The sequence below is a fragment of the Mustelus asterias genome, chromosome 1, assembly GCF_964213995.1.
Source record: "Mustelus asterias chromosome 1, sMusAst1.hap1.1, whole genome shotgun sequence".
NCBI lineage: Eukaryota > Metazoa > Chordata > Chondrichthyes > Carcharhiniformes > Triakidae > Mustelus > Mustelus asterias.
Genome location: NC_135801.1, coordinates 159,234,248 through 159,501,182, shown reverse-complemented (window position 1 = coordinate 159,501,182; position 266,935 = coordinate 159,234,248). Strand labels below are relative to the sequence as shown.

Sequence of the window (266,935 nt, the reverse complement as noted above, 5' to 3'; positions counted from 1 at the left end):
AGAGAGCCGACATAGGCATAGTGGGCTGAATGGATTGTGCTGTACTATTATCATCAGATATTGATGATTTTGTGAAGGTCACAATTTACTGAGTAAAGACATGGTTGTGCACAACAAAACCTAAAATTGTTGCTCACTACGCATCTGATAACGTGCACACTCAGTATGTATCAAAAGCGAATAGATGACTGCAAAGGGTATCCAGAACTCATTTTTTTGAAATCGTCTTAAGTGTAACATGTTTTCTAATCTTTAAAACATGTTTTAATCTTCAGTCTGTCTTGTTATAGACAATGTACATAAGTAAAATGTGTGATGGTGATTTTGGTTAGATATTCCTCAAATTATTTGCAGGTGTTGTAACAGATAGGGATCAAATCACCTCCCTGAGTTCTATTGCAACAAGTAATTTTATCTGAATTAAGAATATATGGATATCCTGTATACATTTTGTAAAGTAAAGTTTATTTATTAGGCCATAAGACATAGGAGCAGAATTAGGCCACTCGGCCCATCGAGTCTGCTCCATTATTCAATCATGGCTGATATATTTTTCATCCCCATTCTCCTGCCTTTTCCCCAAAACCCCGGATCCCCTTATTAATCAAGAACCTATCTATCTCTGTCTTAAAAGACACTCAATGACCTGGCCTCCACAGCCTTCTGCGGCAAAGAGTTCCACAGATTCACCACTCTCTGGCTGAAGAAATTCCTCCTCACCTCTGTTTTAAAGGATCGTCCCTTTAGCCTGAGGTTGTGCCCTCTGGTTCTAGTTTTTCCTACTAGTGGAAACGTCCTCTCCACGTCCACTCTATCCAGGCCTCGCAGTATCCTGTAAGTTTCAATAAGGTCCCCCCTCATCACAAGTCGCAATTAGTCACAAGTAGACTTACATTAACACTGCAATGAAGTTACTGTGAAAATCCCCTAGTCACCACACTCCGGCGCCTGTTTGGGTACACTGCGGGAGAATTGAGCATGGCCAATGCACCTAACCCATACATCTTTGGAGTGTGGGAGGAAACTGGAACACCCAGAGGAAACCCACGCAGAAAAAGGGAGAACGTGCAGACTCTGCACAGACAGTGATCCAAGCCGGGAATCGAACCCAGGTCCCTGGCACTGTGAGGCAGCAGTGCTAACCACTGTGCCACTGCAAATAATTGACAATGCTTAATTTCTGATTACAGTTAATATCTGTTAAAAGCAGGTGACATTTTATCTGACCTCTGACCTGCACAAATGTTAAGTTTCTATAGTATCTTCAAAATAAATAAGCTGACCACCAGTAAACCAGTATGTGTCACAGGCCTTATTGTCTTTAAACAAATAAGAAGTGGACATCATTACTGCCATTTGGCTTTTGATGTTTAACTGATGGATAAATGACTCAACAAATGGATAAAAAGTCCTTGTGAACACCGGATGATTGTCAAATGGAATTAACACAGAATAAGACAATTTAATCAACATATTGAGATAAATCAGTAAATATTCTGCGTAAATTCTTGCATACTGATTAATCATTTCCAAGTGCTAGTTAATTGATTCCCTAGTGACACATCCACCAATGTAGCATTCCGTTGCAGGCCCTTTTCATTTTAAACTGTAGGAAACATCATCTCTCTGCTTTTAAGTCACCAAGTTAACAGTATTAGATTATCTTGATTAAACATAATTCAACAGAGAGCAGAGATTAAATGCTAGACAATAACCTGAGGTGAGTTGTGGATGAAATAAATCATGAATGTAGTTTATTTCTATTCCGAATTAATGCTGGGCTACAACAGGTCATTTATAGGATGGTTTTCAGTTTTTATACTGATTTTCTGTTACTGTTGGCTCTCCCTGCCGGTTGTCAATTTTCCCAGTATCAATGTTGTGTGATGATATTGGTATTGAAGCATTGACAAATGTGTCATCATGATAGTGTTTATTGAGGAAACTGAGAATTGTGATCTCAGTTATCCAAGATTAAGTCATTTTTCAATCTTACCAAAAGTTCACTGTTCTCAACATTTTTCAAAAATTATTGGCACTGATTTGAATTTGATTCTGACTCACTGGGTTGATTGACATAATGCTTATTGGTGCAATCTTGCTATTGCATTACATTGGCCCAGAATTTGCTGGAGTGGGGCATCTTATGACATGTCCCATTTTTTAGATGTTTTTCCTCATCCTTCACCTCAGGGAATATTGCAATGCAATTCGTTGGAAATGGGAGTTGATGATAGCTCAGCAAAGACAACAGGGAATCTGGAACCATAATGAATGATGGGCCTGAAAGATCTACCTCCTTAACCAATGAGGTTTAAGGATGAAAAAAGTAACTAAAATGACAGAAAAGAAAATTCAGGCCAGAATTTTTCAAATGGCAGGGACTCATCCCCCTTTCCCTTTGCCAAATTACACTCCAATCAGCATTGATTGGCATTAGGAGAGACTTCTGCCCCTCACTCAGGATGAAATCCTCCCCCAGAGAAAACAATCTGACTGGCCAACAGCTCGCCCAAAGATGTAAGAGCAGAAGTAGGCCATGCGGCTCACCGAGGCTGCTCTGCCATTCGGTGAGATTGTGGCTGATCTGATATGATAATCCTCAGCTCTCTTTCCCACCTTATCACCATAACCCTTGATTCCCTTACTGATTAAAAATCTGTTTATCTCAGCCTCTACAAACCTTCTATGGTAAATAATTCCATAGATTCACTACCTTCTGGAAGAAGAAATTCCTCCTCATCTCTGTCTTAAGTGGATGTCCCTTTACTCTGAGATTATGCCCTCTGGTCCTGGACTCTGCCTGAAGTGGAAATAACCTTTCAACAACTACCCTGTCAAGCCCCCTGCGAATTCTATGGGTGGGGTTTTATGGCCTCGCTTGTCCCGAAACCGTAAAATCACACCCGAGGTCAATGGATCTTCCCATTGTCCGCCCCTCGCCCGCTCCGATTCCCGTGGCAAGTGGGGCGGTAAAATTCAGCCCCCATGTCTCAATAAGGTCACCTCTTATTCTTCTAAACTCCAATGGGTACAGGCCCAACTTACTCAAATTGTCCTCCATACCTGGATCAACATAGTGAACCTTCTCTTGACTGTTTGTACTGTCAGTACATCTTTCCTTAGATAAGGAGACTAAAATTGTTCACAGTATTTCAGGTGTGGTCAAACTAGTACCTTGTATAGTTTAGCAAGACTTCCCTATTTTTATACTCCATTCCCTTTGAAATAAAGACCAACATTTCATTTGCCCTCCCTATTACCTTCTGAATTTGCGTGCTAGCTTTTTGTGATTTATGCACAAAGACCCCCAAATCCCTCTGAGCTGCAGCTTTCTGCACTTTTTCTCCATTTAAATAATATTCAGTTCCTTTACTTTTCCTACCATTTTTCTACATTATATTCCATCTGATAGGTTTTGTGCTGACTCTGCATGGGGCAGCACGGTAGCACAGTGGTTAGCACTGCTGCTTCACAGCGCCAGGGACCTGGGTTTGATTCCCGGCTTGGGTCACTGTCTGTGTGGAGTTTGTACATTCTCTGCGTGGGTTTCCTCCGGGTGCTCCGGTTTCCTCCCACATTCTGAAAGATGTGCTGGTTAGGTGCATTGACCTGAACAGGCACCGGAATGCGGCGACAAGGGGGAAGTTCACAGTAACTTCATTGCAGCCTTACTTGTGACTAATAAATATACTTTACTTTTTTTTTACTTCACAAATGCTCTGCTAATACATCCTTTATAATGGACTTAAACATTTTCCCAATTCCCAGCAATAATGTTGCAATGGCCAGAGGAAGAACTGTACCAGGAGGCCCGGGATCAAGTCAGAGAGGTAGAGGTAAGTGTTAAGGGTCTTGGGGCAGTGTGGGTTGGGAAGGCCTGGGATGTTGTTGATTGGAGTCCCAGGTGAGAGGCTCAGGGGGAAGGGAGAGAGCTCCAGAGGTCATCAGACATAAGGAGGGGTAATGCCTACTTCTCTCCACCCCCCACCCCCACCTCCCACCCCTCACTACTTAAGGGCCTCAATTTGGAAAGAAAAGGCTTCCCAACTGAGACCTTGCCCACCCCAGAATAAAATAGCTGCAAGGTCTGGGTGGGCAGGAACCTAGAGGCAATGACAGACCTGCAATTTCACACTCCCGCTATCACCCCCCAGCCCCGCCTAAAAGCTTGCTGTGGATACAAAATTCAAGCATTGGTAAATCAGGTACAGAGAGAGAGAAATCCAGAGAAGGAAAAAAAGATTGAATTAAGAACGAGAACAGAAAAAGAGTCAGAATGGAAAAGAAAGATCAAAAATGTAAAATGCATTTGATTTGATTTGATTTGGTTTATTATTGTCACGTGTATTAGCAGACAGTGAAAAGTATCGTTTCTTGCGCGCTATACAGACAAAGCATACCGTTCATAGAGAAGGAAACGAGAGAGTGCAGAATGTAGTGTTACAGCCATAGCTAGGGTGTAGAGAAAGATCAACTTAATGCAAGGTAGGTCCATTCAAAAGTCTGACGGCAACAGGGAAGAAGCTGTTCTTGAGTCGGTTGGTACGTGACCTCAGACTTTTGTATCTTTTTCCTGACGGAAGAAGGTGGAAGAGAGAATGTCCAGAGTGCATGGGGTCCTTAATTATGCTGGCTGCTTTGCCGAGGCAGCAGGTCTGGGTGGGCGGGAACTCAGAGGCAATGCCAGCCCTGCAATTTCACACTCCCGCCACCACTCCACAGCCCAGTCTAAAAGCTTGCTGTGGGTATAAAATTGACTTGAACGCCTCAGACCTGGACTTCAGCAAGCAGTGGATGCCCCTGTTCATCCATGGTTTCCGGTTGGGGAACACGCAGATTTGTTTCTTTGGCACACAGTCTTCTACACACTTACTAATAAAGTCAGTTACTGTAGTGGGGTACTCGTTCAGACTGGTTGCAGAGTTTTTAAATACTGACCAGTCCACTGACTCCAAACAGTCCCGTAGGAGATCATCCGATTCCTCAGACCAACATTGCACGACTTTTTTTGATGGATTCTCCCGCTTCAGTTTTTCCTTGCAAGCCGGGAGCAGGAGCACAGCCTTGTGGTCTGATTTGCCAAAGTGTGGGTGGGTGATAGAGCAGTAGGTATGTTTGATGTTTGTGTAGCAGTAGTCCAGAATGTGCTGGTTAGGTGCATTGACCATGCTAAATTCTCCCTCGGTGTACCCAAACAGGTGTCGGAATGTGGCGACTAGGGGATTTTCAGAGTAACTTAACTGAAGTGTTAATGTAAGCCTACTCGTGACTAATAAATAAAGTTTTTTTAGTTTAAGTTTCATTGGTGGGCTTTCTTAACTATAGTGTTGGCATGGATGGACCAGGATAGATTGTCAGTGATCTGGACACCTAAAATCAAAGAACAAAGAACAAAGAACAATACAGCACAGGAACAGGCCCTTCGGCCCTCCAAGCCTGCGTGGCTCATGTGCCCAACTAGACCATTCGTTTGTATCCCTCTATTCCCAGTCTGTTCATGTGGCTATCTCGATAAGTCTTAAATGATCCCAGCATGTCCGCCTCAATCACCTTGCTTGGGAGTGCATTCCAGGCCCCCACCTCTGTGTAAAATACGTCCCTCTGACATCTGTGTTGAACCTTGCCCCCCTCACCTTGAACCTGTGACCCCTTGTGCTTGTCACCTCCGACCTGGGAAAAACCTTCCCACTGTTCACCCTATCTATGCCCTTCATAATTTTATACACCTCTATTAGGTCACCCCTCATCCTCCGTCTTTCCAGGGAGAACATCCCCAATTTACCCAATCTCTCCTCATAGCTAAGACCCTCAATACGAGGCAACATCTTGGTAAACCTTTTCTATACTCTCTCCAAAGCCTCCTCTAAACCTGTAGCTCTCGACCATTTCCACTTTGTCCCCATTGATGTAGACAGGGGCATATCCTCCACTAAACTTCCTGAAGTCGATGACTATCTCCTTCATTTTGTTGGCGTTGAAGGAGAGATTATTGTCATCACACCAGTTCATTAGATTCTCTATATCTCTCCTGTACTCCGTCTCATCATTGTTTAAGATCCAACCCACTACCATGGTGTCATCAGCAAACTTGAAAATCGAGTTGGAGGGGAATTTGGCCACACAGCCATAGGTGCATAAGGAGTATGGTAAGGGGATGAGGGGACAGCCTCGTGGGACGCCGGTGTTGAGGACGATTTAGTGTTGCCAATCCACCTAACCCGCATATCTTTGGAGTGTGGGAGGAAACCGGAGCACCTGGAGGAAACCCATGCAGGCACAGGGAGACCAACATTGCATGACTTTCTTTAACAGATTCTCCTGTTTCTGTTTTTGCTTGTATGCTGGGAACAGGAGCACAGCCTTGTGGTCTGATTTGCCAAAGTGTGTGTGGGCGATAGAGCAGTAGGTACGTTTGATGTTTGTGTAGCAGTAGTCCAGAATGTTTGGGCCTCTAGTGGAACAGGAGACGTGCTGGTGGTATCTTGGTAGGATGCTCTTGAGCTTGGCCTGATTGCAGTCCACGGCCACAATGAACAAGGCTTTGGGATGTCTTGTCTCAAGGCTATTTGTGGTGGTGTATATTTTGTCCAGTGTGGTCTTCACGCCCGCATGGGGTGGGATATAAACTGCAGTCAGGATAACAGAGGTGAACTCCTGCGGAAGGTAGTAGGGGCAACGTTTTAGCGTCAGGTTTTCTAGGTCTGAGGACCAGAAACTCGCCAATGTTGCTATGTCTAGGCACCATGAGGTGTTGGTTAGAAGGCAGGCCCCACCTCCCCTAGCCTTGCCTGAGGCTGCTGGATGGTCCGTTCGGTGGATTGAGAAGCCCTCTGGTTGTAGAGCACAGTCCGGTGAAGCAGGAGTGAGCCATGTCTCCATGAAACAAAGCACATAGCCGTCTCTCAGTTCCATTTGGAAAAGTGAATCTGGCTTTAAGTTCATCTAGCTTGTTTTCCAGAGATTGGACATTTGCCAGGAGTAAGCTGGGGAGGGGAAGCCTTGGGACCGTGTTATTCCTTTTTCCTCAACTGAGGAATCCCCCACTGTGGGGCCCACAACCATGTCTGCCACATTTCCTGCACTACCCTCTCACCCCTTCTCCTCTTCTAGCAAAGCAGCCAGCATAATTAAGGACCCCACGCACCCCAGGTATTCTCTCTTCCACCTTCTTCTGTTGGGAAAAAGATACAAAAGTCTGAGGTCGTGTACCAACCGACTCAAGAACAACTTCTTCTCTGCTGCCATCAGACGTTTGAATGGACGTACCTTGCATTAAGTTGCTCTTCCTCTACACCCTAACTATGACTGTAACACTACATTCTGCACTCTCTCATTTCCTTCTCTATGAATGGTATACTCTGTCTGTATAGTTCGCAAGAAACAATACTTTTCACTGTATGCTAATACATGTGACAATAATAAATCAAATCAAAAATCCCTTTCCCACAGCAACTTCCCATGAAAATGCAGAAGATATAATGCCTGCCTCTCGCCTCATGGTCCAAGGCCCAAATACTCTTTCCAGTTGAAGCAGTGTTTTACTGATACTTCTTCCAATCGAGTCTACTCCATTTATTGCTCACAATGCAGTCTCCCTCAACAATGGGGAGACCATTCGCATATTGAGTGACTGCTTTGTGGTTACAATTGTCCACTGTAAGCTCGAGGAACAGCACCTTATCTTTAAATACGACAATTTACAGCTTTCTGGCATCAACACTGAGTTCAACAATTTCAGACTGCAAACTCTGTCCCAATTTTATTTCCTATTCTTTGCCTTTTTTGCATATTTTCCTTCAGTTTGCAGCACATCTGCTCAGGGCACATCTTCTGTTCACCTGTTTCTTTTCTTGCCCCATCTCCATTCCCTTTGGCTTTGGAGGACTTACTTTTCTACCATTCAATTTCTCTTGTCTTCTACTCTATAACAGTCCTTCCTCTTGTCATTGTCCCATACAGCCTTAAAACTTATTATATCTAACTTTTTCCAGTTCTGATGAAACAATTAACATTTTTTCTCAAGACAGATGCTTTCTGAACAGCTGAGTTTATTCCATCATTTACTGTTTGCATTGCATGCAACTCTGTTCCAGGTTTTACCCATTCCAGCCTCCATTAAACTATTTTTAAATTCATTCATGGGACGTGGATGTCGCTGGCTGGCCAGCATTTATTGCCCATCCCTAGTTGCCCAAGGGCAGTTGAAAGTCAACCAATTGCTGTGGCTCTAGAGTGACATGTAGCTTAGACTAGGTTACCAGGGTAACTGGCAGCTTGAGACACGTGGTTACCAGGGTAACTGGCAGCCTGAGGCACCTGGTTACCAGGGCAACCGGCAGCCTGATCCACCTGGCCACTACGGTGATGGCCCATCCGTGCACTGGTTGCCTGGTAACAGTGGCGCAGATTTCCTTCCCTAAAGGACGTTAGTGAACCAGATGGGTTTTTCTAACAATCGACAATGGTTTCATGGTCATCAGTAGATTCCTAATTCCAGATATTTTTTATTGAATTCAAATTTCACCATCTGCTGTGGCAAGCTTCGAATCCAGTCTCCAGAACATTAGCTGAGTTTCTGGCTTATTGGTCGAACGATAATACCATTTGGCCTCCCCTAGGCAGTCAACCATGTTTTACCCATTCCAGCCTCCATGAGAGTCTGTTCCAGGTCTTACCCATTCCAGCCTCCATGAGAGTCTGTTCCAGGTCTTACCCATTCCAGCCTCCATGAGAGTCTGTTCCAGGTCTTACCCATTCCAGTCTCCATGAGAATCTGTTCCATGTTTTACCCATTCCAGCCTCCATGAGAGTCTGTTCCAGGTCTTACCCATTCCAGCCTGCATGAAGCTCTCAATGCTGCCAGTGCGCATGTGCAGTGCCAGTGGCTTTCCGTTGTCGCTCTTCCTCCGGATATGAGTGCGGGTTGTTTTAGGTCGGGAGCAGTTTAAATGGGTTAAGATCGGTGTAAATTTCATTCGAAAATAGTTCATTGCGGAGATTTCGGGATGATTGAGGTGGTGGCGAAGCTCCTCCGGGGCCCGGTGTTTCTGACCGGTGAAGTATTGGAGTGCGTTATAACTTTCACCAACCCCATTACTGCCCGCTCCACCTCGGCCAGCAGGTAAACAACAGCGCGAGCGCCTGTGCCCCCCGCGCCACTGTCACCAGGCAACCAGCACGCGGCCGGCCGTCACCCTGGTAACCAGGTGGCCCAGACTGCCTGTTACCCTGGTAAGAAGTCTCACAACACCAGGTTAAAGTCCAACAGGTTTATTTGGTAGCAAATACCATAAGCTTTCGGAGCACTGCTCCTTCCCCAGCTGGTTCGGTCTTGCTCAGTCAGTGGGTCATGTGGTAATACCTGTGACAAGTACCTGTCCACAGGTAACCTTGTCAGTGTTTCACAGAATTCCTTCCCCAAAAACCTTCTGCCTCTCCACCTCACTTTCCTTTTAAGACATTTATTAAAACGTATCTTTTTGCCCAAGCTTTTGGTCATTTGCCCCCCCTCCTTATGTGGCTTGGTGTCAAATTTGTTCCCGTGGAGTGTCTTGGGGTGTTTTATTATGTTCCTGTCTCCTCCAGAAGTCCACAGCATCACACATGCCAATCTTCAGCCAACTCTATTCACTCCATGTGACATCAAGAAATGGCTGAAGGCACTTAGCCAAGCTGTTCCAGTATAACTACAATCCTGACGTTTATCTGACAATGTGGAAAATTGCCCAGGAATGTCTTATTGACAAAAGCAGGACAATTGCAATTCGGACAGTTGTTACCCCATTGATGTACTCTTGATCATCAGCAAAATAATGGAAGGTGTCATCGACAGTGCTATCAAGTGGCACTTCTCAGCAATAACTTGTCCCTCTATTTGCATTCCACCAGAACCACTCCGTTCCCGACCTCAAAACAGCCTAGATCCAAACATAGATAAGAGAGCTGAACTGAAGATGGGAGGGTAGAATGACATCAAAGCAGTACTGGACCAAGTGTGACATCAGGGAAGTCTGGCAAAATTAAAGTAACTGGCAAGTCATCATCCAGGACAAAGCAGCTCACTTGATCGGTATCCCATCTACTAACACCAATGCACAGTGGCAGCAGTGTGTACTATGTAGAACATACATTGCAGCAATTGCAACACTCCTTCAATAGCATCTTGCAAACACGCAACCTCTATCACCTAGCAGATCTAGGGCAGCAACTGCATGGGAACACCAACACCTACAAGTTCCCCTCCAAGTCATTCAGCTGCCTGACTTGGAACCATATAGCTATTCCTTCACTATAACTGGGTCAAAATCTTGGAACCGCAGTGGCTCACTGAGGCTGCTTACTTTCTCAAAAGCAATTAGCAAAGGGCAACAAATGCCTACATCCCATGAAAGAAAAAAATGTTAATGGTGCCACATAAAGTCAAGTTATTGTTTGGTTGTTAGCTGCTAAAACATGTTGGTAGATGTTGCTGGCTTATACACGATAGAAGGGTCATTTAGACCCAGAATATTAACTGTTTTTCTCCGCAGATACTGCCTGATCTGCTGAGTTTATCCAGTATTTTCTGTTTTTAATTTCAGATTTCCAGCATTTGCTTTTATTTGGGGAGAAAGAAAACTGTTTAAGCCAGTATTTATTGTGATAAACTGAATGAATTGAGAAACAACATTTTTGATTTTGCTGTGTGCAGCAAACAAACCATTAAAACAGAAAAATACTGTGAATCCTGAAAAACTGAAATAAAAGTTTAAAATGTTGGAAATACTTGGCAAGTCAAACAGCATCTGTGAAGGACCACCTTCCATTCTAGTGCCTCCAATATGTCTTTTTCCTCATCCAAGAATTCCCCCACTGTGGTTGTCAGGGCCCTTGATAGTGTTGTCCCATTCCCCACACTTCTGCCCTTCTTCTTTCCCCTCTCATCACAATATGGTTCCCCTGCCTTCACCCCCCACTCCATAAGTTCCATGTTCAATGGATTATCCTCCCTTATTTCTGCCGGTTGCGGCATGATTATGAACGGAGTGGGAATGGAGGGATACAAAAGAGTGGTCTAGTCTGGACCAGGGAGCGGCGCGGGCTAATTGTTCCTTGTTTCTCGTTTCAAGGCTTCATTCTATGATCATCTTGCTGGTGCCAGTACAGAGCGAGACTGCGGATAGTTGGGAACCTGTCTCGGGGGCAGGGAATTCATATGGTGTTCGTGAAAGTGGAAATGACTAGGGTTGGGAAGCATTTCCCGATCAGGGCCATTGTGATCTCCTGGACTCGTTTCGATCGCCTCAGGGGGTCGGAGAGGAATTTCCCAGATTTTTTTCCCCATATTGGCCCTGGGGTTTTTCACTCTGGGTTTTCGCCTCTCCCTGGAGATCACATGGTCTGGAATGGGGGGGTGGGGGTGAGTTAATAGGTTGTAATGAACAAAGCATCATAGCTGTGAGGGACAGCTCGGTGGATAGGATTTTGGTATGTAGATAGGCTGGAAAATTGGGCGGGGATCCTGGATTCAGGATTCAATCCTGGACCGGGGAGCGGCGCGGGCTTGGAGGGCCGAAGGGCCTGTTCCTGTGCTGTATTGTTCTTTGTTCTTGATGCTTCAAACACATCTTTCCTTCATTTTTCAGCATTCGGAAGGGGTCAATCTTTCTGTGACACTCTGGTCCACTCTTTAATCACCCCCTCCCTTACTCTTGTCACCTTCATGTACAAATCCTTCCCCTAACCTTCTCTGCTGCATGGAGAGCAATCACAGCTTCTTCAGGCTCTGCACATAACCAAAGTCCCTCATCCTTTTGGATTTGATTTATTATTGTCACTATTATTACTCCCTTCTGGAGTAATGATGATTTTTGTTTGGTAATGGTGAATTGACCAGGGGTTTGGAAAGGAATTATGAAATATGCAATGATGATGTTACAGCAGCATTTTTTTCAAGCAACCAATGTATTTTGAATACTCTGATTATCCTTTAAGTTTTTAGTAGAAGCTCATTATATGAAAATGACTAAATAGTTTATTGGGTGTTCACAAGTTTGCTGAAGTACAAAGAACAAAGAAAATTACAGCACAGGAACAGGCCCTTTGGTCCTCCAAGCCTGCACCGACCATGCTGCCCAACTGAACTAAAACCCCCTACCCTTCCGGGGACCAGATCTCTCTATTCCCATCCTATTCATGTATTTGTCAAGACGCCCCTTAAAACTCACTACCGTATCCGCTTCCACTACCTCCCCCAGCAACGAGTTCCAGGCACCCACTACTCTCTGTGTAAAAAAGAAATCTGCCTCATACATCTCCTTTAAACCTTGTCCCTTGCACCTTAAACCTGTGCCCCCTAGTAATTGACTTTTCTACCCTGGGAAAAAGCTTCTGACTATTCACTCTGTCCATGCCTCTCATAATCTTGTAGACTTCTATCAGGTCGCCCCTCAACCTCCGTCGTTCCAGTGAGAACAAATTAAGTTTCTCTAACCTCTCCTCATAGCTAATGCCCTCCATACCAGGCAACATCTTGGTAAATCTTTTCTGTACCCTCTCCAAAGCCTCCACATCTTTCTGGTAGTGTGGCGACCAGAATTGAACACTATATTCCAAGTGCGGCCTAACTAAGGTTCTATAAAGCTACAACATGATTTGCCAATTTTTAAACTCAGTGCCCCGGCCGATGAAGGCAAGCATGCTCTATGCCTTCTTGACTACCCTCTCCACCTGCATTGCCACTTTCAGTGACCTGTGTACCCCTACACCCTTTGCCTATCAATACTCTGAAGCATTCTGCCATTTACTGTATATTTCCTATCTGTATTAGACCTTCCAAAATGCGTTTCCTCACATTTGTCCGGATTAAACTCCATCTGCCATCTCCGCCCAAGTCTCCAACTGATCTATATCCTGCTGTATCCTCTGATGGTCCTCATCGCTATCCGCAAATCCACTAACCTTTGTGTCATCCGTAAACGTACTAATCAAACCAGTTACATTTTCCTCCAAATCATTTATATATATTACAAACAGCAAAGGTCCCAGCACTGATCCCTGAGGAACGCCACTTGTCACAGCCCTCCATTCAGAAACGCACCCTTCCACTGCTACCCTCTGTCTTCTTTGACCGAGCCAGTTTTGTATCCACCTTGCCAGCTCACCTCTGAGTATTTTGGATCTTGAGCCACGTGTTCTGTCTTCTATTTATCAGTGAGATGTTGGCGTGGGCAAGTGCTCAGATACATTGCCAGTTTCATACAAGTGAGAGTCGTGTTGCACTTCCACCCTCTGAAGACGCAAAGCATGATGTGCAGGCTGAGAATGAAACAGTTTTTGTTCCAAACAGAGGTAAGATAATTTTTTGTGAGCTTCCCTCTAATTTTGGTACAAAGATTTGATTATGTGCAGTGATTTTAAAACCTACTACTACTGTCAAGAGATTTTAACTGTTTGGAAATTTATGCATCGATCCGTGTGAGAAATTAACTCGTTCGTTTTATTGGTGGTGGTGGTGGGGGGGAAGAGAGATGGGGAGGCTGCATAGAACCTCATTAGCTGAATTCCTTTCAATTTTTGTATTTTCCATTTTAATCTGTTTCTGTGCTATAAACCTCTATGACTCTAACCCCTTTATGAAACTAGCACCTCCCGCCAGTCTTTCCTCCCCCTTGTTGCCCTGAGTTAATTTTGTCCACAAGGCTTTCCTGCTGATTTCATTACTGCATCAATTTTATCACATTGCTCATCATGCTTGTTAGCTATCATTGTAAATAGCTAGGTTTTTGGATGAAACGAAATTTATAGAGGAAGTAGAATGGAACTCCATTCACTAACACACTGTCTTCTTTTATCCCCTAATATTGCGCACATTTGTTTCAATCTATTTATTGAAATGTTCACCCATGTGTTTGTTAACTCCAGGTTTGACTATTTTAATGCTCCCTTTTCTGGACTCTCATTCTGTAACTTCTGTAAATTTCATATAATTGAAAACTTTGTTCCCTGTACCCGATACTGCTCGAGGCCTCAGTTTCACCCTGTCACCGATAACCTACATTAACTTCCGGTACCTGAAAACCTCTCATTTAAAGTTCTGATTATACTTAAATCTCTTTACAGCCTCACCTCTTTCTATCTCTCTCTAGCCATAGAACTCCCACCCGAACACAGAGATGAAAAGTTTCTTGCCAAGATATCCTCATGGTTTTTCTTCCTCAATTTCTGCACCAGTGATTTCTCCTCCTCTTGCCTCACCTTTCCCTCCTTTGAGTTCACCACCTTCTTTAAATGCCTCCTTCCACATAAACCCAGCTACTCATAATAAAGGCCAATGCTGCAACCTTGCTATCTCACCTCCCACTTCCACCTCTGCGGTATGACATGACTCTACCCTTTGTTGCTGAAATTCATTCATGTTTTTATTACTTCCAGAGTAAACCACTCTAATACACTAATGATGGTCCACACAACTTCCACCCTCCATAAACTTGAGTTCAGCTGAAATTCTGTTGCTTTATTTTCACTCATCAGGTGCGTTCACCCTGTGTTTGCTGACCTGTATTGGGTGCAGAAACACTCCTCATTTAAAATTCTCATTCTTGTGTCCAAATCTCTCCATGGCTTTTACCCCTGTTGACAAATGCTTCTTCCTTTGGTCCTACAAACTTCTGAGAACTCTGTGTGTCTACCTTGGACCTCTTGGGCATCTACCACCACTATTGTCTTACATCGCTACACAAATGTTGTTTCCCTCAGATAGCCCCTTTCTGCATTCCCCCTCTCTCTTTGCCATACCATTGGTGGCTTTACCTTTAGTCACTTTGGCTTCATGCTCTGTAATTGACTGCTTTTATCTTCTGCTCCTCTCTTTTCCCCTTTGAGAAAGCCACTTCTCTTAATGTCTCTTTCATTAGCGAGATGTTCAATTTTTCATTTGCATTTCTGTGAAGCACCATGTTATTTTCCTTTTTTTTCCCCTACCCCTATGTTATAGGTGTTAGATAAATGAAGGTTCTTGCTGTTGTTTCAATATCACTTGGGTAATATATTTACCCACTGAACCAGTGGGAGATTTATCTGATTGTTTATAGATCTAGTTAAAGAACCATGATCTGGTCCAATAAAGACTTGGTTTCAATTTTAGCGATCAATTAAGTGTTTAGCAGAATCATTATTTAATTCCAGGTGAGCGAGGGAAATGTATTCTAGCCACGCCACCCAAGATACTGTTCTGTGACCTGCGACTTGATCCTGGTGAATCAAAGTCCTGTAAGTACACATATTGATAATCTGATCTGGATTAAAAAACTATGTTTCACCATTTTAACAGCAATTAAAGTACAGGCAGAGCTATACTTGCATTGTGCTCCTCTTTTTGTTAGTAGTTACTGTTAACACTGTAAATATTGTGAACAGTTTTGATCAAACCTGGAATACTGTGAACAGTTTTGGTCCCCTTGTCTAAGGAAAGATATATTGACATTGGAGGCAGTCCAGAAAAGGTTCACTAGATTGATCCTGTGTGTGGAGGGATTTTCTTATGAGGAAAGGTTGAGTAGGTTGGACCTGTACTCAATGGAGTTCAGAAGAATGAGAGGCAACCTACTGAGACATATTGAATTCTCAGAGGACTTGATAGGGTGGATGCTGAAAAATTGTTTCCTTTTGCGGGAAAGTCTAGGACCAGAGGACATAATCTTAGAGTAAGGGGGTCATCCATTTAAGACAGAGATGAGGACTGATTTCTTCCCTCAGAGGGTAGGGAACCTTTGGAATTCTTTCCCCCAGAGGTTTGTATAAAGGCTGGGTTGTTAAGTATGTTCAAAGCTGAGATAGAAAAGATTTTTAATCAGTAAGGGAATCAAGGATTATGGGGATAAGGTGGGGAAGTGGAGTTGAGGATTATCATATCAGATCGATCGTGATCTCATTGAATGGCAGAACAGACACGATGGGCCGAGTAGCCTACTCCTGCTCCTACATCTTATGATCTTATAATTGTTCTTTTAATGTTGTGCATTGATCATAGTGTACCCAGTGGTAATACTAAGGGGCAGCATGAGAGGCAGATTTAGCCAAAAACTATAAATTACTAAACATATCAGTTTATATCATAGTAGGAGACTATTCAATGTATTGTCTGTGCTGACTTTTTGCCAAAGTGGTTCAAAATGAAGCTCAAGGCCCTATAGCTCCATTTAACTCAATTGCCTTAAAAAGAGACAGTGATCTCTTGACAGCACTATTCCTGATGTGGAGATGCTGGAGGGACAGCCTGTTCCGAAAGCTCGTGGCTTTAAACCCGTTGGACTTTAACCTGGTGTTGTTAGACTTCTTACTGTGTTTACAGCACTATTCCTTACAGCAATGCATTCAACGTTGAATTGAAATTTCTCCTAACCCCTCTCCTCACTCTCTTGTTAACAATTATAAATTGATGACCCATGTATTACTGATTCCCAATCAGTGGAGATGCTCTTTCCTTATTCATTCTTATCAAAGCCCATGCTTATTTTAAAACTCTATCTTGGCTTTCTCTGTTGTAGTACTCAGTATCTTGAGTGTCGGGCATCATCCTGCTGAATCTCTGGCTCAGTGGTCGCATCCTGGATCTGAACCAGAAGGTTATTTGGCCGATTTATTTTTTCTTCCATCCCAGAAAATTCCAAAGCTTCTCTGTACTGACCATTTTAAAAATGCCACATGATATGGAATATAGGCATCCCTTTTGCTTGCTCCTTTTTTATATTCAATCATTATTAAGGACTAAAAATTTATAGAAACACTATATTGAAATATAGCAGTAGTTAGTACTAGCAGTCAATATTTTTCATTTTGATGTGATTTTTCTGAAATGATATGTGATTTAATTTTGTTGGAAATTTTTAGATTCTTACTGTGAACCTGTACCTCTTGATGGTCCACCTTCCTTCCGTGGCCAGTCAGTGAAGTATGTTTATAAATTGACAGTTGGCTGTCAAAGGGTCAATTCTCCAATCAAACTCCTACGAGTTCCTTTTCGGGTTTTTGTTGTTTACGGTAAGTCTGAGGCAAAGATAACTTACCTGTCAGGAGCTACAGATAACTTGTAAGCTATCTAATTCCATAGGCAGGAAATTTCTGTTGCAATGTGTATTTAAAAATTGAAATGCCCTCTTCAGGACAAGAGACTATTACTTTCTCTTTAAATTTGTGTCAAGTTCCTCCTTGATAGCATCATAGGTTGGTGGATCTAATCCAGGCTTTGTAGGAATGGGTCTTCGACAACCCAAGATTTGCCCCCTCTTCCTAATCATGGTGCTTCTTCTTGCTGAACCAATCAGATTGTGGAACAATACCGTACAGATGTATGTTTACAATCCCAACATAATTATAGATAATGGGCAGGATTTTCCTCGCAATCCACTGACACGTGTTTTACAGCGGTGGAGGCAGCCCACTATTGGCCAGCGGTGCGATCTTCTGGTGCCGCTGTTGTTAATGGGGTTTCTTGTTGAATGCACGCCTCGCCGCTGGGAAACCTGCAACAAGGTACGTCGTCGACGAGACCAGAAGATCCTGTCAGCGTGAACTGCGAGAAGATTCCGCCCAATGTACATTTTGATAAGGAAATTATACAATCCTTGTATATTATGAACTTGCATATTACCTTATTCACAGAAATTAGAGTTAAATTGCCTTTATAACAGCTGAGGTAAAATCTTCCTTTAAGTTGAAACCAGTGCTGAAGATGAAACAAAATACTTCAAGAAAAGATGAGTACTGGTATTTGGTAAACCCAAACGAAATCAAAAGTTTTAAACATTGCAGAACTGTAGAACTTGGCTTCCAATATAACAGCTGCAGCTATATTTCTAGAAATAGTTACTTAAGTGCTAAATGCTGAGGATAGGTGAATTTTTGCTGCAGGCACAAATCAGATTTGGCAGATTAGTCACCTTTATAAAAGAAAATTTTTATTAATTTGCAGAATATTTTGTCGCTGGCTAAGCCAGCATTAATTGCCCATCTCTAATTGCCCTTGAGAAGGTGACGGTGAACTGCCTTCTTGAACAGCTAAAGTCTCTCTTGTGTAGGTACACCCTTTGTGCTCTTGGGTAGGGTGTTCCAGAATTTTGACCCAGTGACAGTGAAGGAATGGGGATATATTTCCTAGTCAGGGTGATATGTGGCTTAGAGGGGCAGCTTCCTGGTTGTGATGCTCCCATGTGTCTGCTGCCCTTGTCCTTCTAGATAGTAGCAGTTTGGAAGCTGCTGCCTAAGGAGTCTTGGTGAGTTCCTGCAGTGCATCTTGTAGTTGGTACACGCTGCTCCTACTGTGCATCAGTGGTGGAGGGAGTGAATGTTTGTGGAAAGGGTGCCGGTCAAACAGGCTGCTTTGTCCTGGATGGTGTCAAGCTTTCTGTGTGTTTTTGGATAGTGCCCATTTTCGATTCTGCACAATTTTAATTCCCATTGAACTTCAAACATTGTGCAAGTCGAGTGACTAATCAGGTACTGCCCGGTTTCCACATAGAAGTAAAAGTGAAAACTTGCCTGTGGATGTGATGCAAGAAAGAGTTTCTTCAAATGACGAGTGGTTCGAGTCTGGAATGCACTGCCTGGAAGTTTGGTTTCGGCAGGTTCAATTCAGGCATTCAAGAGAGCATTAGATGACTACTTGAATAGAAACAATGGCCTCGCTCGTCCCAAAACTGGAAAATCCTACCCAAGGTCAACGGACCTTTCCATGGTCCACCCCTCACCTGCTCCAATTCCCGTGGTGGGCTGGACAGTAACATTCACCCCAATATGTAAGTGTATGGGGAAAAGCCTGAGGAATGGCATTAAGCCATAATGCTCTTTTGGAGAGCCCGTGCAGACATGATGGGCCAAATAGCCTCCTGTGCCATAACAATTCTGTGATTCTTTTTGATTCTGTGATACGACTGTATAAATAACTAGATTTCATTTATCAATCTACTTTGCTTTGTTGTGAAATGTAATTTTTTTTCACATCAGGGCTAGAAGATTACCAGTTTCCACCAGATGAAGCTGTCGCACCTACAAACCCATTTTTGGATGAAGATGAGAACATAAAAAAAGACACTAGATTAGTCGACTTGGCAACAGAAATGCTGATGACCAATACATCTCGCCGCAGTCTTCGTGAGTATTTAATAATGAAAACCAGCATTAGATAGAGACTGTGACTTCTTGCAGATGCTCTTATACTCTTCAAATGAAGAGTTTTCCCAACTTATTAATGAAATTGCTAGATTTAAATGAAGAGTAGTTTCACCAAGATAAGAAAGGAAAAGGTGGCTACAATGATCTAAACAGTGTCTTGCTTTTGTGCTGATTACGCATCAAGTAGTTGTTGCAATCCAAAGGATGTACTTCTTTTGAAGTTCAGAAAGCAACTTCTTTTGCTCTGCTAAACTTTTAAATTTTAAAGTTTGCTAAAAGTGATTCTACTTTAAACTGATTCTGTGTTGATCATTATATTTCCGTTCTATTTTTCTTGTGGCTTCGACAATACAGAAGGGATTTGCCTGAAGGTCTAAGCCTGGCTCAAACAGATGTAACGCCAGTAGATAGAGTTACTAACCTAAAGTGCTTTAGAAATCTAACCATTACTTTTAGTTTTCTTGCATTGTCTCTGATCTTCTCAGTAATTGCACCAGAAAGCAGTCAAAAATAATTGCCTAAGACTGATAGAAAATAAATGAACAGGCAACAATAAATCAGTAAATTGTTTTGACGACAGGTTCCCTTGACCTGGCACACAACTCTGTTTCTCTCCACAGATGCTCCAAGCCTGTTGAGTATTTCTAGCATCTTTTGTTTTTATTTGAGAAATATTCATAAATACACATTGTGTTTAATTAAAGGAAAATTTAGAAATTACTCTGTTAGAAAGTATTAGTGATAAAACTTCTGTTACCATGTCTATTGTTTGTCTTTTAGTTTCCACGAATTAAAACATATATGTTCCGTATCAGTTTACTATAATGTAGGGTACAGTTACATAGTGGCTATGTTACTTAACTCATAATCTAAAGGCTAATGGTCCAAAGATATGAATTCAAATATCACCATTGCAGCTGGGGAAGTTCAATTTAATTAAATAAAATCTGGGATAAAGGGCTAGAATCATTAATGGTGAACATGAAATTGCTGACTTGTTGTAAAATCTAAGTGATATTCTTTTACATAAGGAAATCCTGACCCAGGCTGGCCCATATGTGACTCCAGACCCACAACAATTTGTTTTGACTTTTAACTGCCCTCTGAAATAGTCTCGCAATCCACTCACTCAGTTGTATTCAAGAAGGGAGAGGGGAGGCACCACTTTCTCCAGCCCAATTAAAAATGGGCAATAAATAATGGCCTTAACATTGATGCCCATATCCCATGAATGAATTTAAACGATGATAATTAACTACTCCCAGTTCCTGTGTTACTGTGAGTCATTTGATCTCAGACAGGGCTGCAGTTGATAGCACTGGACTGTGGAATTTGTGGGGCAAACTAATTTAAAATATACATGCTACAGAACTTGAAAAGGGATGGGGAACTAATGAGTCTTTGTATTGACCAAACAAGCATGAAGCAGTATTAAAGGAACAAGACTGCAGAATCCAACTGAACTATTATAGTAATAGTGTTTCTGCTTAAAAAGTCCTTTGATTAATATTGTTTTGTACCTTCTTTAGATTTGTATAACATTACGAATATCCGTGGGAAGGTTGGAAAGTTTTGCATCTTCAAAACCATCTATAAAATTGGAGAGGATGTAGTGGGCACGTTTGATTTCTCTGAAGGAGATATTCCATGTTTACAGGTCAGTATATCTTGCGAGTCTTGGTAATTTAACAGTATACTGCAGGTATGTGGTCCATCATTGTGAAAGTGTTTTGATAATTGTCATGCCACGTGTAAGGCTAAAACGACCAATACAAATTCAAATATGTTTGTCTCAGAGCTATCTACTGGCCAGTTGGGCAAAAGTATTTGATTCCTGGTCTGTACTAAATTATTTGATTGTAGTTGGTGCAAGACTGGGCGTTTTATTTTTTACATTTGTTCATGTGATGTGGGTGTCTGGCTAGGCTAGGCCCATCTCTGATTGCCCTTGAGGAAGTGGTGATGTCCTGCCTTCTCGAACCACTGCAGTCCATGTATTGTAGATTCACTCGCAGTGCTGTTAGGAAGGGAGTTCCAGGATTTTCACTCCGGAACAGTGAAGGAACAGCAATATATTTCCAAGTCCGGATAGTGTGTGACTTGAAGGGAAACATGCAGATGGTGGTGTTCCCATCCAACTGCTGCCTTTATCCTTGTACTGTTGAAGGAGCCTTGGTGAATTGCTGCACTGCATCTTGTAGATTGTACAAACTGCTGTCTCTGTGCGTTGGTGGTGGAGGAAGTGAATGTTTACATTGGTGAATGGTGTGCCAAACAAACGGGTTGATTTGTCCTGAATGATGTTCAGTTTCTTGAATGTTGTTGGTGCTGCACTCACCCAGGTAAGTGGAGAGCATTTGACTTGTAGATGGTGGACAGGCTTTGGAGAGGCAGGAGAGGGAGTTACTCACTGCAGAATTCCGAGCCTCTGACTTGCCCTTGTAGCCATGGTATTTATATCACCAGTCCAGTTTAGATTCTGGTAAACGGTAGCACCCAGGATGTTGATAGTGGATGATTCAGCGATTATAAACCATTGAATGTCAAGTGGCAATAGTTAGATTCTCTCTTGTTGGAGATGGTCATTGCCTGGCACTTGTGTGGCATGAATGTTGCTTGCCACTTGTCAGCACAAGCCTGGATATTGTCCAGGTCTTGCTGCAAATGGACACTGACTGCTTCAGTATCTGAGGAATCACGAATAGTATTGAACATTGTGCAATTATCCGTGAACACTTCGGACCTTGTGACAGAGGTGATGAAACAGCTGTAGATGGTTGGGCCGAGGACACTGTCCTGAGGAATTCCTGCAGTGTTATCCCGGGACTGAGATGATTGACCTCCAACCACCATAACTGTCTTCCTTTATGTTAGGTATGACTCAACTAGTGGGGCTCCTTGATGTCACACTTGGTCAAATGCTGCCTTAATGTCAAGGGCAGTCATCCTCACTATTGTGTATTTGGGGCATTAGTGTGTACGGCATGGCCCTTTTATGAGTACAGTCACATGATCACTCCGTGATGTCATTGGGGCCTCCACAGACTGTCAGCAGTTGGGGATTAAAGCCTGTACAGTGCACACCTAAAATAAACCTGCCTGTTTTTATTAAAACTTTTGTGGACCTCCTGAATTGAACTGAGGCACCCCGCCCCCACCAAATCAACACTCAGCTCAATTCTTTTGTCCATTTTGGACCAAGTTCAGGAGCAGAATGTTCCTGGTGGAATCTAAACTGAGCATCAGTAAGCAGATTATTGCAACGCAAGTGCCACTTGATAGCACTTTCAATGACACCTTCCATTACTTTGCTGAAATCAAGAGTAGACTGATGGGGCAGTAATTGCCTAGTTTGGATGTGTCCTTTTTGTTTGTGAACAGGACATATCTGAGCAATTTTCCACATTGACGGGTACATGCTATTGTTGTAGCTGTACTGGAACAACTTGGCTGGGGGCTTGGCTAGTTCTGGAGCATAATCCTTCAGTACGATTGCCAGAATATTGTCAGGGTCCATATCTTTTGCAGTATCCAGTGTCTTCAATCTTTTCTTGATATCACATGGAGTGAATTGAATTGGCTGCAAACTCACATCTGTGATATAGTGGATCCTTGAAGAAGGCCGAATTGGATCATCCACTCAGCACTTTTGCCTGAAGATTTTTGCGAATACTTCAGCCTTGTCTCTTGCACTGATGTGCTGGGCTCACCAATCAGGATGGGGATATTTGTGGAGCCTTCTCCTCCAGAGAGTTGTTAAATCGCCCACCACCATTCACAATTAATGCGGCAAAACTGCAGAGTTTGGATCTGATTCTTAGGTTGTGGGATCGATTAGCCCTGCCTATATCATGCTGCTTTCACTGTTTGGCATGCAAGTAGTCCTGTATGTTTTGTGCTGCTGCTGGCATGCCCTCCTGCACACTTCATTGAGCCAGGGTCGAACTCTGGTGCAGCAGGGGATATGTCAAGCCATGAGGTTACAGATTGTGGTTGCATACAATTCTGCTGATGGCCCTCAGTGCTTCATGGACACCTAGTTCTGTGTTCCTAGATCTGTTCAAAATCATTCCCAGTTAGCATGCCACACAAGATGGAAGGTATCCTGAATGTGAAGATGGGTGATTACAATTTAATTTCATTTTGCATTAGCATTCCTGGGATAAAGAAGAGAAGAGAAAATAATTAGTCATTGTTATTTCCCCTATGTTTCTCAATACTGTCCAATGCTCCTTTTTGATATGTGCCCAGGGATGTTAACTGAAGGTGGGTTTGAGATCCACTGTGAAGTCTTCCATGACTGAACTCAGTCAGTGAGTATTCTGTCACTTGAGAAAGATGCTCATGAAATGTCAGTACCCTTGACACAGCACCTCATGTAGGATTCGTACCTTCAGAATAGAATTATATAGTTTAGTTGAAGAGATGCTGCTGGCTCCGAGCAGGAAGCTGATGCTTCTAATAAATGTGCACAGAAGTTAATTCAAATGTATTAGCAGACTCCACAGCTTGATAGAGTATTTTGCATGAAATTGCCAGACGAAGTTGAATGGAGATAGACACATTTATGCAGAAAATACTTTCCTGTATCATTCTCTGCTTTCATTTTTAACACATCTGTTAAATGATGCTTGTTTTTTATTTGTCCTTACTAATCCCTTCTTCTAGCTTTCAACATGAAATAGTAATTGTTTCCAGTTAAATAATATATGTGACTACACGGCTTCATTTCCACAAATGTGAAACTCTGATGCCAGGCTTAAAGGAGTGCTTCTATAGTCATGGCTTGATAAAGCATATTTATGATATATGGAACATGTCATTTAGTATGCAAATTAAAATTTAAACAATTATTTGAGTTTATTTTTAGCCACTAATTTGAATTTCAGTCTGTTCTTATTTGCAGTTCTCAGTGTCTTTACAAACTGAGGAACATGTACAGGAGGAGTACCAGAGAAAACCTGGGCAACCTGTTTCCCTAAGTACGCATGCTCGGCACCAGGAGTCATGTTTGCACACTGCTAAGACTCACTTCAGTTTACCTATTCCACTTAGCGCCACACCCAGTTTCATCACTAGCGTAGGTAAGTGTGCACCATTTGTTTTATTTATGTGGTTATATGATACATGTGGGCTGATAATGCCAAGAGATGACCTGTTTTGTGGTATTTAGGGAAACCTGATAAGATCCACATTTCTGTGCTGAAAATAAATCAAGTAGCTAAGTTCATCAGGAGCATTGCAAGTTAGCTGTAACCACGATAGCTCTTGCTCAGGCAACCGGTCTTCTGCCTTCAAACAGTGATTAGATGATTCAATTAGTTTTGGTTCCTATCCCTGAAAATGCAAATTGCTAGGGATTATTACAACTGTATGATTAAATAACATTAATCCAATGCAATATCATCACCAATCACCTACTAACCATAATGAGCCCACTACAATGATTGGCATTAGAATCTCTGCATCATACTATCAAGCCCCATTGTTAAAAGCTTATTTGAAATTTTTAACCACTTGAAATTAATCATTTAATCAGATCCAAGGGATGAACTTAAAATTAAATAACAAGGGGTAGTAATACTAAAAGGTTCTGACATTTTCAAAAAAACAAAATGTAAGGTTTTTAGATAAGCGTGAAGTAAAACATTTCAGTTAACCTCCCCCTATAAGATAAAATGATAAGGTGAGTAGCTGGCGAGTCTTCGGTCACTTAAGTAGTAAGTTTACTAGTCCCTAATAAAACGAGGCATGGTAGGACAGCTCAGACCTGTGGAATGTACATCCCACTTCCATATGCGAATTCCAGGACATTTCACATGCTCCGGACAAGCATGTGCAGCCAGAGTAATCAGCTGCAGCAGCTCAAGCTCTGGGTTGTGGAGCACGAGCAGAACCTGACATCACTATCACTTATGTGAGGTTCAGAACTCTGTGGATAGCACGTGGTCATCCCACAGTGTTAGGGTATGCAGGCAGCATGTAGCATTCAATTCGGAATACTGGTGAGAGTGATGGCTCTCTGCAGCCAGAGCAAAGTCTATGGCCCCATGGATGACCCAGATGTACAGGGGCAGCAGGAGGAAGATTGGGACACCAACAGTAAAAGGGGGTTTGATTGTCAGATTGCTGTTTCTGTAGCCGTTCACTTGAATCCAGGATGGTATGTTACCTGCTGGGTGTCAGGGTCAAGGATGTCACTGAGTAGTTGCAAAACACTCTGAGGGAGGAATGTGAACATCCAGCCTTTGTGGTCCACGTTTGCACTGATGATATAATTAGAAAGAAGGATAATGTCCTGCAGGCAGAGCTTAGGGAGCTAGGGAAACTATCAAACCTGACCTTAAAGGTCGTACCACATGCTAGTGAGTATGGAAATAGGAGGAAAGAAGAGCTGACAATGTGGCTGAGGAGATGGTGAAAAAAGGAGGGATTGGGACCTATTCTGGTGGAGGTGGGACATATATAGAGCAGATAGGTTGCACCTGAAAAGAGCTGGAACAGTAAACCTTTGGGATGATTTTCTCGTGCTATTGGGGAGAGTTTAAACTAGCTTGGCAGGAAGATGGGAGCCAAGAAATATTAACAACGAAAAGCAAAATGCAGAGTGAATTCAGAGAGTTCGCATTAGAGTAGAAATAATGTGATGTGAGGTGGGGTCAGAGTAAGAGGGAATACAATGAGGTCCAAATTAAATTTACTTTGCTTATATGTGGATACATGGAGTGTGGTAAATAAGGTTGGTGAGGTGCAGGTACAGATACCCACATGGAAATATGATATTGTGGTGATAAGGGAGATCTGATACAAAAAAGGACGGGGTACCAAATATTCCTGGCTCGGAGGTGTTTAGGAAAGGTGAAGAGACAAAGAAAGGAGTACAGCATGAAGTTATGTTAAACCTGTATAAAACCCTGGTTCAGCCTCAACTGTGTCCACTTGTGGATACCACACTTGTGGATACCACACTTGTGGATACCACACTTGTGGATACCACACTTGTGGATACCACACTTGTGGATACCACACTTGTGGATACCACACTTGTGGATACCACACTTGTGGATACCACACTTGTGAGAACATTAGCGAAGGTACAGAAGAGATTTGCAAGAATGGTTCTAAGAGTCAGGACCTCAACTACAAGGATAGATTGGAAAAGCTGGGATTGTTCTCCTTGGAGAAGAGAAGATTTAAAGGAAATTTGATAGAGATATGCAAAATCTTGAGGGGGCTGGATAGAATGATGAGGGAGCAACTGTTCCTCTTAGCAGAAGGGTCAAGAATCAGAGGTCACCAATTTAAGGTAATTAGTAAAAGAAGCAATGGTGATATAAGGATAAACCTTGTCATAAGCACGTGATGAAGATCGAGACTGTAATACCACACATTGGTGAAGCAGATTCAATTGTGGCTTTCAAAAGAGAATTAGATAATTATTAGAAGTGATAGTATTTGCATGGCTGCTGGAGAGGTGGAGAGAGGCCGATTGTCCTTTCAGAGCTGCCACAAACATGTAACCATTCTATAATTCTTTGAAGCTCTATCTGGATTTTGCAAATTAAGTACTGCATAAGATTTCAAATACATGTTCCACTTCTAATTTTTTTCCCTCCTTTGATGGGTAATACAGCTTCATGCTGGCATGATCCCTGGGAGCCCACAGGTTCAGATCCCGTATCCAAGTGGAAATTCCATATGTGCAGAAGGCCATGCATGTTCAATTGTTGATTTTTCACCCTCTCTCATCCTTTGTGGAGCTTGTTCATTAATGAACAAAAACAAGAATCGTCACTGCTCCCCTTATCCTCCCTCAATCTGACTGTTGGCATGCCAACCTAGGCATTGTGGTCAATTGCAGCACCCATATTGTTGTCCTGATTGAGATCAGATAATTCAACACAAGTTAGGATTGAATTTGGAACTATTTTGATGTGTGTTGATCAAGTTTACACTGAGCAATGTATTTGCTATCTGCATCTCTTGGAGAAGCTCTGAATCCTTTTGTTAATCAACTCATTCTCTTCTATTGACTGGTTCAGCTGGTAACATTCTTGTGTCTGAATCAGAAGGTTAAGGGTTCAGGTCTTGCTCCAGAACTTGAGCACAAAAGTAAAGGTCAACATTCTGGTGCAGTATTGAGGAAGTGCTGCACAGTTCAAAATGCTGTCTTTTGAATGAAATGTTAAAGTTTATTTATTAGTCACAAGTCAGGCTTACATTCACATGCAATGAAGTTACTGTGAAGTTCCCCTAGTTGCCATACTCTGGCGCCTGTCCGGGTCAATGCACCTAATCAGCACACCTTTCAGACTGTGGGAGGAAACCGGAGCACCCGGAGGAAACTCGCACAGATACAGGGAGAACATGCAGACTCCACACAGACAGTGACCCAAGCCAGGAATCGGATCCTTGGCGCTGTGAGGCAGCAGTGCTAACCACTGTGCCATCTTAACCAAGGCCCCCATATCTGCCCTCTCAGGAAGATGTAAAAGACTCTTGGCATAATTTCAAAGAAGAGGAGGGGAGTTACTCCTGATGTTCTGGCCAATATTTACCCCTCAATCAACATCACCAAAACAGATTGTCTGGCCAAGTTTGTTGGAGCTTGTTGTAAGCAAATTAGTGCCACATTTTACATTACAGCAGTTTTCCAGTGACTATACTTCTAAAGTAGTTCAGTAGCTGTAAAGTGCTGGGAGACATTCTGTGTTGTGAAAGTCCCTTTTTATTACAAGTGCTTCTTTTAAAGTAATGGTGTATTTAGTGTATGTTATCACTGTATGTTCAAAACCCTACATTGCTAGGCAATGATCATCTCCTTGACATTCAATGGCATTACCATGGTTGAATCCCCCACCATCAACATCCTGGGGTTACCATTGACCAGAAATTGAACTGGACCAGCCATATACTGAGGGACAGGATATATGCAGATTTGGAAGAAAATTGACTAGTTAGTAACAGGTAGCATGGTTTTGTACTGGAAAGATCATGTCTCACCAACTTGATTGAGTTTTTTGAAGAGTTGACAAAGATAATTGAAGGAAGGATGTAGTTTATGTGGACTTTATTAAGGTGTTTGACAAGGTCCCACATGGCAGACTGGTATAAAAACTGAAATCACATGGGATTCGGCGTGGGCGGGCTAGATGGATACAGAACTGGCTTGGCTATAGGAGGTAGCCATATAGGAGACAGAGAGTAGTGGTGAAAGGGTAGTTTTCAGAGTGGAGATCTAGTCGTGTTCCACAGAGATCACTGCTGGGACCTCTGTTTGTAGTGTATATAAATGACCTGGAGGAAAATGTGGGTGGTCTGATTAGTAAGTTTGCAGATGACACTAAGATTGGCAGAGTTGCTGATAGTGCTGGGGATTGTCAAGGATACAACAGGATATAGATAGATTGCAGACTTGGGCACAGAAGTGGCAGCTGGAGTTTAATCCGGACAAATGCAAGGTGATGCATTTTGGAGGATCAAATTTAGGTGTGAATTATACTGTAAGTGACAGAACCCTTAGGAATGTTAACATACAGAGGGATCTGGGCGTGCAGGTCCACAATTCCCTAAACATGGCAACACAGATGGCTAAGGTGATTAAGAAAGCATATGGCATGCTTGCCTTCATCAGTCGGGCATTGAATACAAGAGTTGGGAAATCATGTTGCAGCTATATAAAACCTTGGTTAGACTGCATTTGGAGTATTGCGTGCAGTTCTGGTCACCACACTACCAGAAGGACATGGAAGCTTTGGAGAGACTGCAAAGAAGATTCACCCTGGATGTTGCCTGATCTCGAGGATGTTGTCTTGAGAAGAGGTTGAATAAATTAGGATTGTTTTCACAGGAAATATAGAGGCTGAGGGGAGACCTGAGAGGCATAGACACGGTGGATAATCAGAGGTTTTTTCTAAGGGTGGAAGTTTCAATTACAAGGGGGCACAGGTTCAAGGTGAGAGGGGAAAGTTTAAGGGAGATGTGCAGGGGAAGTTTTTCATGCAGAGTGGTGGGTGCCTGGAACGTGCTGCCAGAGGAGGTGGCTGAAGGGCCTGTTCTTGTGCTGTACGTTTCTTTGTTCCTTGTATATAAATAGTGTGGCTACAAGAGCAGGTCAGAAACTAGAAATTCTGTGGTGAATAACTCGCTTCCTGACTCCCCAAAGCCTGTCCACGATCTACAAGGCAGAAGTCAGAAACGCAATGGAATATTCTCCACTGGCCCGAATGAGTGTCGCTCAAAAACACTCAAGAAGCTTGACACCATCCAGGGCAAAGCAACCCACTTGATTGGCACCTCATCCACCACCTTCAACATTCATTCCCTCCATCACCTATGCACAGTGGCAGCAGTGCGTACCATCTACAGGATGCACTGCAACAACTCAGCAAGGCTCCTCAGACAGCACCTTCAACCTCTGCTGCCCTTGTCCTTCAGGGTGGTAGATACAAGGGAACACCACCACTTGCAAGTTGCCTTCCAAGCCACAAACCATCTTGACTTGGAAATATATCGCCTTTTCTTCACTGTCGCTGTGTCAAAGTTCTGGAACTCCCTTCCTAACAATGCTGCGGATGTATCTATCATGGTGGTATCTACACCACGTGGACTGCAACGGCTGAAGAAGGCGCTCACCACCACCATCTCCAGGACAATATGGATGAACAATAAATGCTGACCTAGCCAGCGACGCCCATATCCCATGAAAGAAAATGAAACAATGTTGAAATATTTGGGCACCTTCTCTTACCCTACACATTCTGAGTGAACTTGATGTTAACATTTGCATATTTCCAAAGAGTAGTCACTGAATGAACGTCACGAGTAATAACTCGACTGAACAATCATACCCAGTTTTTTGAGCTCCACCAACATAAATTCCAACACATCTGTAAAACTCCATCTCAAATCCTAAGCCTTGTTCAGCTATTATACTGTCTTCACTAACCATTAATAGCTCCCTTTCCCCGTATATCTCCTGTTCTCATCTAAATTTGTAGTTTTGGGTGTTTCCCCAGTGGCAGAATCTTAAACATCTTGGGTCTGCTGTTTTGAAATTCTTCTGAAGAGACTTTTGAAGGAAGCTGGAGGAGTGTGAGGGAAGAGAACCTAGATTTTTGACTTATTGTCACCACTGTTTCGTTCCCCGGTCTTTGCTTGATGCCTGAGTTTCTCTTTTGGTTTCTTTCCTCCTTTATATAAAATATACGAGACATTTTGCCACATTTAAGGTGTACATGGTGAGATGTTGTGGTGATCGGTTGTTATGGAGTGGCATCTTCAGGAAAGGAGAAATAATAGAGGGTCCTAAAGTGACTTCAGAATAAGAAATACAGTTGTTTAAACGTATACACTATAGCAAGTAATCTTAATATTTCATTTTTAACAAATCCTTACATTTTGTATGATTTTAAACATTTAGTTGGTTCTATGAATTGAAGTGATTAATGCATATGTTTCAATTTCAGTGTCCTTAAAGTGGCGCTTACATTTTGAGTTTGTCACAGCTCGTGAACCAGCGGAACCGCCTACTGTACTTGAGAACCAATCGGAAATAATCACTTGGACTGGGGCAGGGAAAATAGACGTGGACACATTCAGCTGGGATCTGCCCATGAAGGTGCTTCCAACCAATCCTGTGCTTGCATCTTATGTGTCACAGTTTGCATCTTCTAACTCCATCAGTATTTGAACTTCATTATTTACTCTTCAGTTAAGGAACAATACTTTGAAAAATTTTCAACCATGAATTTAAGAAGATGTGGATTTAATATCCAAAAAAACCCAACAAAAACAAAATGGAAAAGCAAGGAATAACATTGCCGTAGATGCTCCAAGCACATCAGGCTTTGTACTGCTAACAGGGGTTACTGGAATATTTCACAAAGTGAGATACCAGAACATTATTGTGTAAAAGTGAGCAGTATTGTTTTATGGAAAAAAATGTGAAGAGCAAGATTTATGGTGTCTTAAAATTTCTACATTGAAATAGGTCAGAGGAGAAAATAATTCAACTTCCATATTTTCTTCTATTTTTGAAACTGTCAATTACAAAATTCCTTGTGTTGAAAACTGGTTGATCCGAAGATTCTGTCGTGAGTAGAAGTATTTTGCACATACCAAGTGGTTTATGGCTTTTGGACAATGATGGGTAAGTACTAGTAAAAAAAAAATTAAATGTACTTTCTATTTAGTTATGAATTTTAATATAACTAGTTCGAAGCCCATGCATAGAGGGTACTACAACTTTACATCTGTACTGATTCTAGTTTACATGTATATAACTTTCATCACATGCTTCACATTTGGTTAGCTTGCTGTCCTTGAGAATTTTACCTTTTGTATTAAAATATGCTTTAGTCATTGCATTGTAACACACTAATAAATCTTGTTAATCAATACGCCATTTAATATCTTAATTCACCTGTTAATCAAAATCATCACTTGTTTTGTGTATTCCTGTTAGTATCCACAATACCCGCATCTCACTATGTTTTACTGACTATTGTTTGGATGCTTGGTATAGGCCTTTGTTAAATCTAAAGGTTGTGCCAGGAGGAATGATAGGCAGGCGGTTGCTAAATCCCTTGCTTTTGCTGACAAACCTCTTGTTACTGGAGCTTGATCATTTTTGCTTTTTTTATAAAAGGAAAAAAAATCATCAAATTAAATATCCCTTTGCCTCTTTCACAAATAAGTTCCAGGAGGAATAAACTGTCAAATTCTGTGAAATTTTGCAGAAAATGTTTGCTTTAATGTCTCTTATTTTACTTTTATATGAATGTAACATATTCACTTTTTAAATGTTTGTGTTCTGTGCTCTTTTGATCATTTAATTTGATGTAGCCTTAATTTGAATTGGGATTGGAAAATTATCCACTAATTTTCATGAATATTGTTGACCTTCAGACCCTGATACCTGGTGAAGGCTGAAAACAGCACATTTTAACATAATGTCAGATTTTAAATCTCTTGCAGTTTATTTTATCACCTATTTTTTGGTTATTTGTGACTTTAATTAAAATCCAATTTCTGTCTCCAAATTTGTCAGAAGCAAGCATTATTCTAACTTGTAAATGGCTATGTGGTTGAATCATTCGGGCACTTGCCCTCATTTTAAAACTATTTGCTTTTTGTCCTACCCTAGGCCATGTGCCCGTTCCATTGTGGAAGTATAAGTTTGGTTGGAAATCTCAGCATGGAAGCCATACACAACACTGAGCTTTCCATGTGTGAAGTAGTCTGTTCATTGCATAAAATTACTCCCAAGAACTGAGGCATATTTACTGTAGAACAGTATGTTGCATTTAAAATGGAGACAGCGCTTTAATCACAATGGTAAACACTTCCATGTTTGCTGTATTCCAGATATTATGTCATAGCTAAAGAATAAAACATTTTTGGTTGTATGTTAAAATCATAGCCAAATGTTTTGACATCAAACTGTTCGAATGTAAAACTTGTTACGTTCAAAGTCACATAATAGTTAATTGTATGTTTAAAAACCAACATTTGCTAATCTTTCATCTTTAAAAAATATATTCTGTTTTTCTAGTCTTCCTGCCAAAGGAGATAATTCAAGTGGGAAACATTTTCCCACATTACACTCATCTGTCACCTTGCACATTCATGTAAACAACCTATACTCTCTTGCAATCTTTTAGTGCCCTCCTTGCATCTTAGATTCTGACCTAGCTTTTTGTTGTCCACAAACTTGAATATACTACCCTCTGACCCCTCAGGTAAATTATTAATATAGATTACAAATGGCACCATAAATAAATGGCATCCCATTAATTACAACCTGCCAATCTGAAAATGATTCATTTTATTTCTATGTTAACCAGTCCTCAATCCAAGCCAATATATTACTCTGAAATCCATGAGCCCTTCCAATGAAGATTTTAATAGTTCAGGAGGGGTGTGAGGAACATGTTGAAAAAGTTAGGGCCGGAATTCTCCGGTCTCGTACACCCCGCCACTGCTGCCAGCGAGAATAGAGAATTCTGTGCTCAGCCAAAACTCTACTGCAGCAGGACCAGAGAATCCCAACCACAGGTGAGGTCAGAGAATTTCAGATTAAGTTCACAGAATATTGATGCAAATAGGTACTGAGGTGGAGACAGAGATCAATGATATTACACTGGTAGAAACATAGAAAATAGAAGCAGGAGTAGGCTATTCAGCCTATCGAGTCTGCTCAGTCATTCGTTTTGATCATGGCTGATCATCAAATTCAATACCCTGATCCTGCCTACCCCCATATTCCTTGATCCCTTTAGCCCCAAGAGCTATATCCAATTTTTTCTTGAAATCACTATGTAAGGTTTTAATCTAAGCTCTGGATTGAACATGAGACGAAGGCTACATGTCAGATTGAGCATGAGCAGGTTTTCTTAAATCACGGCAGGATTCAAAGACATACATTACAGTTTCAATTTTTATTTGTTCATGGGATGTGGGTGTTGCTGACTTGACCAGCAATTATTGCCTATATCTAATTACTCTTGAGAAGATGGTGGTGTTCTGCCTTCTTGAACCACTGCAGTCCAGTTCAATACTCCATGTTGACTCCACCCTGCCAATATCATTATTATCCCACTATGGGATCATGGACTTTATCTCTGGACCTCTTCCTATTATCTCGTATCTGTCTATCTATCCATTTTCCTGGTATGGACTACATCTCCATTCCCTTAAGTCCAAGGAATACAGATTTAAAAGGAAATGGTGGACAACTGGTTTAGCCAGTCACTTTCAGATTCAGTTGGACCACCTAAAGCACTTTCAGGTCCTGCTCTGAAGAGTTGGGGAGGCATGATGCATCGTTACCAGAAAAGCATCGACATCTTGCCACAAGCAAGAGGGTATCCAACCATCCCGTCAATCAGTAGGTGTAGGATTTTGACAAACTGGTTCAAACCTCTTTGCTTGGAAAGCAAGTGTCTTGGACCAGGTTGACTCCGACTATCAAAGATTAGGACTCTGAACAGACTATATAGATCCTGATGTTGCTTTGCTGCAAACACATTATCAGTTGTCTCCTCGGTTAGCCCAAAAATCCCACTGTGAGCCCAGGAGGACATCGTGTTTGGAGTTGTCTCGTAGAAAGTCTAAGAGGTTCTTTGTAGGGACATTTTGTGCGATTGTGAGATTTCTCGGATTCTTTTTGGATTCTTTCTGTTTCCAGATGCTGAACGTGTTGGCATTCTTGAGATCCTGTGGAACTTTTTCCTGACCCCCCAGATACTCCTGAAGATGGCTGGAGATTTATCAGGCTCTCTGTACTTTTCCACTGGAATGCTGTCTGGGCCAGGGGATGTGCCTTGTTTGGTTGATTTGATTGCCTTTGTTTCCTCTTCAGTGGAAAGAGGAAGAGACACACTTACTTTCCCGGGCAATTGCTCAATTTGATACAGAGAATCTGTTGAGAAATGGGAGTCTGTGATGAGCTCAGTGAAGTGCTCATGGCACCTTTTCTATTCAATCTGTCTTATCACTGATTATTTCCATCAGCTGTTAGGATCGTGGTCAGTGGGCCATATAGTGTTCAGCACTTGTAATCATGCCTCTCAGCTAGATGTTGCAGCTCATCAGGTTTTGCATTCCACCAATTCTACTCTGCATTTCTCTTGAAGCAATCTAAAACTTGTTTAGCTTTTTTGTAGACTAAATAGGAGTATTAGTTCAATTTGAACGCATTACTTAGGTTTTTTAAAACTTTCAAAGGGAATACAATGTACACGGAAAATCAAGTTTACTATAAAGAAAAAGCTTAGGCACAGTGGTTAGCACTGCTTCCTCACAGCACCAGGGATCTGGATTCAATTGTTGACTGTGGGGCTTCTAGAAGACTTGTATGTGTGAGATGTTATATCATTACAGCTTGGGCAAGTGTTCATTTCCTATTAAATGGTGCTTCCATTATTTGAAGAAATGAAGTTTGAGCAGCATCTGTGGCTCTGACAGTTCAGTCATGGTGAGCAGAACCACACTTGGGATGTAGATTTTTGCCTTCACTTTCTGGTTTTAATCTGGTGAAAATTAACAATTACTCTTCTATAAATATCTGTTTTAAATTTCATCAATTTCCATGTAGCAGGCAAGCAATCTCCTCCAGAAGATTACTCCCTAGGCGGGTGAAGATGAAAATTTCTCAAAAATCTCAACTCTTCCCAGATAACTCTGGACTGCAGTCCAAAGAGTAGAAAAATTGCTTGGTTGTTGACTGTGGACTGCAGTCTAAACAGATGAAAAAGTGGTGAAAAATGGACCCGTGGAGACAAAAGTATTTCTGGAAATATAGTGGTACAGGGTATCACAGTGAATTGATTTAAAGAGAAGTTGAATGAATGGGAAGATTTGCCAAATCTGCTTCTGCAATTAGCCTAGAAGCACAGCTGCAAAGCGTATTAACTTTAAAAGTACAACATCAAAAAGCCTCATACAAAAGTTTGGTTACAGTCATATTCCATACAGTGCATTATTATAGGTTTTTACATAGGCCTAATACAAGCATTGCAATTAAATACATATTTTACATGGCAAAATGTTTATTTATACACATACAAATAATTTTTACTGCATTCAAAACTTTTTTTGTTTGAGTTTGTTGAGCGTGAATCAAGCACATTATTGACTGGTGCATCTGATTTTATGGAGCACTTCTAAGGCTTCTTCAAATTGCGGCTGCAGAGAAGAGTGAGTTGGCAGGTGTTTGCATCATACCAAATGTCACAGTGGTCACCAAAGTCAACTGAATAATTTACCCTGAAGAGAGATCCATTTCAATTAGTTAAGTACAGTTTTAAAAAGGATAGAGTATATGATGAACAAATAATATAAACTATAACTGATAAAAGTTGTAGACTTGCTCTATTTATGAAGGTAATTTTTAAAAATTCATACATGGGAGTCAATGGCTGGCCAGCATTTATTGTCCCTCCCTAGTTACCTGAGGGCATGTTGAGAGTCAATCACATCACTGTGGGTCTGGAGTTACATGTAGGCCAGACCAGGAAAGGACGGCAGATTTCCTTCCCTAAATGACATTAGTGAACCAGATGGGTTTTTCGACAATGGTCATCAGTAGATTCTTAATTCCAGACATATTTTTATTGAATTCAAATTCCACCATCTGCCGTGGTGGGATTTGAACCCGGATCCCCAGAACATCAGTTGAGTTTCTAGATTAATAGTCTAGCAATAATACCACTAAACTATCGCTTCCCCCATTAAATCATTGTTATGTTCTTCTCTGGACTTGTGTTAAGAATTAAATAGGAGTATTAGTTCAATTTGAACGCATTACTTAGGTTTTTTAAAACTTTCAAAGGGAATACAATGTACACGGAAAATCAAGTTTACTATAAAGAAAAAGCTTGGGTACAGTGGTTAGTACTGCTTCCTCACAGCACCAGGGATCTGGATTCAATTCCCGGCTTTGGTCGCTGTCTGTGTGGAGTTTGCACATTCTCCCCGTGTCTGCGTGGGTTTCCTCCCACAGTCTGAAAGACGTGCTGGTTAGGTGAACAGACGGCGGAATGTGGCGACTTTCACAGTATTCACAGTATTTTCACAGGGGAATTTCACAGTAACTTCTTTGCAGTGTCAATATAAGCCTTACTTGTGACTAATAAATAAAGAACAAAGAACAATACAGCACAGGAACAGGCCCTTCGGCCCTCCAAGCCCGCGCCGCTCCCCGGTCCAGGATTGAATCCTGAATCCCCGCCCAATTTTCCAGCCTATCTACATACCAATATCCTATCCACCGAGCTGTCCCCCACAGCTACGATGCTTTGTTCATTACAACCTATTAACTCACCCCCACCCCCCCATTCCAGACCATGTGATCTCCAGGGAGAGGCGAAAACCCAGAGTGAAAAACCCCAGGGCCAATATGGGGAAAAAAAATCTGGGAAATTCCTCTCCGACCCCCTGAGGCGATCGAAACGAGTCCAGGAGATCACAGTGGCCCTGATCGGAAAATGCTTCCCAACCCGAGTCATTTCCACTTCCACAAGAAACAAGGAACAATTAGCCCGCGCCACTCCCTGGTCCAAACTAGACCACTCTTTTGTATCCCTCCATTCCCACTCCGTTCATATAGCTGTCTAGATAAGTCTTAAACGTTCCCAGTGTGTCCGCCTCCACCACCTTGCCCGGCAACACATTCCAGGCCCCCACGACCCTCTGTGTGAAATATGTCCTTCTGATATCTGTGTTAAACCTCCCCCCCTTCACCTTGAACCTATGACCCCTCGTGAACGTCACCACCGACCCAGGAAAAAGCTTCCCACCGTTCACCCTATCTATGCCTTTCATAATTTTATACACCTCTATTAAGTCTCCCCTCATCCTCCGTCTTTCCAAGGAGAACAACCCCAGTTTCCCCAATCTCTCCTCATAACCAAGCCCCTCCATACCAGGCAACATCCTGGTAAACCTCCTCTGTACTCTCTCCAAAGCCTCCACGTCCTTCTGGTACTTCATAAACTTTTAAATAATCTTCCAAGCGGAATATTGTGTGGCCCAGGCCACTACTTCGGTGTTCTTTGCACGCCTTCTAAATCATTAAAAGAGTCACAAAAATATTGCACCTTTCATCTACACACAGCTTGGTCTTCAACACTTGGGGCCCTATTTGGTAAAGTTGGGCGTGAGGCCATTAACCCGATCCACGTCCGCGCAGATGGCCACTTTACCGAAACCCGGGAATGGCTGCGATCCACTTCGTGCCCGAAATGGGCGCAACGGCGATTTAAATGCATTTGCATGTATTTCAATTGAATTAATGAACTGCACGCCCAACTTTATCAGCATTTCCCCCATTTACTGACGGTGCGCCGATCTGGAATCGCGCCGAAATGAACCTGCTGAATAAAAGTCTGAATCGAGCGCTCCAGTTGCTGAAGAGGCGAGTTCAGAACTTCCAACGGCTCTCTGACTCAAATCAGTGGTGGGGGAGAGGGAGGCCCGATCGTTGTCTGTTTGTGTGTGTGGTGGTGGTGGGGGGGGGGGGGGGGGAGGGCCGATCGTTGTCTGATGGTGGGAGGTGGCCGATCGTTGTCTGGTGGTGGGGGGAGGGGGGGGGCGATCGTTGTCTGGTGATGTGGGGGGGAGGGCCGATCGTTGTCTGGTGGTGGCGCGGAGGGGAGGGGGGGGGAGGGAGGGGGGGGATTAGTGAGGCCAGACGTTCTCAGGGGGGCGGGGAAGTGAGGCCAGGCCATTCTCGGGGGGGGGGGGGGAGAAGAGAGGAGGGAGGCGGGTAAGAAGTATCTCTGGTGAGGGTGGGGGAGGCCCGGTCGCTCACTGGTGGTGGGGGGGGGGGGGCAGATGGGGCAGGGGGTTGCAATCGGTCTGGGTAGTGGGGGGAGTGGGTGGATAAGGGGGACAGTTATGTTGTAGGGGTGGGGGTGATGTCTGTGGGGGCAATCGCTCCCGCGTTTCGCTCCCGGGCCACTTTCTCCGGCCCAGGAGCGATCTGACACGGACGCGCTTTTTCAAATTTTTTCCTAATTGCGCATGCGCAGTTCAGAGCTCCGATCGTTTCAGGTGCGCTAAGCCCCGCCCACAGCGCGAATGGGACCCGGGATTTTTTTTTCAGGCTGAGTGCATATGGGAGTCTAAGGATTTCCAAGTCGGATCTGAATTACGCCCAGATTCAGCACTTAGAATGAAAATGGTAAAATCAGTCCCTCAGTCTTGCTTGTTAGTCAGAAAATGGTGATTGAAAGCCCCGCTGAGTATTTGTGCTCATAAATTTAGGCTATTTACACAGGAGCGCTGTATAGTGCAAGGTACTATCTTTTGGATGAGATTATTTGCTCTGTTCCTAAGGCACCAATAAAGTTTATGCAGGTACAGTGGTGAAGTGGCTATGTTACTGGATTCGGAATTGAAAGGCAGGGAGTAATGATTTGGAAATGTGAATTCAAATCCCACCACAGCAACCAGGAAATTTAAATTCTACGAATTAAATAAATCTGGAATTAAAAAGCTAGTATCTGTTAATGGAGACCATGAACCGAATGAGCGAGTGGGACACCTTTATCCAATAAAGGAGGGAGACAGAAAGCAGGAAATTATTGGACAGTTCGCCTAACATCTGTCATTGAGAAAGTGCTGGAATTCATTAAGGAGGTTATAGCAGGATACTCAGAAAATCACTCATTGTGTTACTGGATCTATGGGTGACTGTGTGAGTTTGGAACAAAAGAGTTGTCAGGGAGAAAATCGGACCTCTCAGGGACAAAGGAGGGGAATTATGCTTAGAACCCAAGGGAATAGGGGAGATCCTAAATGAATACTTTGCATCGGTATTCACGAAGGAGAGGGGCGTGTTAACCGGGAGTGTCTCGGAGGGAGATGTTGACCCGTTAGAGAAAATCTCCATTACAAGAGAGGAAGTGTTAGGTTTTTTAGGGAACATTAAAACTGACAAAGCCCCAGGGCCTGATGGCATCTATCCTCGACTGCTCAGGGAGACGAGAGATGAAATTGCTGGGCCTCTGACGGAAATCTTTGTCGCTTCTTTGGACACGGGTGAGGTCCCTGAGGATTGGAGGATAGCGAATGTGGTCCCGTTGTTTAAGAAGGGTAGCAGGGATAACCCAGGAAATTATAGGCCGGTGAGCTTGACGTCCGTGGTAGGGAAGTTGTTGGAGAGGATTCTTAGAGACAGGATGTATGTGCATTTAGAACGGAACAATCTCATTAGTGACAGACAGCATGGTTTTGTAAGAGGGAGGTCGTGCCTTACAAATTTGGTGGAGTTTTTTGAGGAAGTGACAAAAACGGTTGATGAAGGAAGGGCCGTGGATGTCGTCTATATGGATTTCAGTAAGGCATTTGACAAAGTCCCACATGGCAGGTTGGTTAAGAAGGTTAAGGCTCATGGGATACAAGGAGAAGTGGCTAGATAGGTGGAGAACTGGCTTGGCCATAGGAGACAGAGGGTAGTGGTCGAAGGGTCTTTTTCTGGCTGGAGGTCTGTGACCAGTGGTGTTCCGCAGGGCTCTGTACTGGGACCTCTGCTATTTGTGATATATATAAATGATTTGGAAGAAGATGTAACTGGTGTAATCAGCAAGTTTGCGGATGACACGAAGATGGCTGGACTTGCGGATAGCGAAGAGCATTGTCGGGCAATACAGCAGGATATAAATAGGCTGGAAAATTGGGCGGAGAGGTGGCAGATGGAGTTTAATCCGGATAAATGCGAAGTGATGCATTTTGGAAGAAATAATGTAGGGAGGAGTTATACAATAAATAGCAGAGTCATCAGGAGTATAGAAACACAGAGGGACCTAGGTGTGCAGGTCCACAAATCCTTGAAGGTGGCAATACAGGTGGAGAAGGTGGTGAAGAAGGCATATGGTATGCTTGCCTTTATAGGACGGGGTATAGAGTATAAAAGCTGGAGTCTGATGATGCAGCTGTATAGAACGCTGGTTAGGCCACATTTGGAGTACTGCGTCCAGTTCTGGTCACCGCACTACCAGAAGGACGTGGAGGCGTTAGAGAGAGTGCAGAGAAGGTTTACCAGGATGTTGCCTGGTATGGAGGGTCTTAGCTATGAGGAGAGATTGGGTAGACTGGGGTTGTTCTCCTTGGAAAGACGGAGAATGAGGGGAGATCTAATAGAGGTGTACAAGATTATGAAGGGTATAGATAGGGTGAACAGTGGGAAGCTTTTTCCCAGGTCGGAGGTGACGATCACGAGGGGTCACGGGCTCAAGCTGAGAGGGGCGAAGTATAACTCAGATATCAGAGGGACGTTTTTTACACAGAGGGTGGTGGGGGCCTGGAATGAGCTGCCAAGTAGGGTGGTGGAGGCAGGCACGCTGACATCGTTTAAGACTTACCTGGATAGTCACATGAGCAGCCTGGGAATGGAGGGATACAAACGATTGGTCTAGTTGGACCAAGGAGCGGCACAGGCTTGGAGGGCCGAAGGGCCTGTTTCCTGTGCTGTACTGTTCTTTGTTCTTTGTGTGCCTGTGTCAGTTTGTCTGTCTGAGTGAGTCTGTGCATGTGAGTGCGTATGTGTGTGAGAGAGTTTGCGTGTGTCTCTGTGTGAGAGTCTCTGTATGTGTGTCTGTGTGCGAGAGTGAGTGTGAGAGTTTAAGTTTATTTACTAGTGTCACAAATATGCTTACATTAATACTACAATGAAGTTACTGTGAAAATCCCCTTGTTGCCATGCTCCAGCGCCTGTTTGGATACACTGAGGGAGAATTTAGCATGGCTGAAGTATTAAACAAATACTTTGTCTCTAATCTGTCGTTACTAAGGAAGATGTTACCCAGGCCACGGTGACAGAAGAGTTAATTAATACATGAGAAGGATTACAATTGATAAGGAAGGGTATTAGATAGGCTGTCCTGGCTGGAAATTGTTAAAGAACCAGGACCAGATGAGTTGCACCCAAGAATACTGAAGGAAATGCGACTGGAATTGCAGAGGCACTGGCCATAATATTTCAGCCTTCCTTAGACTCAGGGGTGGTACCAGAGGACTGAGGAATTACAAATGTTAAATCCTTGTTCAAAAAAACGATGTAAAGATAAGCCCAGCAAATAATACAGGCCAGTCAGTTTAATCTTGGCGGTCGGGAAACTTTTCAAAACAAAGAGTCGGGAGAAAATTCATAGTCACATGGACAAATACAGGTTAATTAAGGAAAGCCAGCATGGATTTATTAAGGAAAAGTTGTGTTTAACTAAGTTTGACGTTTTCTGAAGAAGTAGCAGAAGGGTTGATGAGGGTAATGCTGTACATAGACTTCCAAAAGGCATTTGATACAAAGTAGTACCACAAACATGTGAGCAAAGTTATAGCTCATGGACTAAAAGGACAGTAGCAACATGGGTATGAAGTTGGCTGAGTGACAGGAAACAGAGTTGTTGTTAAAGGATGTTTTTCAGGCTGTAGGAAGATTTGTAGTGGAGTTTCCGAGGGGTCAGTTTGGGATCCTTGCTCTTCCTGATATATATTTATGACTTAGACCTTGGTGAAGGGGATCAAAGGCTATGAGGGAAGGTGGGATTGGGCTATTGAGTTGGATGATCAGTCATGATCATAATGAGTGGAGAATTTAATTACCTGAATATCAATTGAAATAATGTTAGAGTAAAAGGTAAGGAGGGGGAGCAATTTCTGAAATGTGTTCAAGAGAAATTCCATGAACAATATGTTCTTGGCCTAAATAGAAAGGAAGATCTGGTATTGAGAAATTAGATGGACTAAGAGAAGCAAGTGTCTGTAGGGAAGATTAGGATTAAAGTGATCATTGTATCATGAGGTTTAGTTTGATATTGTGACAGAAAAACAGAGGTAGTTTAAATTATATTTGTATTGTTAAATATTAGAAATAAGGATAAGATTTAAGGGGGTTGAATTTAGTATTTTGTGTAAACAGAGTAAAACTTTAATTAGATACATGCTAGACAAAGGTGTTTACATGTGTGGGGGTTTTGGTTTCAGTTCAAACTGCATTTCTATTTTGCGGAAAGAGCATATAGCGTGAAAAGTAAATAAAAACTTGGAGAAGTAATGAATGGTTGCTCAGCAAACAGGGGCGTCTTTAGGGTAGGAAGGCATTTTATGATTGTGTTTAACTAAATTTGTAGCATATGGTGACAGGAAGCTGGAATGTGGGCAGCTCTCAGTTTGGCCAGAAGAAAAGCCATACAATAGACTAATGGTTAAGAAATCCAGTGCCACAAATCTAAAAAACAGCTAATTTAAGGAAACTAGAGAAATGAAGAGCAGTTTCCCAGAAACCTGAAGTTAAAAGAACAGAGGAAACTGGAACTAGAACAGGATACTGTTCATTGAAACCACAGACAGAGCTGAGAAGGAGTTGGCTAATGGGAAAACGGAAAGCTATCTGAAGTGATTCTAAGGCTTGTGATATCTTACTCCAGACTGTGCAGCAATAGGTGAAATAATTGTGGAGCAATCGGTGACTGGATCTCAGAGTTTGTATAAAAGCATTTAAGACAAAGGAATACTGAAAGGAGAGTTGCACCTGGAGATGGATCCTTGCTAGAACAGCTGAGTAGGCCCAATCCAGAGCCACAGCAATGTGGTTGACTCTCAAATTCCCTCTGAAGTGGCTGAGCAAGCCACTCAGTTGTATCAATTGCTACAAAGTCTCAACGAAGAAATGAAACCGGACGGACCACCTGGCATCAAACTAGGCACCGGAAAAGACAACGGCAAACAAACAGCCCTGTTGACCCTGCAAAGTCCTCCTTACTAACACCTGGGGGCTAGTGCCAAAATTGGGAGAGCTGTCTCACAGACTAGTCAAGCAACAGCCTGACATAGTCATTCTCACGGAATTATATCATAGATAACGCCCCAGACACCACCATTACTATCCCTGGATATGTCCTGTCCCATCGGCAGGACAGCCCCAGCAGAGGTGGCGGCACAGTGGTATACAGTCAGGAGGGAGTTACCCTGGGAATTGTTAACATCGACTCTGAACCCCATGAAGTCTCATAGCTTCAGGTTAAACATGGGCAAGAAATCCACTTGCTGGTTACCACGTACCGTCCTCCTTCAGCTGATGAATCAGTACTCCTCTATGTTGAACAACACTTGGAGGAAGCACGGAGGGTGGCAAGGGCGCAAAATGTACTCTGCGTGGGGGATTTCAATGTCCACCACCAAGAGTGGCTCAGGAGCAGCACCACTGATCGAACTGGTCGGGTCCTAAAGGATATAACTGCTAGACTGGGTCTGCAGCAGGTGGTGAAGATGGTGAATGAACCAACAAGAGGAAGTAACCTCATCCTTACCAATCTGCCGGCTGCAGATACATCTGTCCATGACAGTATTGGTAAGAGTGACCACCGCACAGTCCTTGTGGAAATGAAGTCCCGCCTTCACATTGAGAATAACCTCCGTCGTGTTGTGTGGCACTATCACCTTGCTAAATGGGACAGACTTCGAACCGATCTAGCAACTCAAAACTGGGCATCCATGAGGCGCTGTGGGTCATCAACAGCAGCGAAACTGTACTCCAGCACAATCTGTAACCTCATGGCCCAACATATTCCCCCATTCAACCATTACCATCAAGCCAGGGGATCAACCCTGTTTCAATAGAGAGTGCAGAAGGGCATGCCAGGAGCAGCACCAACATATTCCCCCATTCAACCATTACCATCAAGCCAGGGGATCAACCCTGTTTCAATAGAGAGTGCAGAAGGGCATGCCAGGAGCAGCACCATGCATACCTAAAAATGAGGTGTCAACCAGGTGAAGCTACCAAACAAGACTACTTGCATGCCAAATGGCAAAAACAGAAAGTGATAGAGTTAAGCGATCCCACAACCAACGGATCAGATCTAAGCTCTGCAGTCCTTCTACATCCAGCTGAGAATGGTGATGGACAATTAAACAACTCACTGGAGGAGGAGACTCCACAAATATCCCCATCCTCAATGATGGAGGGGTCCAGCATATCAGTGCAAAAGACAAGGCTGAAGCATTTGCAGCAAACTTCAGCTAGAAGTGCAGAATGGATGATCCTTCTCGGCCTCCTCCAGTGGTCCCCAGCATAGAATCCCTACAGTACAGAAAGAGGCCATTCGGCCCATCGAGTCTGCACTGACCACAATCCCACCCAGGCCCTACCCCCATATCCCTACATATTTTACCCACTAATCCCTCTAACCTACGCATCTCAGGACACTAAGGGCAATTTTTTTTTAGCATGGCCAATCAACCTAACCTGCACATCTTTGGACTGTGGGAGGAAACCGGAGCACCCGGAGGAAACCCACGCAGACACGAGGAGAATGTGCAAACTCCACACAGACAGTGACCCAAGCCGGGAATCGAACCCAGGTCCCTGGAGCTGTGAAGCAGCAATGCTAACCACTGTGCTACCGTGCCGCCCCATCTCAGATGGAGCATCTCAGATGCCAGTCTCCAGCCAATTCGATTCACTCCACGTGATATCAAGAAACGGTTGGAGGCACTGGATACTGCAAATTCAATGGGCCCTGATAACATTCCGACAATAGTACTGAAGCTCCAGAACTTGCTGCTCCCCTCGCCAAGGTCTTCCAGTACAGTTACAACACTGGCATCTACCCAACAATGTGGAAGATTGCCCAGGTATGTCCTGTACACAAAAAGCAGGACAATCCAACCTGGCCAATTACCACCCAGTCTACTCTCGATCATCAGTAAAGTGATGGAAGGGGTCATCAACAGTGCTATCAAGCAGCACCTGCTCAATAATAACCTATTCAGTGATGCCCAGTTTGGATTTCGCCAGGGTCACTCAACTCCTGACCTTATTACAGTCTTGGTTCAAAACTGGACGAAAGAACAAAATTCCAGAGGTGAGATGAGAGTGACAGTCCTTGACATCAAGATTTCATTTGACCGAGTATGGCATCAAGGAGCCCTAGCAAAACTGGAATCAAAGGGTATCAGTGGGCAAACTCCCGCTGGTTGGAGTCATACCTGGTACATAGGAAGATGGTTGTGGAGGGTCAGTCATCTCAGCTCCAGGACATCTCTGCAGGAGTCCCTCAGGGTAGTGTCCGAGGTCCAACGATGTTCAGCTGCTTGATCAATGACCTTCCCTCCATCATGAGGTCAGAAGTGGGGATATTCGCCTAAGATTGCACAATGTTCAGCACCATTCGCGACTCCTCAGATACTGAAGCAGTCCATGTTAAAATGCAACAAGATCTGGACAATATCCAGACTTGGGCTGACATGTGGCAAGTAACATTTGTGCCACACAGCTGCCAGGCAATGACCATCACCAATAAGAGACACTCTAATCACCGCCTCTTGACATTCAATGGTGTTACCATCATTGAATCCCCACTGTCAACATCCTTGGGGTTACCATTGACCAGAAAGTTAACTGGACTCATCACATAAACACAGTGGCTACAAGAGCAGGTCAGAGGCTAGGAATACTGTGGTGAGTAACTCACCTCCTGACTCCCCAAAGCCTATCCACCATCTACGAGGCACAAGTCAGGAGTGTGATGGAATGCTCCCCACTTGCCTGGATGGGAGCAGTTCCAACAACACTCAAGAAGCTTGACACCATCCAGGACAAAGCAGCCCGCTTGATTGGCACCACATCTACAAATATTCAATCCCTCCACCACTGACGCTCAGTAGCAGCAGTGTGTACTATCTACAAGATGCACTGCAGCAATTCACCAAAGATCCTTCGACAGCACCTTCCAAATCCATGGCCACTTCCACCTAGAAGGACAAGGGCAGCAGATACACGGGAACACCTACATGTTCCCCTCCAAGCCACTCATCATCCTAACTTGGAAATATATCGCCATTCCTTCGCAGTCACTGGGTCAAAATCCTGGAATTCCCTCCCTAACAGCATTGTGGGTCAACCCACAGCACAGCGATTCAAGAAGACAGCTCACCACCACCTTCTCAAGGGCAACTAGGGATGGGCAATAAGTTCTGGCCACCCAGCGACACCCATGTCCCACGAATGAATTAAAAAAACATTGTTTGAAAGGATTGTTGGAAAGCCTGGAGGCAGATCATTGATGGAAAACATTGGTTGAAAGAGGGTTTTAAACCAGGTCTTTTTGAGAGTGGAATTTGGAAACACTCATGACAATCATCTGGAAGGAATTTGAGAAGTAATCCACAAGAGATCAGTTGGTTTCAGTCTGGCGTATTGTGTGACCTCATTCAGCTTGTTGGGTTACAGAGACTGTGTGTTTATTGAGAACATTATCGCAAAAGACACATTGTGTAACCGGTGTCATCCATAAAATCCATTTACATTTGTGAAGATAAGGGGGAGTGAAGGAGTATTATATTATAGTCAAACTTTTCATGTCTAATACATTTTTTTTGACTCCGTTCCTCTACGTTGCTAAAGAAATGTAAAAGTTATGATCTTTTGAGCCTGGGTTCCATTATGGGATCTTCCTGTCCAGCTATAACATCAACAAGGATTAAAACAAATGGAGAAGTGCAAGGGACAGTCCAATATTTTCTTCAAAATTGGAAGAGGGCTAATTTCAATGCAATGAGAAGGGTAAGAAAAGCTGTAATGGAACAATGGGTGATCTTTAATGAACATATGTTTCAGGTGCAGGCTAGGAACATTCCAACAAAAGTGAATGGAAAGGAAGCCAAAATAGGGCTCCTTGGATGGACGAAGGAAGATGGAGATATAATGAGCCAAAAAAGATGGGTATATGATGCATGTCAGGTGAACTCTTCAAGTGAGAACCAGGTCAGATACAATAGTCGAGAGTGGAGTTGAAGAGAAAAATCAGACTGCCAATGAGAGTGTGAGAGAATAGAATGAGTCAACATAAAAGGGAATCCCAAATCTTGTACCAGCATGTAAATTGTAAGCAGGTAGTAAGAGCTGGAGCAGGTACTGTTAAGGACAAAGAGAGTGATATACCCTTAGAGGTGCAGGACAAGGCTAGAATACGTACTGCATTCTTTGCATTAGTGTTTACTAAGGAAGGAATATCTGACAAAATATCAGTTGAAATGGAGATAGTGGAGACAATGGATAGGGGAGAAATGAAAGGGAGGAGGCACTGGAAAGATCGGCTATGCTTAGGTGGAAGGATCAGCTGGTCTGGATGGCTGACTCCCAGATTGCTAAAGGAAATGGGAATGGAGATAATGGAAGGGCTTACCAAAATCTTTAAAGCTTCTCTCGAAATGGGGTAGATGTCAGGATTAGAGAGTGACAAATGCAATGCCCTAATTCAAGAAAGTGTGTAAGGGAAGCCCTAGAAACTACAAGTTGGTTAGTTTAATAGCAGTGGCGAGACAGATTTTGTAATCCGTAATCAGGGGGAAAAAATCAGTAGGCCCTTGAAGAGGTTAAGAGCCAGCACAAATTTGTAAATGGCCGATATCGTTTGACTTATCAAATTGATACTTTTGATGAAGTAACAGAGAAGGCTGATGAAGGGATTGAGGTGGTTCATAGAATCCCTACAGTGCAGAAGGCGGCCATTCGTGGCCCATCGAGTCTGCACCAACTCTTCAACAGATCATTTTACCCAGATCCTATCCCCATAACCCCACACATTCATCCCATCAATCCCCCTAACCCTTTAGACACTAAGGGGCAATTCAGCATGGCCAATCAACCTAGCCTGCAAACCTTTGGACTGTGGGTGGAAACCGGAGCAAACTCATGCAGACGCATGATGTTACCTATGGATTTTTAAAAAGCAGTTGACAAAGGACCACATAAAAAGCTGACTAAAATATTGAGGCTTATGGAGCAGGAGCATCCAACTAGATAAAAAATTGGCTCAAGGACTACAAGCAGTGAGTCATGGTAGGTGGTTATTTTTCAGACTGGAGGGTGATAGTGGTGTTTCCCAAGGCTCAGTGCTAGGATCACTTTTTTTACTCAATATAAATGACTTGGAGTTTGGAATTTGATGTAAAATTTCAAAATTTGCTGATGATACCATAAATGGGAGTATTGGAAAACAGTGAGGACTCTATGAGTTGCCTGCAGCAGGATATAGTAAGGCTAGCAGATTGGGCAGACAAGTAACAGATGAAATTCAGTACAGAGAAGTGAGAGGCACATTTACTGCTCATCCCTAATTTCCCTTGAGAGGTGGTGGTGAGCTGCCTTCTTTAATTGTTGAAGTCCATGTGGTATAGGTACATCTATATTGAAGGGATTTTGACTTGGCGAAAGTGAAAGAATGGCAATATAGTTTAAGTCAGGATCCTGTGTGGCTTGGAGGGGAATTTGCAGGAAGCGATGTTCCCATATGCCAGCTGCCCTTGTCCTTTGAGGTGGTAGAGGACACAGGTTTGAAAGGTGCTGCTGCTGAAAGAAACTGGGTGAGTTGATGTGTTGCACCTTGTAGATGGTACACACTGCTGCCACTGTGCGTTGGTGGTGGAGGGAGTGAATGTTTAATATGTTTGATGGGCTGCCAGTCAAGTGGGCTGCTTTGGCCTGAATGGTGTCAGGCTTCTTGAGTGTTGCTGGAGCTGCACTCAGCCGGGCAAGTAGTGAGTGTTATATCACATTCTAACTTGTGCCTTGCAGGGTGACAAGCTTTGGGGAGTTGGGAGGTGATCCACCACAGGATTCCTAGCCTCTGACTTGCTGTTGAAGCTGGTCCAGTTCAGTTTCTGGTCAATGGTAACCCCCAGAATGTTGATAGTGGGGGATTCACAGAATCATGGAATCCCAACAGTGCAGAAGAGGTCAATTGGCCCATCGAGACTGCACTGACTCACTGACTGAAGCCCTTTCACTCACCCTATCCCCATAACCCCACACATTTTACCATAGTTAATCCATTTAAGCTACACATCTTTGGAGACTAAGGAGCAATTTCGCATGGCTAATCCACCCAACCTGCACATTCTTGGAATCAGCAATGGAAATATCATTGAATGTCAAGCAGAGATATTTATATTTTCTCTTGTTGGAGATGATCATTGCCTGGCACTAGATATATCACTTGCGCGAATATCACTTGCTGCTGGTCAGCCCAAGCCTGGATATTGTCCAGGTTTTGCTACATTTGGACATGAACTGCTTCAGTGTCTGAGGAGTCACAAATAGTGCTGAACATTGTGCAACAATCAGCAAACACCTCCACTGCTGACCTTGTGATGGAAGGAAGGTCATTGATGAAGTAGCTGAAGATGGTTGGACTTATGACACTACCCTGAGGCATTCTTGTAGCAATATCCTTGGCCTGAGATTATTGACCTCCAATAACCACACCCATCTTCCGTTGTGCCAGGTATGATTCCAAACAGCAGAGAGGTTCCCCTGATCCCCACTGACTTCAGTTTTGCTGGGGCTCCTTGATACTACACCCAGTCAAGTACTGCCTTGATGTCACCCTTACCTTACCTCTTGAGTTCAGCTCTTTTGTGCACGTTTGGACCAGGGCTGTAATGAGCTCAGGAGCTAAGTGGCCCTGGCAGAACCCAAACTAAGTGTCAATGAGCAGGTTGTTTCTGAGTAAGTGCCACCAGATGGCATTGTCGGCAACAACTTCTATCACTTTGCAGGTGATCAAGAATAGATTGATATGGTGGTAATTGGCTAGCTTGCCGTTTCCAGCTTTTTATGGACAGGACATACCCGGATAATTTTTGACATTGCTGAGTAGTTGCTAGTGCTGTAGCTGTACTGGACCAGCTTGGCTAGGGGCACAGCATGGTTATTTTCAGCAGCAGAGAGTTTGCTTGGCGGTAATTAAGACTTACCACACCACTAAAAATTAACATGTTGTTGAATGGACAGTCCCTAACTTTTTCTGCATGTATATTCAATATCTAATGGCTATGTACCTCAACGTCACCACATATATTTTAATGCTGTGTTGTTCGGTGAGGTACCAATGTAGCAAAGCCTGTGATGGAGCTGGACAACCCAGACAGCACCACAGATAGTTGAGGCCAAATGTTGTCTGATTTCAAGAAGAAATTAGATATAGCTCTTGGGGCTAAAAGGATCGAGGGATATGGGAGAAAAGCGGGATCAGGATTTTGAATTTGACGATCAGCCATGATCAAAATCAATGGCTGAGCAGGCTCCAAGAGCCAAATGGCCTACTTCTGCTTCTAGTTTCTATGTTTCCCATCTCCGTGTTTTGCTGCAAGTATACAGACTCCAGAATTTGCTGTGTAATTTACTGCTTGACAATGATGGGCACTGATATCCTCAACAATGACTTGACTTGCATTTACATCGGTGTTTCGCAGAAAAGTTACCAAACAAAATTTGGCACTTGCCCACATGAGGAGAAAGTAGGACAGATGGTTAATGAAGTAGGTTTTAAATAGGAGGAGAACGAAAGAGGCAGAGAAATTCAGGGATGGAATTCCAGTGCTTAGAAAGCTGAAGGCATAGCTGCCAGTGGTGGGATTATTCAAATCAGAGATGAGCAGGATACCAGAACTGGAGGAGGGCAGAGTTCTCAAAGGGATGTAGAGATGAAAGGGTTGGAGTGGGGGTCACTGAGATATGAAGGGGCCTCACCATTAACGTCACCACAAAATCTGGGCTACGGTAAATTTTTTCAGATCTATTTTGCAGAATGCACTGACCAATGCAGCCATCAAACGGAACTTACACCGTTCCTGATTGGTATTCTATTGGAATTCTTTGCTGTTTGGAAGTAATCCTGAATGGAAGTTGGTGTCGCTTTTATCATCAAGTCAACTAATTTACAGGACAGTTTTGTCTCCACATTGACTGACAGGCTTAGTAAATCACTTACATGTCGCAGCAAATAGCTTTGTTTGTTCTCATACAGGTGCAGCGATAACAGTCGTTGGTCCTCCAGGATTCACCAACCTTATAATGAAGGCCAAGATATTTACACTTGTCTGAAAAATGCAAATATGTACTGTGTTTTCACAAAACAGACAGCAGAGTAATAATGTCCCATCAGAAATAAAATATCATGGTTAAATTTGGCTAGAATGAACATCAACTTATATAGTGCATTTTAATTAATCAAACATTATTGAGCATTATTAAGCAAAATTAGATACTAAGCTACATAAGGCAATAGATATGGGCTGATGGCCAAAAGCTTGGTAAAGCTTGGCTTTAAGAAGTGTTATCGAGGAAGAAAAAGAGGCGAGGAGTTTTAAAGAGGGAATGTAGGTAGGAAGGTCAAAAGTTCAAATTAGCTCAATGCCAGGTAGTTTATTCTATAATAATTTAATACATTTAACATACTGTCGTATAGATATATTACCACGATGTGAAAAAAGGGTGTAAGGATAAATCCAGCAACTATAAGTCAGTCAGTTTAACTTCAGTTAAAAGCCAAATTACTACAGATGCTGCAATCTGAAACAAAGACAGAAATTGCTGGAAAATCCCAGCAGGCGTGACAGTATCCGCGGCCTGGATGACCCCTCGTCAGAGCTGAAGACAAAGAAAATAAGATGAGTTGTATATTATCAAGGTGGGGTGCGGGGAGAGATCATAGACAAAAAGACAAAGGGAATGTAGAGAGAAAACGGGGAACTATAGACCAGTGGGCCTAACTCGGTACTGGGGAAGTTGCTAGAGTCTATTATCAAGGATTTCACAGCTCAGCATTTGGAAGGCAGTGGTATAATCAGACCAAGTCAGCATGGATTTACAAAAGGGAAATCGTGTTTGATGAATCTATTGGAATTTTTTGAGGATGTAACTAGTAGAGTTGACCGAGAATGAGTGGATGTGGCTTATTAAGACTTTCAGAAGGCTTTCGACAAGGTCTCACATAACAGATTACTTTGTAAAGTTAAAGCACATGGGATTGCAGGTAATGTCTTGAGATGGATAAAAAGCTGGTTAACAAATAGGAAGCAAAGAGTTAGCATAAATGGGTCTTTTTCTGATTGGCAGTCAGTGACTAGTGGGGTTCCACAGAAATCTGTGCTAGGACCCCAACTGTCCCCATTATATATTAATGATTTGGGAAGAGGGAACTAAATGTATTAGCTCCAAATTTGCAGATGATACAAAGTTGGGTGGGAGGGTGAGCTGTGAGGAGGATGCAGAGTAATTTGGACTGGCTGAGTGTGTGGGCATCTGCATGGCAGATGCAGTATAATGTGGATAAATGTGAGGCTATCCACTTTGGTAGCAATAATAGGAAGGCAGATTATTACTTGAATGGGTGAAAGTTGAGAGAGGTGGATACTCAATGAGACCTTGGAGTCCTCGTATATCAGTCATTGAAAGTAAGCGCGCAGGTACAGCATGCCGTAAAGAAGGCAAAGAGTATGTTGGCCTTAATAGCAAGAAGATTTGAGTATAGGATGTTTTGCTGCAATTTTATAGGGCATTGGTGAGGCCATGTTTGGAGTATTTGTGTGCAGTTTTGGTGTCTTTATCTGAGGAAGGATGTCCTTGCTATCGAGAGACTACAGCGAAGGTTTACTAGGCTGATTCCTGGGATGGCAGGTCTGTCATATGAGGAAAGACTCATAGAACATAGAACAGTACAGCACAGAACAGGCCCTTCGGCCCACAATGTTGTGCCGAGCTTTATCTGAAACCAAGATCAAGCTATCCCACCACCTATCATCCTGGTGTGCTCCATGTGCCTATCCAATAACCGCTTAAATGTTCCTAAAGTGTCTGACTCCACCATCACTGCAGGCAGTCCATTCCACACCCCAACCACTCTCTGCGTAAAGAACCTACCTCTGATATCCTTCCTATATCTCCCACCATGAACCCTATAGTTATGCCCCCTTGTAATAGCTCCATCCACCCGAGGAAATAGTCTTTGAACATTCACTCTATCTATCCCCTTCATCATTTTATAAACCTCTATTAAGTCTCCCCTCAGCCTCCTCCACTCCAGAGAGAACAGCCCTAGCTCCCTCAACCTTTCCTCTTAAGACCTACCCTCCAAACCAGGCAGCATCCTGGTAAATCTCCTCTGCACTCTTTCCAGCACTTCCACATCCTTCTTATAGTGAGGTGACCAGAACTGCACACAATATTCCAAATGTGGTCTCACCAAGGTCCTGTACAGTTGCAGCATAACCCCACGGCTCTTAAACTCCAACCCCCTGTTAATAAAAGCTAACACACTATAGGCCTTCTTCACAGCTCTATCCACTTGAGTGGCAACCTTTAGAGATCTGTGGATATGGACCCCAAGATCTCTCTGTTCCTCCACAGTCTTCAGAACCCTACCTTTGACCCTGTAATCCACATTTAAATTAGTCCTACCAAAATGAATCACCTCTCATTTATCAGGGTTAAACTCCATTTGCCATTTTTCAGCCCAGCTTTGCATCCTATCTATGTCTCTTTGCAGCCTACAACAACCCTTCACCTCATCCACTACTCCACCAATCTTGGTGTCATCAGCAAATTTACTGATCCACCCTTCAGCCCCCTCCTCTAAGTCATTAATAAAAATCACAAAGAGCAGAGGACCAAGCACTGATCCCTGCGGCACTCCGCTAGCAACCTGCCTCCAGTCCGAAAATTTTCCATCCACCACCACCACCGTCTGTCTTCGATCAGATAGCCAGTTACCTATCCAATCGGCCAACTTTCCCTCTATCCCACACCTCCTTACTTTCATCATAAGCCGACCATGGGGGACTTTATCAAACGCCTGACTAAAATCCATGTATATGACATCAACTGCCCTACCTTCATCAACACACTTAGTTACCTCCTCAAAAAATTCAATCAAATTTGTGAGGCACGACTTGCCCTTCACGAAACCGTGCTGACTATCCCAGATTAATCCACATCTTTCTAAATGGTCGTAAATCCCATCCCTAAGGACCTTTTCCATCAATTTGCCAACCACCGAAGACTAACCGGTCTATAATTACCAGGGTCATTTCTATTCCCTTTCTTAAACAGAGGAACAACATTCGCCACTCTCCAGTCCTCTGGCACCATCCCCGTGGACAGTGAGGACCCAAAGATCAAAGCCAAAGGCTCTGCAATCTCATCCCTTGCCTCCCAAAGAATCCTAGGATACATTTCATCAGGCCCAGGGGACTTATCGACCTTCAGTTTATTCAAAACTGCTAGTACATCCTCCCTCCGAACATCTATTTCCTCCAGCCTATTAGCCTGTAACACCTTCTCTTCCTCAAAAACATGGCCCCTCTCCTTGGTGAACACTGAAGAAAAGTATTCATTCATCACCTCGCCTATCTCTACTGACTCCATACACAAGTTCCCACTACTGTCCTTGACCGGCCCTAACCTCACCCTGGTCATTCTTTTATTCCTCACATAAGAGTAAAAAGCCTTGGGGTTTTCCTTGATCCGACCCGCCAAGGACTTCTCATGTCCCCTCCTAGCTCTCCTAAGCCCCTTTTTCAGCTCATTCCTTGCTAACTTGTAACCCTCAATCGAGCCATCTGAACCTTGTTTCCTCATCCCTACATAAGTTTCCCTCTTCCTTTTCACAAGACATTCCACCCCTTTCGTGAACCATGGTTCCCTCACTCGGCCATTTCCTCCCTGCCTGACAGGGATATACCTATCAAGGACACCCAGTATTTGTTCCTTGAAAAAGTTCCACTTTTCATTAGTGCCTTTCCCTGACAGTTTCTGTTCCCATCTTATGCCCCCTAATTCTTGCCTAATCGCATCATAATTACCTCTCCCCCAATTGTAAACCTTGTCCTGCCGTACGGCCCTATCCCTCTCCATTGCAATAACAAAAGACACCGAATTGTGGTCACTATCTCCAAAGTGCTCTCCCACAACCAAATCTAACACTTGGCCCGGTTCATTTCCCAGTACCAAATCCAATGTGGCCTCACCTCTTGTCGGCCCATCCACATATTGTGTCAGGAAACCCTCCTGCACACACTGCACAAAAACTGCCCCATCCGAACTATTTGACCTACAAAGGTTCCAATCAATATTTGGAAAGTTAAAGTCCCCCATGACAACTACCCTGTGACCCCCACACATATCCATAATCTGCTTAGCAATTTCTTCCTCCACATCTCTATTACTATTTGGGGGCCTATAGTAAACTCCTAACAACGTGACCGCTCCTTTCCTATTTCTAACTTCAGCCCATATTACCTCAGTGTGCAGATCCCCCTTGAAGTGCCTTTCCGCAGCTGTTAAACTATCCTTGATTAACAATGCTACTCCTCCACCTCTTTTACCAGCTTCCCTACACTTACTGAAACATCTATACCCCGGAACGTCAACGTCGGTTAGGATTATATTCAGAGTGAGAGGTTCTCATAGAAACTTGTAAAATTCTAACAGGAGTAGACAGGGTAGATTCAGAAAGAATGTTCTAAATGATGGGGAAGTCCAGAACTATGGGTCATAGTTTGAGGATAAGGGATAAACCTTTTACAACTGAGGTGAGAAGAAGTTTCTTCACCCAGAAGGTGGTAAATGAGTGGAATTCACTACCACAGAATGTAGTTGAGGCCAAAACATTGTGTGATTTCAATTAAATCAAAAATTAGATATAACTCTTGGGGCTAAAGGGATCAAGGGATATGGGAGGAAAGGAGGATCAGGATATTGAATTTGTTGATCAGCCATGATAAAGATGAATGGCAAAGCAGGCTCAAAGGACTGAATGGCCTACTCCTGCTTCTGGTTTCTATGTTTCTAAATGATGGTGATAAAGACTGAGAATGGTGCTAATAGTGTCCATTGAGAGATTAGAATGTGTAAATGGCAGAACAAAGGTGCAGAGAGTCAAAGGACAACTTGAGGAATGTGACAGATGGCCTAGTGGAGTGTGGGGGGGGGAGATGGTGAGGGGGCTGTGTGGTTAAACAAGATGAAAAGCGAGATTTAGAAGTGGACAAATGAAACAACGGAACAAATTAAACTTAAATATGTATAAGAATGTAAAGTAATAAAAATGGATTAATAAGATAAAAAGTAAAAAAACAATGGAAATGGGGTGAAGTTGGAGGGGAGAGTTCATGCTCTGAAGCTGTTGAACTCAATGTTCAGTCTGAAAGGCTGTGAGTGATTAATCAGAAGATCAGGCACTGTTCCTCCAGTTTGTGTTGTGTTTCACTGGAACATTGCAACAGGCCAAGGTCAGACATGTGGACATGAGAGCAAAGTGTTTAAATGGCAAGTGATAGGAAGGCCTGGGTCCTGCTTGTGGACGGACTGAAGATGTTCTGCAAAGCAGTCACCTAGTCTGCGTTTGGTCTCCCCAATGTAGAGTAGACCACATTGGGAGCAACAAATGCAATAAACCAGATTAAAGAAGGTGTACATAAAGTGCTAATTCACCTGAAAAGAGTGTCTGGGATGGTGAATAGGAAGGAGGTAAAGAGCTATTGTTGCATCTTCTGCAATTACATGGGAAGGTGCCAAGGGTGATGGGTGAGGTGCTGGCTGTGAGGGAGCAGTGGACCAGGGTGTCCTGGAAGGAATGGCCTATGAGGAATGCTGGTAGGGAGAGTGAGGGGAAGATGTGTTGAGTGGTGGCATCATGCTGGAATTGGCGGAAATGGCAGAAGATGATCCTTTGCGGATGCTGGTGGGGTGAAAAGTGAGGACAAGGGGGACCCTATACTGGCTCTGGGAGGGGGGAAGCGGGTGAGAGTAGTGATGCAGAAGAGGGGTCGGACATGGTTGAGAGCCCCGTCAATCACAGTGGATGGAAAACCATGACTAAGAAAGAAGACAAATCAGCAGAGCCATTATGGAAAGTGGCATTGTTGAAACTGATGCGGCAGAGGCAAAGGAACTGAGAGAATGGGATAAAGTCTTTACAGGATGTAAGGTGCGAAGCGCTGTAGTCAAGGTAGTTGTGGGAGTCGGGTGGGCTTGCAACGGATCGCTTTCCATCTTGCAACCGATTCCGGAGAATAGTCCATGGTGAGACCACGGCCACCATTAGACTCACCATGGACTACTCTCTGGAATCGGTTGCACTCTTGGACACACGCATCTCCATCAAGGACAGTCATCTCAGTACTTCACCGTACCGCAAGCCCACGGATAACCTCACGATGCTCCACTTCTCCAGCTTCCACCCTACACACGTTAAAGAAGCCATCCCCTACGGACAAGCCCTCTGTACACACAGGATCTGCTCAGATGAGGAGGATTACAACAGACACCTCCAGATGCTGAAACATGCCCTCATAAGAACAGGATATGGCGCTCGACTCATCGATTGACAGTTCCGACGCGCCACAGCGAAAAACCTCACCAACCTCCTCAGAAGACAAACACGGGACACCACGAACAGAGTACCCTTCGTCGTCCAGTAGCTCCCCGGAGCGGAGAAGCTACGACATCTTCTCCGGAGCCTTCAACATGTCATCGATGAAGACGAACATTTCGCCAAGGCCGTCCCCACATCTTGCCTTCAAACAACCGCACAACCTCAAACAGACCATCGTCCGCAGCAAACTACCCAGCCTTCAGGAGAACAGTGACCACGACACCACACAACCCTGCCACAGCAACCTCTGCAAGACATGCCGGATCATCGACATAGATGCCATCATCTCACGTGAGAAACCATCCACCAGGTACAGGTACATACTATTGCAACTCAGCCAACATTGTCTGCCTGATACGCTGCAGGAAAGGATGTCCCAAGGCATGATACATTGGGGAGACCATGCAGATGCTACAACAGATGAATGAACACCATTCGACAATCACCAGACAAGAGTGTTCTCTTCCTGTTGGGGAACACTTCAGCAGTCACGGGCATTCAGCCTCTGATCTTCGGGTAAGCGTTCTCCAAGGCGGCCTTCAAGACACACGACAACGCAGAATCACTGAGCAGAAACTGACAGCCAGGTTCCGCACACATGAGGACGGCCTCAACCGGGATCTTGGGTTCTTGTCACACTATCTGTAACCCCCATGACTTGCGTGGACTTGCAGAATCTCACTAACTGTCCTGGCTGGAGACAATACACAGCTCTTTAACCTGTGCTTAACGCTCTCTCCACTCACATTGTCTGTACCTTGAAGACTTGATTACCTGTAAAGACTCGCATTCCAACCATTATTTTGTAAATTGAGTTTGTGTCTTTATATGCCCTGTTTGTGAACAGAACTCCCACTCACCTGATGAAGGAGCTGCGCTCTGAAAGCTTGTGGCTTGTGCTACGAAATAAACCTGTTGGACTTTAACCTGGTGTTGTGAGACTTCTTACTGTACTTATCCCAGTCCAACGCCGGCATCTCCACCTCACAAATAATTGATCATGGCAGTGCAGTTTGAGGAAGTCATTGAATAGGCAAGTGGTCTTTTAAATACAGTACAAAAACAAGGATGTTATGATGATTGATGCTATAAGACACTGATTTGGCTCAACTGGAGTATTATGTCCAAAAACTTTAGGAAGGATGTGAAGGCATGGAGAGTGTGCAGAAAACATTTGAGAGAATGGTTCTGGGAACTTCAGTCGATAGATTCGTGAATTTGGGACTGTGCTCCTTAGAATCTTCATAGAATCCCTACAGTACAGGAGGTGGCCATTCGGCCCATTGAGCCTGCACCGACAATAATCCCACCCAGCCCCTATTCCCATAATCCCACATATTTACCCTGCTAATGCCCCCGAAATTAGGGTCAATTTAGCATGGCCAATCAACCTAACCTGCACATCTTTGAACTATGGGAGGAAACCAGAGCACCCGGAGGAAACCCACACATACATTGGAGAAAGTGCAAACTCCACACAGATAGTGACCCAAGCCAGGAATCGAACCCGAGTCCCTGGTGCTGGCGCTGTGCGGCAACTGTGCCAACCACTGTGCCACCATGCCGCTTAGAGAAGAGAAGGTTGAGGGGTGATTTGATAGACCTGTACAAAGTCATGAAGGATCTAGTAAGAAGTCTCACAACATCAGGTTAAAGTCCAACAGATTTATTTGGAATCACGAGCTTTCAGAGCACTGCTCCTTAATCAGATGAGTGGAGGTTAGTTCACAAACACTGCTTATATAGACAAAGATACAATTGGAAGATAATTACAGATTGGAATGTGAAGAATGGTTGGAATGTGAGTCTTTACAGGTAATCAAGGCTTTACAGATACAAACAGTGTACCTGTAAAAACTTGTAAAGACCTGTAAAGAAAATTGGACTTTAACCTGGTGTTATGAGACTTCTGACTGTGCCCACCCCAGTCCAACGTCGCATCTCCACATCATGAAGGACTGAGACAGAGAAGATAGAGAAACTTTTCCCACTGGCAGAAGGGTTGAGATTTAAGGTGAATAGCAAAGGAGCCAATAGGGACATGGGGAAACATGTTTTTTACACAGTGAGTGGTTAGGATTCGGAATTAATTTATTGAGAGTGCAGTGCGGTGGAGGCAGCTTCAATTGTGTGTTTCAAAAGATTAAGAACCTGAAGAGAAAATAATTGCGGGGATGAGGAGAAAGGACGAGAGATTGGGATTCTCAGAATTATCCTGACAAAGGGCTGGTCGGAAGACAACGGACCGAATGGCTCCCTGCGCTATAACTATTCTATGACCAGTTGACTTTAAAATGGGATTATATGTGTTTAGAACGGAGAAAATGCCCACAATCCTGGACTAGAGAAACGGTACATTCCCACTGGGTTACAATATTCACGCTAACCTGTCAAATGAAATAACAGTGGCGTTTAAATTCGGTAAGTGGTTTAAAAGTTAGCATCTAGTCTCTGCTAAAATGATAGCAAAGAAAATCAAAAGCAAGAGAGTTAAACATTTAAAAACTGTGAATCCGAGTTGACATTACCGTTCGTTGTCCAATAGCATTCTGCCCTGGATTGAGGGATGAGCAATCCGAGGAAAACAGAGGCTGTAAACCAAGTTTGCTTCATGATTGATGTTCCGCAGACACCCCGGTTGTCTGAGACGATCCCAGCTCAGTAGCTGTAGTTGAAAGTCTTGGCTGCCACGGGTCTTCAGCTAACTTGCTTGTTTAAAGATAGATTGCCACCCAGGTAATAATGGGGGTTAAAACCACTTTCCAAATTTAGCCTTACCTTTAGTTGGGGGGGGGGGGGGGGGGGGAGGAGGAGGGGGAGAAGAGGGGCAAATTAAGATACGGCTCTTAAAAAGTCACTGGTTATTGCTAATCAACACACATGGTAATAAAAACAAACTTCCTCAATCTTTTTCCCTAGGAACCGAACCCGCGCTCAAATTATTCCGGTCTCACTTTCTCTGCCTTCCTGCTGTCCACCGTGTCTTCCTCTTGCTTGCCCTGGATGTTTTCCCTCCTGACTGTCTGGTTACAGATATATTGCACTGTTACATACCGGTAGTCGCAACAGTATCTACGTTCCGCCAGGGGAGTTAGCTTTCCAGGAGAGATGTAACACTTGTGGCAATTGAAATCATAGGAGGAGGCCATTCAGCCCATTGGGTCTGGACCAATTAGTTCCCAATGTGCTGAGAGCAGGTGTTGGACAGCAGTTCTATTTACAGCAACTCTGAACTCTATAGCTGCCGGGACTAACTAGGAGACCGTCTCCTTCCTGAGCTCTCCAAACATTTCTGCCCATAGTGAAGGCCCACTCTGAGTCCAGAGTTAGACTGAACCGTTCACAGAAAAGCAGAAACTATTTCAGCATGAATCTAAAATTGCAATCTTAGAGCACCTTTCACTTATGTGGAGAGATTGGGGAAACTGGGATTGTTCTCCTTGGAGCAGAGAAGGTTAGGCTAGAAGTGCAATATTCAAAATTGTGAGAGAGCACATAGGAAGAAATATTTTCCTCTGGCGAGTGGGTCATTAAGTAGAGGGTATTGTTTAAAATAATTTGGAAAAAGAACTAAGGGGAGGTTGGAACATTCTTTTTCATACGCAGGACTGTTAAGTTCTGGAATGCTCTACTTGAAAGAGTGGTGGAAGCAGATTCCATAGGATCTTTCAAAAGGCAATTGGACATATACTTAAAGAGATCTAAGTTTCAATGTCATGGAGGAAAGTTGAGTAGTGTGACCCGTCCCACCTGTGGGGTGGCAGAGTGGCACAGTGGTTAGCACTGCTGCCTCACAGTGCCAGGGGCCAGGGTTCGATTCCCGGCTTGGGTCACTGTCTGTGCGAGTCTGCACGTTCTCCTTGTGGCTGTGTGGGCTTCCTCTGGGTGCTCCGGTTTCCTCCCACGGTCCTAAAGACTGGGCTGATTAGGTGCATTGGCCATGCTAAATTCTCTCTGTGTACCCGAACAGGCACCGGAGTGTGACAACTATGGGATTTTCACAGTAACTTCACTGCAGTGTTAATGTAAGCCTATTTGTGACACTAATAAATAAAACTTAAAGTAACCAAGTCTTTCAAAGATTTGCAAGCATGTGTTGTAATTTCCCTCCGTTGTGTCAGTCTTTATCTGGGTTCTGTATAAAAGGAGAGAATGATAGAAATGTGAACAAAAAGAAATACTCAGGCAGCACCTGCGGAAAGAGAAACACACTTAACATTTCAGGTCAATGAAAGATCAGAGAAGGTGAGTTGTGGAGTAAATCAAGATGACCAGCACTGTCTTAACTTTAGACAGTACAAAACTCATGAGGCAGCTAGCTGTGTGTAAAGATGTAATGTTTATTTTAAAGAAAACAAGCAGCTACAAGGAGATCACCAAAAGGGTTAAGTAACTCTGAGATAGAGCGACTGAACCTCTCCAAAGAATCTGATGTATGCACTCAAAAACAGATCAATTATAGTTCTTATCAATCATGCCTGCCTTACATTAGCTTAAAATCAATTCCGTTTAGTATACACACATCAATAATAATTCCTGACATTCACCTCAGCCTATCGCATTTTACCATCCAGCATAATTATATCTCATTTGTCCATTAAATCCAGATGCTAACTCCCATCTTGGCTCAGACATCCTTGTTGCCTGGTCACCTTAGATGCTACTACAGGGATCAAAGTGGACGTTCCCACTGGATCATTGCCAAACTAGATAGACATGTAATCCCATGTCCGGGCACATTTCCACCCTAAGTCTAGACAATGAATACACCTATTCATAAATGTTGCAGTATGTGTTCCCACATAATAAACTTCCTGATATGAATTTTGCTAACTACAGGATTACCAGGCCTTGGTTCTGAACTATTTGCCTTTACCATCATACCTTGCGGTAACCTGCTCTCGGCTGAAGTGAACAATGATTCATACAATACTTAAAATACATTAAAATATCAGTATATATGTTTTAAAATCATAATTACTTGTTTAATTCTCTTAGTGCATTCACAAATGTGTAAACTGTTGTCTCGTTAGCTTATTAACTTGTTCCAAGAATCATTTAACTCTTTACTGGTAGTCCTGTCAGTGCTTTAACCTAAAACCTTATTAACTGGTTAGAAATCTCCCACTTCAAGGTGAAATGCTTGAGGTGGGAAGTAAAATTCAAGAATGATTCTGGCTTTTAAAGCTGTAGATTATGAGGGCTTTCAAAGGTATTGCTTAGAAGTTACAAGGACATCTTTGTCCCAGTTGTTATCTAATATTGATGTTGGGGATCCTAATGGATGCCAACTCCAGATGTGTGGTACAGTGATTAGCACTGCTGCCTCACAGCGCCAGGGACCTGGGTTCAGTTCCCGGCTTGGGACAATGTCTGTGTGGTCTGCACGTCCTCCCCTTGACTGTGTGGGTTTCCTCCCACAGTCCGAAAGAAGTGCTGGTTAGATGCAGTGGCCATGCTAAATTCTACTTAGTGTACCCGAAGAGATGCCGGAGTGTGACGACTAGGGGATTTTCATAGCAATTTCATTGCCATCTTAATGTAAGCCTTAGTGTGACACTAGTAAATAAACTTAAAATTATTTTGTGCCTGCTTGTATAAGCAAGAAGGTTCTCTGCTCTGATGACAGTAAAGTCTCAATGCAATGTTAAAGTTCCCTCCTTCTCTCCTGAAGCCATCAATTTATGTTGACTATGGCTGCATGGCTATTAGCAGCTCTGGTACCGCATTTAAGCAGTAATTGTTGTGTGAGACTTGACAGTGATTTAATAGCAGGCTACTGAAATTGATGGGGAAATTACAGTGTACAATTCTGTCCTTTCTCTTGCTGAATAATGTTTAAGTGATTTTATTATTTGCCAATGAAAATTATCAGATACATTACAGAATTAGATTCTACGCAGAGAATGACAGATTCACTGTTATCTGAGGAACACAATGAGCTGAATTTAGTCATCTGGTTATTTAATAAAATCCAATCATAGACTCATCGAAACTTACCGCACAGATGAGGGTCTTTGTACGCTGGCTATTTGAAAGAGCCATTATGCTTAGTCCCACAACTTTTCTCCATAATGCAAGAGTGAATGTTGGACCCTTGGGCAAGAGTGAATGTTGGACCCTTGGAGGACGAGAGGGGGGATTCAATAGTGGGAAATGAGGAAATGGCTGAAACTTTAAATAAGTTTTTGTGTCGGTCTTCACGGTGGAAGACACAAATAGTTTACCGAATATTAACGATAGAGGGTTGGTAGGAGGAGAGGTACTCGATACAATTAATGTTACCAGGGAGGCAGTGCTTGGTAGACTAATGGGACTGATGGTGGACAAGTCCCCGGGCCCGGATGGAATGCATCCCAGGGTATTGAAAGAAATGTCAGAAGTAATAGCGGATGCGTTAGTGGTTATTTATCAAAATTCGTTGGATTCTGGGGTAGTGCCGGCGGATTGGAAAACGGCTAATGTTACGCCGCTGTTTAAAAAAGGAAATAGACAAAAGGCGGGTAACTACAGGCTGGTTAGCTTAACGTCTGTAGTTGGGAAAATGCTGGAATCCATCATTAAAGAAGAAATAGCAGGCCATCTGGATAAGAATGGTTCAATTAAGCAGACGCAGCATGGATTCATGAGGGGAAAGTCGTGCTTGATGAACTTGTTGGATTTTTATGAAGATGTGACTAGTGCGGTTGACGGAGGGGAACCGGTGGATGCGGTTTTTTTGGATTTCCAAAAGGCGTTTGATAAGGTGCCTCACAAAAGGTTGCTGAAGAAGATTGGGTCACAGGGAGTTGGGGATAGGGTGTCAGCATGGATTGGGGATTGGCTATCCGACAGGGAGCAGAGAGTCGGAATAAATGGGTGCTTTTCTAGTTGGCAGATGGTAACTAGTGGTGTGCCGCAGGGATCGGTACTGGGGCCTCAACTATTTACCATTTATATAGACGATCTGGAGGAGGGGACTGAGTGTAGGGTAACAAAGTTTGCAGACGACACAAAGATAAGTGGAAAAGTGAATCGTGTGGAGGGCGTAGAAGGTCTGCAGAGATTTGGATAGTTTGAGTGAGTGGACGAGGATCTGGCAGATGGAGTATAATGTTAACAAATGCGAGGTTATTCACTTTGGAAGAAATAATAGCAAATTGGATTATCTAAATGGAAAGAAATTACAACATGCTGCTGTGCAGAGGGACCTGAGGACCCCTCCTTGTGCATGAGACGCAAAAACCCAGTCTGCAGGTGCAACAGGTGATCAAGAAGGCAAATGGGATGTAGGCCTATATCGCAAGGGGGATAGAATATAAAAGCAGAGATGTCCTGCTGCATCTGTACAGGGCATTGGTGAGGCTGCAGCTGGAATACTGTGTGCAGTATTGGTCCCCTCATTTGCGGAAGGATATATTGGCCTTGGAGGGAGTGCAGAGAAGGTTCACCAGGTTGATACCAGAGATGAGGGGTGTTGATTATGAGGAGAGACTGAGCAGATTGGGTTTGTATTCGTTGGAATTTAGAAGGCTGAGGGGGGATCTTATAGAGACCTATAAGATAATGAATGGGCTGGATAGGGTAGAGGTGGAGAGATTCTTTCCACTTAGAAAGGAAACTAGAACGAGAGGGCACAGCCTCAAAATAAAGGGGGGTCAGTTTAGGACAGAGTTGAGGAGGAACTTCTTCCCTCAGAGGGTGGTGAATCTCTGGAATTCTCTGCCCACTGAAGAAGTGGAGACTACCTCGTTGAATATGTTTAAATCACGGATAGATGGATTCCTGATCGGTAAGGGAATTAGGGGTTATAGGGATCAGGCGGGTAAGTGGAACTGATCCACTTCAGATCAGCCATGATCTTATTGAATGGCGAGGCAGGCTCGAGGGGCTAGATGGCCTACTCCTGCTCCTATTTCTTATGTTCTTATGTTCTTATGACTCTAAAGTTCCTCATCCTCAACCACATGTCCGACTCCTTTTTAAAATTATTAATCCATTATATATTAAATTCAATATGTGGATGACATGTATTATTGAAAATCCACATAAATTCCCACAGTAATGTTTTTCCAATTGGAGATTCTTTGATCTTTTCAACGTTAAATAGAAGCAGAAAATGCTGGAAAAAATCAGCAGGTCTGGCAGCATCTGTGGGGAGGGAAACAGAGTTAATGCTTTGATTCTATATGCCTCTTTCTTCAGAGCTTTTCAGCATTAAAGCTGTCTCACTGTGTGAAACTTAGAAGTTGCTGTCTTTGAATCACATCCTAATGAGTATATCACCCTGTGATCTTACAGTTTGGTCACCAGGGAACTAATTGCTAAAAATATTTTAATTATGTGGGATATATGACACAGGAATATGCCATTCGGCCCAACCCAGTCCATGCTGGTGTTTATGCTCCACTCAAGACTTCTCCCATCTTTATCATCTATCATCATAACCATCTATTCCCTTTTCCCTCATTGGCTTGTCTAACCTCCCCTTTAATGTATCTATACTATTCGCTACAATAACTCATCTGTGGTACCAAATTCAAAACAGTAAAACATTTTTATCCATTTTGTCTCAATAGCTAATTTTCTAATCACTCTAAAAAGAGTGAATTTTGTTTATTCAATTATTGTTTTCATCTGTAGAGATGGAGTAGTATTCAGTGAGAAAATTCTATGTGGCCTCTATCATCATGAAGGTTAAGAGAGGCAATGTCAATACCGTGAGTTTCCCTCCACACCACACATTACCCTGACTCAAATATATACAGTTTGGCCAAAATTTTGAATTGCTCAACTTTATACCTTTATGGGAGTGCCAAAAATCACAAGGAGTGCAGAAACTCAAAGGAAAAGACGATGGAGGTGGCATGGGGGTGGCAGGATGGTACAGTGGTCGGCACTGCTGCCTCACAGTGTCAGGGACCTGGTTTCAATTCCCGGCTTGGGTCACTGTCTGTGCGGAATCTGCACGTTCTCCCCGTGTCTGCATGGGTTTCCTCCGGCTGCTCTGGTTTCCTCCCACAGTCCTAAAGATGTGCTGGTTAGATGCATTGGCCATGCTAAATTCTCTCTGTGTACCTGAACAGGCGCCAGAGTGTGGCAACTAGGGAATTTTCACAGTGACTTCATTGCAGTGTTAATGTAAGCCTATTTGTGACACTAATAAATAAACTGGGGGAGCGTGGCGAGTGGATGCTGGGGGTGGGTTAGGGATGTGAGTGCGAAAGGATCAACAGTTTCCAAAACAAAGTTCCAGAGAACCAAACTGGGCCTTCTAACCAGTCAGTCTTGACACTCACCTAGCGCTATGGCCACCTAGGAGGAGCATGGCTCTGACTTGCCTCGCCTCCCCTCCTCGATGTAAACATTAGATTTAATGGAGCTCTTCAAGCTGAGGTGGGTCTGCCGAGATGGGAAATTTCCCAACTCAAGCTTTGACAATGAAAATCCAGCTGTAAATCAAAAAATAGTGGGGACCCACTAGAAAAGTAATAAGGTAATAATCATTGGCAATTTTTATCTTCTTATAGATTGAATGAATCAAATTGAAAAGGAAGCCTGGAGGATGTCTTTATTGAGTGTTTTCAGGCCATCACTTGGTGCACTGTGTTTTGGTCTCCTTACTTGAGGAATGTACTTGTACTGAAAGCTGATCCAAGAAGTTTCACTAAGCTAATTCCTGACATGAAGGGGTTGTCTTATGAGGAAAGTTGAATAGAACATGAGGTAATCTTATTGAGACATACAAGATTCTGAAGGGACACGACAGTGCAGATGCTGAGAGGATGTTTCCTCTTCTGGGGGAATCCAGAACTAGGGGGCACAGTTTTAAAAAATGGGTTTCCCATTAAAGGAGATGTGGAAGACTTTCTTCTCTCAGAAGGCTTTTATTCTTTGGATCTTTCTTCCACAGAAAGTAGAGGAGGCTGGGTCACTGAATACATGCAAGGCTGAATTAGACACATTTTTGATTGACAAGGGAGTTAAGGGTTAAGGGGAGCAGACAGGAAAGTGAAGCTGAGGCCACAATCAGATCCACCACGATCTTATTGAATGGCGGAACAGGCCCGAGGGGCTAAATGACCTTTTCCCGCTCCTTTTTTGTATGATTTTATGAGGACCCTCCTCTTATGTTGGTTCACCATGCATATTGGACTGCAAGCGACTGGTGATACAGCTAGAGGTTGGTGTTACTGATCTAAAGTTTTAAAGTTCATTTATTAGTCACAAGTAAGGCTTACATTAACACTGCAATTAAGTTACTGTGAAATTCCCCGAGTTGCCACACTACGGTGCCTTTTCAAGTCAATGCACCTAACCAGCACGTCTTTCAGACTGTGGGAGGAAATCGGAGCACCCAGGGGAAACCCATGCAGACACGGGGAGAACGTGCAAACTCCACACAGACAGTGACCCAAGCTGGGAATCGAACCCAGGTCCCTAACCAGTCCTAACCAGTGTGCCACTGTGCCACCCTATGTGGCGCTGTGAGGCAACAATGCTAACCATTGTGCCACCGTGCTGTGATCTAAATTTGTCACCTCTTGATACAGTTCCAGATGGGTTGCTTCCCCATAATTTCTTGACAATGACTGAGAAGCCTGTGTTTTGTCATGAAGCAATAACTGCGTTGTTAATGGCAGATGGTTGTAGACAGAGTTCAGATCCGAACCTACTGTCAAATGACTTCAATTATCGTGCCCCACTATGACAAAACAACATTTCAGTTGCTTGCTGATCTATCACTTTTCTCCACAATTTCCATTAATTACATTTGAACACACTCCGAGTCTTTTACGCAGGTATTCTCACAGCTTCATCCCACTCATTCTGCACTTATTTCATCTAAAGTTTTAAAGTTTATTTATTAGTCACAAGTAAGGCTTACATTAACACTGCAATGAAGTTACTGTGAAATTCCCCAAGTCACCTCGCTACAGCGCCTTTTCGAGTCAATGCACCTAACCAGCATGTCTTTCAGAATGTGGGAGCAAACTGGAACATGCGGAGGAGACCCACACAGACATGGGGAGAATGTGCAAACTCCACACAGACAGTGACCCAAGCCGGGAATTGAACCCAGAGTCCCTGGCGTTGTGAGGCAGCAGTGCTAACCAATGTGCCACCGTGCCGCCCCATCTGTGACAAAAACAAACCTAACGAAGTTGGAGGGCAAGTGCCAGAAAATGGTTTTAAATCTGTCCTCAAAGTGGAATTCCACCAGTCAAGCTTAGGTCTGGGAAAATGGAAAAGATAATACCAAGTAGAATTGTGAAAACCTTATGTGAAACAAAGTAACCCTCATAAGAGCAAGTAAGGCTCAGCTATCAATGGTGCAGCTCACAGGCAGCGGGTTAGGAGATTACAAGTGCGTCACGTCTTCACAAAACATACGTCATTTCTTCGCTTAAAAGATGAGTGTGCAGTTCAGGGAATGACATTGTAACCTAACATGCCTGGACTCTGCTTTGTAAACTCAAGGTCATCAAGGTTGCTGATGTTACTGTTTAGAATGATGGACATCTACCCAATGTGGTGAATTCTTATAATATATATGCCACTACAATTGGTTAAAGGTAAAACTGAGAAGAGAATTTGAGAATGCAGGAAGATGGTGAATTAGCCACAGTACGCACTGCTTAGAATGTAAGCAATTTTCAAACAGTACTTGCTGTTTGTAGGTAAGCTGAAAGAGGCAGTCCACTCAAATAAACAAAAGTAATTGTATTAAATCTTAAATATTCTCAACCAGTGGTTAACCTGGATTAACTTGACATTGTCATCATGACTGACAAGTTATTGCTGCTGGAAATATCTCCAGAAATCAAAAAGAATATTCACACTGCTTAAAAAATATACTTGTTAGAAATCTGAAAGTAGAAAGACTGAATAATCTCTAATTGTGATTCCAAAGTTAACCAGAGTTTAGAAAAGAAACCCAACAGTACAGAAAGAGGCCATTTGGCCCATCGAGTCTGCACCGACCACAATCCCACCCAGGCCCTACCTCCATATCCCTACAACAATACAGAGAGCTAGAATTCAAAAGCAAATTAACCTCAAGAGAAACATATTTTTGCTTCTCACTGTTGCTCCTGGTATTTGGTCATGGATAGAAACCAACCCCAGTCGCTGACAGACTTTGTAAAGTTTGTGAGAATTACTAAAATGGAGATTGTTGTATTATGGTGTCGCTGCTTTGTCTCAGTTGTGAGGAGCTTGAGATTTGAATGTTTAAACATGAACCATTCATTGTTAATCTTTAACTATTTACAGATCCCAGATATTGTCATTCATGGACCTGCTTTTCCTATGCAAGCTGCTTCCAGAGTGTTTTTTCTGAGTCTATTACCACGCAACTCTATACATCATATTGTGGGCAGCGTTATTCCAGTCCCACATTAACCTTTGCTCTGCTGAGCATCTTTACATTATAATGGCATGCAGGTACATGATACGACAGAAATATCGTAAGTTCTGTAGATAATGTTGTGATGGCTATATACCAGACCGTGAAACAAAACGACTCACAAGTTTGCCACGGTAGAATGTTGCATATGTATTTTGCAGAAAGTGATATAGAATGCATCCAAATATTTCATTGAAACCTGTAATGTGAGAAGCGGGAAGAATTATTTTCCACATTAGGAAAGGCCAAACCAGTTAGACAATCGTGGAAAATGGCCAGGACATTTGGATCACCAGCAGCTGGTGCAAGAATTATTCCAGATCTATGAAACAGCCTACTTGTGGTTGTGTCGCCATTTCACATGGGACAGGATGGGATGGGACAGAAATCTGTACCCAAGTAAGAAGTTAGCAATACTAGTCAAAAAAGTGATGCAGTAATCAGGCATTAGTGTTCCAAGAGGAAGACCATGAGAGCACCACTGATGAATGAAAACTTACAACACCAGGTTAAAGTCCAACAGGTTTATTTGGTAGCATAAGGTTTCAGAGTGTTGCTCCTTCCTCAGGTGAGTGAAGAATTGTGTTACACAGTTGAGTCACACAACTCTTCACTCACCTGAGGAAGGAGCAACACTCCGAAAGCTTGTGCTACCAAATAAACCTGTTGGACTTTAATCTGGTGTTGTGAGACTTCTTACTGTGCTTACCCCAGTCCAATGCTGGCATCTCCACATCATGAATGAAAACTTGCCAGGGAAAACTATAAAACAAAAGTCAGAACAACTGGAACACAAATTCAGGTAATCAAGAGCAAGGGCCTGAGAGAAACAGGAATCACAGTTCACCATGAGGCATTTATTCAGGGCAGTGCTTCTAAGAGACTTGTCTGCAACAAGGAGACAGTATCAGGTCCAACAACCAATCCATCCGGCTAGACACACTTCAGGTTATTTGGGAAATGGACAAAGGATTAGACAGGTTAATGAAAGAGGAAATTGAAAGAGAAACCATAGAAGTGCAATGATAATTATGTTCAAAGTGACTTGGCTGTCTGTATAGAACAAGATATATACTGTATAGTCTTAGTCATTCCAATTGAAGGTGTTACTCTTTATTTACAGTATTATATTCATGTATTTTATGTATGATTAACAGATGTTAAAGGTTTCAAAGCTAATACTTCTTGCAAAGATCGTATCATCTCCTGCCTCTGCAAGGGGAGTTGTAGAGAACACGTCTTGAAAATTGTTTCACTGTCAGGTTGAACTTTGAGAAACTGAAAAATGCTAAATGCTAGATAGAATGATGATGACTGCTTGGGTGAAACAAAGTATTCCTCATAACAACTAGTAGGCGGAGGCTTTCAAGGCCACTGCTTAAAAATGACATGTTAGCAGATTATAATTACGTCATATTTTTAGAGAAAATGAATTGATTCTTTGTTCAAATGAAAGCTGAGAAATCAGGGGAGTGAAGTTTGTACCTTACACACACACACACACATTCTGTTTATTTTTTAAACTGAGATTACTGCAGTCGTTCGCATGACAATTTAGGGTGAATGATATTTAAAGAGGTGAATTCCTGTAACACATGTCACACCACATTAGTGATAAATTTGTGGGATTATCGAAGCATCCAGAGTAGTAGGCTTCCTGTTGAAGGGTAATCCGTCTTTCCAGAAGCAAGGGCTTCCACACTGGGGGAAGGCATGTGGAGATGGAATAGTGTTGAAAGCACAGACATAGAAGTTTTTAATGTTCCAGTTGTTCACAATGTAGATGAAGGGTAGGGGGTGGAGGAAGGGATAGTGGGGGGATGGTGTGGGCAGCATACCTCCCAACTCTTCCCCTGGGTGTTGGGCAAAGTATGTATTTTTGCAGGACTGGAATTTTGAGGTGCTTATTAGAGGCACTGCAGGAAGCCAAGTTAATCGAGTGCAAGGGCATGTGTCCTGGGTTGGGGAGGAACCTCAGTTGGAGACAGGAAGGAGAAGAGAGTCACTGTGTATTGCAGTTCTGTAGACCATCACTTGTACAAATATAAAAATTGTTGATAATAAATCCGTCATAATTTAAAGCTACAATGAGTCACCTTCATAGTTGTTACAACAGGGCCTTGTGCAGTTCCAGAAACAGGCATTAGTGCATTTCTGAGAGGTAAAGAGTCTCTGTTGTTTGTCCAAAGGTTAGAAATTCATTTGGTACGAGTCATGGCTAGTCAAGGCAAAGCCTTGGTCCATTTGAAAAAACAATGATAATTTTATAGAGTAGCCATGTTGACATTGATATATATATATTTATGTATACTACTTCCTGTCCTTCAGCTGGGACAATTGTCACTTCTCAAAGTACTAAGCCCCACAAGGAAGTATCCTCAATGAATACCAGACCATTATCTTTTACACTCCCTTTCTCCTCCAATTCACTCTCCTTTGCCTACCACTCTCAACCTTCCTTTCCTGTTAAAGGGTTTTTTGAACCCAAGCTCCGATCTCTTTCTGAAGCTACTTCCTGATTTACTTCATCTTCTCTACCATTCCTTTTGGCCGTTGTGATGGCCGACATATAATCATAGCATTTCCAGGTAAATTATTTCAGAATTAAAGAGTTTCAAGTCTCTCCCTAGGTTCCTTCAGTACATCCCTTTTCAGTTAATTTTTATTCCGGTAGTTTGGTTGGACGCCTGACAATTTCAGGAAATGGTATGGCGAGCTGTTAATTTGTTATCGACAGCATCCAGCACTTGAGAGCACTGCAATAGTCCACAGTTTTACACTTACAGTAAAACAACAATGGTCAAAGAGTGATTGGTGTAATATTACTTAACATAGACAAATGCCAAACAAGCTTTAAAAATAATTTAAAAAGTGAAAGTCAATCTCCTGCTTGCACACTGTGATTGACCTAATTGAGTTAAAAATCACTTGTATATTGTTGTCAGAGCATTTGACGTCAGACAGCCCCACTTTCTCATCAAATAAAACATTAGACTGAAATTGGTCTTTGTTACTAAAACATTCTATTTTTGCCTGGATCGTTCCAGTGTGGGTTTCGTTAGAGAAATGTTTGAACATGAAGTTATGAAATAATCTTCAACATTAGCTGATATGGGCACATACAGATTAAAGACTCTCATCCAGAATGGGAAATAAACGAAGTGTATTTACTGAAGAACAGTTGGATGAATATCAGGTAAACCTACAGAGTAGATTATATAATGTAACATATGAGATTATCACATTTATAAAAGTGCATATGAATGTATAGAATTATATTATTATAGTGCGAGGGCTGGTCTTTGGTAAAGCAAGCAATACAGCATCAAATGGTGGAGAAGACTTAGAATTCCTCTTGCAAGATGTATATGATAAAATATCATTAAGTGGAAAATTTAATAATTGTATGTTACATGATTAACAAGTTAATAGAGCGGCACGGTGGCACAGTGGTTAGCACTGCTGCTTCACAGCGCCAGGAACCCGGATTCGCTTCCCAGCTTGGGTCACTGTGTGTGTGGAGTTTGCACGTTCTCCCTGTGTCTGCGTGGGTTTCCTCCCACAGTCCAAAGATATGCAGGTTAGGTGAATTGGCTGTGCCAAATTCTCCCTCAGTGTACCCGAACAGTGCCAGAGTGTGGTGATTAAGGGATTTTCACAGTAACTTCATTGCAGTGTTAATGTAAGCCTACTTGTGACTAATAAATAAATAAGCTTTTTAATAAGTGAACTAACAATTATGGACAAGCATCATCATCCTGTGCTGTGTCTCTAAGTCGAGAGAAGATTGTGGATTTCACCAAGTCAAAGTCATTGTTGAGATAAGATAAATGCTGGATTCTGAAATTAATAAAATGCTGGATAGGTACATCAGGGCAACCAGCATCTGAAGGAGAAAAATGCAATGCAGCATTTTGTTAGGACACCTCATCAGAATTTAAATTGCTGCAACTCTGTTAAGCAGAAGGAACGTCAGTTATATTATTGAGTATTCCACGTTAGTGATATTGAGGAAGAGATGAATTTAAATACGGATTTTATTATGCAGTTTATGAATTTCACTGATTCTTTCTTTGGTTTGCGTTTTATAGTTATGTTGACTGCTATGTAAAGGGATTTTAGCTTTGTAATGGATGCTGCATTACAAACAAGTATTTCCCAGTAATCACGTCTAAGCTGTTTATCGATAAACCTGCAGTAGTGACAAAATCTTGTTCATCCAGCAATGTTACGATTGTCTTCCACAAAAGTGATGAAGGAGGGCTCTGGCAGTGCTGTTAACCACTGACATGTACAGACTCAAATAAACTCAACACAAAAATTAAGTTGAATTCTCGTAATTTTCATTGCACTAAAAATATACCTCCTCTACCTGTGCAATGCAAAAAAATGCTAACGAGACAAATTTCATTGTGCATTCCATTCTTACCTCTTAGTAAATGGCAAATTAAATTTTTGACAAAGAGGAGATGGAAGCTTTTTGGATCAATCATATAAAGGGTTTCTGCTGCATGATTAAATTAGAAATGGCTAATAATTTCTGTTTATATTTCAGATTTCCAATAACTTTAGGATGGTTTTATTTTGTGATTACATTTAGGGCGACATGGTAGCACAGTAGTTAGCAGAGAACAAGGATCGATTATGACCTTGGGTGACTGTGCGGAGTCTGCACGTTCTCCCCGTGGGTTTCCTCCCACAGTCCAAAGATGTGCAAGTTTCGCTGATTGGCTATGCTACAGTGGCCATTAGGGCGGGAATTTCCAGCCTTGGGGCGAGCATGGCCAGAAATTCCCGCCCGAGGTCAAAGAACCTTTGCATGGTCTGCACTACTATTCCCGTGATGGGCGAGACAGGAAAATTCCACCCTTAGTGTCAGGGAGTTTAGCAGGGTAAAAATGTGGGGGTTACAGGGATGGGGCCTGGGTTATTGTCAGTGCAGGCTTGATGGGCTGAATGACCTCCTGCACTCTAGGGATTCTATGATTCTATGAAAATGGTCCTTATATTAAGTACTCAGCTTGAATGTGTAGTAAATTAATAAGTTTATTTGATGCAAATCCAACATTCTCTTGAAACTAATGGGAAGCTCCTGTATCTGTGTGAGACTCACAGTATTTATTCATCATTACAAATGCTGAATTGTTCATGCACTACTAACGGCAAGTGCTGTGAACTTTCCATTACTCTTTTCAACAAATTCTGGGAAATGATCAATTGTTTTTTTGAAGAGTTTACAAGCAAATTCTCCCATGTACAATATAGAAATCTCCAGGCAACCCAATGAACAAGAATGCCAGAGTGCAGGATAGTGCCCAAGACTGCATGGCCAGAATTAATGCACAGGAAATGGTACCAGCAGACAATACTTTTATGGTAAAATTCAATTGATGTGTAAGACCTAATGGGCAAAATGCACTTAAACTTTCTCAAAGCTGGAATGACTCACACAGCTTAATTGGATAAACCTAAAATGTAATTTAAACAGTACTGCTTTTAAAAATCATATTTCAAGAAAGATTGTTTTCAGAGATTTTTAGACTTCTTTTACATTAATACTCTAGTGCAACTCATCATTCGAGGCTTAGTTTGAAATTGGTACATGTGTTACGTTAATTACTCATTGAGAATTGTCTCATCTGTGCTGAATAGCAAAAATTTAAAAATCCTTTATTGCAAATAAAGTGGTGCATATCTTCATTCTGTGCTGCCAGCTCCTGTTAATCCTGGAATATGGGGAGGCGATGGATTATCAATCCAGAAATTCAGCTACTGTTCTGGGAATCCGGGTTTGAATCCCACCCCGGCAGATGGTGGACTTTGAATTCAATAAACAAACCTGGAATTAAGAATCTACTGATGACCACGAAACTATTGTTGATTGTCGGAAAACCCATCTGGTTCAGTAATGCCCTTCAGGGAAGGAAATCTGCCGTCCTTATCTGGTCTGGCCTACATGTGACTCCAGAGCCACAGCAATGTGATTGACTCTCAACTGCCCCTGGACGACTCGGGTTGAACAGTAAATGCTGGCCAGCCTGTGATGCCCAAGTCCTACGAATGAATAAAAAAAATTACGGCATAGACCACACATTACAAATAACTAAGAACAAAATCTAGGCTAAAAAATGTTCCGGATCTGGAGACTCCTTGAATGGTTTAGTTGTTAAAGACATTTCTCGAAGTGGTTGACTGTTCTATGAGCCACAAAGCCCGCAGTTTGCCATTCTGATATGTGACACTGACAAACGCACATTCTAGTAGAACAGCAATCATCATCAGGAGGCTTGTCCAGGAGGCTGAACAGAAAGACAATGGCCCAGATTTTCCTCCCTGTGTTGGGTTTGCTGAGTTGGGCGATTTCCTGCTCCGTTTGAACCCACCCTTCAAAAGTGTCCACCTGCAGGTTGGATTTTCAATTGGTTTGGGTGGCGGGGGAGGGGGGCTTTAAAATTTTCAGCCATTTCTGAGATTTGTTGCCATGACAGAGCGCTGCAAATACAGGCCATTGTGGTCAGAGGGCACACCCTTTCCCTCGTTATCACCTGTGGCTCTCGACTAGGTTTTCACTTTGTGGAACATCTCTGTTTAGTTCAAAGCAAAACTTCCAAGCTACTGCTGGCCTTTTATTTTAATTCTCCTTCTTACTCCCACTCTGATCCCTTGGTCCTTGGCCTCCTTCACTGGATCTCAACATAAACTGGAGGACGCATCTCTGCCGGGATTCTCCCAATAAAAAAGAAGTGCGCAACAGGTGGGAAAATGGGAGAATTTCCCACTTGTTTTTTGGGCCTATTTTGCTAAATGAAGGTCCTTCATGCCGGTAAGGAGGGGGAGGAGGGGGGTCTCATCCTGCCCGAGGCTGGCAGCATAGCGCTGTGCGGGCCACTGCGCACGTGTGCCAATCTGTCAGTGAGGGAGATCGGCGCATGATCATTGGCCGCCATTGCTGGCCTACCAATTTCTTTTTGCAGGCCCCATCCACCCCCACAATTGCTGGCTTCTCCCCGACCCACTCCCTGATCGCTGGCACCCCGACACCACCCCCCCCCCCCCCCCCCCCTCCACCGATTGCTGGCCTACTGACTGTCCAATGGCCAGCCCCAATCTACCCCCCACCCCACACACATGGCCAGCCCTGCCCCCCTGTCCCCAATTGCACCTCTCCCTCTCTCTCACTGATCCCATTGCAGAGTAGGCAGCGGGTCTCCCCACACAACACCGCAAATCGCCCCGCCCCCTTGACACTGCCCAGTGCCTGGTGGGCAGTAACAAAAACAGGAAATGCTGGAAAATCTCAGCAGGTCTGACAGCATCTGTGGGGAGAGAATAGAGCTAACATTTCGAGGCTAGATGATCCTTTGCCCGAGCTGAGAGCAAAGAGAATCAGCAGAGATTTATTCCATGAGGGTGGCGGTGGGGGAATGGAATGGGACAGAGAGAACGTAAATAATGATACGGAAGGCTGAGAAGGTGCTAAAAAGTGTCCATTAAGTGATCAGAATGCAAGAATGGCAGAATGATCAGAGGTACAGATTATTAAAGGACTGCCTGAGGAAGGTGGGGTGGGGGGGGGGGGGGGGTGGGTGCGGTAGGGACGGGGCAAGGAGAGCTGGAATGGAAGGTGGAAAAATGGAGGTGAGAAAGAAGGATGATAACATGGATGAATGAGATGAAACAAAATGAAATAAAATAAATGGAAATGGGATGAAGGTGGAGGGGAGAGTTCATGCACTGAAGTTGTTGAACTTAATGGACTTGGCTGCTCGGCATCCTCCCTACCCCTGACCACCTCCTCCCATCAGCCTTTACAATTGTGGCCTGGTAGGATTAAAATTTGTAGGCCCTTAAATGGCCATTAATAGGCCAACTGAGGCAAAGGAGGGTGGGAAGCCCTCGGTTTTACCCACTCCCAGTAGAATGGCTGCTAGGTCAGGTTGGGTGGGTAGGCAGCAGAAAGGACACCTGGTGGGCGGCTGTAAAATTCTGTCTTTGAAGTGGTTCTGTCTCATGGAGGAACAGCATCTCATCTTCCGATGGGGCACTCTGCAGCCTTCTGGCCACTACTGCAACTCCACCACGTCACACAGGGTACCATCGCCCCCCTCCCCAAACAAACCCACACCCCCCAACCCAAGGCCTGAGTGGACTTGGCTGCTAGGCATCCTCCCTATCCCTGACCTCCTCCTCCCCTCAGGCCTTGGGTTGGGAGGGGTGTGGGTTTGATTGCGGAGGGGGGGGGGGGCGGCGATGGTACCTTGTGTGACTTGGTGGAGTTGCAGTAGTGGCCACCATTCACAGTGATGCTTCTGGGTAGAAGCTCTTGGCTGCTCAGCTTGACTGGCCTTCCTCCCCAGGTAGGGGCAGAAGACTTGGTCTCCAGCAAATTAAGATGGCAGAGCAGCCAGCAGGAGTGGAGATGTAACTTGCAGGGTGGGGGCGGGGTGAAGGGAAAGTCCATGATCTGAAAAAAGTTTAAAGTTTTTAATAAAATTGATTTGTCACAAGTAGGCTTACATTAACACTGCAATGAAGTTACTGTGAAAATCCTCTAGTCACCACACACCCCAGCACCTGTTCAGGTACACTGAGGGAGAATTTAGCATGGTCCCAGCATGTCTTTCAGACTGTGGCAGGAAACCGGAGCACCCGGAGGAAACCCACGCAGACACGGGGAGAACGTGCAGACCCCACACAGACAGTGACCCAAGCCAGGAATCGAACCCAGGTCTCTGGCGCTGTGAGGCAGCAGTGTTAACCACTGTGCTATCCTATAAAGGTAAACTCTGAACTGACATTCTGCTGCAACACTGGAGCCTTGTCAGTCCTCCCAAGCGGATGTAAAAGATGCCATGGTATTATTTCGAAGAAGAGCAGGCGAGTTTTCTCCAGAGTCCTGGCCAATATTTATTCCTCAACAAATATTGCTAAAATAGATGATTTGGTCATATCAAATTGAAGTTTCTGGGTCCTTGCAGTGCACACATTAGCTGCCATATTTCTTGTCTTACAACAGTGACCAAAAGCCTTGCATTGGCTGCAGAGCATGTCAGGATGTCTTGTAGTTGTGAAAGGTGCCATAAAAAAGCAAGTTTCTCTCTTCTTCACTACTGCACTGGTAGAATTCAGCTTGCCACTTAAGCCTATGAATCCCTTGGTCTTATTAAGCTCAGCTGTTCACAGTTTTAATTGGATGACCCTTCAGGACTGTGTTGTTGGGGGATTGGATTGGGTTGGAGTGGAGTGGGGGTAGTTGTGGGAGGTGAGATAGGTGAACCATCATTGAACAAAGAACAATACAGCACAGGAACAGCCCTTCGGCCCTCCAAGCCCGCGCCGCTCCCCGGTCCAGGATTGAATCCTGAATCCAGGATCCCCGCCCAATTTTCCAGCCTATCTACATCCTAAAATCCTATCCACCGAGCTGTCCCTCACAGCTACGATGCTTTGTTCATCACAACCTATTAACTCACCCCCACCCCCCCATTCCAGACCATGTGATCGCCAGGGAGAGGCGAAAACCCAGAGTGAAAACCCCAGGGCCAATATGGGGAAAACAAAATCTGGGAAATTCCTCTCCGACCCCCTGTGGCGATCGAAACGAGTCCAGGAGATCACACTGGCCCTGATCAGAAAATGCTTCCCAACCCTATTCATTTCCACTTCTGCTTTACGAACACCATCTGAATTCCCTGCCCCCGAGACAGGTTCCCAACTATCCGCAGTCTCACTCTGTACTGGCACCAGCAAGATGATCATAGAATGAAGCCTTGAAACGAGAAACAAAGAACAATTAGCCCGCGCCGCTCCCTGGTCCAAACTAGACCACTCTTTTGTATTCCTCCATTCCCACTCCGTTCATATAGCTGTCTAGATAAGTCTTAAACGTTCCCAGTGTGTCCGGCTCCACCACCTTGCCCGGCAACACATTCCAGGCCCCCACGACCCTCTGTGTAAAATATGTCCTTCTGATATCTGTGTTAAACCTCCCCCCCTTCACCTTGAACCTATGACCCCTCGTGAACGTCACCACCGACCCGGGGAAAAGCTTCCCACCGTTCACCCTATCTATGCCTTTCATAATTTTATACACCTCTATTAAGTCTCCCCTCATCCTCCGTCTTGCCAAGGAGAACAACCCCAGTTTCCCCAATCTCTCCTCATTACCAAGCCCCTCCATACCAGGCAACATCCTGGTAAACCTCCTCTGTACTCTCTCTAAAGCCTCCACGTCCTTCTGGTAGTGTGGCGGCCAGAACTGGACGCAGTATTCCAAATGCGGCCGAACCAACGTTCTATACATCTGTAACATCAGACCCCAACTTTTATACTCTATGCCCCGTCCTATAAAGGCAAGCATGCCATATGCCTTCTTCACCACCTTCTCCACCTGTGACGTCACCTTCAAAGATCTGTGGACTTGCACACCCAGGTCCCTCTGCGTCTCTACACCCTTTATGGTTCTTCCATTTATCGTGTAGCTCCTCCCTACATTATTCCCACCAAAATGCATCACTTCACATTTATCAGGATTGAACTCCATCTGCCATTTCTTTGCCCAAATTTCCAGCCTATCTATATCCTTCTGTAGCCTCTGACAATGTTCCTCACTATCTGCAAGTCCTGCCAGTTTTGTGTCGTCCGCAAACTTACTGATCACCCCAGTTACTCCTTTTTCCAGATCATTTATATAAATCACAAACAGCAGAGGTCCCAATACAGAGCCCTGCGGAACACCACTAGTCACAGGCCTCCAGCCGGAAAAAGACCCTTCCACTACCACCCTTTGTCTTCTTTGACCAAGCCAGTTCTCCACCCATCTAGCCACCTCCCCCTTTATCCCATGAGATCCAACCTTTTTCACTAGCCTACCATGAGGGACTTTGTCAAACGTTTTACTAAAGTCCATATAGACAACATCCACGGCCCTTCCTTCGTCAACCATTCTGGTCACTTCTTCAAAAAACACCACCAGGTTAGTGAGGCATGACCTCCCTCTCACAAAACCATGCTGACTATCGTTAATGAGTTTATTCCTTTCTAAATGCGCATACATCCTATCTCTAAGAATCTTCTCCAACAACTTCCCCACCACGGACGTCAAGCTCACCGGCCTATAATTACCCGGGTTATCCTTCCTACCCTTCTTAAATAACGGGACCACATTAGCTATCCTCCAATCCTCTGCGTCCAGTGACGAGACAAAGATTTGCGTCAGAGGCCCAACGATTTCACCTCTCGTCTCCCTGAGCAGCCTTGGATAGATTCCATCAGGCCCTGGGGATTTGTCAGTCTTTATATTCTCTAACAAACCTAACACTTCCTCCTTTGTAATGGAGATTTTCTCCAACGGTTCAACACTCCCCTCCGAGACACTCCCAGTCAACACATCCCTGTTTAACATTGGTGTGACTAACTCAATTAGTTCTTGATGTATGATTGTAATGTATTGTAGAGGCACAGCATTGCTGGTTCTTCAAGAACAATCTGTAAGAGCAATATGTTTCACCTTTTGATTGTAATGAACTAAGGTTTTGTCATCTGGTCTGATTTTCACCCTCTCCTTTCCTTATCTATGAACGGTATGCTTTGTACAGGACGCAGGAAACAATACTTTTCACTGTATGTTAATACATGTGACAATAATAAAGCAAATCAAAAAATCAAAATCAGATATGTCAGGTGGAATTTTCCGGCCGTTCACACCAGCAGGATTCTTGCGTCCTGCCGGAGTTTTGGCTGAGCGCCATGTTCTCCATCCTCACTTCCAGCGTGAATGACCAGAAAATTCCAGCCAGCTTCTTTCCTTGAAACCTTGTGTTGTTTATGGTTATTGTACAAATACATACAATAACATGAATAGCATGAATTACAAAAATTAGAACATATAACGAAAATATCCCCAATGCCTGAATTTGACCACTTTTGAGGAACCAAGTAAATGTTTCAAATTGTTCGAGTTAATGATCATGCAATGTTCAGTTTTCACCGTAACTATATTAGAAAGCCCACTGAAATACTTTGGGATTTGGAATAAATATAATTTACAAGTCTTTACACGTGAGCAACTGAAAAAGCATGGACGGTTAGATATTATTTTGTTTTTTGTTTTAAAGGATTGCACTGTCTTCACAAGGAAAGAAATTCTGAGGTATGTTTAAACATGTTATTCATATGTATAAAAGGCCAAAAGTTAGTGTTTAACACTGTAATAACTCCATGGAGGCGAAAATCCCGTCACCAAGTTACTTTACTTACACCATACATCTGCACACAGCCAGTTGCTCCCTGCTGAATGCAGGCTGGGAGTCTGACACACCTGCTTTAAATAGCAAGCATGAGGCTCCCTGATTTAACCATCAATTAGGTCAGGTAGCTCTTTCGGCACCAATCAAGTAAACAAACTCAAATTAACTTAGGGACAAAGTAAAAGGGGCGGCTCCCCAAAAGGAAGGGGGGGAACAGCCCGAACCAAAATCAAAGTCGAAAGGAAACTTAAAACGTCAAACCAAAAGGTGATTATCGGGGTCAATTAGGTCAGGTAGTTCATACTCTAGCAAGCCAATCTCATTAGCCTGGCTGAAGTCATCACAAACATGTTGTGTGTTATTAAAGCGATAGTATAAACCAATTTAAAGTGAGCAAAAAATAAATAGGTGGCACCAAATATCAACAACTTCTGATGAAGAAAATGATAATCACATAACTCGTATCAAATGTGCAAGTGCATTGCCAATATTCTCCTGAATGGTGACCGTGTGCAGAAATGGCCAGCCTGCAGTAAAGATTACAGCCAGTGCAGAATGGATGATGTAAGAAAAGGCAGTCACATCTGTGGCCAAAGCTAGGAATCCTCTTGACCTGGGCAACGTTGTCAATGTAAGTGTATGAACATTTGACAACATTCCAAAGGTGGCTTGCAAAACGTTTTTTATGAAAGCATAAGAAATAGGAGTGTCAGTGTGGGTCCTCAAGCACCTTCTACCATTCAACAAGATTAATTTAACCTGAAGTATCCTGATATTAATTGTCATCTCTGTTGGGATTTCAGTCTGTCAAGAATATCATTTGTCGTTCAATGGTATCAGCAGCTTCCATAAGTATTCCCTTACGTGTTGGAGGTAACTTACACTGCCAAAAAAATCAACTTGTATAACAGAAAGAATCATCAATGATGTCGTCTGATGATACCTATTGACCAATCAACTGTTTGCCAGCACTTACCTTGGGTTTTGTCAAAATGATTTGCGAAGAGACCTCATCATAGCCTTGATGCAGACATGGACACAAAAAACTGAATGCAAGACAAATGATGAGACAAACATCATTTGACATTTTAAAAAATTCATCCTTGGGATAAGACTGTCACTAGCAAGATGATAATTTTGAAAAACTGCCTTACATAACTTGTAAGTGGCAATTACTTGCACTTTTCCAAATGATTGCCCATCAGATCTATCAAGATTACTTCAAAAACTAGCTTTATGTGAACTTACTGCTCTATTATTTTCCAGCATATCTCTTAACATATTTATAAAGTAAGCTGTTTGTTAAGCAATTTTTGATCCTTAGACAACAGCGTTGATTAAATTTCACTTATTTCATGCTTTATCTAAGATTAGGGCTATAAAGAACAATGGGGATGGGTTTGGGTCAAGGATTGGCATGAGTTGTTGTAAATTTGGGATAGGAGTTATAAAGGACAATGGGGGTGGGTAGAGGGACATAGGTTGGCATAGAGCATATGAGGGGCCATGAAGGGTGTGTAGGGCAGTGTCAGTTGGCATAGATGGAGCATATAGAGTGTGGCAGTGCTGGGGTTAGCAATGAGGGCTAGAAGGCTGTTTTTCATTTTATTGTTTTTATGCATCTGGAACAAAGTCCCAGAGCACCCAGATGGGTCTTTTAAATAGCTGACCGCTGCACCTGGCAGCCCTGTGACTTTCTCTGCGTTGTTTCTGGGGTTGATGTGTCTGACTCTCATGAACTCATGGGGCGACACGGTAGCACAGTAGTTAGCACTGCTGCTTCACAGCGGTTAGCACTGCTGCTTCACAGCTCCAGGGACCTGGGTTCGATTCCTGGCTTGGGTCACTGTCTATGTCAAGTTTGCACATTCTCCTCGTGTCTGCATGGGTTTCCTCCGGGTGCTCCGGTTTCCTCCCACAGTCCAAAGATGTGCGGGTTAGGATGATTGGCCATGCTAAAATTGCCCTTAGTGCCCTGAGATGCGTAGGTTAGAGGGTAAATATGTAGGGATAAGGGGAAGGGCCTGGGTGGGATTGTGGTTGGTGCAGACTTGATGGGCCGAATGGCCTCTTTCTGTACTGTAGGGTTTTTATGAACACCTGCCTCCTAGGATGAAGATCTGAATATTCGGTGTACTTTCTTCCAAGGCGGGTTTGCAGAGTTGGGAATTTTTCCGAATCTGCGCTCCTGACTTGGGAACGAAAATTCTGCCATTGAGTATATTCAAGGCTGGGATGGACGATTTTCGGTCTCTGAGAATCAAAGGATATGGAGAGTAGATGAGTAAGTGAAGTTGAGACAGAAGGTTAGCCATGATTATATTGAATAATGGAACAGCTCAAAGGACTGTATATCTACTCCTATCTCATATGTTCTTATATTTTGTTCCTCTTCCTTGTTAAAGACAGCTATAAAAGATTGAGTAAATACTAATTCTCTATTTCAGTTTATTAATCATTTTAAATTCTAAACTACAGATACACTCCTCTATAAGTTGTGCCATCTTTGGGCATCCCCATTTTGCTGGAATCAATCCATATTAAATAGTCTCCTAGACTAATTATTATACAGGATCTGAGCTGCATGGAATTCATTACCTCTTTTTAGTTGTTCCTTCCTCCTGTAATTTTTTTAGCTTTTAAGTATCTGATATAGTTTGTATTCTCTTGTATTTTTTCTAACCTTGCTGCTTTCTATTCTTCACCTTGGACTCGGAGTTCATAAAAATTTCTTTTGCATTGGCTGGAATGAATTTTAATTGTGCTCCCACCAACATTATACTTCCTATATTCTAACTGCAGAGTTTCCCAATCATAGTGTTCCAATTAATCTTTTTGAAACTCATTTTGCAATCTTTGAAGCTTATAGTTTTGAATCTAATATTTTCTCAAACACACCAGTTTATTCTGCTGAGTTAAGTGCAAACTTCTTCACTGATCAATATTTACAATGTATGAAAAAAATTAATCCATTTGGTTTTGTCACTGGTTGCTGTTTTCTTTCAGATTGTATCACAGATATCGTGCGCTGGCACCACAGATTGTCCCACGTCATTTCAACGACAGTGCAGATATCAAACTACCATTGGAACTCATCAGCGAGGTGCCAGAGCTGAAGGTATCAGTGAAAGATTAGATGGCAATAAGCTTTCATCTCTCTGGTTGAAAGTACCTCACAGTAATATCTTTGTTCCAGTTTAAAAACCGTCCCATAAAGTCCAAGTGAGACATCATAGTAGTTAAATGCCAAGGTACAGATGCAATTCTGCCCTTAATGCTGGGCAAAGCAGAGGCTGCCAACCCAGGCAGGTGGGAACCCAATTAAAAAGGGAAGTTGTAGTTCAGTGACATGATCAGCAGTGTGCCACGATTTTAACTCGAGAATTAGGAGGCCCAGATGCTGAATCCAGAATCTAAAGATGACAGAAACCAGCATTGGGCCAGAGGAGACTCATGCAAGTGTTTTTTGGTTACATATTTCTTGAAGGTCTTTGTTCTCCAAGAGGACCATTGCTGTATTTGTTTTTGAAGGAAGCTATTTCCTCCACTTGTGAAAGAAGTAAACAATGCTAGACTATGATCCCTAGGAATGGACTGTCTTCTAGTAGTGTATTGAAATGGCCCTTTTTAAGTGTGTGACTATACAATGATTGTCACTAGAATATTTGACCGGTGAGAGTGAGAACTAATTCCACCTTTAATTGCTATCCAAAAGCAATTTCTAGTAAAGTTCACAGGTCAACAACAACAGAAAGTCACCAGTATACATACTTTCAGGACATGCATCGATTCTTGGTATACTTGTAATTATGCTTTAACATCGGAGATGCTAACTTCTTTCTTTTTCTAGGAAAATCCCTTCCACCAAAAGATTCTTCAAGTATTTTCTGAGGACGAGCAGGAGAATATGACATTTAATGACTTTCTAAATATGTTCTCTGTATTAAGTGACCTGACACCTCACCATTTAAAGGCATACTATGCATTTAAAATTTACGGTAAGTCCAAGTGGTGACTAAATTGTGGTAACAGAATGAATAGAAATCTTCTGTCTATTGCTGGTTACTCAAATTAAGGGATATATGGGGAAGCGAGACTACATATAATAAAAAAAATAGGTTTTGCCTGCAAGAGATACCTTTTCTACCAGAGTCCTCGAATAACAAGTACCATTGAAACTCGACCAGCCTCGTAATTCATACCTGCGGCACAGTTTAAGAATAATCAATTGGAGTACAGTCATAAATCATTGCTCATTAACCCCTTTTTAGACACTTTTCCTATGCTAGATACACTAGTGAGCTTTTGGATGCAACTTTACATAAATGTAATGCCTTAACATTGTCCCTAATGTTGTTAAAACATTGGGCCGGATTTTACTCCCACCAGGCATGTTTTTGGCAGGGCAGGGGCTGGGGTTGGCAGGGCAAGAGCATGTTAAATATGACAGGTGGCTGTCTCCCTTTCCCCCTCCCCTTTGACCAGGTTCCCGTGATAAAAGGGGTGGGAATGTGCCAAAATCAGCAAGCTGCCTGTCATTTAAAAAAAGTATTTTCAACAGAACTCAACCAAATTAGTCATACATGATGATGTATGATGGATCATACTCGGACTCTGATGGATTGCATTTTGACTTTCTAAACATCCTGGTGGGGAACACATGTTGTTTCAATGGAGGAGGCTCGACTCACTTGGCCAGTGTCAGGCCTGGGACTTAGAACCCTGGTGATGGAAATCCTGGGAGAACTGCCAGCCAATTAGAGACTGACAGCCTTACATTGCCAGCAGCAGCACTGGGATTGGTGGCTGCTGCAGATAGTGCTCCCGGATCCGCACCAGGGATCGTCGTTGGATTGTCATTGGATCCCTGGACTCAGGCGAGTGCGGGCAGGACGGTGGGGGTGGGGGGTGTTCACAGGTTGGGGGTCAGGGGTTTGGAAGGTGTCTTTCAGTGGCGCTTGCTGGTACGGTGCTGGCAAGTCCAGGAAAGCTGTGCGACTCCCAGTTAATCCCTGAGCTACCACTACATTGTGGTGGGCTCAGAGATAATGGGGGTAAATTGGCTCATTAATGAGCCTAAGTGACATCTTGCCACTGGTGGGTGCATTTTTCCCTTTCTCGTCTCAGACTTAATTGTGAGAGGTTTTACCATCGCAAGGAGACTGATGCATGGCCTCTCCTACGGTTAAATGGGCCTAGTCACAATGTTTACTACCATGATGGACATGAATAACAATCCCACCTTCTCCAATCTATCCGGTTAACTGAAGTCCATCGTCACTGGAAACATTTAAATCATTTCTGCACTCTCTCTGGAACCTTCACATCCTTCCAAAATTGCAGTGTCCAGAGTTGAGCACTCTACCCAAAGTTGTGGCCTAGCCAGTGACCTATCCTCCAGCTATTCTTGTTCTTTATCTTATCATTCCTACTGTGGCCATTTCTTCTCAGGGACTTCTTCCCTTTGAAGCATCAGATATGCCGTGCTCATCTCTGCATCTTCCTCCTTGTCATTCCAGGATCTCAAAATCATCAATTCTTAACCTTCCTCACTTTCCTCTTCCTTCCACAATCCACAGGCTTTTGACACCCACATTTATTTTACCTAACAAAAGTGCTTAAATTCACCTCATCTCCTCTCCTGCTTGTTTCAACCGTTGGTGGTTTCTCAACAAATGAAAATCAAACTGTTCAAACTATATATTTTTTTAAAAGCAAAGAACAAATTAAAAGCCCCACTGCAGAATTCCCTAAAAGGTGAATATATATTGCCACTATCTCCATATCTTATTTTACAGACTTCAACAGCGACAACTTCATTTGCCAATCAGACCTAGAGGTGATGCTCAGTAAACTTACAGGTGATGAACTGTCAGGTGAAGAAGTTCAACTGGTTTGCACCAAAGTAATGGAGGAAGGAGACTTAGATGGTGATGGGAAGCTTTCTTTAGCTGACTTTGAGTACATGATCACTCGTGCTCCGGATTTTATGAGGTAAATGTAAGGCAGCCGATAATAGCTGTCTTTATTATTATCTTTTTTCTTTTGCACACCTTATGAAAATACTGAATCATACAGAATGTAGTTCAATAGCATTTGGTGCTGATGGTCGTCTGGTCATCCAAAAGGCCAGTCCCTATGTCTGAGCTTTTCTAAAAAGCACCAGCAGTTTGACACCATAAGCCATACTATGAGGAACGTTTACAGTTTGACTGCCTGGTTGACACGGAGATAACTGATCTCAGCAAGGTGTTCAACTGGGGTTCCACAATTGCAAGGGGAACATTAATCTTAAATCACAATACAGTAGCACCAGCAAAAAGTGCACTTACGAGGGCATCAGCCAAGCACCCTGGACAAAGCACCCTTTCCAGTATCTTACACATTCACTCTCTCCACCACTGATGCACAGTGACAGCAGTGTGCACCATAGCAACTCACCAAGGCTCCTTTGACAGCATCTTCCAAATCTGCAACCTCTACCCCCAAGAAGTACAAGAGCAGCAAATGCATGGGGACATCAGGATCTGCAAGTTCCCCTCCCAGCCACTCACCATCCTGACTTATAAATATATTGCTGTTCCTTCACTGTCCATGGAACTTCCTCCCTAACAGCACTGTGGGTGTACCTATACCACATGGACTTCAGCAGCTCAAGCTCACCACCACTTTCACAAGGGCAATTAGGGATGAGCAGTAACCGTTGGCATAGACAGTGACGCCCACATCCCATGAAAGAATGAAAAGACACAGCCAAGCTGCATTTAAAAAGCAATTTAACTGTCTCTACTTAATTACTCGCTGGAAAAGAAGTCAGAAAGATGAAAATACAAGCTGCAATTTAAATATTGTAGCTGTTATTTCAGGAGAGGTCAATAGTGCATTTTAAATTAATGGAGCATAATAATATAGCATTGTATAGATTGTGGTGATAAAAGCCTAAGAAAGCTACTTGTCAAAGAACGGATCTGAAGTTGCTGGATACAAGCCATTTTTCAAATTGGATATGTGGAAAATTTCTGATTACTTTGTCTTGTGGCTACTCCAAATTACCGGCGAATAAAAGAATCAGAACTAGCATTATTATAGCAGGATGACCCAAAGTGCTTCATAACCAATTAAATGGACTAGTCATATAAATACTGTGGCCACAAGAGCAGGTCAGAGGTTGGGAATCCTGTAGTGAGTAACTCAATTCCTGTCTCCCCAAAGCCTGTCCACCATCAACAAGGCACAAGCCAGGAGTGTGTTGGAATACTCTCCACTTGCCTGGATGGGGTGCAGCTCCAACAACACTAAAGAAGCTCAACATCATTCAGGACAAAGCAGCTTACTTGATTGAGATAAGTGTTATGGTTCAGGTTAGAAACTCCAAAGTGTTTTATGAAGCCCACCTGAATCATAAGTCTTGCATCTTGAATTTGGCTAGGATAAGCATGAGATGTTTCACTTCAGGTATGATTCAAGTGGCCCACTAGAAAGCTTTTAACAAACAAAGTTTATTTAAGAATGTAGTTAACATGTATGGTAATAAAGTAGCAAGAACTTTTATCAATTACAAACAAGGAACAAGACAACCACTAAAATGTATAATTCTTAATGAATATGTCTAATGTGTCCCAATTAAAATCAATATCCAATAAACAAAACCCTTCAAACAAACAGATTTATCACTGCACTGGCTAAAGCTCACATGATACTGGAATCCAGGTCCTTGGGCTGAATGCTGATTTCAAATGATCTTGAAAGCTCAGAGCAGTTTGTAGTCATCAGCTCCCCAAAACATCAAAGCACAGATTCTTTACTACAGCATGGCAACAAGCCTCTCTTTCAGTTAACAGGTCAAATTTTCAAAGTAAAACAGTGAGAGGAGACGACTTATTTTCTAGCTTGCTTCTAAGATTGCCTCTAACACTGCAGCCAAAACGAAACTAAAAACAACCTTGGTCACCTGACCTGCCCACAGTTTTTCTTTCTTCCAGCAATGACATCACCCAAGGCTGTGACCATAATTTATAAAAAAAACCTCTTAAAGGTACACTAACATCGCACAAAATCCACCACCTATGCACAGTGACTACAGCGTATAAAAGATGTTAGTTACAGTGAACCACCAAATGGGTAAGGCATCTGACTTCACGCTTTGTCACTAATGTGAGATCCACGCCTCTGCAAATCAATAATGCCATTTTACCAGCCTGAAGGCTTTGGAATGATGTTGGTGCTTCAACTTGGGTTAGCTTTTAAAATTGTAAAACATAAAATTGTGAATTTTATTTTGCAACAGCACTTTCCACATTCGGATCTGAAGCATGAATATTATTGAAAACCACCAGCAGCATCAGGATTGGCTGCTACACAACAGACTTTTTTTCAGCTAGCACTATTCTGCATCATTGTTTCTGCTACCAAAAAGGAATCCGTGCTCACTATTTAAGAAGCCATCAGTTTCTTTGAAGCGGAATTTCTATTATCTATAAACCAACATATTTCCCACAAAAGAATGAACAAGTCAATTTAATCAAACTTCTAAATTTATAATTTTCTTGAACTGCATTCCATTTAATCTGAACATCAGATTAAACACAAGCATAGTCCAGGTCAAAGGATAACTTTTAACAGAATGCAAAATTATTACACTAAGTCAAGCCAAAAGAACACTTGCAGATAAGGTTTTGGACATTTCTTCCCCTCTTCCCATTGAACCGCTCTGTTTTATTGTTGGATTGAGGCACTGCCCAACATATAGATCTCTGAAGGCATCCTGTTACAGGCAGCACGGTGGCATTGTTAGTGGTTAGCATTGCTGCCTCACCGTGCCAGGGACCCGGGTTCAATTCCCGGTTTGGGTCACTGTGTAGCGTCTGTATGAGTTTCCTCCGTGTGCTCTGATTTCCTCCCACAGTCTGAAAGACGTGCTTGGTTAGGTGCATTGGCTATGCTAAATTCTCCTTCAGTGTACCCAAACAGGTGTCGGAGTTTGGCAATTAGGGGATTTTCACAGTCACTTCATTGCAGTGTTGGTGTAAGCCTACTTGTGACACCAATAAATAAACTTTAAAAAATAAACTGTTACCACCATCAGTGCAGCTTGTTAGAACAAAGAACAGTACAGCACAGGAACAGGCCCTTCGGCCCTCCAATCCTGTGCCGATCATGATGCCAGACTGAGCTAAAACTGTATGCACTTATGGAGTCCATATCCTTCCATTCCTATCCTATTCATGTATTCGTCTAGTCGCCCCTTAAATGCCACTAACGTACCTGCTCCCACCACCTCCCCGGGTAGTGCGTCCCAAACATTCACCACCCTCTATGTAAAAAAACTTGCCTCACACATCTCCTCTAAACATTTCCCCACGCACCTTAAACCTATGGCCCCTAGTACTTGACTTTTCAATCTTAGGAAAGAGCATCTGACTGTCCACTCTGTCCATGCCTCTCTTAGAAATCTGCAAATGTGATTCACATTGCACTGCCCAGATTGAGCATGATTTACACATGCAGCATTTGGAAATCAGGGAAGACAACCACTGGAGTAATTCTTCTTCTTAAATGGCGATGATGCTCACTTTCTTCATTATTTTATCCTTTCCTTTCACCACATTGTATCTGGCCACACTACATACTGTCCATTAAAGAACACAGTAAGAAGTTTAACAACACCAGGTTAAAGTCCAACAGGTTTATTTGGTAGCAAAAGCCACACAAGCTTTCGAGGCTCTGAGCCCCTTCTTCAGGTGAGTGGGAATTCTGTTCACAAACAGAACTTATAAGACACAGACTCAATTTACATGAATAATGGTTGGAATGCGAATACTTACAACTAATCCAGTCTTTAAGAAACAAAACAATGGGAGTGGAGAGAGCATCAAGACAGGCTAAAAAGATGTGTATTGTCTCCAGACAAGACAGCCAGTGAAACTCTGCAGGTCCACGCAACTGTGGGAGTTACAAATAGTGTGACATAAATTCTGATTCTAGGATCGCATGATAAAGACTCAGGAGGAAAAAAGCAGAAATATTTATGTGAAATAGTGTGACATAAACCCAATATCCCGGTTGAGGCCGTCCTTGTGTGTGCGGAACCTGGCTATCAGTTTCTGCTCCGCGACTCTGCGCTGTCGTGTGTCGCGAAGGCCGCCTTGGAGAACGCTTACCCGAATATCAGAGGCCGAATGCCCGTGACCGCTGAAGTGCTCCCCAACAGGAAGAGAACAGTCTTGCCTGGTGATTGTCGAGCGGTGTTCATTCATCCGTTGTCGCAGCGTCTGCATAGTTTCCCCAATGTACCATGCCTCGGGACATCCTTTCTTGCAGCGTATCAGGTAGACAACGTTGGCCGAGTTGCAAGAGTATGTACCGTGTACCTGGTGGATGGTGTTCTCACGTGAGATGATGGCATCTGTGTCGATGATCCGGCACGTCTTGCAGAGGTTGCTGTGGCAGGGTTGTGTGGTGTCTTGGTCACTGTTCTCCTGAAGGCTGGGTAGTTTGCTGCGGACAATGGTCTGTTTGAGGTTGTGCGGTTGTTTGAAGGCAAGAAGTGGGGGTGTGGGGATGGCCTTGGCGAGATGTTCGTCTTCATCAATGACATGTTGAAGGCTCCGGAGGAGATGCCGTAGCTTCTCCGCTCCGGGGAAGTACTGGACAACGAAGGGTACTCTGTCCACTGTGTCCCGTGTTTGTCTTCTGAGGAGGTCGGTGCGGTTTTTCGCTGTGGCGCGTCGGAACTGTTGATCAATGAGTCTAGCGCCATATCCTGTTCTTATGAGGGCATCTTTCAGCGTCTGGAGGTGTCTGTTGCGATCCTCCTCATCCGAGCAGATCCTGTGTATACGGAGGGCTTGTCCGTAGGGGATGGCTTCTTTAACGTGTTTAGGGTGGAAGCTGGAGAAGTGGAGCATCGTGAGGTTATCCGTGGGCTTGCGGTACAGTGAGGTGCTGAGGTGACCGTCCTTAATGGAGATGCGCGTGTCCAAGAATGCAACCGATTCCGGAGAGTAGTCTATGGTGAGCCTGATGGTGGGATGGAACTTGTTGATGTCATCATAGAGTTGTTTCAGTGATTGTTCACCATGTTCATAGTAGTCTATGGTGAGCCTGATGGTGGGATGGAACTTGTTGATGTCATCATAGAGTTGTTTCAGTGATTGTTCACCTATGACATCAACAAGTTCCATCCCACCATCAGGCTCACCATAGACTACTCTCCGGAATCGGTTGCATTCTTGGACACGCGCATCTCCATTAAGGACGGTCACCTCAGCACCTCACTGTACCGCAAGCCCACGGATAACCTCACGATGCTCCACTTCTCCAGCTTCCACCCTAAACACGTTAAAGAAGCCATCCCCTACGGACAAGCCCTCCGTATACACAGGATCTGCTCGGATGAGGAGGATCGCAACAGACACCTCCAGACGCTGAAAGATGCCCTCATAAGAACAGGATATGGCGCTAGACTCATTGATCAACAGTTCCGACGCGCCACAGCGAAAAACCGCACCGACCTCCTCAGAAGACAAACACGGGACACAGTGGACAGAGTACCCTTCGTTGTCCAGTACTTCCCCGGAGCGGAGAAGCTACGGCATCTCCTCCGGAGCCTTCAACATGTCATTGATGAAGACGAACATCTCGCCAAGGCCATCCCCACACCCCCACTTCTTGCCTTCAAACAACCGCACAACCTCAAACAGACCATTGTCCGCAGCAAACTACCCAGCCTTCAGGAGAACAGTGACCAAGACACCACACAACCCTGCCACAGCAACCTCTGCAAGACGTGCCGGATCATCGACACAGATGCCATCATCTCACGTGAGAACACCATCCACCAGGTACACGGTACATACTCTTGCAACTCGGCCAACGTTGTCTACCTGATACGCTGCAAGAAAGGATGTCCCGAGGCATGGTACATTGGGGAAACTATGCAGACGCTGCGACAACGGATGAATGAACACCGCTCGACAATCACCAGGCAAGACTGTTCTCTTCCTGTTGGGGAGCACTTCAGCGGTCACGGGCATTCGGCCTCTGATATTCGGGTAAGCGTTCTCCAAGGCGGCCTTCGCGACACACGACAGCGCAGAGTCGCGGAGCAGAAACTGATAGCCAGGTTCCGCACACACAAGGACGGCCTCAACCGGGATATTGGGTTTATGTCACACTATTTCACATAAATATTTCTGCTTTTTTCCTCCTGAGTCTTTATCATGCGATCCTAGAATCAGAATTTATGTCACACTATTTGTAACTCCCACAGTTGCGTGGACCTGCAGAGTTTCACTGGCTGTCTTGTCTGGAGACAATACACATCTTTTTAGCCTGTCTTGATGCTCTCTCCACTCCCATTGTTTTGTTTCTTAAAGACTGGATTAGTTGTAAGTATTCGCATTCCAACCATTATTCATGTAAATTGAGTCTGTGTCTTATAAGTTCTGTTTGTGAACAGAATTCCCACTCACCTGAAGAAGGGGCTCAGAGCCTCGAAAGCTTGTGTGGCTTTTGCTACCAAATAAACCTGTTGGACTTTAACCTGGTGTTGTTAAACTTCTTACTGTGTTTACCCCAGTCCAACGCCGGCATCTCCACATCATTAAAGAACAGACAGGAAAAGTGGACTCCCTTAACGCTGCTTCTAAATTCTAAACGCTGCAAGAAAATGTAATAAATTCTGTCAAGCACAATGAGAATTGTCCATTTTTTTTCACATTGCGAGTTTTGTTGTTTTATTATTGGCGCTCCTGCATTTTGACTGTCGAACATTTAACCCATGTTGTATAGATCTTAGAAAGTGTATATGCTTAGAAAGTGTACATGCTAATTGGAAACTGTACATAAATTCTTCAAAATTGATCAAAACAAAACTAAAAATAAACAGGAAGAAATCTTTTGCATTCTGAACAAAATTCTGGCCTATACCAAAGATGAAGATTGTTTGCACTGATTGACAATGCACACCTTCATGGCAGTTACTGTATGTTTATCATGTGGAGATGCCGACATTGGACTGGGGTAGACACAGTAAGAAGTCTCAAGGCCAGGTTAAAGTCCAACCGGTTTATTTGGTAGCACAAGCTTTCGGAGCGCTGCTCCTTCATCATGACTCACCTGATAAAGGAGCAGCGCTCCAAAAGCTCGTGCTACCAAATAAACCTGTTGGACTTTAACCTGGTGTTGTGAGACTTCCTACTGTATGTTTAGGATCTGGATACAGTAAACTGGGTATTTTGTAAGCTGATAATAGCATATTACGAAAGAGAACTGGGAGAAAGTGTGTGTTGGTGATGGCTGAACTGGTGCATCTAAATGTAAGCAAGGGTAACTTGAGTGGCAGCAGATATGTATTTGTCTATTACCTTTAAAAGACCAAGAAACATTCAAATAAATGGTGATTTACAGTTGAAATAACATATCTCGGCATGGTTTTCCTCACCATTTCAGAACTAAAACAGGCACTAAATGTCTTCATTATTTTTCATTACCTTTTAAAAGTCTGTATTTAATCTCAGACCAAACCAGATGGAACATCTCCCCTTTACAGTCATTAAACTGGCTGCTACGTTTCTGGCAATGGTGCCTACACTTTGAAAAAGAGCTTCACTGGCTGTAGAATATTTTTAGACACAAGGTAGTTGTGAAAAAATGCTATACAAATGCAAATCGTGTCTTTGACAATTCAGCTGCAAGATGTCTCATTGACACAAAATCTGAAGAGTACTCTGCCACCTTGTGGTGCAATACAGTACTTAAAAACAATCACATTGAAGTCTTGACTTGTTAGAGCCAAACTTCACAGCTTTAAAAGAAACAAGATAGTCTTGCATTTATATTTCACTTTTCACAACTATCAGTGTGCTGTATAGTGAATGAAGTACTCTCTCAGTTACAATGCAGAAGTCACAGCCAGCCACCACAAACAGCAACGTGATAATGAACAAGTAACATGGGGCTGGATTCCACTCTCCACCACCATTAGGTCTGAAGGTGGGCTGGCTCCTAAAAATGCAGCACATGGTCTTCCTGCCTTCCCATTTTACAGTGGGGGTGGGCGGGTGGGGTGGCTGTGGAGGTTTCAGATGGCCCACCAGCCCTTCGGTCTATTGAGCCAAGTTAACAACCACTTAAAGAACAACGAACAAAGAATATTACAGCACAGGAACAGGCCCTTCGGCCCTCCAAACCTGCACCGACCATGCTGCCCGACTGAACTAAAACCCCCTATGCTTCCGGGGGACCACATCCCTCTATTCCCATCTCATTCATGTACTTGTCAAGATGCCCCTTAAAAGTCACTACTGTATCCGCTTCCACTACCTCCCCTGGCAATGAGTTCCAGGCACCCACCACTCTGTGTAAAAAATCTTAGTCGACTCATTCTCCCCCCCACTGCCCCAACTGCTATTTTATCAAGGCAGACGGGCAGCCTGGCAGCTTTTACTGGGTAGGCTGGTGTCAGGCAAGGGTGTGGAGAAGAACCATTAGGTCCCTTATGCCCATTTAAGGTACACTACCCCCACAAGGTCACCCCCCCCCCCCCCCCCCCAACCCCCATTAACAATTCTGACTACTCTGGCCCCAAATCCCTCGCTGAGGCCTGTGAGCCAGGCACCACCTATACCTTGGATTCTCCTTCAGTCTCCGTAACCTCCTCAGCTGCGGTGACTGGCTGTAGGCCCTGACCACTCCAAGTCTGACACTGTTAGAACCACAGAGCTACCAGCCAATCTGATTGGGTATCAGCTCTCTAAAACTGGACTCAGCGGGGCAGATGTCTCACCCTGAGCCAATTAATACTCAGCTGAGCAGAAAATGGCTGTGGGCAGCCAACTCTTTAATGAACACACTCGTGACTGACTTTTCAGTTGGGATGCAGGGGAAAGTTAGGGGTCATGGCTCCCCGTAAAATCCAGCTCATTATTTTTGTGATGTTATTTGAGGGGATATAACAATACTGCTCTTCTTTAAAATACTGCCATCGGATACATGACATCAACCCAAACAGGCGTTCAGGCCACTGTTTCTCATCATCAACCAAAGGATTCAACAACACAAGGAGCTTGACACTATCCAGAATAAAGCTGCCCTTGATTGGCATCCCATCCACAAATATTCATTCCCTCCAGCACCAACACTCAGTAGCAGCAGTCTGTACTATCTACAAGATGCACTGCAGCAATTCACCAAGGCTCCTTAGGCAGCACCTTCCACCTAGAAGGACAAGGCCAGCAGACACCTGGGAACACCACCACCTGTATGTTCCCCTCCAAACCATTCACCATCTTGACTTGGAAATATATCATTGTCCCTTCACTGGGTCAAAATCCTGGAATTCCCTCCCAGCTCTGTGGGTGCACCTGCGTCTCATGGACTGCAGCAGTTCAAGAGGCAGCTCACCACCGCCTTCTCATGACAATTAGGGATGGGAATAAATGCTGGCCCAAGCAGTGACACCCCCCACACCCCATAAATTAATTAAAAGAAAACAAATATGTAACATATGAATAAAGGGCATTCATTGTATTCCAGATTTAGAGTAGACTAGAAAAAATTCACAGTCCCTAATAACTAGTCTACCTGTCCAATATTTACCACTGCTTACCTATCTGTTCAAGTATTGAGTTTAAAATCTCTAGAATTTCCATCAACTGTGGTACAATTCTCAGATTCCTTGACCCATTCTCACATTAGGAGAAAAGTCTCCAGCTGGCCAATCGACAACTGGCACGTGCAGATTGGAATGGTCAGTAGAAGGCAGTGGTTGCACATGAGTGGCATGCTAACAGAGGGAATATATACCTGGAAATTTCTAACCGTGACCTTCTACCTCATAAATAAAAGAGTAACATGCATCTAGCTGTGCTTTGCTAACTGCATATTTCAGGTCCTCTTGTGAGGGAGGGGCTTTAAGGGAAAATTATTGAGATAAGTGCGATTTCTCCTTCAAGTAACAGGCTGGAGACCTGCGTGATCATAGCAGTTTCTCCCTTTTCACCACAAGTTCCTTCATAGGCTGTCCCTCAAGCCACAGGAAGCCATTGTGGTACATAGCTAGCAATGTGGAAATATAAAAAGCGGAACAGTTAGACACTTGCTTCATCAACCAGAAGTTTCAACCTGCTCTAAGATTTAATGCATGATAAGCCTATCGGAACAGTTGACTCTTGAACCTTACAATCAACACAATCTGCGTTTTGGTCATGAAAAGCTACAATAATGTATTCGCTTGGCACTCATCACTAGTTACTCATCACTCATCACTAGTTACTCATCACTCATCACTAGTTAAACCATTGCTGAGAGTGGTAAAATGCACACATTAGATTCTCCATAAGTTTGCAAACACATCATTTTCAAAAACAATTGCCACAATATGTTGGTACCTGGAACAGTCATTTTGAAATCATTGCTTCACAATGCTATCCACTACAGCATCGATAGAAACACAAAGATAAATGTTCGAGAGAGACAAGTTCAGTGAGGTGCACATTTGCTCAGATCTTGGATATATTCCCGATAAAATCTAATACTAACTGTATATTCTTTTGACTGTCAACTTGATGGCTGCATGAGTTAATTGGTTTGAAGTCCTATAGAAATAGATAAAACCATGTTAAAGTTAATTTATTGGTGTCACAAGTAGGCTTACATTAACACTGCAATGAAGTTACTGTGAAAATCCCCTAGTCGCCACACTCCAGTGCCTGTTCTGTTACACGGAGGGAGAATTTAGCGTGGCCAATGTACCTAACCAGCACATTTCTCGGATTGTGGGAGGAAACTGGAGCACCCGAAGGAAACCCATGCAGACACGGCGAGAACGTGCAAACTCCACATAGACAGTGACCCAAGCTGGAAATCAAACCTGGGTCCCTGCCACCCTAAATACTTGGATTTCCCATGCACTTGGATTTCCTGAGCCTTATAATGCTCTGATCTCAAATAGAGTCAGAACTGCTTTGACATAGTTCTCACTGAAGCAAAGGTTTAACCTCTTCCTGGATCACAGGAGACCTCCAGAACATAAAATATTTTATCGAGTAGTGAAGATACTATGTTAAGAATTAGAGAGATTCAAAGTGGAAAATTCTGGAAATTTTCAGCAGGTCTGGTAGCATCTGAGGAGAGAGAAACATAATTAATGTGACTGTTCGTCAGAGCTACTGAGAATTTCCAGCATTTTCTGTTATTTCCGATTTTCAGCATCCACAATGTTTTGCGTTTACATAAGTGAGGTTACTCCGTAGTTCAAAAAAATGGGAGCAACTAAAGCTGGAGGAGCAACACGTTTTCAGTTAAGAACTTTTCAATATTCCAGGCTCAAAACTGAGATCAGCTATTTTTGTTCATGGGATGTCAGCCCTAATTGTCCATCCCCAATTGTCCTCGAGGGGTGGTTGTGAGGTGCTTTCTTGAACCGGGACAGTCCATGTAGTATAGGTACACTAACAGTGCTGTTAGGGAGGGAATTCCAGGAACTTGATCTAGCAACAGTGATATATTTCCTCGTCAGGGTGGTGAGTGTCTTGGAGGTGAATTTGCAGGAAATGGTGATCCCCCACATCTGCTGCCCTTGTTCTAGGTGGTAGAGGTCATGGGTTTGGAAGTTGCTGCCTTGTATATAGTACACACTACTGCCACTGCTCGTAGAGGAGGAGGGATTGAATGGTAAGGTAGTGGATGGGGTGACAATCAAGTAGGCTGCCATGTCCTGGACAGTGTCGAGTTCAAACAAGGGGAGGGTATTCCATCACATTCCTGACCTGTGACTTGTTGATGTTGACAGGTTGTGTGTCAGAAAACGAATTATTCTCTGCCTCTGACCTACTCTTGTAGACACAGTATTTAAAGGGCTTATCCAGTTCGGTACCTGGTTAAAATCACAAATCAAAATCACCGTTTCCATTTTTTGAATCAGCTATGATTCAATAATGATGATGTTATTCCCATTTACGAGTCACCTGGTGGTATTTCTAGCTTTTCCCATTTACATGAGACAATGTTTTGTCCATTACTGAACCTGGTGAACTGGTGCAATGACAATAATCTCTCCCTCAATGTCAGTAAAACGAAGGAGACAGTCATTGACTTCAGGAAGCATAGTGGAGGACATGCCCCTGTCTACATCAATGAGGATGAAATGGAAATGGTCAAGAGCTTCATGTTTCTAGGTGTCCAGGTCACCAACAACCTGTCCTGGTCCCCCCCATGCTGACACTGTAGTTAAGAAAGCCCACTAACACCTCTTCTTTCTCAGGAGGCTATGGATATTTGGCATGTCCACTATGACTCTCACCAATTGCTACAGATACACCATAGAAAGCATTCTTTCTGGTTGTATCACAGCTTGGTATTGCTCCTGCTCCATCCAAGGAAAGGGTTGTGAACTTAGCCCAGTCCATCACGCAAAACAGCCTTCCATCCATTGACTCTGACTACACTTCCCGCTGCCTCAGAAAAGCAGCAACATAATTAAGGACCCCATGCACTCCGGACATTCTCTCTTCCACCTTCCTTCGTTAGGGAAAAAGATAGAAAAGTCTGAGGTCACGTATCAACCAACTCAAGAACAGCTTCTTCCCTGCGGCCATCGGACTCTTGAATGTACCTAACTTATATTAAGTTGATCTTTCTCTACACTCTAGCTTTGACAGTAACACTATGTTCTGCACTCTCTCTTTCTCCTTTACGTACTCTTTGTCTATATAGCCCGTCAGAGACAATACTTTTCATTGTACACCAATAGATGTGACAATAATAAATCAAATTATCATTCCACTTGTATCGCTAATTATCATCCTTGTAGTTATTTAATAACTCTTGCCTTTAACCCTATCACAGACTTTCTCCTTTTGTTCCATCCCCACTCCTCTTTTGCCTTCCCCTATGCTTACTTGTTTAAAACCAGTTACAGCTGTTACATTTTGCAGTTTTTGATAAAAAGGTCAGAGACTTGAAATGTTACCCGTTTTTCTCCCCACAGATACTTTCCAGTATTTTCAGTTTATGGTTCTGATTTTCACTAGTGTAACCTTGCAGTTAACCATGAAGGAAAATGATTATCTCAACAGAGTGGCAAAGTACTAAAAAAAAACAGCTTTTGATAATCACAGTTTGTAATCTTTAATAGTAGTACAAATTATTTCCCTGCATACACAGTTACGAACAGGTCAATACTGTCCAAAAACACTAGTTACAGAACATGTATGGAGTGAAAATATAAACATTTATTTTATAACCAGCAGGTTTTTGCAGATTATTGACAATACTTTGTAATGTGAAAACACTATTCAAAAAATAGAATTGTGCAAAATACTCATTGGAGACAGTACAACATATACCCAGCACATACGGGTGAGATAGACTTGTTCCCATTAGAGAAATAGAAAGAATCTATTTGCAGCAGTAAACATGTCGGAAGTATCATCTTCAGCCACTCAATCTTCAGCCTGAAAGACAATTGTGCGAACTGTCACGATCAGAAATTCCACAGAATTTGTGCCAACTTCTAGCCCATTCTATTGGAACCCAAATGAAATCAGGGACTGCTTTTTGCAGTTTGGCAACTGTACAAATCCCTGTGGCAAAAATCACCTCCGAGAAAGGTCAGAAGGCACTAAGTAGATATCTTTGTAGTTATAAATTCTATAATTGACATTTGTAAAATTAACATTGGCAAGAGTTGGATCGTACGTCTGGAGAAAACGACAACATCCCTCAGCTAATGCATCAGATACAATTAGAGACTGAAGGGAACTTGAGTTTGTAAAGTTTCTGGGGCTTTCAAAACTGTGACTTCATGTCCACAATATATGTGGAGAATTGAAAATGAACTTCTTTCATTAACACGAATATTAATAGCCGCAAGCAACTGGTCACATTTCACAGTGGCAGTTTCCCTAAATAACTATTTACAAAAGTGAGCAAATCCACATTGGACCTGCACAAAACATTAACATCTGACTCACTGTGACACTCTGTGGCATATTATATTCAGTTCTTCATCAAATTATGGCATAAACTTTACACTAGTGGATCGGGAAGACAACAGTATGGCACGTGTCAATTTGGCTATTTCGCTGAATTCTGGACCATTGTGTACTGTTCCCATTGCAACTTCTGCAATTTTCTCCTCGACAGAAATTGTGTGAGAAATCAGACCTCAAAAAATGTAATCTACTTGTGTACCATCTCTTTTTTGAAAAGCTATTCTTAGCCTCATCATCTGACTCGTAATTAACTTAGCGGAAGAGAGAATAGAACAACATGCTTCCTTATATCAACGACTTCTTTCACTCACTTAACTCGATCCAATTCTCATGAAAACCCCATTCCATATTCGTCAACTTTATCCATGCCACACATCTCCATGCGTATAACTGCCATTCCTCATACTAAAATGGCAATGAATTACTCCGTCTCCATTGGCTGCATATCTTTTATTACAGCAATAGCAATTTTGATTCCTTTTTTATTGTAAATTTCTGCATTTGGTGTGCTGGATATGCAATTTTAGTAAATGTTCTATTCTTATCTTACCACTTTTAGACTTCCTTCATCAATGAAAATTTTTCACCTCACTCCTCTGATTTTAGGTGAAACTCTAATAAGACTGACTCCGTGCGTTTGCAGCTGCCCACAATACGTGAAGCATCTTCCTCTGAATTTTCCTCATGCATGCAAGCAATGGCATTTGTTTCTCTCCTTACACCCTCTCTGTTGAAATCATAACTCATCGCAATCTCCTTTCTGCATTTCAATTCTTTGCCAGGAAAAAGACAAAATGGGGAGTACTTTGCTTTTATCAGTATAGCCCTCAGCAATACAGTGCAGAATGCAAGGCCACCCAACTACAGCACTCCTACAGGCTTGTTCTTTTTTTACACTGGACCCATTGTGGAATAGGGCAATATCATATCAATAATGAGGCAGAATCAATATGAATGTCAGACGTAAATGGTGTTTAGAGGCCAATAACCTGCATATTGTTTTGTTGCTCACATATCTTATAATCAGCACATTGATAGCATAGAATAGGTCTCCAACCTCTATCTTACAAACCATTCATTTCTTATTGTAGTGTTCTGATCCAAGTAATGGAAGCCTGTGACGCTCCTTAAACTGTTTCGGGGGGAGTTCTGGCACAACTTCCTCTCCAGTGTTGGGGCTGTGAAATGTAGGTCGTTGCTGTTAACACAAAACATTTACTCTTAACCAAAGGCCAAACTTCATACATTCAATTATTAGCTATACCTTGAACTGAAACTATAAGTATTCAAGAAGAAAGCTTCACCATCAAAACAGTTTAAAAGCAATTTTGACATATCCTTGTGACATCTCCCTGCCAGTAGCTGCTCCAGGTCCTACTTGAACTTGTAGCCTCCTGATACTGTCCTCAACGGACTTACCCCATTCATGAGTCTAACAGGTCAGTGTCAATGGATTATTCAACAGGAATTTAGGAAGACTAAAAGGGGCCAAATTGTCCTTGGCAGGCAGGATTAAGGAGGCTTTTTAAATGCATATATAAGGAGGAAGAGGGTGGGTTCATTCAAGGACAGTGGAGGGAATGTGTGTGGAACCAGATGAGGTGGGCGAGGTCCTTAACGAGTACTTTGCATCAGTATTCACAAAGGAGAAAGATGTGGTGGATGGCGAGTGTAGAAAGGAGGATGTTGACATTCTAGGACATTTGGGACAAAAAGGGAGGTGGTATTGGAGGTTTTGAAAAACATTAAGGTGGACAAGTCTTCAGGGCCATGTAAGGTCTATCCCAGAATACGGAGAGGGGCAAGGAAGAAATAGCTGAGGTCTTGGCCAAAATCTTTGTATCCTCTTTAGCCACGGGCAAGGTACCAGGGGATTGGAGAGTAGCTAACATTGTTCCTCTGTTTAAGAATGGCAGAAGAACGAATCCGAGAAATTACAGGCCTATAAGCCTTACATCAGTCGTGGGGAAATTATTGGAGAAGATTCTTAGGGACAGGATGTATTCACATCTGGAAGAGAATAGGCTTATTAGCGATAGGCAGCATGGTTTTGTGAAGGGGAGGTCGTGTCTCACAAACTTGATTCGAGTTCTTTGAGGAAGTGACAAAACAAATTGACCAGGGCAGGGCAGTGGATGTTGTATACATGGACTTTAGTAAAGCCTTTGATAAGGTTCCTCATGGCAGGCAGATACAGAAGGTGAAGTCATATGGGATCCGAGGTGGGCTGGTAAAATGGATACAAAACTGGCTTGGTCATAGATGTCCCGAGGCATGGTATATGGTACATTGGGGAAACCATGCAGACGCTACGACAACGGATGAATGAACACCGCTCGACAATCACCAGGCAAGACTGTTCTCTTCCTGTGGGGAAGCACTTCAGCAGTCACGGGCATTCAGCCTTGTATCTTCAGGTAAGCGTTCTCCAAGGCAGCCTTCACGACACACGACAGCGCAGAGTCGCTGAGCAGAAACTGATAGCCAAGTTCCGCACACATGAGGACGGCCTAAACCGGGATGTTGGATTTATGTCACATTATCAGTAACCCCCACAGCTTGCCCCTGGTCTTGCATAATCTCACCAGCTGTTGTGTCTGGAGACAATACACATCTCTTTAACCTGTGTTTAATGTTCCCTCCAACCACATTATCTGTACCTTTTAAGACCTGGCTGGCTGTAGAGATTTGCATTCTAATTAGTATTCTGTAACTTGATTTCTGTGTCTGTGCACTGTTGGAGAACAGAGACCACTCCATCTGACGAAGGAGCAGCAAGCTCCGAAAGCTTATGGTATTTGCTACCAAATAAACCTGTTGGACTTTAACCTGGTGTTGTGAGACTTCTTACTTGGTCATAGAAAGCAGAGAGTAGCAGTGGAAGGGTACTTTTCTAACTGGAGGTCTGTGACAAGCGGTGTTCCACAAGGATCAGAGCTGGAGTCTGTTGTCTGCAATGTACATAAATGATTTGGAGGAAAATGTAGGTGGTCGGATTAGTAAATTTGTAGATAATACAAAAATTGGAGGAGTAGCGGGTAGTGAGGAGGATTGACAGAATACCACAGGATATAAATTGGCTGGAGAGCTGGCAGTTGTAATTTAACCCAGACAAATGTGGAGTGATGTGATTCGGAAGGTAGTGCGGTGACCAGAATTGGACACAATATTCCAAATGTGACCTCACCAACATTTTATATAATTAACATAATTCTTCAACTTTTATACTCGATGCCCCGGCCGATGAAGGCAAGCATGCCATATGCTTTCTTCACCACCTTTTCCACCTGTGCTGCCACCTTTAAGGATCTGTGGACCTGTATTCCCAGATCTTGCTGTGTCTCTATGATCCTGATGGTTCTGCCATTTATTTTATAGCCCCCACCTGAATTGGATCTACCAAAATGAATCACCTCGCATTTGCTGGATCAAATTCCATCTGTCATTTCTCCGCCCAATTTTCCAGCCTATATCCTGCTGTATTCTCTGACAATCTTCATCACTATCCACAACTCCAGATATCTTATATCTGCAACTTGCAGATCAGGCCAGCTGCGTTTTCTTCTAAGTCATTTATATATATATTACAAACAGCAGAGGTCCCAGCACTGATCCCCGTGGAAAACCACGAGTTACAGACCTCCATTCAGAAAAACGCCCTTCCACTGCTACCCTCTGTCTTCTACGGCCAAGTCAGTTCTGAATTCATCTAGCGAGTTCACCCTTGATCCCGTGAGAGTTTAGCTTTTGCACCAGCCTGCCATGAGGGACCTTGTCAAATGCTTTACTAAACTCCATGTAGGCAACATCCACAGCCCTTCCCTCATCACTCATTTTTGTCACCATCTCAAAAACCTCATCCAAATTAGTGAGACATGACCAAAAACATGCCGTCTGTTGCTAAGATGACCATTCCATTCCAAATATGTATAGATCCTATCCCTAAGAATCTTCTCCAACAATTTCACTACCACTGATGTCAAGCTCACTGGCCTATAATTACAGGAGTTAGGACGTTGTGTTGAAGTTGTACAAGACATTGGTAAGGCCACACTTGGAATACTGTGTACAGTTCTGGTCACCCTATTAAACTAGAAAGAGTGTAGAAAAGATTTACTAGAATGCTACCGGGACTTGATGGTTTGAGTTATAAGGAGAGGCTGGATAGACTGGGACTTTTTTCTCTGGAGCGTAGAAGGCTGAGGGGTGATCTTATAGAGGCCTATAAAATAATGAGGGGCATAGATCAGCTAGATAGTCAATATCTTTTCCCAAAGGTAGAGGAGTCTAAAACTAGAGGGCATAGGTTTAAGGTGAGAGGGGAGAGATACAAAAGGGTCCAGAGGGGCAATTTTTTCACACACAAGGTGGTGAGTGTCTGAAACAAGCTGCCAGAGGTAGTAGTAGAGGCGGGTACAATTTTGTCTTTTAAAAAGCATTTAGACAGCTACATGGATAAAATGGGTATAGAGGGATATGGGTCAAATGCGGGCAATTGGGATTAGCTTAGGGGTTTAAAAAAAGGGCGGCATGGACAAGTTGGGCCAAAGGGCCCATTTCCATGCTGTAAACCTCTGACTCTAATAGCAATGCAAAGTATTTATTAAGGATCTCATCCGCTTTCTTTGGCTCTACGCATAATTTCCCTCCTTTGTCCTTGAGTGGACCAACTCTCTTTCTAGCTACCCTCTTGTTCCTAATATATGTATAAAATGCCTTGGGATTCTCCTTAATCCTGCCTGCCAACGACATTTCATTACTTCTTTTTGCCCTCCTAACTCCTGATTGGGTTATTTTCTACTTTCCCTGTATTCGTCAAGTGCTTCATCTATTTTTAGAGGGATATGGACCATGTAGGGGCAAGAAAATACGAGAGGGGCATCTGTGTCAGTACAGACTTTGTGGGCCAAAAGGCCTGTTCCTGTGCTGTACTGTTCTTTGTTCTAATTTCAGTTCTTCTGACACTGGTTAAAATGTGTTCATAAGATCCCCTTTTCCAAGTGTTGGAATAACAACTTGTATCTACATAGCACCTTTAACATAATAAAGCATCCCAAGATACTTTACAGCACCATTATGAAACATAATATGAGCCACAAATATAGATATTAGACCAAAACATTTGGCCAAAGAGGCAGGTTTTATGGAGCATCTTAAAAGGAGGAAAGTAAGGCAGAGAGATGGAGAGAGGTAGGGAGAAAAATTCCAGGGGTTAGGACCAGGCAGCTAAAGGCACAGCCACCAATGGTGGAGTGACTAAAATTGGGGGATGCTCAAGATGGCAGAATTAGAAGAGTGCAATGGAGAGGTTGAGAGGGGTGGCGAGGTCGAGCTGGGGTCATTAGCTTCCACGTGTAAACAATGTGTTTTCACATGATGTCACCGAGGAGCAGCAAGTAGATGAGGAAAAAGGATGGGGCCCAGGATAGAGACATCAGAGCTAATAGTGTGGAAACTCTGAGTGGAGCCATTGAAGCAATTTTCTGGCTATGATTAGATATTACAGGAACAGAGCCAGATCCCTTTTGAAATTTATCCAAAATGTAAGAAAACATTGCAACATCTTTACTTTTACTCTCTCCATTTCTAGTAATACTAAAACCTCATCATTCCTATTAAATCCGGCGGCACGGTAGCACAGTGGTTAGCACTGCTGCTTCACAGCTCCAGGGTCCCGGGTTCGATTCCCGGCTCGGGTCACTGTCTGTGTGGAGTTTGCACATTCTCCTCGTGTCTGCATGGGTTTCCTCCGGGTGCTCCGGTTTCCTCCCACAGTCCAAAGATGTGCGGGTTAGGTTGATTGGCCAGGTTAAAAATTGCCCATTAGAGTCCTGGGATGTGTAGGTTAGAGGGGTTAGCGGGTAAATATGTCGGGGTAGGGCCTGGGTGGAATTGTGGTCGGTGCAGACTCGATGGGCCGAATGGCCTCCTTCTGCACTGTAGGGTTTCTATGATTTCTATGAAATTATAAGTATCCAAGGTGATATATACTAAATGTTTCGCAATATTCTGTAAAAAAGCTGCATTGACAACGTCAGATGTAATGACCATGTTGTGACAATTAGTTTACGCACTGGATACACTGCATTTCTAAAGTGAATCTTTGAAATCCAATTCTCCAGCCAGCACAAAGCAAAAATAAAAGGAACACATACCTCAAGAACTTGCTGAATCTCCCTCATTGCCAAGCGTATTGATGGGTGCAGTCTTGGTAACGTGTGTGTGCGTCCTTGATGCTCATCCTCGTTCCAGTTCTCCGAATTAACTGCGGTCGTTTCCCCTGAAGCAGCAGCTTGAAGTTTTCTGTCTGTGATCTTCTTCATCAGTGGTGGCACTCGAGGCTGCATTGACAGCTGTGACTCAGGCGGTACAAAAAGCTTAGACAGCTCGTTGTGCACTCGGTCATGAGTCGAGACACCAGCCATGGTATTAAAACTTGAATTTTCCTGTGGGTTGATTTTTGCTGAAAAGTTTCTCAGTTCTTCGTAGTCCGTCTCATTGTCACATTTCTAGAAGGGAAAATGCTGCATTACCATATAATCATTAAAACATTAGAAAGGTAAACAAAATTAACATCTCCAACAGGAATGTTTGAATGTGTTTTAAGTGTTTAGTTAGCCGTACCTTCATAGAGTCTGAAGGCAAGTGCCATTGCAAGTCCTGAGCGCATAATGTGGACTGACTTTTCAGTGCGCAATTTAGGGAGAGCAGTATTGTCAGAGGTTCTGCACAAGTTGCTAAATTGAGGTTTCATTTTTTAAAAATTATTCTTTCATGGGATGGCCAGCATTTATTGCTCCTCCTTAAGAATGCCCTTGGGAAGGCGATGGTGAGCCACCTTCTTGAACCACTGTTGTACATTTGGTGTAGTCACATTGCTGTTAAGGAGGGAGTTCCAGCAACACTGAAGGAACGACCATAGAGTTACAAGTCTGGACGGTGAGTGGTTTGGAGAGGAACTTGCGGACGGTGGTGTTCCCAAAAGAGAAAATGCTGGAAAATCTCAGTGGGTCTGGCAGCATCTGTAAGGAGAGAAAAGAGCTGACGTTTCAAGTCCAGATGACCCTTTGTCACTTTGATCTGCCAGGCCTGCTGAGATTTTCCAGCATTTTCTCTTTTGGTTTCAGGTTCCAGCATCCGCAGTAATTTGCTTTTATTATGTGGTGTTTCCATATGTCTGCTGCCCTCATCCTTCTAAGTGGTAGAGATTGGTGGTTTGGAAAGTTACAGCCCATGTGTGAATTTAAAAGAATCTTGTGGCACAACTTGAAGAATATGAGTCTTATTGCTTTCTGGGCTAACATTCTTCCCTCAGCCAACAAAAACAGATTTTCTGTCCACATACTCACTTGGCATTTGTGGAACTGATAATATAAGGAACAGGTACATGGAGTTCCTATGGCTGAAGGGTCGATAAACAGTGCGCAACAGTGACTGGTAAAAGAACCTGAGGCAAAATGGGAAATAACTTTTATGTGAAGAAGGGTTTGAATTTGGAATTAAATGCCTGATAGGGTGGTGGAAATAGATTCAATAGGAGCCTTTAAAAAAAAGCTGGACAAGTGCTTGAAGGAAAAGAAATGGCACGGATAAAGGGAAAAAGCAAGAGCACAGAATTAACTGGATTGTTCAATCAAAGAGCAAGCGCAGACCAAAGTGACCTCCTTCTGTGTTATACTATTCTAGTGGTAAACCAATTCAGAACACCCTGACCATATGGTAAAGTGTTTTCAAAATGCAAGTTTTTCCTTTGTATGTTATTAGTTTCAATTTTCTTGTTATTTGTTGTAGTTGTAAAACCCTGGACTTGAAGCTCAAGAAGTGAAGATTCCAGCTGAATCTGATATTAAAATTATTTACTCCTAAAGGGTGAGTTGTGTCCGTTCTGGCTCAACTTTTAGATCAAATATTTTGCTTCTGTGAAGTATTCAGTGTTAGAGAGAGGAACAAAAGTTATACAGGTTCCTTTGTCAACAACAAAAAATATGGCCAGCCTTTTTGCTGCATTTTCACATTTTTATTATATCTTCACTTCCTTCTCTGGGCACTGTGAACAATAAGCAGTCTCACAACACCAGGTTAAAGTCCAACAGGTTTATTTGGGAGCACAAGCTTTCAGAGTGTTACTCACTCACCTGAAGGAGGAGTAACACTCCAAAAGCTTGTACTACCAAATAAACCTGTTGGACTTTAACCTGGTGTTGTGAGACTTCTTACTGTGTTTACCCCAGTCCAACACCGGCATCTCCACATCATCACTGTGAACAAACCAGTTCAGCAGGCTGGTCAAGAATTTAAGTAGATTGTCTGTAGGCTATACTGAAAAGAGAGTAGCACGTTCAGTAATATTTTGGGTATTGTGGCAGAGAGACAAATTCTTGAAAGGAATGTTTCATTGCTGTCTTGCCTATTTAGCCATTCACTTTTTGAAAGCTTTATTATAGGCTTGGTTTTAACTGGACAGGTTCCAATAGCCTCTGTGTATCTTGTCCAAGCTTCAGTTCTTCATCTGTTAGTCGTACAATTTTCAATATCGTGAAGGGGAATTGTAACCAAGTCGGATGCTGCCTGCACCCAGAAAACACAGACATTCTCCCGTGTGCATACCCCATTCTCTCCTCACGTTCCCTGTCCCAGTCTCCTCCCTTTTCCATATCTCCAAGTCTACAGTCACTTAGCTTCTCCCCATCAATTTCCCCATGGCACTTGGTATCTCCCCTCTTGTTTTCCTTTGCTCACATTGGCTCCCTAGTCTCACAAGCACAGCAGATGCTTCTAAATACAAGAAACCGGTTTCCTTGCTCAGTGCCAGGATTCAGTGAAAAAGGATGATATCTACGTCTTGAGAAAGCTTGGATGTGAAGGCCTGACCGTGAGGATGGCCAGGAGCAGTGAAGGAGAATTTGGAAGGGGGAATCTGAAAGAGATGGCAAGAATCAGGCCCTCAGCTGCACAGGTACGAGAGTCCTGTTTTCTTCCAAAATAAAATCTACAAATACAACCTGCAAAAAAATTCCGAAAGCCTAAAAAAGTTTACTAATGTGGGAAAAAGACTAGTAACATGGGCCAAATATTTTACCTGAACAAAGCATATACTTGTTTTGTGTTTTCTACATGGACTGAGCAACTGCAGTACCGGACTAAGTTTTGAAGACTTGTGCTTCAAAACAAGGTGTGTCCTTAGTCAAGCTGTTCATCGATGATCTTCTCTCTGTCGGAAATTCATAACGGGGACGTTCGCTGATCTCAGCACCATTTGTGAATCAGGTGAAGAAGCAGTCTCTGTCCATATACAGGAAGACCTGGGCAACATTCTGGCTCAAGGGGCAAGTAACCTTTGTGTCACACAATTGCCAGGAAATGGCCATCTCCAACAAGAGAGAATTCAACCATATCCCCTTGAATGGCATCATCATCATCCCTGAATCCCCTACAATCAACATCCTGAGGGTTAGCATTGACCAGAAGCTAAACTGGACCAGCCATATAATTCCAGATCAGAGGCTGGAAATTCTGCAGGAAGTAAATCCCTGAAGCATATCCTCCATCTCCAAGACAAAATACTCTCCACTTACCTGGATGAGTGCAGCTCCAGCAATACTTAAGAAGCTCAACACCAACTAGGACAACGCAGCCTACTTGACTGGCACCCCATTCGCCACCTTCAATGTCCACTTTCTTCCACCGATGCACAACGGCAGCAGTGTGCATCATTGAAAGACGCACTAACAACTTACCAAAGTTCTTTGAACAGTTCTGATCGCCTCACTATAGGAAGGATGTGGAAAAGATTGAACGGGTGCAGAGGAGATTTACAAGGATGTTGCCTGGATTGAGTGGCATGCCTTATGAGGATAGGCTGAGGGAGCTCGGTCTTTTCTCCTTGGAGAGACGAAGGATGAGAGGAGACCTAATAAAGGTGTATAAGAGTTTGAGAGGCATAGATCGGGTGGACTCTGAGGCTTTTTCCCAGGGTGGAAATGTCTGCTACGAGAGGACACAGGTTTAGGGTGCTGGGGGGGTAGGTACAGGGGAGATGTTAGGGGAAAGTTTTTCACACAGAGGGTGGTGGGCGAATGGAATCGGCTGCCGTCAGTGGTGGTGGAGGCAAACTCAATAGGGTCTTTTAAGAGACTCCTGGATGAGTACATGGAGCTTAATAGGATGGAGGGTTATAGGTAGGTCTAGACTTGTGGGCCGAAGGGCCTGTTTGTGCTGTAGTTTTTCTATGTTTCTAACAACATCTTCCAAACCCATGACCTCTACCACCTAGAAGAACAGCAGATGCAGAGAACACCACCACCTGCAAGTTCCCCTCCAAGACATAGATCATCCTGATTTGGAACTACACCACCATTCCTTCTCTGTCACTGAGTCAGAATCCTTGAACTGCCTCCTCAATAGCGCTGTGAGTGTACCTACAGCAAATTGCAATGGTTCAAGAAGGCAACTCTCCAATACCTTCTCAAGGGCAATTAGAGACAGGCAACAAATGGTGGCCTAGCCAGAGAACCCACATTCCATGAAACACCGAAACAGAGGGGAACTAAACACATTACTGGATGCAATGCTCCATAAACTCATCAAACTCGTGAAAGCCTGTTTAGTACAAGTTTTCAATACCAACGTCACTTTAGAAGTGTCCCGTCGATAATAATACTAGACAAGAAAACTAAATGAATTAGGAATCTACATGGAAACTGGCGAGATGAGGAGGGTCAGTGGACCTACAATGAGAAGTTAGTGTTACTCTTGTTCATTTTAAATAGTCAGTTTCTTAATGGATTTTAAAAAAGGAGACAATTAGCCCAGAATACCCTTTGGCACCACACACACATTCTAAGATAGTTCAAAGATCCTCAAAGATTGCAACAATTATTTACCTGTCCACAAGGTGTAGTAAGGACTTCCATGAATGGCTGAATTCCAACAGTTTTATAATACTCCACTAAGTCTGGTAGAGATGGGTGGGCCCGATCTTCTCCCAATATCACATACTTCCCATTGGGCTGCATTTCAATCATGTAGTGTCTACACCGATCTACACCTCTGAGAAAAGAAACACGTAATAGTAAAGAGTGATTGTGCTGGAATAGTCCTGATTTTTGAGTTAATGATCCAGATTTTTTGATTCTTGTGTTTTGACTGAATTGTGAATCGAAATCCCATTTTCCATCAGGTTAAAGTAACAGGTTTAAACCAGATTAGTAATTACATGGAAGCAGTTTTACTACCAAGAAAGATGGATAGATAACAAGGAGCAGACACCGGCCCCAAACTCTGACTATGCTGGGTTACAGTAATATGGACCTTCAAAAAAACTGCAGTCTCTGAAATGAAGGGGGAGATAGCATTTATATCCATCTTAACAGTGAGCAATTTTATAAATACGATTACTTCTCAATCATAGTAAATTGCTGACAGCTAAAGACACTTTGGCGTCTTTTCTCCCTGCTGGAGAAATAGTCCCCACAGAGAATAAATATCATTAGTTAAATATTTGTGTGACAATAATGTTCTCTAAGGTTTCAGGAAACATTTGAAATTTAATTTATTTGAGGGTATAAGCTTTCTTGATTGGGACATCAAAAAATAAATTTGACGTACAATTTCTATTCATATCTGTATTGTGTTGTAATTTCCTATAGTGCCCCATGCAATGAAGATTCCACTATTCACAAACACTCACTCCCTCCACCACCAACAATCAGTGGCAGCTGTGTGTACCGCCTACAAGATGCAGGAACTCACCAAGGCAGCATCTTCCAAACCCACAATCACTACCATTCAGAAGAACAAGGACATAGTTTTATTTCCCACAGACCACCTTACATTCTGAGCAAAACTGTCAATTACTGCCATTTAGCCAGTGATACCCATATCCTGTAAATGAATTTTAAAAATTCTAGTTGTACTGTAAGTGTGAAGTCATGTTTAACATGGAAATCTACCAGTCACAGGTGGATTTGTGGTTTCACAGGTCTTACTCTAACTGTTGTTGCTATTGCTAATGATAGCGGGTACAGTGAAGATAATCAGCCTATGATATAGCTTTGACAAAGGGTCGTCTGGACTTGAAACGTCAGCTCTTGCCTCTCCTTACAGATGCTGCCAGACCTGCTGAGATTTTCCAGCATTTTCTCTTTTGGTTTCAGATTCCAGCACCTACAGTAATTTGCTTTCATCCAGTATAATGTTCAGAATGCTGCTTTGCTACATCTTGTCAATTAGTGCAATTTAGCCAGTGATGCCCGCATCCCATAAATTAATAATGCAGATGTGCATTTGGGCACTGATATTTCACCTCAGAGACCTGCCTATATGAAATGGGTGAGCATTCCAGCATTTACTGACCATCCCTAGTTGCCTCGAGAAGGTTTTGGTAAGCTGCATTCTTGAACTGCTGCAGTCCCCGAGGTTAGTGCTTGATGTGCAATATGCTGACTTGCTATCTACATAATTTCTCATCTCAGAATCAATGAAACAAAACAAAATAGAATTGATTGTTCAAAGTTTCACACTCTAAATTTAAAATGACTTTAACCTAACAGGAGCCTTTATCTTAAAGGAGATGGATGTTGGCAATGCCAAACATGTCACAGAGTTCAGGAAAAAAAGGAAGAAGAGGATCAAAAAGAGAGCACAAGAATAGATCAGTGAATAATATAAAGGGGAACTCAAAAATATTTTATAAACATATACAGTAAAATGGTAGTAATGGGAGAGGAACTGATAGAACTGATTAGAGATCAAAGAGATGATCTTGCGGTGACAGTAGGCATGGCTGAGGAAGTAAAATGACTACTTTGCACATGTCCTCACTAAAGAGGAGGATGCTGCCAATGCCAAAATAAAACAGAAGAGAAATGTTGGTAGGGTTAGTGGAGAAATTGAAAAGCACAAACTTAGTGAGGAGGTACTGTAGAGACATGGGCAGTGCTCAAATTCAAAAAATAATCTGGTCCAGATTGGAAAGCACCTTAGGTTGCGGAGGGAAAAAATGCTGGAGATAATGGAAGTTCTTATCATAATCTTCCAATTCTCCTTAGGAATAGGAGAAATTCCCAAGGACTGGAGGACTGCAAATGCTCCATTCCTGTTGGAAAAAACAACCTGAAAACAGGCGACCTATCATTAGTGCTGGAGAAACTGTTAGAAACAGGAATCTGAGACAAAGTGAACCAGCACTTGGAAATATGTGGGTTAATAAATGAATTTCCATACATGTTTGATTAACTTAATTCAAGAGATTTTGATGTCCCTAATCCCATGAGTCCAAATTTTGCCTAATAACCCTGTGTCGAACTTCGTTGGTCATCATACTTAAATATTAGCGCTATTTCTCCAACTGATACTGTCAGATTTGCTGAATGTTTCCAGCATTTTCCATTATTATGTTAAGCACCAGAAACCAACTTCCTGCTATGGGGAGAGAGCAGGAATGCATAAAACAATGAGATGTATGCAAGGTATGGATCCACTACAGTTCGTCTACTGCCGCAACAGGTCCACAGCAGACGTCATCTCCCTGGCCCTGCAACCCTGGAACACCTAGATAACAAAGACACCCATGTCAGACTCCTATTATCGACTCAGCTGAGCCTTCAACACCATTATTCATACAAAACTCATCTCCAAGCTCCATGGCCTGGGCGTCAGCACCTCCCTCTGTGGCTGGATCCTGAACTTCCTAACCCACAGACCGCAATCAGTAAGGATAGGCAACAACACCTCCTCCACGATCATCCTCAACACCGGTGCCCCCCAAGACTGTGTTCTCAGCCCTCTACTATACTTGTACACCTATGACCGTGTGGCCAAATTCCTCTCCAACTCGATTTTCAAGTTTGCTGACGGCACCACCATAGTGGGTCGGATCTCAAACAATGACGAGACAGAGTACAGGAATAAGACAGAGAATCCGGTGAACAGGTGCGGCGAGAATAATCACTCCCTCAATGTCAACAAAATGAAGAAGATTGTCATCGACTTCAGGAAGCGTAAAAGGAGAACATGCCCCTGTCTACATCAACAGGAACAAAGTGGAAAGGGTCGAGAGCTTCAAGTTTTTAGGTGTCCAGATCACCAACAATCTGTCCTGGTCCCCCCATGCCGACACTATAGTTAAGAAAGCCTCTACTTTCTCAGAAGACAAAGGAAATTTGGCATGTCAGCTACAACTCTCACCAACTTTTACAGATGCACCATAGAAAGCATTCTTTCTGGCTCTATCTTGGTATGGCTCCTGCTCTGCCCAAGACCGCAAGAAATTACAGAAGGTCGTGAATGTAGCCCAATCCATCACGCAAACCAGCCTCCCATCCATTGACTCTGTCTACACTTCCCGTTGCCTCAGCCAAGCAGCCAGCATAATTAAGGACCCCACGCACCCCGGCCATTCTCTCTTCCACCTTCTTCCGTCGGGAAAAAGATAAAGTCTGAGGTCACGTACCAACCGACTCAAGAACAGCTTCTTCCAACCGACTTAACAGCTTCTTCCCTGCTGCCATCAGACTTTTGAATGGACCTACCTTGCATTAAGTTGATCTCTCTCTACACCCTAGCTATGACTGTAACACCACATTCTGCACTCTCTCGTTTCTTTCTCTACGAATGGTATGTTTTGTCTGTATAGCACGCAAGAAACAATACTTTTCACTGTATACTAATACATGACAATAATAATAAAACAAATCAAAGGAATTGTAATATGAGTGCAAATAATTATTAAAGTTGTGCATGTTCACTCGGCTAGAATGATGTCCATTAACACTGTGCTAGCATAGAACAAGATGCCAAGTAGGCTTATGGTTGCTATAGTTGTAGGTGATAATAAACTACTTTTTGAATTAATCAGCTTGCTGTGTCACAAGTATTTCCATTTGGATTTTTTGATGATTCTATTTAAATATTTTTGATGAATTTACTGCCTAACAGATGCTTGGCCAACTGGAGATTTTTGCACAGGTAAATTTTAGCATTGAGGTATTCCAACCGACTTGGGAGTTGCAAAAAATAAAGCAAAGGTTACCTAAAGGTCAATGTATATCCTTCCCTACTTCCACTGACACGAATCAGAAAGCAGCCTAAAGGTTGGTTTGCCAACAAATCTTCACTTTCTCTGTAAATCACAGGAGTATAAAAATGTATTAATTTCATATACATGTCCAATAAAACAGAAACAGAATCACAGAATCCCTACAGTGCAGGAGGTGGCCATTCGGCCCATCGAGCCTGCACTGACAACAATCGCACTCAGGTCGTAACCCCTTAACCCCACATATTTACCCTGCTATTCCCCCGACACTAAGTGGCAATTTAGCATGGCCAATCAACCCAACCCACACGTGGGAAGAAACCGGAACACCTGGAGGAAATCCACGCAGACATGGGGAGAATATGCAAACTCCACACGGTGACCCAAGGCTGGAATTGAACCCAGGTCTCTGGCGCTGTGAAGCAGCAGTGCTAACCACTGTGCCGCACAGATCCATTACGAACAGCCAATGTTAGAAAGGAAGATATTTAAAATATCAGGTAGAATTGATTTACACCAGATTTGCTCTCATATCCTTGCAACACAACTGTCTCATCCAAGCCCCAAAATACTCAAAATAGGTTAATGGCCTTTGAGAGGTCCTAAAGGAACACTAAAACTATGATAATTGACAAAAGTGGGGTTGTAGGATGCAGGGAAAAATAATTATTTTGAAACTTTGCTCAATCATAAAATCAATACCACATCTTTTGCGAAATGTGCAAATTGAATTTAATATCTAATGGGCGAGCTGGGATGGGACGAGGAGCTTCTTTAACTGCCACTATCTATTACCTCTACTGTGGAAATCACATTTGACTACTTTATTAGACTTGTTTAAGGTAGCGACATGCAAAGTGAACAAAGGGGAATCTGTGAATGTGCTGTGCTTAGGTTTCCAGAGACCATTCGATAGCGTGCCACATCAAAGGTTACACAAAAAGTAAGGGCTCATGGTGTAGGGGGTAACATATTAGCATGGATAGAGGATTGGGTCGCTAACCACAAGCGCAAATGGGTAATTTTCAGGTTGGCAAGATTTGACGAGCAGAGTGCTACAGGGATTAATGCTGGAGCTTCAACTGTTTACACTTTTGATGAAGGGACCAAATGTATAGTTGCTAAAAGTGCTGCTGACATATGGATGGGTAAGAAAGTAAGTCTTCAAGAGGACGTAAGGAGTCTGCAAAGGGATATAGATAGGCTAAGTGAGGGGACAAAAAATTGGCAAATGGAGTAATGGAGTACAATGTGGGAAAATGTGAAGTTGTTCACTCTGGCAGGAAGAATAGAAAGGCAACATATTACAGTGGAACCCCGATTTTACGTGCCCCAATTTAGCGCGAAATCGGATATGATGCGATCGCGCGATGGACCCTTTGTTTGCTATTTCTGGTTTAGCGATTTAGCGCGACCCCGATAACATTTTATGGACCCCAACCATCGCGTTAAAATGGGGCTCCACTGTATTGAAATGGAGAGAGATTGTAGAATTCTGAGATTTAGCGGGATCTGGCTGTTCCGTTATACAAACCAGGAAAACATTATGCATGTACAGAAAGTGATGAGGCAGCTGACATTGGTGCCGATAGCTTTAATGCTATTTTTTCCCGCCTGCTCCGTCATTTTGCCAGAAAATGGGGAAATTTCACTCAACATTTTGTGTGCGTTTAACTCTTCTTCAGAGCATTAACTCTGTCCCTCTCTCCACGGATAGTGCCAGAACTGCTGAGTTTTTCCAGCATTTTTTGTTTTTATTTCAGATTTCCAGCATCAGCTGTATTTTGCTTTAGAATCAAATAGGGAGTTCAGAGGAAACCTCTTTACCCAGAGACAGGTGACAATGTGGAACAGGGCATCACAGAGTAGCTGGAGCAAATAATGTAGGTGCACTTAAGGGGAAGCTTGATAAGCAGATATGGGCGGCACGGTAGCACAGTGGTTAGCACTGCTGCTTCACAGCTCCAGGGTCCCGGGTTCGATTCCCAGCTCGGGTCACTGTCTGTGTGGAGTTTGCACATTCTCCTCGTGTCTGCGTGGGTTTCCTCCGGGTGCTCTGGTTTCCTCCCACAGTCCAAAGATGTGCGGGTGAGGTTGATTGGCCAGGTTAAAAAAAAAATTGCCCCTTAGAGTCCTGAGATGCGTAGGTTAGAGGGATTAGCAGGTAAAATATGTGGGGGTAGGGCCTGGGTGGGATTGTGGTCAGTGCAGACTCGATGGGCCAAATGGCCTCCTTCTGCACTGTAGGGTTTCTATGATTCTATGAGAAGGGAATAGAGGGAATGAGTAAAGACAAGAGGGGAGCAGGTGCATGCCACTTATGCACAGTTGTAAATGTGAAATTTTCAATTTCTTTAGGCTGCAAACTTAATTCTCGCAATTGGTCTTTTAATGAGTATACACGGTATGTTAATACATGCAAGAGGGCTTCCCAAAACTTCCATCAGGAAGCATTTTGACCCATCTTTCAAATCCCAAGAACATTAATAATGAAAGTTTATCCCGAAATCAGAAAATTGATTTTTGCCCTCGCATCAAATTAAGTTCCTCTGCCTGCCAAGCTTCTCGTTGCTGGCGGGACTGGAAGATACAGCCCTGTTTGTTTTCAGGGTCAGTGGGCTAGATTCCATCCTGTTTCTGCCTCCCCAAAGTGGAAATTGGGTCTAACACAGGCCTTTAAAGGGAGGAGGGTGTGCTGGGTCTGGAAATTTCCCATCTCAAGCTACTCCCCACAGGAACACAAATCTAACGAGTGGCTCAGATCACCGGATTTGGAAAAGTGATACACAATCAGTAAAACTGACCATGGTATTGCGACAGTAAAATATAAACACGATGTATTCAATAGCTTTAAAACCCAGACTCACCGCCGTGTAATCATCCCATGGAACCAGCAGGGAAAAGTACCATTCTGAAGTACCTTTCGAGCCTGAGTCTCTTTGAACCACCGAATCGTAGCTCTTTTCTTGTTAATTCGCTGCTCCTTATCTATTTGTTCCTGTAACCAGTTGTTGGCCAGGTGGTCCCGAGAATTATCGAACGGAGTTGCCTAAAACAAAGGTGGAACTCATAAAATACACCCTTGGCTTCTTAAAAAAAAATGCAATCTTTTTGTTACTGAGTTATTAAAGTCTGCAGTGGAAATAAAATACCACTTCTGCCTCATTTACCAATATTGTACAAAAAATCCAAGTTTAAGCAATGCTTTGATTTTAAAACTCTCATCTTTGCTTCCAAATCCATACATTGTCCCTCCCAATTTCCATATGCTCCTCCAGCCTCATCTCCCTCAGAGATATCTTTGCTCCTGCAATTCTGGCCTCTTGAACATGGCAAAAGTTTATTGCTCCACCTTTCCCGGATACGTCTTCAGCTGCCAAGGCCTTAAACAGGAATTCCTTCCCCACCTCTCTTTGCACTTTTAAGATTCTCCTTAAAGCCTATTTTTTTTGCCAAACCTTTTGGCCATCTGCCCCAACATCTCATGTGACCCTGTTTTCAAATTTGTTTGCTAACACTGTGAAGTATCTTGAGAGGTTTTATTGAAGGCACTATAATGCAGGTTGTTGCCGTCAGTTGCTGCACATTGCCTCATTAAAGTCAGTCACACCAGGTCCTGATCTTACTGAAAGATTCAAAATAGAAAGCAATTGTCTTCACCTTAAAAAATGGCAGGGTCAAAAATATTGAAAATAAAAGACAAATGTCACAATAATATGCACAGTGATTTAATAAATTGACTTTTAAAAATTCATTCAGGGATATAGACACCGCTGTCTAGACCAGCATTTACTGCTTATTCCTAATTGCCCTTGAGAAGAGTAAGGAGTATCACAACACCAAGTTAAAGTCCAACAGGTTTATTTGGAATCACGAGCTTCCGGAGCGCTGCTCCTTCATCAGATGAGTGGCTAACCTGATGGCTGAGAGACTTCTTAATGTACCCAACCCAGTCCAACGCCGGCATCGCTACGCCATGGCCCTCAAGGTGGTGGTGGTGAGTTGTTTTCTTGAACTGCTGCAGCCCATGTGGTGTAGGTACATGCACAGCACTGTTATGGAAGGAGTTCCAGGATTTTGATCCAGTGACAGCGAAGAAATGACGATATAGTTCTAAGTCAGATTGGTGACTGGCTTAGAGGGAAACTTCCAGGGGGCAGTACTCAAGTTTATTTATTACTGTCACAAGTAGGCTTACATTAACACTGCAATAGTAGCAGTGAAATTCCCCTAATCACCGGTTCCCAGGTACCTGCTGCCCTTGCCAAGATGATAATGGTTGCGGGTTTGGGAGGTGCTGTCTAAGGAACCTTGGTGCATTTCTGCAATGTATTTTGTGGATGATCCACACTACTGCTCCTGTGCATTGCAGTTCAGTTTATCTGTTACCTGCTAAATAAGTCAAAATTATATTTAGTTTGTTACTTTAAAACTCTTAAACTGTGAACTCTTGTCACGTCGTCCTTGAAGCCTGCCACTGGAAATTCAAACCTCTTTTGAAATGGGTCACTGTAACAGACATTGTACAATTTATTTTTGTAAAGATTAAAATGGCTCAGAAAGAAAGATGTACCTCTACTAATTTACTCCGGGGTCTGGGAACAGGAGGCTGCACCGCATTGCGGAATTTATCCACAGCTACAGAACGAGGTCGAGGGAGTGGCTTCTTTTTCCTTGGCAGTGGAACTGGAGGCGTCGCCAATCCTGCACAATACAGATTTTGCTTAACGATACATCATTTTCTCTGCTATAGCTTATTTTTGACAGTTATATAGTCTGCTTAACAGTCCACTGATTAATTTCATTCCATCATGACTGTTAGATCGCTGCAGAATATGTATACCAAATACACATAGCATTACAAGTACTATGTAGCCAGCAATGGAGTGCCTATTGAGCTGTTTTTGGAATGGGGGGGGCGGGGGGGGGGCAATGGAGAGAAGGGGTGTGGTTGGATTGGAGGGTGGGAAAAGTGTTTGAGGTGCCAGGCCAAAGCAGAGTAAGGACTGGGGCATGAACAAGGATTGTTTACAAAATATATGCAACAAGATTAACATTGATTCCAGAGATGAGGGGTTTGTCGTATGAAGAGAGATTGTACAGTTTAGGCCCTATACTCTCTGGAATTTAGAAGAATGAGGGGAGATCAAATTGAGGTGATGAAATGTATGGATAAAGTAGAAGTGGAACGGATGCTTCCTTTGTGGGGCATTCTAGATCGAGGAGGTCATAGTCTTAGGATAAGAGGTAGAAAATTTAAAACAGAGTTGAGACTACTTCTCCCAAAGGGCTGTGAATCTGTGGAATTCGCTACCCCAAAGTGTGGTGGATGCTGGGACAGTGAGAAAATTTGAGGAGTTAGACAGATTTTTAATTGGTAATGGGTTGAAGGGTTATGGGGAGGAGACAGGAAAATAGGGATGAGCACATCATCCACGAGCAAATGGCGGAGAAAACTCGATGGGCCGAATGGCCTAATTCTGCTCCTACATCTCATGAAATTATGAATATTGAAGATTTATTTCATATTGAATCACCAGGAAAAATCTGCTGGTGTTGCACTGTTGACAGCTGTGATAGTTTCCATGGAATTTTGTCAGACTGTTAATATGATTGAGGCCCAATTAACACCTACTTTCATTTTTCCATTCCATTTCCTGCTTCTTTCTCTCCATTTCTTGTTCCAATTCAATCTGTCGTCTTTCTTCAATCTGTCTTTCCAGTTCTAGCTGACGCTGGTTTTGAAGCTCAGCCAATAAGATTTTGTATCTGCTTTGACAGCGGAATCGTTTATAACCTGAAGAATACACAAGGAAATAAGTTACTTGGAAAAAGTCAAGGGCATTGATCCAACAACGAACTGCAATCAACATTCAAATCAGTACAAAGTCTTTCTGCAGATCAGTAACCCTACTTCTCAAAGAGCAAAGTAATGAGTGTGAAGTACAAATGCAATATGTGGAGAATATTGAATTTATGGACGCAGTACAATGATGCAGACCACAGGTACAGCTCTTGACTCTGTTCAGTTCTTTTGTTAGACGACATCCGATGAATTTTCACATAGAATCATCCCCAGGAAGAGAGGGAAGACTTGACTTTGGGAATGCTTCTGGTATTGATTGTAGGACAAAGCTTTTATCCAAAATTACATCAAATGTGTAGCATAGAAACAGGCCATTCAGCCTAAGCAACATTGGAGGTTATGCTCCACTCAACTCATCTCCCAACGTTACCTAGCTACAGATAATTGAGGATCCCTGCCCTTTATTATTTGGTAGCTCTGGAGATGGCCAGAGGATTTTTTTTCAGCAACGGTCTGGGGTCTTGTGGCTGTTGTTCCATGTTTATCTCCAAATAAGTGAAGTTATGAGAGAGTGGGAACCACCAAACAGCACCTAGTGAAATCATGTTCTGTAACACCTTTCTGATGTTGAAGAGCCACCAGCAGAGGTTTCCCAGTGGGCTTCTGGACGCCACTGTCTGGCTCTAATGTGGTAAACAATCATTCTTTCCGACTTTCCAATTAATGGCCAGGGGGTGGACTCACTGTTTAATGAAGGTGAGTGGGCAGGCTCTTGAGACTGAAGGGGCAGAGACTTGCCAGCTTGAAAATATAGCAGGATGCAATGGAAGGTAAGTGAGGGTAATGGCACCTAAAATGGAGGCACCCTCACTCTAACTTTATAAATCTTAAATAAAAAATGCCATCTGCAGCTAGACCACTATCACAGGCTTGGGATAGTGGGGGGGACGAGGGGGAACGGCGGAAAGAGGCTGGGGCGAGTAGAAACTCCTCCCCAGGACAGCTTGCAAATGAAGGTTTTTTTCAATGAGTCAGTCCCTTTAAGACATTACATGAATGTGGCTGTCTTTATCAGGAGTTCAATCCTGATAAATGCGAAGTGATGCATTTTGGTAGGAATAATGTAGGGAGGAGCTATATGATAAATGGCAGAACCATAAAGGGTGTAGATACGCAGAGGGACCTGGGTGTGCAAGTCCACAGATCCTTGAAAGTGACGTCACAGGTGGAGAAGGTGGTGAAGAAGGCATATGGCATGCTTGCCTTTATGGGACGGGGCATAGAGTATAAAAGTTGGGGTCTGATGTTGCAGATGTATAGAACGTTGGTTCGGCCGCATCTGGAATACTGCGTCCAGTTCTGGTCACCACACTACCAGAAGGACGTGGAGGCTTTGGAGAGAGTACAGAGGAGGTTTACCAGGATGTTGCCTGGTATGGAGGGGCTTAGTTATGAGGAGAGATTGGGTAAACTGGGGTTGTTCTCCCTGGAAAGACGGAGGATGAGGGGAGACTTAATAGAGGTGTATAAAATTATGAAAGGCATAGATAGGGTGAACGGTGGGAAGCTTTTCCCCAGGTCGGTGGTGACGTTCACGAGGGGTCATAGGTTCAAGGTGAAGGGGGGGAGGTTTAACACAGATATCTGACGGACATATTTTACACAGAGGGTGGTGGGGGCCTGGAATGCGCTGCCAGGCAAGGTGGTGGAGGCGGACACACTGGGAACGTTTAAGACTTATCTAGACAGCCATTTGAACGGAGTGGGAATGGAGGGATACAAAAGAATGGTCTAGTTTGGACCAGGGAGCGGCGCGGGCTTGGAGGGCCGAAGGGCCTGTTCCTGTGCTGTATTGTTCTTTGTTCTTGTTCGTAGGTGACCCTGGTATGGCTGCTTTTATTGGCTATCTCAAGTCTTCCCCAAAATGGTGAGTGATTGCTGCAGGTCATTTTGCTGACACTGCTTCCACTATGGTTTTAGATAGGAAACTCTAGGGTATTTATCTAACAGCAAATTGCAATCTAAACTCAAACCTGTACAATGCGTCATTCAGAATGGTGTGGTGGGGAGAGTGGTAGGTGGGTGACGGAGGTGTCAGTGCTCGTGTCACATTAAATGCTTGTTCTTCTCAGTGGTGCTAGTTATAGATGGTTGTCAATAACCTGGTGTGAGTTACTGCAGTGCATCCCGTGGACTATACATATTGAAGGCAGTGTTCCCATGATGGAGAATTGACATGTGGGTTGATCTATTCTGTCCTGGATGGTGTTAGCATCTCCAGTGCTGCTGTGGCTGCACCTATCCAGGTAAGCATTTATTACACACTTCTGACCCGAGCCTTGTTAATGATGGTGAGCTTTTGAGGAATTAAATACTGAACCACTCATCACAAAGTAATTAGACTCTGCGCGGCTCTTGAAATCTTGCTATCAGTATGACTGGTCCAAGTAAACCTTTGGTCAATGAATCACAGCGATACCATTGCTAGTGATTCAATGATAGTGATTCAATTAAAGGTTGGGATGAAATGGCTATTATTTTCATTGATGGGGCATGAACGTTACCCAGTCCTTTCTTACTCCAGGCTTGGATGTTATCTAGCTTTGGTGAGCTGGTTCACTAGCGGAAGAATGGCAGATGGGGAGTTTTGAGGTTGACTTTATCCTCAAACTCTTGCCTGATGGCAAGAAAGAAAATCAGATGACGCTGTTCTCCAACAGCTCTGCAACTAGATCCTAGGTTTCCTAACCCGCAGACCGCAGTCAGTAAGGATAGGCAACAACACCTCCTCCACAATCATCCTCAACACTGGTGCTCCACAAGGCTGTCCCCTCAGCCCCTTTCTAAATTCCTTATACATCCTTATACACCTCCAACTCGATTTTCAAGTTTGCTAATGACACTGCTGTAGTGGGTCGAATCTCAAACAATGACGAGACAGAGTACAGGAATAAGATAGAGAATCTGGTGAGGCAACATGATCTCTCCCTCAATGTCAACAAAACAAGTGGAGAACATGCTCCTGTCCACATCAATGGGGACAATGTAGAAATGGTCGAGTGCTTCAAGTTTTTAGGTGTCCAGATCACCAACATGTCCTGATGCCTCCAAGCAAATGCTACAGTTAGCAAAGCCCACTAATGCCTCTGCTTTCTCAGGAGACTAAGGAAATTTGGCATGTCAGCTACCACTCTCACCAACTTCTACAGATGCAACATAGAAAGCATTCTTTCTGGTTGCATCACAGCTTGGTATGACTCCTGCTCTGCCCAAGACTGCAAGAAACTACAAAAGGTCGTGAATGTAGCCCAATCCATCACACAAACCAGCCTCCCACCCACTGCCTCGGAGAAACAGCCAGCATAATTAAGGACGCCACGCATCCCGGACATTCTCTCTTCCACTTTCTTCCATTGGGAAAAAGATACAAAAAAGTCTGAGGTCACATACCAACCGACTCAAGAACAGCTTCTTTCCTGCTGCTGTCAGATTTTTGAATGGACCTACCTTGCATTAAGTTGATCTTTCTCTACACCCTAGCTATGATTGTAACACTATATTCTGCACTCTCTCATTTCCTTCTCTATGAACGGTCTGCTTTGTCTGTATAACGCGCAAGAAACAATACTTTTCACTGTATGTTAATACATGTGACAATAATAAATCAAATCAAAATCATTTATGCAAATTCCATTAGTGCATGATTTTCACGTGCAACCACCTGCAAAATCATAAAGGAATCTGAGCAGCAATGTTGTTCAGGCACAAATGTGGGTAAAGGATTGGAATGCAATTTCCAGTCATTATTTGGACACTAGGCCAAGGAAAATGATCCACGTGAAATTGCTTTGGTCGGAAATCATCCCAGTTAGTGAAATTCAATTCAGCAGAGGTCAGCATTATTTAAAATTCTTCTCGACAGTTGTTGCTTACTTTTCTGGATAATGATTGCAGCTTTTTCAAGTCTTTCTATACATTTTGCCAATTGATCCTGATGCCAGTATTTAAAGAACAAGCGAGATTTTCTGAAAACAGGAAAAAGAAATCCAGCTGAAAATATGATCAAGAAATCAGTTCAAATGGAATTCACCAGCAAGACAAGGTCCAACCGTTTGATTTACTAAATTCAAAGTGAACATAAACCTTATAGTTTGTAATGTGAACAGATCATGGAAGGTGGGACAACAGCTTCTTCCATGGTTCTTAGATGTGGTATATACCAGAGCTACATGGAACACAAATTTCCCAGGTTTGATTCCCAGTTTATGCTGAATTATCTAATCTCAAATCAGTGACTATAACTGGACTCCATGCTGGGCCTACTCCTGTTGATTGCTACCCAGAATATTAATGGGTCACCACCTGCAACCCACCCTCCCCCGCCCCCCCCAGTCAGCACCTGCAACCCGCCCTCACTCTCCAGTCACCACCTGCAATGCCCCCCTCTCCCCAGTCACCACCTGCAACTTGCCCTCCATCCCCATCACCACCTGCAACGCCCCTTCCCCCTCCCCAGTCAGTACCTGCAATGCACCCCAAGAGTCACAAAGAGATCCCAGAACGTAACAAGAAAGAGTATGAATGCTGTGAAATTGGAAACCTGGAGAGCAACAAGTGCTGTAAGTCCCTGATTCAGCATCTTAAAAAATAACAGAGGTTAATGCGTCAGGTGGAACATTTCATCAGGATGGGTGAAGGATTCCAGTTCAATCGCTGTCCCTTTTAGATGATAACTGATCTGTGGTGCATCTTCCAAACTGTTCTGTGGATCAGCATATATTTCCAATACATATTTCCATTTAGCTGAATTAATGGATACAGAATGTCACGTATGCAAAAATCAAGTGTGTGTGTCTTTTGTCTTGGTATGATTCATTCTAACTTAGTAAGAAGTCTCACAACACCAGGTTAAAGTCCAACAGGCTTATTTGGTAGCAAATACCATAAGCTTTCGGAGCACTGCTCCTTCGTCAGATGGAGTGGAAATGTGCTCTCAAACAGTGCACAGAGACACAAAATCAAGTTACAGAATACTGATTACTGACTTACTCATTCTAACTTACTCATTCTAACTTACTCATTCTAACTTACTCATTCTAACTTACTCATTCTAACTTACTCATTCTAACTTACCCAGACTTCCAGTCCTTCAGGCCTGTCGTTTGAAGAATAGCTAGGCAACTGTAAGGAAGGGAAAACAATCAATCTCAATATAGAGATGGACTTGCATAACTTCTCAAAAGAAACAGCCTATGGCACTTCATATACACTTAAGTGCTTTGAAGTCACTGTTAATGCAAACAAACGTAACAACTATCGTTCACATAACAAGATCTGACAAATAACGAGAAAAACTAATGAGTCTGTTTGAAGATGGAGTAAATGCCAGGGGAATGTCCTGCCCTCATGCTAAGGCCACATCTGTCTGTTCAGGTAGCTATGCTATTAAATATTGTATTTGAAGGGTGGTACCTTCATAATTGCAGCATTTCCTCAGCACTGCAAATATTAGGTGCGCACCATTCCAACAGTGGAGCCAAGGAGCCACAACTTGTTGACTCAGGTGACTGAACCTTGTTGACACTTGACAACACTTTAAAATTAGGAGATTGTTTCATGATCAGAATTTCACTTTTTTTTGTTAATTTTCTCCCCATCTCCACACAACTCAAAATCTTACACTTTCATTTCAAGTGTATTGTGTTTTCATATTACCTTTCTTTAGTAAAGGAGATGTTGGGTGTAATAAGCAGTATTCCATATCTGTAACAAAAACATTACGAATCAGCACTACATTTTAAACTACATGCATTGAGTTTTCTCATACCTCAACTAGACGCCGGACTTCAATATAAAACTTTCAACTTAAAAAGTTACAATTACTCTTAGAAAGCAAGATCCTGCCCGTGATAACAGCTTTAGGAAATCACAGAAGGTGCTGCACCCTCACCACTCCACTGCTCTCTCAAAATTACTCTTGATTTCCGCAATTTAAAAAAAATTCATTCATGGGATTTGAGTGCCGCTGGCGAGGCCAGTATTTGTTGTCCATCCCCAACTGCCCTTGAATCGGGTGGCTTGTTCAGCCATTTCAGAGGACATTTTAAGAGTCAACCACATTGCTGTAGATCTGGGCCAGATCCAGGTAGGGACGGCAGATTTCCTTCCCTAAAGGACATTAGTGAATCAGACGGGATTTATTTTTTTAAAAAACGACAATCAACAATGGTTTAATAGTCATTACTAAACTTCAAATTCCAGATTTTTATTGAATTCAAATTTCACCATCTACTGTGAACCTGGGTCCCCAGAGTATTATCCTGGGTCCCTGGATTACTAGTCCAATGACAATACCACTACATCACTGCCCCTCCGCTCCTCTCCGGGCTGGCAAAACCTTCTCTTTTCTATGCCTTTGGTCATTCCTTCTGAGCTTTGTGTTGTGAAGATAGTCGCCACATTAAATGGAAGCTGTTTACCTTTCTGCAAATTCCTCGAAGAATGGTCTCCATGAGTATCCATCTTTACGAATCCGGATAGTTTCCAACAATCCGTTGTACCGTAGCTGAAACAAATTGGAACCAATGCAGTACATGAGATACAAAAAAAACTATTAATGGCAAAGATTACCACATTAAAAGAACACTCTCTGATTTACCATGCAGCCAGCTTTTTCATTGATCAAATTGAATGTGTGGCAGTAGAACATGTGGAAAGTAGTCAGTAAGAATAAGCAATTTGCATGCTTGCCTTTAAATACTAGTCCAAATTTATCTCCAACGGGGGAATCATTTCACAATATTCTTCTAAAATAATGTGAGAAACTAAAGCTTAGATTTACACAGAAAACTGCATAACATAACTGTAATATTATGGCTGTTAGTGGAAATATGATTTCTTTGGATTATCTCCAAATTTCATGATCATGCAAATGGTCAGCGATTCTTAACTAGTAACTAACGACATCAAATTTCCCTTGCTATGTGACCAACTCTAAGATATGAAATTGGAGACCAATTGCCATGAGACATTCAGCTTCGAGCTTGTTCTGCCATTCAACAATATCATAGAATCCCTACCGTGCAAAAGGAGGCTATTCAGCCCATTGCGTTTGCACCAACCACAATCCCACTCAGACCCTATTCCTGTGGCTCCACATATTTACCCTGCTAATCCCCTGACACTCTGAGGCAATTTAGCACAGCCAATCAACCTAACCCGCACATCTTTGGACTGTGGGAGGAAACTGGAGCACCTGGAGGAAACCCACACAGACACAGGGAGAACATGCAAACTCCACACAGACAGTGACCCAAGGTTAGAATAGAATCCGGGTCCCTGCCGCTGTGAGGCAACGGTGCTCACCACTGTACCACCATGCCGCCCATGGTTAATTTGCACCGTTACTCCATTTGCCCAACATTGTTCCATATCCCTTGATACCATTCGTTCATGAAGAGTATATTTTGTTCCTGTTCAGTCATTCTAATTGCAAGACTGTTAAATATATTTTGATCTGGAACACAATCCACATTTGATAAATTTACTGCTGCATCCAGTACAACTGTCCCCCCGCCCCACCCCCCACCCCCACATAGCAATATTTAACATTAGTGGGATCTGACAGCTTTACTCAACAAGTTGCATTGATATAGTACCTGGAACATAGTAAAACATTTCATTTCCTATCTCTATTAACATTGAGCCACTTACGGAGATGTTGGCCCGGACATTTGTGTGTGACAGGAAAACGTTTTTGGAGGCTCCCAAAATTTGCTCCCAACTCGTTTCTCACCCAGAATTATTGACTTATCAAAGGTGGGGAGTTTGCAAATGTGGTTTGTGATCCACAATGAAGTGTAGAAGGAGAAACTCACTGGAGTTTTAAAAGATGAGGAGGGATCTGATCGAGGTATATAAAATTTTAAAAAGGGGTTGATAAACTAAATGTAGACCAAATGTTCCCTTTTATGGGGCAATTTAGAACAAGAGGTCACAGGTATAGGTTGAGAGGCAGTAGATTTAAAACTGAGATGAGGAGGAACTACTTCTTGCAGAGGGTGGTGAATTTGTGGAACTCGCAGTGCCATAGCGGAGTGGGGTCTGAATCAATGAAGGGTTTCAAGAAGGAGATAGACATATTTCTAATGGAAAATGGGAGGGGGGGGGGGATATGAGGAACAAGTGGGGAGGTGGATTTGAGACCAGGAGGAGATTAGCCGTGATCTGATTGAATGGCGGAGCAGGCTTGAAGGGCTGAATTGGCCTACTTCTGCCCCTAATTCTTATGTTACTATGTAAGGAGTGCGAGTCTATTTTTTTTGCACCCACCCACTCTGATCCACATAAAGGTCAGGTGAAAATGGTCAGAAAAGTAGAGGAAACTTGTGTTTGCAGCTAAAAAAAAATAATCTCAATTTCAGTTTTCCCAACCTGAATCCTGCCTCCAGTGGGAGACATAAACCCAGCCCTCCAAGAACAGGTGACCAAAATGTTGATCAAAGACATGGGTGTTAAGGAACATTTTAATGGAGGAAAAAGGTAGAGATAGACTGGAGCAGGGAATTCATGAGGTTGAGGCCCAGACAAATGAAGGCACAGCCCTGACTGGTAGAGTGTGATTAAAATCAGGAACGCGCAAGACGCCAAAACTGGAGGAGTGCAGAGATCATGGAGAATGTCAGACTGCAGGAGGTTACAGAAATAGCAAGGGCTAAGCCATGGAAACATCTGCAAACAAGGGTTATTTTAAGATTGAGCAATTGCCAGTGTTCTGATGACATAATAGCCAAGCCTCACTGCCGTTAGGAATGGACATTTATCAACAATGCAAGTCAACAGTAGGTAGTAACATTGACACCGCTGCTTCAAATGTCTCCAGTGGTACATGGATGATGATGACCTGGCAGCACTGACACCATTATCTAGAAGACAGCAAACCAGATATCTCACTTCATGTGACATCTTCAATTGTTAAAACAAAGGTGGTAAATCTTTGCTCTATCAGGCAAAAGAAAAGATTTTAAACCCAGAATTCTGTTTGCAGCATTCCAATGATGTTCTGGTGAACCTAATAATATCGGAATTAAAACGGACTCCTCAAGCATTTAGTTTAGATGAACGTGTGGCATGGCAGCACAGCAGTGAGCACTGCTGGGGACCCAGCTTCAATTCCGGCCTTGGGTCACTGTCTGTGCAGAGTTTACACATTCTGCCATATCTGCTTCAGTTCCCCCCCACCACAGTCCAAAGATGTGCAGGTTAGGTGGATTAGCCATGGTAAATGCATCGGGTTATGGGGAATTGGGGGGGGGGGGGGGGGCGGGGGGGGGGGAGGGGGGACCTGGGTGGGATGCTCTTTCCAAGAGTCGGTGCAGACCTGTTGAGCTGAATGGCCTCTTTCTGCACTGTAGGGACTCTATGGTTCTATTTAAAGTTATTGTCCTAAAATTCAACACAGCTATCTAAAACAAAATGTTATTTTTTTTAAAAAAAGTAACAGAGCAATATTCATGGTACCAGTATGCTGCAATCAGTTCTGGCACAATTTATCCCAGCTATCCACTCCCACCTGAGTGGATTAATCTGAACTCTCAATTTGCAACATTAATGGGAGGCGGCAAAACTCACCTGATCCATGAAAATCTTGCTGTCCAGCTGATTGGGCAATTTATTAATGTTTGGTTTGACACAGCGAATGAAATGGGGGTTTGCTGCAAACATTTTCTCCATCAACACTGCTAAAGAATGCTTCAAAATAAAACAAAATGGACCAAATGTCCATGTTAGTCTGCAGTTCAAAACAATGCTGGGTTTAAATATCCTATTTGCTTTTTTTACCCACAACATATCTGATTGTTATTACACAGTACAATGAAGCAGACTTTATGAAAAGAAAAATACATTTTGGCCGTTCCTGAGCATTTGCTGCAATGTTAATAAACTGATCTAAAATTCAAAACGTGATGAGGTACAAAGGTTCAGCAAGACCACTCATGTTACTAACTGACCGACCTCCTTTCCCATCGCTATTCAATGAATGATGATAATATTTGTCTACCTTCAGAGTCCTATCCGATCTGACAAACTCTCAAATGCAAAGCAATGGTTTAAAAAATTTACACGTCACCGTTACATTGCAGGAGGCCCAGAAGACTGTGGAGATTGAGTCCAAGTGGTTTGACTGATTTCTAGATAGAATCATAAAATTATAGAATCCCTACAGTGCAGAAGGAGGCCCATTTAATCAGCCCATTAAACCTGCACTGACAGCAATCCCACCCAGGCCCTATTCCTGTAACCCCACGTATTTACTCTGCTAATCCCCTTGATACTAAAGGGCAAATTATCGTGGCCTATCAACCTAACCCACACAACTTTGGAGTGGAGCTCTTTTGCCAAGAGCAGAGTGAATAATTAGTACACATGCACAAATGTGTCATCAGCAAACATGGAAATATTACATTTGGCTCTCTCACCTGTATTTTTATATTGTCAATAGCTGGGACCCAAATACTGACTCCTATGGGACCCCTCCGAAAAAGATCCATTTATTCCTATTTTGTTTCCTTTCTGCTAACCAATTCTCAATCCATGCCAATATATTCCCCCAATCCCACAAGCTTTCGCTCTGCACACTAATGGCTTATGTGGGACTTTATAAAAAGCTTTCTGAAAATCCAAATACACTACATTCACTGGTTCACCCTGATCTATTCTGCTAGTTACATCCTCAAAACACACCAGGAGGTTTGTCAAGTGTGATTTCCTTTCCATTAACTAATAATGTCTGCAAATCTATCCCCATAAATATCAAATTTCTCCCCTTGCTTTTACAACTTTGTTGGAATTGTAAGGATCATAGATAGTCTGTGTCCAAATTATAATAACGGCAGAAAGTTTAAAGTGATTGGGAATAGAATCAAAAACGTGCAAAGAAAAGGCTTTTTTTAAAAAAAACGCTGAGAGTGGTTAGGATCTCGAATGCATTACCAAGTGTGATGGAGGCAGTTTCAATTGTAGTGTTGAAAAAAGAACTGGACAAGTAACTGGAGGGGAAGTGCGGGGACACGGAACTAGCAGAGAGCTATGTGTGCTGGACAGGCTGAATGGTCTTGTTCTCAGCTGTAACCACTTGCAATTCTGAAGTGATCACATTAGAAGGCGTTTGAGCATTTAAAAACTGGCCTCTGCGAAATGCTTACCGACCACAATCGCTGATTAGTCACACCATAGGCCAATCACTTTGCATTGCACATTTCAGTTAAAACCTAATGGAGGTGTCACAGAGCCACATTTTTCTCACATTCAAATGGAAAGTCTCACCTTTCAAAAAGACTAGTAAACAAAGCTTTTCTTTATTGCACTTCAAAATTCCATTCCCAGCTGCATCTTCGATGAGTTGGGCTGCGATGTGTACGCCCTGGACATTGACTTTTTTTTAAAAATTCACTCGCGGGGCATGGATGTCGCTGGCTGGCCAGCATTTACTGCCCAAGGAAGTTGAGAGTCAAGCACACTGCTGAGACTCTGGAGTCACATGTAGGTCAGACCAGCTAAGGATGACAGATTTCCTTCCCTAAAGGGCATTAGTGAACCAGATGGGGTTTTCCCGACAATGGTTTCATGGTCATCAGTAGGTTCTTAATTCCAGATTTTTAAAAAATATAATATCTTTTATTGAATTCAAATTCCACCAGCTGCCATGATGGGATCTGAACCCGGGTCCCCAGGACATTAGCCGAGTTTCAGGATTAATAGTCTCGCAATAACACCACTAGGCCACCACCTTCCCACGCATAATAATTGGAAACTGCAATTGCCTTTAGATCAATGTAATCAATAGTCTGGGACTTTTCCCAGCTTTAGAGGGATGTATATTGACACGAGGGAGTTTGTACCAAAGAATAACACCCTACAAAGCTGGCCTGACATTTCCTGTGGACCATTGTGCAATAAATCAGTATCTCAATCTGCTTCCTTTTGCTGGTTAAGAGTTCAAAAAGATTTATAAAACTTACTTTTGGTAACCTTGGTAACTAATAAATAGAATTAAACATTGATACATACTCTAAACTGTGCTCCAACAGACTGCTTCCTGGTGCTATTAAAGTTGTCTTCTGTTCTCTGCGAGAGAAACAAAACAAATGCAAATATAAATATTAGATCCAAATCAGAACTTCTATAATTTCCAAATCAAAAATTTATTATTACAATGATTTAATTGAACCAAACAAGGAAAAAACCAACAACAACATTCCAGATTGAATATTATTTGAGAGTATAGCTGCTAAAGAGGAGGGAAATACTGAAAATGTTAGCTTGTGCTCTAACAATGAAAATTAAACCTTTGAAAGGGAAGGTTTTCTGTTCGACACCACAATGTGCCCAACAGCACAAATTGTGAATTCTGCATTTTCAAGGGCTGGGATTCACCGCTCCTATGTCCGTGGTGGGCTTGTTTGGTGGCACCAATGGAAAATATCGCAATGGAGGCCCCCTGGACTCTTTTCCCAGGGGCATTAATACAGGACTCGTATGTCCCCCTCCCCACTGTCCAACATCATTACAATAAATTGGAATCTCATTATAGCGCCCACACGCTGGAATCAGCCCCCATGCCAAATTTAAATCTCACGGCTAAGAGCTTTCAGAATAGCGTGAATCACAACTGCCATTGATGGACATGCACCTGGTGGTGGGGATGAATTTCAAAGACTCACCATCCCCTGGCTGAAAAAAATCTTCCTAATTTCATCCAAAATAATCTCTTATTCTGACACTATCCAGATTCGAAACCTCCCCAACCTGGGGAAGTATCATTCCTGTATCGACCCCGTCAAGCCCAGTAAAAATTGTGTACACTTCAATGAGGTCACTTCTCATTCTTCTAAACTCTAGAGAATACAAGCCAAGTTTATTTATTAGTCACAAGTAGGCTTACATTAACACAGCAATGAAGTTACTGTGAAAATCCCCTAGTCGCCACACTCCTGCATCTGTTTGGGTACAATGAGGGAGAATTCAGCATAGCCAATCCACCTGACCAGCACATTTTTTTGGATTGTGGGAGGAAAACAGAGCACCCGGAGGAAACCCACACAGACACGGGGAGAACATGCAAACTCCAGACAGACAGTGACCCAAGCCGGGAATCGAACCCGAGTCACTGGCGCTGAGAGGCAGCAGTGCTAACCACTGTACCTCCGTGCCATCCCCAGGCTCAGTCTCCCCAGTCTGTCCTCATAGGACAATGCTGTCATCATTGGGATCAACCTGGTGAATCGTCATTGCATTCTCTTTATGGCCGGTTAATCCTTCCTTAGGCAAGGAGACAAAAACTATACTCAAGGTGTGGTCTCACCAAGGTGCGATACAACTGCAGTTAGACATCCTTACTCCTGTACTCAAATCCCCTTGCAATAAAGCCTTACATACCATTTCGCCTTCTTAATTGTTTGTTCACCTGCATGTTAACGCTCAGTAATTTCTGAACAGGAAACCATAGGTCCCTTTGGCATCCACACTTCCCAATCTCTCCCTATTGAAGAAGTACTCTGCATTTCTAGTTTTCCTATCAAAGTGGAAAGCTGCATATTTTTCTGCAGTATATTCCATCTGCCATGTTCTTGCCCACTCATCTAGTCTGTCTAAATTTCCTTGAAGCCTCTTTGCATCCTCCACACAACTCGCATTCTCACCAAATACTGTGTTTTAGCCATGCTAAATTCTCTGTGTACCCGAACAGGTGCCAGTGTGGTGACTCGGTGATTTTCACTGTCAGTAACTTCAAGTGTGGCCTTTTACAACTTCAACAAGATGTTGCAACTCCTGTATTCAATGTTCGAACCAATGAAACCAAGCACGCTAAATGCCTTCTTACCACCCTGTCCACCTGTGACTCCACTTTCAATGAACTATGAACATGCACCCATAGATCTTTTTGTTCTATAACTCTCTCCAACGCCCTACCATTAATTGAGCAAGTCCTGCCCTGATTTACCAAAATTCATCACCTCGCATATATATAAATTAAACTCCATCTGCCATTTGTCAGATCACTGGCCCAATTGATCAAGATCTCATTGCAATCGAGATAACCTTCTTCATTGTCCACTATGCCATCAATCTTGGTGTCATCTGCAAACGTACTAACCATGCCTCCTAACACTCATCCAAATCATTAATATAAATGACAAATAACAGTGGACCCAACACCAATCGCTGAGGCACACCGCTGGTCACAGACCTCCAGTTTGAAAAAACAACCCTCTACAACCACCCTCTGGCTTCTGTCATCAAGTCAATTTTATATCCATTTGGCGACCTCAATCTGGATCCCGAGGGATTTAATCTTGTGCAACAACCTACCATCCGATACCTTGTCAAAGGCCTTACAATTTATCGTAATTATTTCAAACTTTCAAAATGCATCGCAGTTTAAATAGAATTCCAAACTGAATGAAATCAAACCAAAAACATTAGATCTTATTCTTGATTGGTAGAGAATGAAACTTGCTGTAAAATCAGTAACAGCATTGCTATTCGATAAAAGTCTCAGAGTAACTTACTCTTGGTCGTTGCTGAGCCATTAATGTTCCAGTCCTCGAAACTGTAGCTAAAATTAAACAATAGAAAATTACATACAAGTATATATACACACATACATGTACAAAAGTGTAATGCCATTCAATTTATTTCCCAGGATATTCCATTTCCTGAGTTGATTTATTATTGTCACAATGAAAAGTATTGTTTCTTGTGCGCTATACAAAGCATACCATTCATAAAGAACGAAAGGAGAGTGCAGAATGTAGCAAATAAAAGCAAATTACTGCGGATGCTGGAATCTGAAACCAAGAGAGAAAATGCTGGAAAATCTCAGAAGGTCTGTCAGCATCTGTAAAAAGAGAAAAGAGCTGAGGTTGAGTCATGATGACCCTTTGTCAAAACCCCATTTCGAGTCCAGCTGACCCTTTTGACAAAGGGTCATCTGGACTGGAAACGTCAGCTCTTTTCTCTCCTTACAGATGCTGCCAGACCTGCTGAGATTTTCCAGCATTTTCTCCGAGTGCAGAATGTGGTGTTACTGTCATAGCTATGGTGTAGAGAAAGATCAACTTAATGCAGGGTAGGTCCATTCAAAGGTTTGATGGCAGCAGGGAAGAAGCTGTTCTTGAGTCGGTTGTTTAAGGGATGGGGGTATTGGGGGGGGGGGGAGGGGGAACGGGGGAAAAGAGGCTGGTCTGGATCAGTGTTTGGTTTTATTCATTTGTGGAACATGGGTATCACTGGCTGGCCAGTATTTACTGCCCATCTCTAGTTGCCCAAAAACAGTTGAGAGTCAACCACATTGTTGTGGCTCTGGACATACCAGGTAAGGACATTAGTAGTTACCCAGAGGTTAGAAGAGGTTTCAATTCTAACTTTTTTCTGGATAACTATTGATATAATTCAGTAGGAAATGCCCGAAGTTTACAATTTAAAATCACATTTTTGGATAATTCTGAGTGCAGGGGAAGTTTGCAATCAGTGCAAACCTTGTGAACTTCCAGGGTGGGGGATTCCCCAGTGCATCTTTGAGGTACCCATTCTAAATATCACCCTCCCTCCCCGGCCTCCAAATACGCAGCACCCTGGGGCTCAGACATTACAGCCAATTAATTTTAAAGATCTCCATTAGTTGCCTCCTGCACCTTCTTTTTTATGGAGACCAGGAGCTCCAGCCTGTTCAACTGTTCCTGGACAAGTATATCCCATTTCAGTTCTGGTATCATCCTTGTGAATCTTTTTTGCACCTTCCCTACTGCCTCCCTACTTTTTACAATGTGGAGATCAGAACCATACACAGTTTGGGTGTGCTATTGAGCACAGGAAGCCAGGTGAACCATGAAGACATGTGGTCAAACCAAAACTTGATAAACTTTAACGTGACGTCTCTAATTTTCACATTCCACTAGAAATGGACCCCAGCGCTTTGTTTTTCTTAAATATAGCCTTCATAACCGATGTTGTTACTTCTAATTTGCACATCTATATCTCCAGACCCCTTTGCTACTCTACTCCATTCAGACTCCAATAGCTGTGCAGTATGTGGCCTCCTCATTCTTCCAACTAAAATGCACTACCTCACTCTTGACTATATTGAAATTCATAATCACACGTCCATTTGGCAAGTTCACCTATGTCTTCCTGCCTTTTTTTCCCCCCCTTTTATCAACTGGTCCTTCCAGTTTGACATCATCCACAAATCTTGAGATGGTCCTTCTGACTCACGATTCTAAATTCCCGTCCTAATGTTTAAATCCATTTCTGGTTTCTCTCCTTCCTACGTTGCGGAAACACTGGCCATAAACTTCCAATCCTCCATTGAATTAGGGGTGGTGCCAGAGGATTGGAGAATTGTAAATGTTCCTTTCTTGTACAAGAAAGGATTGGCCCAGAAAATACAGGCCAGTCAGTTTAATCCTGGTAGTGAGAGAGCTTTAAGAACGTTAATCTGGGAGAAAATTAGTAGTAATTTGGATAAGTATAGATTGATCAAGATAAACCAGCATGAATTTGTTAAATCTTGTTTAATTAACTGGATTGTAATTTTAGATGCAGTAACCGAGAGGGCTGATGTGGCATACATGGAGTTCCAAAAGGTGCTTGATAACGTGCTACATAATCAACAATGATAGCACGGTTACGTAATTGGCCAAGTTCTGGTGAATGGTTGTGTCACAGACTGAAGCAAGATATACAGTGGGGTTCCCCAGCAATCAGTATTAGGACCACTGTTTCTCATGATATATATTAAAGAACTAGACTTGAGCACAATTCCAGAATTTGCAGATAAGAACATGAGAAATAGGAGCAGGAGTAGGCCATCTAGCCCCTCGAGCCTGCCCCGCCATTCAATAAGATCATGGCTGATCTGACGTGGATCAGTACCACTTACCCGCCTGATCCCCATAACCCTTAATTCCCTTACCGATCAGGAATCCATCCATCCGCGCTTTAAACATATTCAGCGAGGTAGCCTCCACCACCTCAGTGGGCAGAGAATTCCAGAGATTCACCACCCTCTGGGAGAAGTTCCTCCTCAACTCTGTCTTAAACCGACCCCCCTTTATTTTGAGGCTGTGTCCTCTAGTTTTAACTTCCTTACTAAGTGGAAAGAATCTCTCCGCCTCCACCCTATCCAGCCCCCGCATTATCTTAGAAGTCTCCATAAGATCCCCCCTCATCCTTCTAAACTCCAACGAGTACAAACCCAATCTCCTCAGCCTCTCCTCATAATCCAAACCCCTCATCTCCGGTATCAACCTGGTGAACCTTCTCTGCACTCCCTCCAATGCCAATATATCCTTCCTCATATAAGGGGACCAATACTGCACACAGTATTCCAGCTGCGGCCTCACCAATGCCCTGTACAGGTGCATCAAGACATCCCTGCTTTTATATTCTATCCCCCTCGCGATATAGGCCAACATCCCATTTGCCTTCTTGATCACCTGTTGTACCTGCAGACTGGGCTTTTGCGTCTCATGCACAAGGACCCCCAGGTCCCTTTGCACGGTAGCATGTTTTAATTTGTTTCCATTGAGATAGTAATCCCATTTGTTATTATTTCCTCCAAAGTGTATAACCTCGCATTTATCAACGTTATACTCCATTTGCCATATCCTCGCCCACTCACTCAGCCTGTCCAAATCTCTCTGCAGATCTTCTCCGTCCTCCACACGATTCACTTTTCCACTTATCTTTGTGTCGTCTGCAAACTTTGTTACCCTACACTCCGTCCCCTCCTCCAGATCATCTATATAAATGGTAAATAGTTGCGGCCCGAGTACCGATCCCTGCGGCACGCCACTAGTTACCTTCCTCCAACCGGAAAAACACCCATTTATTCCGACTCTTTGCTTCCTGTCGGATAGCCAGTCCCCAATCCACTTTAACACACTACCCCCAACTCCATGTGCCCTAATCTTCTTCAGCAGCCTTTTATGGGGCACCTTATCAAACGCCTTTTGGAAATCCAAAAACACCGCATCCACCGGTTCTCCTCCATCAACCGCCCTAGTCACAGATCACCCATTACTGGAGGTATTGTGAACTGTGAGGAGGATATTGGTATACTTCAAGAGTCTGTTGGAATGAGTGGACTCTTGGCAGATGAATTTTAATGCACAACAATGTGAGGTACTACATTTAGGTAGGAGGAACAAGATGAGGTAATATAAAATAAAGGATAATTCTAACGAGGGTGCACAGAGAAATGTGGGTGCAGATGTGCACAAATTGCAGAGCAGGTTGGGAAGGAGGTTAAATAGGCACTGGGGATCCTCAGGTTTAGAAATAGAGGCCTAGAGTAAGTAGGCAAGGAAGCTATGATGAAAATTTATACATCATTGGGTTGGCACAAACTGGAGACTGTGCCCGATTCTTGACACCACATTTTAGGAAGAATATAAGTGCTTTAGATAAGTTGCAGAAAAGATTTACAAGAATAATGAGCAACTTCAGTTAAATGAATACATTGAAGCTGGGTTTGTTCTTGGAGAAGGTTGAGAGGAATTCTGATGAAGGTTTTCAAAATTAAGACAGACTAAATAGAGAGAAACCATTTGCATTGGCAGAGGGGTTGAGATTCAAAGGACACTGAATTAAGGGAATGGCAAAAGATCATCAGCGACACAAGAAAAAACAGATTTTATTCTGCAAGTAAACTAAAACTAAACTAAAGTGGTCACTTTCCAGAACATACTGCCAGAGTGTGTGGTGGAGTCAGGGTCAATCATTGCTTTCAAATGGGAATTGGATCAGCAAAAAATTGCAGGGCTATGGAATGGGAAAGGGTTTGGGGGGGGGGGGAAGAATAGGAAAGGGCGGGGGATAGGAAATGGGACCAGCTAAGATGCTTTTCCAGAGTGTCGGCAGATTCTGACAGTTGCAAGTTTCTAACATCCAGTGCATCAAGACACACTACTCCAATGACAACTTTACTGAGGCAATGCATTTCCCTACATAGCTCGGTGTAAAATGCTGGTCTTAGTATTTACCTGCAAAAAGTACACTCAGCAGTGGAGTTACACTGTTAATGAACAGTCCTCGAATACTTGCTGGGATTGTGTCTCTGTTTTTCTCCAGAAACCCAGATGCATTATATTGGACCTGTGTAGACAAGGTATTATTACAAATATCAAAACAAGTACAAAATTAGGCATCAATGCACAAAGCAGTTGAAGGTACGCGACAAAACAAATCCGGTCATTTAAAACAAATTATTTGTCTGCAAAGTAGATTTCTCGCCACCCCTTAAAAGTATAGAAGAAAATAATTGGTCAACTGTTCCTTCAAGATCCATTTATTTACTTCACAATCTAACGAACAGAATATATCCAAATATAAAACACAATATACTTCCCAAACTTGAAAGAAAAATTACAAAGCAAAATTAAAGGCTTAAAATTGTGTTTTTTGTTGAAAGAAATATGGTGATATACAAAAGTAAAGTTTGATTTGCAGGAAATTTCACAAGAGTTTGGCATTCTACTGCTGGTTGCAGTGGCAGGTAGTTGTGCCATATTGCTCAGTTCCCATTACGTGCATTAACCCGAACAGGTGCCAGAGTGTGGCGACTAGGGGATTTTCACAGTAACTTCATTGCAATGTTAATGTAAGCCTACTTGTGACACTAATAAATAAACTTTACTTTTAACTTTTTTTAATTATGCACAAATGAGAAACAAGGTGATCGTGGACTCGATGGCCTGCCCAGGCGTTTACTGACTGGTTCCTCACTGTGGGCGCCATATTTAAACAGCCCCCGGCACTGCTTTCTCATTGTCTGCATCCCAGAATTGCTTAAAAAAAAGCCATGGCTCACAAAGGGAAGAAGCATGCTGCTCCAAAGATCAGTGATGCCTCACTAGAACGCCTGCTGTACCCAGGCGAGGCCCAATGAAATGTCCAGTAAAACTGTGAAGGCCGGGAAAGGTCCACTAATCTCACCACTTTGACCACAGTGACAGCGGTCATCAGTGATAATGCTGCACAGAAGAGGCCAGCCACCCGGTGCAGGGAGAGGATGAATGATCTCATCCGTTCCACGGTAGCACAGTGGTTAGCACTGCTGCTTCACAGCTCCAGGGACCTGGGTTCGACTCCCGGCTTGGGTCACTGTCTGTGTGGAGTTTGCACATTCTCTTCGTGTCTGCGTGGGTTTCCTCCGGGTGCTCCAGTTTCCTCCCACAGTCCAAAGATGTGCGGGTTAGGTTGATTGGCCATGCTAAAATTGCCCTTAGTGTCCTGGGATGCGTAGGTTAGAGGGATTAGTGGGCAAATATGTAGAGATATGGGGGTAGGGTCTGGGTGGGATTGTGGTCGGTGCAGACTCGATGGGCCGAATGGCCTTTCTCTGTGCTGTAGGGTTTCTAAGATTTCTAAGATAAGGTAAATTAACCACCTCATTACAATAAACTCTCACATGCACCAGAACCTCACACACTGCCAATTCAAGGGACATCAGCACTCTCTCTCACACAAACCTTCACATATCCATCAGGCCTTAAATCCTCTGCAATTTGTGTTCTCATCCCATCCCAACAAAACAAAGGAGATTGTCATCAACTTCAGGAAGCGTAGTGGAGAACATGCCCTTGTCTACATCAACAGGGATAAAGTGGAAAGGGTCGAGAGCTTTATGTTTTTAGGTGACCACATCGCCAACAACCTGTTCTGATCCTCCCATGCCGACACTATAGGTAAGACAGACCACAAACGCCTCTACTTTCTCAGAAGACTAAGGAAATTTGGCATGTCAGCTACGACTCTCACCAACTTTTACAGATGCACCATAGAAAGCATTCTTTCTGGTTGTATCACAGCTTAGTATGGCTCCTGCTCTGCCCAAGACCGCAAGGAACTACAAAAGGTCGTGAATGTGGTCCAATCCATCACGCAAACGATCCTCCCATCCATTGACTGTCTACACTTCCCGCTGCTTCGGCAAAGCAGCCAACTTAATTAAGGACCCCATGCATCCCGGACATTCTCTTCCACCTTCTTCCGTCGGGAAAGAGATACAAAAGTCTGAGGTCACATACCAACTGACTCAAGAACAGTTTCTTCCCTGCTGCCATCAGACTTTTGAATGGACCTACCTTACATTAAGTAGACCTTTCTCTACAGCCTAGCTATCACTGTGACATGACATTCTGCAATCTCGCGTTTCCTTCTGTATGAATGGTATGTTTTGTCTTTATAGCGCGCAAGAAACAATACTTTTCACTGTATACTAATACATGTGACAATAATAAATCAAATCAAAATCTGTTAGGGACCAGATTAGAAACTCCAAGGTGTATAATGAAGTTAGCCTAAACACGAGCTATTTTGTGATTTTGGCATTAGTGTGAGATTAAGGTGTTTTGCTCCAGGTGAGATTCTATTGACCCACTAGGAAGTTTTCATTAAAACAAACTATATTTAAAAATAGTTGAACTATAACAAAAAGAATTAGCATAACTTTTACCAATTGAAATACTCATACATGACAAGGTTTAATTCTTAACTGTTAGCTAACTCTATTAGCTCCAATTTAAGCAATATCCCCATAGACGTAAACTTCTCTTCAGAATCAGCTAGCAAAACACAGAGATCTGCGATAACCGGGAGGGTTGGGGAAACCTGCTCACTACATGCCGGACATGACTAAGACTGGACTGACATGCCCTCCCCCCCCTGGATTGGGACAAGGACAACTTGTGCAAGCTCATCAATGTCAACTGAAGCACCTTCTCCATTCAGCTATCCTCCTATTCTGGCCAGAAAGGACTAATCTCAATTTGTAACAGACTCTCTCCCTATGCTGGCACCGAGGATGCTAACCCTTACACCCCCAGTCATGTATCTGAAAGTAACCTTTCCCATTCGTACCCCCAAGTACAGCCCTAGCCCTGCAACCTCTTCCCCTGCATGAGCCTAGTTGCCACCCTCTCTACTCCTGCTTTCCCAGTACAGCCATAGCCTGTTAAAAGCTACCAACCTCCAGCGACACAGGCTTGGAGGGCCGAAGGGCCTGTTTCCTGTGCTGTACTGTTCTTTGTTTGTTCTTTGCTCCCCTTCACTGGAGGTCTGTTCAGTGGAGAATTGCCTTTGACAATCCCAGAGAGTGGTGCAGTGCTTCCTGTGAAGCCTGGTGCTGATTACCACGAGTGCTGAGTGATGCATGGTGGACGAATGAACCTCAAAATGATGAGCAAAGTGCAGTTCGCCAGGTGCATGCGAAACATGTTGTTCTAGTTGCACCCCAGATGATTCCAGTGATGGGATGTTATAATGAAAAGATGACATATTGCAATGACATTCCCGTTGTGCCACTGCAGAAAACTCAACCTGTCATTGATACCTGAAGTGCACAATCATGGTTTTACGACAACGTAAACCGATTTTTGGCCTTCTTGTCATATTTTCCACACCTGCCTGCTATGATGCCCACCGTGAACAGAAAGTCCCGGCCATTGAAACTTTTCAGAAATACCCATCACTGCCCAAAGACAAAAGTACGGTGGCGCAGTGGTTAGCACTGCTGCCTCTCAGCGCCAGGGACCTGGGTTCAATTCCCGGCTTGGGTCACTGTCTATGCAGAATCTGCATGCTCTCCCCATGTCAGCGTGGGTTTCCTCCAGGTGCTCCAGTTTCCTCCCACAGTCTGAAAGACATGCTGGTTAGGTGCATTGGCCATGCTAAATTCTCCCTCAGTGTACCCAAACAGATGCAGGAGTATGTCGACTAGTTTCGTAACTAGTAACTTCATTGCGGTGTTCATGTAAGTTGGCTTGTGACATTAAGAAAGAAAGATGAGGAAACACCCAGGTTTAATCCATAATCTGATTCAGTTGATTTGGGGTGGGGCAGTGCTGGTGTACATAATGATGCTTTAAACTTTGCTCCCCAGGTAAGTGATATCAGGGTTAGCTATTGATTTGTGTAAGGTGATTACTTACTCAGAAGTGTCTGGAGAGGGTGCAATTGGGCTGCAATGTCCATATAGTGTATACAATCCATTGGCATCCACCAGTAATGCTCACATTTAGCACTATGGAAGTAGGCTTCAGTGAGAGCGTCAATATAACTGCAAGTACTTCCCGTGGTGTCTTTCTGCTTCTCTTTCTATGCATTTATAGAGGTTGGGAGCACGAAGGGGAACCCTCACCACCATTATAACACTAATTAAAATAACTTATTGCTAAATGTGGAGAATACATCAACACCAATAATCATCTGATAGTCAAGGCAGTTGCCTGAAATGTGTTCTTCCTCTGAGACTTACAGCTGATTGAGTTATGCTGACATATGCACTGACAAAAACGATCATTGCTTTGTTTTTGAAATGAACAGGGACAATATTAAAGAATATTCCATCGTGAAACAAATTACTTTCCTTTTAAGCGTACACAAAGCTATACATAGAATTGCTTCCTCGCAGCTCCATGGGCTTATTAGGGAGAGTCAACGTGGCTTTGTGCGTGGTAGGTCATGTTTGACCAATCTATTAGAGTTTTTCGAGGAGGTTACCAGGAAAGTGGATGAAGGGAAGGCGGTGGATGTTGTCTACCTGGACTTCAGCAAGGCCTTTGACAAGGTCCCTCATGGGAGGTTAGTTAGGAAGGTTCAGTCGCTAGGTATACATGGGGAGGTAGTAAATTGGATTAGACACTGGCTCAATGGAAGAAGCCAGAGAGTGGTTGTGGAGGATTGCTTCTCTGAGTGGAGGCCTGTGACTAGTGGTGTGCCAGGAGGGATCGGTGTTGGGTCCATTGTTGTTTGTCATCTATATCAATGATCTGGATGATAATGTGGTAAATTGGATCAGCAAGTTTGCTGATGATACAAAGATTGGAGGTATAGTGGACAGTGAGGAAGGTTTTCAAAGCTTGCAGAGGGATTTGGACCAACTAGAACAATGGGCTGAAAAATGGCAAATGGAATTTAACGCAGACAAGTGAGAGATGTTGCACTTTGGAAGGACAAACCAAAGAAGAACGTACAGGGTAAATGGTAGGACTCTGAAGAGTGCAGTTGAACAGAGAGATCTGGGAATACAGGTACAGAATTCCCTAAAAGTGACGTCACAGGTGGATAGCGTCGTAAAGAGTGCCTTTGGTACATTGGCCTTCATAAATCGGAGTATCGAGTATAAAAGTTGGAGTGTTATGGTAAGGTTATATAAGGCATTGGTGAGGCCGAATTTGGAGTATTGTGTACAGTTTTGGTCACCTAGTTACAGGAAGGATGTAAATAAGATTGAAAGAGTGCAGGGAAGGTTCACAAGGATGTTGCTGGGACTTGAGAAGCTGAGTTACAGAGAGAGATTGAATAGGTTGGGACTTTATTCCCTGGAGCGTAGAAGATTGAGGGGAGATTTGATAGAGGTGTATAAGATTTTGATGGGTATAGATAGAGTGAATGCAAGCAGGCTTTTTCCGCTGAGGCTAGGGGAGAAAAAAACCAGAGGGCATGGGTTAAGGGTGAAAGGAGAAAAGTTTAAAGGGAATATTAGGGGGGGCTTCTTCATGCAGAGAGTGGTGGGAGTGTGGAATGAGCTGCCGGATAAAGTGGTAAATGCGGGGTCACTTTTAACATTTAAGAAAAACTTGGACGGGTTCATGGATGAGAGGGGTGTGGAGGGATATGGTCCAAGTGCAGGTCAGTGGGACTAGGCATAAAATGGTTCGGCACAGACAAGAAGGGCCAAAAGGCCTGTTTCGGAGCTGTAATTTTCTGTGGTTCTATGACCTGGGTTCGATTCCCGACTGGAGTTTCTGATTGGGCAGAGCTTGCACATTCTCACCGTGTCTGCGTGGGTTTCCTCCGGGTGCTCCTGTTTCCTCCCACAGTCCAAATATGTACGGGTTAGGTTGATTGGCTGTGCTAAATTGCCCCTTAGTCCCAGAATGTGTAGGTTAGAGGGATTAGTGGAGTAAATAAATGGGGTGCTGGGGATAAGGTCTGGACGGGATTGCTGTCGGTGCAGATTCAATGGGCCAAATGGCCTCCTTCTGCACTATAGTGTTTCTATGATTTCTTCAATGAATTTACCAGTTAGAATAAATCCACAACATACCAGTGGATAGATAACTACTTGCGTACTTTGCCAGGACGAGACAACCTACCGAACATCCGACAGTGAGTCAAACCAACACAAAGTTACAGGTGTCTTGACTGAAGGGCCAACTCTCTCATTTAGGATTTTACTCAACAGGTATTAATTGTCTTGAAGACTTCACATCAGAGACCTTTTCTTTAAAATTAGAGTTGTGTCTAGCATGTCAGTTAATTGCAGTCAACGTGCCAAAAACGCACTTAAAATTATGAGGCTCCACCAGTCTCGTTTCAACAGGATGTAGGATCAATGGAATATTTAAGTATTGTTTGTATCTCCTGTCTCCACTTTTGGTTTTCTATTCAAAAGGATGGGAAACTAAATAGTTGATATTCATTCCACTTTAATGGTTATTTGTAGACTGATCAAGGAGGAAGATTACTGGAACAGGAGTTCACTTAAAAATCAAACTCACTTTTTAGACTTAATGGTGGCGATTCTCCCAGCCTGCTGTGCCAGGAGACATCAGCGAAGGCCGTTCGGGGGCTTCCCGCTGGGCGCCCGGGCCTCCGCATGCCTCTCAGACCAAGATTTGTAGCATCATCAGCTCCGCACCGGATATCGGCACGGAGCTAATTTCAATATTTAAGTTTTAATTTACATCTGATTAGTGGGCCTGGAATTGAAGTCCACAGGCACACTAGCGTCTCCCCCCACCCCCCAGGAGTGGTTCCCTCCAGCGGGGTTTACAACTGTTCCCCACTAACAGGGAACAGGCAACCAACCCTGCTGGAGGGAGGAGAGGCCATTGAGGCCCGCTCCAGGTGGTCAGGGGTAAGGAGGGGGGTGTCCCTGGGCAGTGCCAGCCTTGTCCCCTGGCACCAGGCTTCGGGCCAAGGGGCGGGACATGTAGGGGGCCCACTGCCATTCTGTGCAGGGATCATGGGCAAAGGGAGAGAGGATTGGGGGGGGGATAGTGAGGTGGATACAGAGAGGTTTGCCCGCAGAGGTCCAGGAGGCTAGCGATGGGGAGTTGCGGGGCTGGCCCGTTATCGAGCAGTGTTCAGAGTGTGGGAGATTCATTCTGAAAATCACGCCAAAAAACAACCCAGTGGGAATTACTCCCACTTTCACACAAATTGGGGACTTAGAATTTTTTTGGGAGAATCCAGGCCAATAGAACAAACAAAGCCGACCACATTGAGGCACCATATAAAACTCGGCAAATGTTGTTCACCACTCATCTAAAATATATATTAATTAAAAAGATTAACACTATTATTCAAATAGAAATACTGAGTACATACCACCTGGCGCAGGAAAATGTAATACGGGAATTATTCAGATACTCTAATAAAATCCAACTGATATTCGGAGACAGTTATATTATTGCACAGGCAATCAAGGTATTAAATTCAAATCTCAACACGATAAATTGTGAAATGGAATCAATAAATCTGGAGATCTGTAGGCCAGGGCTAAGAAAGGAGAGAAGGTTATTAAAACCTTACTCAAATACTCAACAACATCCTGGCTTTTGCACAACTCAGATATACTGGATGTTCATAGAATGCCTACAGTACAGGATGCCATTCGGCCAATCAGGCCTGCACCAATGACAATCCCACCCAGGCCGTAATATCACCCCGTAATCCCACGTATTTACGCTGCTAACCTGCTGGACACAATCAATGCTGCATACCTTCAAGAGAGCTTCAGAGTGTTTTTGTAGCCTCACCCGGAACGTTGGGCAATTGAGAGTTGGGAAAACAGGACTGGAGTGTACTCAGTCCACTATAATTAATGTTACAGTGGTTTTGCCCAAACGCTTGTTGAGCTGTCTTCAAGGAGGACACCCTGGTCCTCCCGAAGACGGCGGCAGAGACAATGCTGGTGGAATTTCTCTAATGAACTTCTGTGTCTCAGATACACAGTTCAGGGCGCACGCAATCTCTAAAGGTTGCACAGAGTGCGGAATCAGGTGAGAAAATGAGAAAAGCTGTGTGAAGCTCACCGGCTTCACAGATGCATTTCCTCACCTAATGCAATAACACTCTTTGCAGTTTTAGAGTGCTGGCGATGATCACACAGCCAGCTGGAGGAGCCGGGTTTAAAAACGCCAGCTCTGCTGGGACTCTGCCAATTTTAAAGGGCACCCCAATCTCAAAGTTAATTTAACCCAAAGAAAATCGGGATTCCCCCACAGACATGGACCCTCCCACCAACGGACATTGGGGACACCCCATCCAGACATCCACACACACACACATAGATATTCCCATTTAAGATGGAGATAAGGAGAAATCCTTTTCTCTCAGAGGGTCATTAGCCTGTGGAATTCTCATCCCCAGAGAGCAGTGGAGGTAGGGTCATTTAATATTTTTAAGGCCAAATTAAATCGATTCTTTATTAACAAGCGAGTCGGGTAGACAGGAAAGAAGGTTTGAAGCCACAATCAGATCAGCCATGATATCAACTGGCAGAGTAGATTCGAGGGGCCGAATGGCATACTCATCTTAAATTGTACATAATCATTGTAAACATGAATAATCTACCAGAAGCAAAAAGCTCTAACAGCTTAATCGTGATCAGGAATCAAGATTAGCAATTTAATTACCTTAGATATCGCAAAAAAAAATCCAAATGGTTTAGTACTTGATAGCATAATGGGAACGTTATCCTAAACAGGAAGGGTGGGAATATGATCTTTTTGATTTCACAAGTCCTCAGGATTTGGGTAATGCTGAACTGCCTGCATTCACTGTCCTTTCTTAGATGCCTGGGTACTGGGACACCTTTCAAACCACTGCAGTCTGTGGGGTAATGGCTTGCAACAATTGTTTGCAGAACCCATCCTCACCACACCAGCTCACAAAAGCGTTTTAGACTTTCTGAATACAGATCACAGAAATGAGAGAACTTTAATGTTGTCCTTTTAATGGCTGAAGGATATTCAAAAGTCAAAGTCAGTTAAGTAATATTGAAATATAGTCACAGTTGTAAATTTTGTGGCAGTCAATTTGTTCAGAGGAAGAAGCCCACAAACAGCAATGGGACACTCGGTCAGGCAATCTCTTATAATGGTGATGCTTGAAAGATGGCCTGAACAAGTCAACTCCTTACACTTTCACAGAGGGATTCTCATCTCCAATCCGCAGAGCTGGTTCTGGTACTCTTTCTCCTCAGTCTTCCCAATTCAATCTGACACTCCTTGCACCAGCTATCCTATACAAACTGGTACTCTTCTCCCCCCCCCCCCCACCCCTTTCCTCAGCATTAGCCCGACTCGGTGGCAGCAGTCCCATCAGAGGCAGGAGGCTAACTCCAGGACATGAACACATTAAATCTAGACCAGCACTTCAAGACAACATTCAAGGAATGCAAAAGCACTGAAGCAGAACACCTCTGAGCACTTAATTCCTGCTGGTTTTGGGACCTTGCTGTATGGAAATTGGTTGCCCCGTTAGGGGGCCACAATAACTCTGACCACTCTCAGTAAAGTCATTGCTCGGCTGTGAAATGCTTTGGAAAATTCCAAAGGTGTGACGGGCAATATTATAAATGCAATGTAGCTCTTTCCTTTATTCCCCTCAGTCAGGGATGTCTGATGGTTCTTCTTCATTCATTTCACTCAAGTCACAAAAGTACCAATGGGCATCAACACCACAGGACCTAGTCTCTGAAAACCTTGACTGCACAGATACGGGGTAGATCTGAACCTCTGTTGTCCAGTGAGGGATTGGAGGGAAAGAAATTACACTGACGCATCTTGCTGCAACTAAAGCAGACTCAGGACTCAGCAAGAGAGAAAATGAAAACAAGCTTCCTGTTGGCTCACACAGCTGAACCTGATCTTTGAATTCTAATCTTTCCCCCTTATCCATTGTTCCAGCAATGCTACACACCATGATTCTCCGGTGTCCTAGACAGGTCGTATGGCAGATTTTTCTCATTAACTGTGATACCTTTGTTCTGGAAGGTGAGAATATTCTTATAGGATTCGAAGCTATAGTGGCTTGCTCCTGTGGAGATAGATTCAACACCAATACTCACACCAAAGGATTATGGTCAGATGCATTGCTGAACTCTGCATACGATATCTACATTCATAGAATCATAGAATCCCTACAGTGCAGAAGGAGGCCATTCAGCCCATCGAGTTTGCACCGACCACAATCCCACCCAGGCCCTATCCCCGTAACCCCACATATTTACCCTAGCTAATCCCCCTAACACTAAGGGCCCAATTTTACCATTGCGTCGCGCTCATTTTCGGGCACAAAAACGTGGTAAAGTCGTGCGTGAGGCCATTAATACGATCCGCGCCCACACAGATGGTCACTTTACCGAGACCCGGGAATGGCCGCGATCTGATTCGCACCCGAAACGGGCGCCACGGCGATTTAAATGCATTTGCACACATTTAAATTGAATTAATGAACTGCCTGCCCAACTCTACCAGCAATTCCCCCTTTACCACCACGTTCGCCAATCCGGAATTGTGCCAAAATGAACATGCTGAATAAAAGTCTGAATCGGGCGCTCCAGCTGCTGAAGAGGCGAGTTCAGAGCTTCCAACGGCTCTCTGACTCAGATCGGGGGTGGTGGTGGTGGTGGCGGAGGGAGGGCGGTAGGGAGGGAGGAGAGCAGATCATTCTCTGGTGAGGGGGTGGGGAGGGAGGAGGAGACGGGTCAGATGTACCTCTGGGGGAGGGAGGTGTGGGAAAGTGAGGCCAGATCATTCTCTGGGGTGGGGTGGGAGAGGAGGGAGGCGGGTAAGATGCATCTCTGGTGAGGGGGGAGGAGGGAGGCCAGATTGTTGTCTGGTTTGGTGGTGGGGAGGCGGGTCACATGTACCTCTGGGGGGTGGGGAGTGTGTGGAGTGAGTCCAGATCGTTCTCGGGAGGGGGGGGGGGTGGGCAAGATATATCTCTGGTGGGGGGAAAAAGGTGGGGTGGGTGGCAGGGGGTCACGATCGGTCTGGGTGGGTGGATAAGGGGGAAAAGTTACGTTGTAGGGGTGGGGGTGATGTCTGTGGGGACCATCGCGCCTGGGCCGCTTTCTCCGCTTTTTGCGGCCTGGGAGCGATCTGACACGGGCGCGCTTTTTCAAATTTTTTTCTAACTGCGCATGCGCAGTTCAGAGCTCCGATCGTTTCGAGCGCACTAAGCCCTGCCCACAGCGCGATTCAGACTCTCAAATTTTTTTTTCAGGCTGGGTGCATATTGGGGCGCCTAAAAGCAGATTTCCAAGTCGGATCTGAATTGCGCCCAGGTTCAGCACGTAGAATGAAAATGGTAAAATCAGGTCCTATGGGGAAATTTAGCATGGCCAATCCACTCAACCCACACATCTTTGGACTGTGGTCAGAAACCGGAGCACCCGGAGGAAACCCACACAGACACAGGGAGAATGTGCAAACTCCACACAGACAGTGACCCAAGCCGGGAATCGAACCTGGGTCGCTTGCACTGAGGCAGCAGTGCTAACCACTGTGCTGTCCATTCATCAATAACTTTTTCTGAAGTACACACAAAGTTGCTAACGTCCAGAACAATGCCGTATGATTTAAGAGAAAAATATATACATTCTACGAATGTATTCTTTGCTGTTGGTGAAATGATATTCTTGTAGTTAGCCAACTTTTCCCATTGATTTTTTAAAAAATACTTTTCCAATTCAAATCAAATCGAGTCCAATTCAGAGTCTCAACAAGTTGAGACATTTCCGGTCCAAGCTGACAACACAGGGCCTCCACTCCTGTCTTGGGCCTGATCTACACAAGCCAAGCTGATTGGAGTAGGTGCAGACTCTCCTCCTCCAAGGCTTGATCTCATTTGCATCTTAGCCAAAAGGCCAAGTTGCCGCTTTTAAAAATTGCTTCAAATGAAGCTTAAATGTAACCTAATGACCTCAACCAAGCGCAGCATCCTATCCATACTACACTTGATCTTAGCCAAAAGGTTCCCACTGATTTTTTAATTTTTTTTGTACTTCTCCAATTCAATCAAATCAAGTCCAATTCAGAGTCTCAACAAGTTGAGACATTTCCGATCCAAGCTGACAAGACAGGGAAAGCGACCCTTTACCCTGTCTTGGGCCTGATCTACATGAGCCAAGCTGATTGGAGTAGCAGACGTCTCCACCTCCAAGGCTTGATCTCATTTGCATCTTAGCCAAAAGGCCGAGATGCTGCTTTTAAAAATTGCTTCATATGAAAATGAAGCTTAAATGTAACCCAATGACCTCAACCAAGTGCAGCATCAGCAGACCACACTTAATCTTAGCCAAAAGGCCGAGAAACGCCCATTGAAATGAGAGAAAACAACACTTACCTTTCCAGCATAATGTATCACCGTAAAGACTGGACTGTGGCTTCTCTCCACTTTATAGTGGGGATTCCCTTTGAAACTATTATTTATCTTGTCCACAAAGGTCCTATCGGTGGCCTGTCATGGAACATAAAATGCATGCATAAATCTTGTACACATGTCCCTACGATGTTTTTATAAGACCGTTTCGGCGATTCTCCCAAACAAATTGTAAGAGTTGAATTTGTGTAAAAACTGGAGTAAATCACGCTGGTTTTCAACAAAATTTTCAAAATGAATTGCCCACATACTGTGCATTACAGAGTGCCCTGGCATGAATTGCCCGAAATACCGGGGGCAGGGCTATTCCCGCGGAACAAGCCGGCAGCACAGCGCGGAACAAGCCGGCAGCACAGCGCGGAACAAGCCGGCAGCACAGCGCGGAACAAGCCGGCAGCACAGCGCGGAACAAGCCGGCAGCACAGCGCGGAACAAGCCGGCAGCACAGCGCGGAACAAGCCGGCAGCACAGCGCGGAACAAGCCGGCAGCACAGCGCGGAACAAGCCGGCAGCACAGCGCGGAACAAGCCGGCAGCACAGCGCGGAACAAGCCGGCAGCACAGCGCGGAACAAGCCGGCAGCACAGCGCGGAACAAGCCGGCAGCACAGCGCGGAACAAGCCGGCAGCACAGCGCGGAACAAGCCGGCAGCACAGCGCGGAACAAGCCGGCAGCACAGCGCGGAACAAGCCGGCAGCACAGCGCGGAACAAGCCGGCAGCACAGCGCGGAACAAGCCGGCAGCACAGCGCGGAACAAGCCGGCAGCACAGCGCGGAACAAGCCGGCAGCACAGCGCGGAACAAGCCGGCAGCACAGCGCGGAACAAGCCGGCAGCACAGCGCTGAACAAGCCGGCATCACAGCGCGGAACAAGCCGGCAGCACAGCGCTGAACGGGCCACTGCACGTGTGCTGATCTGTCAAAGTGGAAATTGGTGCATGTGTTGTGGCCCCACACTGCCAGCCTCCCGATCACTGGCCAGCGATTGAGCTGGTCAGCACAGCAACCCCTCACCGCTGGCCCTCCGACTCCCCCACAGCCTGATCACTGGCCCCCCAAACCTGCCCAGCCACCCTCCCACCCCTGGCCCACCTCGATCTCTGCGCCCCCACTCACCCCACCCCCCCCTACCCCCGCCCCAGGAGTCCCAATATCCCATTTTCCATCCTCCCCCCCGCCGCCATCCTGGCCTCCCAGTCCCAACCACCCCCCCCCCCCCCCCCCCCCCCCCCCGATCCCCTTTACAGGCTGAACTCCCCTACCCCCTCAATCACATCAGCAGGCCAAATCCCCTGCCCCCCCCCCTCAATCATCTCAGCAGGCCGCGACCCCCCGCCCCTCCCCCCCCGATGCCCAGCCCCGATCACTGGTTTCCATCCCCCTCACTCAGCCTGTGCAGAGTGGCAGCGGAACCGCCCCCCCACCCCCAACAATCTCCTCCCAAAGGCCCCACCCCCATTAGGTCCTGCCCATTCCACTGCCCAGCACCAAGGTACTCCCGGGCAATGGCATTTTACCCTTTGGGGACCAGTGTGGCACTGCCAAGCTGAGAATGCCCAGGGGGCATCCTTTTTACCCATGACCCTTGGGTGGGCCTCGATGGCTCCCCCCCCCTTCACTTCAGCAGGGTAGGGCCACTAGCTCCCCGCAAGTGGGGTGCTTTGTAAACCCTGCTGAAAGAGGTGGTGGAGGGGGGAAAAAAAGAGAGAGATTCTAAAGGTTAAAGTTCATTTATTAGTCTCATAAGTAGGCTTACATTAACACTGCAATGAAGTTACTGTGAAAATCCCCTTTTCTATGGGGCCGGAGACTTCAGACCCGGGCCCACAAATCAAATGCAAAATACATTAAATGAAGAATTACATAAATTATGCAGCTTTGCATGGATTTCTGGCACAGAACTGACGGCACCAGAAATCTGGCTGCCGGAGACTCACGCCCAGCGGGAAGCCCCGAAACTAGCCTCTGCTCGAGTCCCCTGGCCGGCTATGCTACAAAAGCAAGAGGAGAATCAGCCCCCTTACCTTTGGTTTATAAAGAAACTTAATTATTTTCAATATGTCTAAACTTGCTACAAGTCTGCATGCACACACTTGGGGGGGAAAAAACTATCCAGAACTCATCCATCAGTTTATCAAGGGTGGGGAGGGGGAAATAAGGTCACATTTCGCCAACAAATCAACTGGCTGATTCACTCATGAATAAAATTACATCTGTCCTGTTGATTAGATGCTTAAAGCTACATTATCTTTCCATTAAAGTAAGCCACACCTCATTCAGTTTGCTGACTGAGTCAGCGTTGTAGTTTACGGATCAGTAGTATGCAAATGAAACTAATGCAATGAAATGCAAATACACCATCTCTGATGGTTTAGATCACGAGACTGCACCACCCAATATTGTAGACTTCGAATGAGAACAGCAAGATGCCAGTTTTTATTTTAATCCCTAGTCTACACTTTTACCAGTTGGGTGTCACACTGAACTTCAACAACCCCTGGGCTCCTTGACGGGTCCAAAAATACTTCAAATATGTCAACTGATGCAATTCAGACCAGTTGGCCGCTGAAGCGAACATCCAAGAGTGCAAAAGACTGTGCCCGAGATTCTCCACTCCCATTCTGCTCAGGCCGGTTTGGTGTCTGCTCACTGAGGGGCACCCAACCTCAACCCTCCATTTTCAATTTGAATCCATACTTCAGAATGTCATTTTGAGATGCCAGTATGAGGGAGAGGGGTTGTAGGCAGTTTTGGGGCAGTTAAAATTAGTTTTAAGTCACATTTACTTCTCTGTTAATTGATCCTAAACCATTGATTATGTTTTGCTCATGTAGGTTTAATGATGCAAATGTTTAAAGAATCAGTTTTTTAAAGCTTGTTGTAATGCTTAATAATGGTGGCACAGTGGTTAGCACTGCTGCTTCACAATGCCAGGGACCCGGGTTCGATTCCCAGCTAGGGTCACTGTCTGTGTGGAGTCTGCATGTTCTCCCCATGTCTGCGTGGGTTTCCTCCGGGTGCTCCGGTTTCCTCCCACATTCTGAAAGACGTGCTGGTTCGGTGCATTGACCCGAACAGGCGCCGGAGTGTGCCAACTAGGGGAATTTCACAGTAACTTCATTGCAGTGTTAATGTAAGCCTTACTTGTGACTAATAAATAAACTTCAATTTTCATGCCATGTCATAGGAGCTGTGAAGTCCAGAGCTAGCTCAAACTAGTTCTCATCAGTTGATTGATAGAGGTCTTGATTGAATAGAAGATTAGGGATTAAAATAAAAACTGGCATCTTGCTGTTCTCATTCGAAGCCTACAATATTGGGTGATGCAGTCTCTTGATCTAAACCATCAGATGGTGTATTTGCATCTCATTGCATTAGTTTTATTTGCAAACTGCTGATCCGTATACTCATCTTTTTTTATCCCTCGATAACAGATGGATGAGTTCTGGATAGCTTTTCCCCCCCAGGTGTGTGCATGCAGACTTGTAACAAGTTTAGATATGTTGAAAATAATTAAGTTTCTCTATAAACCAAAGATTTGCGGTGGGGGAGTGATGCACGTTATCATACACGAGGCTTGATGCTCAGGAAATAAAGGCTTTTATTTGCTGTAACAAAGCAGCTAACAATTATATACACGATCCCAGACTGAGGGGTCCCAGCCAGAGCAGGGATCTTTATACCTCTCCCAGGAGGCGGAGCCCGACTGGGATGTACCACAACACTACAGTACAAAGGTGTAACAACCCCACCCTAACCCCAACAGCAACAAGTAGAACAACCCATCCCTAACCCAACAGCAACATATGTACATACTTGTAGTACTGGCCAGACCCTGGCTCAGTACTATCCAGTGGGAACCAACGATGGTTCACCACAGGGAGGTGGGACAATTCTCCCCCTACAGGTGTCTTATCACCTAATTAGAAAGGACCAGACACTGAACAGAGGTCACATTTTTGTCCCAAATTCAGAGCGCAGAGGCAGGGTTCCAACAACTTGACTCATTTGATGGGGTGGGGTGGGGAAAGGGGCAGTAACAGCGAGAATCAGGCCCACCAGCCCCAGAGACAGTGTGGAGAGCGCCACAGGAGCTGCTGAGTGTGGAGGCAGGCGGTTTAAAAAGGCTTGCCTTTCTTTCAACTGTAGGATGCCTTTTTTTTTCAAAAATCTGAATAGCTGTGGGACTTGAATGCCTTGATAATGTGACAGTTTCACTGAGTTTATGCACTTTTTACACGCATTCATGTCTACTTCTACCAATCCCAAAGGGGCTCCTTGCCTCACCTCCTCCAAAGGGACACCTGACCTCTCCAAAGGGCTACTCCATTTCCCCCAATAACTCCAGCAGCTTTGAAACTTCTGTTCAAAAGGAGTTGTGTTTTGGACATTCCACTGAATGACTTGCATTTATTTGAAGGCAGCTGAACATTTACATCTGCCGCTGCCTTTGTGATCCACAGATGTGCAAACCACAACCTGCTCCCATTAGCCCCCTCCTTTCCTTGAGGAAATGACAGGTGCCAAGTTTAGGCATGTCACTTCTGGAATCCAGGCTCTGGCGCCACTTGGGCAGCACAGTGGTCAGCACTGCTGCCTCACAGCGCCAGGGACCCGGGTTCGATTCCCGGCTTGGGTCACTGTCTGTGTGGAGTCTGTATTCTCTCCCCGTGTCTGCGTGGGTTTCCTCCGGGTGCTCCAGTTTCCTCCCACAGTCCGAAAGACGTGCTGGTTAGGTGCATTGGCCATGCTAAATTCTCCCTCAGTGTACCCTAACCAGGTGCCAGAATGTGGCGACTAAGGGATTTTCACAGTAACTTAATTGCAGTGTTTATGTAAGCCTACTTGTGACACTAATAAATAAACTTAAAAACATTTTAGTTAAGATGCAGAGCCCTTCTCTCATTGCACAGATTCTTGCCAGAGTGCCTGTGTCAAATGGCGGGCTGCAGTGGCTTTGAATACGAGATATTCCCACTGTCAGAAAGAGTTCAAAAGGTCAGAGTTCACAGAGCCTGAAACAAGAGAAAAAGAATTCCAGAGGTGGAAACTTAAATGGAGAAGCTCCAGCACATGATCCAAGCAAGACCATGAATCCACTGAATCAGAAGGATTTTTAGAGAAGTCAAACAAAATGAACTGTGTCTAGAGTTCAGGTGGAAAGTAAAAGCCAAACAAGCAGTCAAGTTAATGTCCTGGTTTGTTTAGTTTAACTCTTGTTTCTGAATAAATTGTCCTGATTTACGACAGCAAAATATCTCCTATTACCTTATTACTTTTAATCTTGTCGAACTAAATCCTGAGTGGGCTAAAAACCCACAGGGAGGGATGGAGGAGAAAAACTGTAACGAGGAAGAAGAAAGCAAAAGGGGAAGAAGAAAGTAGGAAACAAGAAAACGAGGCTTCATTCTGGCTTTTAAAATTCTACAGGTCAAAACCTGGAACATTAATACAGCTTCTCCCTCCACAGCTGTACCCGACACGCTGGATATTTCCAGCATTTGCAGTGATTTGCATCAGAATAATTCCAGTTTGGATTACAAGACATTACAGAAAAGCTACAATTCTGGTCTCTTCACAGCTCAGTTCCTTACCCGTGGAAATGCAGTTTGTTCATCCAATAGGGAAAACATTCCGAGTGGTTTTGCGAAAAAGAGATCCTACAGAGAGAACAGTTGTGTGTGAATAAAACAGAAGCAAAACAAAATCCAATAAAGCCAGACAGAATTGTAAATGCCATTTTTACCAGTATTGCCTTGTTATCCTTAAAGGTTATAGCTTCCCACTCAATTCCTTCTTGCTTGTACTCATTCTGTTGCATTAAAAATATGTGCTGCAGGTAAAAAAAAAAACATTGCATGGGGATTTTGCATTTACAAGGAAAATTAGCAGAATATAGAGCAGGGAAATATAACTGACACAACACACACTACAGAAAACAGTGGTAATTGTAACCAGCCACCTCTATACAGTCACATTTCATATTCCCAATCAATGGCTCGTGCAAGATAATTGAGTTATGGTGCTTCGAATTGACCTGTGTACTCCCGTGTTGTGGCTACCGAATCATAAAACGACCAGAAATACTATTGTCAGAGTCATTTAGGTGTCAGAGATGATGGGGCAGACCAATAATCAACCAGAGAGAAAAGAGGAGGGAGGCTCAGCAGATTTGGGTGGGATTTAAGGGTGGGAGAGGTGTGCTACAATCAGGCAGCACTCAACCAGTACCAATGATCACAGTTTACATTGTTGTGCACTTTTGTGTTAGCTTTTGTGCCCCCAGATCAGAGCCAAGATCTTTATATTAATTGCAGAAAAATCTTCAAACAGTGAAAATTATGGGCTAGAGGCAAGGTGCACAAAATTTAATCAAATAATTCAGACAAACAAAGAGGCTTGCAGTTATGGAATTGTTGACATTTCACAGGGGTTGATAATTGCTGAGAAAAGCTTCATACGGTGAAGGCAGGATGTTGTGAAGAATTAACCTTTGAGCCTTATTCTTGTAAACATTCTGGTAAACCTCCACCATATGCCCTTTCTAAGGTCCTTCCATCTTTCCATAGGTGTGGTGCCAATAATTGTCCACAATACTTTTTTAAAAATGTATTCCTTCAGGGAATGTGGCGGAATCTGACAAGACAAACATTTTTTTTTATAGAAACCCCTACAATGCAGAAGGAGGCCATTCAGCCCATCGAGTCTGCACCGACTACAATCCCACCCAGGCCCTACGCCCATATCCCTACACATTTACCCACTAATCCCTCTAACCTACGCATCTCAGGACTCTAAGGGGCAATTTTTAGCATGGCCAATCAACCTAACCCGCACATCTTTGGACTGTGGGAGGAAACCGGAGGAAACCCACACAGATACGAGGAGAACGTGCAAACTCCACACAGACAGTGACCCAAGCTGGGAATCGAACCCAGGTCCTTGGAGCTGTGAAGCATCAGTGCTAACCACTGTGTTACCGTGCCGCCCCATCCATAATTATCCTTGAACAGAGTGGCTTGCCAGGCCATTTCAGCTGCCAGTTCATCTAGAGTCTAGGTCAGACCAGGTAAGGACGACAGATTTCTTTCCCTAACGAACATTCGTGAGCTGCATGGCTTTTTAGAACAACTGCTTCATGGCCACCATCACTGAGACTAGCTTTATATTCCCAGATTTTATTGATTGAAGTTTGTGGCTGAGTGGAGTTTTAACTTTTAATATGGCGAGCGATCTTCAATCAAGCAAACCTGATTTTTTGGTTAAAGTTTTTTTCACTATGCTGGGATTTTGCTTGTGGCCAGTGGCCTGGAATTTGTCAAAGGACAGAAGGTGTCCATTGCAGGGATGAGTTGTGAACAGACTCTTGGAGCCAGTGCTCCTCAGCTGGGCATTGGAACATAAACAATATACACTTAGATGAGGAGGCCTGAAGTGACCAATGATACTGTGGTTGGATTTGATTGGCCTAATCAAACGATGCAATTGGGGTTCTGATCAATTCATTGGCTGGTTACCAAGGAACTTTTGGAGTTTTAACTCTGCTAACACAAAGAGCTTGTTCAGAAAGGCAGTGTGTAGAACCCAGGAACCAAGCTCACAAGGAGACAACATCTGGGAGAAGAAGAAGAGAATGAAGAACTGATTCCATGTGACATCAAAATCCTGGCCAGGTTTTAATTGCAAGTTGAAATCAATCTTAAGTAAAGTAACAGATAGTGAGTATTTGGTTTATGCATTGTAAATATTTACTGTTGTTTAAGTAGCTGCAAAATAAAGGAAATCGTGTTTAAGTATTTAAAGTCAACTTTGTGTCTTTATTCGCTGCAGGAGGTTAAAACACACACTGTTTTAAATTCTACCAGCTGCCATGGTAGGATTTGAACCCACATCCTAGAGCATTGGCTTGGCTTCTTGATTACCATTCAACCATCTACCCTGAGGCCTAACTAGTGATTAAAGTTCCAGAACAGTTATCTTGCTTTTATTTATAAGCTGAAGAAGCCCATTTGCTTTTCTATCCACCTCATCAATCTGCCATGCCACTTTTAAGAATCTGGCTATGTGGACTTCAAACTCTCTCCGCTCGCCTATATTTTGTCCCGGTAAAAAGTTTTACTCTTCCCCCATCCTGGTTGTTATCCTCGATATTGCCTCATCTTCACTCCCTCAAGTCCAGTGGGTGCAGACCTCAAATGAAATTGGTTTAGCCATACATCTCCAGCTCTGGCTGGACCAGATCAGGGAGTAATGAGCCTCACTTTCCTCCGGTAAAGATATTCACCACGCCAGGATAATCCTGGACACGAAAAAGCAGCAGCAACTTTTCTCCACTTCCAACAGATCCCTTAAATCGCCATCCACCTCAAAACTTTCCATCAGTTGACAATGACCAGATAATCTGTCCTCTCTGACTCTCAGTGTTGAGTTCATGTGCCACTCTAGGGCTTGAACAGAAAGAATCCAGGTGGACCCTTCAGTTGAGTACTGAGGGAGTGCTGCTCTCAGGGATTGTTGCCTTTCGGGTGAGATGTTAAGTTGAGGTCCCATATGCCTTCTCAGTTAGATTGTATTATTTCAAAAAAAAGAGCAGGGGCGATATCCCCAGTGTCTAAAAGTCTGTTTGCTACTGGGTTTAACTTGCCTCTTATCTTGGTCTGTTGTAGACTGATTAACAAGAGGTTTATTGCCATGACTAACCATTGACTCAAATATTGTTGCATCATGCAACAAGTTATTTTCATTATTTACATTAATGCAAATGACAGATAACAATGGACCCAGCACAGATTCCTGAGAGACACCTCTGGTCACAGGTCTCCAGTTTGAAAAACAACTCTCTACAACCACCCTCTGTCTTCTGTTGCCAAGCCAATTTTGTATCCAATTGACTACCTCATCCTGGATCCCGTGAGATTTAACCTTATGCAACAACCACCTGGTGCCTTGCCAAAGGCCTTGCTAGAGTCCATGTAGACAACATCAACTGCACTGGCCTCATCCACCTTCTTGGTTACCCCTTCAAAAAACTCTATTAAATTCGTGATTCATGATTTTCCACTTACAAAGCCATGCTGACTGTCCCTAATCAGTCCTTGCCCCTCTAAATGCCTGTAGATCCCGACTCTCAGAATACCTTCCAACAACTTAGTTCTGCAAAAGCTCATGTATACCCCAGTAATTACAATTTAAAATTGAGATTTACTCACATGATTGAAGAAATACTGAAGCTGTTCATTTGCCAAATTAATACACATCTGTTCATATCTGTTTACTGCAAAATTCTCAAATCCAAAAATATCCAGTATACCTGAAAAAAGCAATTCAAAAAGCACATTTCAAACCAATATTAATTCATTCAAATGTTAGGAGATGTTAGTGATGATTGAATCAAAGAACAAACAACAAACGCTCGTGCCCAATTACGCTGTCGCTCCTCCCAAAATCAAAAAGCAAAATATTCAAAATTAACACCAGAACGTAAAGAATGTCATTTACACTTGGCTGGGTACGGGGCTAGACCAGAACATATTACCCATCCTTAATAGTCTTCGAGAAGGTGGAGGACTACTGCAGGTGAAATGGTGTAGGTACACCCACAGCATCACACTGCAGTGGTTTGATACAACCGTGAGACGTGCTTGGCCACTTCAGAATCAACCACATTGCTGTGGGTCTGGAGTCACATGTAGGCCAGACCAAGTATGGTTGGCAGATTTCCTTCCCTAAAAGGACATTTGTGAACCAGATGTTTTTTTGTTTAAAAAGACAGTCGATTGCAATTTCAAGAACAACAGTAACGACATTAACTGGCGCACCGGCAGTAGAAGAGATAGAAACATCTTTCTCTGTGCGGCTTAATTCACACGATTTGGAAAGGTGGCAAAGCAGTATTACATACCTATCTCCCGTAGTTCTACAGTGTCCATGTCCTCCTTTGGAGCCAGAAGCTGGTTGATTTTGCTGACTATCCAACCAAAAACTCTGCCATAAGCAACCTTAGCAATAGAATCCCTGGCATCTGTAACATTATTTAACACAAAATCAGAAAGAGGATTGTATGCCCTTCACATGCCCCAGGCAGAAAAAGGCCTGGTATCACTCCCCACACTGCCACCTTTCCTACCCAACCACTCCCTCCAGCCCCCAAGCGTGTACTGTGCTTCATTCCCTCACTGATCATTCAGTGACCTTCAAGGATATCACAGATCCATTAACTGGGAAATATTCAGTAACAACCTACATTTATATAGCACCTTTAACACAATGAAATACCCCATGTTGCTTCACAAGGACTTTTCATTGACAGCGAACAACAGAAGGAAACTAAAATTAGAGCTTGTGACCAAAAGCTTTAAGCAATGTCACAAAGGAGGTAAAGGGGCTAGGGAGGGGAATTCAGACCTTAGGGCCCAGGTATGACCACCAGTGGTGGAGAGATTAAAATCAGGGATGCACAACAGGGCTGAATTAGAGAAGCAGAAATATCCAAGATGACTATGGAGCGGGAAGAGATTATAGAGATCGGAAGAAGAGAGGCCAGGAATTTATAAGTTTTTAGTTTACTTTATTTATTAGTGTCACAAGTTGGCTTACATTAATACTGCAATAAAGTTACTGTGAAAATCCCCTAGCTGCCACACTCCGGCACCTGTTCGGGTACACTGAGGGAGAATTTAGCATGGCCATTTCATCTAACCCAGCACGTCTTTTAGACTGTGGGAGGAAACCGGACCACCTGGAGGAAACCCATGCAGATACGGGGAGAACGTGCAGACTCCACACAGACAGTGACCCAGTCAGGAATCGAACCCGGGTCCCTGGTGCTGTGGGGCAGCAGTGCTAACCACTGGGCTACTGTGTCGGCCAAATGAGAATGAGAATTTAAAAATTGAGTCACTGCTTAATTGGGAGTTGCTTGTTAGTCAGAGAGTACTAGTACAGCAGTCAGGGTGAATGGGACTTGGTGCAAGTTAGGACACAATTGGCACATTTTTGAATGCCCCTGAATTTATAGAGAATTGAACGCAGGAGACCGACCCAGAATATGTTAACATAGTCAAGTCTCAAAATAACACATGAGTGAGCGCTAAATATTGATGAATCCTGTTTTCATCTTAAACTTGATATTGCTCTTTAAATTTTAACTGGATTTATTGTTTCATGAATCATTATGAACCGCTTTCAAATCATTATAAGTTGAAGCAGAGAAAAAAAATATTTATATGCAATAATTATCCTCACTAATTTTCTACCCTTCTCTCACAAAACTAACACACGCTGAGGTACAGGCACCTTGGGAAAATTACTTTATAAAAGGCCAGATCATGCTTATTTCCCCACCCTCAGCTGCACTACTCCTGGTGGTGACTGTCCTCCCTTGATAGCGGGATATTGAATCTGAAAGTGAAGTGACACTTGGACAAGTTAATATAGTCCGAGTCTAGGAGGGGTACTTGGAAGTGAAAATGTTCCCATGTTATTGCTGCTTTCATCCATCCTCATGGTAGCTGCTTTTGTCCATCTTAGAGAGACTCATCCCTCCACATCTCTAACTTCTTCCAGCCCTACAACACAACCAGGATTCCCAATTCATGTGGGTTATCCTGGATCTCCAAGAATTGAAGGTTAATCTCCAGGACACTCCGACAACTAATTCAGAGACAGAAAACCCATATGAGCATTAAAAAGTACTATTTTTAACATTTTCTTTGAACATTTTTACGTGTTTGTTATAAAAATACTGCAGAAGGGGAAATTAGCATTTGACAGTTGGGTGTCATCCAATTGGATAATGAAAAAGTCCGTTTGTTTTCTAACTGGTCCGAGGGGGTGAGAGACAGCCAGATGGACATATGGAAACATAGAAACTAGAAGTAGTAGGCCATTCAGCCCTTCGAGCCTGCTCCGCCATTCATCTTGATCATGGTTGATCATCAAATTCAATATCCTGATCCCTCCCATATCCCTTGATCCCTTTAGCCCCCAAGAGCTATATCTAATTTCTTCTTGAAATCAGACAACGTTTTGGCCTCAACTACATTCTGTGGTAGTGAATTCCACACATTCACTACCCTCTGGGTGAAGAAATTTCTCCTCACCTCAGCTCTAAAAGATTTACCCCTTATCCTCAAACTAGTTCTGGACTCCCCCATCATGGGGAACATTCTTTCTGAATCTACCCTTTCTAACCCTGTTAGAATTTTATAAGTTTCTATGAGATCCCCTCTCACTCTTCTAAACTCCACTGAATATAATCCTAACTCTCTCCTCATATGATAGACCTGCCATCCCAGGAATCAGCCTGGTAAACCTTCAGTCTAGTCCCTCCATGGCAAAGGACGTCCTTCCTCAGATAAGGAGACCAATCCATTCACGGATGTTGCTGGCTAGATTAGCATTTATTGTCCATTCCTAATTTCCCTTGGGGTGGTGGTGATGAATCACGTACTTGAACCACTGCAATACACTGTAGGTACACCCACAGTGCTGTCGGGGAGGAAATATGAGGATTTTGACCCAGGGATAGTGGATCAAAGGTCCTAATAAAAGGAACTGTTCTGTCCTCGAGGGGTTTGACACCAAGTGTTCTGGCATGCAATGAGTATTTATTTATTTGCACTCTTGGTTTGAACCTTACTATGATGGAGAGGCTCAAAGGGGTCAGGCAGTGAATCACTGGTTGCAGAGTACCCAGCCAGCAATGAACACTGGCAGGTTACTTGCCTGAAGAAGCAGGGCAACGATCACAACAAGAAAGACACTCCTTTCCTCAATAGGTTAAAGTTTTAAACTTTATTTATTAGTGTCACAAGTAGGCTTACATTAACACTGCAATGAAGTTACTGCAAAATTCCCCTAGTCGCCACAGGCCGGCACCTGTTCGGATCAGTACACCTAACCAACACGTCTTTCAGACTGTGGGAGGAAACCGGAGCACCCAGAGGAAACCCACACAGACACGGGGAGTATGTGCAAGCTTCATACAGACAGTGACCCAATCAAACCCAGGTCCCTGGCGCTGTGAGGCAGCAGTGCCAACCACTGGGCCACCATGCCACCCTGTTTTTATTTGCCAGAGAGAATTGCTAAGAGTACACTATAAAGCAATATTAGTGGAGTTGGTCTCTCCCTCATTGAAGGTTAACTCGGTTCATCCAACACAGGCCAACGATTGAACCCAGTCCAAGAATATACCAGACTGCATATCAAGATGCCCACAATTAAATTGCAGTTCTCCACTGCTGGGAACCTTGTCAAAAGCTGCCAGATCAAACACTTTGCTCCTACCTTCTGCTTGCTGTTTGCTGTGGTACCGTTGAATGGATTCTCCTCGAGTTACTGCCATTGTACAAATCAAACACTTTAACAGCTCTTCCTCCTCAACGCCAAACTGACCCTATTGAAGTTAACAATCGGCATCAGCATTAGAATCTCTGTAGTCAGTTACTGCTGGTATATACCATCATTCTCATGCTCACTACAAAATACATAACGGCAAAACCTTTAATATCTGACACGCGATGGGAATGGGTAGTGCCAGTTACTCAAAAATACCCATCAACAGAGTGTCCCATTTACCAATGGAATACAGTACATGAATTAATATGCAAGTACTCCGGAAATTTACTTTTAATATTAACATTAACATTACGTTAAAACATAAACTTGAGTATAAAATGACAACACACTGGTGTGGGTTCTGGATAACACCATAATCACTTCCAGTTGGTAAAGTAATGATTTATATTAAGGGGAACACCAGAAATTTCAGTTGGTAGAGAATTCTGGCTGATGTTGTGCCAGATAACACACAGTTTACTATACCTTCCTTCTCCATACATTTTATAAATATACTAAAATTCTTGCATATATCTGGCATGCCCTGTTAACTTGAATGGCAAAGTTAATACCATCAACATGTACTAATTAGCGACACCATGCACACTTTCACCCATCACCCAACTACCCTCCATGTGCCAATATCAACTGAACACTTGTCCCATTGCATCCCCCCCTTGTTAACATCCTTTGGAAAATAACCATTTACTGAGTTTTAAAAATAGATTTTAATTGCCTCTTTATTTATTTAGAATTTTCCTAATCCTGATGGATAATGCCTATATTTGTAACTCTAAATGGCTGGCCTCCCAACCTTGCTGCTTCAAGCATTATTTGTCTTTTTTCCCCCCAGGAAGTTGGCCTGAGAGCACGATAGGGGAGTGAGAGGCGGGGGAATACAAGGAGAGGATATTACAACATCCTCCTGGCTAGCTCATGATACCAAATAAACCTGTTGGACTTTAACCTGATGTTGTGAGACTTCTGAATGAGCTCCTATTATGGTAATGGCTCAATTTTAAAATACTTTCTTTATTTCAGAATCACTACAGTGCAGGAAGTGGTCATTTAGACCATCGGGTCTGCACCAACTCGCCAACAGAGCATCTTACTCAGGCTCACTCCCTTACCCTATTCCCGTAACCCCAAATATTTACCCAGCTAATCCCCCTAACCTACACATCCTGGGACGCCAAGGGAAAATTTTGCATGGCCAATCCACCTAACCGGCACATCTTTTAGAATGTGGGATTTGGGAGGAAACCCATGCAGATGCGAGGAGAATGTGCAAACTCCGCACGGACAGTCACTCAAGGCGGAATTGAACCCGGATCCCTCTCGCTGTGAGGCAGCGGTACCAACCACTGTCACCCATTTTCATTTCTCAATATTTTTAGAATTTCTCCCCCCACCTTCCTTCACAAGCCCTGGAACCTTCCGAGATCTCTGTTCTCTTTCAAATGCCCATTTTCCATCGCTCCACCCTCTAAGGTCATACCTTCACCTGCCCAGGCCACAAGCTCAGGAATTTCTTCCCTAAACCACTTTGCCCTTTAACATGTTCCTTAAACCCCATTACTTTAAATGAACTTGCCCTAATTTCTCTTGTAGCTTGGTGTCAAAATTTGTTTGGTAACACATTTGTGAAATGTCGGAATGTTTTGCTACCTTAAAACGTGCTAAATAAATGCAAATTGTTCTGGGTGTGTTGGAAGGAAGATTGTTCTGTTACACAAGATAATGCTGTGGAATTAGCTGTCAAATAGATTAAGATCAGTTGTGTATGATAACAGACACAAAAGCCTCAGTGGCTCACTGCCACTCCTTCTAGTGGAGCTGCTGAAGGAACTTGATCTTTTAAATCCACGTCCCCCCCCCCCCCCCCCCCCCCCCCCCCCCGCCCCGAGCAATCACTTTGGTAAAAGGTCACTGTACTTTTGTTGTGCATTTCTGATCTTTGTTGCACTTGCCGTGGCGCCAGTTAAGAGCGAGTGTAAATCCATTAGACTGAATGCATCAGTACACTGTGTTCATCTGTAGACTACTTTTGTACAGCTGACTAGATAGAGACCATGTAAACACTGCAGTTAAAGGAGGAGATGGAAAAGTCATATTGCAAGGAGAATGGTGGAAGACATTTGCAATTTAAATGCCAAATCTGCAGAAACAGGCACAGGTTTTATCCTATACTTGGCTAGATAAAAAGTAGCGAGTTTGTTTTACATCCTTTTTTTAAAAAAAGTTAAAAACTTATTTATTAGTCACAAGTAAGGCTTACATTAACACTGCAAAGAAGCTACTGTGAAACTCCCCTAGTTGCCACACTCCGCGCCTGTTCAAGTCAATGCACCTAACTAGCACCGCTCTCAGAATGTGGGAGAAAACTGACACAGGGAGAACGTGCAAACTCCACACAGACCCAAGCCATGAATCGAACCCGGGTCCCTGGTGCTGTGAGGCAGCAGTGCTAATCACTGTGCTCCCGTGCCGTCCCTTTAACCACTATCAGAAAACTGATCATTGTTTTGCTATCATATCACCATATATTTGTATTTTGTACAGCAGTGTATGAAGAAATATTGATCAAAGCTATAATTCTCCACTGACAACCGATTCAGGGAACCCTAGTCAGCAGCCTGAACGAAGTGTGAAAATTAATTATCTTTTAAAAAAAACAGGCCTTGGATGTGTCGTTTATATTGGCTGAAAAGGGGCACACTAGACAGGCATTAAGGGCTTGCGCCAGGAGAGGCAGTGATTTCTCTCAATACTGACATGCTGGGAGAATATCTGTTGATAAATTTGTTTAGGTTTTTCTTCAGACAGGTCAACTAATGGTAGTTTAGAAGGGAATTGGACTTTGAGGAACGGGAGGCCTGATGAGATGAAATATCTGGGATGAGCCGGTCATAGAAGTGTGGACCAGGTAGTCACTACCTCGTCTCCCCTTGTTGCTACCTTGGTGTCTGGTGCAAGATCACCCCTCACGATGACATGATGAGGGGGTTGTGGAGCACACAGTAGATGTCAACAAATCTAGATACCCACTCGGCGGTGTGGGTGGGTGAGTGAGTGGCGGGGAGGGGTAGGAATTTGTCTGGAATGATACAAGCATCAGAAGTGCTGTTTCAGAGTTGTTTGCCAATCCCAGCTCTAGTGACAGCATTGTTCACGTTGTGAGTCTGCTCAGCAAGATGCGCTGAATGTGGTCACAACCTATGAAAATGTGAGAGAAATTTTGATTTCAATGCAGAAAGCATGAAGAATGCCCATTTTTTGTAAAATTAGTCATACTTTATGTAAGCGCAGAGACAGAAACACTTCATATGCTTCAATGATGCTCTGTATTTTCATTTTTATGTCTCCAGATTTGTTATGTATGCGAACAGTTAATGAGTTGCCGTAAAACTGCAACCATGGTCCTTGCACATGACGAGAAATTCACCCTTTTTTTTTCTTAGAAAGAGAATCTTAGAAACCCTACAGCACAGAGAAAGACCATTCGGCCCATCGAGGCTGCACCGACCACAATCCCACCCAGGCCCTGCCCCCATATCCCTACATATTTACCTACCAATCCCTCTAACCTACGCATCCCAGGACACTAAGGGCAATTTTAGCATGGCCAATCAACCTAACTCACACATCTTTGGACTGTGGGAGGAAACCGGAGCACCCGGAGGAAACCTACGCAGACACGAAGAGAATGTGCAAACTCCACACAGACAGTGACCCAAGCCGGGAATCAAACCCAGGTCCCTGGAGCTGTGAAGCAGCAGTGCTAACCACTGTGCTACCATGCCGCCCTTTGATTGAATTAATTATTGAATGGACACTTACCGCTGCAGCTTTGAGCCATCCTTTTGATTGATCAGTCACTTTAAGGATTCCATTGTCTTGAGGCTCATAAATGATATTGCCCAGTGACAGGACTCCTGCTAGTATTGTCATCATGTCAACCTGCTCCTATGAACAAAAAAAAAAGATAACATAGTTAGATTGTTTTAAAAATGGTACCACCATTCCACCATCAAAAACCAAGATAATGCTAAATGGTCCTGTGATTAGTTCTACTACATAGAAAATAGAAGCAGGAATAGGCCATTCAGCCCTTCGAGTTGCTCCCCCATTCAATATAAATTGTGCATGATCCCCCATCTCAATACTCCAGTGTTTTCCTCTTTCCCTTGATGCCTTTAGAATCAAGAAACCTATTTATTTGCGTCCTAAATACATTGTGATTTGGCCTCTACAGGCTTCTGTGTAGAGAATTCCATAGGTTCACCACCCTCTGAGTGAAGAGGTTTCTCCTCATCTCAGTCCTAAATGGCCTATCCTGTAACCTAAGACTATGACCCCCCTTGTTAGAGACCCTGTCCCCCGCCCCCATTCCCCAGCCAGAGGAACATTATCCCTGTATCCAGTCATGTCAGAATATTATACATTTCAATAAGATCCCCCTCATGCTTTGAAATTCCAGTGAATACAGACAGTCGACCCAAACTCTCTTCATACGATGATCCTACTGTCCTCAGAATCAGTCTGGTGAACCTTCCTGCACTCCCCTCTGTGGCAAGTATATCCTACCTTAGGTAAGGAGACCAAAACTGGACATAATACTCCAGGTGTGGCCTCAGCAAGTACACTGGCATTGACTTCAATACGCAGTGTAAAATAAAGCATAGCAACGGTTAATTTTCTAAGTGGTCTATTATAAACGCCCTTTCTCCTGCCAGAATGAAAAGAAACATCTGTTTTCAGCCAGTCAATCTTCACTTTAATAAACATTAAACAAACCCCAGCCTCCAGGTCAATCTGCTGCTTTAGGAAATGGTGGAAATAGGAAAAGGCAATTTGGGCCAACAATCCAGTGCCTTTGTCAAATAATCAAACATTTGGTCCCATTTCAATCTGTTCCCTCTTTCTCCACAAAGCAACAAGGTGTCTTTTGGAAAAATGATTCAATAGGTTCAATAGCTGCAAACAGAAATCACAATAGTCTTCAAATTGATGTGGACTTGTTTGGGGAGAGGAGAGCATTTGATTCACTTCCCCTTTCCTTTGCTCTTCTTACAAAGATACTCTTCAAAATGAAATCGTTTGTTTTGAGCATTTGTCCCATTATGGGTAAGCGGGCTTCAATAACTAGATTTTAATGGTTTGCAAAAATTACAGAGTCCATCAAGCAGAATACATAAAGGGCATTATTGCCCTGTATCAATAAACTTCACTTCTTGTCATCCAACTCAATACCGGTTCTTTTCATCCTTTTGAAACAAAATAAACATTCCTACTCTTTAATATTTTATTTTAAATCACTTAATTCGAATTTTGTCTTCCACGTGTAGCAGAGCACTAGCCAACCCAGTTATTTTGTTGTTTTACATCCAGGAGATCATCCTTTGGATTGTTCTCATAGTCAGAGGTCATAAATTTAGGGGAAATGGTAGGAGGTTGAGGGGATTCCCTGGGAATTCTATGCACCCAGAGGCTGGTGTGGATTTGGAACTCTGCCTGAAAGGATTGGAAAGACAGAGACATTCATATTTAAAAGTTACCTGGGAATGCACTTGAAGTGCCATAACCTGCAAGGTACTGGACAAAGAATGGAAAGTGGGATTAGATTGAATGGCTATTTATTGACCATCAGACATGATGGGCCAAATGACCCCCTGTGCTGTGAATATGTATTTCTATTTGTGGTGTACAGGATTATATAACAGATTTAAATACAGAAAAGTCTTTCCCATTAGCTGATGGTAAAAAGATGAGTGGACAGAAATTTCAAGTTTTAGGAAGAAATTTCAAGTTTTAGATAAGAAATACAGAGGGATGTGTGGAAGAACGCTTTATGCAACAAGTTAATAACTGCCTATAATGGTGGAGGTAGGGTTTTAAAAGGAAATTGAATGGGAACTTTATGACAAACTCACAAGGATATGGAAACAGAATGGTGGAATGGGACTGACTGGCTTGCTATACAAAAAGCCAGCTTGGACTAGAGGACCGCCTTCTGTACCATTATGACTTGATGACATTCACCATCAAATACTTGTTATTTTCAACATAGCCTCTACTCATCTCTCATGGGTTGTCATCCATTTTTCTGTAAAGCAGCTCAAGAACATTTTTAACACATTGGATAAATAGAAATTGCTACTGGGTAGACATGGAAACACATCTCAAAATATAGACCAAAAAGCATCACAATGGCCAGAATGTTCCAACCATTCACACCAGTGGGATTTTCCAATTTCGCTGCAGTGAATGGAGATTTGGCTTGTCGCCAAATTGTCCGCCTTCGCTGCAGTGGGAGCGTGGCATGAACGGGTGGGAAGATCGCGGTCCATATCTGGAATTTAGATAGACCCAATTCCTTTGGTCCAAAAACACGCACATTTCAATAACTAAGCATCAGTTCTGAAGTTTTTGAAAATGCAGCTGATTATTTACCTGCTCCAGAAAGCCAACCATATCCAGGGCATTGCAGACTTCCTGATATTTCACATTCCACTGCTGGACAGTTTCAACAGTACCATATTTGTGATTTAAATACCTAGAAAGGTTTAGGTTGGGAAGGGACAGAAAGCAAAACTGCAGATCATTTCCATATTGCACCTTGTGCTATTCACATATCAGTTCAAATGAAAATGCATGATAAAGCCTTGCAATGTACTTTGAACCAAAGAATGGTGCATTTCACAGCAAACTAGAACAAGAAACAATGCAGTAATACATTCCTGGGGAAAGAGAAGCAAACAAAATAAAATGTAGACTTCAGGAGCTATTGAAAAGGCTTTTTATCGTTATCTTCCTAATAAACAAAGTGGAATACACGAAAAAAAGAAATGTTTGGAAACTTCAGCTGAATCAGAGTTATTTTGAATCTTTAATTTGAAACACAATTTAGCCCCGGTGCCAAGGGTATGAGGGTCCAATCCACTGCCAAATCTTAAAGAAATTATTCTGAGAATAATCAAAGAAGAATAGTGAAATGATTGATTTATCACTTTAACAAGAAAGAATTGACAACCCCTCAATGAACAACTTAAGTCTTTTTGAGTGCAATTAATTCTATATTCAAAGGCAGAGGCTTAGGTTTGCAAAGATGATAATTTCTTGGCATTTCTTCACGGATGAAGATTTTTCAGGAAAGTTGTATTATTCATTGCATTTTTCAAAGACAACAGGCTCTTAAAAACAGCTCAACTGTTTACAGTTCCATGAAATATTGATTGAGAGGCTTATTGGTCTTATTTCAGGACACCAGGAAGAAAACATTTCACCGGTTCTAGCCTTGACTGTGATATTACCCTTCTACAGCATGGAAGTCCCAACCCAACAGTGCCTATTCTCATACTGTGCAGCCACACCAAGAGGTGATTCATATTCCGCTGTAAAGTTAACTGCAACAACATTTCAACACTATTATTTTTATGGTAACTCAAAGTCACAAGAACTGACTATATTGTGGCATCTAAAAACGGGCAAGAGAAACTGGCCCTGATAACAACTACACGTTTGGAAGGGAGCAAGACAAAGGGTTTGTGGTCAGGATGGAAGCTTCTTTTGTACCTATAACTGGCCTCTTTCCGGCTGAATGACTGCTAATTGGCCATCCACCGTTTGATTGGATGTGCAGAGATGGCAGGGGCGTGACTGAGCAGACTCTTGCAGTTTTCGTTCCATTTCCCTCACGTGAAGTCCAGTCCAAAGTATCTCACACCATATGCAGACCTGTTACTTGCATCAATTTTAGTGCCTGATCAGTTAATGAGGATTTGGTTATCACTATTCTGCATGACACCATGGAACTTTAACAACTCGTGCTTCAATCATTGAAACCACTTCCCTAAAAGATAAGGAACACAGTTTCCTTCAAGGACACATGATGCAGGTAACAACTTCTGCAATAAACTCAATAGTAATAATCTGCTCAAATAAAGTGCGGCAACCTAACAAGTTCTCTATGTACAACCTCCCAACAATTTTACCCGCACTGTAGGATATCTTTCAGACTCTGATTCCAATTCCTTCAACATTGACCATTTCTTCGAACCTTATCTCAGAATCCCTACAGGGCAGAAGGAAGCCATTCAGCCCATTGAGGTTGCACTGACAGCAATCCCACCCAGGCCCTATTCCCATAATCCCTCATATTTACCCCGCACATCCCCCTAGCCTTAAGGTTAATGTGGTATTGCCAATCCACCTAACCCGCACATCTTTGGACGGTTTGCGGAAACCGGAGCACCTAGAGGAAACCCATGCAAACACAGGCACAGTCACGTGAGGCTGGAATTGAACCAGGGTCTCTGGCGCTGTGAGGCAGCAGAGCTAACCACTGCATCCAAAATGTGTTAATATTTCAAAATATTAACAAGGGAATTGTAAGCAACTATGGAGAAAAAAAATCAAAATTACTACCTTAACTAGAATGGGATGACTGCCTTTGAGAATTCTATTAGAACAACCACCTACAATTTGACAGTAGGAACCAAGTCAAGTCAACATGTGAGGAGTTGCTGAAATGAATATTACCTGTAGAACTTGGGGTCTAAAAGACCGTAGACTTCCTGGTCAGTAGCGGATATTCCAGCAAACATATAGTAGAAAATATGGAAGTTTCTCTCGCCTTCATCCTGATGTACAACCCGAGATTTTTCCAAAAGGTATTCATTGATTTTAGCACCTTTCACTGTTTGAAAGTGAAGCTACAAGTTACACATTATATTCAGTTCATTAGACGGAATCAGAGTTACTATCTAATCTTACATCTGGCTTTTATGAGAACGCTGGCCAGATTTTCCTCAGTTTAACTCATCTGTTAGGTAGTGACTCAAGAAGGAAACAACTTAAAATGTACAGAATAAAAACAAAGAACTGCAGAATGGCCATAATAAGTAGGGGATGCCATGAGATGTTATCCATTTTGGGGGCATTTGTTGAATGAATACTCATCAGCAAACTATTGAGTGGTAATCTGGATAAAACTATGCAACATACTACCAGAACACTGGGATATTCATTAGCACCAAGTGGCAAGAATCCTAGACTCCAACTAGGTTAGCTGATCAGTCATTGGTACCGTAAGCAATGTCTGGCTCAGGTGTTTATATAACCAAGTTTGCCTCAGGGAGATAAACTCTCTTTAGCAGATTCATTTTCAAGATTTGGTCAACTTTATTGCCAATCCCCAGTTAACATGAGAAAGTGGGCTTTCTTCTTGAACCTACAAGTGAGTGGCTTGCTCAGCCATTTCTGCAGGCAGTTAAGACCATTACACGTAGGAACAGAAGGTGGTCATTCGCGCCCATCGGATCTGCTCCGCCATTCAATGGGGTCATGACTGACCTGATGTAATCCTCAACTCCACTTTCCTGCCTTATCCCCATAACCCTCGATTCCCTTACTGATTATAGATCTGTCTATCTCAGCCTTGTACAGACTTAATCATGCAGCCTGTGAAATAATTCCACAGATTCACTATCCTCAAAGACAATTTCTTCTTATCTGCGTTTAATGGGCAACCCCTTATTCTGAGATTACGCCCCCTGTCCTAGACTTTCCCACAAGGGGAAACAACCTCTCAGCATCTACCCTGTCAAGCCCCCTCAGAACCTGATATGTCTCAATAAGGTCACCTCTCATTCGTCTAAATTCCAGTGAGTACAAGTCCAACCTAATCAATCTCACCTTATAAGAATATCCCTCCATACCTGTGATCATCCTAGTAAACCTCTGGACTGCCTCCATTGCCAAGATATCTTTCGTTCGATAAGGAACCAAAACTGTTCACAGTAAGTTGTGGTCGAACTAGTATCTTTTACAGTTTTAGCAAGACTTCCCTATTTTTATATTCCATTCCTTTTAATAAAGGCCAACATCCCTTTTAAAATAAAGGCCAACATTTCAATGGTCTTCCCCACTACCTGGATTTGTATGCTAGCTTTTTGTACATTATGCACGAGGACTCCCAAATCCTTTGAGCTGCAGCTTTCTGTAGTCTTTCTCCATTTAAATAATATTCAGTTCCATTATCCTTCCTACCAAAATGCATAACTTCACATTTTCCTACATTATATTCCATCTGCCCAAGTGTTTTGCCCACTCACCAACCTGTCTATAATCCTTTATAGACTTTGTGCCATCCTCACCATTGCTTTCCTACCTATTTTGTGTCATCTGCAAACTTGGCAATAGTACATTCACTTCCTTCATCCAAGTCATTAACATATATTGTCAATAATTGTTACGGATCAACTATTTTGGATCTGAGCACAGAATAAGGACAGAACATCTGAAAATTAGAAATAAAAAGAGAAAATGTTGGAACTACTCAGCATTTTCTGTTTTTATTTCATATTTCCATCATCTGCTGTACTTTATTTTTACATCATAGAATCCCTACAGTGCAGAAGGAGGCCATTCAGCCCATCAAGCCTGCACTGACAACAATCCCACTCAGGCTCTATCCCTGTAACCCCATGTATTTACCCTATTAATCCCCTGACACCAAGGGGCAGTTTAGCACGGCCAATCAACCTAACCCTCACATCTTTGGACTGTGGAAGGAAACCAGAGCACCCAGAGGAAACTCACACAGACAGGGGAAAACGTGCAAACTCCACACAAAGTTACCCAAGGCTGGAACTGAACCCAGGTCCCTGGCGCTGTGAGGCAACAGTGCTAACCACTGTGCCACTCATCACATCCCCATAACTGGGGATGTGATCCAACAACCAAAAATAGAAAAGAATTAGAAAGGAATGCACTGCAACCAAGTATCAATTGGTGTCTTTAGATCTGATGTATGGGAGATACATCCGTATGCATTTACCTGCAGTATTGTGGAATCTCAGTTGAATATATTTCCCAAATCTACTGCTGTTATCATTCATTACAGTCTGGGCATTTCCAAATGCTTCTAGAAGTGGATTCACCTGCAATCAGAAAAAAAAAAGTGTTTTTTAAATTAAAACCTTAAATATTAAATACAAAAGGGGCTCAAGACCAACCATTGACTTCCTCCCCCCACCTATAGAAACAGTTAGACAGAAGACAATGATGGACTCTCATTGCACACAAGGGTTAAACCAGATGTAGCGATGGGCAGCAAAATGAGAGGTGTTGACCACGCCACGGAATAGAACAACGAACAAAGAACATTACAGCACAGGAACAGACCCTTCGACTCTCCACACCTGCACCGACCATGCTGCCCAACTGAACTAAAACCCCCTACCCTTCCGGGGACCATATCCCTCTATTCCCATCCTATTCATGTACTTGTCAAGACGCCCCTTAAAAGTCACTACCGTATCCGCTTCCACTACCTCCACCGGCAACGAGTTCCAGGCACCCACCACTCTCTGTAAAAAATCTGCCTCATACATCTCCTTTAAAAATTGCCCCTCGCACCTTAAACCTACGCCCCCTAGTAATTGACTCTTCCACCCTGGGAAGAAGCTTCTGACTATCCACTCGGTCCATGCCACTCATAATCTTGTAGACTTCTATCAGGTCTCCCCTCAACCTCCGTCACTCCAGTGAGAACAAACCAAGTTTCTCCAACCTCTCCTCATAGCTCATACAATGAAACCAATGGAGTTATGGAGCTGAGCTTTAACCAGGATGCCTTACAAGTATTGGAAGTAACAGGGCTACACATGCTTGGGATGTGCAGTATTTAGTGTTCACAGCCAACAGGCTACTCAGTTATAACAGATGGGTGGTCACATTAAGGAGGTTAGCAGGCAGAGCTTGCAGCTACAGTTTCATGGAACAACACAGAACCTTCCTTTCATATCATCAGGAAAAATGGCTGTTGGCTTTTAACTGAAGAAATACTATTGTCTATGAAAATGGAAGAAAATAAAATGATAATCTGGTGACATTTGATGGAGGACTAAAAACCCTAATGCAGTCTTCATGCCATGAAGCAAATGTAGGCCTGGAGTTGGAAGTCTAGGGTTTGAAGTTCTGCTATTAAAGTCAGTGTGACCAATGGGCACATGACAGAAGATGAATGTTATTTGTATAATGTAATAACCACAACCAAATTAACAGATTTTCTTTTCTCCAACGTAGTAGTTGGAGAACATTCTGATAACCACAGAATATTACAATCATACAGCACAGTAGAAGGCCATTCTGCTGATCTTAACTTTATCCAACTTGCGTTGAAAGTTACTTTGAAACAGTTTCCACCATCCTTTCAGGTAATAACAATGTGCTGCATAATTTTTTTCCCCCCCTCATGTTACCGCCGATTCCGTTGGCAATTACTTTCCACGTGTCCCCTCTGGTCACCTTCAGATCTACCTTAACCAGTCCTACTGGTCACGTGTCCCTTCTGTTCACTGCCCTTTGTCACTGGAAAGAGCAACGCTCAAAAAAAAATCTACGCTCAACAATACCTGCTGTAAGGAGAACATCCCAGATTTCCCAATCCCGCCACATAAGTGGGACTATTCTGGAAAGTTTTCACCACACCCTCTCCAAGGCCTTAACAGCCTTTTTATTCACACAGCCATTGCCTTCTTAACATCACAATCTTCATTTTATTAACAAATTTATTATCCGGTGCTTTATCAAACACTTTTTGAAAATCCACATACACATCAATTGTACTATTACCATCAATCCCCTATTTATTAAAGAACTCAATCAAGTTAGTCATGCATGACTTTCCTTTGACAAATCCATGCTGGCTATTACACATAACTCCTATTTCTCCAAGTCCTAATTCATTTTTCCTGCAGAGTTTTCTTACCTGGCTTAGTGACCAGATTAACCAGTTTCCTCCATTTTTCTTCAGATATTACATTTAGCTCCCTCATCTAAATCATTAATATACATTGTGAATAGCCAGGGTACTAGCACCAATCCCCGAGGATCCCCACCAATGACTGCCTGCCATTCATAAAATGACCAGTTTATTCCTACTCTGTTTCCTGTCTGCCAACCAGTTTTCTATTCATCTCAATACACCATCCCCAATCCCATGCGCTTTAATTTTACACACTAATCTCTTTTGTGGGACTTTGTTGAAAGCCTCCTGAAAGTCCAAATAAAATCACACCCACTGACACCGCCGCACCCCCCTCCCCTCCCCCGCCCCACACCCCTTCAACTCCACTAGTCACATAGAATCATAGAATCCTTACAGTGCAGAGGAGGCCATTTGGCCCATCGAGCCTGCACCGACAACAATCCCACCCAGACTCTATCCCGTAACCCCACATATTTACCCTGCTAATCCTCTAACACTAAGGGGCAATTTACCATGGCCAATCCACCTAACCCGCACATCTTTGGAGATGTACACCCATACACCCTTGGAAATCCAGTACGTATGATTTCCCTTTCACAGATCCATGCTGACTCTGTCTGATTCTACCACTGTTTTCCAAGTGCTCTGCTATAAAATCTTTGATAATGGAATTTAGAATTTTCCCCACTACCAACATCAGGCTGAGTAGTCTATAATTCCCTGTTTTCTTTCTACCTCCCTTTAGCTATCCTCCAATTTGTAGGAACTGTTCCAGAGTCTATAGAATCTTGGGAGATGAACACCAATGCATCTACTATATCTAGGGTCACTTCCTTAAGTACTCAGGGATGTAGATTATCAGGCCTTGGAGATTTATCAGCCTTCAATCCCATTATTTCCCCAACACCATTTCTCCACATATTAATTTCTTTCAGATCCCCCTCTCACTAAACTCTGTGCTCTCCAACATTTCTGATATTTGTGTCCTCCTTTATAAAGACAGAACCAATGTATTTAGTTCATTAGCTATTTCTTGGTCTCACATTATAAATTCCACTGTTTCTGACTGTAATCTTTTTCTCTTCACAGTCAGTTTTTATGTTCCCCACAAGCTTACTCTCTTATTTCCCTTCTTAATCAATCCCTTGGTCCTACTTTGCTGAGTTCTAAACTGCTCCCAATCGTCAGGCCTGCTGTTTTTTCTGAGCCAATTTGTATGCCGCTTTCTTGGATCTAAGACCATCTCTAATTTCCCTTGGAAGCCATGGTTTTGCCACCTTTCACGTTTTACTCTTGTGCCAGACAGAAATAACCAATTCCTGCAACACAAACAGAAAATGTTGGAAAATCTCAGTAGGTCCAACCAGCATCTGTGGAGAGAGAATCATGGAATAATAGAATCCCTACAGTGCAGAAGGAGGCCATTTGGCCCATTGAGTCTGCACCAACCACAATCCTACCCGGGCCCTATTCCCGTAATCCCACATATTTACCCTGCTAATCCCTCTGACACTAGGGTCAATTTAGCATGGTCAATCACCCTAACCTGCACATCTTTGGATGGTGGGAGACACAGACATGAGGAGAATGTGCAAACTACTCAGACAGTGACATGAGACTGGAATTGAACCCGGGTTCAACCCGGCGCTGAGAGGCAGCAGTGCTAACCTCTGTGCCACCCCAGAGAATAGAACCAATGTTTTGAGTCTGGATGACCCTTCGTGAGAGTCCATTCCACAGATGCTGTTAGACCTGTTGAGATTTTGGGTTTCAGATTCCAGCATCCGTAGTATTTTGCTTATATTTTATTATTAAACAATTGTTGCAGTTCACCCATGCCCTCTTTGAAAGTTTGCCATTGCCTATCCACCATCATCCCTTAAAGTAACGTTTCCCAATCCATCATAGACAACTTGCACCTCATCATCGTAGTTTCCATTATTAAGATTCAGGATCCTCGCCTCAGAATCAACTATGCCACTCTCCATCTTGATGAACTTTTCTATCATATTATGGTTGCTCATCCCCAAAGGGTCTCGCACAACTACATTGCCAATTATTTCTTTCTCATTGCACAATGGCCTATTCTCTCGTTGGTTCCTCAACCTATTGGTCCAGAAAACCATTCTGTATATAGTCTGGGAAGCCCTCCTCTACGGTATTGTGATTAATTTGATTGGCCTGATCTACATGCAGGTTAAAGTCACCCATAATTACAGATGTGTCTTTATCGCATGCACATCTAATTTCCTGTTTAATGCCATTCCCAGCAGCAACACTGCAGTTTGGAGATCGACAAATAACCCCCACTAATGTTTTTAGCCCTTTGGTGTTTCTCAGTTCTCCCCATACAGATGCCACATGGTTGGAGCCAATATCTTTCCTCGCTATTGTGTTAATTTCTTCTTTAACCAGCAATGCAACTCCACCACCTTTTCCTTTTTGTCCATCTTTCCTAAATACGGAATACCCCCGAATGTCCAATTCCATTCCATTTCAGCCACATCTTCATAAATCGCAGCTACATCATACCCGTTTACATTGTGGTGGGTAGCACTGCTGCCTCTCAATGCTGGGGACCAGGGTTCAATTCCTGGTTTGGGTCACTGTCTGTGTGGAGTTTGCACGTTCTCCCCGTGTTTCCCCTCCGGATGCTCCGGTTTCCTCCCACAGTCTGAAAGACATGCTGGTTAGGTGCATCGGCCCGAACAGGTGCTGGTGTGAAGCGACTAGGGGAATTTCACAGCAACTTCATTGCAGGGTTAATGTAAGCCTTACTTGTGACTAATAAATAAGGTTTAAAAAACTATTTGCACAAATTAATTCATCCACTTTGTGAACGTTCCATATGTTAAGGCACAAAGCTTTAAGGCTTGTCTTTTTGACATTTCCTTTTCCCAATCCCACTATTTTTCCACTGAGGCCCCTTTTGATTCTGGCCTTCTACCTATCACCCTTCTCATTCCCCTTTCTGTATTTTGTTCATGTCCTTGTGTTGTAGGGCAATATCGGGGATCATGTCTTTTATATTTTAATTTATATGTCTGTTCATACTTAATTTCAGTATAATACATGCAGGGCTACATAGAGCAAGCCCAGAGAGCCAGACTTCACCAGAGGGAAGGAAAGGGTTAATGCAGACAGCTAGAGGCCTGCTCTGCCAACAGATAATGATTAACTCATGCCATCAACTTCTGATGTGCAGGAGATTGCTCGAATTATCACAATAATGGGAGAACCGGCATCAAGACAACCAGGCTCCATATAGTCTCGGGAACTCTTTTCTTTTCCAACCAAATAAACAGAATCAAATTAACTTAGGGGGGTATAGTCTTCCATAATCTAGCAGAGGAGAATAACGATCAACACATCAGTGCAAATTGGTTGGGTAAATACAACACTTTGACATTATTATCGGGTAAACGGAACTGCCCAAGAAACTGATTAACAAAGTTGTACTGAACAATACAGTCTACAACGAGATTAAAAGAACCATTTTGATCCAACTCGAGGAATTAATATGCTAATATAAACCTTTGTGACTCAAAACCTGTATCAATCTACCGGGGCAGAGAGGACTAACAGGCAACCTGAGGTTTCAGGCCTGAGTGCAGCTCTCTCTCATGCATGTGGAATAAAAGCTTTTCTTGAAGTTCGACACAGTCTCCAAGGCTCAACTAGTTTTATTTCCCTCCTACACCTCGATTCCCTCTCCTCTGACTCCTTTCATAGGGTTCCCATTCCCCTGGCATTTTAGTTTAAACCCTCTCCAACCACTCTAGCAAATACTCACCTTAACTGGAGTAGATTTTATTTTTAAAATCTGGGGCATTTTTCTTGTGGAATAGAGAAATTTGATATTCCATAACTATAAAGAGTATTTTTCCAGGATCAAAGTAATTGTCCAGTTGCTGTTACGACACAGTATGTTGTTATAAAAAAAAAATGCAAGTTCACGTCAAATGTTTTAAAAAGGATTTCCATCTGCAAGGACTTCAATAATGCACTTGGAGAGGAGAGAAGAATCACAGACAGCAACATTAGATGTTGGACAGAGCATTTTCAGGCTCCCAAAGTTGCCACCAATTTCACAAATTCTGCTGGTTTTGCAGTTATTATAATTGAAAAACCCTGATACATGAGGGAGAAAGAATGTAATCCACTATAAAACTGTCCTTCAGTTATAACCCAAGTAATGCACACACATCTAATTCTGCAACTGCTGAAACTACTGTGACTTTGCACATTTAATTCATGATGGAAAGGCCTCGAGCAACAAAAACATGTTTAAAAAAAATCAAAAACAAACTAACTGGCCGCGGGAATTAATTTCACAATAATCCAAACTATACAGATCACTATAACTATCTTAGTCTACAGACATGCTGGCCTTACAATATGATTTACAGTCATAATCTCTCCCTCAATGTCAATAAAATGAAGGAAATAGTCATCGACTTCAGGAAGCATAGTGGAGGACATGCCCCTGTCTAAATCAAGCAGAAATGGTCAAGAGCTTCAAGTTTCTAGGTGTCCAGATCACCAACAACCTGTTCCGGTCCCTCAATGCTGATGCTATATTTAAGAAAGCCCACCAACGCCTCTACTTTCTCCGGAGGCTAAGGAAATTCAGCATGTCTACTATGATTCTCACCAATTTTTACAGATGCTCCATAGAAAGCATTCTTTCTAGATGGGTCACAGCTTGGTATGGCTCCTGCTCGGACCAAGACCTTAAGAAACTACAAAGCGTTGTGAACATAGCCGGGTCTATCACACAAAACAGCCTCCCGTTCAATAGCTCTGTCTACACATCAGGAAAATGATGCAAAAGTCTGAGATCACGTACCAACCAAGACTCAAGAACAGCTTTTTCCCTGCTGCCATCAGACTTTTGAATGGAACTGCCATATATTAAGCTGATCTTTCCCTAAACCCTAGCTACGACTGTAACATTACATTCTGCACTCTCTCCTTTCCATCTCCCCATGTACTCTATGAACAATGTTTTGTCTGTATAGGACGCAAGAAACAAATCTTTTCACTATATCCCAAAGCATGTGTCAATAATAAACCAAATCAAATCCTAGTTTTTAATCCAATTTTCTCTAAATCATTGCTAAAGTATTGTTACACATTTTATCTCTGCAGAATTTCATGCAATGATGTGGAGATGCCGGCGTTGGACTGGGGTAAACACAGTAAGAAGTTTAACAACACCAGGTTAAAGTCCAACAGGTTTATTTGGTAGCAAAAGCCACACAAGCTTTCGAAGCTCTAAGCCCCTTCTTCAGGTGAGTGGGAATTCTGTTCACAAACAGAGTTTATAAAGACACAGACTCAATTTACATGAATAATGGTTGGAATGCGAATACTTACAACTAATCAAGTCTTTAAGAAACAAAACAATGGGAGTGGAGAGAGCATCAAGACAGGCTAAAAAGATGTGTATTGTCTCCAGACAAGACAGCCAGTGAAACTCTGCAGGTCCACGCAACTGCGGCCTTCGCGACACACGACAGCGCAGAGTCGCTGAGCAGAAACTGATAGCCAAGTTCCGCACACACGCGGACGGCCTCAACCGGGATATTGGGTTCATGTCACACTATTTGTAACGCCCACAGTTGCGTGGACCTGCAGAGTTTCACTGGCTGTCTTGTCTGGAGACAATACACATCTTTTTAGCCTGTCTTGATGCTCTCTCCACTCCCATTGTTTTGTTTCTTAAAGACTTGATTAGTTGTAAGTATTCGCATTCCAACCATTATTCATGTAAATTGAGTCTGTGTCTTTATATGCTCTGTTTGTGAACAGAATTCCCACTCACCTGAAGAAGGGGCTTAGAGCTTCGAAAGCTTGTGTGGCTTTTGCTACCAAATAAACCTGTTGGACTTTAACCTGGTGTTGTTAAACTTCTTACTGAATTTCATGCAATCCAGTGCACCTAGAGGGGACTAGGAAAGGGAATCTTAGTCCCACTTGTGTCTTCATTGGACACACATGCATATAGTCACGAGGGATAATCAGATCAAAAGAAAAGAAGAAAGGCACTAATTTCACACTCTGGACCGACATCCCAGTCCATCAGGCAAACTAGCCTCCCATCCATTGACTCGGTCTACACTTCCCACTGCCTCAGAAAAGCAATTAGCATAATTAAGGACCCCACGCACCCCGGAAGTATACTCTTCCACCACCTTCCATTGGGAAAAGGTGCAAAAGTCTGAGGTCACATACCAACCGACTCAAGAACAGCTTCTTCTCTGCTGCCGTCAGACTTTTGAATGGACCTACCTCACATTAAGTTGATCTTTCTCTACACCCTAACTATGACTGTAACACTACATTCTGCACTCTCTCATTTCCTTCTCTATGAATGGTATGCTTTGTCTGTATAGCATGCAAGAAACAATACTTTTTCACTGTATACTAATACATGTGACAATAATAAATCAAATCAAAGACATCCACATGAAGCCATTATTTACAGACGTCATCACCATAGCAAATGGACTGGTTTGGCTGAGATCACATCCATGCTTTCCTTTTTCTGCTTTTGGTTTGTAGAAAACAAAACCATTGCTGCTACAATGCCCAAAGTGTGGAAAATTACTCTCAGTGGAAGAAGACAGGATGGACAAAGTCATGAGATTCACTTGGGAGTTCTGTTGCAGACTTCTTAAATTCAATCAGTTTCTAGTCATGAAAGCACAAATGCCCGACAGAGTTTATTAACTTGCTCTTAGGCAAGAATAAGTACTTTCATTCTGAGCATTTAATTCTCCTTTTAAAGAAACCCTTTATTCGCTTTTTTGTGTTTATAACAACAAGCGTGACCTTTATACAGCAATCATCTTTCATTGGATAAAAGGCTTCCTCTGAGCCCAGAGGTCCAACAACAGTGAGCCTTATCCCGTTACAAATTAACGAGAAATTCCAATATCTTTCATTATATGTGTGACTTTATCTTGTGCAGACAATTCAAAGAAGTGGAAAGGCCAAACTTCCTTTAACAATAACGGATGGGGATAATTCGTGCTACAGTAACTTTCCAATAGCAGCGAACTTTGGATATCAGATCGATTGAAAGGTGGAAAAAGGCAGGCAGGAATAATTTATGCATGTGAATGACAGAATCCCTACAGTATAGAAGAGGCCATTCAGCCCATCGAGTCTGCATGGCTCTCTGACAGAGTATTTTATCAATGTGCTCTCCCCCCGCCCTATCCCTGTAACCCCACACATTTCCCATGGTTAATCCATCTAACCTACACTTCTTTGGACTATGGGAGGAAACTGGAGCATCCAGAAAAAATCCACACAGACACGAGGAGAACGTGCAAACTCCACACAGACAGTGACCCAAGGTTAGAATTGAACCCGGGCCCCTGGAGCCCAGAGTCAGCAATGCTAACCATTGTGCCACCCACTGCTTCCTCACAGTGCCAGGGACCTGGGTTCAATTCTGGCCTTGGGTGACTGTGTGGAGTTTGCACGCTCTCCCCATGTCTGCGTGGGTTTCTTCCAGGCATACACCGGTTTCCTCCCACACTCCAAAGATGTGCATGTTTGGTGGATTGGCCCTGCTAAAATTGCCCCTTAGTGTCCAAATTACGTGGATTAGCTGTGGTAAATGCAGGGGATTACAGGGGTAGGGCAGGGAGATTTGACCCAGACTGGCTGGGCTGAATGACCTCCTTCTGCACTGTAGGAATTGTATGGTTCCATGGTGAACAGTGAGCTTCAAAGCATACCCAACATTTGGCCACATTACCATTGTGATTTTGAGATTCGGACTGTAACAACCCTTCAGTGAATGATGGAGAGTAGAAAGAGTGATGAAGGGAGATCAGTAGGACAGGGAAGGAAGTGGACCAGAAGCCAGGGGAGGAGATGGAATCCGATTGGGAAGGTGCACTAGCAACCGACACCCACCCACGTTCCTTTAATCTGGGGGCAGGGAGAACTCTGTTTTTCTTTTAAGAGTATTTTAAACCTTGCTGGTTGCAGCGTAACAGACATTCCCTTTAATTATTTTTTGCCAGCTTCAAGGTTGAGGTTGTATTCAAAATTTTTTACTTCCCACACAAACTAAACCCACCCACTTCTGGGAGACAATATTACTCCCAATATCTCAGCCGTAACTTCATAAGACCATAAGACACAGGAGCAGGATTAGGCCATTCAGCCCATTGAGTCTGCTCCGCCAATCAATCATGGCTGATATTTTTCTCATCCCCATTCTCCTGCCTTTTCCCCATAACCCCTGATCTTCTTGATTAATCAAGAACCTATCTATCCCTGTCTTAAAGACACTCAATGACCTGGCCTCCACAACCTCCTGCAGCAAAGAGTTCCACAGATTCACCACTCTCTGGCTGAGGAAATTCCTCCATCGCTGTTTTGAAGGATCGTCCCTTTAGCCTGAGGTTGCGCCCTCTGGTTCCAGTTTTTCCTACTAGTGGAAACATCCTCTCCACCTCCACTCTATCCAGGCCTCGCAGTATCCTGTAAGTTTCAATGAGATCCCCCTCATTCTTCTAAACTCCAACGAGTACAGACCCGAGTCCTCAACTGTTCCTCATTCAACAGGCTCTTCATTCCAGGGATCATTCTTGTGAACCTCCTCTGGACCCTTTCCAAGGCCAGTACATCCTTTCTTAGATATAGAACATAGAACAGTACAGCACAGAACAGGCCCTTCGGCCCACGATGTTGTGCCGAGCTTTATCTGAAACCAAGATCAAGCTATCCCACTCCCTATCATTCTGGTGTGCTCCATGTGCCTATCCAATAACCGCTTAAATGTTCCTACAGTGTCTGACTCCACCATCACTGCAGGCAGTCCATTCCACACCCCAACCACTCTCTGCATAAAGAACCTACCTCTGATATCCTTCCTATATCTCCCACCATGAACCCTATAGTTATGCCCCCTTGTAATAGCTCCATCCACCCGAGGAAATAGTCTTTGAACATTATATGGGGCCCAAAACTGCTCACAATACTCCAAATGGGGTCTGACTAGAGCCTTATACAGCCTCAGAAGTACATCCCTGCTCTTGTATTCTAGCCCTCTCGACATGAATGCTAACATTGCATTTACCTTCCGAACTGCCGACTGAACCTATACGTTAACCTTAAGAGAATCTTGAACAAGGACTCCCAAGTCCCTTTGTGTTTCTGATTTCCTAAGCATTTCCCCATTTAGAAAATAATCTATGCCTCCATTCCTCCTTCCAAAGTGCATAACCTCACACTTTTCCACATTGTAATCCTTCTTTGCCCACTCTCCTAACCTGTCCAAGTGCTTCTGCAGCCCCCCTACTTCCTCAATACTATCTGTCCCGCTACATAGCTTTGTATCATCTGAAAACTTAGCAACAGTGCCTTCAGTTCCTTCTTCCAAATCGTTAATGTATATTGTGAAAAGTTGTGGTCCCAGCATCGACCCTGAGGCACACCACTAGACACCGGCTGCTATCCTGAAAAAGACCTCTTTATCCCCACTCTCTGCCTTCTGCCAGTCAGCCAATCCTCTATCCATGCCAGGACCTTACCCTTAACACCATGGGCACTTAACGTATTTAACAGTCTCCTATGCGGCACCTTGTCAAAGGCCTTCTGGAAATCTAAATAAATCATGTCCACTGGTTCTCCTTTATCTAACTTCCTTGTTACCTCCTCAAAGAACTCTATCAGATTTCTCAGACATTACCTCCCCTCGACGAAGCCGTGCTGATTCAGTCCTACTTTATCATGCACTTCCAAGTACTCCACGATCTCATCTTTAATAATGGACTCTAAAATCTTGCCAATGACCGAAGCCAGGCTAACCTGCCTATAATTTCCCATCTGCTGCCTCCCTCCCTTCTTAAACAAGTGTTACATTAGCTACTTTCCAGTCCTCTGGGACCCTCCCTGCCTCCAGTGATTCCTGAAAGATCACCACCAATGCCTCCACAATTTCCTTAGCTATCTCTTTTAAAACCCTAGGGTGTAGTCGATCCGGTCCAGGTCATTTATCCACCTTCAGATCTTTCGGTTTCCCCAGAATCTTCTCCTTAGTGATGGCCACTACGCTCAGCTATGCCCCCTGATTTTCCTGGAGCTCTGGCATCCCACTTCCACCGTGAAGACTGATGCAAACTAACTATTCAGTTCCTCTGCTATTTCTTTGTTTCCTATTATTATTTCTCCAGCCTCATTTTCCAAATGGTCCAATAGCTATTTTTGCCCCTCACCTTTTATATATTCAGAACAGCATACCTCACTACAACCTAGTACCTCACGGCAGAATAGTCTTGCACTGTGGGCTTCAACCAGGTGAAAAGCTCTTTGTGTGCATACGCAAAGGGGCCCAAGGCCTATTATGTGCATGGAGTACAGCACATTGCTGTTTTGGATTTTAGCAATATGGCAGGTGGCACATTTCCAACTCATGAGTACGTGGTTCCTGCCAACCATATTAGAGTCCGAGCAGTCTATTTTTTTTTTAAACTTGCAAAGCAGCCATTATGCTGTGAATTACGACACCAACATATTACATGTTGGAGACAGAAAAGCACACATTAGGAGAGTCCCAAGTTTTGGAACAGAAATATCGGAGTAAAATTCAATTTCAGCAGAGGCACAGAAGCACTCTGCCCAATCTCCTGGTCCACAGAAATGAAAGGAAAGGATAATTGGGTGTGGGATAATAATCAGAAGTGAGGTCATTAACAGTTACCAATCTGTTCCCATCAGTCCTCCTGACCCACAGCAGAAGTTAAGGATTATGTTGTTACAGAACACGTACTTATTTAAAATTTTATGAATCTAACTAGCACTGTCTCCTCCCCCTCCCCTTTCATTGATCTTAAAATTAACTCCAGATTACTATCTGGTTGTACAATAACAAGTTAGCGTGGGAACATTTGCTGGGAAGAGTTCCATAAAAGAACTTGGATGTCCCTACACAGACTTAGAATCCCAGAATGTCAGACTACAAAAATAACAGATTTTTTCTATTTTTTAAAAAAAACTTAATATTCACTATATTTTCATGGATCAAAAGAATTTGAGTAATAGCAAAACATTTTAGGAAAGGTCAGGAAGCTGTAAATGGTTTAAAAATCACTTATTGATAGAGCATAGGGAGTTAGTGTAACACAGCACCGGCTACAATACAGAATCGGGTGATAACCCCCGAGAGCAACAAATGTGAATTCCTTCCCTACTGGAATAAACCCAGTGTGCTGGCAATCTTGCTACCGCTCAGTTTGCACTTCTGCATTTAAACTTGCACAGAATTTGATTTTATACCGTAGGCATTAAGGAGCATTGTTTATTAAAAATTGATCACGTCAGTTTTTGGACCCCCCTCACCCAACAAGACCACATCGAGGGGACATCGGACCAGCACGTTCAAAACGATGAAGCCCCTGACAATACGGTGAGTAGGGAGAAATGGTTTTCCCTTGGTAGCTGCGGTTGTAAATTATAGGAGATCAATGTTATGCAAAGCTAGAACTTTTGTTTTTTTTTTAAAAGTAGGAACAACAGTGAACAAGAGCAAAGCTGGGGAGTGGGGAAGACGAGGTAGAAGTCTATTGTACTCAGGTGCTGGAAAAAACAGAAACGTCTGATTGCAAAGACAAAAATAATTTTACAGCAGGGAAAAAAAATAGCAAGTCAACTGAAAAGCAGAGCTGTTTACTCTGCTTCCCCACGGCCTTGCTAATGACCCCTTCTAACGTTTCAGTGTCAAGACTGAATTTCATACAACTGCCATTGACCCCAGTGGGGTTAGGGATAGGTTGGCTGAGGATTTGCATAAAGTGAGGATTATGATGAGATGAATCTATGCCCTAGCATTCCACAGAGCTGCCATAGAGTGCGTGGACATGTTCTGGACACATACTTGTCACTGAACATAAGCTCCAGTAATGATAGTAATTCTTTTCTGGGGATTAAAGAACTCAGTACAGACTAAATCAAGTTCCGCACAAACGAATGAACTCCACTGTGTCAAAAGCTTGAAATTCATGATGCTGCTTCCTCAGGAATCAACTGTTTTTCTGCTATATTTGTAACTATACAAAAATTAGTACTCTGAGTTCTAGAGTTCATTGAAAGAGCAACTATAGTACAGGAACTATGGTCAGATAGCAGAGTATTTTGGGAAATATTTGCAGCAAGAAGCCTGTGAAATGCCTCCGAATTAGGTTCAAACCCTTAGCATAACACCTTCTGCACAAGAATATTAGAACACTCTGTATATTCATTGGACCAAGGACTTTAAAACTGAACCAAGGACTTTCAAACGTTCATATACTCTGATTCTATTTGACAGCGAGTTTTACTAATGAATTACACACTGCAATCTCTTGTATTCAATTCTGACAATGAAAACATTCTTCATTCCGCATGATCAGAAATATCTTTGCCTTGTTCAGCAGAAGAAACAACTCATGGAATAGTGACACAGCCCGTTTCCACTCGCACTGACATAGTGACACGAATGAGAAACTCTTGATGCTACAGTAACACTGGAATAGCAGCATCGGTACAAACCTGCAATGCTCTATAATTATAATCATAGAACCTCGACAGTGCAGAAGGATAATTCTGGTAAAAAAAAGAGATTCTGATTTAATACCACATTATTAAGAGTTCTATTGTTCCGATCCAAAATGCTTCATTTTACACTGGCTGCCCTGCATTTTCACTTTGGGTTAGTTTTCATTAGAAATTTGAGCAGGCAATAGCCTTATTTGATTTGATACATGATGAATATATGATATACCTGGGGCAGTGCCGGGTGGTGGGGGGGGGGGGGGGGGGGGGGGGAGGGTCCCGCTGCCACTCTGCAGACAGGATCGGTGGGGGAAGGAGGGAGGCCAGCGTTCGGGGGTGGGGGCAGTGATCGAGTTAGCCAGCAATCCGGAGGCCGGCAATGCGGGGCCACTGCGCATGCGCCGATCTTGGTGCAGACAAATCAGCACATGTGCAGTGGCCTGCTCGGCGCTATGCTGGGTGGGAATAGCCCTGCCCCCAACTTTATAATGATATATACACTAGTGACCTCTGCAGTGCACAGAGTGTGGGAGATTCTTCTCTGAACTCCCACTGAAAAAAAACAGCGTGAATTACTCCAGTTTTCCTAGAATGTTTTGGAACAATTTTTATTGAAGGATTTTTGGAAACCAAGTGCATTACGTCTACCGGTTCCCCTTTATCTCGCCTGCTCGTTACCGCCTCAAAGAATTCCAATAAATTAGTCAGGCATGATTTCCCCTTCATGAAGCCATGCTAACTGTGTTTGATTATATTCTACATTTCTAAATGCTCCGCTATTACATCCTTTATAATAGACTCTAACATTTTCCCAATGACAACCGTTAAGCTAAGTGGTCTATAGTAACTTGTTTTTTGTGTCCCTCCTTTTCTGAATAAAGGAGTTAATTACATTGATAGTTTTCCAATGCTCGGGGATTTTTCAGAATATAAGGATTCTTGGAAGATTATTATCGGTGTATCCACTGTCTCATCTGCCAACTCAAACTCTTGGGAACACTAGAGAACTTTGTACCTTTCTGAATCCAAGTGGCTATTGATGCAATCACTGCAGATAGTAAAGGAGCCGTTTAGAAAGTTATGTACTATGCAGGTCACTTATTACACCATTCTTCATGAATAACCTACCCATAGCGGTCAGCTCCAGGATCAGAATCTCCCGGTTTGGAATACATTAAGGGAAATTGACTGAGCAGTCAAGAATGCTTCTCTGGTGGGTAAGCCCTCTAAGTAAATATTGGAAAGATCAAAGTCATTGTTTCCATTCCTCACCACAAGTTCCACTTCTTTGGATGGATTACTGGGCTGTTTTTCAAGGGCAGTTGTGGGTCAACCTAAAGTTTACATAAGGTCAGGGTTCACAGAAATGGGAGAGCAGGCAAGGACAGCGTATTTGCTTGCCTAGTGAAACAGATGGTTTTTATAATAATCCTTTAATTACTGCACATGATCACCATGACTGATGATAGCCTTTTAAACTCCAGATTTATTTAATTAGCTGAATTTAAATTCCCTGGCAGCTGCAGTGGGATTTCAATTCCTGTCTCTAGCTCCTTGGCCCAGATCTCCAGATTACTAACCCAGTAAGCATCACTACTCTGCTACCATTCCCTTAAGAATTATGTGGGAATGACATACAACACTACTGTATAAATGGCAAGACATCACAGAGTAAAACACTCTTTCCTTTGCAAAAGTTCAAGAATACCTGGATCCAAATCTCAGAGTGCGACTTTAAGGGTCCTTGCTTTGGTCAACATTACATGTTACCTCATCAATGGGTGTTTGATTATGCTCCTGTGAAGCACTTTGGGACTTCTTTCTATTTTCCAGTGCTATATAACTGCAATTTTTTTTAATATAACCAGTGATTTTGTTAATATCCACAATGATTTATGGTAAAGCTTGAAAAGTATATTTCAGTATTGAAGTACATAAACAACTTGGGGACCCCAGTTAGATTCCTGGCCTGGGTCACTGTGTGAGGAGTCGGCATGTTCTCCCTGTTTCTGCATGGGTTTCCTCCCACAGTCCAAAAGACGCGCTGGTTAGGTGCATTGGTCATGCTAAATTCTCCCCCAGGTGTACCCGAACAGGTGCCGGAGTATGGCGACGAGAGGATTTTCACAGTAACTTAATAGCAGTGTTAATGAAAGACTATATGTGACATTAAATAAATAAACTCTCGCACTTTAATGTAATAAAATACCCCAATGTGCTTCATTAGGAACATTATGAAACAAAATGACACTAAGATAATATTGGGCTGGATTTTTGCTTACTAGGCAGGAAGCTGGAATTGGGAAATTTCCTAGACTTAGCAGATCTCCCTTTTCATATAAATAGCCCCTGCGTGCAATATTTCTGCTCCAGGGAGACAAGGCAGGGTCAGGTAGGGCCCCTTGACCTTGGAAGCAGTTTAGTTAAAAAGTTAAAGTTTATTTATTAGTCACAAATAGGCGTACATTAACACTGTATTGAAGTTACTGTGAAAATTCCCTAGTCGCCACACTCTGGCGGTTGTTCGGGTACACTGGAGGGAGAATTTAGCACGGCCAATCCACCTAACCAGCACGTCTTTGGATTGTGGGAGGAAACAGGAGCACCTGGAGAAAACCCATGCAGACACAGGGAGAACGTGCAAACTCCGCACAGACAGTGACCCAAGCTGGGAATCGAACCCAGGTCCCTGGCGCTGTGAGGCAGCAGTGCTAACCACTGTGCCACCCCATATAGAGGTGGCCACAGAGGCATGCAAGTGACAAGGTGGACTGATTAGTAGGCCTGCCTCAGTTTCCTGACACTTTGGCCCAGTTGGATTAAAGGCTGTTCGACCCCATAGCCCTCATGTACCTATCCACTCCACATTCCCCCTCACATCTCCCATGCCACTATCATGCCCACTTATCCTTAATTAACCTGCATTTGTCTGCGGCTATTAATTTTGCCCTGGATTTTTGTTTCTCCAAGCTTCCCCACCAATGTATTTCTTTATTTGATTACTGTCACATGTATTAGTATACAGTCAAAAGTATTGCTTCTTGCGTGCTATATAGACAAAGCATACTGTACAGAGAGAAGGAAAGGAGAGAGTGTAGATTGTAGTGTTACAGTCATAGCTAGGATTTAGAGAAAGATCAGCTTAATACAAGGTAGGTCCATTCAAAAGTCTGATGACAGCCGGGAAGAAGCTGTTGACTCACACGCTAGGCTCATCTTTACATTTTCTTTTGGAACAAGGGTGCAATGTTTTCATTTCTCCAGTCCTCTGTCAGCCTCCTGAGTCTAAGGAAGTTTGAAAAATTACAGCCAGTGCCTCCCCAGTTTCCATTCTCACTTCCTTCAGTATCTTTGGATGCATCTCAGGTGGTCCTGTTTCCTTACCAACTAAGTACAGAACGTTGAACCAATGCTACATCCTTATCCATTTGAAATCTTTCTGGCATTTGAATTACCTCTTCAGTCACCATGACCTGGTTAGCATCTTCTTTCTTGGTAAAGACAGATGCAAAATATTCACTCAGTACCTCAGCTATGCCCTCTGTCCCCATGCAGAAATCCCATTTTGGTCCCTAATTGGCCCTACTCCTTTTTACTATTTCTACGCCTATAAAAGACTTGAGATTCCCTTCTATGTTGGCTGCCAGCCTCTTTTCACACTGACTCTTTGCTCCTCTTATTGCTTTTTCACCTTTCATCTGAATGTTCATAGAAATCATAGAAACCCTACAGTGCAGAAGGAGGCCATTCGGCCCATCGAGTCTGCACCGACCACAATCCCACCCAGGCCCTACCCTCACATATTTACCCACTAATCCCTCTAACCTACGCATCTCAGGATTCTATGGGGCAATTTTTAACCTGGCCAATCAACCTAACCTGCACATCTTTGGACTGTTCTTTATTCATTCTGGCTCACGATTATATTTTCTGATGATATCTGTCATAAGCATACTTTTCTTTATTTATCTTGATTTCTAGGTCTTCTGTCATTAACAGAGTTCTGGATTTGTTTATCTTACCTTTCCAGTTCAAGTGGATATACATTGACTGACTGCACCCGGGCTACCTCTCTTCTTACATAGAAAACATAGAAACATTGAAGATAGGAGGCCATTTTGCCCATCGAGCCTGCGCCGTCATTCATTACAATCATGGCTGAAGGTAACCCATTGTTCCGCGACTATTTTTCCGACCAACTTCAGACACCTTCAGTCCAGATCTATTCTTATTCCATTGAAGTTTCCCCAAATTAACTATTCCGACTCTGGGATGTGTTTTGCCTTTTTCCTCAGCCACCTGAACCTTACGAAACAATGGTCACCACCACCCAAATGTTCCTACACTGACACTTGGGCCGCAATGTTACTGGCTTGCCACGCTGGTCGAGGGCATGGTGAGCCAGTAAGATAGGGCGAGGTGCGTAAAATCAGGTTCACACCCAGTTTCTCGCCATCTTGCCAGCACTGTTTTGCCAGCCTCATGCCCAACATGTTATTAACAAGCCCCGGAAGCAATCTTCCAGGCTCACTTACATGAACCCTCCTCGCCAGTCAAGGTCCTCATCGGCGAGGATCATAGATGGTCCACACCAGCAGGGACCAGATGTGATTGCTTCGATGGCAGGACACAAGGCCATTAAAGTCCCCCAAGTGGTCAGGGGCAGGGCCCAGGCAGTGTCCATTGGGGATCCTGGGGCGTCTATGCAATGGCACCCCACAGAGTTCAGCAGCCAGCTTCACAGGCATGCTGAGGCTCCACCCCCAACACCTAAATGGCAAAAGATTCGCACTCCAGCTTCTGAATTGCACAGAGTGCCATAAACTCCCATTATGTTATTCTTTTAGCCCTTGCTCTAACCTCACCTATTAGCTTACTCTTAAATCAGCATGTTTCGGTCAACTCTGCTACTGAATGGTTGGAGAAAGGTGAAAATACCACAGAATCCATGACATTGAGGCCAAGACACTGGACAGGTTCAGCTACCTCACCCAGGAGGGAGTATTAGCTTCAGGGAATGTTGACAGTCTCAAATATTTGTGAGAAGGCTAGAAGGGCGTTTGTTGTGTGTTCAGGAAGCCTGGAGGCTGGTGGGTGACTGAGCAGCCCTTCAATCAGGCACAGCGGGAGGCAGGAGAAATGCATCAGAAAAGCCACGGGGAAAAGGGGTTTGGGATGAGGAAGAGACAAGCTTGTAAGGATCAGTGGGGGAGGGTGAGATAAGGGAAGGAGGGAGTAAGGGAAGAAAGCACGAGGAGGGTGGGAAAGGGAAGATGATCCTCGAAGCTGTTTACAGGCGAGCTCGAGGGGTTGGAGTGGGCTCTTCTGCTCCTCCCAGCCCTTCACTGCTGTGAAGGCCTCTACTTGGTAAAAAAAAAATTCCTTTTTCATAGTTACAATGCTAACATGCAGAGCAAAAAAGGCAAATCTTTAATCCAGCTCCTTGCTTGCTCCAAAAACCAATTCAACTGATGGGTTAACCCTACAGTGGAGAAATTGAGGCAAACAACCTCCTTAAAATATTTGACTAAATCACCCACTTCCTGGGAGTCATTGGTTGCCTGGCCTCATCATGCCTTCATTAGAACTAGAAAAGGGAAGATTTGGAGAGAGATTTTTTTTTAAAAAATCACACCAATATCCCACCATGGGCGGCATGGTGGCACAGTGGTTAGCACTGTTGCCTCAGTGCCAGGGACCCGGGTTTGATTCCTGGCTTGGGTCACTGTCTGTGTGGAGTTTGCATGTTCTCCCTGTGTCTGCGTGGGTTTCCTCCGGGTGTTCTGGTTTCCTCCCACAGTCCAAAGACATGCTGACTAGGTGCATAGGCCATGCTAAATTATCCCTCAGTGTACCTGAACAGGCACCGGAGTGTGGTGACTAGGGGTTTTTCCACAGTAATTTCATTACAGTGTAAATATAAGCCTACTTGTGACTGATAAATAAACTTACTTTCTTTCTTTCTGATTTATACCCACATGGTTTGGGGGGAAATATGTTCCGAGGACCTACAATCGAATTATTGGATGCCCGAGAATAAATCACTGGGCATCTTGGCACTACATTATCAAAAGGGAATCCGCCATTAACCCCAAACTGGAACTCAGTCAAAATTTTCCTGAAATCTTGCTTTCTGTCCTATTTTTACGATGTACAGTGTATTGGAAGATTAAAAAGGCTGCACAAATACACATTGGTTACCCAAATAGAATTTCAATTTGGTCGCATGTTTTTTCTTTCAATTAGAATGGTTTCAAATTCCAAGTTTAAATGCTTTCATCCTTCAGAAAAAAGAGCATTCTTCTCACCAAAAGGTGAGAAGTTCAGTTTGCAGTTTAAACCTACATAAAACTGGGAGGTCGCAAAAGCACTGGAATAGCAAACACTCCTCCATTTCCCCTCTGACCCACACACAGCATCACAAACATCATGTACTGCTGAATGTATAAGCCAAGTTGAATCATACCCTAAAATAAACAATGATGGTTTGAGTGTAATTAATATCAGAAATTCAAAGGTTGACGTTTAACTTTTAAGAAAGCCACAAATTAAAACCATATCTGCCAGTTTTAATGCCAATCCTCAGAATAGAGGAAAAATAGATTTTTTTGGAAGGTTATAAAATCCATTTAACACATCCCAATTCTTCATACTCCAGTCTCACCACATCAAGCACCTCCTTGCAGAGGAAGCAATTTACCTTCAGATCCTTGGCACTACCTATAGGAGATATATGAAACACCATTCCATTGATGGCACTGTGCCACTTGTTGGTAATTGAGGGATTCTGATAGCATCATGGTGCATCTTAGATGAGGTTGTCCTTAGTCAAGATTGATAAGAAACTGCTGAAAGCGAGACATTTGGCCAACTTGGTTGAACATTCTGCTAACTATATACCAGATAAGACTTAGAACGAGGTTTCATAGAACTATCTCACAGCATTCTCTGTTGTCATGTGATCTTACACCACTGATGATGTAGGCTGTCTATTTACAGATTTAACATTAACCCTTTATATTACATCGCTTCCTGAAACCCCCACACTCTATTAAATGCATGTCCTACATCTCCCCCTGAAATCCCTGCTTTCAACCCTGGTCCACAGGGATAAGCATTGTTCCCAGCCTGTCTTGGAGATTACATAGTAGTCAAGTTCACCATGTTCTCACTATAAAACTGTAGGGTGGTGCATGAATCTTCAGAGATTACTGATTTTCTGATCCGGTTATCTTCCCCATCATCTGGATAGTTTGGTCTTATAAGAACATAAGAACATAAGAAATAGGAGCAGGAGTAGGCCATCTGGCCCTTCGAGCCTGCCCCGCCATTCAACAAGATCATGGCTGATCTGAAGCGAATCAGTTCCACTTACCCGCCTGCTCCCCATGTCCCCTAATTCCCTTATCAATCAGAAAACTATCTACCCGTGATTTAAACATATTCAACGAGGAAGCCTCCACCACTTCAATGGGCAGAGAATTCCAGAGATTCACTACCCTCTGAGAGAAGAAGTTCCCCCTCAACTCTGTTCTGAACCGGCCCCCCCTTATTTTGAGGCTGTGCCCTCTAGTTCTGGTTTCCCTTCTAAGTGGAAAGAATCTCTCCCACCTCTACCCTATCCAGCCCCTTCATTATCTTATATGTCTCTATAAGATCACCCCTCATCCTTCTAAAGTCCAACGAGTACAGACCCAATCTGTTTAATCTCTCCTCATAAGCTACACCCCTCATCTCCGGTATCAACCTGGTGAACCTTCTCTGCACTCCCTCCAAGGCCAATATATCCTTTCGCAAATAAGGGGACCAAAACTGCACACAGTACTCCAGTTGCGGCCTCACCAGTGCCTTGTACAGTTGCAGCAAGACCTCCCTGCTTTTATATTCTATCCCCCTCGCGATAAAGACCAACATTCCATTCGCCTTCTTGATCACCTTATCTCAGCAATTGTCGCAGTGGCTAATTGACATGAGCCAGATTTGGTAGGAACTTCCCTACTTGATCCACCATTCCCATGAAGCGCTGAAGCTCCTGTGATGTTGTGAGGTGGTGGAAATTATTTAATTACCTTAATCTTTTAGGGAACACCCTTGATAGAGTAAATAGTGTACCCCAGAAATTGAATGATTAGTTGCAGGAACTCACATTTATTATTGAGAGTGAATCCTGCTTCTTGCAAGCATTCCAACACTGCTCTCACTCTTGCATAATATTCTCCTAGAGTGAAATCATGGGTCAGGATGCCCTTTCCAATCCTTCTAATGATGCAATCCTGCCATCATCTTCTGCTATTACATTGGCACCAGAGATTTATCAAAGTGATTGAAGCAGTGACTCCCGGTGTGATGAATCCAGTCAGTAGTTGGATTCCTCATCCAAATATAGTTGCCAGAAACCACAGTTTGCACCAATTTTGGAAAAATAGTGCTTTATGCTAGCTTTGCCAGACTCTCGGCCGCAGATGCCTTTGGGTGGATCTCCTTTCTCACTGTTTTGTTCAACTGTGTGAAGTCAACGCAGATTCATAGTCATTTGGTTTCTGTACTGGAAAAACTCCGTGCGTTTGGTTACAAGTGAGATGACTCGCTGATGCAGCATTGACTCAATTTCCCATTTCACCTTCCGTAACAGTGGGTGTGGAACCTTGCTTGGTAGAACCAAGAAATATTGGTTTGGCATCTAGTCTGATTGTAAAGCAATGGGCTGTTTTCAGTTTCCCCAGACCTTTAAACAATTTTGGAAATTCTGTCCTGAATTCTGTTGTTTTTCTTGACCTCTCATTCAGTGAACTTTATGGATGAGTTGGAGGCCTGTGTAAGATTTTTAGGTTAACAGTGAAACACACCTGGCTTTGAAGTTTGAAGTTTATTAGTCACAAGTATGCTGACATTAACACTTCAATGAAGTTACTGTGAAAATCCCCTAGTCGCCACACTCTGGCGCCTGTTTAGGTACACTGGGGGAGAATTTAGCACGGCCAATTCACCTAACCAGCACATCTTTCGGACTGTGGGAGGAAACCGGAGCACCTCCGGGAAACCCACGCAAACACAGAGAACGTGCAAACTCCACACAGACAGTGACCCAAGCCGGGAATTGAACCCGGGTCATAAAATCGTTGGTTTGAGATTTCTCTTCCTTTGTACCGAAGTTTAGCAGTCAACCATCTATTGATATTCAGCTGAATGCTTCCTAGAATGTGGAGTGGTATTGTTGATGGATGGGGAAAGTCTTGCTTTCTCTGTCTGAAACAACAGGAACTCCTGCCCCAGTGTCAAATTTAATGACCATAATATCTGTGCTACAATGGTTACCCATTTCTCCCAAGAATTACACTTCATTGCCTTTCTCATCTTCAACTTCTTGAATGTTAGTGGTTTCTTGTTTAATTTTTGTGTTAGGAGCTTTTTGCTGAATCTTACCAATTTAAAATGGGCCCTCTTCTTACAGGAATGCACTCCAGATTTTTGGCAGGACACCAAGAAATGATGGTTATTTTGCCCAAAGACTTCTTTTGCTGTTTTTGAGTCATACACTGCTACTTTGGTATCTTACAAACTGCACTGTGTCAATCATTTTTCTTCACCAAGTCTCTTTGTTGCCTAGAATAAATACACACTGCTGATTACTAACTTTTGCTTGCCTTGTTAACTGTACAGTTTTTGATAGCAACAGATGTTCCCTTGATTGCAGAGTAGTTGATAAAATCTCCTCCAAGACTCCTACCAACAATGCAACCCTTGAAGTGCCTGTCAGGGCTTCATCTTCACAATTCTGAGCTAGTTGATATGAATTATTAATGGAAGAAATTTATGTTCTCTCCCAGTATTTGGGTACATCTTGAACTTTGCCCTTTCGATAATGGGGTGCCTTCTAAAGCTAAACTACATGTCAAAGGCTTTTAGAACCTCTTTTTATGTCGTCAATTTGTCACTTTAGCCCTGTCTGACCCATTATCCTATCTTCATTTCTGCCTATGGCTCAGTGATGGATATTGATCTGTTCCTTGTTAGTCATCTCTGCTAGTCCTGAAGCTGCTGATAAACCGACAATGCCAGTTCAGTTTGGTTCTGGTCCTCCACATGGTCAAAGTAGTCTAATATAAAAGTGAGGTTTTCTTTATGGACTTCCTTCATTAACCGTTCCAAGTTCGATTGCAGATTTTTCACGCTGTCCTTTCTTTTGCTGCTTCTTCCATTGGCGGGATTTTTCACTTGGTGTTTCTTGCCGTCGCCATCTGCTATCATCATTGTAGATCTTAGATGAGGTTGCCCTTGGTGTGTATTGACAATGCTGAAGGCCAAGTCATTGGTAAACATTACCTTTTATTGAAAATCCTAACCACAGACTGTGCAAGATTTAGCATGAGGCTTCACCTAGAATTCTCTCTCAGCATACTTGGTCATTACTTACCTTAATGATGATGTAGACTGCCTATTTACATATTTAGTGTCATTTTAGTTTATCTCGTTAGTGTCACAAGTAGGCTTACATTAACACTGTAATGAAGTTACTGTGAAAATCCTCTAGTCGCCACACTCAGGCACCTGTTCAAGTACATAGAGGGAGAATTTAGCATGGCCAAAGCACCTAACCAGTACGTCTTTCAGACTGTGGGAGGAAACCAGAACACCCGGAGGAAACCCACGCAAACACGGGGAGAAGACCCAAGCCTGGAATCGAACCCAGGTCCCTGACGCTGTGAGAACATAGAACATAGAAAAAATACAGCACAAAACAGGCCCTTCGGCCCACAAGTTGCGCCGGTCATGTCCCTACCTACCTGGGCTTATATACAAGCTTACCTATAACCCTCAATCCTATTAAGTCCCAAGTACTCATCCAGAAGTCTCTTAAAATACCCTATCGAGTTTGCCTCCACCACCACTGACGGCAGCCGATTCCACTCACCCACCACCCTCAGTGAAAAACTTACCCCTGACATCTCCCCTGTACCTACCCCCCAGCACCTTAAACCTGTCTCCTCTCGTAGCAGCCATTTCAGCCCTGGGAAAAAGCCTCTGAGAGTCCACCCGACCTATGCCTCTCAACATCTTGTACACCTCTATCAGGTCACCTCTCATCCTTCGTCTCTCCAAGGAGAAAAGACCGAGCTCCCTCAGCCTATCCTCATAAGGCATGCCAACCAATCCAGGCAACATCCTTGTAAATCTTCTCTGCACCCTTTCAATCATTTCCACATCCCTCCTGTAATGAGGCGACCAGAACTGAGCACAGTACTCCAAGTGGGGTCTGATGAGGGTCTTATATAGCTGCATCATTATCTCCCGACTCCTAAACTCAATCCCTCGATTGATGAAGGCCAGCACACTATACGCCTTCTTAACCACCTCCTCTACCTGTGAGGCCAATTTCAGAGTGCTATGGACCCAGACCCCAAAGTCCTTCTGATCCTCTACACTGCTAAACGTCTTACCCTTGATATTATACTCCTCCATCCCATTTGACCTCCCAAAATGGACCACTACACATTTATCCGGGTTGAAGTCCATCTGCCACTTCCCCGCCCAGTCTTGCATCCTATCTGTGTCACATTGCAGCTTCCGACATCCCTCCAACCTATCCACAACACCACCAACCTTCGTGTCGTCGGCAAACTTACCAACTCCACTTCCTCATCCAGGTCATTTATGAAAATGACAAACAGCAAGGGTCCCAGAACAGATCCCTGGGGCACTCCACTGGTGACCGACCTCCATTCAGAAAAAGACCCATCTACAACCACTCTCTGCCTTCTGCAGGCAAGCCAGTTCTGAATCCACAAGGCAACAGCCCCTTGGATCCCATGCCCTTTCACTTTCTCGAGAAGTCTTGCATGGGGGACCTTATCAAGCACCTTGCTGAAGTCCATGTAAACCACATCTACCGCTTTTCCTTCGTCAATGTGTTTAGTCACATTTTCAAAGAACTCCACCAGGCTTGTAAGGCATGATTTGCCTTTGACAAAGCCGTGCTGACTACTTTTGAGCATATTAAACTTCTCTAAATGTTCATAAATCCTGTCCCTCAGGATCTTCTCCATCAACTTACCAACCAGAGATTAGACTCACCAGTCAGTAATTTCCTGGGCTATCCCTATTCCCTTTCTTGAATATAGGAACCACATCCGCAATCCTCCAGAACCTCTCCCATCTCCATCGACGACGCAAAGATCATCGCCAGAGGCTCTGCAATCTCTTCCCTCGCCTCCCACAGTAACCTGGGGCACATCCCATCCGGTCCCGACAACTTATCTATCTTGATGCTATTAAAAATTTCCAACACATCCTCTTTCTTAACGTCCACATACTCAATCTATTCAGTCCGCCTCAATCCTGTAGTACAACCACCCAGGTCTTTTTCCACCGTGAATACCGAGGTAAAATATTCATTAAGCACCTCTGCTATTTCTTCCGGTTCTGTACAGACTTTTTCACCTTCACATTTTATAGGTCCTATTCATTTACATCTCATCCTTTTACTCTTCACATATTTATAGAACGCCTTAGGGTTCTCCTTAATCTTACCTGCCAAGGCCTTCTCGTGACCCCTTCTGGCTCTCCTAATTTCCTTCTCAAGTCCCTTCCTACTAGCCGTATACTCATCTAGATCCCTATCATCGCCTAGCTCTCTGAACCTTTTGTACACTTTCCTTTTCTTTCTCACTAGGTTCAGCGCAGCTTTCGTGCACCATGGTTCCCGTATCCTACCAACACCTCCCTGTCTCATCGGAACGTTGTCATGCAGAACTCCAGACAAACATTCCTTGAACATCTGCCGCCTTACTTCAGTACTTTTCCTCGAGAATGCCTCCTTCCAATTTACGCCTCTAATCTCCTGCCTGATGGCTTCATATTTCCCCTTACTCCAGATAAACACTCTCCTAGCTTGCCTGATCCTATCTCTTTCCAATGCTAGCATAAAGGAGATAGAGTTATGATCACTATCCCCAAGATGCTCCCCCACTGAGAGACACCTGTCCAGGCTCATTAGCCAGATCGAGTACAGCCTCTCCTCTTGTAGGCTTATCCACATGCTGTGTCAGGAAACCCTCCTGAATACACCTAACAAACTCTTCCCCACCCAAACCCCTTACCCTAGGGATATTCCAATCGATGTTTGGGAAATTAGAGTCTCCCATCACGACAACCCTGTTATTCCTACATCTCTCCAGGATCTGTTTCCCTATCTGCTCCTCAACATCCCTGTTACTATTGGGCGGCCTGGGAAAACACCCAGCAGAGTTATCGACCCCTTCCCGCTCTGAACTTCCACCCACAGAGACTCCGTAGACAATCCCTCCACGGCTTCCACCTTCTCTACAGCCGTGACACTATCCCTGATCAGCAGTGCCACTCCCCCCGACTCTTTTGCCTCCCTCTCTGTCCTTTCTGAAACCCGGCATCTGAAGTATCCAGTCCTGTCCCCAAGTCTCCGTAATGGCCACCACATCACACTTCCAAGCATCGATCCACACTCTAAGCTCATCCACTTTATTCACTACACTCCTGGCATTAAAATAGACACATCTCAAACCTTTGGTCTGAGCTCTCCCCTTCTCTATCCCCCGTCTATTCTCTCTCTTACACTGTGTACAATCCTTCTCTATTTGCGGGCTAAATCTTCTCGCTCTCAGTCACCTCATCTCGATTCCCTCCCCCCAACCTTTCTAGTTTAAAGTCTCCCTAATAGCCTTAGCCAACCTTCCTGCCAGGATATTGGTCCCCCTGGGATTCAAGTGCCACCCGTCTTTTTTGTACAGGTCATACCTTCCTCTAAAGAGGTCCCAATGATCCAGGAACCTGAATCCCTGCCCCCTGCTCCAGTCCCTCAGCCACGCGTTCATCCTCCACCTCACTCCATTCCTGCTCTCACTTTCCCGTGGCACAGGCAGTAATCCTGAGATTACTACCTTTGCATTCCTCCTTCTCAACTGTCTACCTAACTCCTTATATTCTCTTTTCATGACTCCTTCCGTCTTCCTACCTATGTCAGCGGTACCAATATGTACCACGACCTCTGGCTCCTCCCCCTCCCACCTCAGGATATCTGGGACACGGTCAGAGACATCCCAGATCCCGGCACCAGGGAGGGAGACCACCATCTGAGACTCCCGTCTGCCTCTGCAAAAACGACTGTCCGACCTCCTTACTGTCGAGTCCCCGATTAATACTGCCTTCCTCCTCCTTTCCTTAGCCCTCTGAGATACAGGGCTGGATTCTGCTCCAGAGACACGGCCACTGCTGCTTCCCCCAGGTGGGCTGTCCCCCCCAGCAGGGCTGTCCCCCCCAGCAGTACTCAGACAGGAGTATTTATTGTGAAGGGGCACATCCACCGGGGTGCTCTCTATCACCCCAGCTTTCCCCTTCCTGGACGTTATCCACTTGTCTGCCTCCCGTGGCCCTGGTGTGACCACCTGCTGATAGCTCCTGTCTATCACCTCCTCATTTTCCCTAACAAGACGAAGATCCTCGAGCTGCAGTTCCAGTTCTCTAACATGGTCCCTTAGGAACCGCAGCTCGACACACCCATCACAGATATGGACGTCCGGGAGGCCAGGAGCCTCCAGGACCTCCCACATCCTACATTGGGAACAACAGACTGGCCTCTCACTCATAATTTCCCTTCTTATTTTAAGGAACACAGAGAAACATACTTAAGAATTAAACTCGCCCCGCCTCACCCTTTCCGCCTAAGCTCCTAGAGCCAAAGCCCTTCAGCTCTCACTCTGCGTCCTTCTCACTCCGCTGCCCGCTCTCAACACTGCCCGCTGAATACTGAGGCAGCAGTGCTAACCATTGTGCCATCATGCCTCCCATTTAACCTTTCATACTGCAGGCTTAACGCTGCATCCACTTCTTCATTGTACTATATATTAGTGTCTAACAAGCTGCAGCACTGTTACCTTGCAGATACCCAGATTTAAAGAAGTCACAAATTCAGGAAAACAAACATGCATGCTCCATACATGGGGAGAAAAGGATCCAAAACAATAAATGAACAGGGGTGGCATGGTGGCACGCACTGCTGTCTCACAGTGCCAGGGACCTGAGTTCAAGTCCGGCCTTGGGCGAATGTGTGGAGCAGCACATTCTCCCCAGGTCTGCATGGGTTTCTTCCGGGTGCTCCAATCTCCCCCCAACAGTCCAAAGATGGGCAGGTTAGGAGGATTAGTGGGGTAAACGTGTGGGTTTACGGGGATAGGGCCTGGGTGGGATGCTCTGTTGGAGTCAATGCAGACTCGATGAACCAAATGGCCTCCTCCTGCACTGAAGTGATTCTATGATTCTATGAAATGAAAATGGATATTTAACATTGTTCTCAACTTAATTTGATATCTGGTCCCTGCTTATAACGGAGATAATGTTTTCTCATTTCATGGAGCTCAGCATGATTTTTGATCAGTTAAAATATCTTACGATGGAGGTGCACATCCTGTAGAGAAAATTACATCTGAATCTCAGCTCTCAGCAACCTCTTTGGCTGTGCATTCCATTTCTTTAGGGCTTACAGATTCCATTCCATGTTCCAGTGTAAGCAACATTTAGAGAGAGTAATAAAGGACAAGGGACACAGTAAGAGAGACATTGAATGATTTAGATAGCATATACAATTATCATAGAAATCATAGAAACCCTACAGTACAGAAAGAGGCCATTCGGCCCATCGAGTGTGCACCGATCACAATCCCACCCAGGCCCTACCCCCATATCCCTACATATTTTACCTGCTAGTCCCTCTAATCTACGCATCCCAGGACACTAAGGGGCAATTTTAGCATGGCCAATCAGCCTAACCCGCACATCTTTGGACTGTGGGAGGAAACCGGAGCACCCGGAGGAAACCCACGCAAACACAAGGAGAATGTGCAAACTCCACACAGACAGTGACCCAAGCCGGGAATCGAACCCAGGTCCCTGGAGCTGTGAAGCAGCAGTGCTAACCACTGTGCTACTGTGCCGCCCAATTGGTCAAACAAAGTAAATGAAAGGTAAATTATTGCATTTTGCACTGAAAATAACACATTTTTAGTACATTGGGGATTGAGAGAAGGCAGGGATCGAGAAGAGAGACACTATTTTCATTACCTCAACAACATAGGAAACTGAATGTTAGGTGAAGTAGTACCACTTGCAGGACACAAGTCTCCCAGCATTAGACTTTGACAACACAATGCACTGGTCAAAAACACTGCAAGTACTGTACACCAAATCAACAAAAAAAAATACATACAAGAGATGGGACATTTATACAGCACCTTATTACATTCACAAACCACTCCAAAGTGTTTCACAACCAACATATTCCTTTTGGGAGAGTCTGCAGAAAGTAAGACTGAACCGGAATGGTAAAGAATTGGAAAAGAAAACACCAAGTGATCACAAGCATAAAGGAAAGCAGTGCAAAAGAAAGAAGAAACTTGAACTAAGCAACGTAGAAAATGTAGCGGGGGGGTTGGGGGGAGAACAGGTGCCAAAGTGTGGCATCCAGGGGAATTTCACAGTAACTTCATTGCAGTGTTAATGTAAGTCTTACTTGTAACTAATAAATAAATCAAACTTGCATCAAGAAAGATGAACTTCAATCAGCTGAATGACTTCTTATTTTTACTAAGCACTTGTATTACAATTTAAAAAATTAAATCAAATAATTTCGCCTCTATTAAAAAGGAAAAAGAGGAATTAAGAGAGATGACTGAAATCGAACTCGAAGCTGCTGTTTGAGGAGTGCTTTCAAAGATTGGAGTTTAGAGAAGCCCTGCCTGAGAGTAAGGGCAAGGCAGCAGAAGACACTGCAATCACCAACTGGGATTGAACACAGGACATGAAAAATGTTACAGAATTTGGATGGGTTGTAGGTTCGTAAGGAGCAATCGGGGAAATGCAATATTTCAAAACGTGAAATTAAAAGATCTTGGCAATGGACAAGATAAAAGCTTTTAAGTTCAATATTGCTTTGAAGAGGACACTCATCATGCACATTTTTAAAAAAACATGATATAAAAACACTGCTGCTTCACAGTCCGGGGCCCGGGTCACTGTACTGTGTGGAGTTTGCATGTTCTCCCCGTGGGTTTCCTCTGGGTGCTCCAGTTACCTCCCACATTCTGAAAGACGTGCTGGTTAGTTGCATTGACCCAACAGACGCTGGACTATGGCGACTAGGGGAATTTCACAGTAACTTCACTGCAGCATTAATGTAAGCCTTAGTTGTGACTAATAAATAAACTTTTACTTTAGTTTCTCCTATCTACTTTTCATCCAGTTTCTCTGCAAGTATCGTGGATAGCCACTCAACCCATTGAGACACAAAAGGAAATACTGGGCAACAGTTCATTTCATTTTCTCAATCTTGTACAAACGTGAATGTTTTCACCAATTACATACAATAGATCACAAGGGGTTGAGAGTTCAAACCAAAAATGTTATTCTAGAACCCGGGTCAAGCAGGAATTATTAGTTTTGGATCGCTCGATTGGAGAGCTAATTAATTTTGCCTTGAGCAAAAAATCTACAAATATGTAAACATTTGTTGCTGGAATTTTCTGAAAAATTAGAGTCAGTCCCTCAATTCCCTTTTGAAGAATGTTTGGCTAATGTTGCTGGTATCTGGAAAACATGGAATGTATATCAGGTTTCCAAGCCTGGCACTCAACTGGAACCAAAAGAGTGGCATTTATAATTGTATTCCTATTTCCCCAAAAGCAGTGGAAACTGGGACATTGAATTTATTCAAGGTCGAGTTAGGTACATTTTTTAATCAACAATTAAGTCGAAGATTGTAGGGAGTGTGCAGAAAGGGAAGTGTATTAACTAGGTCGGTCATGCTCTTATCAAATGGCAGGGCAGCCTTGAAGGACCAAACGGCCAACTCTTGCTCCCAAGTCCTACATTATATCCTATTCGACTCCTAATTTGTGAGATTCTCTGGCATTGTCATCCAGACAGCAGTCAATTTCCACATGTACACTGATGACGGTAGCTCCAACTCTCCATGATCTCTGTCCTTAGTCTCAAGGAGACATAACTCTCTCCAGCTAAATAGGAGGAATACTGAACCAATCACCGTTGGGTCTCGCAATGACAACTCCTACTTCCACCCAACCTCATCCATGCTTCACTCAGTTCTAGAATGGATTATCCAATTCTCAGCCAAGTTCTGCACCATCTTTAGGAACATTTAAGCGGTTATTGGATAGGCACATGGAGCACACCAGGATGATAGGGAGTGGGATAGCTTGATCTTGGTTTCAGATAAAGCTTGGCACAACATCGTGGGCCGAAGTGCCTGTTCTGTTCTATGTTCTATCTCAAATATCAATCATGCCCCTGCCTCTGATATTCATTAGCTCAATAACTCAATCTAAAATCCTTGTGTTTAAAATTGCTCTTTGGACTCGTCTCTCTCCATCTAATCTTTAGTCCTACAAGCTTCCCCCTTCAACTCTCTCTTCCTCCAACTCTAGCATCCTTCTCCCTTTACTTCAGTGTATCATTAGCTACACATCCTGGAATTATCTCCCTGCTTCCTTTACCCTATTCATCTCCCTTTCCTCATTAATACTAATAACGCCTTCCTTGAAACATCTAGCAATGTTTTTCTACCTTAATGGCAGGATCTTCTCCATGCTCCTGACCGATGCCTTTCTTGCAGATCAGGTAGAAGTCTACTTGTGCACTAGGCCAGACGGAAATGAAGGCAAAAACACATTGCTTTCTGATGAGATAACTCATCTACGCTGACAATGCTGGTCACCGACACAGAAACTCAGACTCACGGACTGTCTCTCCCATGCATGTGACTCATTCTCCCTGGCTATAAGTGTCAAGATAGCCATGGTCATGGGACATGTCGCTGCATCTTTGCCCCCATCATACTAAATAACACCCTGGTGGAAGTGATCAACAAATTCAACTTCTTTGGGTCCACAACAGCAGACACAACTGTCTCTTGATGCAGAGCTTGATACTTGCCTAGGGAAAGTAGCTGTTACTTTCGACTGGCTCACAAAACGCAAATGGAAAATCAAACTGACGGTTTACAAAGCCTGTGTTCTCATCTTGCTGTGAAACCAGGAGACTTACAGCTACCAGGAAAGGAAGATCAATCATTTCCATTTTTGCTGTTTGCAGGACAAAAATTACAAATGCCATAAGATCATAAGACTTAGGAGCAGAATCAAGCCACTCCACCGTTCAATCATGGTTACTTTCATCATCAAGGGGATACTTTTCTCATCCCCATTCTCCTGCCTTTTCCCCATAACCCCTGATCCTCTTATTAATCAAGAACCTATCTATCTCTGTCTTAAAGACACTCAATGACCTGGCCTCCACAGCCTTCTGCAGCAATAGTTCCACATATTCACACTCTCTGGCTAAAGAAATCACTCCTTATCTCGGTTTTAAAGGATTGTCCCTTTAGCCTGAGGTTGTGCCATCTGGTTCCAGTTTTTCCTACGAGTGGAAACATCCTCTCCACATCCACTCTATCCAGGCCTCGCAGTATCCTGTAAGTTTCAATAAGATCCCCCCCCTCATCATTTTAAACTCCGAGTACAGACCCAGAGTCCTCAACTGTTCCCCGTACGACAAGCTCTTCATTCCAGGAATCATTCTTGTGAACCTCCTCTGGGCCCTTTCCAAGGCCAATACATCCATCCTTAGATACGGGGCCCAAAACTGCTCACAATACTCCACATGGGGTCTGACCAGAGCCTTACAGAGCCTCAGAAGTGCATCCCTGCTTTTGTATCCTTGCACTCGCGACATGAGTGCTAACATTGCATTTGCCTTCCGAACTGCCGATTGAGCCTACACATTAACCTCGAGAATTTTCAACAAGGAGTTCCAAGTCCCTTTGTGCTTCGAATTTCCTAAGCTTTTCCCCATTTAGAAAATAGTCTATGCCTCCACTCTTCCTTCCAAAGTGCGTAACCTCACACTTCTCCATATTGTATTCCAAATGCAATGGGTCTTCCATAGGCAAAGCTCCAAGTGCACAGTCACTAAGTAAGCAGCTTCACAGGCGGCTTTGGTGGATGGGGCATGTCTGCAGGATGGAAGATGTTTGTGTAACCAAAGACCTTCAGTGTGATGAAGGAGCTGAGCCCTGCGATTTGTGGGGTGCCCAAGGCTCCACTTCAAGGATGCTTGCCGGTGTGACATGAAGGCCCTAAGCACTGACTATCATACATGGGGGCCTGGCAAAAGAGGGAAATAGGACACCTCCCATGGGCTGGCATGTACGACGATAACAACCAGTGGCTACAGCAGCTCGGGAACAGGCAGCAACGCTGCAAACAATCTATAATATAATTTGGCAGCCTCCTGGGGCAGAAGCTGCCCCTCAGGAATTGGCTCCCACGACCATCTGCAAAGGTGCAGCAAACGAAGACTCCCTTACCAAAACAGACTGTTTGCCGCACATGCATCATTTCTCATTGATGGAAGGATGCCAACACAAATATAATTGCTGGTGCATTGATTCACAAAAAGAAAGAGTTGGCATAACTGTACTAAACATTACTGCAGGTTACCCCCACACTTCCAAAGTTACTGGCCTACACTACACAGTTACATGATCTCTCAATATCTATGCTTGCTCCAGGAGTCAAAAAGGAATTAACAAATTAGCTAAAAATCAACGCCCAATACATCACACAAACCAGCCTCCCATCCGTTGTCTCTGTCTACACTTCCTGCTGCCTCGGGAAGCGTAGACACCACACGCCCTGGACATTCTCTCTTCCATCTTCTTCAGTCGGGAAAAGGATACAAAGTCTAAGGTCACGTACCAACTGACTCAAGAACAGCTTCTTCCCTGCTGCCATCAGACTTTTGAATGGACCTACCTTGCATTAAGTTGATATTTCTCTACACCCTAGCTATGACTGTAACACTACATTCTGCACTCTCTACTTTCCTTCTCTATAAATGGTATGCTCTGTCGGTATAGCGCACAAGAAACAAGACTTTTCACTGTATGCTAATACATGTGACAATAAATCAAATCAAAATCAAACTTAGGTTTGCCTCCTCAAATAACAAGTCTTTTTTTTTTAAAAAGCATTTTAATTTTATTTATTAGTCACAAGGAGGCTTACATTAACACTGCATGAAGTTACTGTGAAAATCCCCTAGTTGCCACTCCGGCGCCTGTTCGAGTTGTGTATAAAATTATGAAAGGCATAGATAGGGTGAACTGTGGGAAGCTTTTCCCCAGGTCGGTGGTGACGTTCACGAGGGGTCATACGTTCAAGGTGAGGAGGATTGGGGGGGGGGGGGGGGGGGGGGGAAGAGAGAGAGAGAGAGAGAGAGAGAGAGAGAAGAGGTTTAACACGGATATCAGAAGGACGTATTTTACACAGAGGGTGGTGGGGGGCCTGGAATGCGCTGCCGGGCAAGGTGGTGGAGGCGGACACACTGGGAACGTTTAAGACTTATCTAGATAGCCACATGAACGGAGTGGGAATGGAGGGATACAAAAGAATGGCCTAGTTTGGACCAGGGAGCAGCGTGGGCTTGGAGGGCTGTAGGGCCTGTTCCTGTGCTGTATGGTTCTTTGTTCTCTTGGTTCTTTGTACACAGAGGGAGAGTTTAATATGGCCAATGTGCCTAACCAACACGTCTTTCGGACTGTGGGAGAAAACCGGAGCACCGGGAGGAAACCCATGCTGACATGGGGAGAACATACAGACTCCACACAGTGACCCAAGCCGGGAATCGTACTCAAGTCCCTGGCGCTTTGAGGGAGCACTGCTAAACAGTTAACTCCATTTTTCTTCACAGATGCTGCCTGACCTCCTGGATATTCCAGCACATGGTCTTTATTTCACATTTCCAGCATATACAGTTCTTTTGTGTTTGGGTTTCTCTCTTTCACACAACTGAGCAGTAACTGTAGTAACCGCAACTCTAGTTGGGACAAGCATAGATTACAGTCTTTTTGTCACTGCTGACAAAGCAGGGCCACCCACAAGAAACCAGTGTCAAAGTTAAAGTATACATTTATACTGTATCTAATTGGCAGCAGAATCTCATACCAATGAAACACGGGAGGAAACACGCTGACATATTCTAAAGAATGTGAAATAACTTGCTCAGTACGAATTTTACATGCCACTGTTACAGGATTTTCACAGTAACTTCATTGCCATGTTAATGTAGGCCTACTTGTGACGCTAATAAATAAACTTTAAACTTGTGTTTTTCCAGAGTGTTTGTTAATGGATCCTTTGCCTTTGTTAGTTCTGTACTGCAGCAAAAACAAGCATCACATCTGGTCGACACCGTAGGTCTAAATGTTCAGATCTGTGTTCCTGATATTGATTTTCAATCCATTTAAATCACAGGCCTCCCAATATCACGGCTCTCGACTAGAAGAGCACAGATTTCATACATGGATGATTCTGCTCATCAGCCAACATTAAGTAAACCTTAAAAGCACACCGAATGAAGCAAGTTATTATATTATACAAGATTACATCAAAGCTATCTGACTGACCCAGAGACAAACAGTAATGTTTTTTTAGAAAGTGGTTTTTGAGAAAAGTACAGAGTTAAGATGAACTTATCAAAAATTCAATCTAAAAGTACCACAGAACACCATACATACATTTTCCTATGTATAATTAGAGTCCTAGCTCCACACATGGCTTTACCATATAAAACCTCTACATTTTAAATAGAATTATATATGCCGTTCAATCTTTTTTGCAGCCAGAATAAATTTAGCTCCTTGAGGATCTCCTTATAGTTCAGATGTCTATGATGTAATCGCCAAAGCCTTAAGAATCCCTTTCCATTTGTAAGTACAGTAAGTACTAGACACTCACAGTACTTCTAAATGTAGCACAACTCTTTGGGTTTCTAATCATTTACAGAAACCATACCGTTTGCCTTTTCAGTTTTAAAATACCATTTCTCTTTCTACCATTACGAAGCATTTTCCATGAACGAACCTTTATTGCACACAAACACCTCTTAAATGTTACACTACAAGCAGTTTGAAATAACCTAGCAAGTCACTCAGTTGTATCAGAGGGCAGTTAAGTGTATTGGAAATCACAGAAACCTTACAGTGCAGGTGGCGGCCATTTGGCCCATCAAGCCTGCACTGAAAGCAATCCCACTCATGCCCTATCCCCATCACCCCACATTTTTTCCCTGCTAATCCCTCTAACCTACAGTAAAGTTTATTTATTAGTATCACAAGTAGGCTTACATTAACACTGCAATGAAGCTACTGTGAAAATCCCCTAGTCACCACACTCTGGCGTCTGTTTGGGTACACTGAGGGAGAATTTAGCATGGCCAATGCATCTAACCAGCATGTCTTTCAGACTGAGGGGGGAAACCGGAGCACCCGGAAGAAACCCATGCAGACATGGGGAGAATGCGCAGACTCCACACAGACAGTGACCCGAGGCTGGGACTCAAACCCAGGCACTGTGAGGCAGCAGTGCTAACACTGTACTGCCCCATGTACTCAGATGTCCAGGACACTAAGGGGCAATTTTAGCAGGCTCATGGCTAATCAACCTAACCTGCACACCTTTGGAGTGTGGGAGGAAACCAGAGCACCCGGAGGAAACCCACACACACACAGGGAGAACATGCAAACTCCACACAGACAGTGACCCAAACGGGGAATCGAAGCCAAGATTGACAGAAAACCCTACACCAGTTTTAGAGCATAGAACAGTACAGCACAGAACAGCCCTTCGGCCCACGATGTTGTGCAGAGCTTTATCTGAAACCAAGATCAAGCTATCCCACTCCCTATCATCCTGGTGTGCTCCACGTGCCTATCCAATAACCGCTTAAATGTTCCTGAAGTGTCTGACTCCACTATCACTGCAGACAGTCCATTCCACACCCCAACCACTCTCTGCGTAAAGAACCTACTTCGGATATCCTTCCTAGATCTCCCACCATGAACCCTATAGTTATGCCCCCTTGTAATAGCTCCATCCACCCGAGGAAATAGTCTTTGAACGTTCACTCTATCTATCCCCTTCATCATTTTATAAACTTCTATTAAGTCTCCCCTCAGCCTCCTCCGCTCCCTCACCTTTCCTCATAAGACCTACCCTCCAAACCAGGCAGCATCCTGGTAAATCTCCTTTGCAACTCCTTCCAGCGCTTCCACATCTTTCTTGTAGTGAGGTGACCAGAACTGCACACAATTATTCTATTCTTTTCCACATCCACTTCAAAATAATGATTTCTTCAAGTTGACTCTCCTCAGGTAAATTCATCTTGTACCTAGCCTGAACAGTATCAACAAGAGGCGTTGTTTTCAGGTCTGTCAGCTGACCCAAGCCGTGAATCGATCCCGGGTCCCTGGTGTGGTGAGGCAGCAGTGCTAACCATTGTGCCGAGGAAGAGTCAGCTTCACTTTCTGGTCCTGACCAACTTGGTCCAGTGGCGAAGCAAGTCTGACGGAGGGAGTTAGATCCAGATGCGTTGGGTCACCAGGATAATTTCTGTGTCTGTTGAGCTCCAAGTGTTCCACAACATTGTGCTAACCCAGCTTCATGATCATGGGACCTTCGATTAACCACCCAGTTCACCAGAATCAAACTTCCCATGCCAAGTTGGAGAAATCCTTAAGTCACCGAGGTTAGGAAACCCGACAGCTACCCTCGTCTGGTTTGGCCCACCCATCAAAGCAGTTTACTGGGGTGTGGCTACAGTTGCAGGCTAACAACTACTTGGATCGACAGGCGAGAGCTGGGTGAAGCAGAGGACCAATACAGGATAAGCCACTCCAATGAGTGCAAAGGGCCAGTGAGAGTTGCTATCCCCTTCCTTACACCTCAGGTGTAGCTACACCACAAGACTGCAGCAGTTCAAGGTGGCACATCACCACCTTTCCAAAGACAATTAATGATGACCAGTGACACTCACCACACAGGGATGAATGTAAAAGGAGAAGAGGATGAAAATCTGGCTGCTTCCGTCCAGTTGGAGGTAATGGAGTGTTAGCCAAGTTACAGTCCATGTAAACCGCAGCTTGGAAGCGTGCAAGATGGCGAGAGAGAAATCAGGTGCAGAGATATAAACATTGAGAAAGGTTCCAGTGGCTGTGAAGACAGAAACATTGCCTTTTGTTAATGATCACTGCTGAGGTCGCAGTGGCTACGGAAAATCCTGAGTGGGGCAGAACTGATGCATTCCTTGCCCATCACAGCCCAATTTCACCGAGAGAACCATAAAACCTTAGAATGTCACCTCTTATTTATATATGTAACAGGCCTATCTCCTGTTTTAGGTAGTTACCTTCATAGGAGGAAAAATCTTTTCCCTATCCTTTAAAGGAGGTGCAGGAACAAAAGGACTTTGGTGTGTTTGTACACAAATGATTGCAGGGCATGTTGAGTGAGCAGTCAATAAAAAATATGGTATCCTATATTTCATTAATAGGGGCATTGCGTACAAGAGCAAGGAGGTCACGTTGAACTTGTATAAGACATGAGACAGGCCTCATCTGGAGAATTGCATCCAATTTTGGGTCTTGTACTTGGAGGACATGAAGGCATTCAAGATAATTCAGAGGAGATTCACAAGAATAATTCCAGGGATAAAGAACTGTATCTATGGAGGATAGATTGGAGAGGTTGGATCTGTTTTCCTTGGGGAAAAGAAGGCCAAGAGGAGATTGCATGGAGGTATTCAGGATCTGGAGGGGTATTGGCTGGGCAAATAGTGAAGAACTATTCCTCTCAAGGTTACATCAAAGAAGGAGAGAGAGTATGGATTCAAAATAATAGGCAAAAGGAGCAGAAGTGGTGTGAAGAAAAACCTTTTCACCCAAAGGATGATTGAAGTCTGAACAAACTTCCCGAGAGAGTGATGGAGGGAGGTTTGATCGAGGTATTCAAAAGGGGAAGTGGATTGCTGTCTAAGGAGGAATGTGCAAGGGTCCAGGGACAAGGCAGCAGCATGGAATTAGGTAAATTGCTCTTTCAGAGAGCCAGTGTAGACTCAATGGGCTGATCGGCCTCCTCTGCATTTTAATGGTTCTGTCCTACCCAATTTCCTTTTAGTAATAAAAATAAAGCTCAAGTTCAAACTTAACACTGTTGAGTATGGTCTGCAGCAGCATTTCATCACAGTAGAATTGGAGATAGATGCGCGAGGAATCCCATCCATTGATTCTGTCTACACTTGCCACTGCCTCAGCAAAGCAGCCAGCATAGTTAAAGGACCCCACGCAACATGGACATTCTCTCGTCCATCTGCTTCCGTCGGGAAAAAGATACAAAAGTGTGAGGCCACGTACCAACCGACTCAAGAACAGCTTCTTCCCTGCTGCTGTCAGACTTTTGAATGGACCTACCTTACATTAAATTGATCTTTCTCTATACCCTAGCTATGACTGTAACACTACATTCTGCACTCTCTCATTTCCCTCTCTATGAACGGTATGCTTCGTTTGTATAGCGCGCAAGAAACAATACTTTCCACTGTATACTAATAGGTGTGACAATAATAAACCAAATCAAATCGAATAAGTGTAGACGCGAGTGTGTAGGAGTACGAGTGAGTGTGTGTACACATACACGAGTGTGAAAGCGAGGGCGAGTGAGGGAAGACCACTCTTCTGTCAATACCTTTCTACAAGTCAGTTGAGGATTACGGGGACCAGTTTTTAAGAAATACAACCAGGTTTTTACATTTGAAATTGAGCACCAGTCAACTGTTAGACCAAAGACATAGATTAGAGACAATGCCTCGCAATTTAAAATGAGTAGCTAATCTGGCAACAGCTGCAACACTGGATCAATAAATCTGACTTGTTTGCTGAACTAAACTCCTGCACCATCTGGTAAAGGCTCCAGTGCTGCTTAGGCCTTCAAAAAAACAAGATGGGGCTTTTATGCTCCCACCAGCTTTTGCAGATCTCCACAAAACGCTTTGAACTGCACTTTGGCAGTCAGTGAACTTCAGTTGCCTTAAAATACCTTAAAAAGAACAGTTTCTGAGACAATTACATCAGCAGTTTGTTTTAGGAAGTGGTTTTGTATTTAAAAGCTGCTTTGGCGTCGGGAGCTCATAAACAGTAAAACTGGCAGAAGCCACGAGTTTCCATCCGATTTACTTCCACCAATTAGGCACGTTTCCAGCGCAGCTTGGTACTGAGAAGGCACCGCTTAAATAATCATCACTCTTAACACTCCTGTTCCCAATGTCGCTCAGAATCTTACATCTTTGACCATAACGCGTTTAAACTTGCCAGCTAACAATTCACCTATTAAACTTCAACTTAAATGGTTAAATTATGTAACAAGATCTGCTTGAAAAACAATGGAGACGATTTATTTTATTAGGTTTTTGTAGCCATTAACACTTTTGCTTGCTTTTACAATTTTACTAGAATTAGATTTTTTAATAAACCTTCCTAGTTTGTTCAGGTCCGTGCATGCAAGCCAGATGCGCTGAGCCACCACTGTCTCTTGCCAGATTTGACTCACCCTCACAGGGGGCGGCACAGTGGTTAGCACTGCTGCTTCACAGCACCAGGGACCTGGGTTTGATTCCCGGCTTGGGTCACTGTCTGTGTGGAGTTTGCACATTCTCCCTGTGTCTGCGTGGGTTTCCTCCGGGTGCTCCAGTTTCCTCCCACAGTCTGAAAGACGTACTGGTTAGGTGCATTGATCTGAACAGGCGCCAGAGGGTGGCAACTAGGGGAATTTCACAGTAACTTCATTGCAATGTTAATGCAAGCCTTACTGTGACTAATAAATAAACTTTGACTCACATTTCAAATCGAAAAATCATGGGGCGATTCTCCCATTGCTAATTGTTTGGTGGGTTGGGCTGGGAGACGTACATGTGCGCTGATTCATGGGATTTGCGCAGGCGTTTCTGACGCACGTACATCTCCCACTGCTGGAGAGCTGGGGGTGGGGGCCTCAAGCTTTTAATGATATTCACAATTGTGACCTCTGTATTGCAGAGTGAGGAGATTGGAGTCTGAACTCCCATTGAAAAGACAATCATGATTCACACCATTTTTCCAACACAGCACTTAGAATTTTGGGGGGAAAATCGCCCCCCCCTCATCTTTAATCTGTGTGTATTTTGGTAGTCATTTTCAAAACTTTAAAGGTTTTCTTAGGTACGGGTCGTCGCAACCCTCAAATGATCTGCAGCAGTGTAGTGACAGAAAAGCAGCTCTCTCTCAAATACTTGTGCTCAAACACTTACAACAAGGGGCGGCACGGTAGCACAGTGGTTAACACTGCTGCTTCACAGCTCCAGGGACCTGGGTTCGATTCCCAGCTTCGGTCACTGTCTGTGTGGAGTTTGCACATTCTTCTCGTGTCTGTGTGGGTTTCCTCCGGGTGCTCTGGTTTCCTCCCACAGTCCAAAGATGCGTGGGTTAGGTTGATTGGCCGTGCTAAAATTGCCCCTTAGTGTCGTGAAGTGTGTAGGTTAGAGGGATTAGCGGGTAAATATGTGGGGATACGGGGATAGGGCCTGGGTGGGATTGTGGTCGGTGCAGACTCGATGGGCCAAATGGCCTCTTTCTGCACTGTAGGGTTTGTAGGATTCTAATCACCCTCGCATTGAACTCAAATTTAATTCATTCGTGGGACTGTTTTCGCTTCAAAACTGTAGCTTGTTAAATGCCAAGCTACGCAGTGATACTTTCTTACAATGTTGTAAGCAACTTATACAAGACTTATTGAAGAAATGTCCACACAGATTTAATTAGTATGTTCAGTGGCTACTTTAGTTGGTGTTTTTTTCAAGTTTTTTTTATTATTAGGCTTACATTCACACTGTAAAGAAGTTACATAGAACATAGAACATTACAGCGCAGAACAGGCCCTTCGGCCCACGATGTTGCACCGACCAGTTAAAAAAAAAACTGTGACCCTCCAACCTAAACCAATTTCTTTTCGTCCATGAACCTATCTACGGATCTCTTAAACGCCCCCAAACTAGGCGCATTTACTACTGATGCTGGCAGGGCATTCCAATCCCTCACCACCCTCTGGGTAAAGAACCTACCCCTGACATCGGTTCTATAACTACCCCCCCTCAATTTAAAGCCATGCCCCCTCGTGCTGGATTTCTCCATCAGAGGAAAAAGGCTATCACTATCCACCCTATCTAAACCTCTAATCATCTTATATGTTTCAATAAGATCCCCTCTTAGCCGCCGCCTTTCCAGCGAAAACAATCCCAAATCCCTCAGCCTCTCCTCATAGGATCTCCCCTCCATACCAGGCAACATCCTGGTAAACCTCCTCTGCACCCTCTCCAAAGCCTCCACATCCTTCCTGTAATGTGGGGACCAGAACTGCACACAGTACTCCAAGTGCGGCCGCACCAGAGTTGTGTACAGTTGCAACATAACGCTACGACTCCTAAATTCAATCCCCCTACCAATAAACGCCAAGACACCATATGCCTTCTTAACAACCTTATCTACTTGATTCCCAACTTTCAGGGATCTATGCACACATACACCTAGATCCCTCTGCTCCTCCACACTATTCAAAGTCCTCCCGTTAGCCCTATACTCAACACATCTGTTATTCCTACCAAAGTGAATTACCTCACACTTCTCCGCATTAAACTCCATCCGCCACCTCTCGGCCCAACTTTGCAACCTGTCTAAGTCTTCCTGCAAACTACGACACCCTTCCTCACTGTCTACCACACCACCGACTTTGGTGTCATCAGCAAATTTGCTAATCCACCCAACTATACCCTCATCCAGATCATTAATAAATATTACAAACAGCAGTGGCCCCAAAACAGATCCCTGAGGTACACCACTTGTAACCGCACTCCATGATGAATATTTACTATCAACCACCACCCTCTGTTTCCTATCCGCTAGCCAATTCCTGATCCAATTTCCTAGATCACCCCCAATCCCATACATCTGCATTTTCTGCAGAAGCCTACCATGGTGAACCTTATCAAACGCCTTACTAAAATCCATATATACCACGTCCACTGCCTTGCCCCCATCCACCTCCTTGGTCACTTTCTCAAAAAACTCAATAAGGTTAGTAAGGCACGACCTACCTGCCACAAAACCATGCTGACTATCACCTATCAATTCATTACTCTCCAAATAACTATAAATCCTATCCCTTATAATTTTTTCCAACATCTTGCCGACAACAGAAGTGAGACTCACCGGTCTATAATTCCCGGGGAAGTCTCTGTTCCCCTTCTTAAACAATGGGACAACATTCGCTAACCTCCAATCTTCTGGTACTATACCAGAGGCCAACGACGACCTGAAGATCAGAGCCAGAGGCTCTGCAATCACTTCTCTTGCCTCCCAGAGAATCCTTGGATAAATCCCATCCGGACCAGGGGATTTATCTATTTTCAGACCCTCCAGAATATCCTGCACATCCTCCTTATCAACTGTAATACTGTCTATTCTACTCCCTTGCAACCCAGTGTCCTCCTCAGCTATATTCATGTCCCCTTGCGTGAACACCGAAGAGAAATATTGGTTCAATGCTTCACCAATCTCCTCCGGTTCCACACATAACTTCCCTCTGCCATCTATAACTGGCCCTAAACTTGCCCTAACCAACCTTCTGTTCTTGACATACCTATAGAACGCCTTAGGATTCTCTTTAACCCTATCCGCCAAAGTCTTCTCATGTCCCCTTTTAGCCCTTCTAAGCTCGCTCTTCAACTCCCTCTTAGCCAATCTAAAGCTTTCTAGTGCACTACCCGAGTGCTCACGTCTCATCCGAACATAAGCCTCCTTTTTCTTTTTAACCAACAAAGAAACTTTTTTGGTGCACCACGGTTCCCTAGCCCTACCAATTCCTCCTTGCCTGACAGGGACATACCTATCACAGACTCGCAGTAGCTGCTCCTTGAAAAAACTCCACATGTCGGACGTTCCCAGTCCCTGTAATCTCCTAGTCCAACCTATGTTTCCTAATTCTCTCCTAATAGCCTCATATTTACCCTTCCCCCAGCTAAAACCACTGGCCCGAGGTTCATGCCTATCCCTTTCCATCACTAAGGTGAACGTAACCGAATTGTGGTCACTATCACCAAAATGCACACCAACTTCCAAGTCTAGCACCTGGTCTGGCTCATTTCCCAGCACCAGATCCAATATAGCCTCACCTCTAGTTGGCCTGTCTACATACTGAGTCAAAAAACCTTCCTGCACGCTTTGAACAAAAACTGACCCCTCTAACGAGCTAGAGCTATAACAATTCCAGTCAATATTAGTCAAGTTAAAATCCCCCATAACAATTGCCCTATTACTTTCACTCCTAAGCAGGATTGACTCCGCAATCCTTTCCTCAACCTCTCTAGAACTTTTAGGAGGTCTATAAAAGACTCCCAACAGGGTGACCTCTCCTCTCCTATTTCTAATCTCCGCCCATACTACCTCAACAGATAAGTCCTCATCAAACCTCCTCTCTGACACTGTGATACAATCTCTGACCAATAATGCTACCCCTCCCCCTCTTCTACCTCCTTCCCTACTTCGACTAAAACATTTGAACCCCGGGACCTGCAGCATCCATTCCTGCCCCTGCTCTATCCATGTCTCTGAAATAGCCACAACATCGAAGTCCCAGGTACTGATCCACGCTGCAAGTTCACCCACTTTATTGCGAATACTCCTGGCATTGAAGTATACACATTTCAAACCCTGCTCCACCCCACCTCTGCAATGCCGTGCATTGCAGTCCCCATCCATGCATCCCTCACTTTCAGCCCCACTACTCAGGATCCCTCCCCCCCCCCGAATCAGTTTAAACCTCCCTGCATGGCCTTAGCAAATTTACCCCCCAGGATATTGGTCCCCTTCTGATTAAGGTGTAGACCATCCTTCTCATAGAGGTCACACCTTCCCCAGTACGAGCCCCAATTGCTTAAGTACCTGAACCCCTCCCTCCTGCACCATCCCCTCAGCCATGAATTCAAACCTTCCCTCTCCCTATTCCTCTCTAAACTATCCCGTGGTACAGGCAAGAGTCCAGAGATAACCACTCTGTCAGTCTTGGCCTTTAGTTTCCACCCCAACTCCATAAATCCCTGCCTAATATCCCCTTCCCCTATCCTCCCTATGTCGTGTGTCCCCACATGTACAATAACTTGTGGTTTATCTCCCTCCCCCCCAAGAGTCCTGAATACCCTGTCAGACACATCCCGGACCCCAGCCCCTGGTAGGCAACACACCAACCCTGAGTCCCTACCTTTAGTTCCGACCCTCCTATCTGTCCCCTTAATTGTGGAGTCCCCAATCACAAGGCCCTAGTGAAAATCCCCTAGTCGCCACACTCCGGTGCCTGTTCGGGTACACTGAGGGAGAATTTAGCATGGCCAATCCACCTAAATACAATGTTCTTACACAAAACATCAAGGTCAGTGAACACATTCAAAATGCCAGCTCCTACCAACCTCACCTCAATGTGCCATATCCTTGTCACCAATTGATAATCAGATTTGGACAGAAGTCAATGGGTTAAAAATTCTATATGGCTGTTTTGTAGGCACAGGAATGCTGGATTACCCAACTGTCCATCCACCTGATGCAGGCAGCATGCAATCTTTGCATTGTGCGCTCATCTCCATGAGTGTGGGGTTTAGCCCAGCAATAAACCCGCTGCTGACCAGCAGGAGCCAAGGTATCAAAATGTTTGTAGTGTGAGCTTGCACTTCTCAAAGACGGCCTGCATCATTTAAAATGGGCCAGTAGCAATTGTGAGAAACACTCTCTGAAATAGTCCCAACACCAAGTGGAGCAGTAACCCAGAGACAGAGGGCTCCCAGGTTCACAAATTTCACACTGGTGACCTTAGCCCAGAAGTTGGAACGATGAGACATCAAATTCCACAGGGAGTGGACAGGCCATTCCGGCAGTGGAGGGCATGGGAGCGGGCAGACATTAAGATTAATGCAAGGAATCTGCCCTCAAATCTGGTGCAGTGCTGGAAGAATACAATGTTCTTATACGAATCATCAAGTGCAGTGAACATATCTTCAAAATGCCAGCTCGTACCAGCCTCACCTCAATGTGCCATATCCTCGTCACCAAATCATTGGGGGAAGGGGGGGGGGGGGGAAACGAGTGACCAGGCTATTGAGTTAGATCATCAGTCATGATACAATCAATTGCGAAGCAGGTCTGAAGGGCCGAATGACCTCCTCCTGCTCCTATTTTCTATGTTTCTGTCAGCATTCAACGATCAGGATTCATGTCTAACATTCAGATATGGAATCCATAGAATGCTTACAGTGCAGAAGGTGGCCATTCGGCCCATCAAGTCTGCACAAACTCTCTCGGACAGGGTTCCTTAATCAGGCCCTTTCCCCAATCCTATCCCTGTATCCCCATACATTTACCACGGCTACACATCTTGGAACACTCAGGAGCAACTTAGCATGGCCAGTTCTCCTCATCTGCATATCTTTGGACTGTGGGAGGAAAGCGGAGCAACAGGAGGAAACCCACACAGACACGGGGAGAACATGCAGACGCCACACAGACAGTGACCCAAGGCTAGAACTGAATCAGGCTCGTGACACCAAGAGGCAGTAGTGCTAACCATTGTGCCACCATGACGCCCACACTTCCTCACACACTTACTTTGCTAACTACATCTTGCAACTTCCACATACATCCAGACATTCAGCTGTACTGCAACACATGCACTGGCAATCTTCCCTCTCTCTTACAGGACAAGGTGACACGTAGCACAGGGAGCAACAGAGCTATAGGTACAGCTGCATCCCTTAAATCCCTCAGTGGAGGGAAGTTGATTGTAAACAGCATTGCTGAAACCACCCATTCTGAAGTACAGCTACTTCATTAAGCAGCTACCCAAATCGCACTTCATCTTTATTCTACAATCTGGTATGAAGCAGCAGCTGCAGATGGTGTGATCTTGCACATCTTGCTTTCACCCAACCCCACAGATATCAATCTTCAAGTGGACTTGCATGGTCTGACAGCAGTTCAGCAATCTATTCTCCAACAGATTACTCAGAACGCTAAGGCTCTGCCCCATACAAGTAGAGCAGGAACCTGCAGCCCTTTCAAGATAACAGCAGTCATGCTCCCACCACTGCCACTCCATCAGGTCCCTACACTGATGCCTTTCAAGCAGCCAGCTCACTTGCCATCCATTCTGGGGATGGAACAGTCTGAATCTGGACCTTCCAGGTTTAGCCGGCTCAGTTGACCTGAAAGGCCTCTTGGCCAAACTGCAGAGGTAGCACGGCATGGGAGAATTAGGACAGCAAAGGCACCCACAAGACAGGCACAGAGGGAAAAGATGGAGTACTACATTTATTATTGGAGATATTGGTTGGAATTTTCCAGACGTTCAGGCCGGCAGGATTCTCCGGTCTCGCCGGTAGCCCACGGGTTTCCTGCCGGTGTGGGGAATGTCAATAGGAATTCCCATCGACAGCGGTGGGACCAGAGAATCTACCTCCTGCCGGTGGGAAACACATGGCTGGGAGGCTGTAGAATCTCACCCATTGTTGTGCTTTTATTTCAGGATTTTAGCCAATAGAGATGGGCCACAGCAAGGGATCAGACTGTGCTGATGCACTCTCGGAGAACCTGTCTCAAGCCATGATGTCCTGGATGCCTCCTTCCTTTCGCTTCCCCCTCCCGGCTGAAGGCCTGATGACAAGGGCTGCAACATAGAATAGAATTTCATAGAATCCCTACAGTGCAGAAGGAGCCATTCAGCCCATTGAGTCTGCACTGACCACAATCCCACCCAGGCCCCACTTCTCTAACCCCACATATTTATCCTGTCAATCCTCTAACACCAGGGTCAATTTATCGTGGCCAATCAACCTAACCTGCACATCTTTGGACTGTGGGAGGAAACTCATGCAGACACGGGGAGAATGTGCAAACTCCACACAGACAGTGACCTGAGGCCAAAATTGAACCTGGGTCCCTGGTGCTGTGAGGCAGCAGTGCTAACCACTGCACCACCCTCAGAGGTAGGTTGTGTAAGAACACATCAAGACAGCATGAATTTGGCAAGTATTGTGGGACTCTCCCACTGAGCAGCCCACACAGTGGAGTCTTTTTTTATTAATTCATGGGACATGGGCATTGCTGGCTGGCCAGCATTTATTGCCCATTCTTAGTTGCCCGAGAGCAGTTGAGAGTCAACCACATTGCTGTGGCTCTGGAGTCACATGTAGGCCAGACCAGGTAAGGACGGCAGATTTCCTTCCCTAAAGGGACATGAGCTTTTTCCGACAATCGACAATGGTTCCATGATCATCAGTAGATTCTTAATTCCAGAGATTTTTTTTAAAAAATTTGAATTCAAATTCCACCATCTGCCGTGGCGGGATTCAAACCTGGCCCCCAGAATAATACCACTAGGCCATCGCCTCCCCTTGAGTCCTGGTTTGAGAACATTGATGGTTTGTTCCACAAAATTCTTAGTTGTAAAACTGGTCTTGTCACACAAGCTCCGTTCGTGTGGTCTGGGGAAGATCATGACCTTGATACCAACTGGCAGTGCTGGCCTTGCTCTCCTTCATGTCAGCAGATTCTCGTGGATAAGTTGGTCAACAACCATTTCCTTAGTGAAGCATAACCACTTCAGGCACTGTTCCTGGCCAAGGTGGAGATAGGAGAAGTGCTCTCTCGATACCCTGGATGGGTACTGAGAGCCTCCTCCTCCCTCTGTGCACAGCTTCCTCCTCTACTCCATTATTCTGTAACCATAGCCTCAATAAGAGCAAGCTCTCAGTTCAGAGGCCTTCAACTCTATTCAACTCCTAGCAAACCGTCCCGCATCACTTTCTTCTGATTCCAACAACTTGAAAGCTCCTTCAGTAGCACATGACAATGTTCGAAATAGCAGCAAGAAATTTCAAATGTGCCTCATCTGAAAGTCCCGTCATGATGCCTTTAAGCAGCACTGGTGTTGGGGAATCAGGAGCTGAATGCATGTTCAGCTGTGCTTGTTTAGGTGAGGACATTAACATAACCAGCAAGATCCAATATTGCAGGCTGGGGCTATTGACTTATGATACAATTTGTCCACCGCATGCTTTCGGTATACACGCCACACTCGCACATGGCAACAGTCCCACAAGGATGCTGGAACATCAAAATCAACAGTGCTTACAGAGCCTAGATTTGTAGCCAATATATTTTCTAGAGATCTAAAAGGTTGGGGTGAAGATTCTCTTGCATATAAAAATAGTTCACTGAAGTCACATAAAATGAAGCAGTAAATAGGAAGAGGGGGGTGGAATTATACATGCTTTATAAAGCTGAAATTTCTTCAACAAGCACCTCCCAAACCCTCTCCCACCTAAAAAGACATAGGTAGCAGATGCATGAAAACACCTTCATCTGTAAGTCCCCCTCCAAGTCACAGAACATCCTAACTTGAAAATATATTGCCATTCCTTCACTATTGTTGGGTCAAAATGATGGAGCTCCCTCCCTAACAGTACTGTGGGTGTATCCATACCACATGGGCTTGCAGCTATTCAAGGTGTTGCCCCATTACCACCACCCCTTCAAGGGCAATCCAGGAATGGACAACAAAAATGCTGGTCATGCCAGTGATGCCTACATCCCGTTAAAGTAGCAATGGGCAACCAAGGCTGGTGAGTGGGTCTCATGAGTGGCTCTCCATCTCAGAGACCACAAGATTGAAATCAAGCATGTTCGCTAACCATCTCCCTTGAATAAGATACTTAATGCATGCCGAATATTTCATAAGTTACGGAAAATGCTTAATCATTCATTTATTAATAGAACTATGGGGAGGCGATGGCCTCATGGTATCCAGAAACTCAGCAAATGTTCTGGGGACCCGGGTTTGAAACTCAAAATATCTGGAATTAAGAATCTACTGATAACCATGAAACCATTGTTGATTGTCGGAAAAACCCATCTGGTTCACTAATGCCCTTTAGGGAAGGGAATCTGCCGTCCTCACCTGGCCTGCATGTGATTCCAGAGCCACAATAATATAGTTGTCTCTCAACTGCCCTCCAAGGGTAACTAGGGATGGGTCAGCTGGCGACGCTCATGTCCCATGAATGTATAAAAAAAACTTCAAGTGGTTAAAACAAAATAAATACTTACACTTGATTGGACGCAGAGACAGCACATAGCTCTCACAGTCAGCGTAGTGTGTGGTCAGCACTGCGTTAAGTGCATATCATGCAGGTGGGAAAAGCTACGTGGATGGAAACCAGCAGAATGTGGCAACTCTGTGCGTGGCTTAGAGTCAAGAAAATGTCTTGTGGGTCATAACAGAACCCTGATGGGTGACAGGTAACATTGGTTAAAAAATTACAGTTCAGAACTTTTCAATCACCATCTTGAAAAACTAGATGCAGCCAAATCCGCATGCAATTATATTTTTTTTAAAAAGTAAAAAGTTTATTAGTCACAAGTAAGGCTTACATTAACACTGCAATGAAGTTACTGTGAAATTCCCCTAGTCGCCACGGTCCGGCACCTGTTTGGGTCAATGCACCTAACCACGTTACAATCACCACTATTAGAGTTCCTGATTTCTCCTTTAAAAAGTGTAGCATTACTTACCCAAAATAGCACAATGTGCATTTATATAGCCCCATTTATGTCATCTCAAAGTTTCACAAAATAGAAGCAAAATACTGCAGATGCTGGAAATCTGCCATAAAACCAGAAAATGCTGGAAAAACTCAGGTCTGGCAACATCTGTGGAGAGAGAAAGAGAGTTAACATAGAGTCCATGCGACTCTTCTTTCGAACTCTGTTTCTCTCTCCACAGATGTTGCCAGACCTGCTGGGCTTATCCAGCATTTTCTGTTGTTATTTCACAGAAATGGAATTGTTTTTTGAAATGCAGTCTCTGCTGTGTAAGTAAACACGGCAACTAATCACACACAAAGTTCCTACAAAAGTCCAAACAGGTGTATGCTATTTCTCATGATTCTCTGAGGGAACAGTGGCCAATCCTGCCTTGGTTACCAAGGGATCTTTTATGCTCACCTGAACGGCAAAACCTCCAGTACCAAAGGATCTTCTAAATTGTGTGTTCAAATTCTGAAGTGGGTTTGAACCCACAAGCTTGCAATTCAGAGCAAAGAGGGCTATCTGCTCAACAAAGCCAATACATCCAAGTTAGTAAATTTGGAATAATACTTGCAATAGGTGGAGTACAGAGAGCACTGCACTGTCAAGAGTTGACAACTTTCAGATGAGACATTAAGCTGACCTAAGTAAATGTAAAATATTCCACTGGGCTATTTAAAGAGTTCTTCCAGCGTCCCTCTAACAATAGATTATTTGGTTATCAGTAAATTGCTCCTTATGAGATCTTGGTGTGCACAAATTGCTGCTGCATTTCCATTACAACAACTATACTCAAACATTTCAATGGCTGCAAAGTAGTTTGGAACCGACAGGGGCTACATAAAAGGAAGATCATTCCATCGAGCATTGAACTTTATTAATAAATTGTTTCAAGAGCAGTTAAATGATTGCAACACAAAGAATTGCTCACTTTATCGGATTTATGTAGCACCTCTGACCAACAAAACTTTCTGGTTAAACTAGTACTGGTAATAGTTCAGTTGGCGTGATAGGTGACAGGTAACATTTGTGTCACATAAGTGCCGGGCAATAATCATCTCCAACAAGAGAGTTTCAAACCACCTCCCCTTGACATTCAACGGTGTTACAGTTGTCAAATTCCCCAGTATTAACATCCTGGAGGTCACCGTTGACCAAAAGTTTAACTGGACACAAGGTCGAGTATTCTGTTGTGAGTCACTCACTTCCTGACCAATGATTCCTCCAATTTTGTTTTGGAGCACCGGGCGATTTAAGTGCACAACTCCTTTAAGTTTATTTACACAGCAGCGAACATATGCTAAGTTAAAAAGTGGCCGACTTGGGTGCAGCCTTCACTGTGACTCAGGTTATTATGTGGAGATGCCGGCGTTGGACTGGGGTAAACACAGTAAGAAGTTTAACAACACCAGGTTAAAGTCCAACAGGTTTATTTGTCACACTATTTGTTACAAATAGTGAGACAAATAAACCTGTTGGACTTTAACCTGGTGTTGTTAAACTTCTTACTCAGGTTATTGTGCAGTTTAGTGGGAACTTTGCTCCAAATGCCTTTCCACTATCTTTGATTGATTTGATTGATTATTGTCACACATATTAGCATACTGTGAAAAGTATTGTTTCTTGCGCACTATATATACACAGAGCATACCATTCATAGAGAAGGAAATGAAAGAATGCAGAATGTAGTGTTACAGTCATAACTAGGCTGTAGAGAAAGATCAACTTAATGCAAGGTAAATCCATTCAAAAGTCTGACAGCAGCTGGGAAGAAGCTGTTCTTAAGTGGGTTGGTACGTGGTCTCAGACTTTCGTATCTTTTTCCCCGATGGGAGAGAGAACGTCTGGGGTGCGTGGGGTCCTTAATTAATTCTCTCCAGAAATCTCTTTGCCCCTCTCCTATTAAGGTGCCTATCTCTGACCAAGTTTGTGGACAGCTACCCCAATATCTTTGTGTGTGACTTGGTCTTAAATTTTAATTTAGAACACTTCTGTGAAGTGCCTTGTGGCATTTTATAATCATAGAATCATAGAAACCCTACAGCACAGAAAGACGCCATTCGGCCCATCGAGTCTGCACCGACTACAATCCCACCCAGGCCCTACCCCCATAACCCTACATATTTACCCACAAATCCCTCTAACCTACGCATCTCAGGACACTAAGGGCAATTTTAGCATGGCCAATCAACCTAACCCGCACATCTTTGGACTGTGGGAGGAAACCGGAGCACCCGGAGGAAACCCATGCAGACACGAGGAGAATGTGCAAACTCCACACAGACAGTGACCTAAGCCAAGAATCGAACCCAGGTCCCTGGAGCTGTGAAGCAGCAGTGCAATCCACTATGCTACCGTGCCGCCCTATATGTTAAAGGTTTGATACAAATAAGTAGTTGTAGTAATAATAGATGATATGGCTGTATCACAGCTTGGTATGGCTCCTGCTCTGCCCAAGACTGCAAGGAACTACAAAAGGTCGTGAATGTAGCCCAATCCATCACGCAAACCAGCCTCCCATCCATTGACTCTGTCTATACTTCTCACTGCCTCGGCAAAGCAGCCAGCATAATTAAGGACCCCCACACACTGGACGTTCTCTCTTCCATCTTCTCCCATAGGGTGGAAGACACAAAAATCCGAGGTCACGTACCAACCGACTCAAGAACAGCTTCTTCCTTGCTGCTAGACTTTTGAATGGATTTACCTTGCATTAAGTTGATCTTTCTCTACACCCGAGCTATGACTGTAACACTACATTCTGCACTCTCTCCTTTCCTTCTTAATGAATGGTATGCTCTGTCTATATAGCGCACAAGAAATAATACTTTTCACTGCATCCCAATATGTGACAATAATAAATCAAATATATTAATGCATTGATAATACATTTATATTAAACATATAAGGATGTGCTATTTTAACAATTTTTTAGTTGAAAGTTTATTTATTAGTGTCACAAGTTGGCTTACATTAACACTGCAGTGAAGTTACTGTGAAAATTCCCTAGTCGCCACACTCTGACGCCTGTTCGGGTACACAGAGAGAATTTAGCATGGCCAATGCACCTACCCAAGCACGCCTTTCGGACTGTGGGAGGAAACCGGAGCACCCAGAAGAAACCCACACAGATACGGGGAGAATGTGCAGACTCCGCACAGACAGTAAACCAAGCCAGGAATCGAACCTGGGTCCCTGACGCCAAGAGGCAGCAGTGCTAACCACTGCCGTTCATGTTAACCACAATGATGCGCTATTTTAACATAGTTGTTGTTCCATTTATATTGAAATAAAATGTTGCTACAGTCCTAGATGACCATTGGCTGCTCTCCCTTTTAAGAACAAAAGAACAAAGAACAGTACAGCACAGGAAACAGGCCCTTCGGCCCTCCAAGCCTGTGCCGCTCATTGGTCCAATTAGAAACATAGAAAACTACAGCACAAAACAGGCCCTTCGGCCCCACATGTTGTGCCGAACATATCCCTATCTTCTAGGCCTACCTATAACCCTCCATCCTATTAAGTCCCATGTACTCATCCAGGAGTCTCTTAAAAGACCCTATTGAGTTTGCCTTCACCACCACTGTCGGCAGCCGATTCCACTCGCCCACCACCCGCTATGTGAAAAACTTCCCCCTAACATTTCCCCTGTACCTACTCCCCAGCACCTTAAACCCGTGTCCTCTTGTAGCAGCCATTTCCACCCTGGGAAAAAGCCTCTGAAAGTCCACCCGATCTATGCCTCTCAACATCTTATATACCTCTATTAGGTCTCCTCTCATCCTACGTCTGTCCAAGGACAAAAGACCAAGCTCCCTCAGCCTATTCTCATAAGGCATGCCACTCAATCCAGGCAACATCCTTGTAAATCGCCTCTGCACCCTTTCAATCTTTTCCACATCCTTCCTGTAATGAGACGACCAGAACTGAGCACAGTACTCCAAGTGGGGTCTGACGAGGGTCTTATACAGCTGCATCATTATGCCCGGACTCCTAAACTCAATCCCTCGATTGATAAAGGCCAGCACACCATACGCCTTCTTAACCACCTCCTCCACCTGCGGGGCCGATTTTAGAGGCCTATGGACCCGGACCCCAAGGTCCTTCTGATCCTCTACCGTACTAAGAGTCTTTCCCTTTATATTGTACTCCTTCATCCCATTTGACCTGCCAAAATGGACCACTATGCATTTATCTGGGTTGAAGTCCATCTGCCACTTCTCCGCCCAGTCTTACATCCTATCAATGCCCCTCTGTAACTTCTGACATCCCTCCAGACTATCTACAACCCCACCAACCTTTGGGCCGTCGCCAAACTTACCAACCCATCCCTCCACTTCCTCATCCAGGTCATTTATGAAAATGACAAACAGCAAGGGTCCCAGAACAGATCCCTGGGGCACACACATTAGACCATTCGTTTGTATCCTTCCATTCCCAGACTGCTCATGTGACTATCCAGGTAAGTCTTAAACGATGCCAGCGTGTCTGCCTCGTTTGGCAGCTCATTCCAGGCCCCCACCATCCTGTGTAAAAAAACGTCCCTCTGATATCGGAGTTATACCTCGCCCCTCTCACCTTGAGCCCGTGACCCCTCGCGATCGTCACCTCCGACTTGGGAAAAAGCTTCACACTGTTCACCCTATCTATACCCTTCATAATTTTGTACACCTCTATTAGGTCTCCCCTCATTCTCCGTCTTTCCAGGGAGAACAAGCCCAGTTTACCCAATCTCTCCTCATAGCTAAGACCCTCCATACCAGGCAACATCCTGGTAAACCTTCTCTGCACTCTCTCTAACGCCTCCACATCCTTCTGGTAGTGCGGCGACCAGAACTGGACGCAGTACTCCAAATGTGGCCTAACCAGCGTTCTATACAGCTGCAACATCAGACTCCAGCTTTTATTCTCTATACCCCGTCCTATAAAGGCAAGCATACCGTATGCCTTCTTCACCACCTTCTCCAGCTGTGCTGCCACCTTCAAGGATTTGTGGACTTGCACACCTAGGTCCCTCTGTGTTTCTATACTCTTGATGGCTCTGCCATTTATTGTATAGCTCCCCCCTACATTAGTTCTTCCAAAATGCATCACTTCGCATTTATCTGGATTAGATTCCATCTGCCATTTCTCCGCCCAATTTTCCAGCCTATCTATATCCTGCTGTATTGTCCGACAATGTTCATCGCTATCCGCAAGTCCAGCCATCTTCGTGTCATCCGCAAACTTGCCCTCTTTTTAGGTCAAACCAAATAAACAAACTCAGATTAAGTCAGGACAAAGTAAAAAGGGCAGCTCCCCAAAAAGGAGGGTGAACAGCCCGAACAGAAATCAAAGTACAAAGGAAACTTAAAAACATCAAATTAAAATGTGATTATTAGGGTCGATAACGCACCCCAACCCCAGCGGGCGCGGAGATAACACCAGTTACACCTTCTTCCAAATCATTTATATATATCACAAATAGCAGAGGTCCCAGTACAGAGCCCTGCAGCACACCACTGGTCACAGACCTCCAGCCAGAAAAAGACCCTTCGACTGCTACCCTTTGTCTCCTGTGGCCAAGCCAGTTTTCTACCCATCTAGCCACCTCTCCTTGTATCCCATGAGCCTTAACCTTCTTAACCAACCTGCTATGAGGGACTTTGTCAAATGCCTTACTGAAATCCATATAGACGACATCCATGGCCCTTCCTTAGTCAACCGTTTTTGTCACTTCCTCAAAAAACTCCACCAAATTTGTAAGGCACAACCTCCCTCTTACAAAACCATGCTGTCTGTCACTAATGAGATTGTTCCGTTCCAAATGCGCATACACCCGGTCTCTAAGAATCCTCTCCAACAACTTCCCTACCACGGACATCAAGCTCACTGGCCTATAATTTCCCGGGTTATCCCTGCTACCCTTCTTAAATAACAGTACCACATTCGCTATCCTCCAATCCTCAGGGACCTCACCCGTGTCCAATGAAGAGACAAAGATTTCCGTCAGAGGCCCTGCAATTACATCTCTCGTCTCCCTGAGCAGTCTAGGGTAGATGCCATCAGGCCCTGGGGATTTGTCAGTTTTAATGTTACCTAAAAAACCTAACACTTCCTCCCTTGTAATGGAGATTCTCTCTAAAGGGTCAACACCTCCCTCTGAGACACTCCCAGTCAACAAGTCCCTCTCCTTACCGATGAAAAGCATTCATTTAGGATCTCCCCTATTCCCTTGGGTTCTAAGCATAATTCCCCTCCATTGTCCCTGAGAGAACACTGACTGATGGTGATTTAACCTGAGGAAGACGACACCTCAAGCAAGGGGCAAGGTTGAGAAGGTGGGGCTTTCACGAATAACCTCAGCCGGTACAGGAATTGAACCCGTGCTGTCGATCTGCATCATGAATCAGCTGCCCAGCCAACTGAGCTAAACCAACCGCTCCACCCTATTTATATTAAAGACACAATGATGTGCTATTTTAACATAGTTGTTTTCCCATTTATATTAAACACAAGTTTGGAAGGACAAAATCGAAGTTGACAGTATGGTTTGATGTTGTTCCACTGTTTAAGTAAACAGTGTACAAAAACTTAGTACTGTAATTCTAGAGACAGCACTTAGTGTTTTTTTCAACAACTGTTTTTAATGTAACCAATGTAAAATAAAAATTGTTTTGGTCCAACTGTCTTTTTCCTTTATATTCACTGTAACGTGCCCAGTACATCGCTCAGCTTGTGTGGACTACATCTAACTGAACCAATGCTTGGAAATACACAACAGATCACTCAACATCTGCAACTTTATTCGCCCCATTCATGGTTAGAGGTTTTGAGTGCGAGTCACAATCGAGTTACAGTTTGCTTCTGTGGGGACACTGAAAATCCTCCCTTTGTTTGCTCTTCTGCTGTAGCAGAGTCTGGAGAAACCAGAATTTGGCTCAGCTGTGATGACACCCACATTCAAACAGCCTCTCAACATTCTCTACCTGAACTCACTCATTGTGATCGCCTACTAAAGACACGGCAGCTAATGACTGCAATTGCATTGCAGTAAGTGTTAGCACCTTCAGAATTGGAGTGGGGGAAGTTGTAAAGAAACTGTAAACCATTATTTACTGCTCTGAAAAAAGTGCATTCATTTGGTATTGACATTTATCTCCTCGTGTTTGTATATAATCACTCTCTCTTCTCTTTTCTAAATTCCCTCAAATCAGCACATGTGCAGCCAAAAGAGTCCGACTCACCTTGGCACAAGTGGCAACTCTCCCTCCATTTCTGAGATGTTGACAGAGACCAGTTTCTTGGGATGACAAAAGAGATAACTGAAGCTAAAATAGTCAACGCTTTGGTGCGAAATGCGAGGGTTTCAACATGTCGCACTAAGTCAAGCCACACAATCAGATAAGTGATTATGAAGGAAGATAATCAAGATCAACACAATTAGTCAGTGGAACATGCTTTAACTGCATACCAATTCCAGTTAGCTTTTATCAACATCTCATTCAATGAAGATTAGTTTGAACCATCACAGGAGAGCAGATTGTTGCATGTGGCTTCCAATCCGTAACCAACAGATACTTATTTTTTCTACAAGTTGAGTGGGGACAGAAGAACTGTTGCCTGCTTTTAGCCGCAACAAATGTTTCACAGCATTTTCTTGTTCCTGAGGTCACAGTGCCTGTTCCACTTACCTAGACCAAAAAAACCAATTGCTTCATTCTGTGTTTAAGACCAAGGTAAATGGTGTCTCTACAAACTCCCTACCCACATGAAGAACACGGAGTGACATATTGGTACATATTGCAATTCACAACCACAATTTGACAGCAGGCAAGCCTCCCTACATGTTTATACATGAACCTGCATCAACATTATTTCTAGTTCGCCACTTCTCACGGAAAAGCAATCATACGCAAGTGAAAAGTTGACAGTGTTCTTGACCCAACAGGTCTTTGCTGCATGCTCACTTTCTCCTAAAATACAAGGGGAATTTCAATTGGTCAACAATGTCCTCCATGTGGGTTAACCACATGAAACTAATAACAAAGCAAAATCATAGGAATTACATGTAAATATATACATATATTAGTGATGCATTTAAAATCCATTTATATGAAACACATAAGAATGCGCTATTTTAACAATTGTTCCATTCTCATTATACACAATGATGTACTATTTTAACACAGTTGTTCCATTTAGATAAAACTAAATGTTGCCACAGTCCCAGATGACCTTCGACTGCTCTCCGCTTTGAGAGGGAGGGACAGAAATCTGTAAACAATTGTGCTTTTTTTTTACTTTCTTACCTGAAGAACCTGTCTTTCCAATTGAGAATTCCCTTTGCAGAGCTCCATGATCTGTCGCAGCAGCAGCTTGGTGCTTTCCGTTTTCCCCGCGCCACTTTCCCCACTGTTAGTTCAAATGAAAAAATAAAATGCATGTATAATCTCCAACTACCATTTTCCTAGTCAACATTAAGATTCCAGAGAAGAGTACAAAGTATTAATAATCAATATTTACAGAAATATATGAAAGTTCAGTGTGTAACGGGCCAGGTGAATTCATGACAATTATAAAATCAGGGAGAACAAGAAATTCCCTTTGTAGTAGCACAGACAACTGAAAATCATAAAAATGGTTTCACTGTTCCCATGCTCAAGGGTGGCACGGTGGTTAGTGCTGCTGCTTCACGGCGCCAGGGACCCTGGTTCGATTGCAGCCTTGAGTGACTACCTATGTGGAACTTGCACGTTCTTCCCGTGTCTGCGTGAGTTTCCTCCGGGTGCTCCGGTTTCCTCCCACAATCCAAAGATGTGCGTATTAGGTGGATTGGGCATGGTAAATTGTCCCTTAGTGTCCCAAGATGTGTAGGTTAGGGGGATTAGCGGATTAAACACGTGGGGTTTCAGGGATAGGGCCTGGTGAGATGTTCTGTCAGAGAGGCATTGCAGACTCGATGGGCCGAATGGCCTCCTTCTGCACTGATAAACTGTCATTCTAACGTACAAACCCTAAACGATTTATACAAAAGTAGAAGCTGAACATCAACAAAATTATCTGATTACTTAAGTTTTTAAAAGGCTAATTTTGAACGAGGCGGTGAGGGGAAATGGGCAGCATGTTATCACAGTGGTTAGCACTGCTGCTTCTCAGCGCCAGGGACCCAGGTTAGATTCCCGGCTTAGGTCACTGTCTGTGTGGAGTTTCCACATTCTCCCCGTGACTACGTGGGTTTCCTCCGGGTGCTCCCGTTTCCTCCCACATTCTGAAAGATGTGCTGGTTAGGTGCATTGACCTGAACAGACACCAGACTGTGGCGCCTCAGGGAATTTCACAGTAACTCCATTGCAGTGTTAATGTAAGCCTTACTTGTGACACTAATAAATAAACTTTAACGTTGTTATTAACGTTTTCTCAAAGTCAAATATATAATTTTGACAATAATCCTATTGATGCTGTCCACCCGAGTTTCCATGCTTGGAAAGGCTTATGTCTCACCCAGATGTTAGAGTTAAAGCCACAAACTCACACAAGGCACAATACTACAAAATGTCATCTACAAAAGGATAATTAGCATCATTGGTTGTGCTATAACATTTACACATTCAATACTGGTATAAACTAGCCATTCACACCAACAATGAAAAGTTCCATTTTTTCTGCCCTAACCAAGGCCAAACTAATACTTTAATGTTATGCTATCCCAAAAACTCCAAACTCAAATCATGACCTGTACCTTCCTGGACCCCAACACTAGATTTAGGGGTACCCCAAAGAGGCGCTGGGGAATCAGAGGTTTCCAGGTAAAAGTTTACGTGGCAATCATCCAGAAGTGCCAACTTCTCTAAACAATTACACTGCACTGAGAACCATCCAACAAAGCAACTTAAAATTGCCAACTTTGGCTGGTTCTGCCAGTGTTACTGTAATAGTTCCTCAGACAGTTAGAAAAAAATAAAACCACTTCTAACTTCAGTAATATCTTAAAGACCTGGTCCAAGCCCCACATGGGACACTCTCCCACACACTGTATTCCACCCAAACCCCCTAAGTAATCAACCTCCCCTCCCCCTCGAATTCCTAACACCAAACCCCAGGGATTCCCCAGAGCCCCAGTTGCACAGGACTCCACCCTCCTCAATCCATCAGCCCACGGGCACCAACTCTAATGCCCCCCCCCATCCTTTCCCAGCACAACCCTCCTGATTAGCCAAATCCCATCCACTTACCTAGTCCCTGGTCTGTCAATTTCACTGGGCCCTCCTTGCTTTATGGCAACTAGTACAGCATAAGAGGGCATGGCCTCCTTGAGCTTGGTGATACTGACTGCCTGTGGCCCACAGGGACTCTTTCACTGCAAGCTCAAAGCGGCTGCGGCCTTCGGAGGTATCCCCAAAGTTTTTCAGAGCAAGTAGGTATGCTTTAAATTGTAATTCCCGCGGGCCATCACTTTCTAATACCGGATGGAAGTCATGGCCCCACATGAAGGAAATGTTGAAAAATAGCCTTTTTAAACCAGAAATTTGTAAACTTTAAATTCCAAGTAACTGGCTTTCTTCCCCTTAAAGAAAGATTTAAAATATGTAACAACATCTGCTGTAGGACATATGGACACGGCCAAATGCACTTAAGCACATGATTTTATTATATAATTTCATTAATATATTCTTACCTGATGACTATACATTGGTTCTTGGGGCCAGTGGCTAAGCGTCCCAACATTGATCGATATGCACGATCGGCCACTGCAAAAATATGAGGTGGGAGGCTGTTCTTCAAACAACTTCTATACTTTTCGGCTTCCTGACAAAATGAAAACACAAAGCAGTTAAAACAGTATACTATTGTTGGGTTTCATACACACTACAACATTATTGGTTGCCATTTATGTGATTAGGTTTTAGCTTGATCAGGTCCAATCACCTAGCACAGAAAATAAATCACATGACAAAGTAAAAAGGAGTTCTTCAGATAAAACATGGAAAGAATGCCTGAAATGTCACCATCACTGCTGTGACATAACATAGAAGGAGGAAGCACACAGTTTATTTCGCTGGTCAGTGAGATTCTCGTTGAAGCTTGCTATGGCATTATTCAAATTGCTTTCGAAACCGCCATCACCGACTGTACTATTTCCAGCTTCTCAAAGCTCAACATATTCATTCAGCCAAATATGCGCTTACCTCTCTCAAAACAACCCTGCTCCAGTTTCTGACCCATTCACAGCATCAACATCCTGCTTAACTGTGACCATACTTGCTGGTGTAACTTCTCAACACCGTCTACAAATACCGAATAAACAGCTTTTTTGCATCGCCTCTCCCAGTCTATTTTCACAGCATTATCTTTGCTGGTTCCATTTACCTTTCTCCTTTGCTATAAATCACACTTTGGATTGGCTGTGCTAACAAATTGTCCCTTAGTGTCAGGGGGGTCCAGCTAGGGTAAACGCATGGTGGTCTGAGGATCGGGCCTTGGTGGGATTGTGCTCAGTGCAGACTCAATGGAGCGAATGGCCTCCTTCTGCACTGGGATTCTATGATTTTATGATTCCAATTTACATGCCACCCCTCAGCAATATCATTCACACAGGATCACTGACAATATACAATTCTATCACTCTACAAGGGACTGCAATGCTGTTGGCACCTTTCTGGCATCAAGTACTGGATGAATCAAAATTCACAGCAGCAAAAGTGAAACCTTTTCTGGACCAACACAAAAATGTCTTCAACAGCAAGGTTACATTTATCCAATCCCTTCATTGTGGGCTCCCTGACTTTATCCTGTGCAAGCTTCAACTCATACAGTAATCAGCAGCTCAATTTCTCTCATCAAAATCTTGCATATCAAGTTTCTGTGCCAAAAAAAAACAAAAACCCGAATACAGGGATTACAATCTTCATTTTAAAATTCCTTAAAAGCCTCAGTCCACCCGTAGGCCTACTCAAGGCAAGGACTCCTTGCCTGCATACTCTTCATTTGCTAGACTTTGGATCACTCCTTGTTCCCTTTTCCTGTGTTCCAGCAATCACTACCTGCAATGTGCAATTCTCTCTTTGTCTTTTCACCTGGCTACCTTCTACCTCTACCTTGGAGACATGCTTCAAATCCAGACTCTTTATCATGCCAATACAAATCACAATGAATTCACCTTTTCAAGAATCACAGCCTGTCTATCATAATTTCAATCATATGGCACAGTTCAGACAATCGTGTAGCATTAAATGGTTAATCAACTCAGTCATTATTTTAAACCTCTTAAATTTTCACATGATCAAGTTTGATGCTGGGAATATCTTATAGGTTATAGAAACCCTACAGGATGCCATTTGGCCCATCGAGTCTGCACCGACCACAATCCCACCCAGTCCCAATATCTTGATGCAGTTTTCTCTCTCTCTTACACAAACTCCATTGGAATTCAAGAGTTAACTTTTGGGATGTGTCCAACAGTTTGAAAGGATTCAATTTTTTTTTCCTATTTAAAGATTATTTGTTTATTAGTCACAAGCAAGGTTTATATTAACACTGCAATGAAGTTACTGTGAAATTCCCCTAGTTGCCACACTCTGGTGCCTGCACAGGTCAATGCACCTAACCAGAATGTCTTTTAGGCTGTGGGAGGAAACTGGAGCATCCGGAGGAAACCCACGCAGACACGGGGAGAATGTGCAAATTCCACACAGACAGTGACCCAAGCTGGGAATCAAACCCAAGCCCCCGGCACTGTGAGGCAGCAGTGCTAACCCACTGTGCTACTCTATCATGAACTAAAGTATTACTTTGTAAATAAAACATAAAAGATTAGCAATAGCACGATGTAAAAGCTTTGATAATTACACACTGATTTTTCCACATAAAATGAGATAATGACTTACACATTAATATTAATGAGTTTAAAAGCATCAGCATTGTACAACTGGAGGTCATTAAAATTTCAGTTACACACTATATGTAAAATTAATACCTACCGACTTTTCATACAATGGTAAGTACTTGAAAGGATTGATGGCTACGAGAATATCGCCAATATAAGTCTGTAAGAAAAAAAAGGAAGGATTATAACCAATTACAGCACACACTTTTCTACAGATACTTCAGAATTTTCTCCACCATTATTGAGGGGAGACAAGGGGCAGAGTTAAATAAGATCCCTACCCATCTCCGGTGAGGGAAAGGGGGAAGAGACAAAAAAAAAAACAAGAGTTCAATATAAAAGCAAAATATTGCGGATGCTGGAATCTGAAACAATAGAAAATGCTGGAAAATCTCAGCAGGTCTGACAGCATTTGTGGAGAGAGAATAGAGCCAACATTTCGAGTCTAGATGACCCTTCACCAGAGCTCTAACGAAGGGTAGGCTTTGTAATTCCAGAAAATCTAAAATTAAGGTATTAAATTGCAAACAAGAAATTCTAACACAGGCTATGCCATTGCAGTACTTTTATCACTAAACCAGCAATACAGAATAGTCCTGTAATGAACAATTAAATACAGCAGATCAATTCTTGAAGCTTTGTTCAAGTCACACATTTGCGTAGAACAAGGTAGGCTTCACTGTACTTTAATCTCCCTTTTCTGAAGAGGTTACATTGCCACCAATTAATTACTTTGTGACTCACGTTTCAAACTCTGGTGTATCCACACCTATTTTTAGAATATGTTAATATCCTGTTTGGATTTGATTGAGTGTACACTTTGCTTAGCTCTGAAATTTGAAGTGAGGCTGGCATTACATTACATTCAGTGAACTCTGAAGGACTTTTTCCTCTACATGAAATACCATTCATAATCTGGCAAAAATTGATAAACTGTAACAAATATAACAACTCCATCTTTGAGGTGGTTAGATCAGTCGTGTTTGAAACCTAAATTGCACATAATGCAATAGTAATCATTTACCAATTTATACTAACACAGCACACCATAATCAAAACCTCAAATTATCCACTACGCAAAATGCAAATACAGTAATGGAGTACAAAACTTAAGAATTCAAACATGATCTTGGGCAAAATATACACTAAACAGGTGTAAAGTACAAGACTGTCTCCAAATTCTACACTAGTAAATTAGGCTTTTGTTGTAACATTACCACAACAGATTAAAGAACAAAATAGTAATGGGTGGGGGGTTTTGGAATCACAGAATCCCCACAGTGCAGAAGGAGGCCATTTGGCCCATCAAGCTTGCACTGAAAACAATCCCACCCATGCCCTATCTCCCTAGCCCCACATATTTACCCTGCTAATCAACATGACACCAATGGTCAATTTAGCATGACCAATCAACCCAAAACACAGACCTTTGGAATGTAGGTGGAAGTCAGAGCACCCGGAGGAAACCCACGCAGACACGGAGAACGGAAGGAATGAAATGTTCTAGCCTTACAGCTGATCCAAATCACGTACATCTTCAAAGACAATTTGTCTCCCATCACCACAACAACAGCTTAATTTTTTTAATTCTCTCAGGGGATGCGAGCGCTATTGTCAAAGCCAGCATTTTGTTGCCCATGCCTAGCTGCCCTTAAGGTCTTTCTCTTTCCCCCTTTCACATAATAAAACATCCTAAGGCTGTTCACTGGAGTTCAGAAGGCAAAATTTGATAACAAACTAAAGAGGAAAATGAAAGAGGGGCATCTCAAAGGCAGAGAGGATTAGGAAGGGAATTCCAGATCTTAGGGGAAGACAATGATGGAGTGATTTAGAAATGGGTGGAGGCTAAGGATATATCACCATTAAACATGCTTTACTAAATTCAATGCAGTGAGATAATTGTTGAGTTTGTCCCCTTTATGGGGCACTCTGCCGAGAGTGCTACGTACAACAAGTGGTGGAAGAATCCATCCAAACTGGTTTTTTAGGTTCAAGCCAGTTTATCACCAGACACTAAGTGATGATTCGCAATTGGATTCTGATTGGTCGAGGCATTGCTATGGAGACTGCTCCATGCGATGGTGACCAACAATTAACTTGTTGTTCGCCCCTTATACTGTATTCTTGAAGTGTCCTGATGAGTGCAAGACAACAAAACTTCAACATGCCTCTTTTTTCAGCAGTACTCAATTTCTGTATTGCCAAACGACTATTTATTTTCATTCTATTACTCTGTTTGTTTGTAAACAATACACTTCAAATGGATGGATATCAACAAAACTCAGTACTCAGATAGGACGTGGCCCAAGAATACTGTGGGTTGTTTGAGAAAGTTGTGGATTGTCTTGGCTGCTGTGGTGCAATTTGTTACAGTTGTCTAAACGTGAGCAGAGTTTTCAGGGCAGGTTGCTGAATGTGGATTGGCTTGAAGCCTTGCTCATGAGGTGAAAGCTCTTAATAAAAGTACTTTTTTAGTTACAGAGTAATCATCAGAGAAGGAAAAGCCTTAAAGAGCTGCATTATGGCAATAATGCTCAATTAACACAGCGTAGCTAAGGTATGCACTTCAAGTGGCCTCTTTACGTGTTCGTTATGTGAATCTTAGGAGATCAATTTTATTGTCGAATCTGAATAGGTACAAAGCAGTTTTCACAGGATTTACTTGCCCCTTCAAAACAGTCGTCATTTCTCAATTTTCGAAAGGCTCACCCACGACCGCCTCAGTGTTCACAAAATAATCCCTATATCTGACCTTCCATTTCTCTACAGAACTTGAATTTGCTCAATGGCTTGTTCAAACCACTTCAACCAGACCTTGACCTGTGGTCAAAATCACCAACATCCGTTGTGACTGTGACTGTGGTACATTGTTCCTCCTCCACCACATCCCCTTCATGAGACTATCCCAACAAAGTTGTTCTTGTTTGTTTCCAACTTTGCACATTGCCATGTAATCAGATCAGTAATGGCTGAAATAAAAACAGAAAATGCTGGAAAAACTCAGCAGATATGGCAGTATCTGTGGAGAGAGAAACAGAGTTAACATTTTGAGGCCAGTGTGATTCTTCTTCAGACCACAGTATTGGCTTTTCCTGCTGCCCCCACAGTTACCTCCAGAATACCAAGTTTCCATCCTCAACACCCTCTTCATTCGTACATTCTCCTCAGTGAGGTTATACTGAAGCATGGGTTGGTTTCACAACAATGCTGATCATAGAATCATTGAATCTATGGCACAGAGACAGGTCTTTCAGCCAAATTGGTCCATGCTGACCAAAAATCCCATTTAAGCTAACCACATTTGCCTGCATTTGGCCCTTATCCCTCTAAACCTTTTCTATCCATGTATCTGTCCAAATGCTGTGTACGTTCCTGCCTCAACCACTCCCCCGGCAGCTCATTCTACAAGAGTACCCCCTCTGTGTAAAAACCTTACTCCTCGGGTACGCATTAGTTCTTTCCCCGCTTAACTTAAACCTATGCCCTCTAGTTCTTGATTCCCCAACCCTGGGAAAAAGACTGATGACATTCAATTCTCCACCATTCCCCATTCCATCACAACCTGTCAACACTGTTTGGCTCAAGTTGCAGACGGGCAAAAATGGTTTCTGACGACAACGGATGTAATTTTCTTCAGCCAAAAGCTTTGCATTTTTGCCTCCAACTCACCCACCACTTCCCCCACTTTCACATCTGCTTTCTTTGGTAAAGTCTTTGACAGCTTTATTCTTTGGAACTCTGCTTCACACTAAGCTCCAGTTACAATGCCACCAAAGTTAAAGTTTATTTGTTAGTGTCACAAGTACACTTACATTAACACTGCAATGAAGTTACTGTGAAAATCCCCTAGTCGTCACACATCGGTACCTGCTCGGAGGGAGAATTTAGCATGGCCAGTGCACCTAACCAGCACATCCTTCAGAATGTGGGAGAAAACCCACACAGACACGGGGAGAACGCGCAGACTCCAGAAAGACAGTGACCTAAGCCAGAAATTGAACCCAGGTCCCTGTGAGGCAGCAGTGCTAATGACTGTGCCACTGCACAGGCCAACTTTTCAGAGCTTCTGTTGGCTTTCTCCCAACATTAAAAAGTAGCCAATATTTAGATGCCAGCAGGCAAGCCTCTACATCTGTTCTGGAGACTGATGTCCTTTTTCCCACTGCACCTGGCAACAGGTTCAAAACTCTTGAATTCCAAGCTTCAAAATTCAAAGTTTTAATGGTAAACACTACCTCTGTACGACTTTTGTCTTTTACCTTGGGAACTTGTTTACTCAAGTTACCTCTAATGGTGCTGTTAGAGAACGGCTGCTCTAACTTGAAACAAAAACAAGTGAATGCTTCCCTGCCATCTTTAAAAAAAAGGAACAGGAAGGTTCCAATGACATCCATCAACTCTGCAACCAAAATCAACCGCACTCGCTTACTATCACTTGGCAAGTTTCCAAATTAACCCCAAACAGCACAAATCTGAATATACTGCTGATAATACACAAATCAACCGATAACAACTCTTTAAACATATTCATAGAAGGACTAAATTTGTGTAGGACACTGAAATACAACTCAAAGTTGGTGACATGTCATCTCATTTTTATAATTCATTTAAATCAAGATTAACATGGACGCAGCTAATCAAAATAAATGAACGATATTAATTCAAAAACACTGGAATGGACACGTGCTAAATAAAGCTCTTTATAAAGAAGCAGGCCCTTTGGTCCAACCAGTGTTTACACTCCAAGTATGTTTCTTCCCATTCTGTCCACCTCATATATCAGCCTCTCGGCTTATTTTCTGTTCCTTTTCCTCCCACATACATCTTTTGAAAATACCATGCCATTCACCTCAACCAAGTTTCATATGCTAACTGCCGCGAGTAAAGAAATGTCGCTATTTCTTTATTGGATTAACTAGTAACTATCTTGTATCCATGGCTCTTAATTTTGGATTCTTGCACAAGAAAAAACATCCCACATCTACCCTGTTCAATTCATTCTGAGTCTTCTCTTTTACCAAGAGAAAAAAATGCCACAACCTGTTCCATCTTCCCCGACAGCTGTAATCTTTTCGTTCTCGTCCCTTGACTCATTTCAATGCTTCTTTTTATGATATGGCGACCAGCGCTGTGCACAGTACTGAGTGCAGTCTGACCAGGATCCAATTCTAATTGAACGTCACTTCACTACTTTGGAATTCTACTCCCACCAGGATCAATGCCTCGGCTTTGTTAGCATTTTTAATTGCTCTGCTGGGCTGCGATGATGCTTTTAATGATTTGTTCTCCCGTGTCCCTAGATCCCTTTGCTTTTCTGCGCCATTCGTTGTTTTAAAGTTGATGTCTCTGTTTTTTGTACCATGATCTCACATTGACCCACATTAAAGCCCACTGAACTGACCAGTCTACTAGTTTTCTAATATCTTTTCCTGCATTATGTTGCACTGCTCCTCAATGACAGCCATATTTCCAATTCAGTATCACCTCTAAATTTTGATACTGACTTATTATTAAGGTACATGATAAACAGCGGTGTCGGCATTGATAGAAACATAGAAAAACTACAGCACAAAACAGGCCCTTCGGCCCCACAAGTTGTGCCGAACATATCCCTACCTTTTAGGCCTACCTATAACCCTCCATCCTATTAAGCCCCATGTACTCATCCAGGAGTCTCTTAAAAGACCCTATTGAGTTTGCCTCCACCACCACTGACAGCAGCCGATTCCACTCGCCCACCACCCTGTGTGTGAAAAACTTCCCCCTAACATTTCCCCTGTACCTACCCACCAGCACCTTAAACCTGTGTCCTCTCATAGCAGCCATTTCCACCCTGGGAAAAAGCCTCTGAGAGTCCACCCGATCTATGCCTCTCAATATCTTATACACCTCTATTAGGTCTCCTCTCATCCTACGTCTCTCCAAGGAGAAAAGACCGAGCTCCCTCAGCCTATCCTCATAAGGCATGCCACTCAATCCAGGCAACATCCTTGTCAATCGCCTCTGCACCCTTTCAATCTTTTCCAATCCTTCCTGTAATGAGGCGACCAGAACTGAGCACAGTACTCCAAGTGGGGTCTGACGAGGGTCTTATATAGCTGCATCATTATCCCCGGACTCCTAAACTCAATCCCTCAATTGATAAAGGCCAGCACACCATAAGCCTTCTTAACCACCTCCTCCACCTGCGGGGCCGCTTTTAGAGTCCTATGGACCCGGACCCCAAGGTCCTTCTGATCCTCTACCGTACTAAGAGTCTTTCCCTTTATATTGTACTCCTTCATCCCATTTGACTTGCCAAAATGGATCACTATGCATTTATCTGGGTTGAAGTCCATCTGCCACTTCTCCACCCAGTCTTGCATCCTATCTATGTCCCTCTGTAACTTCTGACATCCCTCCAGACTATCCACAACCCCACCAACCTTCGTGTCGTCGGCAAACTTACCAACCCATCCCTCCACTTCCTCATCCAGGTCATTTATGAAAATGACAAACAGCAAGGGTCCCAGAACAGATCCCTGGGGCACACCACTGGTGACCAACCTCCATTTAGAAAAAGACCCATCTATACACACTTTCTGCCTCCTTTGGGCAAGCCAGTTCTGGATCCACAGGGCAGCAGCTCCTTGGATTCCATGCCCTCTCACTTTTTCTAGAAGCCTTGCATGGGGGACCTTATCGAACGCCTTGCTAAAATCCATATAAACCACATCTACCGCTTTCCCTTCATCAATGTGTTGAGTCACATTTTTGAAGAACTCCACCAGGCTCGTAAAGCGCGATTTGCCTTTGACAAAACCATGCTGAGTATTCTTCAGCATACTAAACCTCTCTAAATGCTCATAAATCTTGTCCCTCAGGATCTTCTCCATCAGCTTACCAACCACTGAGGTTTGACTCACCGGTCGGTAATTTCCTGGGCTATCCCTATTCCCCTTCTTGAAAATAGGAACCACATCCGCAATCCTCCAATCCTCCGGCACCTCTCCAGTCTCCATCGACAACGCAAAGATCATCGCCAGAGGCTCTGCAATCTCTTCCCTCGCCTCCCACAGTAACCTAGGGTACATCCCATCCGGACCCGGCGACTTATCTATCTTGATGCCATTCAAAGATTCCAGGACAACCTCTTTGTTAAAGTCCACTGTGCAATGTCACTTTCTACTTTCCTCTAATCTGAACTACTCTTTACCCCCAACACGCTCGTTGAAAATGGGCTAAAAAGTACAAAAACATTCAGCTATTTGAGCGGCACAGTGGTTAGCACTGCTGTCTCACAGCGCCAGGGACCCAGGTTCGATTCCCAGTTTGGGTCAGTGTGTGTGAAGTTTGCACGTTCTCCTCATGTCTGCATGGGTTTACTCCCACAGTCCAAAGATGTGCGGATTAGGTGGATTGGCCATGCTAAATTGCCCCTTAGTGTCAGGGGGACTAAGCTAGGGTAAATGCATGGGGTTATGGGGATAGGGCCTGGGTGGGATTGTGGTCGGTGAAGACTCAATGAGCCGAATGGTCTCCTTCTGCACTGTAGGATTCTATGATCTATGACTCCACATGCTCTAACTTTTGATATCAACTGACTGCGAGAGACCTTATCAAAGGCATTGCCTCCATTTTCGATGGCCAGACAGTACCATTTGATTTCATGATCTTGAATTTTAAAATTGACAAGAGAAATCTTAATCCTCTAATAATAGAATATTGATATTGCTGCTTAAAACTAATTTTTCAACTAAAGACTTGCATTTAGATCGGCCTTTTTATGATGCCTCCCTGAATTTTAGGTCTGCAGTCAGTCGGTCAGTCAGTCTTGCAAGCGGCCTTCCCACAATGCAAGCCCTTACATGGAAAGTCGACGGCAACTTGGCATAGGACTTGACATGTGGTGGGACCTGTAAGCAAACTGGGGGTGAGTGGGGTATGGGTCCCTCGTTCAGGGGTATTCAGTGCCTGATTGAGGAACCAGTTTCGGAAAGGGGGGCCCCACAGAGTCCCTCAGCCCATTCCTCCAACTTCCAAACCCCTTCCCCTCTCGCTAGTGATTGATTTATTGTCACATGTATTAGTAAACAGTGAAAACGTATTGCATCTTGCGCACTATACAGACAAAGCATATCGTTCATAGAGAAGGAAAGGAGAGAGTGCAGAACGCAATGTTAGTCATAGCTAGGGTGTAGAGAAAGATCAACTTATTGCGAGGTAGGTCCATTCAAAAATTTGATGGCAGCAGGGAAGATTTCTTGATTTCGATTTGATTTATTATTGTCACATGTATTAGCATACAGTGAAAAGTATTGTTTCTTGCACGCTATACAGACAAAGCATACCGTTCATAGAGAAGGAGAGAGTGCAGAATGTAGCGTTACAGTCATAACTAGGGTGTAGAGAAAGATCAACTTAATGCAAAGTAGGTCCATTCAAAAGTCTGGTGGCAGCAGGGAAGAAGCTGTCGTTGAGTCGGTTGGTACGTGACCTCAAACGTTTTTATCTTTTTCGCAACGGAAGGTGGTGGAAGAAAGAATGTCTGGGGCGCGTGGGGTCCTTAATTATGCTGGCTGCTTTGCTGAAGCAGCAGGAAGTGTAGACAGAGTCAATGGATGGGAGGCTGTTCTCGAGTTGGTTGGTATGTGTCCTCAGGCTTTTGTATCTTTTACCCAAGAGAAGAAGGTGGAAGAAAGTATGTCTGGGGTGTGTGGGGTCCTTAATTATGCTGGCTGCTTTTCCAAGGCAGCGGGAAGTGTAGACAGTTTCAATGGGTGGGAGGTTGGTTTGAGTGATGGACTGGACTTCATTCATGACCTCGGGTAGGTTCTTGCCATCCCCATTGACCCTCACCTGCCTTTCATCAGAGAACAGGCACAGCCTTATACTGAGAAAACATTTAATAAATATTACCATGCATCCAGTAACAAGCCTGGACTTGATTACATGGTGTTTTTAAAAATGCAGAAACAGCCAATCCCAAGTTGCTCATTTCCTTTCCCAGGAAAATTGGAAAGCCTGGAAATTTGTCTTTTCATCAAATTTAGCCTAACGTATGATAGTGCTGTAGTATTGGGAAGGATATACTGACCTTGGAACAGGGCAGTGAAAATTCACCAGAATAACACCAGGGCCTAAATGGTTTAAATTATGACCACAGTTTACATCAACTTGACTGATGTACCATTGAGATGAGAAGATTGAGGGGTGGCCTAAATTGAGGTATTTAACACGACAAAGGATTTGACAAGAAAAATACAAGAAAACTATTTTTTCCAGTAGGAAATTCAGAACAAAGGGGTACAGTTTTAAAATTAGTGTTAGACCATTCAAAAGAGAAGCCAAGGAGTATTTTTCCACGCCATGGGCAACGGAAATGTGGAACATTCGCCACTGAAAGGTGATGGATTTTAAGTGAATTTAAATTCTCAGGACAAGTATCAACAGCTAAAGGTGTCAAGTGTCATGAGGCTTGAAGTACAGATCAATCAGGATCTAATAAAATGGCAGCGCACAACTGAGCAGCCACTCCTGTTTGACTATGTTGTTGCACGTGACAATTTGTGACAATATGTCACATGTTGACATGTGGCAATAATAAATCAAATCAAAGGCCTTATGTATGCTGTTTAACATCTTGCATAGTTCTGGAAGATCTCAGTTGCCATCTTTCAAGATTGAAGAGTCCAGGTTACTTTGGTCATTGAGTCCATATGACTCAACTCAGTGTTGCAGATCAACCTGAAGGCATTTTGCTGCATTGCTGTCAGAGCCCAAATGTTTCCTGGTGACCTGGGGATCAAATGTGCATATAGAGCACTATGGGAAGCAGCATAAAATATATTTATTAGTGTCATAAGTCGGCTTACATTAACACTGCAATGAAGTTACTGTGAAAATCCCCTAGTCGCCACACTTCGGCACCTGTTCAGGTTTAGCATGGCCAATGCACCTAACCAGCATGCCTTTCAGACTCCGGAGGAAACCTACTGGATTTCCAAGAAGGTGGGGCATATGTAGTGTCCCTGTACTGGTAATCCAAATGCCCGGGGTAATACTCTGGGGGAATGGGTTCAAAGCCCACCACAGCAGCTGGTGGAATTTAATACAATTGATAAATCTTAGTAATGATGCCTGCGAAACAATTATTGTGAATGGTTCACTAATTTCGTCGTTTAGGGAAGTCAATCTGTCATTCTTATCCAGTCAGGACTACAAGTGATTCCAGACACCTGGCAATGTGGTTGACTTTTAACAGCCCTCAAATGGCCTCACTAGTTACTCAGTTGTGGCAATTAATGGTAGGAAACAAAATGGTGGCTTTGCTAGCAATGCCTACATCGCATGAAACAATAAATAAAAATCAAATAGTGCCTTGAATTCCTAGGCAGTAACATACTTTGGGACTCCCTGGAGATGTGAAACAAACCACACTAGAGCAATTCCTTTCTTAACCTTCCTGTACAATTTTAACAAGTCCACCAATTTACTATAGCAATTTTTACCCAATTGCACATGGCCCAGTGTGAAGCCTCTGTCACCAACAACAGAAGAAATTCATTCACATACCCTGTACCGTTTTGTATCCATCACTATTAATAGTGGATTGTCCTTTGTTTGACATTTTCCAGTGTAGGAAACATGGATACAAACCTGCTGCCTATCACTCAGTGACACACTGCATTAAAGCTCCAACAGGCTACTTGATCACATCAAGAAAAAGAAAGTGTGCTTTTTTGGTGATAAGTCCAAAAGGTTAACCCAACCTTCCTTCCTAAGCAGATGCGCCCTGACCCACTGCATTAAATCGGCATTTTTAAAAGTCTTTATTTTAGATTTTCAGCCTCTACAGTATTTTGTCTTTTGGCCTTCTACAGGACTTTCCAAAACATTTCAGTGGCAATAAAGCACATTATTTACTTAATACAGTATTTCATTAACCACAACTTTTCATTTACACTGAACATAAAGAGGCGGCAGGGTCCAAAAACCAAACATGAGAAAGTCAATCCTTTAAGATAAATTTTAAAACACCCAAAGAATACCATAATTACTTTTCAAGATATCTTATTTTGCAGAATATCTGTGGTCTGCAACACTGCTAAATGAAAAGTATCCACCATTGCCTGCATTAAGGTCAATACTGGTATTCAAAACTTTTAACCCTCTGCATGTAATGACTAGGCAGTATGGTCTCCCATATCCTTTTGTGTCTGAAGTCTGGTCTGGTGGGGTTCCTTCGCATCCGGGTGGAAGCGACAAGGAACCAAAAGGTTTAAATTCCCAATGGTATCCAATGATAACCTGGGGCGGGCGTGTGTTTGTCCCTTACTGCCTTCAGTACCAAATTATGTCCAACTTTCTCGAAATGTACAGAAGGCGCTACCTCCGAGTTCGCAGAACAAAAGCCAAAAAAAGAATATGTCCTGATGGTCTTACATCCCCTCTCCCTAGAGCATGGTGTGGAATCAAAGACCCTTAAAGGAAGCATTATGTAACACTGTCTCCAAAATCCAGTCAATACAATAACACACACACAGTAACATTAACTGTTTCAATGAAAACACTTGTAGCCTAGTTTGATCATTCTGTTTCTCTCTCTCTCCCAGGTTCAAGCTTGTCGAACACAAAGCTTTGCTCAGTCTGCTGTGAGAATTACTCAGGTTGGCTAAACAAAAGCTGTTCAGAGAAAGACCACTTCGGTCTGCTTGGAGGAGTGCTGAAACGAGTTATATTTAAAAACACAACCCTCCGCAGTAATCCCTTTCTGGTTTAGATCAATGAAAGGGAACTATTTGCTAAAACTGGAGCCCGGAAGCCGGCATAAATCAAGTAAACTTTCAACACCCCCCACCCCCCAAATTACTCACATAAATGTGGTCATGCCGGAATCTGGTGCCAAGCACATCCAGGAGAGCGCTCTCATTCAGCTCCGAAAGGGTGGCCAGGTCCTCCGGCAGGCTGGACACAGACATCTTCTACTGGGGACTCACTCACACACGCACTCGGGAGCCGGGCTCCTGTGTTAAAAGATGCTGCAGTGTTCAGCAAAGTTCCTCCACACAGCACATACCCCAGCCTACTCCCGAAATCAATCTTCCTTCCACCAAAGTTTGTTTGCTTGTTTCCCAAAACATTAAATTATTTGTAATTCCGAATTTTAAAAGGGATACACTATTTTCCCCATGTTCATGTTACCAACATAGCGCCGCTGCTTGTGCAGCTTCTCTTAAAAGGGAAAGCTAAGGCGCTCTTTTGCGCCCCCTAACACAGTTACACCTAAATAGGGTTCCACTAGGGCATCGCTGACTCCCCACACTGTCTGCACCCATTAATAACAACACCCCCAAACACCTAGCTCTGCCTCAATTCATCCTTACAATTCTTGTGAATGAATCGGTCATCTCAGGTGGGATTCTCAGGGTCTGACTCTCACAGGGCCGCCGTGTTTTCTTTCAGCTGCAATGTTTTTTTCCCTAGTTCTGAACAGAGAAACTCCCCAGCGGCTCAATCTCATTTCTTGCTGTAATGGGAGGAGCAAACCTAGAAACCAGGTGTTGTCCTTAAAGAAGGGAAAGTGGGAGGGGTTGGAGAAGTCAAGGCTAGTAACCTACGTTACTGGGTTCTAACCAGGGAGGTGACTAGATGGGTGGAGAACTGGCTTGGTCATAGAAGACAGAGGGTGGTAGTGGAAAGGTCTTTTTCCGGCTGGAGGCCTGTGACTAGTGGTGTACCGCAGGGCTCTGTATTGGGACCTCTGCTGTTTGTGATTTATATAAATGATCTGGAAGAAGGAGTAACTGGGGTGATCAGTAAGTTTGCGGACGACACAAAACTGGCAGGACTTGCAGATAGTGAGGAACATAGTCAGAGGCTACAGAAGGATATAGATAGGCTGGAAATTTGGGCAAGGAAATGGCAGATGGAGTTCAATCCTGATAAATGCGAAGTGATGCATTTTGGTGGGAATAATGTAGGGAGGAGCTACACGATAAATGGAAGAACCATAAAGGGTGTAGAGACGCAGAGGGACCTGGGTGTGCAAGTCCACAGATCTTTGAAGGTGACGTCACAGGTGGAGAAGGTGGTGAAGAAGGCATATGGCATGCTTGCCTTTATAGGACGGGGCATAGAGTATAAAAGTTGGGGTCTGATGTTGCAGATGTATAGAACGTTGGTTCGGCCGCATTTGGAATACTGCGTCCAGTTCTGGTCGCCACACTACCAGAAGGACGTGGAGGCTTTGGAGAGAGTACAGAGGAGGTTTACCAGGATGTTGCCTGGTATGGAGGGGCTTGGTTATGAGGAGAGATTGGGGAAACTGGGGTTGTTCTCCTTGGAAAGACGGAGGATGAGGGGAGACTTAATAGAGGTGTATAAAATTATGAAAGGCATGGATAGGGTGAACGGTGGGAAGCTTTTCCCCGGGTCGGTGGTGACGTTCACGAGGGGTCATAGGTTCAAGGTGAAGGGGGGGAGGTTTAACACAGATATCAGAAGGACATATTTCACACAGAGGGTCGTGGGGGCCTGGAATGTGTTGCCGGGCAAGGTGGTGGAGGCGGACACACTGGGAACGTTTAAGACTTATCTAGACAGCTATATGAACGGAGTGGGAATGGAGGGATACAAAAGAGTGGTCGAGTTTGGACCAGGGAGCGGCGCGGGCTAATTGTTCCTTGTTTCTCGTTTCAAGGCTTCATTCTATGATCATCTTGCTGGTGCCAGTACAGAGCGAGACTGCGGATAGTTGGGAACCTGTCTCGGGGGCAGGGAATTCATATGGTGTTCGTGGAAGTGGAAATGACTAGGGTTGGGAAGCATTTTCCGATCAGGGCCATTGTGATCTCCTGGACTCGTTTCGATCGCCTCAGGGGGTCGGAGAGGAATTTCCCAGATTTTTTTTTCCCCATATTGGCCCTGGGGTTTTTCACTCTGGGTTTTCGCCTCTCCCTGGAGATCACATGGTCTGGAATGGGGGGGTGGGGGTGAGTTAATAGGTTGTAATGAACAAAGCATCGTAGCTGTGAGGGACAGCTCGGTGGATAGGATATTGGTATGTAGATAGGCTGGAAAATTGGGCGGGGATCCTGGATTCAGGATTCAATCCTGGACCGGGGAGCGGCGCGGGCTTGGAGGGCCGAAGGGCCTGTTCCTGTGCTGTATTGTTCTTTGTTCTTTGTTCTTTGTTAGAAAGACAAACTGCTACTATACTGCTACTGATCCTGGACTTGCACAATTTCACAAGCTGTACTGTCTGGAGACAATACACATCTCTTTAACCTGTGTTGAATGCTCCCTCCACCCACATTGTCTGTACATTTAAGACCTGGCTGGCTGTAGAGATTTGCATTCTAACCAGTATTCTGTAATTTGATTTCTGTGTCTGTGCCCTGTTTGAGAACAGAGACCACTCCATCTGACGAAGGAGCATTGCTCCAAAAGCTTATGGTATTTGCTACCAAATAAACCTGTTGGACTTTAACCTGGTGTTGTGAGACTTCTTACTAATAAATAGCCAGATCCGAAAGTCCAATGCAAGGGTTAACGCTTCAATACTGCTCTGAGAATCCCAGCCCAGAGCACTTTCACACACTGCCAAACTGCAGAACCTGGCGTCCAGTTCACCTTTTTCAATTTTGGAAGTTATTTGAGACAGAATGGTGAATGGGAAATGAGTATATACATATATATATTTATATATTTGGAGGGATGTTCTTTCTTTGACTATCTAGTTGGCACTGGGGGTTTTGAGGTAAACTTGCAACACAGGTTTCCTGTTTGTGAAATTCTGCCCTTTAAACACCTGACGTAATTGATGTAGTGATTACTACAGTTCAAATTATAAATGACATCATTTGAAGTTCATTACATTTACAACCTCAGTAACTTATATCGGTTAGTATGATTCTCTACTGCCATTCATATTATAGTGCCTTATTGTATATAAGTCTTTCCATTTCCCAAAGTGAAGTAGAATTTATGGAAGTTGGTGGCAAAATCAAATTTAACCTAATTTGGCCTTCATTGCGAGGGGCTTTGAGCAGGGATGTGTTGTTACAATTATACAGGGCCTTGGTGAGGCCACATCTAGAGTATTGTGTGCAGTTTTGGTCTCCTTTTCTGAGGAAGGATGTTCTTGTTCTCGAGGGAGCGCAGTGAAGGTTTACCAGGCTGATTCTGGAGATGGTGGGACTGATGTATGAGGAGAGATTGACGAGGTTAGGATTGTTTTCGCTGGAGTTCAGACGAATGAGGGGGAGATCTCATAGAGAGTTATAAAATTCTAACAGGACTAGACAGGTTAGATGCAGGGAGGATGTTCCCGATGGTGGCCATGTCCAGAATCAGGGGTCACAGTCTGAGGATTCAGGGTAGACCATTTAGGATGGAGATGAGGAGACATTTCTTCACCCAAAGAGTGGTGAGCCTGTGGAGTTCATTACCACAGGAAGTAGTTGATGCCAAAACATTGAATGTATTCAAGAGGCAGCTGGATATAGCACTTGGGGTGAATGGGATCAAAGGTTATGGGGAGAAAGCAGGATTAGGCTATTGAGTTGGGTGATTAGCCATGATTGTAATGAATAGCGGGGCAGGCTCAAAGGGCCAAATGGCCTCCTCCTGCTCCTATCTTCTATGTTCCTAACCTCATTTTGAAAACAGTTGGATATAAATCATTGAATCTAAATTTACATTTTGAAATATTATTAGTTTCTGTATTAGCTCACCACCACCTTCTCAAGGGCAGCTAGGGATAGGCAATATATGCTGGCCAGCCAGCGACGCTCATGTCTCACGAATGGATAAAAAAAATTTAACAATCAATTATTATCATTGATTTTTTACACAATACTGGACTTGTCATAGTGGAATATTTTGAGCCCAGTCATTAATTGTCGGCAATAAAAGATGAAACTATTACCAATAAGATAGCGCCTCCAACCAAAATATTAACCTGAATTTGCTGCATATTAAAAACATTTTCTGATTTATTTTGTATTCTAGCAATTCAGACACTGTCCAAGGAATGATTCCCCAAGGTGAAAGTTTTTTTTTGCCCTAGGCAGTGAAACTCTGCAATGTAAACCTTTCAACCGACCTAGAAAACCCTAATATTGTCAAAGCTGATCGCTCTAACATGACTTTTAGTACTAGGCTTTAGATTTAATCAGATATGGCATTCAATGGCCTCAGCCTCTTCTGACTGGGATTAGAGTTGCCGATTGAAGTGGCCAGGAATTTAGGAATGTGTAATGTTTGTGGCTCCCACCACCATCCCCCCTCCCCACCCCCCCAAACCTATAAATGGTCTGGCTTTGTGAGGCGTGTTGAAGCCCTGATGTCAGCGTATCGCGAGCCATAGAGTTATGGGAACATTAGGATTAGTATAGGAATTCAGCTTTTCCTGCTCCATTATGAAGTAGATCACAGCCAATCTCCGCCTCCATTTCATTTATCTGCTTTGGTTCTGTATCACTATAGTAACAAGAAAGGCTTGACTGTTTCACTTGATCACAGTCCATAAAGAGTTCCAGATCAATATGTGTGTTTGCGTGATAGTACCATTCTTTCTGCCAATGTTCGGTGATCCCACCTGTTTTGTCCAACCAGCAGTTCAAATGTCATGAAATCCCCCCCTCCACCCACTAAAGCTAGAAACAGTATTACATTTACTGGACTAAATTTTCTTCCTGTTACGTCAATTTTCGTATGGTATCTGGGCAGCTAGAGGAAGGAAATCCAAAAAGAGAGGCATTCAGTTACTTCCCTGTCTGCCCCAAGCACTTTTGGGATTTTGTTCTGTATGAACAGTAAAAAGTAAAGTAAAGCACAGTGGCACAGTGGTTAGCACTGCTGCCTCACTGCGCCCACGATCCAGGTTCGATTCCTGGCTTGGGTCACTGTCTGTGTGGAGTTTGCACATTCTCCCTGTGTTGGCGTGGGTTTCCTCCGGGTGCTCCGGTTTCCTTCCACAGTCCAAAGATGTGCTGGTTAGGTGCATTGACCTGAACAGGCACCGGAGTGTGGCGACTAGGGAATTTCACAGTAACTTCATTGCAGTGTTAATGTATGCCTTACTTGTGACTAATAAATAAACTTTACTTTAAATGAGCAATCCTCTCCTACGGAAATGGACATAGGCATGTGCTTTGTCTGCCTTATGCATCCCAAGGCACAGGAAGTGAATCAAGATCATTACACAATATAAGGTGTAAAATAACTTTATTCGTCCTTCATTTCACAGCATATTCAACTGTTCCAACAACTGTTCCAGGAAACTGTCGTAAAAACATTTTATAAATTCATCTTCCAGACTATATTTGTCAGTTCAAACTGTACAATCCAGATGTAGATTAAAGACCCCCATGACTATTACACTACCTTTACGACAAGTCCCAATTATTTCATGCTTAATGCTCCAACAGTATAGTTACTGTGAGGCAGCATATAAACTACCCTCAGTTTCTGACCTTTGTTATTCCTAACCTCCACACAATCTGATTCTACTTCCTGATCTTCTCAGCCAAGGTCCTTTCTCACCACTGTCCTTAAGTCAACCTTTATTGTCAGATCCTTCCCTCTTGCTTCTATTCTGTTTGTCTTTCAAAATATTGTGCATACTGGAATATGTATTTTCCAATCTTGGTCTCTTTGTAACCATGCCTCTGTAACGGCGATTAGATCTAAACTGTTTATCTCTATTTGTACTGCTGGTTCCTTTATCTTATTATGAATGCTCCAGGACATTCATCTTTAGATCCTTTAATTTATTTACCAGCATTCTTTGCACAGTGATGCTTCACTAATTTTGCTTTGATTTGATTTGATTTATTATTGTCACATGTATTAGTATACAGTGAAAAGTATTGTTTCTTGCACGCTATACCATATATACCGTTCATAGAGAAGGAAAGGAGAGGATGCAGAATGTAGTGTTATAGTCATAGCTAGGGTGTAGAGAAAGATCAACTTAATACGTGATAGGTCCATTCAAAAGTCTGATGGAACAGGGAAGAAGCTGTTCTTGACTCGGTTGGTACGTGACCTCAGACTTTTGTATCTTTTTTCTGATGGTAGAAGGTGTAAAAGAGTATGCTCAGGGTGCATGGGGTCCTTGATTTTGTTGGCTGATTTTCTGAGGCATCGGGAAGTCGAGACAGAGTCAATGATTGGGAGGCTGGTTTACGTGATGGACTGGGCTTCATTCATGATCCTTTGTAGTTTGTTGTGGTCTTGGACAAAGCAGGGGCCATACCAAGATGTGATGCAACCAGAAAGAATGCTTTCTATGGTGCATCTGTAAAAGTTGGTGAGAATGGTAGCTGACATGCTAAATTACCTTTGTCTCTTGAGAAAGTAGAGGTGTTGGTGGGCTTTCTTAACAATAGCATTGGCATGGAGGGACCAGGACAGGTTGTTGGTGATCTGGACATCTAGAATCCTTGAAGCTGTCGACCATTTCCACTTCGTCCCCATTGCTGTAGACAGGGGCATGTCCTCCACTATGCTTCCCGAAGTCTATGACTATCTCCTTTGTTTTGTTGACATTGAGGGAGAGATTATTGTCATCGCAGCAGTTCACCAGATTCTCTTCCTTACTGATTGTGATCTGTGGGTTAGGAAGTTCAGGATCCGATCGCAGAGGGAGGAGCCGAGCCCCAGGCCTCAGTCTGGAGATACGTTTTGTAGGAATAATGGTGTTGAAGGCTGAGCTGTAGTCAGTAAGTAGGAGTCTGACACAGGTGTCTTTGTTATCTAGGTGTTCTAGGGTTGAGTGCAGGGCCAAGGAGATGGCGTCTGCTGTGGACCTGTTGCGGTGACAGGCAAACTGTAATGGATCCAAGCAATCTGGGAGGCTGGAATTGATTCGTGCCATGACTAACCTTTTGAAGCACTTCATAATGATGGATGTCAGAGCCCAATTTTCCAGATGTTGTGCGGATAGCTATCAACAAACAAGGGGTAACGGTGATAAACCCACGGGCTAAGATGGCTTTAGTGATGTATCCATACAATCAAATCTCCAACTGGCACAGCGACTGTACATACTTTCAGATGTCGGTTGGTAGCCTGGTCCGAGGAGAAAGGATTCTCTGTGAGACCTCACGGGGTTACAAAATGGACAACCTTCTGACATCGTACATGAGTGCGTCTTTTACCAACTGCAAAGCAGAAAATGGCTCAATACCTTGCCTGATGGGGCCCACGTTCAAGGGGGATGCTGTTAAACTCTCTCTTCTTGTCTCACCCTGTTTAGTATTTATCTAAATTGCTACACTGCTGTATTGCCTTGATGTTTCTTTTTAGATTTCTATATCTGCCTTCACCTGAGTTCTTCTTTGGAATTCTCTCTCGCAGAGGGTTGTGGATGTTCCATCGTTGAGTACTTTTAAGGCTGAGATATTTTTAGTCTCTCTCAGGAAATTAAGGAATATGGGCAGTGGGCAAGAAAGTGGAATTGAGGCTGAAGATCAACCATGAATGTATTGATTATTGGAGCAGCCTTGAGGGGCCATGTGTTTACTCCTCCTGTTACTTATATTCTTCTGTTTTAATCAGCCCATCCCGATATTACATAAGAACATAAGAATTAGGAGCAGGAGTAGGCCATCTGGCCCCTCGAGCCTGCTCCGCCATTCAATAAGATCATGGCTGATCTTTTCATGGACTCAGCCCCACTTACCCGCCCACTCACCATAACCCTTAATTCTTTTACTGTACAAAAATTTATCTATCCTTGCCTTAAAAACATTCAATGAGGTAATTTCTGCTGCTTCACTGGGTAGAGAATTCCACAGATTCACAACCCTTTGTGTGAAGAAGTTCCTCCTCAACTCAGGCCTAAATCTGCTCCCCCTAGTTGTAGTTTCACCTGCCAGTGGAAACAACTTCCCGGCTTCTATCTGATCTATTCCCACAATATTATTGTATTGTTGGGTTGGAGTAGTTTCAATAACTCCTGAAGACTGTTAGCTGCAAACATGCTAACTTTATTGTAACATACTTACTATTAGAAGAACACCCCCTTGCACTAGTATCTTTCCATGTTGCTTTCTCCTGGACTCTCAGATCCCATGAGAATAGGTCACATTTTTCTACAACATCACAGGCTATTACAGTTAACCATTTACGAGACTTAGTCTAACATACTCTATTATACTACATCTCCCATCCACCCCCCCCCCCCCATACCTCTCCCCTCCACCCTCCCCCACCCACATCTCCCATCCACCCTCCCATACCTCCCCCCCTCCCCCCACCCTCAAGTCCCTGTTCTGTCTTCAAACAATGGTTAGCACTGCTGCCTCCCAGCGCCAGAGACCGGTTCAATTCCAGCCTTGGGTCACTGTCTGTGTGGAGTTTGCACATTCTCCCCGTGTCTGCATGGGTTTCCTCCATGTGTTCCAGTTTCCTTCCACAGTCTGAAAGACATGCTGGTTAGGTGCATTGACCTGAACAGGCGCCGGAATGTGGCAACTAGGGGGATTTCACAGTAACTTCATTGCAGTGTTAATATAAGCTTTACTTGTGACTAATAAATAAACTTTAAACTTTACTGAAGTCTCCGAAGAATTGTAGCTTCTTTGTGCTTTCTTAGGTAAATGTTGTTTTTCTATCTCTCTCTGTGTTCTCTTCTTGTTCTTTCTTCTCCCTCTGATTTTTTTTGAGATTCTCAGTGTCTCTTACACTGATAAGTATTGTGATGCCTTCACTAGTCTACTATACCTCATTCTCCTCTCATTTGTAGGGATAAGGCTTCCTCTCATTCTGCTGTTGTTCCTCTAGCAGCTGCTGAACACAATTCAAACTAGGAGATGGTTCGGTGCTTTGATGTCTTCTTTCACTGTGACGATTGCAATCTCCCTGGTCTCTGCTTTTCACACTGTTGCTCCATTGAAATAAAACCTCCTCTGTTTTCTCTTACTGTGCCCTGTTCCCTCTGGACAATGTAAGAACTCAGGAGTGCTGATTTCTCCACCATTTCTCCAAATCATGTTTGATTTCTGATCCAAACCCATTCTCCCTGTCGGAGATCTGATAATAGCCTTGCTCTGTGACAACTGTCATGGTGTTTCATCTGTTTATTTCAGTAAGTTTCCTCTCTATGTTCATAAACTCCATTCCAGAAGATGATGTTCGAGGCTCTTTTGGTTCCTGTCTGTGAATTGTACGTTTGGTCCACCTGGATATCATTTCTTCCAATGACTTTGGGAGACCTGGCTACCAAACCAAATACCATGCTCTGGCTCTGTGCTTGATAAAACTTAAAGGACCTTGATGAAGGCATTGAACGATTTCAAATCTCAATGCTTTTGGGGATTATTATTCTATCATCGTTCTCCAGTAAATCATCAATCACTTTCAGATGTGCTTTCTACCTGAAATGTTAATCTCAAGCTAGCACTATGTGGTACATATGTTGGCCATTCTGTAATGGAGGGTTTCCAAAACTTTTTGACCCATAGAACCCCTAGTGACCCCCCAAGTGTATTGGAACACACCAAACATTCTCATAATGTTGACACCCCTTTTTTGCTGTGAAATAGGTGCCAACACAGAAATTAAAGTAACAAGTATTTTCTAGTTAGAACATAGAAAAGCTACAGCACAAACAGGCCCTTCGGCCCACAAGTTGCGCCAAACATGTCCCTACCTACTAGGCTTACCTATAACCCTCTATTTTACTAACTTCCATGAACTTATCCAAAAGTCTCTTAAAAGACCCTATCGAATCCGCCTCCGCCACCACTACCGCCAGCCGATTCCACGCACCCACCACCCTCTGAGTGGGACATGTTTGGCGCAACTTGTGGGCCGAAGGGCCTGTTTGTGCTGTAGCTTTTCTATGTTCTAACTAGAAAATACTTGTTACTTTAATTTCTGTGTTGGCACCTATTTCACAGCAAAAAAGGGGTGTCAACATTATGAGAATGTTTGGTGTGTTCCAATACACTTGGGGGGTCACTAACATCTCCTTTGTACCTACTCCCCAGTACCCTAAACCTGTGACCTCTTGTGACAACCATTTCAGCCCTGGGTAAAAGCCTCTGAGAATCCACTCTATCAATACCTCTCAACATCTTATACACTTCTATCAGGTCACCTCTCATCCTTCGCCTCTCCAAGGAGAAAAGACCTAGCTCTCTCAACTATCCTCATAAGGCATGCCACCTAATCCAGGCAACATCCTTGTAAATCTCCTCTGCACCCTTTCTATGGCTTCCACATCCTTTCTGTAATGAGACGACCAGAGCTGGGCACAGTATTCCAGCTGGACTTGCGGATAGCGAAGAGCATTGTCGGGCAATACAGCAGGATATAAATAGGCTGGAAAATTGGGCGGAGAGGTAGCAGATGGAGTTTAATCCGGATAAATGCGAAGTGATGCATTTTGGAAGAAATAATGTAGGGAGGAGTTATACAATAAATGGCAGAGTCATCAGGAGTATAGAAACACAGAGGGACCTAGGTGTGCAAGTCCACAAATCCTTGAAGGTGGCTACACAGGTGGAGAAGGTGGTGAAGAAGGCATATGGTATGCTTGCCTTTATAGGACGGGGTATAGAGTATAAAAGCTGGAGTCTGATGATGCAGCTGTATAGAACGCTGGTTAGGCCACATTTGGAGTACTGCGTCCAGTTCTGGTCGCCGCATGACCAGAAGGACGTGGAGGCGTTAGAGAGAGTGCAGAGAAGGTTTACCAGGATGTTGCCTGGTATGGAGGGTCTTAGCTATGAGGAGAGATTGGGTAGACTGGGGTTGTTCTCCTTGGAAAGACGGAGAATGTGGGGAGATCTAATAGAGGTGTACAAGATTATGAAGGGTATACATAGGGTGAACAGTGGGAAGCTTTTTCCCAGGTCGGAGGTGACGATCACGAGGGGTCACGGGCTCAAGCTGAGAGGGGCGAAGTATAACTCAGATATCAGAGGGACGTTTTTTACACAGAGGGTGGTGGGGGCCTGGAATGCGCTGCCAAGTAGGGTGGTGGAGGCAGG

The 266,935-nt window shown here is 43.5% G+C and overlaps 3 protein-coding genes across 9 annotated transcripts; 2 read left to right on the top strand and 1 right to left on the bottom strand.

The window, feature by feature from the left end:
* The first annotated feature begins 8,864 nt into the window (after window positions 1-8,864).
* On the top strand, window positions 8,865-32,958 carry rgp1 (GP1 homolog, RAB6A GEF complex partner 1). Of its 7 annotated transcripts, none has more exons than XM_078221778.1 (8): window positions 8,865-9,124; window positions 13,196-13,332; window positions 15,169-15,252; window positions 16,873-17,022; window positions 18,985-19,131; window positions 20,682-20,809; window positions 24,059-24,236; window positions 30,621-32,958. In XM_078221778.1, the coding sequence occupies exons 1-8, from the start codon at window positions 9,009-9,011 to the stop codon at window positions 30,842-30,844; spliced, it is 1,164 nt and encodes a 387-aa protein (XP_078077904.1). In that variant the 5' UTR covers window positions 8,865-9,008; the 3' UTR covers window positions 30,845-32,958. The 7 variants fall into 7 exon arrangements, with proteins under 7 accessions (XP_078077904.1, XP_078077961.1, XP_078077914.1 ...); XM_078221788.1 differs by having other exon boundaries at window positions 8,866-9,124; window positions 30,660-32,192; XM_078221805.1 differs by having other exon boundaries at window positions 8,887-9,234; window positions 30,621-32,192.
* Window positions 32,959-82,235: 49,277 nt separating this feature from the next.
* Window positions 82,236-90,823, top strand: LOC144511916 (calcium and integrin-binding family member 3-like). Its single transcript, XM_078242414.1, has 5 exons — window positions 82,236-82,417; window positions 85,521-85,632; window positions 86,365-86,512; window positions 88,313-88,508; window positions 90,802-90,823. The coding sequence occupies exons 1-5, from the start codon at window positions 82,236-82,238 to the stop codon at window positions 90,821-90,823; spliced, it is 660 nt and encodes a 219-aa protein (XP_078098540.1).
* A 10,801-nt stretch (window positions 90,824-101,624) lies between these two features.
* LOC144499643 (myosin-IIIb) lies at window positions 101,625-256,459 on the bottom strand. Its single transcript, XM_078221848.1, has 31 exons — window positions 256,313-256,459; window positions 255,803-255,952; window positions 244,042-244,107; window positions 241,740-241,870; window positions 239,374-239,476; window positions 178,999-179,101; window positions 176,700-176,856; window positions 174,612-174,714; window positions 171,999-172,124; window positions 168,108-168,216; window positions 164,719-164,838; window positions 164,027-164,127; window positions 160,564-160,650; window positions 160,412-160,477; window positions 154,783-154,896; window positions 142,401-142,512; window positions 137,925-137,971; window positions 135,424-135,480; window positions 132,985-133,104; window positions 129,834-129,919; window positions 129,070-129,117; window positions 128,488-128,535; window positions 127,288-127,379; window positions 123,184-123,345; window positions 122,122-122,252; window positions 120,416-120,597; window positions 117,543-117,632; window positions 113,395-113,560; window positions 108,667-109,020; window positions 103,584-103,709; window positions 101,625-101,971 (listed from the first exon to the last, which is right to left on the bottom strand). Exons 2-30 carry the CDS (start codon window positions 255,905-255,907, stop codon window positions 103,587-103,589), a joined length of 3,309 nt encoding a protein of 1,102 aa, XP_078077974.1. The 5' UTR covers window positions 255,908-255,952; window positions 256,313-256,459; the 3' UTR covers window positions 101,625-101,971; window positions 103,584-103,586.
* Window positions 256,460-266,935: the final 10,476 nt, after the last annotated feature.

What these genes read in the sequence shown, in the direction of transcription:
- LOC144499643 (XM_078221848.1), bottom strand. Translation starts at nt 255,907, where the DNA reads ATGTCTGTGTCCAGCCTGCCGGAGGACCTGGCCACCCTTTCGGAGCTG. An exon ending in TCCGGCATGACCACATTTAT is followed by an intron (nt 244,108 to 255,802) that starts GTGAGTAATTTG and finishes TTTTTCTTACAG; the next exon opens with ACTTATATTGGCGATATTCT. An exon ending in GAGATTCCACAATACTGCAG is followed by an intron (nt 176,857 to 178,998) that starts GTAAATGCATAC and finishes ACTTTCAAACAG; the next exon opens with TGAAAGGTGCTAAAATCAAT.
- LOC144511916 (XM_078242414.1), top strand. Translation starts at nt 82,236, where the DNA reads ATGCAATGTTCAGTTTTCACCGTAACTATATTAGAAAGCCCACTGAAA. An exon ending in ACAAGGAAAGAAATTCTGAG is followed by an intron (nt 82,418 to 85,520) that starts GTATGTTTAAAC and finishes GTTTTCTTTCAG; the next exon opens with ATTGTATCACAGATATCGTG. An exon ending in CGTGCTCCGGATTTTATGAG is followed by an intron (nt 88,509 to 90,801) that starts GTAAATGTAAGG and finishes ATTTTGCAACAG; the next exon opens with CACTTTCCACATTCGGATCT.
- rgp1 (XM_078221778.1), top strand. Translation starts at nt 9,009, where the DNA reads ATGATTGAGGTGGTGGCGAAGCTCCTCCGGGGCCCGGTGTTTCTGACC. An exon ending in GAGATATTCCATGTTTACAG is followed by an intron (nt 20,810 to 24,058) that starts GTCAGTATATCT and finishes TCTTATTTGCAG; the next exon opens with TTCTCAGTGTCTTTACAAAC. An exon ending in CAGTTTCATCACTAGCGTAG is followed by an intron (nt 24,237 to 30,620) that starts GTAAGTGTGCAC and finishes TTTCAATTTCAG; the next exon opens with TGTCCTTAAAGTGGCGCTTA.